The 268,824-nt window shown below is 41.3% G+C and overlaps 2 protein-coding genes and 2 long non-coding RNA genes across 28 annotated transcripts; 2 read left to right on the top strand and 2 right to left on the bottom strand.

Annotated features, from left to right (window-relative positions):
- Nucleotides 1-6,395: 6,395 nt before the first annotated feature.
- On the top strand, nucleotides 6,396-14,848 carry LOC148126481 (uncharacterized). The gene is made up of 3 exons (XR_015742640.1): nucleotides 6,396-6,421; nucleotides 8,099-8,300; nucleotides 14,735-14,848. It is a non-coding gene; the product is annotated as an uncharacterized LOC148126481 (long non-coding RNA).
- Nucleotides 14,849-46,595: 31,747 nt separating this feature from the next.
- PTK2 (protein tyrosine kinase 2) lies at nucleotides 46,596-257,023 on the top strand. Of its 25 annotated transcripts, XM_087931772.1 has the most exons (36): nucleotides 46,615-46,838; nucleotides 68,465-68,527; nucleotides 101,501-101,527; nucleotides 142,212-142,438; nucleotides 143,922-144,088; nucleotides 149,289-149,376; nucleotides 154,331-154,410; nucleotides 156,351-156,413; nucleotides 157,910-157,964; nucleotides 158,252-158,392; nucleotides 159,257-159,334; nucleotides 160,653-160,760; nucleotides 161,896-162,013; nucleotides 164,169-164,199; nucleotides 167,112-167,164; nucleotides 171,725-171,808; nucleotides 173,527-173,544; nucleotides 180,702-180,758; nucleotides 182,780-182,800; nucleotides 183,795-183,892; nucleotides 187,750-187,834; nucleotides 192,020-192,120; nucleotides 192,996-193,111; nucleotides 194,688-194,788; nucleotides 196,472-196,561; nucleotides 199,338-199,542; nucleotides 205,301-205,412; nucleotides 216,702-216,788; nucleotides 222,700-222,837; nucleotides 227,273-227,404; nucleotides 239,557-239,619; nucleotides 243,287-243,326; nucleotides 244,071-244,177; nucleotides 252,901-253,056; nucleotides 254,115-254,195; nucleotides 255,817-257,023. In XM_087931772.1, the coding sequence occupies exons 4-36, from the start codon at nucleotides 142,244-142,246 to the stop codon at nucleotides 256,027-256,029; spliced, it is 3,282 nt and encodes a 1,093-aa protein (XP_087787898.1). In that variant the 5' UTR covers nucleotides 46,615-46,838; nucleotides 68,465-68,527; nucleotides 101,501-101,527; nucleotides 142,212-142,243; the 3' UTR covers nucleotides 256,030-257,023. The 25 variants fall into 25 exon arrangements, with proteins under 25 accessions (XP_087787909.1, XP_087787912.1, XP_087787905.1 ...); XM_087931773.1 differs by lacking the exon at nucleotides 68,465-68,527 and having other exon boundaries at nucleotides 46,642-46,838; XM_087931774.1 differs by lacking the exon at nucleotides 101,501-101,527 and having other exon boundaries at nucleotides 46,644-46,838.
- On the bottom strand, nucleotides 202,444-225,626 carry LOC148126480 (uncharacterized). Its single transcript, XR_015743329.1, has 2 exons — nucleotides 225,556-225,626; nucleotides 202,444-202,888 (listed from the first exon to the last, which is right to left on the bottom strand). It is a non-coding gene; the product is annotated as an uncharacterized LOC148126480 (long non-coding RNA).
- Nucleotides 257,024-257,597: 574 nt separating the features above from the next.
- Nucleotides 257,598-260,705, bottom strand: RPLP1 (ribosomal protein lateral stalk subunit P1). Its single transcript, XM_026716043.2, has 4 exons — nucleotides 260,529-260,705; nucleotides 260,265-260,339; nucleotides 257,854-257,968; nucleotides 257,598-257,727 (listed from the first exon to the last, which is right to left on the bottom strand). The coding sequence occupies exons 1-4, from the start codon at nucleotides 260,598-260,600 to the stop codon at nucleotides 257,648-257,650; spliced, it is 342 nt and encodes a 113-aa protein (XP_026571828.1). The 5' UTR covers nucleotides 260,601-260,705; the 3' UTR covers nucleotides 257,598-257,647.
- Nucleotides 260,706-268,824: the final 8,119 nt, after the last annotated feature.

The following is a 268,824-nucleotide window of genomic DNA, read 5'->3' as shown; positions in this document are numbered from 1 at the left end:
TTCTGTGGGTGTGGCTTAGGTGGTGGGCGTGGCTTGGTGGTCATGTTATTGGTTGGATGTGGCCAACTCAATATCACTCACATCGAGGCACGCATCTCCTCGCCTGGCCTCTCATGACTGGTGATGTTGCAACAGTCGTAAGTGTGAAACATGGTCATAAGTCACTTTTTTCAGTGCCATTGTAACGTTGAATGGTCACTCCACACAAGCAAAGTACCAGCAAAGGAGGGGAAAAATAACTCCAGAGAAGTTCCTGAAACAGGAAGTCTAGTCCTGCCAAGAATGTAATAAGGGTTAACGGAGAGGCAGTTTCTGTAAGCAACACCAGACTGTTTCCTTCCTGCCTTCCTTACAGGATTAGGCCAGTAATTTCTTCTAACAACCGGTTCTCCGAACTGCTTAGAATGTTAACAACCGGGTGCGAACTGGTAGAATCCCACCCCTGGTATGGCTCAGAGGTAGTATTCAGTAGCTTCTGACCTGTTCTGGAGAACCTGTAGCAGAAATTTTGAGTAATTCAGAGAACCGGCAAATACCACCTCTGATTGGCCCCACCACCATCTATTCTCTGTCTCCTGAGTCCCAGCTGATTGGCTGGGTCTTCTTTGGTTGCCCCGCACAGGAGAACGGAGCTGGAAAGCAGGTTAGTGGGGTGGAGGGAGGGAATGGGGTTTGTGCAGTAACCTTCCCTCGGGAGTGGGGGAGGGAATGGGGATTTTACAGTATCCTTCTGCCACGCCCACCAAGCCATGCTATGCCTACCAAGCCACACCCACCGAACCAGTAGTAAAAAAATTTGAATCCCACCATTGGTATGACTAGTCTAGAGGAAAGAAAGACTGTGTTGGGGTGGGGCATGATAGCAGTATTCCAGTATTTGAGGGGCTGCCACAAAGAAGAAGGGATTGACTTATTTTCGAAAGCGCCAGAGGGCAGGACAAGAAACAACGGATGGAAGCTAATCAAAGGAGAGAAGCAACCTGGAATTAAGGAGAAATTAATCAGTGGAACAGCTTGCCTGCAGAAATAATGGAGGTTTTTAAGAAGAGACTGGAATGAAAGGGTCTCCTACTTGAACAGGGGTTGGACTAGAAGACCTCCAAGGTCCTTCCAACTGTGTCCCAATTGACTGATTGATTGACAGCCACTTGTCTGAAATGATACAGGGTCAAGACATATCCAGTTCCTGCAACTGTTCTTCCTGCTATAGACAGAATCTCACTGAGGTCTCCCAGAACCTGTAATTGGCTTTCAGATTTCCTGCCTGAATAATGGAGGACATTCTGGTCTCCTGCAGAACCAGGGGGTTGGACTAGTAGACCTCTAAGGTGGTGGATGACACACATAATCTTGAGTCCTTTGGACAAAATCTCCGTGGTCCCTAGGAATCGATAACAATGGATGACACACATAATTCAATGCCCTAGAGTCAACGATAGGTTTGCTTAACAATGAATGATCCACTTATCAGCTGAGGTGATTTGCTTAATGACCCCTGCAAAAAAAGTTTTTAAAAATGGGGTCTGTGACAGGAGTGACCTGCTTTAGGACCATCACGCACAGGGTCCATTAATGTTTGTAAGTTGAGAACAACCTGAATGCAGAAAGCACCACCGTGTGGTTGCAATAAAAGCTGTGTCCTTTTTGCAAAAGTAGTCCCTGGCTGGTTGCCATTCAGTTAGTGACTGTTCAAAGTTACGACGACACTGGAAAAGTGACTTGCAACCAGTCCTCACAGATACAACCATCACAGCTTCCCCAGTTGCAATCTCCTGGGGTCACGTCATCCTCTTTTGTGACCTTCTGACAAGCGCAGTCAATGGGGAAGCCAGATTCACTTAACCTTGTTCCTTACTTAATGACTGCAGCTATTATGTCAACTATTATGTCCAACTATTTACAAAGTCTGCACTACTATTACTATTAATCTTCTCATCACTCCTTATCACCCATCCCCTCCCACTTGTGACTGTATGACTGTAAATTTGTCACTTGTATCCTTACAATTTTTATTGACTGTTTCCTAGTATGATTTTATTGCTTATTATCCCTGTGACTATTATTAAGTGTTGTACCTGAAGATTCTTGACTCTTGACGAATGTATCTTTTCTTTTATGTATACAGAGAGTATTTGCACCAAGACAAATTCCTTGTGTGTCCAATCAAACTTGGCCAATAAAAAAGAATTCTAATTCTAGATAGATAGATGGATGGATGAATGGATGGATGGATAGATAGATAGATAGATAGATATAGTTATAGATAGTTGGCAGATAGATGGATAAATGATATATTAGATAGATGGATAGACAGATAGACAGACAGAAAGATACATAGATAGATGGCAGATAGATGGATAAATATTAGATAGATGGATAGACAGATAGACAGAAAGGTACATAGATAGATGGCAGATAGATGGATAGATAGATTTGATTGCTTATTGTACCCTATGACTATTATTAAGTATTGAACCTGATGACTCTTGACGAATGTATCTTTTCTTTTATGTACACTGAGAGCATTTGCACTAAGACAAATTTCTCGTGTGTCCAATCACACTTGGCCAATAAAAGAATTCTAATTCTACCACTGCAGTGATTCACTTAACAATGGTGGCAAGAAAAGTCATAAAATGCAGCAAATCTCGTTTAACAAATGTCTCACTTAGCAACATAATTTTTGGGTTCAATTGTGTTCGTAAGTCAAGGACTGCCTGTATTTACAACAGTTGCGGCATCCCGGGCTGGTGTGATTGCACATTTGTGACCCCTCCAACTGGCTTCCGTCAAGCCAAGTCAACGGGGAAAGCTGGATTTATTTAACAACTGCAGTGATTCACTTAATGAAAGGGGCAAAATAGTCGTGAAAGTGAGCTCGACTCATTTAACAACTGCCTTGCTTAGCAACAGAAATTCTGGTCCCAGTGATAATCGCCAGTCGAGAATTATTTGTATGTGTGTGGTGATGATGTTGCAGGCAGGGGTGAAACGGAGCAGCAAGAAGGCTGTGATTGTAGACTGATTATTATATGAACAGAAAGAAAAAACACTTCCCAGAAATGATTAATAAAATGAGTCATTGCAGATAACAAAATACTGTTGGTTCCCAAGTATGAAGGTGCAAATCATTGGCAGAATAATTAGAAAAAGTGCAAAGCTCAAGCGTCAAATTATGTATCATTCACAAACATGCAACCTAAAGGGTTTCTTACTAGGAAACGCTGTCATCCGATCCTTATCACTAATGGAAGTGTTATCTGGATGGAGTAAAATTCCTTATGTGATCAGATGCGCTACTCTTCAGTCCTCAGGAATACTTCATTTAAACTGCGATAAGCCCGAATGACAAGATTGTACAAGGAGGCAATTTAGAATAGAATAACAGAGTTGGAAGAGACCTTGGAGGTCTTCTAGTCCAACCACCGGCTCAGGCAGGAAACCCTATACCATTTCAGACAAGTGGCTGTTCTATCTCTTCCTAAAACTTTCCAGTGTTGGAGCATCCACAACTTCTGGAGGCAAATTGTTCCACTGATTAATTGTTGTAATTGTAGCTTAAGAAATTTCTCCTTGATTAATTTCCACCCACTGTTTCTTGTCCTGCCCTCAGGTGCTTTGGAAAATAGCTTGTCTCCCTCTTCTTTGTGGCAGCCCCGGAAATATTGGAATTTTAAATGATAAGAGCTGCGCTGTTTGGTGTATTTGAAATGTAACCCTCAAGGTGAGGCCTGATCCTCATTGCCACCATGGTAAATGGAAGTTAGATTTTAATCCATGCAAGGGTTACCATAGTATGTGCAGGACATACAAAGTAACACCACTGGCATTGTTGGTGAAAATAAATTCAGCATCCTTGTCAATGCAAGAAGTTAAATCACAAGGATGATTTTATTTCATTTCTTATTTTATCTTCTTATTTCATTTTGAATTTAGCTGCCCAATTCCAGTGGATTCTTTCTAGAGTCTCAACATCTTTTTTTATGTCGTGGCAACCAAAACTGGATGCACTATTCCAAGTGTGGTCTTACTAAGGGTTTATAAAGTGGTACTAGAAGTTCATGTAATCTTGATTCTGTCCATCCGTTAATGTAAGATAGGACCGCCTTGGCTTTTTTGGCTGTTGCTGCACACTGCTGGCTCATATTTAAGTGTTTGTTCACTAGGACTCCAAAATCTTACAGTTAAGTACTGTTAAGCCAATGCCGTTTGTACAATTGTAAATCATGTTGCTTGTACAATACCATTGTACAAACAATATGATTTACAATTTACGTCATTTACAAACGTGATGGGATTTCACCTGCCTGTCATAAGACACCCTCTTTCATGTGTTAACCTTTCAGACTCTATGAAACAGTAATTATACGCAGATTTCTCTGGGATCTTCACTTAAGAATATACACAGAAGATTTCTCTGTGAGGGGAGAAAACGTACGTGAAGATGGCTTGAAGGCGAGTTACTCAGAACTCAATCCTCCGTAATGCTACTTGTTTTTCTTTTTACGTATTCACTTGTTAGATTTTTTGAGGGGTAATCCCATCTTTATTACTTTGTATGTAAATCAAGGCAAAACATACATAAGTCTCCTTCCTTCTCCTATTTCCCCATAACAACAACCTTATTGGGCTGAGAGAAAATGACAAGCACAAACTCACCCAGCTAGCTTTCCATGCCGAAGGTGGCACTAGAACTCACTGTCTCCTGGTGATTGGCCAAAAGTCACCCACCTGGCTTTCATGCCTAAGGCAGAACTACAACTCACCATCACTTGGTGAACTGGCCCAAAGTCACCCAGCTACCTTTCATGGTTAAGGTGGCACTAAAACTCACTGTCTCCTGGTGAATGGCCCAAAATTCTCCTGCCAAGGCTAGAACTCACTGTCCGCTGGTTTGTAGGCCGATATCTACACCAAACAAGATTTTGAATTGGTTGATAATTTTAACATGTTTTTATACTTACAGAGGGCTGCTTCATATATAATTTATATCCAGTTATGCCAAGGTCTTCCTGCACCTGTTGCGTTCCCTTCTTTTAAGCGTTATATATGTGTTTGAAGATAATCTGGTTTCTTTGCTTACATGTTTTCAATCTCCTGCCAGAGAAGGAAATTGCAATCGAAACCCCTTGCAACCTGTCCATATCTTTCTGGAAAGGAATCCAGATGAAATATTTTGCAGATGAGTAATGGAGGAACAGGAAAGATTGCCGGATTGGAGCTGTGTACAAACTATCTTGGGCAAGACGAAGGAGCTTCACCCGAGCCTGTTACAAAAGAATGCAAGGTATTAACCAGATCTGAATGTTTTCATAAACAATACAACACGCTTCCGAAACTAGAACTTAGATTTCCAGCATCCATACTGGCTGAGTGTTGGGACAACATCATTGGAGGGCATCAGGCCTTATAGTTATGTGGTAGTTATAATAATTGCACATCTCTACAAAAGGTGAACATCATACCAAAAGTATTTTAGGATGAAGGTTAAGCCAACTCTTATTCAAGACCTGCATATTTGTAGAATAGAAGAATAGAATTCTTTATTGGCCAAGTGTGATTAGACATGCAAGGAATTTGTCTTGGTGCATATGCTCTCAGTGTACATAAAAGAAGAGATCCATTTTCAAGAGTCGAGAATCATAAGGTACAACACTTAATGAAAGTCATAGGGTACAATAAGCAATCAAATCATACTAGGAAACAGTCCATATAAATCATAAGGACACAAGCGACAACGTTACAGTCATACAATCACAAGTGGGAGGCGATGGGTGATAAAGAGTGATGAGAAGATTAATAGTGCAGTTTTTGTAACTAGTTGAACGGTGTTGAGGGAATTATTTGTTAGCAGAATGATGGTGTTCAGGAAAAAATTATCCTTGTGTCTAGTTGTTCTGGTGTGCAGTGCTCTATAGCAGAGGTCGCCAACCTTTTGGACCTCAGGGACCACCAAACTCATAATTTTAGATCCCAGGGATCACTAACTGGTTCTGTGGGTGTGGCCTAATTTGTTGGTTGGTGGTCATGTGACTGGCTGGGCATGGCTTGTATGTAAATATTGTAAATATTTATATAAATATTGAATTTTTTATAAAAAAAGAACAACTTTTATCCAAAATCAGGCAAAGCAGGCAGGCAGATTGAGTTGCTCACAGAATCATTCATTGATCTATCTATCTGCCATCGGCTAGCTCAGTCTCTCAAATTTGCTTGCCGTGAGACTGCATTGAATTTGCTTGCAAGCAAACCTTCAGTCCGAAGAGGGGTTCGGCTGTACTTAAAAGCAGAGCCAAAGATCTAAAGACTAGCTAGAAAGCAAGAAACCCAACCATTTCCTGCTTCCTAGCTAATCTAAATCTCCCGACACAGCAGAACACCTGATGGTCGGAAGAAGGAAAAATAGCAACTTAGCAGGCAAGTTTGTGGGGTAAGGAGTGAGTGGGCGGGGAGGGTTCCCGCGGGCCATGTGGACGGCGCAGCCTTGTGTTTCTGTGCAGCCTGGATTAATTGTTTTGGGGGGGTGCTCTGGGGGTGACATTTCTCTGCGGCCCACCAAAATTTTCTCACCGCCCACCAGTGGGCCATGGCCCACCAGTTGACGACCTGCTGCATCATTTTGAGAGAAGGAGTTGAAACAATTTATGTCCAGGATGTGGGGGGTCTGTAGATATTTTCACAGCCCTCTTTTTGACTCGTGCAGTATACAGGTCCTCGATGGAAGGCAGGTTGGTAGCAATTGTTTTTTCTGCAGTCCTAACTATCCTCTGGAGTCTGTGTCTGTCCTGTTGGGTTGCAGAACCAAACCAGACAGTTATAGAGGTGCAGATGACAGACTCAATAATGTAATGTAATAATGCATCTAAAAATGGGCTGGTTTTTGCAAAGGGGAAATCTGCAACTTAGGGGTGAACGCTATAAAAAAATGCTTTACAGGAAATCCTCGGCTTAGGCCCACAATGGAGCCCAAAACGTAGGTGGTGAAGTGAATCATTTGTGAAGTGAGTTTTGCCCCATTTTACGACCTTTCTTGCCACGGTTGTTAAGTGAATCACTGCAGTTGTTAAGCTAGTAACCCGGTCATTAGGTGAATCTAGCTCCCCCATTGACTTTGCTTGTCGGGAAAGAGATCACATGACCTTGGGACACAGCAACGGTCCTAAGCGTGAACTGGTTGCTTAGTGTCTGAATTTGGATCACATGATCATGGAGATTGTATCTGCAAAGGTCGTAACTGTGAAAGACGGTCATAAGTCACTTTTTTCAGTGCCTTTGTAACTTTGAACGATCACTAAATGAACTGAGGACTTACCTGTCCTATGTGGTTCCATAAAAAGAAGGCAGGAAGGATTCTCTTCTACAAAGCATTTGAACAGTTTTCCAGTAAAGATTTTATTTATTCCATTTCTTATTGGGATCAGTTGCTCCCGCCAGGTTTTTAAAATCCCATTAATCAATCAACAACACTAATTGTGACTTATACAGGTGAGGCACTTGGTTTTTGTTTAAATTTGAGATAATCGAGGTGGGAATTCCACACCAATCAGAGTTGGTTCTGATTGGTGCAGCGTATAAATCAAGGGTCTTCACACTTGGCAAGTTTAAGACTTGTGGACTTCAACTCCCAGAATTCCTGAGCTAACATGACTGGAGGAGGCATTCTGGGAACTGAAGTCCACAAGTCTTAAAGCTGTCAAGTTTGAAGACCCCTGGTATAAATCCAGTAAATAAACAAATTTTAAAAATGAAAGTTTTATTTATTTATTTATTTATGTTTGATTTGATCTAATCTGATTTGTTTTGACTCAGCCGGATTTCATTTTGGCACCGCCTTTCTTCAGAGCTACTCTAAGCAATTATCCAATCAGAAGAGAGCTGGAAGGGACTTTGGAGGTCTTCTAGTCCAGCCCCTTGCTCAAACAGGAGATCCACCTAGTTCATTTCAGACAAGTGACTGAGCTTATCCCTTTCATCGTTTGGAGTAGTAACTTTCCACTTTGAGCGACCAACAGCGGAAACTAAAACTCTCACATGCCAATTAAGAGCATCCGATAAGAACATCCTTCGCTTTTTGTCTCACACCGATTTCTACAGAGAGAAACTGCGGCTGAATTTTGCGGTGGCCCAACTCGTTAACGAAACCATGCTGTCATCAAGGGCTCGATTCACAACACAACCTGGGCTTTTGGCACACACAGTCATAACAAGGTCTCGTTTTTTTCCTGCTCAAGCGGAACACGGCTGCTTAGAGTCAAAAACCGGATGAACCTAGTCTGAAGAAAAGGCAGAAAGTAGCAGAGGTAATTAATTATTTTCCAGCAAGCAAAGTTCAGGTTTCATGTTTCAGGGGTCAGATCCACCTCGGGAGGGTTGAGAAAGCCTACTGGGTTGTGAATCAACATTCAAGATCGTCAGGGACTTGGAACCAGCATTGTTCACACACACACACACACACACACACACAAACACACACAACACAGAGTCCTTCCAAGATTAGGGGCTTACAACGTTTGAAGGGCGCTCCGTCCTGATACATTGGTAAAAAAGATCACATCGCTGGATATGCAAAAGGCCCCTTTCTCACTTTGTTTCTGGTCCATTCCAGGTAGTCTTTGACTTGTTACAACGATTCATTTAGTGACCATTCAAATTACACGATGACTCCCCCGGGGATGCTGCAGCCATCATAAATACATATGCCGGTGGCCCGGCCCCTGAATTTTGATCACATGATCATGAGGATGCCGCAACTATCGTAAATGCCAGAACGAGCCATAAGTCAGTTTTTTTTTCAGTGTGGTTGAAACTTTGAATACTTGCTAAATAATGGTTGTAAAGTTGAGGACTGCCTCTGGCATTAGACAGATTTGGCAATAAAACACCCTCTATAATCTGGTTGGTAGACTTTCCTTATTCCTCCTTAGCATTCCTCTGTTGACCCCAGAAAGTCAGGAGAGAGAAAAGACGATGTCAGAGTTCATTGTGCTAAGACCAGCCTGAGGATCTTCCCTTCCTTCCTTTTCTCTTTTTCTTCCTTCTTTCCCTCTTTTTCTCCTTCTCTGTCTTTCTTTTTCTTTCTTCTTCCTTTCTTTTTCTTCTTTCTTTCTTTGTCTCTTTTTTGATTCCTTCTTTCTTTCTTTTTCTTTCTTTCTTTTTCTCTTTCTTTCTTTGTCCCTCCCTTTCTTCTCCTCCCCATCCCCCCTCATCCTTCTTCTTCCCTTCTCCCTCTCCGTTCTCCTCCTCCACCTTTCCCTCCCCTCCTCCTCCTCCTGCTCCTCTTCCTCCTCCTCACCTCCTCCACCTTCTTCCCCTCTCCCTCTCTGTTCTCCTCCTCCTCCTGCTCCTCCTCCTCTTCCTCCTCCTCACCTCCTCCACCTTCTTCCCCTCTCCCTCTCTGCTCCTCCTCCATTCTTCTCCTCCACTTTTCCCCTTGCTCCTCCTCCTCTTCCTCCTCCTCTCTCCTCCTCCTCCTCCTCCACCTTCTTCCCCTCCTCTTCCTCTCCTCCCTCCCCTTCTCCTCTCCTCTCTTTCTCCTTCTCCTCTCCCTCTCGTCCTCCTCCTCCTCCTCCTCCTCCTCCTCCGGACACTGACTGTGTTCACAAATGGCACTCACCCACAAGGGCATTTGTTTGGATATATATTATCCATCTCCTGGCACTCAGACAATAAACTGTGATTTGTTCAGTAGCCCATATTTAATAAGCTATGGGTCAGCATGGACAAATCTGTGTCCTGATAATATAACTTTATGTGATACACCAATTCTGCTCTATTCTCTAAGCTATAATTAAACCATGACTTCACCTAGTGCACAAACAGGGTAAAAGCAGCCTTTCCATTTATGGATAGTGTGTCTGCCCTGCGTGGGCTTAGTTGTCCAGTTATTCAACTTTTCCTCTTGGGCAATATCCATTTATAAATTTCCTTGTTGACGTGGCAGATTTTTTTGGTCTTTTGGTTTCCCTTTCAAAGAATCTGAAGCCTGAAATTTCTCCAGCTCTTTCTCTTGCCCAGTCATGCAAGATCAGATATCTCCAGCCTAAAATTTGAAGGAATTTTACTTTAATTTCTCAGGTCCCTGGTTCTCTCTGAGCTTGGCTGCTTTCTTGCAGACGTTTCATGACCCAACTAGGTAATATCATCAGTCATAGAAGGGTTTGCAGAGAGGAGGAGAAGGATTGTGAGGTCTCTGGTGTTCTCTGAGTTTGGTGGTTTTTCTTGCAGATGTTTCATTGCCCAGTTAGGTAATATGTAAGGGAGTTTTCGTCTCTTTTGCAGTACAAGAGAATTTGGCACTTCATGAGGCAGCCTGTTCCATAGGCTGATCATCCATACGGTCAGGAAAATTGTACCGCTTCCCTCGTAATTTTAATGGTGACTCAGTGATTAAGATGTTGGGCTCGTCGGCTGGAGACCTGAGCCCCAGGCGACGGGATGAGCTTCCAACTCCTGCCGACTTAGCAATTCGAAAACATGCAAATGTGAGTAGATAAATAGGTACCACTTCACCGGGAAGGAACAGCGCTCTGTGACTTCAAGCTGGCCATAAGACCACAGAAATATATTTGGCCAGCACTGGCTCAATAGTCTTGAAACAGAGATGAATACCGCCCCCTAGAGTCAGAACTGACTAATGGAGTAAAATCTGCACAGGATTCCAGTGGTTAAAGTGCAGTATTGCAGGCAAACTCTGTCCACAGTCTGGAGCTTGATACTGACCAGCTCAAGGTGGACTCGGCCTCCCATGCTCCCAGAGTTGTTAAAATGTTTATTGGTGTCAGAAGCATCACAATTAAAACAAGGTATGCCAAATGACATAAAATTTAAAATACAAAATACAAGATATATACAAATTAAATGTCTTGCCCAGAAACTAAAATATATACAAATTAAAGATATCTTGACCAGAGACTAACAACTGAATTGCATTCTGTCTCACTGCCCTCATGTGTACACTGATCAAGACACAAAAGGCAGTTATGCATATGTGTGGTTGTCTATATGTCACCACAATTGCACAGAGCAGAAGCCACCATATCAATTTGTACAGATCTTGTATCCATGCACAGTCTGCATGTGATCCTCGATTTACAACAGTTCATTTAGTGATGGATCGACGGGAAAGGCTGCCTCGAAAAAAATCAAGATAAGAGAAGACGTAGCCCACAGCTACACAGCAGGAGGAGATTCAGGAAGGAACTAATTTCTCAAATTGTAAACGAGAATGGCAGGAGATTCGCACTATCAGGCTTGCAATATTTGGTTTATAAATTATAATTAATAAACAAAGCATAAGTCATTATTCATGAGAGCCTGTTGGGTCTAGGAGTTAAGGCTCCAGACTAGAAAGCAGGAGACCCTGAGTTCAAGTTCCACTTTAGGCATGGAAGACGCATGGGGAATTTGGGCCAAATCACCAGGAGACGGTGAGTTCTAGTTCCACCTTAAGCATGAGAGCTGGCTGGGTGACTTTGGGCCATTTCCTCTCTCTCAGCCCAACCAACCTCACAGGGTTGTTGTTGTGGGGGCATTAGGAGTTCACCATCCTGAGATATTTGTAAGAACAGTGTGCAAATGAGTAAAATAAAATAAACATAAAATCATTAGCTCATCTGGTTGTATTTCCTGTCTGGTGTACCTGGCGCTTCCCGCCCTTAACCACAACTTTCTCAAGAGTGTCAAGTACAAACGGCAGTTATTGAAACAGAGTTTGTAAGGCGATCTTGCAAAAGAAAAATAAGTGAGGCGGAGAATGTGTCTATTTGACATCTGCATTTGTTTCCTTATATGTGACATCCCGTGGTGTCGCAGTGGTTAGCGTGCAGTGCTACTTCTGCTGACTGCCGGCTGCCCACAATTTGTCAGATCGAATCTCCCCAGGCTCAAGCCTTCCATCTTTCCGAGGCAGGTAAAATGAGGAACCAGATTGTTGGGTGCAAGATGCTGACTCTGTAAAACGCTTAGAGAGGGCTGGAAAGCACCACGAAGCGGTATATAAGTCTAAGCGCTATTGCTATAACAAGCGATCATGTGAGTAAACAAGCGGTATATAAGTCTAAGTGCTTGCTATAACAAGCGAACATGTGAGTAAACAAGTGAGAAGGTCAGCAAAATTGTGCCTTTTATTCCTGGTGAGCGGTATATAAGTGCTATTGCTATAACAAGCGATCATGTGAGTAAACAAGCGGTATATAAGTCTAAGTGCTTGCTATAACAAGCGATCATGGGAATAAACAAGTGAGAAGGTCAGCAAAATTGTGCCTTTTATTCCTGGTGATGTGAAATGCTACATCCGTGAGGTAGATTTTTCTAGGGATTAGGATTGGATTGTGGAGAAAGAGTTCATTTTAAATTGGCTGGGCACATGTCACCCGAAGTGACCAGATTAGAGAAAATGAGTTCAGATAGATTGTATAGATAAATCCTCAACTTACAACAGTCTATTTAGTCACTGTTCAAAATTACAACGGCGCTGAAAAAAGTCTTATGAGCCAGGGAGGGGCTGCTGGGGGCTCACGGGGTCTCGGGTGATCCCCTAGCTAAGACTCTGCTGGGCTCGACAAGCCCCCAATAACCTCAGAAAGACAAGCAGCCACACTAGAATAATAAACGGACACCTTTTTGGCTTTTTCCCTTTCTGGGCGTTCATCCAAGAGCATTTCACACCTGGTAAAAGTGTTTCAAACTAGATAAAGGCCTTGCCGAAGGACAGCCATTGTGAAAATCAGATAACATAGCTACTATAAATTCCCTGCCCTGCCTTCCAAGGGGATTAATTCCCAAATAATAAGAATCGCATAACCCACCAGAAACTCCACTAAGACTCCTTTTGCAGTCACTGCTACTAAGTCCTGGTTTCACCCAGTCTTTTATTTAAGGATTCAATGCACGAAACAATAAACAACTTTTTGGTATGTTATCTTTTTTTTTAGATAATTAGGGCAAAGAAGCGACATTGAGTTAGCCACACCCACCCAGTCACATGACTACCTAGACCCGCCCACCCAGCCACATGACCAGCCAGCCAATCATTAGGGCAGAGAGACCCCCCTTGCTAAAAAATTCGAAGTCCACCCCTGCTTATGACCGTTTTTTGCAGTTACGACGTTTCCAGCATCCCCGTGATCATGTGATCATGTTGGCAACTGGCTCCTACTTATGACCTCTGCCGTGTCCCGGGGAGCCCGTTTTCTGATCTTGACTCAAGCAAGGTCAATGGGGAAACTGGATTCACTTAACAACCGGTTACTCACTTATCAACTGCAGTGATTCACTGAATGACTGTGGCAAGAAAGGTCGTAACTTGGGGCAAAGTTTACTTAACAACGGTCTCTCTTAGCAACAGAAATTTTGAACTCAATTGTCATATGTTGAAGACTACCTGCATTGGCATGTTGCAACAGTTTACTCAGTGACTATTCCAAGTTACAACGTCACTGTAAAAAGTGATTTAAGGCTGACTTTTCAAACCGCTGTTGCAGTATCTACCATGGTCACATGATCCAAATGTGGATGCTTGGCAACTGACTCATATTTACGACAGTCGGAATGTCCTGGGATCATGTGATCAAGTTTTGTGACCTTCTGATGAACGGGAAAGCCGGTTTCACTTAACAGCTGTGTTACTAACTCAACAACTGCAATGATTCACTTAACAATGGTGGTAAGAACAGTCGTAAAATGGAGCAAAATTCTCTGCCTTTGGCCATCTGCCTTGGGAACTCATGATCTTAAACTGGGGTTCAACTCCCAGAATTCCTCAGCCATCATAGTGGCCGGGGTGGGGGAGGCGTTTGAAATCAATGCATCTTAAAGTTGGGTATTGCAATCTACACATCTTAAAGTGGCCAAGCTTGAAATTACTGCTTTGAACACATCTGGAAGGGCACCCATCTGTTCTTACTCATCTTTCTCTAGAGGAGCACTAGAGGGAGCCAATGTTCTGCAGATGGACGCTGGATAGACAAACATACAACACAGAATAATAGGGTTGGAAGGGACCTTAGAGGTCTTCTAGTCCAACCCCTTGCTCACTCAGGAGACTAGAATGTCCTCCATTATTCAGATGGGAAATTTGAAAGCCAGTTATGGGTTCTGGGAGACCTCAGTGAGATTCCATCTGTACCAGGAAGAATGGCTGCAGGAGCTGCGTATGTCCGGTTTAATGAAACAGAGTAGGGGTGACATGATAGCAGAGTTCCACTCTTTGAGGGGCTGCCCCAAAGAAGAGGGGGTCAAGCTATTCTCCAAAGCACCTGAAGGCAGAACAAGAAGCAACGGATGGAAACTCATCAAGACGAAATCCAATCTATAACCAAGGAGGAATTTCCTGAGAACAATTAATCGGTGGAATGGCTTGCCACCAGAAATGGTGGGTGCTCCATCACTGGAGGTTTTCAAAAATAATTGGACAACCATTTGTCTGGAATGGTATAGGGTCTCCCTATACCCCCTTGCTTGAGCAGGGGGTTGGACTAGAAGACCTCCAAAGTCCCTTCCAAGTCTTATTCTTTATTCAGAGTAGGGTGTTATCTGAAGCCAGCCAGAAGGGACTTTGGACCAGCCATTCTCTTTCAGCTCAGCCTACCTCACAGGGTTGTTGCAGTGGGGGGTGGAAGTAGTGGTGGAGGGGGGGGCTGAATGCCACCTTGAGATGGGAGCACAGTGGTCAAAAAAATTCAAGATGGCAGCTGCCACCATGCAATCAAAGCCCTGACTTTTTTTCTCAATGCAGGGTAGAAATTTAACATCCTTCATCAGATATTGTATGGAGGAGTGTTTCTTGACCTTGGCTTCTTGAAGATACATGGACTTCGCTAGCCGGGGAATTCTGGGAGTTGGTCCACGCACATCACAGGTATGGACAGTCACAAATTCCGCTCCCAACATCCCAACAAGCAGAATTTGTTTGTGGGAATCGCTTCCTTTGGGAAATCTCTGTATCCAAATAGAAAACGCTTCTGGTGTGCAGCTCTCCATATTTGACTCCAGAAAAGCTCTACGCATTTCTTCCCACTGTCAAATTTGGCCAAACCTGTTGGACCCTCTACAGTTAGTCCTCAATTTATGACCCCAATTGAGCCCCAAATTCCTGTTGCTAATCAAGACATTTGTTAAGTGAATTTTCCCCCCACACACACATTTTATTAACTTTCTTGCCACAGTTGTTAAGTGAATCCAGGGCAGTTGTTAAGTTAGTAACACGTTTATTAAATGAATCTGGCTTCCCCTTTGATTTTGCTTGTCATACGGTTGTAAAAGGGGACCACATGATCCCTGGGACAGTCATAAATATGAGCCAGTGGCCAAGCATCTGAATTTGGATCATGTGACCATTAGGATGCTACAATGGTATAAAAATAAATCACTTCCCCCCTGCAGCTGTTGTAATTTTGAATGGTCCACTAAACAAACGGACAGAAGTCAAGGATTACCTGTAGCCAGCAGCATCTGAATGGCCTCAGTTGTTTCTCCACCAGATCCAAAGTCCTGGATGGAAAAAGAGCTGGAGAAAACAAGGGATGCTTGCAGAAGATCCTTGCAAGGCAGGGAGAAGGTTTCTTGCTGAGAATTAGGAATGGTACATATGTTGGGTGAATTATTAATAAATAAGTTGGGATCACCACCATCTGCGATGGCTAATTGGAGCCTCCAGCAAAATAGCAGCCATGAATGTGGAAAGATAATTTTTAAAAAGATTGGGGGAAACCACCAATAATAGCAGTAGCATTTAAACTCATATACCGCTTTACAGTGCTTTACAGTGGTGGGATTCAGGTTTTTTTACTACCGGTTCTGTAGGCATGGCTTGGTGGGCATGGCAGGGGAAGGATACTGCAAAATCTCCAGTCAGAAGTGGTATTTGCTGATTCTCCGAACTACTCAAAATTTCCACTGCTGGTTCTCCAGAACTGGTCAGAACCTGCTGAATGCCACCTCTGGCGCTCCGTCACTTTTAAGAAGAGACTGGACAGTCTCTTGTCTGAGATGGCATAGGTTCTCCTGCTTGAGCAGGGGGCTTGACTAGAAGACCTTCAAAGTCCCTTCCAGCTTCTATTCTATTCTATTCTATTCTATTCTATTCTATTCTATTCTATTCTATTCTATTCTATTCTATTCTATTCTATTCTTATAATTCTAGTCTATATTTATGATTCTATTCTATTCTATTTTATTCCATTCCATTCCATTCTCCCTTCCCTTCATCCTATTCTATTCTAGTCTGTTCTGTTCTGTCCTGTTCTATTCTGTTCTGTTCTGTCCTGTTCTATTCCATTCCATTCTCCCTTCCCTTCATTCTATTCTATTCTATTCTATTCTATTCTATTCTATTCTATTCTATTCTATTCTATTCTATAATTCTATTCTATTCTATTCTATTCTATTCTATTCTTATAATTCTATTTTATTCTATTCTATTCTATTCTATTCTATTCTATTCTATTCCATTCCATTCCATTCCATTCCATTCCATTTCCTTTCTCTTTCTCTTTCTATTCTAATTCCACTCCATTCCATTTCATGGAGTGACATCCTTCATAAGCTAGCTTTCTCCACAAGACACTTCCCAGAGATCAGGGATTACAACTCCTCATCTGGCTGGGAATAATGAGTAAGACGATGCGAGACCTTCCGAAGACACCAGGAGAGGGCCTGCCAACCAGAAGATGAACCAAGGCTGAGCGTATTCGGGGAGTAACAGCACAGCCCCATCCAGATGGGATTCCCTGGAGAGGTTGGGCCATCTGGCCGGGCTGCTGAAATCCCATAAATACAGGACCTCTTCCTGTGGATTTCCTTCCTGCCTTGCTTCTATGACAGCATTCATCCGCTTTCAATGGGAAGGATGGCGATCCTTTTTATTTGAGGCTAGTCCGTGTGAAAATATGACGTTTGCATCTCTTAAGTTGTCCTCCTGGATTCCTCATAGGGCAGGTTCTGCTCAACATAATAAATGTGCCTGCCAGGAGAAGGGTTTCTATGTGGTTCTTCTTTTTTTTATTGCATTTGAGTTGGACATCTCTCTTTTTCAGCCAACAGTATCGAGGTCCCTTGTTCTGTGATCTCTTCGTTCCAGAAGCCCCGGAGACCTTCTTTAGCTCTTCCACAAGTCCTGAGTCCCTTCTTTAGATTTTTTTTCCTTAGCAATCTTAATGAGAAGTTGAATTCTTTTTCATCCTCCCTTCTTCCCTCATCTCATCAAGTTTTTAAAACTAAAGAAAATTTATATTTTCTAAATCCAGGATAATTTAAATATTAAGTATAGTCTAATAGCAATAGCACTTATATACCACTTCGTAGTGCTTTCCAGCCCTCTCTAAAAACGGTTTACAGAGTCAGCCTCTTGACCCCAACCATCTGGGTCCTCATTTTACCCACCTTGGAAGGACGGGAGGCCGAGTCAACCTCGAGCCTGTCAGGATTGAACTGCTGGCAGTCGGCAGATTTAGCCTGCAATACTGCATTCTAACCATTGTGCCACCATGGCTCTTATCATATTTATTTCCTTGGTTCAGTTTCTGTGTTGTTTCTCTGTGTCATATAATATATGTAGGTATATGCATAATTTTGTATTTATTTATTTATTTTGTCATGTTTATGTAGTGTATTGTCAGGGTAATGATGGCTTAATAGCTGACCATCTGCTGTAATGATGATGCAATGATAAGAATGAGTCTGCAGGGTTATTTGACTGTTACCACTTTAAGAGTCTGTATTATAAGAGAGGCCCTGTTGGGATGTATCTCTCTCTCCATGTATGCTTCCCTGCTGTAGCTGCTGATCGATTGTTTGACCTTTGCCTAGTACATGTGTGTATATTCTTTTGTAGAGATAAACCACTATTTATTATTACAAACCTCTGTTTGCTGTTATTGCTCTTGGGTCATCTCACAAGTCACACTGTGCGTGCTCTGACAGGTTATGGGCCCAGTCCAGAGAGAAGGCCAGAGTGACTAGAGAGACCAGAGAGAAAAGAGAAACTCAGAGCTTGCTCTCGAGTCAGAGGGGCTGTGCATCGTGGTTGGTGCTTGTAACGGAAAGAGGCAACAAGCTTCCATCAGCGTAATGGGAGGAGGTTTCATGGTGTCTAGGCTGAATGGGACAAACTACCTCTCCTGGAGTATAAAGATGTAAATATACCTGCGAAGGGAGGAATGATAGTAACTAATCCACTAGCAGGGGTGGTGACCCTTGGAGAGCCATATGCCACAAAATTTCATTTTAATGTATGCCAATTAGTGTACATTCAAAATGACAAAGCTATTCAAAGTCTTCTCTTTTTTTTGCATACGTTGATCTTGTGAGTTGCCTTGTTCATCTCTTGGGAGAAAGATGAAATAGGATGTTGATAAATGACAATGTAAAAATAAATCCATCTGGAGTCAAAATCACTTCACCTGATTAGATTTTTATGGTGAGCATTTGGGTGGAAAAAGAAAACTAGAGAGTTTTCTCTTAGCTTGTACTTGCAGCCCTTCACTTAAGATCAAATCGAACCCAAGCGAAACAGTTGTGAAGTGAGTTTTGCACCATGTTATGATGTTTCTTGCCATAGTTGTTAAGTGAATCACTGTAGTTACTAAGGGAATAGCATAGTTGTTAAGTGAATATGTCTTCCCTGTTGACTATGCTTGTCAGGAGGTCACAAATGGTGATCCCATGACCCCCGGGACACCAACATAAATACATGCCAGTTGCCAAACATCCAGTGGTGGAATTCAAAATATTTTGCTACCAGTTTTATTGGCGCGCACAGAACGTTTTAAATTCGGCTGTCAGCTTTGGAAGCCATATTCCATGCTGCCCCATAGCCTGAGAAAGTGGGAGGGGGTGATTTCAATTGAGTAGCTCAAAGTAGACAAAATAATTTTTTTTTTTTAGTTTAAGGTCATTGAGTATGGCGCAGGATGAAACAAGAATCTTACTTTTGGACTGATTGGGCCATGTGATGTGATGACGACTAAGGGGGATGGATTTGTAGTTTGGGAATGTGTGGAAAGGCCCAAAAAACTTTTAGAGAGAGGTGCCAGGTGCTATTCTAATAAAGGTACTTTTTGAGATATGTTTGTCTCAGAATTACTGATTGGAATGGAGGTTTGCTAGAACGCTGACATGGGTAATTTTAAGCATGAAAACTTACCTTACTGTCAATGCTGGTGAGTAAAACAGCTGAGATGTGGCAATCTATTCTGCCGCGCCTATCAGCCGAGCTACAAAGAAAATGTAGGACAGGAAAGGGCGGGTGTGGGTGGGTGGGGCAACTTTTAACTGGTGCAACCGGATCACTAGATCCAGTGAGAACTGGCACCATACCACCACTGCAAGTGTCCAAATTTTGATCAAGTGATTACAGGTCATAAATGTCAAAAACGGTCATAAGTCACTTTTTTTCAGTTCTGCTGTAGCTTCTAAATGAATGGCTTTAAGTCAAGGACTCCCTATACAGTAGTTTCTGGTTGACTTCAATAGCTGAATTATTTTGGGATGGAGACCACTGGTAATCCGGACTGGGACTTTGAAAAACCATTCTAGAAGAAACGGCGGGGCATTCATTTTGATAGTTGTTATGAAAACAAAAGCACCGTCGTAGAATCCCCAAGGGCCCAGCACAGTGGGAGACCCTCTAACTTTTTATGCATTTGTGTCATTCTATCAATGGACTTTTTCTTCCTCTGTCTTCTTATAAGTCACAGTGGGTTTTTTAAAAATCAATGTATTATATAAAACGTTCATATAAAATCATTTCAAAAATCAAACCTGTAAAAAAAAAAAAGGAGCATTCTCAGATCTGGTATTTCTGTACAAACGAGAGATTACAACTCCCATCACAGGCCTCAATGTTAGGGAATTAGGAGAAGTGTAGTCCTACCTTTCTAGAACATGCGAGCTTTCTAGAAATGCATTTCTAGAAAACGCTAGGTTTGGAAATGTGGGTCTAGAAAACAAAAGGTTTCTAAATGCGGTTCTAGAATATGCAGAGTTTCTAGAAATGCATTTTTAGCAAGTTCAATGCATTCCTAGAACATGCAACGTTTAAAATGCTCTTCTAATTCCAACCCAACACCGCGTAGAGATATTATTCAATGGCTTGTTATTATTTTTATTTTTTTTGGATGCTTCTTGCAGCACCGAGCAGCTGAACCTTTGATTGAGTTGAGAATTGTAGGCTACAGGCTGGGAGAAATAAACACGCTGCCACCTCCCACCACAAAAGGAAAACAGGATGTGCTTACAGGATAGTCAATACTCCCAAGGTCAATTTATCTGGTTATTCTTTGGAAATGGTTCTGCTACATTAAGCCGGAACAATTTCGATGCTGTGTTGGCGGAACAATTTTAGCTACCAACCTAAACTGCCTACAGGGATCAATATAGCATGACAGCACATTGAGAAATATCCAAGGAAACATTCCTCGGACCTACGGTATTTTGGATGAATGCATGGTAGAGAATCCCTGAGTCGTCTCAGCCCTGAAGACTCAAAGTTCAAACAATGGAAAAAGAACTTCTTTATGCTCCAAGAGATGGGCTGGTCATTACATGGAACCAAATGCCAGATTAAAATAGCTTTGGTCCGATCCAAAAAGGGTTTCCTTACATTCTTCTATTCTTCAAACGTAATTTGAATAGGAGAAAGATGAGAGACCAGCTCTGTCTGGTGTCCCACCAGAGGGAAGAGCAACCAGGATGATTAGGGTACTGGAGGCTAAAATATATGAAGAACAGTTGCAGGAACTGGGCATGGCTAGTCTAGTTTTGGTCATCACACTATAAAAAAGATTTTGAGACTCTTAAAAAAAATGCAGAGAAGAGCAACCAGGATGATTAGGGGACTGTAGGATAAAACATACAATGAACAGTTGCAGGAACTGGGCATGGCTAGTCTAGTGAAGAGAAGGACCAGGGGAGACATGATAGCAGTCTTCCAATATTTGAGGGGCTGCTACAGAGAGGAGGGGGTCAAACTATTTTCCAAAGCACCTGTATCTACAACTTCTGTTATGAAGACTTCCTGTTGTTGTTCAGTAGTTAAGTCGTGTCCAACCCTTCAGAACTCCATGGAACACACCACGCAAGGCCTCCTTGTCCTCTACTGTCTCGTGGAATTTTCCCAAATTCATGTCCATTATGTTGATGACCCTATCTAACCATTTCCTCCTTTCGCCTTACATCTTTCCCAACACCAGGGTTTTCCCCAAGGAGTCCCCTCTTCTCATCTGGCGGACAAAGTATTTGAGCTTCAGCATCCGTCCTTCCATATCTTAATACAGAAAACTCTTAAAGTAAATACAGAAAGAAAGCCAAAGACTTTTCTTTTTGGGCTTAATGGAACAAGACTTGGGGGGAAAAAAATCAGGAACTCTGATGTTATATATGTTGATGGCAGCAAGATGACTTAACACAGAGAAATGGAAGGTCACCTCAATTCCCACCAGAGGAGGTTCTGACCAGTTCTGGAGAACCGGCAGCGGAAATTTTGAGTAGTTCGGAGAACCAGCAAATACCACTTCCGACTGGAGATTTCACAGTCTCCTTCCCCTGCCATGCCCACCAAGCCACGCCCACAGAACCAGTAGAAAAATTTGAATCCCACCACTGATTCCTACCATGGATGAATGGCTGCAAAAACTGATGGAATTAGCAGAGATGGCTACATTCAGTGTTTTGAATAAAGAGAAAAAAAAAAAACACAAATACATTTATTTCTACTTGGAAACCGTTTCTGGACTTTGTGCTTGAGGTGGAAAAAAAATGAAACTTTGATTTTGGGTTTTACCGATTAGATAGATTTGTTGTTATAGAAATGGCTAGTTTCTATTATTATGAAAAAGTAAAATGTTGAGAGTAGATGTTAAATGCCTTATTTTACTGCACCAAAGGAGTCGGAAGTCAATGCCTTTTTTCTCTTTCTTTTTCCCTTGCTTTCCCCCACTATCCACTTCCCTTTTTCCTTCCCTAATTTCCCTAATCTTTACTTGTATTCTCTGTGTATGTCATATTATAAATTAATAAGAAACTATATTAAAAATCAAAAAAGCATCTGTCCTTCCAAAGGAAAGCAGGGGCGGGATTCTACCGGTTTGCACCTATTCTCTAGAACCGGTTGTTAACATTCTAAGCAGTTTGGAGAACCGGTTGTTAGAAGAAATTACTGGCCTAATCCTGTAAGGAAGGCAGGAAAGGAAACATTCTGGTGTTGCTTACAGAAACTGCCTCTCCATTAACCTTTATTACATGCTTGGCAGGACTAGACTTTCTGTCTCAGGAACCTCTCTGGAGTTCTTTTCCCCTCCCTTGCTGGTACTTAGCTTGTGTGGAATGACCATTCAAAGTTACAGTGGCACTGAAAAAAGTGACTTATGACCATTTTTCACGCTTATGACTGTTGCAGCATCCCCACAGTCAGGAGACGCCAGGCAAGGAGATGTGTGCCATGATGTGAGTGATATTGAGTTGGCCCCACCCAGCTAATAACATGACCACCAAGCCATGTCCACCCAGTCACATGACCACCAAGCCACACTCACCACCTAAGTTATGCCCACAGAACCGGTTGTTAAAAAAATTGAGTCCCACCCCTCAAGGACAGGTAGGGGTGATTTCCTAAACTCAGTGAGAACTGTAGATATAAGAACAAGGGCTCATGTAATGTGCTTCTTATGTGCAAACAGAGAGTAAGACAACTGTCAGAAATATTTATCCCCGTTCATTTGCTACTAGACATGCCAATTGCTCGCTGCCTGTTGTTAATCCTTGTATTGGAGTGATCTCACCATGTTTAATGAAGTTTCCTTAAACAACCTCAACTTGGAAGTCCTCCTGCAAGTCATGAATCTAATGGTACCCTAACTAAATGAGAATGCTGCCTTGTTCTACACAATTAATCAATCCATTAGATCAGTGGCCCCCAACCTTTTTTGTGCCACAGCCCGGTACCAGCATCACAAAATGATCCGCGGCCCAATACCGGCATCAGCACGCATGACAAGGCAAGGCGAGCCGAGCGACCGGCCAGCCAGCTGTCCCCCGCTTCTCCCCGCCACCTTCAACTCCTCCTTTGTATCTTTGTCGATGGGCCTCGCTTTGGGACTGCTTCGGGACGGTCGCTCGGCTCGCCTTGCCTTGGGTGCTGAAAGAATCCTCGTGCCTTAGTTTCGTTCGAAGCCCCCACTCTTCGATGAAACTAAGGCGCGAGGATTCCTTCAGGACCCAAACGCCGCTTTCCAACCAGAAAAGCTCACCCGGAAGCACTTTCTCATCAAACAAGATGGCGGCACCCAGCAAACCGGTGGCCCGGTAAGAAATGTTCCACGGACCGGTACCGGTCCGTGGCCCGGTGGTTGGGGACCCCTGCATTAGATGACCATGACTGCATTCAGGCAGGAATGCTGGAGGTCACAAAATAATAAAATAACAGAGTTGGAAGGGATCTTCTAGTCCAGCCCACTGCTCAAACAATAGACTTACGCCATTTAAAACAAATGGATGTCCAGTCTCTTCTTAAAAACTTGGAGCATTCACAACTTCCGGTGGCAAGCTGTTCCACTGGTTAATTGTTCTCACTATTAAGAAGTTTCTCCTTAATTCCAGGTTGTTTCTCTCCTTGATTAGTTTCTACCCGTTGCTTCTTGCCCTGTCTTAAGGTGCTTTTGAGAATAGGTTGACTCTCTTTGTGGTAGCCCCTCAAATATTTTTAACGCTGGTGGTAAGAGTTGAATTGGAAAAGCAATCTGTCCTGAAAGGGAAGGGTTAACCCCTGTTGGAAGTTAAAACCCACCTCCTCCTAGGAAAATGAAATATTTTAGGATAAACTAAAAAGGCAGAATATTTCCCCTAAAAAGAGAAGCAGAAACTCAGAAGCGGAAGCTCACCCCGTCACCTTTGTTAATGGGCGGGCCTTTAAGACCTGGGCCAGAGTATTCAACATAACAAAGGCCTCTACCCCTCTCACTACCTCACCTGGGAAGATTGCATCAGCCAGCACTCAGGTGAAGCCGTGGGGTCCAGACAAAGCCTACAAAGTTAGCTGAGACCCCCACGCCCCTGGGAGTCTGACAGCCAATGGGATACATTTCTTGCACAGGAACAGGAAACAGTAAGGTGGGGCCCAACAGAGGGTATATAACTAAGGGTGTCTCAGCATCTTGGCCCTTCTTTTCCTTCACCCAACGTCTTGAAGCGTGTGATCATCCTTTTCACTTTGGAGCTTCAAGCCATGTGGTCCTGTCCACCATTAAACCATCTTTCCAAACAGCCTCCATGTTTCCAGTATCTTTTTCCCCACTTGGAAGTGAACCCAGAAGGATTTTTCTTCCAACATTACCACAAAAAAAATAAAAAATCCCTTCATCCAATTCTAATCGAAAAGGAGGCTAACTATGGCAGAGAAATAAGAAGAAAAAAATAATATGAAAAACTGGAAATAATGACTAAGGGCTTTGAAAAAAATCTAATGACACTAAGGACATTCTGTGGGCCATAACTGCTTGTGGCTCAGCTGTGTGTGTGATGGCAGAGTTTATCCCAAACAATAAGATTTGCAGAGGTTGGGTGTTTCTTGAATTCGCAGCCCTTTCAACCAGCACGCCGATTTCTGGCGGAGATGATATTAGAAGATCTGTCAAAGTTACATGTTATAATTATACTGTGTACATTAAACTCAGTGTCTTTCCTGCCTAGCATGGTCTTGGTTTCAGCCGGGATCAAATTATTACATGTCAGCCAATACTATGAGATTGCTCTTTAGAAAGAGAAATATTTTGGCGGCTTTAATAAGTCCTTTGGTTAAAATGTGCGGTTCAGGCTTTCACTGCAATGGATACGTCTGGATTCCTTTGGCGTTAGATCTTGTTAAAAAAGCAACAGTCCTGTGTTATTATTGTTATGGATAGTCTTGGGAAAGTTTTTCCGCGTAGGCCCGTTAAATTGTGCCTAGACACATTAAAGAATTGCTAGCACTCACGGATCCCTGCAAGATGAAATCAGGGTCCAAGGAAAATATCGAAGTTTCTGATTTCACACTGCGGTCATCTGGATACAGAGAAGCAGTCTAGAACTAAGGAGAAATTTCCTGATGGTTAGAACGATTGATCAGTGGAATGACTTTGCCTCCAGAAGTTGTGAAAGCTCCAACCCTGGAAGTTTTTAAGAAGAGATTGGACAGCCATTTATCTGAAATGATATAAGAAAGTTCAAAACATTCTCAAAGATCCATCTCATCCTGGGAACCCTTTTTTAAAAAACTATTACCATCTGGCAGACAGTACAGGACAATAAAAACAAGGTCAAATAGGCTGAAAAACAGCTTATCCCAGGCAGTAACTCTATTGAATTATATTGTATAGTGCAATGTTAATGCATTAGCAGAGGTTTTCAATTCAATGTATAGAAGGTGAAAAATGTGTTTACTTTCATAGTCATAATGTACACCGAAGATGGTATTTAATTTTGTTGTATGAGGTGCAATGACAATAAACTAAACTAAGCTAAACTAAACTAAACTAAACTAAACTAAACTAAACTAAACTAAATGAACTGTTGTGAGTTAAGGACTACCTGCCCTTTTATTTACTGTGATTTTGTTTGGACTTTGAAGCTAGATAGTGGTAATTTGGATGGGGAACCTTCAGGTCGTGGGCTAGACTGAGGCTTCCATTAAAATAAATAAAGAAATCTGGATGAAGGTAAGGACAAAATGACAAACGTTAGCAAGAAAACTGTCTGGAAATGTCCATGAAGACAACAGAACCTGAATTCAACAGAAAACAAAACAAAACACTGTTTAAAATGTATTATCAGAGTCAGAAATCTGTCTTTGTGTTTTGCTCTGGAATGGAAAGAAGATTGGAATGAGGAAGGGGGACCTTTAAATGGTACTGGTGTGCGTCACAATTGAGGTAATGCGTGTTCCTGAGGCAACGCGTCTACCTTACCAATCATCTGCCATGGCTTTCGGCTCTGGGATTTGGAACTTACTCGCGACTTCAGTGGGAAGATTCTCCAAAGTATTGAAAAGGCTGAAACGGCCTGGGGGGACATGAACGGATTCTGAAAGTTTTGTCACTTCCCTACAAGAGCAGAGGGTGAGTATCGGGCAGGTTTCTCAAGAGAGGAAATCCATGCCCCTCTCTCTCAGGATCCGTGGTGGGATTCTACCAGTTTCCCTACAGGTTCGGTGATCGCCCACTTCACGAGCGTGCCACAGCTTTCCAAACACCAGCTGAAGCTCTGCTCAGCTGAGCGGATAAAGAAGAGAAAAGTGGCGGGGCGAGTGGGAGGGCTGATCATGCGCTTTTCACTTCTTTCTCCTCTCAGCTGATCGTTGGAGCTTTTTTTTACTACCTGTTGGGCTGAACGGGGCCAAACCAGTAACATTTCACCACTGGTCAATATGTATATAATCCTAAGTTATCATCCACCTTACCTTTGATAGAAGACACTTGAAGAAGCATATTGGCAGATGATAGATAGATAGGTAGATAGGTAGGTAGATAGATAGATAGATAGATAGATAGATAGATAGATAGAGATAGATAGATAGATAGATAGATAGATAGATAGATAGATAGATAGATAGATAGATTTACTTAGAATAACTTTATTGTCACTTGGAATGTACACTAATCGGCATACATTAAAATGAAATTTCATTGCTCTCAGAGAGTCTCTACCTCTAATATACACTACATAAATATGACTAAATAGATAAATAATTATGCATATAGCCACATATATTCTATGAAATAGAGAAACAACACAGAAACTGAACCAAGGAAATAAATACTATAAGAGGCATGGTAGCACAGTGGTTAGAATGCAGTATTGCAGGCTAAAGTTCAGATGTAGACATGTACATGGCAAAAGATCTTGTGAGTTTACCAGACAGATGACATGGGAAGTGAGCTTCCTATAATCTTCTCGGCTGTCCATTTCTGGCAGGTGGCAGTCCAGTCTCTTCTTGAAAGCCTCCAGGGATGAAGCTCCCACAAGTTCTGAAGGCAGCTTCTGTTCCATGGGTTGATTGTTCTCACTGTCAGAAAATTCCTCCTTATTTCCAGGTTGAATCTCTCCTTGATCAGTTTCCATCCATGATTCCTTGTCTGGCCTTCGGGTGCCTTGGAAAATAGCTTGACCCCTTCCTCCTCTCTGTGGCAGCCCCTCAAATATTGGAAGACTGCTCTTGTGTCTCCCCTGGTCCTTCTCTTCACTAGACTAGCCAAGCCCAGTTCCTGCAACCGTTCATCGTATGTTTTAGCCTCCAGTCCCCTAATCATCCTGGTTGCTCTTCTCTGCACTCTTTCTAGAGTCTCAACATCTTCTTTATTGTGTGATGACCAAAACTGGATGCACTACTCTAGGTGTGGTCTTACTAAGGCTTTATAGAGTGGTATTAGTACCTCCCTTGATCTTGTTTGTATCCCTTTGCTAATGCATATTAGGATTGCTTTGGCTTTTTTGGCTGCCGCTGTACACTTGGTCTCTTTCTTCCACTTCATTATTATTATTTTGACCTTTTCGTTAGTTTATCTGTGGCTTTGTCCATTCAAGGAGATGTAATTCTTTGAAGAGGAAATGGAACCTTTAACTATCAAATTCCCTGCCTATAAATTAAAGGATGACTAACAGAAACTTAAATAGAACCGCGTAGGCAGGTTGGTAATCTTCAGGGGTGAGGGAGTTGATTGTTGCCTCAGTGATCTTTGTGTGTATGCGTATTATTCAATGACCAACGTATCCTAGCTTCTTTTTTTGGGTGAGCGCATTTTTTTTTAGCCAATTGTGTCAGGGTTTTCAGAAGAATTGGCTATTGTCATTAAGGAGATGGTATTTCCTGCCGGGATACTTCTACTGTCCAGAAGCTGGATTCATTAGACTGCTCAAATGTTTCATAAACAAAGCCTTGATTACCATCTCACTTAGCCAAACTGCAAAACAGAGGAGAAGATTTGCTAGAACAGGAGCTTCAACCCAAACGGAATATTCAGCCGGAGTTTGTAATACATCAACTGTAAATAATTGACATCCTGAATTTAATCTTCCAGGTAATTTTTTTTTTTTTTTGAACTCACAGATTTAATGAACAATTTCCATTTTGGTTTAGCATATGGGAAGGGGGATATAATTGTTGTGGTTCACCGGCAGCCTGTGCAGACAGCAGTGGAACCGGACAGCGGGGACGAACAGGGACCAGTCCGGGAGTCTGGGGAGGACTTGGATGAGGGATCTGCATCCAATACAGAGATGGGGCCAGGGCCATCTGGCAGTTATGTGCTGATTCCAAAGCCTCCAGAATGGAAGCAAGGAAGAGGTACAAGGGGAGCCTGTTCCCGGTGCATGTGTGCGCAGAGCTGCCAGAAGGCAAGAGCAGCTAAGACAAAAGGGGCAAATTGGGAGTAAGCCTGGAAGGTGATTGCCCCTCCTATAAGGTATAAAGGAAGTGCAAAGGTAGGAAAACCTTTGCAGGAAGCAACGTCGTTCACACTGATCAGTTTGGACTCTGAAAGCTCGGTGATGAATTTGTTCTCTGTTTGGTTTTGGAAAGACTAATTGGGACTTCAGTCGTTGGCAGCACTTCAACTAAGATAAGGTGTTTTATTGGGTATTTTACCAGAAATATAGAGAATTGAAATATTTGACTGTAAATGTATTAACTGCAGCCAGGATTGTGTTTGCAAAAAATGTGAAAAATGTGAAAATACCAAAGCAGGAGGAAGTCATCAAGAAAATAATGGAACGTGATGAAATGAGTAAATTGACATTTGAAATTAGAGAACAAGAAGATAAACAATATTACAACATATGGGATTTATTTTATCAATGGTTAGATAAAAAATATGGAAATGATATATCTTAGATAACTTTATAATACAAGGATGATAGAATTATAGAGGATATAACATAAGGATGTATTATTGGATGGATTTATGTTGGGGTATTGAATGTTATAATATAAATCAATCCAAAATGTTGAATGTCTCACATAAAACGATGGAATAATAGTTATAGTCAAATAAGTGATTAACAATGATAATAATACACACACACACACACACACACACACACACAGAGAGAGAGACATTCTAGATGGATAATATGAGAATTTATACAAACTATAAGTGAGGACTATGGAGATGAAGCACAAAAGACTTGTAACCAGCTGACACACTGTATGTAACTGGAAGATGGTTTTATGTTTTGTTTGACTATGGTTGTTTAAAATAAAAAAAAATAACTAAAAGAAAGTAAGATAAGGTGCGTTCTTATCAGTTAAGACTCATTCCGGGCTGTGAATGATGATAATTCACAGCCACTGAAAAAATAAAAGGGTTTTTGGATTTTACGTGTGTTATTGGTGTCTCAGGAAGCCTTGGTCAGAACAATAATGTTGACTAAACAGCGTTTAGAAGATGTGTGTGAAATGGATTTCTGTGGTTGCTGCTTCTAAGCACTGTATTCCCTATTATTATGTGTAACACTCACTGTTTTATTTTATGTTTCATCCGTAATCCTGCATTTCAGGCACAGAATAACAGAATAGCAGAGTTGCAAGGGAGCTTCGGGGTCATCTAGTCCAACCCCCGGCTCAAACAGGAGATCGTATAACATACCATTCCAAAATGGCTGTCCAATCTCTTCTTAAAACCTCCAGTGATGGAGTATCCACAACTTCTGGAGGCAAGCTGATGAATTGTTCTCACTGTCAGGAAATTCCTCCTTAGTTCTAGATTGGTTCTCTCCATGGTTGGTTTCCATCCATTGTTTCTTGCCCTGCCTTCTGGTGCTTTGGAGAATAGGCTGACGCCAGTGGTGGGATTCCAAATTGCATGCTAAGAGTTCTGCGCGCAGCAAATATGATTAGGGGACTGGAGGCTAAAACATACGATGAACGGTTGCAGGAATTGGGCTGGGCTAGTCTAGTGAAGAGAAGGACCAGGGGAGACCTGATAACAGTCTTCCAATATTTGAGGGGCTGCCACAGAGAGGTCAAGCTGTTTTCCAAGGCACCTGAAGGCCAGACGAGGAATAATGGATGGAAACGGAACAAGGAGAGATTCAACCTGGAAATAAGGAGGAGTTTTCTGACAGTGAGAACAATCAACCCATGGAACAGAAGCTGCCTTCAGAACTTGTGGGAGCTTCATCCCTGGAGGCTTTCAAGAAGAGACTGGACTGCCACCTGCCAGAAATGGTGTAGGCTCTCCTGCTTGGATGAGGGGTTGGACTAGATGATTTACAAGGTCCCTTCCAACTCTGCTAATCTGTAATCTTTTATTAATTCTTAGTGCCTGTGTTTTCCTTCCTTCTACTTAAGAGTTGTGTCTCTCTCTCCACTGGGTGGCCAATGGAGCTCCAGAAAAGCATTTTCTATCAGGTATCAGGCAAGATCTGTTGATTCACTATCAAGCCTGTTCTATTTGCTCTTCCTTGGTCAACTGTCAGCATTTCTGTTTTTCAAGGACTGCCAAAATAAAAATATGGCTGCTTCAAGGAGGTTCTTTGTAGCCTTTCTGGTTGGATTAAGGAAGCATTGATTTTCAACTTGGCATCTTTGATTTACTCTGTTTGCAAAGCAGCTGGCCAGCTTCAGATCCAATGGAGGTTTGCTTTGGCCGTCGCTTTACTTTACATAGTGGATCAATTCAGCAACCCCAAACAGCTGACTTTGTTCAATGTCAAGGCAGCCTTTGACCCACCTATCCAGTGTTGAGATTTTTATTCACATGGACAGGTAGTCCTCAAGTTACAATCGTTCGTTTAGTGACTGTTTGGAGCTACGACGGCACTGGAAAAAAAGTGACTTATGACTATATTTCATACTCCCGACTGCTGTAGCGTCCCCATGGTCATGTGATTCAATTTTGGGTGCTTGGCAAGCGTTGCAGTGTCCTGGGGTTGCACCATCTCTCCTTTTGCAAACTTCTGACAAGCAAAGTCACTTAACAACCGGGTTACGAACGTACCAACGGCAGCGATTTATTTAACAATGCGGGCAAGGAAGGTCGTAACATGGGACAACATGGAAACCGCTTCTGAATTTTGGGCCGGGTGTGAGAAAGAATGAAACTTTGACTTTGGGTTTTACAGATGAGATTGATCGATCTTTCTGGATTATAAAAAGAACAGATCATGGAGACTGAGTGGAGCAAGCGGTCAGTTTTAGGTTTCTGGGTGTTACCCTAAAAGAGGACCTGACCTGGGATGCTCCCATTGCAGCCCTGGTCAAAAGGGCCCAGCAGAGACTATACTACCCGAGACTTCTCAGAAAACAACAACGGAATGAAAAACTGCTAGTGACCTTCTACCGCTGCACCATAGAGAGCATTTTAACATACTGCACCTCTGTATAATTTGCCATTTGCACAGTGGCAGACTTTTACCGTTTTATTAATTTATAATATGACCTACAAAAAGAATACAAACTGAATTAGAAACTGCTGGTGAGTTTCTACCGCTACACCATACAGAGTATCTTAACTTCCTGCACCTGTGCCTGGTTTGCCAATTGCACAGGGGCAGATAGGAAAGCAGAGGGTTAATGTCATTGCCCAGAAGATCATTGGTTGCCCTCTCCCCTCTTTGGAAGACCTTTATAGCTCCCGCTGCCTTAAGAAAGTTCAAAACATCCTTAAAGATCCATCTCATCCTGAGCACCCTTTTTTTTAAACTATTACCATCTGGCAGACCGTACAGGATAATAAAAACAAGGACAAATAGGCTGAAAAACAGCTTCAACAACTTGGTGCAGTGTTGGGGGTTTTCGGTTCAAAGTGTGGAGGGTGAAGGATGTGTGTTTGTGTTTATTTTCATGGTTATGATGTGCATTGAAGATGGTGTTTGATTTCGTTGTATGAGGTCCAAGGACAATAAAGTAAACTAAATTAAGATCTTTCTAGAAATGACATTCATATTATTATGGAAAAACAAAACACTGTGATGTGACGGTTAAGGCCTTACATGCCTTCAAGTTGCCAAGTTGGAAAAAAAACAGCATTTTAAGGGATAAGTTATTTCCTGAACTGGCATGCTTAAAACGTTCTTAATTTTGAATGTGGACGTTGCTAGTTAGCAAAACAGCTAAAATACGTATTGTAATTGATTGTATCAAGCAGAGACTGATAACAGGATACAGATCAGAGAGATTATAAGTAGTAAACGTGGTTTCTGCTGAAGTATGTTGAAATACATGGTTATGCCAAGAAAGAGAACATTTCACGATTGAAAATATGTTTTAAATATTCTGTAAGCTGTCTTAACTGGCACGGTGACTTTGAACGGCAGTATGTTCAAAAGCGGTAAGTACGATAATGGTTTAGAAGTTGGCTTTCCTTGGTTGGAGATTAAACCTACAAATTGATATACGACATACAAGTGCACTCACACAAATAACTGAATATAGACAGGAATATGTGACAGAATGTTCAAGCAAGGAAGCTGTGCGGGTCAATGTCGCAGGTCTTTTTGGCGATGTCCAGGGCTGGGATTCTACCGGCTTGGAACTGGTTTCACAGAACTGGTTGTTATGATTTTGCACAGTTCGGAGAACCGGCCAATCGTGCCTCTGGCTGGCCCCGCCCCTCTCTGCCTGCCCCTCCCCTCCCTGCCCAGTCAGTCCTTATTGCGCATGTGCAACATCGCGTGCGTGCCCAACATCGCTGACTGGTTCTTCCCTGCCAGTCACTCCTTAAGATAGTTCTTTTTTTCTCCCTCCCGATGATCAGCTGCTCCTATGATCAGCTGTGCCGGGATTCTCCTCGCTGTCTTACTGCTTCTCCCAGCAGGCTTCCCCGAGGCCCAGGAAGGCAAAACATTGGAGGGGGGCCCAGCACCACCCGCCGCACTCCATTTTTTGCCTTCTTGGGCCCCAGGGAAGCTTCCTTGGAGCAAAAATGCCCCCAGGTGGCTTCCCTGAGGCCCAGAAGGCCCCAAAATGGAGCATAGGGGTGGTGCTGCAAAGAAGAAGAAGAAGGAGGAGGAGGAGGAGGAGGAGGAGGAGGAGGAGGAGGAGAAGAAGAAGAAGAAGAAGAAGAAGAAGAAGAAGAAGAAGAAGAAGAAGAAGAAGAAGAAGAAGAAGAAGAAGAAGATTTTTGAATCCCACCTCTGGCGATGTCACCAATGTGACAAGTCAGACGTTTCTGCTGCTAGATTCCTTTAGACCAGGGGTATCAAACTCAAGGCTCACTGGTCGGATCCGGCCCATGGGTTGCTTAGATCTGGCTTGCAGGGCTGCCGTGGAAACAGCAAAGGGCCGGCTACTCTGCAAGAAAGTTTTGCTTTCTGAACGATGTGCTGTTGAATTTGCAATATTCTTGTGGGTAATACAGTGGAGTTATTTTTCCCTCGGGGTGGTGATATTGTTAACTAATTCAAATTGTGGGCAGTTGGTGTTACTAGCAGGATTGCATGTAGTAAAGTGTGCATGCTAAAAAAAAATACAAATATTTCCTGTAATCGCATGCTTAACTGAGTTCAAAATAAGCCTCATTTTAGGAGGTTCCTAGCTTAAGCCTGCATTATATTGCTATTATTTATTAAACCAAAGCCAATAATGCACACCATAAAGCTTAATGCAGCATTCCGGATGCAGCCATTCTATTATTTCTCAACGTGGACTTAATACACCAAATGATATTACATGTCTTGTCAAACATAAATAATTAAATATATAGGTAGGAATGCTGTAATGGAAAAAGATTGAAAAAAAGGAAAGTAGGTTAAAAAGATGTTTGAAGGCCTTCTAATTTGCTTCCTCCACCCTCAGAATTATTTTTACTGTGATGAATAAATAGACTTCCAGGTCTTAATTCCAGTAGTCTTTAACCGTTTATGCCAAATTTCTTGAAAACTCTGGGCACAAATTAATCTTGCCTCTGGCTTTCCCATTTACAGGGCAGTGTGTAAGGAATTGAAACATTTAATTTATTTCTTATTAGATTTTTTAAAAAATCCTGCCTTTATTACTTTGTAAATAACTCAAAGTGGGGAACATTCATAATACGATCTCCTCCTTTTTTTCCCCACACAACAAGAAACCTGTGAGGTGAGTTGGTCTGAAAGAGAGTGACTTGCACAAAGTCACCCAGCTGACTTTCATGCTTAAAGCAGACTAGAACTCACAATCTCCTGGTGATTGCTTCAATTGGTTTTCATGCTTAAGGCAAGACTAGAATTCACACTCTCCTGGTGATTGGTTCAATGTCACCCAGCCGACCTTCATGCTTATGGCAAGACTAGAACTCACAATCTCCTGGTGATTGGTTCAATGTCACCCAGCTGACCTTCATGCTTATGGCAGACTGGAACTCACAATTTCCTGGTGATTGGTTCAATGTCACTCAGCTGACTTTCATGCTTAAGGCAAGACTAGAACTCACAGTCTCCTGGTAATTGGTCTAAAGTCACCCAGCTGACGTTCATGCTTATGGCAGACTGGAACTCACAATCACCTGGTGATTGGTTCAATGTCACCCAGCTGACTTCATGCTTATGGCAGACTAGAACTCACAGTCTCCTGGTAATTGGTCTAAAGTCACCCAGCTGACGTTCATGCAGACTGGAACTCACAATCACCTGGTGATTGGTTCAATGTCACCCAGCTGACTTCATGCTTATGGCAGACTAGAACTCACAATTTCCTGGTGATTGGTTCAATGTCACTCAGCTGACTTTCATGCTTAAGGCAAGACTAGAACTCACAGTCTCCTGGTAATGGGTCTAAAGTCACCCAGCTGACGTTCATGCAGACTGGAACTCACAATCACCTGGTGATTGGTTCAATGTCACCCAGCTGACTTCATGCTTATGGCAGACTAGAACTCACAGTCTCCTGGTAATTGGTCTAAAGTCATCCAGCTGACCTTCGTGCTTATGGCAGACTGGAACTCACAATCACCTGGTGATTGGTTCAATGTCACCCAACTGACTTCATGCTTATGGCAGACTAGAACTCACAGTCTCCTGGTGATTGGTTCAATGTCACTCAGCTGACTTTCATGCTTAAGGCAAGACTAGAACTCACAGTCTCCTGGTAATTGGTCTAAAGTCACCCAGCTGACCTTCATGCTTATGGCAGACTGGAACTCACAATCACCTGGTGATTGGTTCAATGTCACCCAACTGACTTCATGCTTATGGCAGACTAGAACTCACAATTTCCTGGTAATTGGTCTAAAGTCACCCAGCTGACCTTCATGCTTATGGCAGACTAGAACTCACAATCACCTGGTGATTGGTTCAATGTCACCCAACTGACTTCATGCTTATGGCAGACTAGAACTCACAATTTCCTGGTGATTGGTTCAATGTCACTCAGCTGACTTTCATCTCAAAGCCTACAGGAGACTTCTGAATCACTGCACCTTAGGGGATGTATATGTCTGTTGTTTGGAGATGGTTGCATAACTGATGCCTTTATGATTAATCCCTGTACAGGTTGTCCTTGACTTACAACTGTTCGTTTAGTGACCATTCAAAGTTAGAACGACACTGAAAAAAGTGAAGTATGGTCGTTTTTTTCACAGCTGCGACCTTTCTAGTATCTCCATGATCACGTGATCCAAATTCAGACGCTTGGCAACTGCTTCACATTTACGACAGCTGCAGTCTCCAGGATCACGTTTTTGTGACCTTCTGGCAAGCAAAGTCAATGGGGAAACCAGACTCACTTAACAACAGCAGTGGTTTCATTTAACAAACGTGGCAGGAAAAGTCATTAAACGGGCAAATTCACAAATCTCTCGCTTAACCACATACATTTTGGGCTCAACTGCGGTCGTAAGTCGAGGACTAGCTTATAATTCCTCCATTTTGTCATGAGTGGGTGTGTCTTACCTTCTGCCAGCCTCCCAATGGGAAAGTCGGATCAACTAATCAGCATGCAGGACGCGAATCTCCACACAACGGTGAAGTTGAGATGTGGGAGGTGTACACGCAATAAGTTACAACCTACACTTACCCATCAACCCTTTGTAGTGTAGGTATGTGTTTGTCTGCGTGATTACAGAAAAATATAAATCAAGCTTAAGGTGGGACTAGAACTTACAGTCTCCTGGTTTCCGAGTCAGCACAGGAAGTCTTTGATTTACAACAGTTCTGTGATGATCCGGGGCGTGGCACAAAGGCAGCACAGTCAAATAAACAATAAGAGTCCCTTTATTATCTCCAACTTTGCCCCCAATGTCAAGATTACCTTCAGCTGGAGAAAAATTCTCCCAGGAACAGCCTTTAACTGTAGAAAATTTAGTCCAAAACAAGGTACAGACAAACTGTAACTAAAAATCCCAACAAACCAAACTGAAGTTAATTAGCTTGACAGGGCAGGAGAAGGAATTTCAGACTTGAAAGCACAGTAAAACTCACACAATTGGGAAGATGCCAGGAACCCAGATAAGCCACGACGATATAAGATAAAATCGCGTTTGCTCCCAACAGCTTGCTATGCACAGCTTCCCTTTTTAAATACTGTGTTCCCAGCTGCAGCTAATGAAGGGAATCAGGGCCCTTTCTTCCCCCGTAAACCACACAACTCACATTGCTCCCTTCTCCATTCTTCCCTGCATGCCCTAGGATGAAGAGGGGGTGGGCCTGGGTCTTCCTCCAAATTCCCTTTCCCTTGCTCTACCTCTCTCCTGCTCTACCCAGGAGGGCTGTGCCCTTCCCCAGTTTCTTCCACAGCCAACGGAGCTACACTCCCACTCCCTGTCAGCTGTTTGGCTTCCCCCTCTGAGTCAGATTCTGACAGTGGCATGACAAGTTCATTTAGTAACTCTTCAAAGTTACAACAGCACTGAAAAAAAGGGACTTATGGCCATTTTTCACACTTATGACCTCTGGGGAATCTCCACGGACATGTTATCAAAATTCAGATACTTGGCAAACTGACTCCTATTTATGATGGTGGCAGTGTCCTGGGGTCATGTGATCAACTTTTTTGTGACTTTCTGGCACACAAATTCAGTGAGGGAAGCCAGATGCATTTAGCAACTGTGTCACTAACTTAAGAACTGCATTGATTCACTTAACAACTGTATCAAGAAAGATCGTAAATTGGGGCCAAACTCACTGAACAAATGCCTCGCTTAGCCACCGAAATGCTGGGCTCAACTGTGGTCATAAGTTGAGGACTACCTGCACCTTAACAGCTATTCAAACTAGCTCTCCTGGGCAGCTGCTTTAAGTGAGAAGTAAGGAATAGAATAGAATAGAATAGAATAGAATAGGGATAGGGATAGGGATAGGGATAGGGATAGGGATAGGGATAGGGATAGGGATAGGATAGGATAGGATAGGATAGAATAGGATAGGATAGGAATAGCAATAGTAATAGCAATAGTAATAGCAATAGCATAGGATAGGATAGGATGGGACAGGATAGGATTAGGAATACAAATAGGAAGAGCAATAGAATAGAATTAAAATAGAAAATAGAACAGAATAGAATAGAAAATAGAATAGAATAGAATAGGAATAGGGTAGAAATAGAATAGAGAATAGAATAGAATAGAATAGAATAGAATAGAATAGAATTGAATTGAATTGAATAGAATAGAATTGAATTGAATTGAATGAAATAGAATAGAACAGAATAGAAAGTAGAATAGAAGAGAAGAGTTGGAAGAGACCTTAGAGGTCTTCTAGTCCAACCCCCTGCTTAGAGAGGAAACCCTACACCATTTCAGATAAATGGTTGTCTAGTCTCTCCTTTAAAACTTCCAGTGTTGGAGCATTTACAACTTGTGGAGGCAAGGAGATATACTGCTTCCTTTTCATGCTGCCAAGTGACAAAACTGGCACCAACATCTGACAGTCTTGGGGAACTGCCAATTCCCTGGCACCATCCATTCTTTCCTTTTGGCCTTGTCTCTTTCGCTCTATAGAACCGTAGCTGCAGTACTGCCCTAGGCATTCACAGTTATCCCACACAACTAGTGTGAATCCACAACAATACCATGCAGAACCCAGCTGTGCTCCTGGCACCGAGAGCCACAAGTGGGAGGTGGAAGTGGGCATAGCTCAAAACAGCCGATTATTTGGGCCTTCAGTTTATAGGGAATTCTGCTTCCGGGTTACTGTTAGCCTGTGTGTGATTTTTGCTCACTCTTTAATGGCGAAGGCTTCAGAGGATTTATTTAATGGCTATGAAATGAATTGCCCATTGCAGGAATTAGGTATTTCTAGTTTAATGAAAGGGATGCGGTGGCTCAGGTTGGCAGTTCCACGGTTCGAATCCCTAGCACCGCGTCCCGGAGTGAGCTCCCGTTACTTGTCCCAGCTTCTGCCAACCTAGCAGTTTGAAAGCCTGTTAAAAATGCAAGTAGAAAAACAGGGACCACTTTGGTGGGAAGGTAACAGTGTTCCGTGCGCCTTCGGCGTTTAGTCATGCTGGCTACATGACCACGGAGACGTCTATGGACAGCGCTGGCTCTTCGGCTTTGGAAAGGAGATGAGCAACGCCCCCTAGAGCCGGAAATGACCAGCATGTATGTGCGAGGAGAACTTTACTTTTAGTTTAATGAAAAGAAGGACAAGGGGTGACATAATAACAACGTTCTGATATCTCAGGGGCTGCCCCAAAGAAGAGGGAGTCAAGTTATTCTCCAAAACATCTGAGTGCAGGACAAGAAGCAATAAAGGGAAACTGATCAAGGAGAGAAGCAACTTAGAACTTAGGAGAAAGTTCCTGACAGAACAATTAATCAGCAGAACAACTTGCCTCCAGAAGTTGTAAATGCTCCAACACTGGAAGTTTTTAAGAAGAGATTGGACAACCATTTGTCTGAAATGGTACAGGCTTTCTTGCCTGAGCAAGGGGTTGGACTAGAAGACCTTCAAGGTCCCTTCTACTATTATTCTGCATATACCGACATGTTGTAAGTCTGTTGCACATTTTAACATTTGCATTTGGTTCTTAAAGGCTGTGATTTTGATCTATATGCATAGCACTGGATGATCTGAGTGCTTCCCCCTTAATTCTGCCTTTGGTTGTTTAACTTTTGCACCTTGTCCTTTCATGTGGTCCATCGGTCAGTCTTTGGTGCTTTATTAACAACATCTGGATAAATTCAACTACTGTTTCCACTGGGAAACTGTGGGCATCTTAGACTAAGCCAAACTGAAAAATGCCAAAGATTCCTGGAAGCTTGGTTATCAGACAAAGCAGCCATCAACAGACACATAGAAATGAACCATATTTACACACCATTGAGAAGAAAGAAAAAGCAAAGAAGGAAACAAACGATAACTACAAAACACAAAACATCCACGGCAGCGGAAAACCCTCAGATAGGCAGGTATTAACACTAGGCAAATAATGAAGCAGAAAACAATAAGCAAGGAACCGCCAAGGAGAAAGCTACACCCCACCAACACAGGCAGCGCAAGCTATTGTACATAAATGAGAAAAACCTCACACTCACTCACATTGATGGTGTTACCTAATCAGGTAGTGAAATGTCTGCAAGCAAACAATCAAACTCAGACAGCACCAAGGACCCCACGGTAACCATTTACATTAAATGTCTTAGTTTATTAATGTTGTCATTACGGATTCCTATTTTTATTACACCTTCGGCACCACTGCTAAAACAGGCAGTTATGTTTGACTTCAGAGAAATCGTAATTGTTTCAGCCCTCCTTCTTATATTTTAAATGAAGAACGAAGTGATTCTCTTTCTTTGGAATTATAAATGTCTATCCTGGAAAGGAAGGAGGGGAGAGAAGTTAAGTTGCCAATTATATCGGGCTCCTTGACAAGGAGGAAGCTCTCTTTCCTTCAGTAAAATCCTAGCGGGGACACTGAGGAAGAGAGCAATAAATATTGGGTGTGTGTGTGTGTATGTGCACAGAATAGATACAGTCCTATTATTTTCATTGTCCATTTTATCTTTTGTTATAGCAGTAGCATGAAGAGATGAAAGTCACTGAAAAGCAAGTCCTTCCTTCCTTCCTTCCTTCCTTCCTTCCTTCCTTCCTTTCTTTCAACATGCAAAGAGCCATTTGGACCTGTTTCCCAGAGAAAATAAAACACCAGGAGCCGCCAAACCTTGGTAGGCGTGGCCAACTCGTTGTCACTCACTTCCACCAAGTCACATGACCCCCCTCCCCCCCAGCCACATCTACTCAGGTTTCGTGGCTCTCTGTATGGGAAACAGGTATCTCTCTTTCTCTCTCTCTCCCTCCCTTTCTCCCTCATCTCTCTTTCTCCCTCTCCCATCTCTCTCTTTTTCCCTCTCTCTATCTCTTTATCTCCCTCTCCTTCCCTCCTTCTCATCTCTTTCTCTCTCTGTGTCCCTCCCTCTCCCTCTCTCCCCATCACTCTTTCTCCCTCTCTACCTCCCTCTCCTCTCTTTTTTTCTCCCTCTCTCTCAATCTCCCTCCCTCTCTCCCTCCCTCTCTCATCTCTGAAAAGCAAGTCATTTCTGTTCAGCAACTTTCAAAGCCCATTACGATAATGTAACCCAGGCCGCAGATTTATATGAATTTATTCGGTCCTTTTGAGGAACGGGCCCCATTAAAGTCACCCAAGGGGGCCATTGATTACAGAGGCAGCGTTTGGGGTTTAATTTAGATTCACAGCTTCAGGGGGGGGTGGGGAGGGGCCAGCTGCTTTGTAGTTAGAGGAGATTACGAATGACATCGTGGGTCAGGTGGTCGACGGGCAAAGGGGAAGGATTAAATGGAGCTCCACATCTGGTGACTTTAACAGTTGTTTCTGGAAAGCAGCACAGAATAGTGTGAATAGAGGTAGTACTCCTCAGCGTCCGCCCAGGGTTAAGCCCCAAATTTCCATCGCTAAGCAAGATGGCGGTTATGTCAATTTCATCCCATTTTACGCCTTTTCTGGCCATGATTGTTAAGGGAATCAAGGCAGTTTGCGAAGTTATTAAGACGGTTATTAGGGGAATCCGGCTTCCCCGTTGACTTTGCTTGTCAGGGGCGTCACAAAAGTTTCAGCTGTGCATGCAAAGTGAGGTGGGCTTCCAGTATTACAATTCTATTACAGATTAACAGAGTTGGAAGGGACCTTGTAGGTCATCTAGTCCAACCCCCCCCCCCGCCCAAGCAGGAGACCCTACACCATTTCTGACAAATGGCAGTCCAGTCTCTTCTTGAAAGCTTCCAGTGATGAAGCTCCCACAACTTCCAAAGGCAAGTTCTTGTATTAGTTGATTGTTCTCACTGTCAGAAAATTTCTCCTTATTTCTAGGTTGAATCTCTCCTTGATCAGATTCCATCCATTATTCCTTGTCTGGCATCATCATCATCTTTATTGTCAGAGTACAACATGTGTACAATAAGATTGGCTGAGTCTGCCTTCACGCCCGCCCCCCAACACAACTCGCAGTGAGGACAGAAGCCCCTAACCCAGTTCCATCCTTATTACTCTATGTGACCTTGTTGCACAATGCGCCTGCCCCACAAGTCTATCCTACTATGTTGACATGAAGTTATTGTCTGTTCAGGAGTCTGACAGCCCACGGGTAGCAACTGTTCTTCAACCTGTCGGTGCGGCTGGGTATGCTTCTATATCTCCTACCCAATTGTAGGAGAGGGTAGAAGTGCTGACCGGGATGTGAGTCCTCCCTGAGAATTTTCCTCAATCTTCTAAGGCAGCGAGCTCTAGTGAGGTCATCTAGTGGTATCAGGGAACAGCCCACAATGTTTTGTGCTGTGCTCACCACCCTCTGTAATGTCTTTATATCCGTGGCTGTCAAGCCAGCATACACACTGTAATGCAATATGTGAGGACGCTTTCTGTTGTGGACCGGTAAAAGGAGGTCATCAGTCATTGTTCCACTTTATTCTTTTGCAAGACCTGGAGGAATTGGAGTCTCTGTTGGGGCTTTCTGGCCACCTGGGTTGTGTTGGTTCAGGTGCCTTGGAAAATAGCTTGACCCTTCCTCTCTGGGGCAGCCCCTCAACTATTGGAAGACTGCTATCCTGTTTCCCCTGGTCCTTCTCTTCGCTAGACTAGCCATGCCCAGTTCCTTTAATCGTTCATTGTATGTTTTAGTCTCCAGTCCCCTAATCATCTTGGTTGTTCTTCTCTGCACTTTTTCTAGAGTCTCCACGTCTTTTTTTTATAGTGTGACCAAAACTGGATGCAGTATTTCATTAATAACGAAATAATTCATAAATAAATACTGAAGATCAACGGTGCCTTAGTACAAGGGCCCTGCAGGAGCAACAGTAGTTGCCTGACATATTTATTCACCTCTTGGGTCCGTGCCCAAGTTTTCCTGAACATTTACAACATTGTGCCAGATTTCATTCACGCTTGACTTTTCCCAAATAGGAATAAAAAAGAAGAGTAAAAATAAAAAAAAGTGGCATGTTATGGCTTGCAAAGAGAAATACAGTCACTTAATACCACCTTGGGTCCCTCATGGCATGATTAAATACAGACAGGCTTTTGAGTAGCGGAGCAAAAAAAACAACACCTCAACCCAAGTTGTTTTGCTTAGGAAAATTCTGTCTTGGCACCCACTTACAAACAAATCCTTTATATTTGCAACGGATTTCCCAACCTGGTGATTAAAAACGTTGGTTTTTAACTCTGTGGGTTGGTGAACGGCTATATAGGAAGTCCTCGACTTACCATGAACATTTCTGTTGCTGAGCAAGACTGTTGTTCAGTGAGTTTTGCCCCATTTTATGACCTTTCTTGCTATAGTTGTTAAGTGAATCACTGCAGTTGTTAAGTTAGTAACATAGCCATAGAGTGACTCTGGCCCCATATTATTGTGATTATAAAATATTATATTATTTCTGTGGTCTGGTGTATATCAGCTGGATTTTTCAGACTGGATTTGTCATGTTAGGCCACATTAAACAACCAAATATTTTCCCTGAAATGGAGAAGGCTGTCAGCTTATTCCCTAAAAGTTGGGTAGATTAAAGCCATCAAATTTGGGCTGCAAAGAGTCTGGTGAACAGTAGAGGCCAGCAAAGAGTTCTTTCTGTATCTTTGCTGCCCTTTGGAGGTGGTTCAGGTGTGCAGTCTGGTGTTCACGCACTAGCTTCTTTTCAAAGGACTGCAAGGCAGAAATAATCCCTTCCCAAGGACCCGGAATAAGCAGCTATGGATGTGTTAAAGCTATCATCCCAGGATGTAAACTGTTATTAAGATTATAAAATTATTTAATTTTAATCAAATGTAACTGAAAGAGTTTTGGAGGTTGGCCCGTGCATGTATTGCTTAAAAGCTCTGGTGTTTAAACCTGGGTTGCAGGAAGCTACCCTAAGAGAGGTATTGATATTGTCACCTAAAAGATTCACAGTGGAACCACACATTTAGAAATAGGCTTGATAATTTATCCAAATTTTATTCCAAGCCGTTTGGCACTTTATTTGTTGCAGGAAATTACCTTGCGGTTCAGTTAAATTGCAATCAAGAAAGTCTATTTTGAGTATTTTTGCAAGTTAAAAATCTCTCTCTTTCCCTCTCTCTCTGTCATTCTCCCTTTTGGAATTGAAGCTAATACATGAACACCAGCCTGCAGATCTGATGTCAAAGCACTGGACAACCTCCAGAGGGCAGCAAAGATGCAGAAAGAAGTGTTTTGCTGGCCTCTAGTGGTCACCAGGCTCCTTGCAGCCCAAATTTGATATTCTTAATCTATTCAAGAGTGTTTAAAAATTTATTTATTTATTTATTTATTTATTTTGTCGAGCGATTATAAGATAACAGGTATAAGTATAAACATAGTTATGAATACATGAAATGGATACATATAAGAAAAATAAAAAGAAACAATAGGACAGGGACGATAGGCAAATTGGTGCACTTATTTACTTATCTACAGACCTCTTAGGAAAGGTCAATAGTAGACAGTCTAAGGTTACTTATACCTATTATTTTGTAAGCAATTGACATACATACATACATAAATAAATAAATAAATAAATAAATAAATAAATAAATAAATAAAATAAAGTTTTTGGGGTTTCGTGAAGAAACTACAGAATCAGGTAGAGTATTCCAGACATTGACCACTCTGCTGCTGAAGTCGTATTAGTTGACAACCTTCTCTATTTCAGGGAAGATATATTCTGTTGTTTGAACATTCAATTATCTTTTAAATATATGAAATTGTGAATAAGACATTTAATTTGAATTTTCACTGTAACCATAGTATTTACCTGGGAATGGAATCCCTGAATCCTCAACAGCTGGTTGTTCTCCTAGGTCTTGGGGCAGTGTCTTTCTGGAGCCCTGACTGGTAGTGTGATATGTGGTTTTCCAAATTCATATTGGTTGCAGAATTCCGTGTCTTGGGATCACGTGATCTGTTTCTGCGACCTTCTGACCAGCAAAGTTAATGGGGGAAGCCAGATTTACTTAACAACCGGGCTACTAACTTAACAACTGAAATGATTCACTTAACAATTGTGGCAAGAAACAATGTAAATGGGACAAAATTCACTTAACAAGAAAGTGTCTTGCTTAGCAACAGAAATTTGGGGCTCCATTGTGTCATAAGTCGAGAACTAGCTGTACTGGTACTGCTTAACTTACAAAAGTTTGGCTAGTGTCCGTTCGAAGTTACAACGGCACTTATGACCGTTTTTCACACTTATGACTGTTGTAGCATCCTCATAGACATGTGATTTATATTCGGAGGCTTGGCAACTGACTCACATTTATGATGGTCGCAGTGTCCCGGACTCATGTGATCCCCTTTTGTGACCTTCTCACTAGAAAAGCCAGATTCACTCAACAACTGTGCTACTAACTTAACAACTGCGGTGATTCACTTAATAAATGTGGCAAGAAAGGTTGTAAAATGGAGCAAAACTCACTTAACAAATTTCTCACTTAACCATATAAATTTCGGGCTCAATTGTGGTCGTAAGTTGAGAACTACCTGTAGTTTGAACATGTTAAACCTTACATTAAACACTTGCTTGTACTTGCATTTCCTCCATAATAACATCAGAATTCAGAAAATCCTGCCCTTAATCAGAATTTTATTTTTTGTCATTAATATTTACTCTCCTGAAGTAAAATAGGAGGTGCTTAGCTACTAAGCTGTCAAGGGCAAGACTGCTATTTTCATCTTCTGCTTAAAACTATTCTCCCTCTGTAACATCCCTACACAGCAACTGAAATTTTAATGACTGTTATGTTGTAATTAAGTTCAGTGTTATTTTATGGGTTATACAAGTACAACAGGATTTATTGGTTTATTAAAGACTTAGAAAATTAAAAGAGGCAATGCCATGGCTGGGAACTATTAGTGATAGAAGTCTAGATACTATATCAAGCCCCAGAAATGCAAAATGGATGTTCCAATTAATTCTTGCTGTTGGTAAATTCATACATTGAATTAAGCAGTTTGTTTGGAGTGAAGGTACTATGAAGCCAGCAATTGTGGTTTGTTCAACAAACCATCATTAAAGTTCATTATATTATGTACCACTATTATAGTAAATATTGAAATTTGGAGCCAGTTTGGTCTAGTTACATAGGGGTTCCCAAACTTGCCAACTTTAAGACTTGTGGACTTTAACTCCCAGGTCTATAATTCTCCAGATCTGGAAAGGCGGGTAGAAACTTAATGTGGTTTATTTTAGCCTGGCAGGTATTTAGTTTTCTAAAACATAGCTTACGGCTAAGCTTGTTGCTGTATTTATTTATTTTGTCATGTTTATGTGGTATATATTGGAGATAGTGACCCTTTGAGCGCTGTGTGCAACTGAATTTCATTCTAATGTATGCTGATTGGTGTACATTCAAAGTGACAATAAAGTAATTCTAATAAGCCCTGTTCACAGTGGCTTATTCAAGGAACGGGAGTAAATCATGGCTTGCGGTCATGCGGGCCACTGAAAGCAATTCCTGACCTGCCAATGGTATGTGAGCCATAGCAGACGCTGGTGAGAGCTGGATTAGCAGCACCCATTCTCTCCAGGCCTGTCCTACCTCATAGGGTGGTTGTTGGAAAACCCAGCCGGACTGTTTTTGTTTAATTTACTTTTACTTTATTGTCGTTGCACCTCCTACAATGAAATTAAATGCCCACTTCAGTGTACATTATGACTTATAAAAATTGAATGGAAAACCCCTAGTATTGCATTCATATTGCACGACTATACACTATTGCAAAAAACGATGAGGGGTGGGCGTTAAAGAGGCTCGTCCTAAGTTCATGGCTGCCACTTTGGCTTTGCACTACAATGAGGCGCGTTTGGAGGGAAAGCCTTTGAATGGGAGGACCTGAGGTCAACTCCACCACCCTGCACACAGCGCCCCGCTTCGGGGGCGACGCTGACCCTCAGCCTACCTCGCGGGGATGTTGTTAGGAAGGGAGGGAGGGGGAGAGAGATATGTGGAACGCTCCTTCAGCGTAAGAGCAGGGCGAAAAGGAGGAGGAGCCTCTGCTCCCCTCGCGCCGCGCGTCCCACTCCCCCCCTTCGCTCACGCCGCTGCCCCCCCAGGTTTCTCGCAGCCATCTTCGCCTGGCGCTGCGCGTGCGCGTGCCGGCAGTCTCTCTCTCTCTCTCTCTCTCTCTCTTTCTCTCTCTCGCGCGCGGCCGCGTCGTCTCCCATCGTGCAGCGCGCCGGGCAGGGAGGGGGCGGGGCGAGGGGGAAAGAGCGTGAGGCAGAGTCTGAAGCGAAGGGGGAGCGGCCTGGAAGCGGCCGCCGGGCGGGACGGCGGGAGCGCTGGCTGAGGAGGAGGCGGAGGCGGCCGCCGGGCATCCCTGAGGGCGCGTCTCCCTCGCCTTGGCCGCCCTTCCTTCCTTCCTTCCCTCCCTCCTTCTTCTCCGCCTTCGGCCGCCTCTGACACAGGCACACACAACACACACACACACACACACACACAACAAGCAGCTGCGCCGGTGAGTGAGGGAAGAGCGTGTGAGGGGAAAACCGGGGGGGCGTGAGAGTGAGGCGGCGGCTGCGCCTCACGGGTCTGAGGGGTCGGGAGGGAGGGAGGGAGGGAGGGCCCCGGCACGTGCGGTGGAGGGGAGGGAGGGGCTGCCCTCCTGCCTCGGCGTGTGGGGAGAGGGGGGTTGAATGGAAACGGGGTGAGTGGGGGCGGGAGGAGGCGCCCCCCCCTCCATTCCCGGCTCTTCCCGGCGGGTCCCTCGGGCTTCCCGACCCGGCTTCCCTCCCTCCCCTCCAGGGAAAAGAGGCCGGGCGGGGGGGGCGGAAATGCGGCTGGCTGGACCTGCGGACCCCCGCCCGGGAGGTAGGCCCGGCTGTGGGCCGTTTTTTTTTTGTTTTTTTTCCCCCTTTCCCTCCCCCGGGACTCGGACCCGGACCCGGACGGCGTCCCCCGTCCCCCCCCTTCGGCTCTCGGGCAGACGGAGCGGAAGCGGTTGAGGTTTCTGCGGCGGCTCCTCTTCCTCTTCCCCGCGAAGACTTTCTGGTTCTTGGAAAGACGCGTCCGGCCGGGGGACGGTGGTGGCTTTCGAGGGAAGCGGCCCTGATTTGTCCTCGCATCCTCCGGGCTAACCCACGGGCGGACGGGGAGAAAAAAAACAACGAGGCACGGGTTGAAACGTAGCCTTGGACTCTCTGCTACACGTCCCCTTGGTTTCCAGCCCTGCAAACCTCCCCTTCCTGGTTTTGAACCCGGGTTAGTTAATCTTTCGCTCTGGTCCTGCTTGGGGTCTTGTTCCTTTCATGGTGGTGTATTACTAGGATAGTCCTCGACTTACAACCGTTCATGACTTATGACCGTTTGCACCCTTACGACCTTTGCAGCATCCCCTAATCCTGTAGTCAAAATTCAGAGGCTTGAGAACCGGTTCCATATTTAGGATCGTTGCTGTGTCCCAAAGTCATGTGATCCCCTTTTGGGACCTTCTGACAAGCAAAAATCAGATTCACTTAACAGTCAGGTGACTGACTTATCCACTGCAGCGATTCGCTTAACAACTGTGGCAAGAAAGGTTGTACAATGGGGCAACGCTCACTTAACAAATGTCTCACTTAACAACCGAAATGTTGAGCTCAATTGTAGTCTTAAGTCAAGGACTACCTGTACTTTGGGAAAGGCTTCCTTCCGTTCCCTGTTTTATTCCGTATGTGTAGCACACAATACAGGTAGTCCTTGACTTAATGAGCACAAATGAGCCCAAATTTATGGTACTAAGGAGGTGTTTGTTTAGTGAATTTTGATCCATTTTATGACTTTTCTTGCCATGGTTGTTAAGTGAATCATAGTGGTTAATAACCTGGTTAAGTGAATCTGGCTTTCCGATTGATTTTGCTTGTCAAGATGGTTGCAAAAAGGGACCATGTTGGGACATAGCTACGGTCATAAATATGAACCAGTTGCCGAGCATCTGAATTTTGATCACATAATCAGAGATACTGCAAAGGTCATAACTGAAAAATGGTCATAAGTCAACTTTTTTCAGGGCTGTTTTAACTAAACAGTCACCAAGTACCTGTATTACTAGGACTACTTTGTGTAAAGTACTTCCCTTTCCTTCCCTGTTTTATTGCAAATGCACACAATACGCACAAGATATAAATGCTGGACGCTTTTACACTTGGCGTAAGATCTGACTCCAGATAATGCTGTATAGTAGAAATGCTATCAGTTGTGATTTTGGATTGCATTGTTGGTGATGAACATCTGTACTACAAACTTTCCAATCCCCTTTCCCACCCTGAAATCCACATCTGGAAGTAGTTTAGATTTTCTTTCCCCTAACAACATCCTTAAACAATAACCAGTATATACATGGCATGATTAAATTTATAAACAGATTACTTGAGCTCACAAAAGAAAGGAAGGTAATATTAATTTGCTCAGTCGTGTTGTCTGGCAAATCTCATTCTAGTTATGACGAAAGATGAATGATTGCTTCCTTGCCCTTATCCTCTTCCCTCTGGTTTACTCAGCTTGTCACAACTTTCATTTTTGCTGTAGGCCTGATAACTACAACTTTTGGCTTAAACCTTAATGGTGCTGGGTCTATATATAACTGAGCAAGGCAACACTTGTTTCCATTGTGTACCTGTTTGCATATTCAGGATCCTGTAATAGAAACCATTATCTGTGATTCTCCTTCTCTTTGCAATTCTTAGGACTTGTTTTGATGTAGCAGCATCTCTTCCATCTTTCTCGACATTCAAGGCAACCTCCATCTTTGCAGAGAGTTAACAGATGCCAACTACAATTTAATTTTAAAAACCTAGCCATCATTTATATAAAGCAAACTGTCATTGAATAAAGGTTAAGAGAGGACACAGATGTCCTCCATTCCCCAGAAGTGCTCAAGTGCCAGACAGTATTAGGCATTTAATGAACTGAATGGGGAATTGGTGACCCATGCTACATTCTGTGTTGATATGGGCAACAATGGCACCTGCTAAAATTCCCTTCTCTGCACCACAACTAATTAAGTATTTAAGAGCTTTTGTTCTTGATTGTACCTGGTTACCTTAGTCCGGTGGTGATGAAATCATGTCCTGTTTTCAAGGAAATGTCTTGATATTAAGAGCCAGTTTTAATAATTTCAAACCAGAAGAGATTAAATCTTTGTGTCTTCTAAGGAGACATTCAGTTTGCAGCCATTTTAATCATAAATGGTAATTCTTTTCTGTTTTTGTTTTGATAGACAAGTTGGGGATTTTCTGAATCTTAATGTAACCTAACTATTAAAGGAATGCTTTGCACACATTTTAACATTATTTTAGCTAGATTAGCATATTTTAAATGTTAACCTAAATTTACACTGAATGCTGGAAGTGTTTACTGGTGAACTATGAACTTGTAAGAAGCCAATTTGGATAATGATTTAACTTCCTAGAAAGGTATTGTTTGGACTGGGATATCCTGTGGTTATTTGAACATAGGATCTCTTGCCCTGTGTGTAATCAAGTAGAGATTGGGTCAGTTTGTACATAACAGGAAGCCATGGATTCCTGCTCTGTGAGTGAGTTGTGGTTGTACTGTAGCTCCTTCTTTCCTTTTCCTTCTGTTTTGCATGCCAGGGAAGGAAATGTGAAACTTGCAATTTGAAATAAATCACGTTTCTTTAAAACCAAAGTGCAGAAATTATGGTTTGTTTAAACCAGTTTCAGAGTCTGGTTTGTTTACTAAGTTTTATCCAGCCACAGAACTGAGTTTTGGCATAACAGTGCAACATGATGTTGGAAGCTGAAAAGCCATGTTTTCTTGACTTCTGATTCTTGGAAAGGAAAGGTGTGAGACTGGGATTTATTATGTCTGGATTGGATCATTACAATAAAATAGAATGACAGAATATCAGGATTGGACATTTACTTTTGAGCTTGTTGAAGAGAGGGATAGAATGAACTTGTAAGACCAAGGACTGTTTCCACATGCCACAGAAAGATGAGTTTCTAAAAGTAAGGATGTTTGAGCTGAGCCTGATGAACACAGATTTGTGCAGTTTTTCTTGTAGTACGGAAATTGTCTGGCGTTCTCTTAATATAAGCATTGGGGATTTTTGGGGGGACGGGGAGGTTCCTCCTAATCTTGTCTGCAGCTTTGACATTTCTGATGGTTTCCCATCTAAGTATTACTTTGGTTAACTTTGCTTAACTTGCAAGTTGACCAGATGCTATTACCTGTAGTTATACACACACAATCAGGAGAGAGAATACTTTAACATGGCCTAGTGTAGCCTTCTCAGTCTCATAATTGGCACTTCACATCTTTCTAGTGTGGTGGCTGTAGGGGTGAGGGTTTTTCTGGTTTTGCCCATTTAGAATAGCCCAGGTAACTGAGGGCTTTCTTATGTTATCATTTCTTTTGTACCCACCTAAATAAGTGTCCCTTTCCCAGGTGATTGGGAAGATTAATCTATAGCTTTGCTTTTATCATTTGAAAGCTAATTTAAAACCATTGTCAAATTCTCTATAAATGCTGCTTTTTCTTCTCTTAATGAAAAGTATTTTATTATCAAACGCCTGTGCAGAAGTTAATTGTATTTTTGCAGAAGCAATTACTGAATTGAATAACTTTGCCAGTGCATTTTAATAATCAAAAGGCAACAATTTTTAAGTTCTGTTGTCATTGCTCAGTCTGCCTGTTCTTGGTAGACTTACCAGACACAATCTATTAGGTCCAGTTCTGAATGCATGCACTATTTTGCATCTTTTATCCTTCAGATGAGCAGCTTTCATTTTCAGAAATTCTGATTTCTTCACTCTTCTCCTATTTTTTTTCCCTTTGTGGACTGTTTTTTGGTTTAGTTTGCTAAAAAATACTCTTAGTATTTAATTTTTGTGTGTGCTCTTTTAGTCACTCAAGTGTACATTAACAATAGTTAGCCTTTCAGGGGAAACTCAAAAGAGGATTTATCTTCTTTTTCTCAGAATAGTTTTTTTTTTAAATCTTTTTTCTTGAGCAGGGAACCTCAGTCAGCATGAAACTTTAGGTTTGATTTTTCATAAGTTTTCTTCTTAAATATATATATTTTCTTTCTTTCTTTCTTTCTTTCTTTCTTTCTTTCTTTCTTTCTTTCTTTCTTTCTTTCTTTCTTTCTTTCTTCTTTTCTTTCTTTCCTTTCCTTCCTTCCTTCCTTTCACTATTATCTTGGCAATACTGTAGAAAGAAGATTAAGAGGCATAGATAGGATCACTTCCTATTCCTAGCTTGGTACTAAAAACTTCCTCTGTTATTTTTGTGGAAGGGAAAAGGCAGAGTCTTCCTAATACTGAGTACCTTTGCTTCAGTTATTAAGCCAGAATTACTGGACTGAATTCATTGAAACTAGTCCAGGAACAGTGAAACAAGTTACATTTATTTGTGGTCTAGTAGATAAAATAAGATTCCCCAAACAAATTAAAAACTTTTCTAATGCCAAGCTGCTTTTAAGTAGAAACAGATTTCAAAAATTCCTCTTGTTCCTAACTTTGAGATACTGCTGATCCTTTTTTTTTGAGTAGGGCAGTTGACAAGTTGTTTTATATTCTATTTTTGTAGTAAACATTTTACTCTAGTTTTACTCGACTTAACACTACAATTGAACCCAAAATTTATGTTGCTAAGTGAGACAGTTATGTGAATTTTGTCCCATTTTACAACCTTTCTTGCCACAGTTGTTAAATGAATCACTGTACTTATTAAAATTAGGAACATAGTTGTTAACTGAATCTGCCTTCCTTATTGACTTTGCTTGTCAGAAGGTCGCAAAAAGGGATCACCCTGACCCTAGGACACCACAACTGTCATAAATACGAGCTAGTTGGCAAGCGCCTGAATTTTGATTAAGTGACTGTGGGGATGCTGTAACAGTCAAAAGTGTGAAAAACAGTCATGTCATAAACTGTAAACTGTTGTAAGACAAGGACTACCTGTAAACGACACTGTAGCTGGTAAGGATATGACTATGAAAAAGGAAGCGCAGGGGATACAGTGCATATTTTTTTTCTTTCAGTGGCTTTGTATTTTTCTTTGCGACTTGTCTTAGCTTCTAGCATCAGCAAATTGGTCAGCCAGTGATATTTGATGACACACAACAAAAATACCAATGCTGAAAATGTTATAGATTCATTTTCAGTTACTATATAATTTCAGAGAATTACTGTCATTATATTAAAGAGGTGCTGCCATTTCCGTTTTTTATAGTTTCAGCTGCTTAGGAATCCGAATTTTCGGATGGTGGGGTGGGATTTGCTTTAAATTTAATCATAGGTGGGATGTAAATTAAGGACAGGTAAATAGAAAGTACTAGGACTGTGCGGTGACTTTAGATTCAAAGATAGAAAAATACTTTTGGAGATGCAAAGAATGCAGTACATCTGTGTGATCCTGGGGAGATGGACATGTGCCTTAAGGTGGTCCAGGCAGGTACTACATTCATGCATCTCTGTGCAATCTAAGCATCTTTTTGCCTTTACTTGGTAATTCTAATTCCAGGGCTCCTGAAATTAAGTAGAAAAACAGAAGAATGCCATAATATGGAACTCACCAATTGGGATCTTTATTTCTATTTTTTAAAATGCAATATACAAAAAGTAACAGGGCTGTTAATTTATTTTCCAGCCTATAAATACTTCATTCAGGATAATGAATTGAGGCAGCATATCTCGTATTTTTTTCTGTATGGCATATTGTATTTCTCTTTGTGGAGAAAGCCTGAAAACTTCCCATTCTTTCCAGCTTGCTTTACAACTGGGGTTTTAAAAGTGTTCAACAATAGGGAGCTGAGACAAACCTCTTTCAGGATTATATAGTAGGTACTATATGTTTTCTGTTTAATTTGGTTTTTTTTTAAGTTTTTGGGATAGTGTTAAATTTTGAATAGTATTTCTTAGGAGAAGTTAGTCATGAGTGAAAACTGATTTCCCCCATAGATTTATTATTTAATTATATGTAGCTAAAATTAGATTTTCTTTGTGCAACTTCACCTTTGGAAAGTTTCCAATATCTGTAGCCAGCTATTTTTTAAAATAGATTGTATAGTACTAAAAGTAGCTTGTTTGAAAAGATGTTATGAAGTCTCACTGACTGGAGGACTACTTCATTCAAAATGTAAACGTCAGTTTTCCTGTTTAGTTACTACAAAAACATACAATTCTTCACAAGGGCCAAAGAAAGAAATAAAATACGGAAGCAAGGCTTCTTGAGAAAAAGGTACGTGTATACTGAGTTCAGAACTGCGTCTTCTCTGTTGGTGGAAAGCCATCATCCGCAAGTCACTATGAAGAAGTTGCACAATATGTGTTCAAGCTTAAAATTCTATTCGATGTGTTGTTTTCAGAGCAGGTCTTTTCTGAAAAAAAAATCAGCTGTTGTGATGGTTATGTAGAAAGCATGTTGGTGATCTTATGGAAGATGGTTTAAATCCTCATGAAATGTATAGATCATTTATTATATAGCTGACCATAATATAGAATAGAATTCTTTATTGGCCAAGTGTGTTTGGACACACAAGGAATTTGTCTTGGTGCAGATGCTCTTAGTGTACATACAAGAAAAAGATACATTTGTCAAAGAGTCAGGAATCATCAGGTACGACACTTAATAATAGTCATAGGGTACAATAAGCAATCAAATCATACTAGGAAAGCGTCAATATAAATTGTAAGGATGCAAGCAACAAAGTTACAGTCATACAGTCACAAGTGGAAGGGGATGGGTGATAAGGAGTGATGAGAAGATGAATAGTAATAGTAGTGCAGACTTTGTAAATAGTTGGACAGTGTTGAGGGAGTTATTTGTTTAGCAGAGTGATGACTATTAAGTCAATACATGACTTTGGATGGCTAACCAACAATCCATTAAGATTGTCCAGACAAAAACAGCATGACACATTTGGGGTAATTCAAAGGCACACAATTATCACCAAGACGGGTTCACACATAGCCAGCCCCCCCTGGCCAAGGGAAGAAGGCTGCAAGACTTGTGAAAGTTCCATTCATGGGGCCATTCAAATATTAAGAGAGATTGGTTCCATAATAGAAAAGGCATGTTTTCGGAGTCTTGTTGAATATTATTGTTCGATAGAAATGAATCAGAGCAGGCCATACTGTCAGATCTTATGGGACAAGCACAAGAACTGCAGAGAAGAGTCTTGCAAATAACCTTGTATTAATGAAGGAGATTATTTGTAGCTCAGGGTTGAAATGAGGGGTCGTCCTTGGTGCCTCTGAGCTTGTTTGTTTTCTTGTAGATGTTTGATTACCCAAACTAGGAACATCATCAATGCTAGCCTAGTTACCTAGTTTGGACAATGAAACATCTGCAAGAAAACAAGTAAGCTTAGATCCCTCAAATAATTTTATGCACTGAAAAGAGCCTTATAGATGATGATCAGTACCTTGAATTAAATCTGGAAGCCAGTTCAGCTCACAAAGCAACTGTATTATATGGGTGTACCAAGGCTACACATAAGTACTTTTGTGTACTTGTGTGTCTGAATTCTGGATCAGCTGTAGCTTCTCAGGTTTTCAGGGGCAGTGCAGATAGAGTACATTGCACTAATCCAGATGAAGGGGAGGGGTGACAAATCCTGAGTAACTGTGAGAAGGGCCCCTAGATGAAGAATAGGTACACTTGACATGTAAGATGAATTTATTCAAAAGCTCTCGTGAGTCATGGTCGTCCTATGCACTTTGAACAGGAGCTGGCAACCTTCTAGAAAGACTCCTAAACTGCAAACTTACTCTGCTTGAAGGCATGCTACTCCCATTCAGAACCTCAGATCCTGATCGGGGCGTGGGGTGGGGTGGGGTGAGAGTCCCAAGCCCACAGCTACTCAGTCTTTTAGTCTTGAGCAAATTACTCCTCATCTGTTTATCCACAGCATCTAAGCCCAATTACCTGCCATTTCCTGGGAGGTTCTTGGAGATGTGGATCTAGAACACAGCATCCTCAGGACCAGCAGGTTTGAACTTTCCCCAGATAACTAGGAAATAACCATGTTTTAGTCAGCTTACTGGATTTGAGACTTGACTGTAGCTCAGAGTTATTCTGAACAGGTTTATCTGTGAATATTCCTCACAGGGCATGGTAGATTTTCCTCTGGCCCAATTGCCAAGCATCCAAACTTTGTTTGTGTGACCATGGAGATGCTGCAATGGGTCTATGACAATTCGCCACGGCCAACTCGCTGCGGGACAGGAGTTATACTAATATCAAAAAAATGGTGGAATAGAATCATTGAAGAAAAGATGCAAAAAGAGGGGCAGAATGAAATGCGAATGACCAAAATTAAAATAATTTTTTATTTATTTTAAATAAATTGAATTGTTAAACTGTCATGCAGTAAGTTATCCTGTGGAGAATGGGCCATAGCGAGTTGTCCCATGGCGAGTTGGCCACGGTGGTAAGTGTGAAACATTGTCATAAGTCCATTTTTTTCAGTGCTGTTGTAACTTTGAATGATTGTGAATGAATGTAAGTCAAGGACTGCATTTCTATACTGATGATGTCCATGGAAAGGGGAGATGGTGGGTGGAAACAATAATGTGGGGTATTGATGCAAATGTTTATGAGAGCCTTGCTGTTAATGGTCCTTCAGGATATTTTTAAAAAAGACTTAATAGAAACAGCTTGAGGGAATGGCTAGGCAAGAGGCCAGAGAAACCAAGGTCAGTGTAGAAAATGTAACTAAACCAATGAGTCATATCTTCTTTCCCTTTTTTTTGTGAGCAGTGAAAGTTAGGTCATCGCAAAGTATGTAACAGGCAAGACTTTTATGGATTGCAACAGTCATCAGATCTCAACAGATTTCAAACATAGGAAAGTTGTATAAAGTTTGTGCTTTGTAGTGTCTGAATATATAAAACAATTTGGTATGTTTTTTTGGAAATTGCAAGTACTTTCCAGAACAAAAATGCATCTTCTCCATATTTGTGGACATTCTATCCATAGACTTCCTGTTTCTCTTCCAAGAGAGGAGAGGGTAAATTAGGTAATAAATGCTAATTATTTCTTTATGGTAAAAGACCAGAAACAATATTCAGAAGTAAGCAAGTAAAGAAAAAGAGAAAAGTACCTGATTTTGATAATAAAACATAAATCTTAGGTGATGTGGTATTGGTATTCTAGGTTTGAGGTTCTTCTGCATTTATTCATCTTAATGTCATTAGCAATTTAAAAAGAAAATGGAAAATAATCTACGCTATTGTAATCCATAGAATAAACTAATAGACATCCAGGCAAACACAATTAAAAAACCAGCAGTAAAGCTCTATACAGGCTTGAAAGATAGATTTAATAGATTGGCAAATTAATTAATTAGAAGTGGGAAATACTAAATCATGTAGCTAAATGGTAAGGATGAAATATAAACATCTATTGTGTGATTCATACATCATTTCACAGATTCTGTTTTTTGCAGTCACACAGATACTAAACAATTGGAAAGTAGACTGGAGAGTTTCTATAGCAGAAAGGGCTTGTAATGATGGTGTATCAAGAACATTGTCTTTCGGAATTACAGAGCCTTTCCACTGCTGTTGAGATTCTTCCTGTCTAGCATGGGTAACATTCATAGGACACTCATTTGTTTAACTTTTAAAAGGATGTGAAGGAAGGAAGCATATTGTGATTTTGACCCCTCTCTTACTAACTTATTTTTATGGTGCTTCTGAGAAATAGCTTCCTTCGAATATTTTTACAAACATTTTTGGTCAAGATTATTTTCTGTTTTACATGCTGTAACTAACATGGAAAATATTGAAACTGTTATTGTATTGATCATTTTATGATGTTAACCGACCAGTCACTTGTATGAGATGGGAGACTATGCAAGTATAGAAAATAAATTAAACCAAGCCATTTAAAATGGATAACATGAACTATTAAGCACTATTTATTGTTACAGAAGTCTATTCTGTTTAGCTCAGTAAAGAACCTTCTTGCATTCAGCCCCTCTGCCCACGCTGCATTTATACTACTTCATCAGCTACTGTTTAGAAGGTAGCTGGTCAGTTCCTCATGCCTTGTATGCCATCATCTGTCTTTTTATTTTAGTAGGCCATTCTGCAGTGCGCATATATTATTCCTGATACATTTGAACATAGAAATAGTAATAGTGGCTGTAGCAGAACCAGGTAAGGAACTGAGTCATAATTGCAATTGCTTTGTTACTAATAAAAGTGTGTAATAGAAAATGTATGAATCCCTAAAGAGAAGTCTTCCGCTATATGTTCAGTTTTTCAGACTGAAGGCCAAAACCCTACTTTTCCACAGAACTGCTTGGGTAAATGCAGCTTGGAAATAGCTAATAGTCATGCATTGCCTCCCCCCCCAAAAAAAAAAAAAAAAAAAGAAGGGCATCATTAACTTTAAACTGATTTGACACGAAGGGTTTTTAGAGTAGGGCGACTCTTGTATTTATTGGTTGTGTCTAGTCCTCATCAATTTTGTGGGCCTGTATTCGTCTAATGACAAAATGGGTAAAAGAGTGATTGCTGGACTAAGGATATAATTTCATATTAATTAGGCTTTTAATGATCAGGTTACTCAAGTGTAACGTGTAAATTATTGTAGCAATCTGATGACACCTGTGTTACAAATAGTGTGCCTGTAGATGAATAGAGACAGCTGTGTTATTAACAAGGCGGCTTTTGTTGTCAACTAAAGAATAAAGCTTTTCATATTCTCTGATTCTGTCTTTTAAAACGTTTATTATCTAAAGCTAAAATACAGGCTTCATTTTATTATCTCCTTTTATTGATATAATTATGGATTTCAGAACTGAATTATTTTCACAAGCATTGAATGTGTAGTTTTGTTTTGTAGTATTCTTACTGAGTAAAGTCTCCATTTTGAGCTCGACTTCTGACCCCTCTGTGGACGTGTCGTTTTCTTTGAGGTCAGCCAGGTGTTGCCACCTGTTAAGAAATGGGGTGCAGCAGGGCTGTTTCACAAAGTGCACTGGCATGAGCAAGCACACCTCTTTGAAACATTATTAGAGAATCTTTTGCAGAAAGCTTTGTTGCAGCTGTTTTGAAGGCTTTCCCTGATTGTCTGCATATTATGTGTCCATTCGTAAGACGCTTCCACTGGGACCACTGGGACCGAGCTTGAAGTGTGGATCAAAGCAATCAGTGTGGAGCCTTTCAGAGCAGGTGGCTGTTTTAATGCTCCAAGGAAGAATGCTTGACTGATGTTGGTGCAATTTATGAAATACTGCACCCTCTTCAAATATTTTCATAACACTTTCATATAGCTTTAATTCTGAAGCCAGCCCCTTTGTGCTTCTTTTTGCTGGGAAAATCAAGAATCAGAAACATTTCAATGAATGATTAAAACTCATATTAATAGCATTAAAAGCCTTTTGTAACCTTTTGATTGTTGACTGCTGTGCTGAAGATATAGACCTGTATATAAAATATTTTCAAATTATTAACAACAAAATCCAGGTTAGAAGTAGTAATCCTTATTATGGGTGAAGCAGTTTGAATTTGTAGCCTTTTATCTTTATTGATACCGTGTTTCTCACAAAATAAGGCCAGGCCTTATTTTTTTTTGACCCCCCCAAAAAAGGGCTAGGCTGTCTTTTCGGGGGTGACTTAATTCACCCCCTTGCATCCTCGGGTGGGCAGGCGGTGACAGTTTGGATGTTGATCTCGGCGTTGGTGGGGCACTTCGTATCGGGAGACCTTCCACCACCGTTGCTTTCCCTTCTCCCTTGCTGCCGCGGTGTTAGAGCAACGCCGCAGTGTTTGGCGCAGCCATGTGCAGCCAGTCAGGGCTCCTCCCTGCAATCGGAGCCCTGCGGAGATACTTGGCTTCAGGCACTCCTGTCGCCGCCTTCCCTTTGCCTTCAAAGGTAAAGCCAATTATTTTAAAAACGACACCCTACTACAACAAAGCCTCCCCTGCCCGAGAGGGCAGCCCAACCCCATGTGGGGAGGCGAATCTCCCGGGGCCGCAGCGCAGGATCGGCCCACTTCGGGAGAAGTACCCAGCCGCCATCCCTGCCTGGCGCCAGGCAGAGTGCAAAGAGCTTTGCCTGGGGCGCCCAGCGCAGCTGACAGGTGGGCCCTCCTTTCCCTCCAGCATGAACCCGAAGGTGCCGAGAGGCTGCCCGAGGCAGTGATAGCGCTCACCCGTCCGCGGATAGGGAGGCGAGGTGATGGCAGCGCTGCTTCCCTGGCCAGCGGAGAGAGCCCAAAGCCCCCCGTCCTTTCCACCCCTCACTCAGCCCGTCCCCGTCCCCACGCATCTCCAAATGCACCAGCTCCAAACACTGCAGCGGAACGGGCATCAGGCAGAGGGGCTGACTCAGCAGGGCTCAGCTCGGAGGAGGATGCAGTGCAGGCCGTCGCCTTGCCTCCCTGTCCACAGATGGGTGGGTGCAATCACTGCCTCGGGTGGCCTTTCCCGGTGGCCCCTTTGGGTTCGGGCTGGAGGGACTTGGGAAGGAAGCCAAGCTTGGGTTGGCCTGGCTCTTTTGCTTGGCAGGCGGGCGTGTACCCGTGGCTCGCTTTCCCAGCTCTGCCTAGCCCGCACGGCTCCGGCGCGGCCCTGGTGGGTTGAGCGGAGTGCCCGGTGGGAGGTGCTCGCTGCCTTGGTGAGAGCTCTGCCGCCAGGCAGGAGGGTCCGCCTGTCAGCTGTGCTGGGCGCCCCAGGCGAAGCTCTTCTCACTCTGCCTGGCGCCAGGCAGGGATGGCAGCTGGGTGCTTCTCCTGGGGTGGGCCGATCCTGCGCTGCGTCCCCGGGAGATTCGCCTCCCCACTTGGGTTGGGCTGCCCTCTCGGGTAGGGGAGGCTTTGTTATAGTAGGGTGTCGTTTTTAAAATAATTGGCTTTACCTTCGAAGGCAAAGGGAAGGCGGCGACAGGAGCGCCTGAAGCCAAGTGTCTCTGCAGGGCTCCGGTTGCAGGGAGGAGCCCTGACTGGTCACGCATAGCTGCGCCAAATGCCGCGGCATTGCTCTAAATGCTGCGGCTGCAAGGGAGAAGGGAAAGCAACGGTGGCGGAAGGTCTCCCGATATGAAGTGCCCCACCAACGCAGGCAGCACCATATCTGGGCATGCAACAAAAGTACTTCCTAACGGCAAGCCCCCACCCGCCATTCCCTCCCCCATTTCGCATGTTTAATATGGGCCTTAATTTGGGGAGAGGGGTTTAATTTGATTTTATGCCAATAAAACATGGTGGGGCTTCCTATTGGTGGAGGCCGTATTGTTGGAGAAACACGGTATTAATCACCCCCCCAAATTTGGACAAGCTACTTTGTTACTTTTTACTTTTGTTCCTGGAGTGTGGGAAAGTATTCTAGCTATTAAAGCTGTTCAAGTTGTATTCTCTGTAGATAATGTTGGGATTGTTGAGGAATTAGGTTATAAAGGACTTTGACTATTCTATTGTTCGATGTCGGTAGTAAATATTACATTATTTGTATACCATTTGCAGAAGACATAGAAAATACTCTTTGCTGCAAACTAAAGTTTATTTGTATTTTGGTGGCCCAGATTTGGTAGCCTTAGCTATAGTCTTCCTTGAGCCATTTGCCTTGAGTGTACAAATATTTTAACTGTAAAGAGTATGAAGCTTTCTGTGTTAATTAACTCAGTTAATTATATCCTTCAGGTCAGAAGGCTGTTCTGACAGAAAATATTAATTTAATTGTCATTGGTACATTAAAGGCTTTTTAAAAATATTTTAAAAGAAACAACACTATCAAAATCTTTGGTATCCATGCTTGAACATGACTTTGGACAGTATGAGGGCTGTCTCTACCATTTCCAATATTTAAAAATATTCACCTGCAGATTATTTGTTTCTTTCCCCCGGTTAATTGCTAAAAACAAATGAAAGAATTGTAGTTTATTTTTATTATACATGGATCCTTGTTTTAAAAACATCCTTTCCTTTTTTACATTTAAAGGGCTAAAAGATGGAAGAATAATAGCAGCAAGCAGATCAAAACGGCCAGTTCAAACTTTCCTTTGCAGCAAAATATCACTGCATCAACAGTACACAAACTCAAGAGATAGAGTGTGCACCTGTACCCTCCAGTCCCCCAAAATATAGCAGGCTCCTGCATTCTAAAATATCCACAAATAAAAGGACACAACAGATTACACAGAGTGTGATTAGGAAAGAATGGTAACAAGGTCAAAAATTGCAAAAGAGCAAATCAAAGCATAGAATTTTAGAAAAGATAATTGGATTGTGTTGATGATGACTTGCTGAGTTTAGATAATTCATGGTCATGCTGCACATGGCCTTCTGTTCCATTCAATAAATTATGGCGTTTTCAAATGCCTTTTTTTAAAAGAGGAAGATGCTTGTTTTATATGTAACTGGTATATTGAATCCCTGTTTCCGCAGGAACCAAAGACATCCAGATAATGCATGAGATTAAGTGGTTAAGAAGAAGCAAGCCAACTGAACGTTTTTGCGTGAATTTAAGCACAGTCTTGCATGCACATGTACAGTTGTGTATCATTGATGTTGCCAACAGGATTCTTTCTCCTTTTCTTTTCAAGGTCACACATCTTAATCTGATCAGGACTAACTACTACTTCATAAGAATTGTTTCATAAGAATTTCAATTCACTGTATACATGTTGTGTATTGACAATAAATGTTTGATTTTGATAATTTTGTTACCAGAAAAAAAGGATTTACTTGGCTTCTATTTACTTGGATTTACTTGGCTTCTATTTACTTGGATTCAGGTAATGTGCAACAAGTATGGAAGGATATTCATCTTTTTTTTTCCTGTCTGGTATGTTGCTGACCAGAATATTTTCATGGCCATACCTTATGTGTACAACTGGTGATACCTGTTGTCTCAGGAGAAATTAACACGATACTAAAAATCAGTTATTTAACAGTAGTTACCTTTACCTGCCTTCACCAGCAAACCTTAATGTAGGGCTGTCAAACTGGCGGCCTGTGCGCAGGCCACGCCCACCCCAGTTCCACGAATGGGGAAAACGTTGCAAAATGTCACATGACGGCAACGTGACACGGCGATTGACACCCATGCTCTAATGTTACTTTTTCTCTCTGACAATCTAACTCTTTGAGCTATAATACTTTGGAGGATGGGGGTGGGTGGGGAGGATTTTAATTTCAGATCTTGTTTTGAGAGAGAATACAGGTTCTTCAAAGCTCTTTTAAACCTTAGTTAATTCCCAAGCCTTGGTTTAGTTTAGGTGGATGGGAGAGGCTCGTTGGATATGTTTTTGCCCTGAGTGACCAGATTCCATCTTGTTTTGTATTGTATTTTTGTTATTTATTACATGATGAGCTGCCCAGATTTGGTTTGGAAGTTGGACTGTGCCTAGATTAAATTATATAAATGAATATAAATTGTGTGTCTAGAAGTGCTACGGAGAGCCAGCAGACTAGAAATTAATTGGAATGATTCTCGCAAATATTTGGAGGGGAGGGATGGAATGTCCTTTTAACGTAAAAAGTGCAAGGGAATGGGAGTCAAGGAATTTCTCTCTCTTTATCCAGTGAATTCAACCAGTCACCATACTACGCTAAGGGAAAACTCAGTCTAAACCAAAAATAAACTAAAGCAAATGGGCTTGGATCTGTGGAGGACACATCGGGGCAGATAAGCACCCCAATACTTAGTACCAGTCACCCTCAGTCCAGCAGAATTACTAGTCCAGCTTTGAGTCCAGCTGTTCCTTTCAGTAATGTATGGTTTACTCTTCAGTCAATCTTCCTCCAAAGGCAGAGTCAGAAACGCTGCCTCTGTGTCAAGTGCTCCTTAAATCCTCTTGGTTGGCTCTGTAACTCCACTGTGATCCCTGTCCTCCAAGATTAATGCAGTAGCATTATGAACAAGAACGATTCCACCTGCTGTACTGGTCTAGACAGGAGAGTGTGAATAATTCTCCAGTTGCAAGACACATGAAAACCTCCAATCGCAGTTGCAGAAACCAAACCAAACCAAACCAAAACCACCCAAATTCAGAAATATTTCTGAAATGCATCCACATTTGGGTGAAATAAAACACTCCTTGCAGCTTGCTTGTTTTGACTTGGATACAGACTACTTGAAACTAGCCATTCTGGGGGACAGAACAGCTTGTTCATGGAATGTTCTGCTAATCTCATTTAACTATCATCATCTGGGCAGGTAAACCCTCCACTAACAACTCTGTTTTGCCTGGATTAAGCTTCGGTTTCTTGGCTTTCATCTCGTCTGCTTTTGTAGCCAGGCATTATTCAGCATGTCAGCTGTCTAGTAGTGATCTAAAGTACCAGAGGCAGGAGGAAGCATCCTAGAATTGTAGAGTTCAACTCTAGTAAGGAATTTTGGAAACTCTGTAGCCCAGGGTTGTCCCACCTTGGCAACTTTTAAGAACTGTGGACTTCAACTCCCAGAATTCCTCAGCCAGCAATGCCTTAAAATTGTCAAGGTTGGACAGCCTTACTCTAGCCTGTTGCTACTGTAGTGATCCACTTCTTCTGCATCCCCAAGAGAAGGACATTCACTCTTGGTTTAAACATTTTAAGCAAAAACGAAGCTACCTTCTTTCTGAAACAGTCTGTTCTGTCACTGTACCATTTCACAGGAAACAGGACCTTCTTTCTTATAATTTAAAGTCCATTTTTATTTGTCCAAATTTTCGGTACGAGTTTGTAAACGAGTGAAGGCAAATATACATGTACCGGGGATAAAGTTTCAGGATCCAATTTGAGTTGGTGGTTTAGTTCAGGGGTCTCCAACCCCTGATTTGTGGACCCACACTAGTCCACATAAATATTATGCATAAAACAGCCTATTACACACATTCTAGACGGAAGTGGTATTCAGCAGGTTCCGACCAGTCCTGGAGAACCGGTAGTGGAAATTTTGAGTAGTTTAGAGAACGAGCAAATACCACCTCTGACTGGCCCCGCCAACCCCATCTATTTCCCTGCAGCCATCCTTTTTTTTCCAGATTAAACCTAACCAGTTCCTTCAACTATTCTTCATCAGGTTTTCTTCAAGGCGTCTTATTGTCTTGCTTGCTCTCCTCTTGACACAATATTCTAGATCCAGTTTAACTAACATGGAAGGAAGCCGTGTCTGATGTTCTCAAAAGCCAGAGAAGTTCAGGAGAATCTGACTGGGTTGTATCCTTTTCCTGGGAAAGATAATTCAACAGGGCGACCCAAAACGTGGTCCAAATATTGATTGAACCGGATCTAAAAAACCTTGAAAGGGGATATTTAATTATTTATTTATATTGCTTTTTTTTTTTTTTGCAAGAACTCGCAGCAGTTTACTACAATGAGAACAGTAAAAATAGAATTAAATGGAAAAACCACAAATCAGAATATGTAAGAAAAGAAAATACTCTGCAACTTTTTTACTGACTTCTGAAAGGCCATCATGATGGTTAGCAGTCAGGTCCTGGGTGGATTGGAGGTGTTGTCGAAATACAAGAACTGTAACTGGAAAACATTGATTAATAGTTCTACCTAACGTTCACATCTTGGAAATGTGAGTTCATTAACTGAATTCATCAGGGAACATGCATCCTAGAATTATTTAATTCTTTGATTATCATTTTGTTTTTTCAGAGTTGCATTATGAGTAGTGCTTGACTTACGACCACAATTGTGCCCCCAATTTTTGTTGCTAAGTAAAACATTGGTTAAGCGAATTTTGCTCCATTTTATGACCTTTTGTGCCACAGTTGTTAAGTGAATCACTGCAGTTGTTGAGTTAGTAGTTTGTTAAGTGAATCTGGCTTCTCCACTGACTTTGCTTGTCAGATGGTCACAAAGGGTTTTCACATGACTCCAGGACACTGGAACTGTCATAAATATGAGTCAGTTGCCAAGCATTCAAATTTTGATTACGTGACCATGGGGATACTGCAAAGGTCATGTGAAAAATGGTCACAAGTCCCTTTTTTCAGAGATGTAACTTTGATTGGTCACTTAATGAACTGTTATAAGTCAAGGATTACATGTAATTTCCTTTAATGAGCCTAGACCAAGGGTCTTCAAATTTAGCACGTTTAGGATTGTGAACTTCAACTCCCAGAACTCCTGAGCTAACATGACTGGAGGAGGAATTCTGGGAGTTGAAGTCCATAAGTCTTAAAGCTGCCAAGTTTGAAGACTCCTGGCCTAGACAGATCATTTGTAGTAGGGAGGAATCTGTACTTCTCTAGATGCAGCTGAGAATCTTTTTTCTACCGAACGCGGAGAACAGTGGGGAACATTAGTTAACCACAGTGGGTTGGCTGAACATGACCAAGCACCTCGTCCAAATGATTGAAACAGGGGAAATAAAGTTGTGTTCTTGTGATGCAAATTGCACCTCTTTTGCATCATAAGATGCAAAAAACTATTTCCGTTATTGTCACTTTTGTTCAAAAGGTGCTTGTTAGCACAAGGCTGGCTGCTTTTACTCCATCTCGTGTTCCTAAGTCTATATATGTGAAAGTCATCTAAAGAAGTCAGACCAGGTGGGGCCTAATCATTTTAGATTGAACTGACAGAACTGTAAAATCTTAGTCATGCCAAATGTCTTCCCTTTACTTCTCATCTAAGTGTCTAGCCATCCTGTCATTGGAAACTCCTGAGGTTTCTTCAATGGGCAGTTAAATATTGGCTTTTTTTTTTTTTTTGCATTTGGCACATTGTGTATGCCAATGTTTGCTGAGTGTCTAATTTGAGAAATGATAGTAGCATACTGCAGGTCAAGTTGGAAAATAAATGAATGAAATATATATCACATTTGGTTAATTTGTAGGTTTGACTAAATAAATGTGGAAAAAATTGCTCTTGATTATTTGAACTGTGGTAGTGCGTCTGTGACATGAACTGTGAAAAGAGCTTGGTCTAAAAACTAGTATCTGAGATGGCTTGTACGTTATTAATACATTTTAGGTGGAGGGGGAGTCGAGTAGGTGAACCAGATTGCATTGTATATTCACTCACTTACCCAAGATCCATTCAAGAATTTACAGCGCCAAAGTATGGAAATGTAACCATCAGGGATGGTAAGAAACCTGATAAATTTGGTTTGGTAGATATTTCTAGGTATTCAATAAAATAGCTTAGATCTAATATGGTAAAGAGTGACTTTACAGATTAATGGTCTGGCATAAGGGAGGCATAATCTCAAAATATTTTGCTTTGAAAATAAGAAATATGAAAGAGGGGTAGAGAACAATATTGTGGCAGGGGCTGTTTTGGAAGGAAAGAGCAGGAAAACCAGCCTTGTGCATAAGGAATGCGTGGTCATTTCTCATGATTTGATGCTTTAGTTCAAAGCGAATAAAGTCCTTTTAATTTAGTCTGAGTTCTTTTTAGGGCTTAGACACATCCCATGACTTGATAGGAAACTCTAATCTGAAGAAAGCCTGGGGAGCTACAGTTAGAAGCATCTTCAAAACTCTTGGGTGTGGCCCTTAGAAGCTTCCAGAAATTGTTAATTGAAACTTTAAACATAGCAGAGAAAATGCCTTTAACATATGGATGGGGAAGAAGAGTTTAACTATACTGAATTTTAAATTAAGTTGTAAATGAAATCAATTTTTTTTTTTCATGGCTATTCTTTCTGCTTTTGGGATTGTGGTTCTCTCACACTGTGCTTACGATGTTAGCATGGAAAAGATTAGGTTTGAATGATAACCTAATAATAAACTGGTACTTAAAAGATGTAACAATTACAGGCTGTCATTAGTTTTGATCTCTTTTAAACCATTTTTCCTTAAAAAAGAGAATTTGGTGGGAGAAATCCTGACTTCAAATAACTAGCATAGAAATGGGAACAAATATTCTTGAGAGAGATGATCTTTGGCAAACTATAGAGAGAGAGAGAGAGAGAGGGAGAGAGAGAGAGAGAGAGAGAGAGAGCTCTTGCACGGATAAGAATGTTTGTTGTTACTGCTGATGTAGTGTAGTATGTTAATTCCAAGAAGGTGCAAAAATACATTTAAGGTGCCAGATTGCTTTACTTTAATTTTTGTACAAAACCTTATTGTACCTTCCATTTTCAGTAGTTGTAAATTGCTCATTTGAAAACTTTTAAAGTGGAATAGAAATAGAATGGAATAATCGTAATATAATAGAAAATTAAGTATAGGAATATGGTTAAGAAATGTTAATGATGTTTTCAATGTTGTAATTGTTTTTAAGTTTTTAAACTGTTGGAAAAAACTGAATAAAGTTTATTTTTTTCAAAAAAGGAATAGAATAGAATAAAAAAATTATTGTCACTTTAACTGTACTTTACAGTGTACATTAAAATTAAATTTCATTGCATTCAGCTCTCAAAAGATAACCATTATACATATATCTATATACACAAACACATATGACACAGAGAAACATCACAGTCTAGCTCGAATGTATACCTATACATGATGGGAAAAAAAGAATCCTGCGAGTTTACCAGACGGATGGCACAGAGAACAAAGATGTTACATAATCTGGTAGTCCTGCTAGAAATACTGTACTTCAAAACCTCCTCCCAAAGTGGAGCAACAGAAACAGACTGTAAAGTGGGTGTGTGGGGTCTCGTAACAATGCTTCGAGCTCTAAGCACATAGCGCTTGTAAGCAGCATCCTGAATAACGGGAAGCAAACTTCCTATAATCCTCTCTGCTGTCCTCACCACTCTCTGTACGGGCCTTCTATCTGAGGCGCTGCTGCCACCAAACCAAATGGATGCAGTTTGTTAAAAAGCTCTCAACGTCGGAAATTTCAGATGTCAGTAATGCAGACGCTGGTTTGCATGGTTCACTAAGGATGACGTCTGAAGAGACCAAGTCAAATTATTAGTACGTTCTTCTTTGTAGGTTTGGGCTTTAGTGTGTGCGTGTGTGTGTACAGGTAACCCTTGTTTAGTAACTATTTCATTTAGCGACTGTTCACAGTTATGACAGTAACGAAAAGTAGCTTTGCAACCCATCTTCATATTTATGACTTTTGCAAACCTGTAAAGCCAAGGAAAGTTGAAGTAGGATAGTAAGCACAATCATACTTTTACTTAATGATCCAGTTTCTGGTTCCAATTGTGGTTGATAAACAAAGTCTACCTCTATACTGAACTGTGTTAAAGAAAATTCCTGATTATTTCCAATTATTATTACAGATTAAAAGAAACATCTGTTTATTGGGACAGACCTCCTGCTGAGAGCCAGAAAATCTTTTTAAAGTAGGTATTCTGTTTCGTTTTTCCTGCTTGCTGGCATGTAAACATGGACAGATTATATTGTATAAACTAGCATACATTTGAGTAAGGGTAGTGTAACAGTAATAACTTTCACCCCCTTCTGCAATTTTGGCTCTCATCTGCATGCATCTACTTATTTTTTTTTGGATGGGACCTTTGCTAGGTCATGCTGTTCCTTTAAGAGGTGTTTGATTGCCTGCCTATGGTGCAAGAAAGCATTTTCTTGTCTGGTTGTTGAGAAGATTTGTGGGTGAAATCCACAAGTTGCTTAGAATGGGGATATAACAAGACTGCGGAATTGTAAAATAAAATCAGGAAGAGGAATGGGATAAGCTCAATTGTCTTACTGTTTTTTTTAAAGATAGCTTCTTAAATATTGCTGTGATAGTTAACTATCTCAGCTTCTCCAGACGTCATCCTTCTTTTTTGATGATGTGAGGAAGACAAATGAATTTTAATACTTAATAAGTGCAAGAGGGTTAATAAGTTCCAACATTTGGAAGTGAACTGATGAGCAAGCACTTTAGCTTACTTAAGTTCAGCCGAGGTGGTTCTAATTTAGCCAAACTCCAGAAACCAGCAGATTTCAGTGGCATCTCCAGCTGGGTAGTATCAGAGACTTAGTTTAGTCTAGTGCTGGATTGTGTGGGAAATCCAACTTCTAGTCCTGCTTTAGACATGGAAGCCAACTGGGAGATTTTGGGCCAGTCACCCTCACCGTGAAAAAGATGATGGCAAATTATTTATGAAATTGTTAAGGTAAAGCATCTTTCATTGGCTGAAGTAAACTTTCGGAAGTGTATTTATTGTATTAAGTATGAAGGTGATGATTTGTGGCATTTTGTAAAATATTTATTAGAATGAGCTTTCGATCGGGGTCCCTAACCCCTGGTCCATGGGGTCTGCGGCATGCTAGCGACCAAGCCACACAAACAAGCCCTTCTACCATATGCGGGCAGCATGCAAAGCCACACTCCTCTGGTCCACGGAAAAATCTCTCTCCATGGAACCGGTCCCTGGTGCCAAAAAGATTCAGGACCGCTTGCTCTAGATCATTTCTTTTGGATTGGTTTTCTAAGAAAAGTTACTCTGCATATTTTGCACTTGGCTGCTAAAGTGACACCAGATGAGGAACTGTATAGAAAGTGATTCTGGATATGGTTTTACTCTGGTGCATTCTTGTTTTTGTGTGTGAGAGGGGAGGAGCTTCCTTTCATTTTTGATAAATTGTGGGTTTGGGACTCAGCTCTTACTGTAAAGTGATGAAATATGCCCAGATTCAATTTATGGCAGCTTGCTGACCCACCCAAAAAGCAGTTGTGACTCATTGGCTTGTCATTTTCTGCAATTGGAGAACTGCTGAATTATATTTTCAATTTATGAGAAAGTCAGAAAACAACGAGCCAGAAACTTAATTTCTATTGAAAAAATGTTTTTTTTTTTCATCTCTGTCAGTTGTATTTAACCCTGCTTATAGAAATTTGTTTCATTTGAGATTATTGTTGAAAAGCCTGGAAAACAAGTCAGGAAGGCTTTTAGCAATATGCTTTATTTGGCCTTCTTTGTGTTCTCATGCACAGCAGTTTACTTTGGATAAATAACTTGCAGAGTGAAGTACAGCAGTCCTTTTCTCAAGCTTAGTGACAGAAGTCACACTCTGGATTCTATTCATGGCTACACTGGTAAAATGCAGAAAAGCAAACAAAAAACAGCATGGTGAGTATTTTAAAACAGGCTCTTCAACCCCCGGTCCAGAAACGGCCATGTGAGCAAGCAAAGCCCCATCCACAGGATGCAAACAACACACAGAACCACCACCCCCCCGGTTCACGGAAAAATCTCTCTCCACGGAACCGGTCCCTGGTGCCCAAAAGGTTGGGGGCCACTGTTTTAAATCATGAATATCAACATAGATGCATAGATGCAGCTAATATTTACTATATAAGAGCTGTGATGGTACAATGGTTAGAATGCAGTACTGCAGACTAATTGTGTTGTCTGCCAGTTGCCAGCAGTTGGGCAGTTTGAGTCTCACCAGGCTCAAGGTTGACTCAGCCTTCCATCCTTCTGAGGTGGGTAAAATGAGGACCCAGATTGTCTGGGGGTGAGAGGCTGACTCTGTAAACCGCTTAGAGTGGGCTGTAAAGCACTGAAGCGGTGTATAAATCTAAGTGCTGTTGCTATTTGCAATTAAATTAAATTCTTGATCTTGCATTTTGATCTTATATATAAGAGTGCAGTATTGTATGAATGTTAGAATAAGTCTGGCCTTTGAATAATGTTTGCTTTTCTTACAGTTTCTGAAGTTCCTAAATCTTGATATTTGCATAGGCGTTTCTCCTTTATTGATATACCTTTCTGTTTTCAAAAGATTATATGGTGTTAATTGATTATGTGCCATCAAGTTGTATCCAACTGTTAATGACAGCATAGATTTTCCTCCGTGACCATCAGCTGTTCTGCTCTGCCGGGAGATTTAGATTAGATAGAAAGCAGGAAATCCTTAGATTTCTTGCTTTCTAGCTAATCTAAAAGCAGAGCCGAACCTTCCTTAGGACTGAAGCTTTTCATTGCAGACTCAGGTAGCTGATTGCAGATAAGTTAGTCTGTGATTCTGTGAGCAACTCAATCTGCCTGCCTGCTTTGCCTGCTTTTGGGTAAAAGTTGCTTTTTTTGATAAAAAAATCAATATTTACATACATATTTATAATATTTACATACAAGCCATGCCCAGCCAGTCACATGACCACCAAGCCACACCCACAAATTAGGCCACGCCCACAGAACCAGTTGTTAAGAAATTTGAATCCCACCCCTGTATCCAACCCTGGCAACTTAAAAACCTGTGGATTTCAATTCCCAGAATTCTGCAGCCAGCATGGTCCACAAGCCTTAAAGTTGCCAAGATTGGATACTTCTGCTTTAGGCTGTTTATATTTGGATAGAGCATGTATTTGGACTTACATTTACATTTTTATGACTATTGCTTGCTGGGAATCCCCGAGGTAGGCTCTGCTCAAGTGTTCCATTGAAATGTTAAAAGCTCTGATTTGATAAGAATTGAGAGATATTCACCCAAATAGCATGAGACACGGAATAAGGACGGTGCTTTTAAGAGCCTGGATTTAGCTTTGCAGATACTGGTACTGATAACAGGATTTAAATTCCCCTCTGACTAGTATTACAAACATTTTAGCTACATCCACTCAACAAAGGAGTAGGGGGAAAATAATTCATCCTCCTGTAAATAAGATGCTTACCAGCTTTTCTGCATAGAAATTTTTATAATGCTGCTTAAGAATTGCCGCTGAGCATTTCCTTCTGGCTTCATCATGGGAAGGAAATCATCAAAACTGGGAAATCCTAGAGGAATGTTTGATATTAAGTCAGTTCCCCACAAAGCAAGTTTGTTTTTGTTGTTTGTCACAGAGTCGTGTCCGACCCATCGCGACCCCCTGGACAATGTTCCCCCAGGCTTTCCTGTCTTCTACCATCCTCTGAAGTCCATTTAAGCTCATGCCTACTGCTTTTATGACTCCATCCAGTCCCCTCATTCTCTGCCATCCCCTTCTTCTTTTACCCTGTTCCCAGCTTTAGGTTCTTCTCCAGGGAGTCTTTCCTTCTCATTAGGTGGACTAAGTCTTTGAGTTTCATCTTCAGGATCTGGCCTTCTAAAGAGCAGTCAGGGTTGATCTCCTCTAGGATTGACCGGTTGGATCACCTTGCAGTTCAAGGGACTCACAGGAGTCTTCTTTAGCACCAGAGTTCAAAGGTCTCTATTCTTTGGCCCTCGGCCTTCCTTACGGTTCAACTTTCACAGCTGTACATTGCAACTGGGAAAACCATAGCCATGACTCTATGCACTTCTGTTGGCAGCAAGTTTAGACAGTTTTAAAGTCTGGCTTTGACATATTGTGGTCTATCTGGCCTTTAGGTGAGGGTGAACTTTCAGATAAGATAAAATAACTTGTCAAACAGAAGCTGTCAGTTTGTTAAACGTTGAAGAAACTTATTTTTATTTCTTTGCTGCCTGATTCCCAGCAACTCTGGGGAGCATCAGCCATCCTTGCCAAAGGCAAGGATGAAATACCAGTGGGATGGAGGACATTCGAAGTTTGGAGAGAAACTCATTCTAGAAGTATAAGGCATGGAGTGGTATAAGAAATAATTCAAATAACCCTAATCATGAGAGCTGAAGAAACTTCTTGGATGAGAAGAGAAATGTCTTCAAAGAAAAAAATCAGAAAGTCCAGTTGCTTCTTGAAAACGCACCTTTGGGACAAGCATGACCTGGATGATGGATAATCTCCATAGACATCTCTGACAATGATAGTCTTTGAAATCAAATTAGTAGCTTTGCAACTAAGTATGTTATTCTGCAGTAAGTAGCTAAGTATATTGTCCTAGGATTGCTTGATAGCTATGGAGGACACTATGCTACCTTGGGAAATGGCACAGTTACTATAAGGAATGGCATTCAGCTGCCACTTTGTCTCCCTGCATTCTCCAAAGCAGCTTTTGCCTTTGAATCCAAAGTGCTGTAAAAAACAAGAGGTGAAAAATTTGAAAGTTTTGGAGATAGGAAACAGGTGGGGATATGCAAATCTTAATGATCTGGAGCATTTGAAGTCTCCCCTCAGCCATGCTTAATTCATTGCTTTTCAGAAGTGGCATTGATTATTTATAGGTTTCTAGATCCAGTTCAAAGTACTGGTGTTAACCTATGAAACCTACATTTTTTCTTCTGTATATTTGTAGGACCATATCTCCCAACCATATTCCGTTCTTGTTAATGTAAGCTTCTTGAGAAGGGGATGCCAAGGGTCCTCACTCCACATTAGCTGGGAGCAGAGCCAACCTTTCTCAGTGGCAGTTCCCATGTTATGGAACAGCCTGTCTCCTAAGATATGTGAGGTCCCAAATCTTTCAGCCTTTTAAAAAGCATTCTGAAGATCAAACTGAAACTAACAATTAGAGATTTGCAGATGATATTTTGTTAGCTGGGGGAATGAAGAAAACATATGAGCTCATTTAGAAAGTAAAAATGAAAATTGAAAATATGTATTAATGTCACTCAGAACTCACCAGAAGAGCAAACATCAGAACTTTATCTCTCTCTTTATTTACCTGAAGTGTAAAAGAGGAAGAGGAGGTTAGACATATTGTGTGCTGGAGAAGCAAAGAGAAGATTAATCGAAAGGATTAGTTAAAAATTAAAAAACAGTGGATAACTTAGAAAAATTTAGTTGAATGACAACAAATACCAGTATAGTTCAGCACTGAGAAGCTGAAGAAGCTTCTTGGATAAGAAGCAAAACATCTTCAAAGAAAAACCAAAAAGTCCAGTTCCTTCTTGAAAAAGCGTCTTTGGGACAACCCTGACCTGGATGACTAAGAATGTCCTTAGACATTTGGATAATGGATTAGAAAAAACAGTCATACCTGCCACGGTTGAAAGAAGTAGAATAATGAGAGAAAAATACAGGTATCAAAAGAAATTAGTAGAATGTCCTTGAAGAAGAATTGTAATATTGCTGGAAATGAAGCTATTTGTTTAATGACCATTGAAAGTTACAATGGCACCAAAAAAAAATGATTTATGACCAGTCACTTACAACTGTTGCAGCATCCCCATGGTCACGTGTTCTAAATTTGGGTGCTTGGTGGCAACTGGCATGTATTGAAGACAGTTGAAGATGTTGGTGTCAGGTTCCACTAACCATGAATGGAGAATAAACTACCAACAAACCGGTTCCTTTGTGGAATTTGTTTATCTTTGTTGCAGTACTTGTGGCACTGACTGACCATCATGAAGCAAATATAGTTAGGGCTATCTGCCTGGTGCTCCCCTCCACCTTTAAAGGTTATCCGTGTAACCCTGCGTCCCACCTATCCCGATGATGTGCGCTGCCCATCTCCTGCTGTAAACCACATGCTCCTCCTCTCAGCTGCTGTAGCTCCGCCTCTCAGCTGCTATAGCGCTGCCTCTCAGCTGCTGTAGCGCCACCTATCAGCTGCTGTAGTCCATCTCTCAGCTGGTTAGGCCAGGCATCTCAACTGTTGCAGGGCTGTCCCTGTTTTCCTGATGGTGGCAGTTCCATGCTGAGTGTCTCTGAGCTGTTTCCGGCCCGTCCCCGACTTCCCAATCACGGCAGCTCTGGCTCCAACGTGGTCCCCACGCAATGCAGGATGCCACAGCAGCCACGCCCAGCAGGTACGGAATGCAGCAGGGCTGTGGCCACGTGGTTCGGACCACCCGGTTCCCCTACCCGCCTAAATGGCAGCCCTGTGTAACCCAGGTCTGATATGCGTCCCCCCACCACGGAGATGACACTTGTCAGACAAAAGGCACAATGAGATTTGTCCTTGGTACTTTAGATCCCAGATATAAAAATCCAAAGTGAGCTTGAAAACGTAGGTGATGCTTGGTGAATGTTTGGGAGAGAAGATGAGCGTGATTTAGAGCAGTATCAAGTTTCATATTTTGCAAAAATACAACTATTTACATTTCCACTGAATTAATTATTCATCTGCCCGAACCTTTGATTTAAATATTTAAATCATGTCAGGTTAAATTTAATCTGTATGAAAAATTTATGAACTACATTTTTTGAGTATATATTCAACTTCCTTTTCGATTTTGTAAATGTTAAAACACTAGTACACTATTGTTTAAGAGGATAAATCAGTGATCTAGCTATACAAATAGAATCACTTCTAGTTTTACTGGGATTTCTGTGGTTTTTGTTATTTGTTAATATCTTAGTTTTGCATAAGAAATCCAATAACACATTATTTGGTTCAGACCAGACAGTACAAGCTAAATAATATTAGGAGGATGAGTACTATAACCTCAAAGTGTAGATCTGTGTCTAGAAATATGTGTGTTGGTGTGTTAGAGGTGGAATTGCTCCAGGGCTTTTCAGGGTTGAACTATGTTCTACCTAACAAATTGGGAATTTAGCAAATTTTCAGTTTCAGTAGTTCTACAAAGTTGTGTTCTTTAGCATGGGTTGAAGGATCTTCTAAGAATAAGCAGTTTTTAAAATAAAAGAATGAAGCATGCCCCTATAACAGTTAAACTTGTACTGGTTTTGCCCTATTCCCTCTTATCATTAAAGGTGCGTAAATTGTTTTTGAAGCAAGGGGGTGTTTTGATTTCTGCCTACTGTGAAATTTGAGAACTCCTGGGTATTTAGAGAGTTGACAGGAGGAGCCCAGAGCAGCAGACATAGCTACAACAAGGGAATTAAGCGCCACTTCTTTCACTTGAGGCTTTAATCCTCTGCAAGGGGAAATGCAGGTTCTTGGATTTCTAAATTGTGCAAGTAATGGTACGTATTCATATTTCTTGGATGACTGAGGGGTGATCAAGTAATTTGTGAGAAAGATTACAGGCTGATTGTGGGGAAATTTCTGATGAAAATGAAAGTTCCATTTGTTTTTCAAATGTCCGGTTTCTAACTTGTAGTGAAAGCTGAATAACAGGGAAGTAGTAGCATAAAGAAGACTTTATCTGAAGCTCCCCACATTCCTCGTTTAGTCCCAGAACCATTTCTTTCATCTATGTTTAATTGATTTTTGTAATAATTAAAACTGTAATCTTGCAAAACTGTACACTAAGTTGTTAGGTTTATGGTGCGTGAATACCAGATTCATGGTACGGATGAACCCTCTTATCTGTGTAAGTAGTGGCTGGATATTGCCATATAAAGAAACCTTTATTCCTCCCATTTTTAAAATAGTATTTTAGACAAGGTGTGCTTTTCCTGTTCTGTCTAATACTTGTAGAACAGAACTGGGGAGGAAGTAAGGAGCTAACTTATTCTTGTTTTTTTCCCCCCCCGTAGCCTATATTTGTAACAGCAACTGATGTGTCTATTCCTGTCTGCTAATTGTTGTTAGAAGTATACTTTTCAAAATATTGTTTAGAATGTCGACAGCATTTGTCTAATCAGTTCAACTCCCACCCGCCCCCTTTAATATCATTGCAGTGTCGTCTTTTCCCTATCTTGTTTTAGCTACTGCCATGCATGGCTTTTTCCCCACCCAAATATACTTGTTATAGCCTGGACAAGAAGCACCAGAAGCTAACAACAAAACAGTTGTAAACAGATCAACTTGTATCTCCTTAAACATATTTTTTTTTATTTGCAAAATATTTCTCACATCTCTCACCTTGTAAAATAATTTACAAATTTATCTATTTGGTTAGCGATCATCTGTAATCGCGTCATTATATCTAACCAATATGGTAACTTAAGGCTGTTTTTTATTGAGTGGAAGGGGATATATATACATTTGGAGTGACTGATTAGCAGATGTTGAAATGTATGAACATGTTTGTGGTCTAATTGTCTCGTAAATGTTTCTGAGAAGAACTTTTTCCCTTGCCAAAAAATGATCACTGGTAACTCAAGGTGATAATTGCTACCTTCTTAATTGTACTGCCTTTGGACAGTTCATCTAAACAGAATAAATTTATTGGGATGTTATAAGAAGTTTATCTTCAGCATAGCAATTTACTTCTATTGGATGTCTGAATTTGTGTCAAAAAAATACTGAAAAATGATGACTCTTTTGGTAATTAAAACTCTGGGAAGGAATTTCTACCTACATATTCTCAATAATACTATTTCTATAAATATTTGATTCATTTCATGTGTGTAGGCCATATTCTTTTAGAGGAAGAAATAGAAATTATATAATTAAAATTACTCATGTATGTTTATTCCCTCTGTAAGATATTAACTTCAGTTTGAAGAACCATATCCAAGGCATTGGTGCAATAGATGTCCCCAAATAATAAAATCAAAGGGAACACAATTGGTCAAAACCTGTGGGATACTTGTACCATTAACCCAACTAGTTCAAAAATCATATAAAGAATTACTTAAAAGTTTGCCTGATTTGCTACAGAATATTGTATTATCAAACAAAATGGACTGACTCATTATTAATGCTTAAAGATGGTTTTCAAATCTATTTTAATTTTTTGTTTCCCATTGCTATTTAATTCTTTTCAGTGTTTATTGCTGAAGACCTTAAGTGTGCATTTAATATCCTAAATCAAAAGCATTATGTTTTATTTATTTTAAAATAGGTGCTTACCCTCCCAATAGCAGAATCTTAAGAATTATAGTTTAATATATAACAGAGGAATATTTAACTTTTGAGTTTTTTTTTTTATTGTAGAGCTGTAACTTCCATGTAATACAGTACTATTTATGTAATAAAATGATCCTATTAAAACTCAAACCCAAAACTCAAACCATAATGTTAGCAGATTTAGAGGACTTGTTTATTATAGGGTTTAAAGACATTGGACCACAGATTTTGAGCTATGATCCTATCTTAGGTGTGAAGTCCATGGCTGACTTTGGACCAGCCTTCCCTCTCTCAGTTATAAGAAGAAGCCACTTACAAAAATGTTGCCAAGAAAACTGACAGGGCATATCCATATAGTTGCTAGAGCTGATTGGGGTGGGGGAGAGAGAGAGTGAAAGTTTTGAATAACTATCAAACATTCCCAGTGCTTGTCATTGATGATGTTGTATAGGAGAGAATTCCTAGTATGGCCAGGATGACTACAAACCAGGCATAACTGTGGCCATGTTGGTAGTAGTTGATGAGTGTTGAAGTCTAGCACATTAGGAAGCCAATAGGTTAAAAAGAGTAATCCTAAACATGTTTTTATGCTTTCTTTTAAGTCAGATTTGAAATGGGACTTCCTTTAGCCTAAATAGAACTGATTATATAAAATCAATACTTATACAGATACAGATAATCACAGTTGGAAAGGAGCTTGTAGGTCATCTGACAAATGGCAGTCCAATCTCTTCTTGAAAGCCTCAAGTGATGGCGCTCCCACAACTTCCGAGGGCAAGCTGTTCCATTGGTTGATTGTTCTCACTGTCAGAAAGTTTCTCCTTGTTTCCAGGTTAAATCTCTCCTTGTTCAGTTTCCATTCATTATTCCTTGTCTGGCCTACAGGAGCTTTAGAAAATATCTTGACCTCTTCCTCCTCTCTGTGGCAGCCCCTCAAATATTGGAAGACCGCTATCATGTCTCCCCTGATCCTTCTCTTTACTAGACTAGCCAAGCCCGGTTCCTACAACCGTTCGTTGTATGTTTTAGCCTCCAGTCCCCTAATCATCCTGGTTGCTCTTCTCTGTACTTTTTCTAGAGTCTCAACATCTTTTTTATAATGTGGTGACCAAAACTGGATGCAGTACTCTAGATGTGGTTTTACTAAGGCTTTATAGAGTGGTATTAGTACTTCCCTTGATCTTGACTGTATCCCTCCGTTAATAGAACTTAGGATTGCATTAGCTTTTTTGGCGGCTGCTGCACACTGCTGGCTCATATTTAGCTGGTTGTCCACTAAGACTCCAAGATCCCTCTCACAGTTACTGCTATTGAGCCTGGTTTCACCCAGTCGATATGTGTACTTTTGATTTTTCTTGCCTAAATATAGGACTTTACTTTTCTCTATATTGAATTTCATTTTATTAGATAATGTCTTTAACCATTATATGGCACTCTGTATCGCCTCCACTTTTCAAAGTTCTTTTTTTCCCCACTTTTCAATTGTATTAACATTAAATTTTATCCACTGATTTTTTTTAAAAAATATAATCCATTCCAGGCAAGTCCAGCATTCTATCCAATGCCTAATTAATGCCAAATTCTGTATATTGTTCCAAATTTAATCTCTACTTTCATTGTAGTTCTTTTATTTCCGTTTATCTTGTATTTTTCTCTTATTTTCCATTCGCCGCTGCCGTACTCTTAAATGAGGGCTCTTTCTTTCTGCTTTTCGCGGTTTTCAAAAAAAGTTCAAGTTCTTTTATCTGGTTACACGCCGCTCACTTCACTGCTCCAACACACACTTAGGTCCTGGCAGCTTCCCATCTTCAGGGCAGCCATTAAAATTGCTTCTCCCTGTCTTCCAGAGGAGTATACCTAGCCAGGGAGGGGAGATGCGGCTCCCCTCAGCCCAGATGGTGGTCTCCCCCTCTTGCCCCACCTCAGAGAGGTGGGTCACATGGATCCGGTCCTATAGGGACCCTTCCACAGGGTAAGCATGGATTAAAGCTCCACACTATTGCGGTCTCTGGTTTGTCTTCGACAGAAGCGCCACTGGAACTGTTCTGTTCTGTTCTATTCTAGCTTAGGGCCACTGTGGGGTCTCCAAAACAAATACAGCAAGTTCTACCATTGTAGGTTCTTGCTAGAACTTGAATTATATTTTAATGTGCTTGTTGGCACAGGTCCACATATGAATGTAAGCCTTGTATTGCAAGTGTATGTGTAGATTTGAAAATGTGACTAAATGAAGTAAAGACATTTAAAGACAAATTCTGCCTTGTTGAGAAATTGCTGAATAGCTTAATGATGTCAGATAAGTGCATCTTTACTAAGAAATATCTCCAGAGGAAGTATTTTACTATACATTAAAAATAAAAGTTCCTGAATCAAAATAGCTTAAGTAAATGGATCTGAATTCATACATGCTAAAATAGCCTTGGAGGAAACAATAAATTCACCGTTAAAACTACTTTCTGGAAAATGCCTTGGAGCTTTCAATTACAAACCTTAGTACATTTCGCAAAGAATAAAACAAACAGCCCTAAAATTTTGTAATGTAATGTTATAGTACCTGCCAAGGGAGGGGGCAGAATGACAGAAGCAGTGTCCTACATATTATACAGTGCAAGCTGTTTCCCCCTCCTGGTGTTACACACAACATGAAAGGAAAGAGCTTTTGTCATTTTGATGAAAGTGCAAAGATCCTGCAGACCCCAGTGTTGTTACCTCCTACCACAGGAAGATAATTTTCTCCCTTGTCCTTTTTCTCTACCCAAAATTACATTCATGCTCTCTATTGGGCAGCCAGTACATTTTATAAATAAATTTATACATAAATAAATTCACATTTTTTTCTCTTTCTTTGGATGAATGGAATGAAAAGTTTGAATACATAATATTGTCTCCAACTTTAAAGCCTGTTTCTCCTTTTGTAATTGTTGGCAGTTTCAAAATTTCAGTGCTTTTGTTGCAGTTGTGGAGTAAAAAACTATTCTAGATAGTGGATGTCTAGAAAAAAGAAACCAATTACAAAATTGTAGGCCAGTTGGGGCAATTTATTTCATTCCGGGTCTATTCAGGAATTTCAACCCAAAATCAGTTTTGTTGATACGAAGTCATCTTTGTTTGTTCTTGTTTTGCTTTTCAGTTTTTGTAAGCAGTACTTGGCGAGTTGTTTCTATGATAAATCAGCATCAATAATTTAAAACCCTAAAATAAACTTGCTTTGAGGGAAGATTTACAGATTCAGACAGAAATGGAGAGAACTCTTTTCTTGAAGGGGAATTTGTGTCAGCTGATCGCTCTCTGATCACAATTGGTTAGCCTCAAGTTCACAGCAGAATGGAATAACAGTTGCTTTATCAAATCTTCTTTATGAGGAATGTTGCTCTGATGTTCAGAAAAAACGAGCTAGTTGGTTCTAGAAATGTCATCATTCCAGTCTTCTGTTTAAGTTCATTGCTGCATTGTGTCCTAACAGGCATTTGCAGCCTGATAGCATATTCACAGATTATGTCAGAACAAATTATCCAAATATACATAAAATCTGTATAATTGCTCGCTTTGTACCATTTGGAAAGCAATTAAAATGAGTTAAGGAAAATTTCAACCTATGAATAATTCATAATTAATTTAGCATTAATATAACTCATTCTCTTTTCCCAGCTTTCATCAGGAAAGTGTTTTTTTCTTTTGCAGCTTTTCTGCTGAAAATTGATTCATTTTGAGGTTTTGGCATAAGTCCATAGCTTTGGCAGCTTAACCATTTAGCTATATATTTACTTGTTGGTAGCAAGGCTATTCCTCATTATATAACACAATCATATCAGCAAATGAATTCAGCACTTATCTCTCTAGGAAAGAAGCAGGGAGATTTTTAAGCTGCTTGTTTCCCACATCACCAGACAGATTCTGTGCAGGCGTGAACTTGCTGCCTCCGGGTTGCGTCATGTTATGACTAGATGAGATAGAAGAGTTTACATAACATATATATATCTGTGTATGATAGTTCCAGAAAAGTCAGGGACATTGATTATTTTTACACTACAGACTTTCTTTGTTCTCTCCATTTCAGTTCTGTGTTTGTCTAACAGATGAAATTGTACACGAGGGCTAAATGAAGAATGAAAACTATGCATGGTTTATCAACTCATTTATTTATCAACTCATCCGTACAGGATAATTTTTGAAAACCAGTTTACATTCTTTAGGAGTTAATCTCTTGTAGAAGAATTGCTCGTTTTCTTCTTTGACTAGCACTACCCCAATATATTTAAATCAGAGAAGGATTTCTAATCTTTGGTATGGATGTATAGTACAAGTAGGCTGGACCTTTAAATTTCCATTTGATCAGTAGAGACCAATTGGCAACAAGAGGGGATGGATTTTGATTTGGCTTTTATTTATTACTTTAGACTATTTACATGCCGCTCAGTTTCATAACAGTCTAGAGTGGCTTGTAGAAATAGAGTTAAAAAGAAAATCACTATTTAAACAAACTTTAAAATATTGCAGGAAAAATAAAATATTATGAAATAATGAGTATTATATGTTAAAAATACTATTTCAACTAAAATGACTTTATAATACTAAAGGATCTGGGTAGACAAATATCTTGAACCTCCTAAACTGTCAAAAAGGGGGCATTTTCTTCAGTCTCAGTACAATGTGTTTCACGACACGGGCCTTCCTGCAGAAAAATTAGAATTAATTTGAATGACAAATGTATCCATGATGGATCATGACCTAAAACTGCAGAGTAAGCAATAGGAAGTAGGAGGTCTTGCAAGTAACTTGGTCCTAACCAAGTAAGATTACATATGACATTCTGATAGTGTATATATAAGGCTCAGGAGATAACCAGTGAAGCTGTTTGAACATGGACCTTTTGAGGATCTTTGAAAGGGATCATCTTCCATCTATGTTGTTGCCTTCTGGCCTAGTTGCAATTTCTGAATTGGAGTGTACAGTGCATTGCAATAATCAACCTGGAGGTGAGTAACGAGTGAGTCACCGAACCCTGTTGTCTGTCTTCTAAATACGCATGAAATTCGCTTATTAGTTGAACCCCTTGGAAGGTTTTTCTTGCCATTGAGGTGTGCTTGTTGGTTTATTAAATTTGTTTGCCGCCCATCTTACCATGATTGTGTTACACGATCGTCCAGCATCAGTGTCCGGCATCAGGGGGAGCACAAAGCTGCAACCCTGATTCTTCAGCGGGCATGCAATCTTGTTTCAAAGATGGCATTCCTCCATCCATTCTCCAACTGTAGGATACCATGACTAACATGCCGTAGGCCTAGGCAACACAGGAGGAACAGCCATTGCAAAAGAGATAGACTAGCCCAAGGGGAGGGGGAAAAACATGACAAAGAGGCCCAAATTAATGCTACTTTAATTACACCTGGGATATGTTGAGCTGGAGATTTCCTTTGGCAGAGACAGTTTCAAGAGCTTGTTACTTTACTCTACTAGCGTTTGTTTCTTAAATTCACCAACCTCACACAGGCAGCCATCAATCTTGAAAGTCTGTCAAAACAGTTGTCATGCACAATTCTTACCTAGTGTGATTAAGATAGAATTGCTTTGAGTCCTGCGTCTCTCATCGCCTGGGCTGAGGTCTCTCTTTTGAAACAATCTCATTTCCTCTTATATACTTTCTCCATTAGATATTCTATCTCAGGTTCATAGGAAAAGGGAAGTATCACTACAGATATCAGGCATATGGACGACGATACCTAGTTTCAGCCCTAAGAATGATAATTCCCAGACCGTTAATCAGAATGGCAGAGACTCTCTACACCCAAACTGAGAAGGACCCATCTAGTTGGTTTCAGCTAAGAGTTTTGGAGTTGCAGCGCTAACATCTTCTGGATACGGAATCTTGGGGCATGGGCGATAGTTGCTAAATCAGTTGGGTTCGAATACGTTTTTTTAAACCAGGTCCTTACTACCACTTCTTTAAAGCAGGAAAGTCTGCCTATAAAAAGGAAATATTTATATTCTCAGTAAATACTGGCAAGATGCATTATTTAGAAAACTCTTACGACCCGAGTTGAGAAAGTATCTCATACGTTAGATGTGGTGTGATCGGATTGAAAATTCTGGTTTCTTTTTTTCTTCATTATGCTGATGTAAAGTTTTCAGAATGTTTGAAGCTTATCTGCTGTTGATTTTTTGCCTCTTTCTTTGCTTTTCTCTGTTGTTTTCTCATCATTAGCTTTGGTTGACATAGCATGTGACAAGACATAAATGGATGTCATTATATGTTTGAATGTTTCACCGTGATGTCCTGTCATGGTTTAATACTTTTTATAGCAGGTTAAAATTGTAATAACAATTTTGAAAGGAAGAAACTTGGGAAACCAGTTTGAGATTATATGCCTATAAACATTTAAAAATAATGTTTACTGATTAAAATATTGAATCAGTTTTGATATATGTGGGATATAGCTGCTAGGAGAGATATTTAAAAACATTCTGATTGGAAGCAGAAATTAAGCAAGCAAGTAACATGACCATTTCTATGATCCATTTTAGGAATTTGCATCTAAATGTCACATAAGTAGCTAGCTAAATCATGCCTGTCTTTCTACAATAGGTTTTAAGATTGCATTAAGCAATTGCATTGTTAATTTCTGCATTTTAAGTAAGTCAAGTCTGTTCATACCTATAACTGATGAAGATTAATATGGATCAGATAATATTTTGACTGATGAAAAACAAGAGTTTGAAATTCTTCACAATATTGAACCAAGTGTATTGTTTTACATTTTTTATACCTCCTCATTATAGGACTGTCAAGACATTCTGGTGTCTCAAATCAGTAACAGTTCCTGTCATTAAATAACATTGAGAAACGTCCCTTCTTTAAACTCCTTTATTATTCTTGCCTTTCAGTAGGACTTATGCAGAAGAATGTGAGCTGCCTTGAAAGCCTTCAGGTGGAAAAATGAGGTGTAGACCAGTGTATTCTTATAATCTACCCTTAAAAGTACATTAAAATGTAGTTTGGTGGCTTTGTTACCTGTTGTATGGTGGTAGCATGTCTACTCATTTATAAAGAACGGCACGGCAGATTTTCTGATGTATTATTGGAGGTATAGAATTGGATTGCTTAATGTTAACAATTAGTATATCACTGTTTTCTGAAAGTTGTGTATGTATAATGTAGACTATAATGACTAAGTTTGAGTAATTTTCATCAAGGTGACAGTGCAGAAGGCAACAAAACATTGAGCCCTGGGATTAATTTGGGGATCATCTTTACCCCATTTCCCAGTATTTTGATGGGAGGAATTTTTATCTGAATTGAGTGTCCTATTTTACAAGTGTAGATTAAATAATTTGGTTCCATGGCTGTCATATCTGGAACCAACATATTAGACATACACTTTATTAGGGTACTATAATGATAGCTGAAGGCTCAGCATACTCCTAATTTTTTGTTCTCCTTATTTATATGACAAGGCTATTGCATTTCAGTTTTAACATTTTGGTCGGGTTTATGCATTTTGCTAGATGATAAGCCACAACGGACAGCTCTAACAATTTGGGTTTCAGTATTACATTAAAGCAATACTGCTTAATGTGATGTTTTGACACCCGGACTATGTCTAAGGGCATTATCCATTAGTAATATTTTCAAATTCCTATAAAGTATCAACGGCCATTACATTCCAGGATATCTGAGATAATTTGATTTGCTTGAGTTAAAATTATATTTTAAAAAAGATATGTGCCAATATGCCGTTATATCACTTCAGGTCATAACTGCTGGAGATCAGTGATATGCTTTCCTGCCATTTTGAGGTATAAGCCCTAAGTTCGATGTGACACCATTTCAAAAACAAGAAGAAAACTCAATTCCATCTCCACACTAAGAAAAAAAAAAGTCAGGCCTCAACCTTGTGTATTTTGCTTCATTTACATCATTTCAGACATTTAGACATCGATGCCACCAATAAACTAACTAACTAAACAATCAACCAACCAACTGACCAGGATGCTGATGGCTCTCAAATTGTTACTTACCTCTGGATTAGAGTTTGAAGATTAAAAAAAATGAATTGTTGATACAATAGAAATTGCCAGTATACTTAGTGCAAATGTTAGAATGAAATTTTCAAATCCAGCCTGGTCTTTCCTAGAACACACAGAGCAAATCGCTTGGAGCAGAGGGAAAGTTTATTTGAGAATCCACAACAGCATACAGCAGTTGAAAGTTGCAACGAAAGTGTAAAATTCTCTATTGTTTTTACCTTTATACCATTTTCTTTGTGCCTTCTGGAAACACTGGGAGTTATTGGAAACTGTAATTAGTTGGATGGCAAATGGGGGCATTTGGTTATTAGGCACCCTGTGGAGTTAGTGGGTGTTTTCCACTTTATTGCAGGATTTGGGTTTGGCTAAGAATTAGGGACAACACGATAGCAGCGTTCAGGGGTGGGATTCTATCGGTTCGGACCAGTTTAGGCGAACTGAATGTTCAGTTTGCATCTGGTTTGCCAAATTGGTATTTGAACCAACCGGCCGGCCTGCCCACCCCACCTGCCCCTCCCAGGAGTCTCCATGCAACCCATTTTCGATGCAGGCAAGTGCAGGGTCTGCGCAGAGGCTCTGGGAGGGGGAAAAAAACGGGCCTTCCAGAAGTCCGGAAACGGGCTTGTTTCCAGCTTCCAGAGGGCCTCCAGAGCCCGGAGGAGGCCATTTTCACCCTCCCAGAGGTCTAAGGGAAGCCTCTGGGCTCTGGGGAAGATGAAAAATGGCCCTCCCAGAAGTTCAGGTAGGCCACGCCCACTATGGCTATGCCCACCCAATTGGGCAGTGAACCGGTTGCTGGGATTTTTGAATTCCACCCCTGGCAGTGTTCCAGTATTTGAGGGGCTGCTACAAAGAAGAGGGGATCAAATTATTCTCCAAATAATTGTCTTGCTCTCCACCAGAGGGCAAGACAAGAAACAACGGATGGAAGCTAATCAAAGAGAAAAGCATGTTGAAACTGAGGACAATTAACCAGTGGAATGGCTTGCCTTCAGAAATCATGGCCGCTCCATCACTGGAGGTTTTTAAGAAGAGACTGGACAGTCCCTTATCTGAAATAGTATAGGTTCTCCTGCTTGAGCAGGTGGCTGGACTAGAAGACCTCCAAGGTTCCTTCCAGCTCTATTCTATTCGAATTCTAATCAATTGGCTTTAATGGTGGGACTTATCTCCGGAGGGAGGGGAATGAGTCTGCCTACTGAGATGAGGTGGATGGGTTGCTTTCGTGGTGTGGAGACAAAAAATTGGTCCTCAACACCAATAAGACCAAGGAGCTTATAGTGGATTATAGAAGGAACAGATCAGACATCTAGCCCTTGCTTATCAGTGGAGACCGAGTGGAGCAAGTGGCCAGTTTTAAGTTTCTGGGTGTTACCATAAAAGAGGACCTGACCTGGGGTGCCCACATTGCAGCCCTGGTCAGAAGGGCCCAGCAGAGACTATACTACCTGAGATTTCTCAGAAAACAACAACTGAATGAAAAACTGCTGGTGACCTTCTACCGCTACACCATAGAGAGTATCTTAACTTACTGCATCTCTGTATGGTTTGCCGATTGCACAGTGGCAGACTTACAGTTTTATTAATTTATAATATGACCTACAAAAAGAATACAAAGTGAATGAGAAACTGCTGGTGAGCTTCTACCGCTACACCATACAGAGTATCTTTACTTCCTGCACCTGTGCCTGGTTTGCCAGTTGCACAGGGGCAGATAGGGCAGCACTCCAGAGCGTTAATGTCATTGCCCAGAAGATCATTGGTTGCCCTCTCCCCTCTTTGGAAGAGCTTTACAGCTCCCGCTGCCTTAAGAAAGTTCAAAACATCCTTAAAGATCCATCTCATCCTGGGCAGCCTTTTTTTGAACTATTACCATCTGGCAGACGGTGCAGGATAATTAAAAACAAGGACAAATAGGTGGAAAAACAGCTTCTATCCCAGGGCAGTAGCTCTTTTGAATTCTGCTGTATAGTACAGTGTTAGTGTGGTGTCGGGGGTTTCCGGTTCAGTGTGTGAAGGGTGAAGGATGTGTGTTTATTTTCATGGTTGTGGTCATGATGTGCACTGAAGATGGTGTTTGATTTTGTTGTACGAGGTGCAGTGACAATAGAGTAAACTAAACTATTAACCTTGAGACTGAAAGTGGCAGTCAGAAGAAGGGTTTTTTTGCTTAATACAGGTACTTACGATCGCAATTGAGCCCCCATCTTTTGTTGCCAGCAAGGCAGTTGTTAAGTGAGTTTTTATTCCATTTTATGACCTATTTTATCACAGGTGTTAAGTTATTCATGTAGTCTTCAAGTAATTCATGCTGTTGCTAAATGAATCTGGCTTCTTCCATTGACTTTGCTTGTGAGAAGTCAGCCCGAAAAGTTGCAAATGTTGACCCTGGGACAGTGCAACTGTCATAAATACATGCCAGTCACCAAATGACCAAATTGTGAAATGTCCCATTGGGGATGCTACAATGGTTGTGGAAAACTGGTCATAAAGTCACTTTTTTTCAGTCCTGTTGTAACTTCAAATGGTTACTAAATAAATGGCTTTAAGACGAGGCCTACTTGTAGTGGATGTAATTTCTGGTATAAACCTTTCTCCATGGAACTGGTCCCTCGTGCCCAAAAGGTTGCAGGCCACTGACTTAGATTATGTCATGAGTGATATGGAAGTTGCTTTCTTTCCATGAATGTATGCTTTTAAGCGTTCTTAGGGAACTGTCCCATGTACCATATGTTGTTGGAATATAAGTGTAAGTGTGCAAAAGAGAAACAACTGATGCATGTTGATGACAACTTGCTTAATGGACTTTTGACCACGATGCTAAATCAAGAAGGCTTCCTGATGCCTGAATAAAACATTGGAAGGAATAATATCTCCATACCTGTTTAATAACAATCCTGTTGTCTTGTCAGAATTGAGTTAAAAGCAAAATGGGGACCTGCCCTCTTGTATTATTTTTGGAAAAAAGAAATCACATGGGAAGGAGAAACCCACCCTTCTGATTGGCTCCTCAGTATTTGATTTTTATTGGCTTTGTCTGTCTCCACCCCTTTCCTGGATTGACAGATCAGGTGACTTTCTTTTAACCTTCCAATATCTAGACCTCTGGGGTTGAAATTTCTTCATACACCGACCCCCACCCCCAAGTATCAACTTGCTGATCTACAGAAAACAGTTTATCACTTCCACTGTTTGTATGGCACCTGCTGACAAATAAAGGTGAAGATAGCTTATCAACAACACTAATGATAGCTATTCGAAAACACAGGATGATTTGTGCCTGAGTTTTCATGAAGATGTTGAAAAGCACAGGAGATAAAGGACAAATCATTATTTAAGCCAGAGACTACAAGGCCCCTAAGGACGATTGTTTTAAGTGTGCGAAACCAGACTAGCTTGGTGGCTTAGAAAGGAAAGATACAAATCCTTGCCTGGCCCTTCATACCAAATGAATAGTACTGTTATAGTTACTGAATTATGTTGAGTGGTGTAGCACAACTAATTTATGTAACATGACAACAGGCCACTAGTAATGCTTACCAGGGTTACTTGTGGCTCTTTTGGCCTTAAATCCAGAAGAGAACAGAGATCCAGCTAGTGGGCATCATGCCAAAAAGTCAAGCATTTGAATCACCATATTAAATGTAGGATCTTCCTTAGATAAAAAAATACCTTAATGAATGGCCAGTAGTTTAATATGGTGGGATCCAAGAATTTGTCTCCTAAAGCAGTTTCTATTACAAATTATTTTGAGGAATCCTGTGATTCCTTGGATATATGTGACTGCATCCAATAACAGCTATATATCATATTATATCATATAGTTTCCTCATGTTTTGAGGAAGGAAACAAAACCTTTAGTTTAAAACCCTTTAGCTTGATACACTTTAAAAAAAAATCCACCATCATGAAAATGCATGTGATGATGACACAGCCATTTAGCACACCATATTGGCACATTTGGCTGTTAACTTCTGTCCAATGTAAAATGTGCTTATGGTTACCTGAATAATCTCCAACAAAGCATTCCCCAATGAATTGTCATACTGTCTTCTTCCAAGGAATCGTTTCTATATCTGCCATTCAGGTGCCTGATTTTAAGAAGGTTTTTCCCCCTCCTCAAAAAGCCAATGCTGGGCTTTTGGGGGAAGGTGATTGACAAGTAGTTGACCATTGCAGCATCAGGTGATTTACATTCAGATGGTTGACAACTGACCCATATTTATGATGGTCGCAGTGTCCCGGGGTCATGTGATGACCTTTTGCCACATTCTGACAAGGAAAATCAAATAGGGAAGCCAGATTCACTTAATAGCCAGGTTACTAATTTAACAACTGTAGTGATTCACTTAACAAATGTGGCAAGAACTCATCCATCGCCGTAGGATGAAATATCATCAATATATTGATGATACCAATTATACCAGCGTCTCCGATTTTGGGACCATCCAGATCTAGAAGTATGACAACTAAAAAAATAGCTACTGACAATTGCAAGGTATGTTTGTATTCCTTGATATAGTCATGGATTAAAAAGGCCACTCTGATGTCCTCGGGAAAATGGGAAATGTGTGAAATTTAATAATTTTCACTTTAGCTCTAAAATGATAGTCTTACAGAAATTTGTATTTAAAATTGTATTATTTCTTGATTCTTGGCATTATCATGCTTCAGTTTGCATTTTGAGACTTTGAAGCTCTGACTGCTGGTCATTTTTCTCTCAGTTGTAGCTAAGTGGGTGAGTGCATGCAAGTTTGTGCATCAAGCTTTAGTGACTGTTTGCTAAGTAGTTTATTGAAGAAAAAAAATAAAGAATGCCCCCTTTTTTGCCAAAGGAAAATGATAGCTTCATTACATCTTACTTGCTTCTCTCTGTTAGAATACGTAGGGAAAGTTTTAGAGAGGCTTATTGAGGTAGGAATAAAATATTAGACCGGGAAACTTTCAGGTGTACAGGATGGAGCACACAAAATTTTGAACAGGAAAAGATCCAAAAGGACTATTGTCCTGTTAGGATTTATTGTGGCTGCAGCCAGAGTTAGCAAAAAACGTTTATCCATGTGGCAAGCTGGAATTGTCTCCTCAGCCGAAGCTAATGGACTTAGTGATGGATGCCTTTTGTTTGGCTCTGCTGGACTTTGGAGTGAAAGGAGACAAAAGGGAGTTTCACCAGCTTCGCTGCAGCCCATGATAAGCTCACAAGCAAAGGCTACTATGTTGTGCTGTGTGTGAAATTGGAGGGCGGGGAAACTGATGAGCAACCCTTTTAACTGCGTGGATTTAACAATTCAATATAATAGACTGAAGTGTGTGTGTGTGTGTGGGGAATCCTTGTATGAGAAAAAACCTTCGTGGAAAGACTATATTGTGGTAAGTTGCTAATAAGCTGGTGCTGCCTTTTGGATAGCCTAAAGCAGGGGTGTCAAACTCAAGGCCCGGGGCCCAGATCCGGCCCAGAGGGTACTTTAAGATCTGACCGCGGGACCACCCTGGAAACAGGGAAGCACCGGCCCGCGGTGCTTCTGCCAGCAAAAAGGGAACTTGGGAGATCTACGTGCGGCCCTCCCAGGCTCCATTTTCAGCCAGGAAAGCCTCCGGCAGCCTTCTGCTGGCGAAAACGGAGCTCAGAGATTTCATGTGGCCCCCCTGAGCTGCATTTTCCCTGGCAGAAGGCTGCAGAAGACTGTTCTAACTGAAAACAGGGCCCGTGAGCTCCATTTTCGCATGCCCACCTCGGCCTGGCCACACAGCCCGGCCCCCTCGAGGTCAAACACCACCCTGATGCAACCCTCAATGAAATAAAGCATAGTAGGATGTAGTTACCGCCTTTCACCAATCTCCTCCTCCCACCTCCTCCTCCATCTCTCTCTCTCTCTCTCACACACACACACACACACGCACACACACACACATATATGTTGGGCTTTAATTGCGTTTAGAGTATGTACATATAAATGCATTCTGGTGGATATATTCCAAGTATGGTTCAGGCTAGGTCAAAATAACAAGCTGTTGTGCAAAAACCAATTATAAACCACTAATTTCAGAAAAAAAATATCCTAATAAATAGAAGTATCAATGTACACATAATAATTCAGTCTAACTAGAAACATTGAAATAAGTTTCAACCGTTGCAAACCATCTGAAATAATTTAAGCACTTTGTGAAGGCCCTTGGAGCATCTCTTCTATTTGTGTGCATAATATATAATTAAATGTAACCTATATTAGCTGTTACTGACCTACATGGTGAACAAGCCATTTTTAAGCACTCTGCTTAAGAGTTTGGTGGATGACTGATTGAAGAAGAAATAAAAGATTCAGAGGCGTTTCAATTCAAACTTTTGAATATGAGCTCTGAGATTAAACTGTCATAATTATTATTTTTTTAAATCTCATCCATATCTTTTCATTATTTTATTCTCCCAGATCACCATGTACTTGATTCCATGTACGATTGTTGCATTTATGAGCTGCATTCTTATTTGGTTATTGGCTTATTGCTTGGCTTAGATCTTATTCCTTATCAGAAATGGAAAGCTCGGCAGTGTGGGGAGCTATGCCCCACGATATACAGGAAATATTATTATTAGCAGAGTAATAGTTTGGAGAAAAGACTGAAATGTAGTTGTGATTTCCTAAATGCAAAATTTAATACAGTTTTCCTAATTTGCTGGAAGAGTGCTTCAAGGCATTTATACACAGATTAGGTCGGGATACGTTCTTGCATCTTAACATGAAAATTGAAGTATTCAACTTCCTGGTATACCGCTTCAAACTTCAAGTGTGATAATATTTATAGAATGTATTACTTGCCTTTCCATTCAAGTGCCCCAAGCAAAATATTTGATGAAGATTTGCACAAATATTTGCAAATATTTGACTGTTGGCCTGCAAGGTATCTGACATGAGCTCTATTCCTGCAGTACCTGGGAGCAGAAATAAATGCAATATTTTTGCAATAAATGCAATAAAATAAATAATTTTGATTACATTAGGAATATTTTGTTTGGGTTCTACATTTGTTGTAAGAAGTGATACATATTTTTACACATACACACACTCAAAAGTTACATTTCTTTTCTTGTCAAGAGATACATCTGTCAACTAAAGAGACTATTAATACCAATCTTTGAAGTTACAAATCGCTATGCAATATTGAGAAAACCCCCAATGTCATTATGTTAATGCATGCAAATTGATTAATCTGCCCAGCACATTTAGGGGAAGATACACTTCGACTATTTAAACACTGACATACATTAATAGTGCTATGCTGGATAGGTTCATTCATAGGTGCACTGTTACATTAGTTTTGATAATGTAATTGTTGTCAGTGCTCTTTGGTTTGACCTTTGCAGATACTGCACAATTTTCTGAAGAATCAGGAGCCAAGATTTAGAAATTCCCGCAAGCAGTTAGTTTATTGAGACAGTTGACAAATTCAGCCACACCAGGAATGAATTTGGTTTGACAGCAGTCTCTGGAATTTATAATGAATTGAGAGCACTTCTCTTAAGATGGAAAGTGGAGCATTGCCTCCAGAGGGGTATGTGTGTGTGTGTGTGTGTGTGTGTGTGTGTGTGTGTGTGTGTGTGTCACAACCACGGGAGAGACTATTTAAAGAAGCAAATTACCTACTGCATTATTTTTCCACGTTTTGAAAAGCAATTTCTACATCATCTTTTCTTTTTAAAGTCCCGCAATGTTTTACATTTTCTTCTTGACGATGCTCCTTATGAAGTCTGTTACCCTTTACTAATTTCAACATTCCAACTTTTGCTTTAGATTTTTCTGCCTTTTGAGCCTTGATAAATACAGCGATGCCATGGATAGTTGGAGCACAGTGTAATTTTTCCCTTTCTTCTTCCGAGATTAACATTCCCCAACAAGTTCAAAGATCGATACCTTTCTTTTTTGACCGACACCCCTCTCCTACAAAGGCTCTTTACAACAAAAGAGAACGGAACAAAATAATGTTGCCATTGCTGATGCTGCCTTCTCTCTGTCCAATTAACCAGGAGTGTAGGAAGTTTTTCTTACCTTGAACTCCGATGTAGCATGCTAGTCATTAAGAAACGCCGAGTAACCCTTGCCTCCCTCTTGAATGATGCTGTTAACTGATTAACAACAGGAATATGAGTAATCCTGCCTAGAGTCTGTCTACCTTTTGAGACCATTAGTGCTAGATAAGTCCAAAGCAAAGTCATTATTTTTCCAGAACACACTGAAATAGCTCCCAAGTTGTGTTATTTGTTTTACTGTTGCTGCAGAGAGGCGAGGGGAAAGAAGTCGGAAGGAAGAACAAAGCAGATTCATTCTGCACCAGAATAAAATTACTTGGCTGAAACCGTTTACTAAAGCCTTAAATTATATATTGAATCAGTATTATACCAGCTTTGTAGGTGTCATAATTAGGACCAGTTTGATTTGAATCAAATCTGTCTTGCATCAAAATTAAAATCACTGGACAGGTATTGCTCACAAGTCAGGGAGATTCTATTACCCATGCATTTTATTAAAAGTGGGTAAGAATTCCCCATCACTCAAAAGAATGGGATTTCCTTTTTAAAAGGCTAAGTAGATGGGGATGTTTTATAGACACAAATACCTCATCCAGAGTATAATATTCCAAAATGGAGTTACATAAAACTTGCTGCTCAATGCTGAAACGTTGTTTCTTAAATTAATCAGAACTGACAGGGGTCAAAATATGTATGACATGTCAATTAGGTCACAGATGCTACTGTGAAATGTTTGCTTTTCTACAACTTGTAATTGATTTTTTCTTTTGAGAGGCATTTTTATAGGTCCCGGGTAGTGGAAAATATTCCTGCCTTTTATCTCTTGAGGCCGTTTCCTATTGGATAGTAATTTCTATTTGGGTTTTAGTCCCAAAGATGCTTTTTTCAGGAGGCAACTGGACTTTCTTGTTTTTTTCTTTTGAAGACGGTTTGCTTCTCATCCAAGAAGCTTTTTCAGCTCTGACTGGATGGAGGGGAATGGGGGGATTTATACTCTTTGCAGACAAAGCTGGTCATTTCCATCCTTTTAGAGAGTTGTTGAGGCCTCTTGGAAGTTTATCTATGTGCTCAGGGTCACCTGAGTGGTGCTAATGGTTCCTGTAGTCTGAAATTTTTCCTCTGGAAATCCATTCCTACTCCCACACCATTCCAAGGGTGTTCATCCCAAATTGTATAGCTATTAGGATGCAAATGAACAGCTGTCTGCAAGGAATATAAATCTTTCCATTCCCCACTATCCTGTCAGAACTGAAGAAGCTTCTTGGAGGAGAAGTGAAATGTCTTCAAAGAAAAAACAAAGTCCAGTTGCCTCCTGAAAAAGCACCTTTGGGACAACCAGGATCTGGAGGACTGAGAATCTCTACAGACATTTGGGTTTTAGATTCTAGCCAGTAGCAAAGGTATGTTTGGCAAGATCACTAAGATATATATTGGTAATAGGAGCTCTGACTTGCATCCAATATATGGTAGCCAGAGTGTTTAGCAGCAACTTAATTTACAGACATTAATTGTTCTCATATTCATGATCTGAATATTACTTTGCTTTCTTATTTATTCAAATGAGGTTTCTGTAAAGTCTCAGGAGCTGTGCAGTTGTTTTATCTGGCTTTTTGGCAAGCCCACATGCAGTTCTTGAGAAATTGAGTTCTTTCATACTCAGATGTTCAAAGAAATGTTTGCTTTTGAAAGCAAAATTGTTTGAAAAAATATTGTGAGGTGAATCCAGTTCATTTCCTCATGTGTTCAAAATTTCACCATCTTGCATAAATTAGCCATGCGCTTTCAAGTGCCAGTCTTGAAGTTTGACTAAGTAATTGGCATTTTTTCTTGCCAGTGAATGGGTTGATAGAGGAATGATGAAAAGACCATAATTAGGATAATTTTCTATTTTTAAAAGTTCTTCCAATACTATTGCAGTTTATTTCACAAATTGCTTCGGCGTTCCTTGAGCTCTGTGATACAGGGAAACTCAGGAAAGCATTGTCAAAAATATACTTGCCGATTGCTCTTGATTCTCTGCAGTTCAGAGTATGGGGGTTTTGTACTTTGTCATAAACATTGTCTCTGATGTATGTGGATGTATGTTAAACCACTGATCCATTTCAAAGATAAACTGAGGATGTTATGTAGTACAAACAAGACTGTTCATGGATGATTGGATATTTCATGTCATAGAAATAGGTCCTTTTATAGCTAGCTAGAAACAGTTGTAGGTCATTGAGGCCACTGCTTGTTCTTTGGCAGCACATTCAGAATCTCAGCAAGCCCTGAAAAGAAAATATTGTGATACCTTTTCCTATTGGGTCGTAGAACTCATGAATATGCTTCAGTCGATACCTTCCAGGGTTTCTGTTGACTGTGTAAATATGTTTCCTATTGTTTCTTATTTTTAGGTTAGAGTTGATGCATTGCATCACGTGCAAAACATGAGAACTCATCCTTTCCTCCCCATCTTGAGTTATAATTGTATTTTATTGCAATTTTAATGCAATTTTATCCCATCCATCCATCTATCATTTCATTTGAACATTGTAAGCTGCCCAGAGTCGCCTTGCAGCAAGATGAATTACAAGCTAATTTTAATAAAAAAAGAATAAATAAATTCTGGGCAAATATTTAGAAAACGTGAGCCCCACCAAAATTCACGAAGATGCCTGTTTTGAATAAGATATTGATTATAGTTGCATCTCCATATGCCACCTTATCCCTTTCAGATTTAAAGGTGTTTTTTAAGCTAACATTTTATCGAATTAGGTTACTTGGAATAATTCATTTACTTGACTTAATCTTTAAGTAATCAAGTAATAATTACTTCATAATCAAATAATTGATATGAAATAATTGAATCAAGTAATCAAATAATTACTTGAATCAAGCCGTATTACGCAAATTACTTTATGTATTCTCCAATGAGCTGCTCTGAGCATGCATCAGTGGGAGGTGCTTAGGTCTGATAGGCTGGGCTTGATTGATAGGATGCCCCTCCTCCTCCATGTACTCCTCCATGGCATCCCCCAGTTTTAGCTCAGCCTTCGTGAGGTAGGCAGCTTGGTTGTTTCTTGGCCGGATTAGGAGGAATTGAACAGGTTTGACCATCTCCTTCAGGTGGGAGTAAGCTGGTCACCTTGAAATGCTGCTTGTTGTACGTTGGTTGTCACCCCCTTAGAGTCTGTTCTCGGTCCCACTCCTGGGAGGTGTAGCAGAAGGTTCTGCGGCACATTCTGCAGCAGAATTGACTGTCAGAGACATCGAGAGGCCCTGGGCAGTGGAAGTCTCCAAAGGGGGGACTTGGTCCATTGTACAATTGTGTACATGTTAGATGTTGTCAGCCATCAAGATTCTTACGATTGTGTCAGCACACACATTTGATAAATAAATAATAAATGAATGAATGAATGAATGCATGCATGCATGCATTATCTTGGCCTGCCTGTGGCAATCTGGATTCAGGCCTTAATAGGGGCCAAAATTTGTTTTACAAGTAGCCCTTGACTTATGACCACAATTGGGACTGGAAGTTTGGAGGGAAAGGGTTGTTAAGTAAGATGTCACATGTGACAGCTTCGCTCAGCAGCTGCAAACTCAGAGCTCACAGCTGTGGCCATTAAGTAGATGGAGGTAAGGTAAGCAACACTGAAACTGTCATAAATATGAGTCAGTTTCCAAGCGTTTGAGTTTTGATTGTGTGACCATGGGGAGTCTGCAGTGGCTGTAAGCATGAAAGTCACTTTTTCAGTGCCATTGTAACTTCGAGTGGTCACTGCATGAGCTGTTGTAAGTCAAGGACTATTTGTAATATCATTGGTGGTATGTTTTTACATATATTGAAAATTTTTGGAGCTTTCTTTTTTATGTCTATATTATATTCCTAGTTACCAGTTCGATCATTTTTGATCAATTTAAATTTCATAATTTTTATCACTTGGCAATGATAGTTAAAATAAAATTAAACACAATATTTGATGTAAAGATCTGAGCTAGTGTGTTGAATAAAAAATAATAACCCAAAATTATCTGAAAGCTATTTCCTTAAGAAGTCTACTTACACGTTAACTCTTGTATTGAAATCTGTTGCCAAAGGAAACTTTAGGCCTTTCCTTCTTGAGTTCCTCCTGCCTGCCTGTTTCTTGTTTCCTTACAGATATTTCTCTCAACATGTTAGTTTGTCTAGTTAGTAAGCAGATAGCTTGCTGAGCATATTTTTATTCTCAGACTTTCTATTTTGTATCCTGGAACAAACGGTTGTCCTACTGTGTGGTTCTCTGACATCCTTATATCCAAATTCTTTTCTTTAAGAGTTCATATTGCATAAAATATGCATATAAAATTGTGTGCTACTGTCATGCTTCTCCTGAGTTACGCACAGTTACATGTTATTGCTGATCTGAATAAATGTGTGACTCAGAAAGAATTGAACACTGCCTCTTTGTTCATGCCAGGCCAGACCTAGATTTCCGACTTGGTTATTATCTACAGCCTGCAAGCTACATAAAATTTGTATGCTCACTACAGCGAATATGTTTACTATATTAAATTAGAAGAACTGGATTTATCAATGTGTACTGATGACTGAAAGTATGAGAGTCATGAAGATACTTAAGCAAATGATGAAAAAGAAAGTCTGAAAAGATTACACCCAAATGACTATATAAGGACAGGCAGGTTCTAAAAATGTGCTGTCAAAGGCTTATTCTTGGGCTTAAAATAGAGGTAACAGAAATACAGGGATCATTGCCTGATACGTTGAAGCAAGGAAACCATTTATATACTGTTCTATTATATTATAATAACTTTTAGTGCTCATAGTAGATTTTCCACTGTACCAGCTGACTGTTAACTATTCCAACTGTGTGTTCTTCAGATATTTGGGGTCTACAGCTCCCAGATTTCCCTGACTAGTGGTCAGAAATTCAGGAAGTTGTAGTCTGAGTGCATAGTATTACTAGTTCCTTAATTACGCTGTAGGACACTGGATGCATCAAAAGAATGACGATATTAATGGGAGCCCAATAAAACAATTGAGTTGTACTTTTCCAAATGAATTGTTTATTGCCAGAGTTTAACAATTGGCATGAGAATGAATTCCATTTAAAAAAAAAATAGAAAAAAAATATTTTAAGAGTGTTTGACTTCTGCCATATCTCACATTTCTCAGAAATTCATAACATTAGTTTTAGTAAATATACCATAACTACATTTTGTTAATTAATGCAAAAGGGCATTGCTTTGCAGTTTCTCCCATGAGCTGTTCAGAGCATCCAGAAGCGGGGAGGTGCTTCAGTCTCTTCTGGAAAGGCTGGGCTTAAAACTCCGGGACGCTCCTCCTCCTCCACGGAACACCTCCTCAGCGTCCCCCAGTTTTAGCTCAGCCTTCGTGGTAAGAGGTTGTGCATTCCCTGACTGGAACGGTTTCTGATTCAGCTAGTCAAGATTCAGGTTTGCTCTTGGGTTAATTCGGCTTGCAAAATTTCCCCCCTATTAATCTGGCGATTTCAAGGCTTGTGGCTCTATTAGGTTATCCCCCTGATCAGTTGAGAGCAGCTCTTTGTGACTGGCGGAGCCTGCCACTTCTCAGGCAGTCTGAGATGGCCACTTCAGACAATTAGCCTATCTAATTCCCCAATCGTCTCAAATTCCTGACATATAAGGTGGTCTTAATTGCGATCACATCAGCAAGGAGGATTTCCAAGTTGTCAGCATTGTTGATGAGAAAGGGCCTGTGCATGTTTCATGCGGATAGAGTGGTTCTCAGATTGGATCCATCGTTCATCCCTAAAGTAAATTCAGCCTTCCACAGAGCACAGGAGTTGGTGCTTCCAAATTTTTGTCCGAAACCATCTCATAGACTGGAGCATCAATGGCATTGACTTGACGTTCGAAGGGCATTAAGCATCTATCTAGACCGCATGGTGGCATTTCGAAAATCTGAGGTTCTATTCCTATCCTTCAACCCATCCATCCACTTTAGGACACAGGGTGTCATTGACGACCATTGGTAGATGGTTGAGAGCCACCATAGCTAAAAGTTATGAATGCCGGTCCATTTCAGTTCCTAAGGGCATTACAGCCCACTCGACAAGGAGTGCGGCAACATCAGCAGCATGGGCCACTCGGGCTTCCATCGACGAAATCTGCAGAGCGGCGACTTGGGCTTCACCATCGCCCTTTGTCAGAAATTATAAAATTGATGTCTACGCCTCAGTGGACGCTTCATTTGGCAGAAGAGTCCTGCAGAGGGTCCATAGAGTTTAGGAGTGGATTTCGATCCAGACGGAGTCCCTCACTAAGGACAAGCCAAGCTTTGGTATGTCCCACTTCTGGATGCTCTGAAGAGCTCATGGGACAAAGGGCGTTGGTACCTGATACGCCCGTTCGCTGTGAGCTGTGAAGAGCATCCAGTCCCACCCATTTCTTTCCGTCTGGTGGGGTTCCGTTTCGGTCAGGGATCTAGATTAGGAGAAGAGTCCCGGACTTTGGTACTCGGTCTTCGCAAAACTGGGGGACGCTGAGGAGGTGTTCTGTGGAGGAGGAGGAGTGTCCCAGAGTTTTAAGCCCAGCCTTTCCAGAAGAGACTGAAGCACCTCCCCGCTTCTGGATGCTCTTCACAGCTCACAGAGAACGGGCGTATCAGGTAAGTACCAACGCCCTTTTTAGTAGTAACTGAAATTTTCATTACGCATGTTTCAAATTGAATTAGAAATATGCTGTAAATTGTTGGGAGTAATTTTTTTCCCATTCTTTAAAATTTTCTGAAGTTTCACCACATGACTCATTGATTTATAAGCCCAACCGAACACACATGTTATCATTTCTTGTTTATGTTTTACTGCTGTTTGTTCTTTCTATGTCTTTTTGTGGTATAGTAAATGTATTTGAGATGGAAGTTAGCAATAGGAATACATGCTGCTCTGGTAAAGTCTGTATGGCTATTAGAAATTACAGAAAAGTAAGCTCACTTAAGAAAATAAAATCTGATTTAGTATGTTCCTGAAGCCCATCAATAAATAACCAAAAGCTTCTAGACTTTTTTCTCTACTTTATTTAGCACCCAAAGTATGGTGACAACTAAGATAACACACCAACTTTATCTCTGGACGACCATTGATTCAGATAATCTATTAAATAGGGCTTATAATCAGTTTGCAACCATGATTTATTATTATAGCACATTCAACACTTACAAACATATATTGTCTAACTGAATAAGAACAATTACGGCATTTGCCTATTATTTCAGATCCTGGGGAAAGATTCAGTAAACACATAAAAATGCTAAATCCAGTAAACATCTGCTGGGTGTATAATAATATACCTCATGTATATAGAGTCATTTTTTATGTATTTTATACATTTAGTCTGCAATGAGTTTGCTTTAATGTCCAATTGTTATAGATAATTATAGATATCTATATTATTTTTTGATAATCTAACAAATAATAAAGGCAACAATATTTAAATATTTCAGGGATTAATGTGTAACCATGTACTGCATTTATTTTTAAATACATAACATGAAATTAGTATGACATATTGATCATGCATCTCATAAGCACAGTAAAATACGAGCATATGGAAGGGATAGAAATTAAGTTGGCATGTTGTTTAATTCTTAACTACTGTTTTGAAATATATAATAATCACAGCTTTATTAAATTGACTGTTGGCCTAACTTGTTAATTAAGATATTATGAGAATGTTCAAGAACAAATATAGTATTTCCAGTTTTCAAATTGTATCATGAAAAGATACAGTACAATGAATCCTGATTAAACTGATGTATTTTATTTTTATTATTGCAGATCTTTCCAGGCTTTCCTTTTCAGCAGGTAAGTTTTTTTAAAAATAATTCGCAATTCCAGTAAATGACTCTTTTTTTACTAAGCATCAAATTATGATGCAGAATATTGTAATCCAGATAGAAAGTTTTTCCTTTTGTTTCCTTTGTTTTAGCAAGGAAGGAAGCAGAGTTGTTTGTGGTTGAATCAGTATGTTTTAAGAATAAATTGCTTTTTGACAATGTTAATAATTTCCTGGGAGATAATCTATGTAGGCCAGTTCCATACTTTTCTGTCATTTAAAGGTGAAATTATAATAGGTATCATCAACTAATCCAGATTTCTTTGTTCTGCCTTTTAAGTGTCGAGTTACGATGCTAGGAGTGGAATTTATTGTGTCTAAATTGTGTTTTAGTATTTTGCTTTTGCCATTTGTGATACAATACATACCAGACCTAATATACCAGTGATGGCTAACTTTTTTGTCGTCGCGTACCAAAAGTGTGCATGCGTGCGTGCACACGCGTGCCTGTACCCATAGTGCAGTGCATGCATGACCCCCCTGCGCTCCTCCCGCTCCCCTGCACCTGCACACATGACCCCCCATGCTCCCCCCACCCCTTGTGTACGCGCACGCATCTTCCTCATGCACCCCCCCATGCATGCTCAGTAGATACCTGAAAATCAGTTGGCTGGCAGGAGCCGCACACGCATACACACAGTGGAACTGAGTTGAGGCAATGACTTGCGTGCCAGCAGAAATGGCTCTGAGTGCCACAGATTTGCCATCACAGTAATATACAGTGTGTATGTATGTATGTATCAACTAACATTGGACAATACATTATCTGACAAAAGATAGTGACATTATGATAATTTAAAATTGAGTTCTGTGCCTTAATGCCATGAGTGTATTTTCAAAGGCATTTCTAACTTTGATAGGTATATTCTCAATTGGGACAACATAACTACATTGGGATTATGTAGCCGGATTGAAAGCAGTTTCTGCCATTCTAAACCATAACTACTTCTTTTGTATGAAATAACCTCACTTTTGCACTGTTTAATCTGGTAAATATTTGATAAGTATCGCTTAATAGATTCATGAAAATTCAAAATATTTCCAGAAAGTAATTTCAAGGATAATCTAAAATTTAGATTTTACTCAGATTATTTGTCCTTAACCACACAACCTGAAGATCAGGCAGTAACTGCTTGATGCTCTCTTTTAATTCTCCTGGCATGTGTGTCTGGCTTATGCTGAACATTTCTTTTTTTCCCCTGTTGTATGTGGTTAAAAGGGATTTTATCTGTGCTCCTTGGTCATAGAAGGCAGTTGACAATTGGATTAAGTATAGATACCATTTTCTTGTAGTTGCTGTCTGATAATAGTAATCCTGAATGTTTCCCTATGCCTTTGATTTCATAGTTGAACCTTTTTGTAGGAATGATGGAGTGTGTGTCATCGAATGCATTATGTGATTAGGTAGTTTGTTAAAACCATCACATAAGGGAGCTGGCCTACATTTCTCTAATCTCTGTCACAGCTTTGATGTTTTTGCCGCTTACTTTGCTCTTACATTGTAATTGAGGCCATGAATATGCGACTTGACAACTTGAGAGTGCAAATCACTGGGGCTTCTCAAGCCAAGTTGCTCAAATTCTATTCTTCTAGAGGTAAATTTGAAGTATCTCGTCATTGTATAAATGCCTCCCCCCCAATTAGGCCATGTACTCCTCCAGCGAGGGAGAGGAGAGGGTTTTTTAAAAAATTGAATGTACAGCTCAGTTTCAGCACATGAGCTGTATGCTCAAGATAAGAATGGATTCATCCAAGTAATCTCACAGGTGGTTTTATTTCTGTCATCACCATAGAAAACAGATTGTTAAGATGCTGCACCTTTTCATTTCTAAACTTGCTTTCCATAATCATAACAGAATGCTTGAAATGTTATTTCTATGCATGATTCTTTGATGTACATAATTTTAATTTTAATTCTATATCTTGGAAAAAACTCATCAAAAGTGATTTTCCCCACAATGACATATGCCAAATATGAGAAATAGTTTTTGCTGCTATTACAAAGGTTACATGGTGCCATTAGATTTGATTCACTTCCTGTCACAGTTATGAATTTTGCATGGGGAAGTGTTACATAAAGGGTGAATGTGTTAGGAGTTGGGAGATCCCACTATTTCTGTCACAACTGCTTTAGCCACAGGAGTGATACTCCTACTTTGAACTTGACCAGGGGAAAAATATTTACAACAGAGTATTTAACTGCTGTCTTAATTATTATGAGGAAAAGAAATCTTAAGGCTGTACATATTTAAATCTAGACAATATTTTTCTGTGCTTGGAAATAAAGACAGTAAATAAGAGGTAGAAATAAGAGGTAGAAATTGGAAGTAAAAAAGTATTGCTATCACCTCTGAAAGGAAATGAAAATTTTAGGAACTGATTTAATTTTTCTCATCAACGCTGCCATTAGAGTCCAGGAATGGGTTAAACTCCTTCTTCTGACATCATAGAGCTGAGTCTGCCACTATAAAAAACCAGCCTTCAGCTGGCCTGCCCATCTTTTGGCTCAGCTTCTTCTCTGAGAGCTAGTCTCTGGAAGAAGTGCTTTTAAAGCTGAAAGAAGTTCGAAAATCACAGGGGACAGAAAAATTTATAAAATCCAGCTCCCAGGGCTCCGGTAGAGCTCTGTCTCCAGGAAAGCGGGGATGCGCTCGCCTGCAGTGCCGAGGCTTCGGTGCTGCCTTGCAAAGGGCTACGGACCCAGGGAGTGTTCGGTGGAGCCTCCCACGCAGCCCCACCGATCATGCAACTTGTTGTTGCCACCGCCGGCCAAGCCGCTTCACAGCTGACTCTGGAGCTCCGTTCCTGCCGCTTCTCAGCTGTTTCGGCTTAATTTGATCGCTCGGGGCCTGGTAAAAGCCTAAAGAGCAGAGGAAGTGGTGAGGCCGTCCTAATGCCTCTCCACATGGCAGGTGGCTATTTTGGAATAGCCGGGTGGCCATTTTGTTTTGGGGGAAAGTGCTTCCCCCCAGGGCCTCACAGTCTCCTGACTCACCTGGCCTACCCAATAAGCAGCATCTCCTTGGGGGAAGCTCACAGCACCCTTGGTACCTGCTCTGTTAGCAATATGGAGAGGGAAGCTCCCCAGCCTGGCCTCAAAGGATTGGAAGACACCCAAGACGCCCAAGCCCCTTTGAGGAAGAAAAGAAGGCAAAGAGGCCATTCTGCCAACAGAGAGGCTGCTGCAAAAAGCAGAGCCAAGGCCCTAGCTCCCAGAAATACTTCAAAACTGGAGCTTAGGGCTGAGAAGAGAAGACATGCTGCGTTAGAAAAGCTGTTTGCAAAGACTTTGGCACAGATGCAGGCACAGATCCATCAGGTTTCTCAATCTGGGGGAGGGGGACATGTTAGCCCTGAGGTTTCTTCTGGGGGGGGGGGGAGAATCTGCTCCCAGTTACCTGTTAACTTGGTCCCCAGAGAGTGTGGATGAAGAACAGTTACCCCAGGATTTAAGCAGATCAGGTCCTTTCTCTAAACAGGCTGCCTGGAGTCCTGGCCCTTCCTTCCTCATAGGTCAAGGGGGTTCAAGTGAAGCATAGGCCTAGGCCTGAAGCAACCTACATCCCCACGGCTGTTGGCCTACGTCCTGAGGAGAATAGGCCTGATGACATTAGGGAAATGGTCTCTGTGGCCATAAGACGGGCTTAACTAAAGGATTTAAACAATTCCTTCATCCTCAAGGACAGGCCTGTCCTTGTTCCAGGGTCTGCCCCAAGGGGTCTCTCACTCTAAAAAGTGCATTCCCAGACAACAGTTCAGTTTCCGGGCTTCCAAATCAGATTGGGATGAGGAGGAAGAGGAGTACTATTCCAATGCCTCTGACCCTAGTCACTCTAGTCATTCAGAGGAAGAGGAAAGGGAAATCAAAGATCCCAATTTGTCTGAGGAAGAGGAATTCAAAGCTGATTAGCCTCACTCAGCAGGGGTTTTTAGGCCTGCCTTATTCAACCACTATTACACAAGGCTTTGGTCACTGCTCAGCTAAGCCCTGAGGAAGTGGCCCCAGAACCACAGGCGTCTACTCTGATTCCTAATTCTCCAAGCCAGTGCTGCATACAGAAGTTCTCCTCTCCCCACTGATTTTCCTTGATTTAGTGAAGGAACAGTGTACCTCCCCAGGGGCGGGGCCTCGCCTGTCAGCTCACGATAGACAATTTTATAATGTGGGCCCGTCCTTGGCCAATGCCCTGCTAGTGCCTTTGGTAGATGCTCTGGTGGTGGCCTCGTTTTCTTCCTTCGGCATCCCCACTGAACCGGAGGATGTGCTCAAGGCAGAGGACAAACGATCTGAGCAAATCCTTAAGTGCACACAACAGGCAATGGCTTGGGCGATTAGAGCATCTATGCAGCCTTGTTTTTTTATGAGATCTTCACTGCGCTGGCTTCATCAGCTTTAGGAGAGGTTCATAGCTACCAAATTCAGGGCACACCAAGACCTCAATAAAATAATCACGGCGGCGGAGTTTATGGCGGATGCCACTCTGAACTCGGCCAAGTTTGCTTCCAGGGCTATGGTTTCTTTGTTGACAGCCAGACGACTGCTTTGGCTGTGCAACTGGCACTCTGACTCCCGCCGTAAATGGAAATTGGTGTCGGCTCCATGCACTGGCGATAAGCTGTTTGGTGACATCCTTGAACCATACTTAATAGAGACCAAGGATAAGATGCGACTTGGAGGGTCTTCTGCTCCTGGTGCATTCCTTTGGCCCGAGACCCTTCTTCTGCTTTTGTGGCGGAGGTGTTAATGTTCCTACAAGATGGCCTAGATCAGGGCTTGCCCCTAACACGCTTCGCCGCCAGGTAGCAGCTCTCTCCTCTGTTCTATCCTGGGATGGATATGCTTCCTTATCCCACCACCCTTCGTTGTGCAGGCTCCTAAGGGGGGCAGCTAACCTTCGGCCTCCTGTTGTATGTAGTTTCCCACTTGGGACTTACCAAAAGTTTTACAGGCTCTCATGGGGTCCCCATTTGAGCCCCTCAGATGTGTATCTCTACAAATGTTGTCCCTTAAGGTAGTGTTTTTAGTGGCCGTTACCTCAGCCAGGAGAGTGTCTGAATTAGGGGCACTTTCAATCTGACAGGACCTGTGTCTTTTCCATCTGAACAGGGTAGTTCTTAGGTTAGACCCTACGTTTGTCCCTAAGATAAACACTTGGTTTCACCAGGCTCAAGACATTGTGTTACTAGGCTTCTGCCCCAGGCCACAACACGAATTAGAACACAAGTGGTATATGCTGGATTTGAGGCGGGCCATCCGAATTTAAGCAAATGGACGGCGGCCTTTCAAAAATCTGAAGCCATGTTTGTGTTGTTTCATCCCTCTACCCTGGGGAACAAGGTGACTTCATTGACAGTTGGTAGGTGGATTAGAGCTTGTATATCCAAGGCGTACCAAACTTTGTCTATGCCAGTCCCCAGACATGTCATGGCCCACTCCACTAGGAGTGCGGCTACATCTGCTGCATGGTCTACTCAAGCGTTGCCGGAGGAGATCTGCAGAGTGACTAGGTGGGCTTCACCTTTGCCATTTATACAGCATTATTGCCTGGACTCATTTGCTTCAGCCCAGGCATCGTTTGGACGGAGGGTACTTCAGCAAGTGGTTCCTCAGTTGGAGTGACTGGCCCAGATGTTGGTCTTCCCATGGACATGCAGGCTTTGGTATGTCCCATTCCTGGACTCTCGTGGCAGCGTTGATGAGAATGGACATTGGAATAATTACCTGAGAACGCCCTTTCTATCTACGCTGCAAGAGAGTCCAGCCCCACCCTATACATCTGGTTATGTAGGTTGGGGAGGGATGAAATTGATTTCTTGTTTATCTTCCAGAGACACGTTAACGTCTGTCAAGTATCTTTGCCTAAAAGATGGGCGGGCCAGCCAAGGGCTGGTTTTTTTATAGTCGCAGACTCAGCTCTATGACATCAGAAGGAGGAACTTAACCCATTGCTGGACTCTCTCGCAGCATAGATAGAAAGGGCGTTCTCAGGTAATTATACCAACGCCCATTCTTTTCCATAACTCTAAAAGATAGATTTGAGAACATATTATGGGTGCTGTCCAAAACAGCTGTTTATCCATGGGAAAATGTAATTGTGCCCTGAGTATTGACTTATAAGGTAATTCGAAAGCATGCAAATGCAAGTAGATAAATAGGTACCACTTCAGTGGGACGGTAACAGTGTTCCATGCACCTTGACATATAGTCATGCTGGCCACATGACCATGGAAGCATCTTCAGACACCGCTGGCGCCCTCAGCTAAGAAACGGTGATGCATACCATCCTCTAGAGTCAGACACGACTGGACAGGGGAAACTGTACCTTTATCTTTATACAGATGTGGTGGAAGGAAATTGGTTTTATAAGGATAAAAAGATATAGAGAGGCATAGCAAATGGCAGTCAAGTAACTAGATTTTATTTTATTTCCTTTTTCTTCTCTAAGCTCATAGCTTTAATTCCCTTTCCTTACTATTACTTCCTTTGTTTCTGCATTCTGCATAACAATATTTATCACAGGGGTCTTCAAACTTGACAGCTTTAAGACTTGTGGACTTCAGCTCCCAGAATTCCTCCTCCAGTCATGTTAGCTCAGGAATTCTGGGAGTTGAAGTCCACAAGTCTTAAATTTGCCAAGTTTGAAGACCCTTGATTTGTTACAAAAGGGAATACAGGTAGTCCTCGTTGAACGACCATTTGTTCAGGATCCTTTGGAAGTTACAAGAGTGCTGAAAGAGGGGTCCTTGGATAGGTACTTTTAGTTATGGCTGAAGCGGAATCCCTTCAATCACATGTTTGCAGTTTGGGTGCTTGGCGGTCATTTTTCAGTTTCGATGTTGCAGTGCCCCATGGTCACATGATCAGCATAATTTCACTGCTGGCTTCCAACAAACAAATCTGTGGAGAAGCTAGCAAAAGGTTGCTGATGGTAATCACATGACCATGAGTCATTGCAACTGCATGGGATTCCTCTAGCAATGGCAATTGGGACAGCTGCGAATATTGTTTATACGTCGGTGTGGTCATGGGGTGTTATCCTTTACATTGCTTAATGACATAGTTTCTGGTCCCAGTTACCACCATTAAGTGAGGACTAGCTGTGATATGATAGGTGTGCATTAATGTTTGCTTAGTGACTTAGTTTCTGGTCCCAGTTACCACCATTAAGTGAGGACTAGCTGTGAAAGGTGTGTATGCGTAAAGATGATGCTGTAAGTGAGTGATTTTTCTACAGCTACATTTCCATTTTTAATGAAGACTTTTATATATAAAATATAGGTTGATCAGGTGCAGTCACAAGTCAGATATCTGCAGGTATATTGAAAACACCAGGCTTCAGTATAGGAACTTATTTTATTGCTTCCAAGGCTGCTCTTTCATCCGTTTTGTTTCTCAAGTTGTGGAGAGTTTGTGATTGCTAAAAACTGAAAACCTCGGGTGTTTGCATAAACAGCTCTATGCTAGATTCAATGGACAGACTTTTAGTTGTTTCCTTTTTATTGAGAGATTAATTAATTAATGAGAGGTCGGATTTTTGTATCTCACCAAATGGCTGAGAGGAATCGAAGCATGGTATATCTACAGTTAGATGCATGTTTGAAAAGGCTGCTTTATTAAGACCAGGAATCTCTTAAGTGCTCCTTTTGGTCCAGCCAATATTAATTATTCACACAAAACAGATTCTTAATCATTACCACAAAACCAAAGCATTTTTTTGGAACAGTCAAATACCAGCCTCAATATTTTATCTGTTGCTTTTTCAATTTAAAGAAATATCCTTTATTTAAAGAAAAGCAGACACTTCAATTCTGTTGTACTTCAGTTTTTGATGTATCACAAACATCATGTATGCAGGAGTTTTTATTGGAACATTCAGTTTGGTTGAAGTGATACAACAAATGGATCTCAAAATTGTTTTATTCACAGATTGTGAAGGTGGTTTCATTCATTAATACATTTTAATGTTATATTAACTTTCCAGCAAGTTCTGTATTAAAGCTTAATTTATGAAGACTTAAATGTAAACAGCCTCCCTTCCCTCTAGCTATTTTCTTGCATTCTTTGGTAAGGAGAGCAAGATGGGAGAATATATGAGCTACTGTAAGGATGACAATGCGCTGCTCTCTTTTCCTTTTGAAGGGCTTTGAAACTCCTCAGAAGGAACTTGACATGAAATAATCTCATTCACTCCTCTTAATTCTGGGTACCAGAGACTAATAAACCAGAACGGATGTCATCCATCTGTGGCACATCTGTCTTCTGTTTTATGCCAAATGTGTAAATTATAATTCCATGGTAGTCTGCGATTGAGTAAAGTTAAATGCTGTAATAATAACTATTACAGTATAATGTTTTCAGTAGGAAGACATGGAAATTTACGATTCATCACATAGAAAACTCTGTCCTGTCTGCTTTATTCACAGACGGATTAGAGGAAACTGTTGATTTTATTCATTTTTTTTAAAAAAAGTCAAATATATTTGGCTTTACTGTGGCATGAAAGAATAGAATTTCACTGGAACTTGATACGGGTACTAAATCCATTAAAAATAATTCACAACATTTTAAGGTAGAACAGTAAAAAAAATATTGTAAGCAAATCAAAGACTAACACTTCGAATGAGTTGAAGTGATAGGAAATAATGAAAATAATATTGTCAAACAAATTCAAGTAATATGTAGATCAGCATAATACTACAGAAGTTCAGTACAATTTTGTTTTTCTAAAATGGAAATGTCTTTAAATGAAGTTGTAAAAACCCCTTCCTTCCTTCCTTCCTTCCTTCCTTCCTTCCTTCCTTCCTTCCTTCCTTCCTTCCTTCCTTCCTTCCTTCCTTTCATCTCAGCTACAAAGCTACCAGCTGTTTTTAAAGGATGCCGTATGATTTAATTAGTACTTGATTGATTGGTCAGTTGGATTCCAGGCTGCCCAACTATGAAAAGACTGGAATATTTAATTTAAAAAATCTTTATAATTTTCTTTACAGAAGTAAATTAGATATTATCTTACTAATATCTAGAAATAAGAACAACAAAGGGAAACTCAGTCAAAGGGAAAAGAAGTTCAGCCCAACTGTAAGGAATGTAATCAATTGAAATATTGTTAAAATCAAAGAGCAGTAAGAAATTTAAATTTTAAAAAATCAGAAGAAAAAAACTAGAGAGATATTTGGAACAGGAGGACAGAAAAGGATTTGAAAGAAAGCTTTTTTGAGTATGCAGAATATTTTAATATTGGTTCTATTTTTTATAGTATAAATCTTAGAAAGATTTTGAAATACTCTTAAGACTAGAAGATAGCAAATGGAAGCAAATTCTTATGGATAGGTTTTAGTCTTCCTACTAATACCATACTGGGCTTCATACTTCTGCTGTTTCATTTGAATTTAATATGGCCACAAAATGTATTAAGCTTCCCAGATATAAAATTGAAAAATAGGACATCGGATTAAACTGAACTTGTAGATTCATAAACCTCTTTATGTTACTATTAGCTATTATGCTAGTGGTTATTTGAAGTACTTTGAACATAGAAATTGCAGGAAAAATTAGCATCTAATTTCTACAATAACATGAGTGACATTATAGTATCTGTTTCTAATAATGTTTATCCTGCTGGTTTTTAAAATTACTCTAAGAAGTTTAAATGGAAGCTGGTTCATGAATAGGAATGAATGAAATAGTAAAATCACACTTTACTTTGCCAAAAAGCCTGCCATGTAGAAAGTATTTCAGCAGAAAGTATTAACAGTTTTTTAAAGCACGGGAAAGAAACTTCCAGTTACATAAAATACTATCCAGCTGATAGTTTTGCTACATCTGTGTAAAAATTCTTTTGGCAACAATAATCTTTTGATAGCAGATAAGATGTTAAACAAGATGGTATCCATATGTGGTTGTTCTGAATTGCCCCTCTTTCTGATGCTGCTTGTGTTGGCTAATGGATTCGGAGCAAACATGCTTGGGGAATAAATGTTTGAAAGATACATGTTCCCACATAACTTGGTTCTGGCCGATGAGAGATAGATAGCCATCATTTTCTTGTGTATGCCCTCTGTGTCTTACTGGTAGCAGTTTAGAGTTAAGCAGTTGGTAAATAAATAAGTAAATAGAGAAGGTTGAGAAATAGCACCCTATTGAGATGCTAGATGAACTGCAACATGTATGATTAAACCAGAGAATGGTCTTTGTGGCAAATGAGTGTAGAATTTGGAGGTTAAAAAGCAATATTTTTTATTGTTGTTTAAAACCTGCCAGTTACAATGGATTAAATTTGTACTAAAGCGACTGATGAAACTGGTATGATATAACATGCTTGAACTGAATTTGTAACTTCCAATACCAAATTGTGATTTTCTCTTTCAGCTTTAGTAGTACTGATTTATTTAGCTTGGCACACTTAATCACAGATAGGACAAATTTAGCAATAAACCTGCATTGGATTCATGGATTCAATAAACATCCGTTGCTCCATAAAGAAAAACAAAAGAAAAAGAAAAACAAAAGCCAAATTGCTAAGTGTCTTATAATAAATATTAAAACTAAGCATATGAGGGTTTTTCCTGCAAGTTAATAAACTAATGTTGGTATAAGTAATAATACATCTTCTATATCTCAGAAACCAATACTTTTCCAATATTTAATTTACAACTGACATCTTTTTCCTCTGCATTGTTAGCCAGTTTCACACAGCAGCTGGGGAAGAAAATTCCACTGGGAGACCATGATATTTATGTTTATTATACCATAAACACTGGGCTTCTGCCAAGATGCACCTGCTGTAGCTCTTAATTGTGTTGAATGCGAAACAAATAAAAATGTCTATGTCCCATTTTTAATATTCATTGTTAAATATATATATATATTAAAAGTTCTGTTGCCTTCAGGGGAAACTTCCTCTCCTTTTCTACCTCTTAACAATTTTTCTGGAGCCACCTCAGTGTTCCATTGCAGCCCTCGTTTTTCAAGTTCTGATTTTTTATTTTTTATTTTGCTATAAGTAGCTGGTTGCTGCACCATCTGTTAATGATTCTGCTTGGTGAAGATACTTCACCTCAGGGGCTGGTTGCTGAGAAGAATTTGGAATCCAGAAAGGTTTAGAAAAGTAATTGGTTGTCTACCTCAATTCAGCTGGGTATAGTCAGTAATTCTGAGGTAACAGCTGTTCCCCTGTGCATATATGAGGCATTCAGGAAGATTCCTTTCAGAAGCTGATGGGATTTTAAAAAGCCCGAAATAAAAGATAATAGGAATTTCACGATCTAACACCGCTAATAAATAGAAGTGGGATGATATCGCATTGCTTTGCTTAATTCAAATGTGTATTGTACACAGGGCATGATTTAATTTTTGCAATTATTCAGACCTTTCCTGATTGGACTGTCAGAAGTTCGGTTACAGATATAACCAGAATTAGATGTAAAAACGTTTGGAATTGGAAGTATATTTTTAAGTGAGATTACGGCACAATTCAGATTCCTCCAGATGTGTTGGATTGAAGATGTTGGGAAATACTGTGTTGGACATCTGGAGGGCTGATGTTGTTTACCTAGTTTGGATAATGAAACATCTGAGTGAAATGTAATGAAAACGACGAAGCTCAGAAAGCACCGAGGAGCCCTAAAATCCTCATTGACTTTGCTTGTAAGAAGCTGGCTGGCGATCACCTGGCCCTGGGATGGTGCAACCATCCTAAATAGATGCCAGTTGCCAAGCACATGAAATTTGACCATGTGACCACGAGGATGGTGTGGCGGTTGTAAGTGCGAGGACCAGTTGTCAGTTGCTTTTTTCAGTGCTGTTGAAAAATCACTAAATGGATCATTGCAAGTTAAGGGCTGCCTACTCCTTTTGTAGAACCAAGTAACAAATTGCAATGGAAATGTGAGGATGCGATGCAAGAAATGGAGGGATTCAGCCACCAGATACGTTAGTTGAAACTGCAGAGAAATACTTCGGAAGGGGGAAAGAGGAAAGGGGAGGGAAGATGGCGGCATTGATCAGAGGATAGTTGCACAAAGGTTCCAAGACAAGATAGTTAAACAGTTACAGAACGGAGTTGGAAGGGATTTTGGAGGTCTTCTAATCCAACCCCCTGCTCAAGCAGAAGACCCTATGACATTTCAGGCATGTTTTAATTGTTAAAAGCATGAAGGTTCTGAGTATTACTAGATCCGTGTGTATCACTTCAACCCCAAGCAGACTTGGGAATCTATAGGTATCTTTTGTGATGGTCATGCAGAGGTGTTAGATCAGGACTCGAGTTCTGGCTCTTTTGTATATAGATGGTGTTATTTGTGATACCCTCTCCCAGCCTATTCTGTCCTCTCTTTTGGATGCCTCTCCTATCATGCTGATCATGGTTCCTCTTGGGCAGAGATAAGGCACCATTCCCCCATGTTCTGGTACATCATCTTCATTAGATAAATGTTGGATTGTGACCGCCTTTTGAAGATAGTTCTAAGACATCGTGACTATCAGGAAGCAGGTGAAGAAATAACGTATTCTCCTGCTTTCCATATAACACTGTTAACTCCTATTCAAAATCAAATACTCATTGGACCCTGTTTATCGCCTCTGGTCCACTTCCACCTTCCATGTATTTCAAGGAGGCATCGTTGGCAAAATTTTCATTATTTTCAACCACAGAAATGCAGTGAGATTTCTACCGAGAGCTTATTCCCTGCCAGTTACTGCCATTGAAGGCTGTGAATAAATGTCATTGAATTATACTCATGTTAATAAGATGAGATGTAATAAATAAATGGGGATTCACTCTCTTACGTTACCAAGTCTTTAGAGCTTTTTTGTTTTTATGCCTGACACTGGTGGCCAGCTTACACTTTGAATGTTCATGGGTGATTTAACTGCAAAGAATGATTTTAGATCATAGATATAGGGGAAAAATGGATTATTTCCTCAAACTGTTGTGGAGTTTGATTACCTTGAATATGTTCAGGGGTCTCATTTGTCTCATTAGGTCTCAGCAGACACCTTTCTTGTGGCTCACAAGCTTATTGTCCCACACGGCTTCTCAGTTTTTTTTTAAAAAAAAGGACGTTGAAATATCACCCCGCTGCATTATCTTAATTTCAGGAAAACCTTTGTATTCCAGATGGCCCCGTAAACTTTCTTGGGAAATAAATATAGAGGGTGACTGTGTTTTAGGGCAGTGGCCCCCAACCTTTTGGGTACCAAGGACCGGTTCCTTGGAGAGAGGCTTTTCTGCAGACCAGAAGGGGCATGGTTGTGCATGCCACGGATGGGGCTTCGCTTGTTTGCGGTGGGTTGGTTTCTGGCATGCTGTGGTCTGGTGCCAGTTCGTGAATGGGGGGTTGGGGACCCTTGCTTTAGGGCAGGGGTCTCCAATCTTGGCAACTTTAAGACTTGTGGACTTCAACTCCCAGAGTTCCTCAGCCAGCTGGCTGAGGAACTCTGGGAGTTGAAGTCCACAAGTCTTAAAGTTGCTAAGGTTGGAGACCGCTGCTCGAGGGCTTCATTTGGAAGTGTGTGGAAACTGAACAAAGGTAAGTGAACAAGGGTATTGTGAATCATGTCACCATCATTCTGGCAAATTAATGTTTTATAGCTGGCCTCCCATTGCTTGCTTCTCTTCCTTCCTTCCTTCCTTCCTTCCTTCCTTCCTTCCTTCCTTCCTTCCTTCCTTCCTTCCTTCCTTCCTTCCTTCCTTCCTTCCTTCCTTCCTTCCTCCTTCCCTCCCTCCCTCCATCTCACAACGGTGATTCTGGGTGGCTAACAAGGCATAAAAACAACATTAGCAAAAGCCAATACAGTGAACTGCTCTCCCCTCCCCTACTATGGAAGTCATTTTGTGAGAATGCCCGTGACAGTACTTTTAAAATTCTGTATGAGACCATCAGCCCTGCAAGGTGGGGAAGTCTGTGGCTGCATCTGTTAGGAGGAGGTCTGAACTACCATCTTCATTGGCCGTTGCCCACAATCTTCAGTATTAAAAACTTGGCATGGTATTTCTGGAAGCTCAGTGCGAGTGTAATTATTTGATAGAAATAAACACTGTTTCCAGAGAGAAGGAAAGAAGGTAATGTTAGTCTAATTGAAACACAAAATAAAAATAGCTTTGATTCTGAAACACGTAGGGAACTTATCCTTTTTCCGGTACTGGGGAATTAATATCACGGAAGCGTTGCAAGAGTCTCAGCTTGCCAACTGTAAGTGATCTCAAGATTTGTCCTGCAGCTGATTTTTGTTACTTCTTCCATGCGTTGATCTTTGTCGTCTTACAAAGTTAATTCATATTAAGTGACAGGACTGTGTGGTACTTCCGGTTTGAAAGAAAAAGGTGCTTTGGAGTCAGCCCATGTGGCACTATCCATGACTCTTTAAAGCATCGGTGTTGTTTCCTTGTGCACGATCAGTGTGAACCTGGGAGAAGAGACTTTTGACTTAAGGATTGTTCAGCGGGACTTACATCTGGAGCCATATTCTCCCCAAAGCCATTTGATTCCCTTGAATCCAAAGAACTACATAACCCTGACGTTCCCATAGTAGAGTACTTTGTGACTGCATCTTGGAGCAAATTCCCCCCTTCCATATAGCTTCAATCCTTAAAAGATCCTTCCAAACCAAGCTCTTCCCACAGGAATCAGGGTTAGGATGTGTGAATCTGCCATTAAGTCTGTTTGCTTATTGTGGTTCCTTCTTCTCCCAACCCTGCATGGCCATTTCGATTCCTATAACTGATTGGGTTTGTTGGTAATCCTTCTAATCCATTTCAAGTTTCAGATATGGTTTTGCAGTAGGCAGCCTTAGAATTCGAAACTCTTAAATGCTTGACATCTTATTTAAGCTGAGGCTGGTTGGTGCCAGTCCTAAGCAGGTGCTAAGCAGGTTGCCACTGAGGACCATCTGTGTCGCAAGACGAATTGTCTTGCATATGGTTGCTTATATTTTGACTTTCACTCAACTGAAAGATAGTAGCAGCCATTGAATGCCTACTGGATAAATATAGAGGAAAAAATGAATGTATACATAGATGTCAGATAGAAGCTGTTACTGGTTGTCTCTGGTTTGAAACCACATTGTTGATTGAAGCTAAATAAATGACCGTTAATTAGATGAAACAATCAGTTGTGCATCACCACAACTTACCTGGAAAGCACTGTCAACCCGTTTCGAGCAAGAAACAGAATGGTTAACTGTTATATGTCTATAACAGATATAATGTGGAGAAAATGCCTAGAAAAGAAAGCTGTTTGAATCCCTCCATTATTAGAATACTTTTTAATAAGAATAAACCAAATATTTTGGTAATCAGATTCCGATTTGTGTATACATAGATAACTTATCATTCGTATTCTGCAATCCTACGCTTGTCCTAAAGGAAATGAAATATATCTTAATCTGTATTCTACGTGCAGGTAATTCGCATGTTTTGACCTTTACTAGCTTTAATAGGTTTTTAAACAGTAGTTACACTCAAAGAAAAGAAAAGATGGGATATTTTAAAAAAAATTCTGTTATCCCATTTTCCATGCATTTACTTAGTGCATATATTTTGTTGAATAAAGAAAAACACTGCTTATGTTTCTGTAAATCTAAAAGTATTTTGAAATAACTATATAGTCTAGTCTAATGCAAGAGAGGCCAACCTCAGCAGCTTTAAGACCTCTAGATTTCAACTCCCAGAATTCCTGGGAGAGGATGGCTGCCTGGGGAATTCTGGGAGTTGAAGTCCACAGATCTTAAAGTTGCCAAGGTTGGACATCCCTGCTCTAAGTGCTTAGAAAGGAATGCAGTTTGCAATCGTTTTTAAACGAACTCCAATTGGAGAGTTAAGCCTTCCCATGTTTATTGCAGACTTCTCTCCACATTCCTATCAGCGAATCTTTTTTTCCCTTTTTTTTTTTCTTGCCAGTCTTTTTCTTTTTCTTCTCTTCTTTCTTGCAAGTTGCCCGTCGTCTGGTAAGTCGGTCAGGAGCCAGAGGCACTGATTTAAAAGTGAGTGGTTCCGGGGGCAGTTTCTGCAGCTCCAGGAAACCCGGGTCAGTTTTAGAATCTGCTGTCAGTTTTGTAAACAGGAGGCAGCTGAGTGAATTGAACAGAAGGGTGAGATTAGCATATTAATAAGGCTGTTGCTAATCGCCTCCCCTCCCCCTTTCCTCCTCCCTCCAGTTCCCCCCCCACCCACCTCCCCCCCCTGCTCTCCAGTGAATCTAGGAATAGAGACACCGGCAGTCACATTGCGGCTGGTTGGTCGCCTTCCTTTTGCTTGCTTGTCTAGGGAGAAAGGTGGCCTCCCTTTGAAACAGTCGGTCGAGGCAGGAGAAGACTCTTGAAACGGAAAGACTATAATCCTCCTTGCTGCCGGATCGCCGAGGAAGGGCTTGGCTGCTGGCGAGGAGGGCGGGTGTGTGTGTGTTCTTTTTCAGTTTTGAGTTACACCTTTGCACCAAAGTGAAGAAAAGAGACTAGCCGGGATTCCTCCTGCTGCTGCTGCTGTTGTCGCCGAATCCATTCAAGTGGCAGACTTCCCAGCCCTCCCCCAGGAGTCAATACTACTGGAGAGAGCTGAATTGGATCATTGTAACGCCGCCGGAGCCTGGCACGACCCCTGCACAATTGTGTGTATGTGGCTGTTGGATTTGTCAGGGCAGCAGGCCCAGAAACAAGCAGGTGTTACGTATATGGAGAGGAGCGGCTGTAGTCCATTTCCAATATGCTGGGCTAAAGGTACCCGAACGTCAAGGTTTTGTACATGTTTTCTGATTCTGCCTTAATTTCCCCATCGTTTTGGTGCATGCGTGATCCGAAGTTGGTGCTCTTGAGAGGAGGATGGGCATGAAATTTGCAAACAAAGGGGCTATACTCTGACCGTGCCATTTTTTTTCCCCTACTCACCTCATGATTAGAAACATTTGTTTGTCTTCGGCATAGAGAGCCAATGAATGGGAATTATTGTTCGCTTCATGTCTTCATTAAGAAAACCCTGATTCACCTAATGGATTTTCCATATATTTCAATATCCTTTAATAAAGACTTTTAAAATTATATTTGGGGGCAGGATACGTAAACTACTTGACTTGAAAGTTGGTGAGTGGGTTATAATTGGCGCAGAACGAATGCATGGCTCTGTCTGAAGAGGAATAAACCTTAGACTTGCTTTTTATTGTGGACAGGGTGATCGAATCCGACCTGAAGCTGAAGTTGTACAAAAACTTGGCTGCATGCTGTTGCCCAGATATTTCTTCCTGAACTTAAGATAACTAAATGCTATGTTCTATAAAAGTACATTCATGTCATTGTTAATAGCGAAGTGTCGTTCTCTTGTTTCTTTTCAGATAAATCTAAGGCAAAAATGATGGTAGTGTTAATTTTAGGCCGAAATGTAGTGGAAAGACTTCTCCAGGATGACGATCAGGTGAAGTAGGGACAGTTTGTAGTCTTTTCCCCCCCGGGCAGTTGTCCAAGCATTATGTTTTTTCCATGCCAACAGACAGTAAGAATATGGCAGTGCTTAGTTTGTAACATAATTGGAGGTTAAAGATGAGGAAGCCAACTGAGGACCTATTTAATCCCCCAGGGTGTAATTATTCATCAAGTGTGCCACAATGTGGTGGTGTACAAAATTTAACATATTCCAATTTTAGGTCCTGGCAGGACATTTTACAGTGAGTATATCTTTCCCTCTCACTTTCTGCAGAAGCAGAGCTATAGAAAAGCTGTGATATCGCTGCCTCTTGGAAGAGAGAGCCCCTTCTTAGTTCCAGCCCTGTCTTACTTCAGAGACCAGTCAGTGCCCATCAAGGCTTCTCAAGGGCTCCCTCAACCTTAAGAGATCTCCACCTTTCCTTTTCTCTTCTGAAAGTGAGAAAGGAGATGACTCCTCCTGAAGGAAGCTACATTAGAACTTTTCCTTGCCTTATCTTCGGAGCAAGATAGACACAGTGGAGTATCCGGTCTCTGCTACAGGAGTTAGGATTTTGGCTCTAAGTTCACCAGCATCATTCCTGGGCAGGCATCTTGGATAGCAGTCTGAGGGACATAACAGTCTGTGATCTGTCAGAGTTGTTTCATTTTTATCCTCTGCTTCCTCTAGGGAACTAGATCCTTGCTCATCCTCTACTACTGTTTTCATAACTCTTCCTCAAAGTAGTTTAAGGTGAGAGATAATTATTTATCCAAGGTGACTTGATGACCTAGTTCTCTCTGCTTCAAATCACTACACCACACTTTTTCCTCAGTATCATATCATGCATTTACTGCATAGTATAAGCTCGCTCTCTTTCTGTGCTGGAGGAATTAGCATCTTCAGATAATCTGTTAATGCATTTTTTTCCCCTGGATGTTTGCTGTTCTTTAGAATTATCCTAATATGTACTGAGATCATGCAGCAATCTAAAATGATGCACAGCCTAAATATGTACGTACTCTCAACCTTGGTAAAATGAGACAGATTGTTACAGGTTATGTTCAAGGAGAGCAGGCAGTTAGGTGTGCTCCAAGCTCAGTGCATGTCACCTCTCTGTCCCGTGAGCTGCATTGATTGCCAGTATGCTTCTGGGTTCATTTAAGGTGCTGATTCTAACCTATAAAGCCTTTCATGACATGGAATTAGATAATTTGATAGACTGTCTCTCCCCACTTATATCTACCTGTCCCCAGGTAGATCTGGCAGAAAAGGCATGCTCTCCTGGTCTCATTTTGCGGGGAAGGCCCAGCAAACTCGCCCTTTTTCATGGTTTTTGCTATTCAGAATATCATTCCCCCCCCCCCCAGGGAATAGATTATCCTCAACCCTGACACCATTTTGTAAGGTCACTGGGCCTGGGGATCAGGAGGCATGGAGAGTTTGCTTTTACCGTGGTTGCAGTTTATGTTTGTTGTTGTTTCTTGCTTTTTAAACGCTGTTCTTAATCATTGTCCCCAAAGTGCTTTTTCAAAAGGCAACTGGACTTTGCTTTTCCTTGAAGATGTTTCGCTTCTCATCCAAGAAGCTTCTTCAGTTCTGACTGAATTGTGGAGGATGGGGGGGATTTATATTCTTTACAGTCATCCAGTTGTTACAGATGGGGGTGGGAATATGACATCATCTATTTCCTGTTTATGACACAGTCCTTTCAGCAATTCCAAGAAGGTTCCATACCCATTTGCACTATTCAGGTGACCCTGAGGGCACAGATAAACCTCCAAGTGGTTTCAAGGACTCTCAGAAAGAATGCTAACGACCAGGTGATTGCAAGGAATGTATGTTCTTACATCTTCCATCATTCAGTCAGAACAGAAGAAACTGCTTGGATGAGAAGCGCAAAGTCCAGTTGCCTTTTGAAAAAGCACTTTTGGGACAACTATAACCTGGATGGCTGAGAATCTCGATAGACGTTCTTAATTGTAAGCTGCTCATGATATGACTATAAGTAAATAAATAAAGAAGGAACTATTTTTTCAAGATTTCTGCAATCAGCAATGTCATTTCCCAGAAATGTGAAAGTTGAAATTTACCTTCCTGCATCACGTTCAGGTTGGGGAAACCCTGAACTATTATAATTGGAAATCAGTCAGTTGTTTGAAAAGATTTCTTTTTTAACATGGATAATAAATCTTTATTCGGTTAAGGATATTTTGTTATTTTACACAGTAAAAAGTGCTCTTAAGAAACAATTTACTAGCCTGTCCAGATAAAAATCTAGATATGCATTGCTTATTCCACTGTTGTGGTTAGCTTTAATCTTTTAAAAAACCATTTCATTGATAACAGCTTGATTGACTAAATGGTTAAATGAACAAACTTGTGATTTGTTTGTTCTCTGCCTAAATTGAACAAGATACCATGGTAAAAATTGTGTGATTGCATTTTGGTTTTCTCAAATGGTAGCGTCAAATACTACAAATTACTCTGTGTTACTTTTCAACTAGAAAGATGTAAAGTTGAATAAATAAAACACTTAAGTCTGAGCATTCAGATACTGTTTCTGTTTGCTCATCTATAGAATAGCACTCTCTTCCTGCATTTGTGGATTTAGAGACTCCTTCCTTACTTCTTGCATATTTTTAATTTAAGAAGCACATTTGTGTGCTGTACATATATACCGGACATTCATTGGAAGTCATGAGAGGTAACTGGAACTAACATATGTGAAGTCTTTCAAGGTATTAGGCAGAAGTGCAATAGAGAGGAGACCTTTAGCAATAGCACTTATTTATATACCACTTACAGGTTTAGCATCTTTCCCCCAACAATCATTTTACTGACCTCAGTAAGATAGAAGGCTGAGTCAACCTTGAGCCGGTCCACAACTCCTGGCAGCGGGCAGAGTCAGCCTGCAACATTGCATTCTAACCACTGTGCCATCACGAATCTTATGTAATAGAGAGGCTACGGTTTTTGCCAGAAGTGTTTGTTTTCTTGCTTCTATTTGTAAGAAGTGTATACTAGGGTACCACCAATAAACTAATGAGACTCCAAACTGGTGAATAAGCTCAGCAAATATGTGTTTCTATTGAGAGAGAGTTGAAACTTGTGGCACCACACAAAGAAGCCAGCTAGGGAGTAACTCTCCTCTTCTAACCAATAGTAACTGAAACTGGCTTAAGAGGAAGAAAGTAAACCACTGGAAAATTGTGCCCCTGATACCCAAACTCAGTCTAGGAAAATCCCATGATTGACAGCACTGAAAGCCACTGAGAGATCAAGGAGCACAAGGTTGGATGTAACACCTCCACCCTGGCTCTACCATGGGCCAACTACAGGTGTGTCCAAGGTGGCTTCTGTACTAAATGCTGGTTAGAAACCTAACTGAAGTGGGTCTAGATAACCCGGGGTTCTCATCAACTGCAGACTGACCACCTTTTCAACAACTGTCCCTAAAAAGGAAATGTTGGAGACAGGACATTAATTACCTAAGACTGTTGACCTGGTCTCTTGAAGAGAAAGCGCCTCCTTCACAGTAGGTAATACCTTACCATGAAGCCAACACTAGAGCTTGGGCCTAACCACGTATCGTTTTGTGGCTGCTTTCATAATCCAGAAGGATGGCTGAGCTGATACTACAGAGGATTTAGCTGATTTCCTCAGGAGTTCCCCAGGTCACATTAAAACACTGGACCTGTTCAGAATTTGAGTTGCAGTATTTTTGAGTGACTTTATCGACCGGATAGCCCACCTGTTCCTCACAGCTACCCTGAAGGGACTAGATCTTCCTAAACTGGCCATCAGCAGATGCAAAAAAATAATAATAATGAAGAAGAAATATGGATGTTTTTGTCACCTTTATTATCGCATGATAATATGGGCTCTCATTGCTGTACAAATCAGCACAACTACACTGAACAACAGTATCTCATCGACAAGGAATCCTTCCAATCAGATCTTGCTTCATTTCTAATGAAATACGGATTGTCTACTGTGCAGTTCCAAGTTCCTAGATGATTTTATTAAAGGTGTGTGTGTGTGTGTGTGTGTGTGTGTGTGTGCTTGGCTTGTATATTGTCTTCCCTATGCTGTAAATAAAATACAGGTAGACCTTGACTTACAACAGTTCATTTAGTGACCGTTTGACGTTACAACAGCATTGGAAAAAGTGACATATGGCTGTTTTACTCAGGACGGTTGCAGCATCCCCGTTGTCTCATGATCAAAATTCAGATGCTTGGCCACTGACTCACATTTATGATGGTTGCAGTCTCTTAAGAATATAAAATGTCTTAACAGCAGTGAGGATTATCTTTGCACAATATTGGAAAAATGAAGAAACACCGCAAGACAAAGAGATAATTAAGAAGATACTAGATTGAGCAGAAATGGATAGACTTCCATTGAAATTCAAACAGAAAGAAGACACAGAATATTATCAAACATGGAACTTAGATTGGAATTAAATTGGAAATTAAATTAAATTGGAAAAAAGGGGTGGAGAATAAGAGTGGAATCTGTACTGCTAAGGAAATTAAACACCCAGACAACACAATGCTTATTAAGCACTAAGAAATGTAATTGATAGAAAACTAATAAAATAAATCTGTCTATCTATCTATCTATCCATCCATCCATCCATCCATCCATCCATCCATCTATCTATCTATCATCTATCTATCTATCTACCTACCTACCTACCTACCTACCTATCAATCTATCTATCCATCTATCTATCATGTAGGCTGTAGTATTGCAACCTAATCTAACTGCTGTGTCCCAAGGTCATGTGTTCAACTTTTGTGACCTTCTGGCAAGCAAAATCAATGGGAAAGCCAGGTAAGCCACATAACAACCGTGTTGCTAACTTAACAGCTGCAGTGGTTCACTTAACAAATATGGCAAGAAAGGTCGTAAAATGGGCAAACTCACTTAATAAATGTCTCAGTTAGCAACAACTGTTGGGCTCAATTTGGTCGTAAATGAAGGACTACCTTAAACGTTAAATGTTGGGAGAAAAGGAGATGCAGCGAAAATAAAAAGTTTGTGTCGAGCTTCACTCCCGGCGACCACTTCTGTGGAGATTTCTTGACAACAATATGGAAGCTTGCCATTCCCTTTTTGGGGGATGTATTCTTTGACTTTTCCTGGTGGTCTTTTGTTCAAATACTAATGTCGCTAGTAATTATTAGGACTATATAACAATCTGGATTTGAAGGGAAAAATATAATTTGGAGTTATTGTTGCCACTGTCTTTTAATCCTGCCTTTTAAAACGCATTTTGGTCCACTCAAGGGGGCGAACTTATCCAGTGCTCCTGCCTCCTATTTAGTATGTTTGAGCACACACGTTGTGCCTGTCAGCACCTCCTTGAATCAAACAGTTCTGTAAGGAATTGCTGACAGGTGTGATATATGTGTTGCCCACAAGTATTCTGAATCACTTTTCTCCTTGGAATCTGAATTGTTGCACAGCCCTTTGGAAAAGGTTTGCATAAAAACAGTACTGTCTAGCTGTTGACTTGGTTCATATTAATTGTTCTTTAGAAGGGAGCTAACCAAGACATTAGCCTAGAATACAGCCATTAAATGAAAATTTCAGAAGTTTGCTCTCTAATAATATATTAATACACAATTTAACCCGTAGGTCTGTGTAAACTGTACATAAGGCCTGTTCACAACACAGGATTTTTATGTATCTCTTCTCTCCTATTTTTGTGCATCAGTTTCTGCTATTGCGTGGTAAAATAACTTACAAAAACAATTTAGCAGAGCAAGATTGCATTTGTTAAAGCCATCTGCAGTGCATATCTATAGCGTGTATTGGTTGAATTAATGTGATCAAAATAAGTTTTTTTTTAGGCTGTTTCATACCATCTTAATGAGGTAATGGGTCCTTATCATCTACAATTCGGTCTATCAGCTCAATTCATTTATCTTTAGTTTCATAGTATCATTTGGTTAAAAAGGAATATTTCAAAGATAATCAGAATTACTCTTTCTTCTGGAGCATAAATCATGTTTATTTTGCATAGTTTGCATTAGCTGACTCAGTAAACTGCTTAGAGAGGTCTGGAAAACACTATGAAGCTGTATATAAGTCTAAGTGCTGTTACTATTTCTATTCATGTAGGATGAAACAGGAGGGAGGGAATGACAGGAGCATTTAGATATTTATATAGGAATCATACTGATATGTTGAGAGAAGTGTTCGTGCCAAGAAAAATGACTGAAAAGAAATAAATAAAAGAAGGTTGGAAAAATAACTAGTCTGCTGTTGTACAGGACTTAAGTAGACAAATGCTAAAATATGGACTTGATTTGCTTATGTGGTGATTGTTACTAAGGTTTAGTTTAGCGAGTCTCTTTGAATAATAAAGGTGTGCGGTTGGAGATGTGAACGGTTGTATAGTTTTGAATTCAGATGATGATGTTGTGACTGAAAAATCAATTTGCAGCAAATGTTAGATAGGTGTTGTGATTCAGTGAGGAATATGGATTGAAATTTAATCTAGCACAGACCAAATTGGTGCCACGTCTTGGAAAATGAAAGGAATGATTGAAAGGTTATGAATGCTATAAATGGTGGAAAAGTAAACCCTGGAGTGAGTTTGCGTACCTTGGCAAATGTTTACTCCGAATGAAAAAAGGAATGAAGAATTTTTACATGTTGTCGTAGGTGTGATAGTGGCCATTGCACACTTATGACAAAATGAATATTTTCCAGAAAATGAATATATAATTGAGCCCAATATTTATGTCGCTAAGTGAGATATTAATTGACTTTTGTCCCACTATATGACTTTTCTTGCCGTAATTGTTAAATTACTAACACCGTTGTGAAGTGAACCTGGCTTCCCCATTGACTTTGCTTGTCAGAAGATCCCCAAAGGGGACCACGGGACACTGCAACTGTCATAAATATGAACCAGTTGTTAAGCATCTGAATGTAAATCATGTGGCCGTGAGGAAACTGCAATGGTCATACGCGTGAAAAATGGCCATAAGTTACTTTTTTTCCTGTGCCATTGTAACTTTGAATGGTCACTAAAGGAACTGTTGTAAGTTGAGGCCTGAGGTACGTTTCAGTCCAATGTCTTCCATGAAAGTTGGGTAAAACATAAAAATAAGCTGAATGGAAATGAGTTTCTTTTGTGTGTGTGGTAAAAGAATATCAGGCAGGGTTAAGAATGGCTGAGTGCTGAACGAAGGTGGATTGAATGTAAGTGTGGTGACCGCTAAAAAAAGAAGCAGATCGATCCTATAAACAATACGAGCATCTAATTGCAAAATAAATCATTAAAGAATATTCAAAGGAAAGAATTGAGGTTCAAGAGGATGGTAAGACAGCAAAAGTTGCTCTCGGGTGGGGTTTATGAGATCCTCAGAAAAAGGGAGATGAGAAGTTGGGTTGAACAAGAAGCAGATGACAGCAGTTGGGTGGAAGTGGCAGAACCAAGCATTAGAAACTGGAGGCACAGTGAATGATATTGTAAACTATATTTCCTTTTTTTAAAAAATCTAACATCTTTTTTTTTATTCTGTTTGCAGTTTTTTTTTGCTTTGCTTGCCCTGAGAGGGCATAGCATGATGAGTATGTAGATATGTAGGCAATTATATTTCTTAAGGTTTTAATGTAGAACTAATTGTTTTGCTCAATTAGTTTTAATCGACCTTGTGGTGCTCCAGTGCTGTTGTTGGTTGTGTCATCTTGCCTACTTAGCTGCGACTGTTGTAGGAACTGCAGAGCGATTGTTAAAATGCATGGCCATCTTGTGTTTTTAATTTAATCTTAAAACACAAAATAAAAATCACTTGAACAAATATTTTTTTCACCGAGTGTGCCTCTTGAAGAGGAATAAGCTCCCATCTTTTCCCCTCCCGCCACTTTTAACCAACTTTATACTTGTGTGTATATATATATATATATATATTTAATGCCATGGGAAAGTTGTAAATTGAAAGCAACAATATATGCATATACTTAGAAGATTTAAATACATTGTTCAGAAAAATTCAGCTTTACAGGTGAAAGATATTTAGAAAGCTTATGGCTTACAATTTTCTCCTTTTCTGACTTGTACAATTTACAACGACCCCATTAAAAATGTTGGAAATCTTCTGGGAAAAAGAAGTAAAAAGCACTTTCCCGTAATTGATAGGCATTTCCTAAATAGATCAGGGTTGGGATGGTAGCCATTGCGTTGCCGTCCCTTGCAAGGGCAGCTGGTCTCTTGTGACCCAATAAAAACTCAGGTAAAAAAATCTACATCCTGCGCCTGATGTCAGAATCCTCAATTGTTTTCTTGCGGGAAGACTATACCCCAAGGAACTTTTACGCATCTTCCACTAATAACTCAGCATCGGCAAGGTATCGCTACAGGTAGTCCTTGACTTACAACAGTTCATTTAGTGACCGTTCAAAGTTACAACGGCACTGAAAAAAGGGACTTCTGACGATTTTTCATACTTATGACATTGCAGCATCCCCATAGTCACGTGATAAAAATTCAGACGCTTCACAGCCGATTCATATTTATGACCACTGCAGTATCCTGGAGTCATGCGACCCCCTTTTGCGATCTTCTTTGAGGCAGATCGCCAATGGCGAAGCCAGATTCACTTAACAACTGTGCTACTAACTTTAAAACTGTTGTGATTCACTTAACTGTGGCAAGACAGGGGCCCAAGTTCACTTTATAACTGCTTTCACTTAGCAACAGAAATTCTGGCTCCAGTTGTGGTCATAAATCAAGGACTACCTGTACTGTGAAATTGTTATTTTTTTTTCCTTTGGTTTGCTTGTATGCTCTGGCCATTCAAAGGCCAGAAAATCTACAAGCTAATAAAATGAAGGTTTTTATTAGTAGCAGTAATTGCATCCCAATTATGTGATCTTTAAACCTGAAACAAAAGCTAATAACGATAATTAACATGCTCCTGGCTTGGTTTTAGTTACAATGCCTTTGGCTTGCGTTTAGGAAAACGCTCTGTTTAACTAGGCAGTTTGGCATGTTCATGACATAATAACAAAGTGACTAGCAGATGTAAACAGAAACATAGAAAATTGACTACAGAGAAAGATCTAGTAATACATCTAGTCTGCCTTTTGAATTCTTTTTTTTTTTAATTGTAAGATGATGGACATGTGCTCGCTTGCTTGGGATAACAAGCATGTTTAAACTTGGTTACTAATGACTGACCCACTACCTCCGTTGGAAATAGGTTCCAAGCTTCCACACATCTTTCTGTTCTTGATTTTTGCTTAATAGTATAGTAAGTATTTACTTAATAGTATAGTATAGTATTATAGTAATGATAAAGTATTAGTTAAGCTTAAATGAACCTTGTTGAGCACAGAGTAAAGGAGTACTAAAGATCCATGACTTTGGAGTTGCATCATTAGAACTTTCCTGAATCGAATCATGGTTAATTTAAGGTTATACCTGCATTTGATCGTGAATTGTCTAAAATAATTGGACTTTCTTAGTGGGCTTTAAAGTTTCGCCTTGCAGCTTAGACACATTTTCTTACTGTCTTAGTAATGGTTTTCTGGAAATATTGTGCTTAATAGTGGGAATATTAACCTTACATATAGCTTAGTAAGTTCATATCAGGGATGTTTATTTTCTTGGTCCTAGAATAACAGACTTATTACTTTGTTAGATTAATATTTGTGAAATTTATTCTACTACAGTGTAGCAACTCCAGTAATTCTTAATGGAGTTTTACATTTTTCCCCATTGCAAAATTGCGTAGAAGTTATAGTGCAAGTTAATTTGACCTGAGAACCTGGCTCCTTCAATATGCCTGTAGAGTAAGAAAACTTTAATAATAAAGGAAAAGGAGAAAGGGGACATACTTCTTCAAGTTGCTTATGACATTACCAGGGTTTATGGTGGCAATACTTTCATGTAATAATCCATTTTATTGCTTATAAGCAACATGTTTTTATATGCTGTCCTAACATCAGTGAAACCAGCTAAACTTATCCTGCAAGGTGAGAAAGCAGAGTTTCTGGTTTGTTTAAGTTTATACCCTGTTAGGACTGATAGAACATTTTCAAATCCTGGCTTGATAGTCTGATTAGGTAAGGAAGCAATTTATCAGATGTTCAGCTCTGGATGTAATAATAATTGCTATTTAGAATTTAGAATTCTTTATTGGCCAAGTGTGTTTTGCTAATGTTGTTAGAAATAATTAGAGCAGTATTTAATTAGCTTTTTTCATTTTTATATTATTTGCTTATAAATAAAAAAAACCCTGCATTAAGGCAATATAATAGTGGTTGTAAGATCTCATTAAAGTTAGGTGACATTTAAATTGAACGTACATTGACAAAGAAAGGGGCACACATCAGTACAGTGAAATAAAAAAAAACTGGGTTTAATAAAAAATATATGCAAATGCTTCCCTAGAACAGGTTGCTTGATTATTCCAGATGTGTCTGAAAAAATTTCTGGTGTCTATCGCTGATCCTAATTAACAGTGAGCATTAATAAACCCAAATGGACATAAATTGATGTATGCGATTCTGGTATCAACATGGAAATGCCCCTTTTAATTTATTGTTTACTTTACACACAAGTACACAATCTTTATTTCAGGAAATCAAAGGGTTGTGCTTCCAACTCTGTTATTCTGTTCTGATTATGCCTTGGACTCAGAATTTTAAATCAAGATACAGCATTATGTAGAAGAAAACAAGGATAACTCGCTTTTTGTTTTTATTTTGCTTAATGCTTAATTAATTAATTAATTTAAAAAATTTGCTGCCCATCTTGCCATATTGCAATGCTGTAAGTTACTTTCATATTGGAAAATATATTGGATACAAATAAAAAGAATTAAAAATGAACATATTGCTATATAATATAAAAAACAATTGGATTGTTGGCATAACTCATAGAATAGAATAGAATAGAATAGAATAGAATAGAATAGAATAGAATAGAATAGAATAGAAATCATTATTGGCCAAGTATGGTTGGACATACAAGGAATTTGCTTTCGGTGCATAAGCTCTCGGTGTACCTACAAGCAATAAGTGGTAAATCACATAGTCATCATAAAAATACATTCATCATAAATCATAAGATACAACACTTAGCAATAGTCATCGGATACTAAATAAGCAATCAACATAAATCATACTTGGAAATGAAATAAAACAGTATAAATCGTAAAGATACAAGCAAGAAAGTTATAGTCATAAGTAGAAAAGGAGATCGGTAACAGGAAAGATGAGAAGAAGAATAACATCAGTTATTTGGCAGAAAGATGGAGTATATACTTTTTAAAAGGCACTGCTCTTCCCATTCTCTGGTTAAGATAATCTTTGTAAGATTTTTGCAACCTTCCAATATCAAGCAGAATGGCAAAAACAGCCATCCTACCATTTCAGGTATGAATTGGTCCTAGCATGCAACTGGTTACAGCTGCCAGTCACCATTTGATTTATTTTAATACAGTAAGTAATATGCTTCCGGCTTGTACAAAATGCTTAATTTGTTATGGAAGTTAAGTGTGAAATTGAGGTTCTTGGTTATGGAAAACACCAAATGTCAACTAATAGGTAACAGAATGTGCGTGCCAAATATAGAATAGTGTGCAATATCTGCTAAAAATCAGAGATACCAGTCCAGAGCATATGTCACTCCCAAAACCTGGGTTAGACATCTGGCCTATGCCTTGGGCTAACCTGCGCTCAGCTTCTCTTACCAACTGCAGTTTCCTCTTTCATTTTTTTTTTTTTTTTGTACACAAAGTTGCATTGAAACATGATCCAGAAAAAGACTTGTCAAGATTCCATTATTGGCTAATTATTTAGGCAGAGATGTAGAGAACGTAAACATGCTGCGATTACTAACAGGAAAGTATATGAATGTAAGGTAAGCATTTTGTTTGCAGAGGGGAAAATGCTGGAAAAGAGAGTAGAGAGGATGGGTGATTTAGGAGAAGATACAACTTTTAAATCACCGAGTTTTGCTGTGTTATCATCTTTGAATTACAGTGAAGATTTCATTTATAGCTGGGAAGCTTCCACATAGTACATGCTTGTCTTATGTGTGTGTGCGCACGCGCACACACACACACACACACACACACACACACACACACACAGTGTACAGAAACCCCAGTGTATGGGCTAGACCCGCTCAAGTCCAAATGAGAGAGTCTATAGAACAGGGGTGTCAAACTCAATTTCATTGAGGGCCACATCAGGGTTGTGCTTGACCTCGTGGGTGGGTGTAGCCAGGATGGGCATCGCCAGCTCAACATCACTCGTGTTGGGGGTGCTTGTCGTGGCCCGATCGCTCTGCCAGTGAAAACGGGTGTCAGGGCTCGAGCATCCACCCCCATTTAAATCATGAGTTTCTAGCTGGATTTTCAAAGCTTAAAGAAGATTAGGAGAAGACATGCTGATGCTGCCTGGGTGCAGCTGACTCTGAGACACATCATTCATTGTCACCCTTGACCCTCGGTATACCATAATTCATATTCTCCAATGCCTGTGATGGCCTCCTGCAACCCTCTGCTAGTGAAAAGCTCAGGAGGGCCACCTGCAGCCCTCCCTAGCTCCATTTTCACTGGCAGAGGCACTGTGGGCCAGTCCATTGTTTCCAGGGAGCCCCCCCCCCGCCAGATCTAAGTACCCTACAAACCGGATCCAGTCCCTGGGCCTTGAGTTTGACATCCCTGCTGTAGAAGGTCATGGAGAATGACAGGGCAAAGATCCCATGGGACTTTCAGATCCAGATGATGAATAGGCAGGTACAGGTAGTCCTTGCTGTACGACCACAATTCAGCCCAAAATTTATGTTGCTAAGTGAAATGTTAGTAAAATGAGTCTTGCCCCATTTTACGACCATTCTTGCAACAATTAAGTGAATCCCTGCAGTGGTTAAGTTACTACAGGTAGTCCTTGACTTACGACCACAATTGAGCCGAAAATTTCTGTTGTTAAGTGAGACCTTTGTTAAGTGAGTTTTGCCCCCATTTTGTGATCTTTCTTCCCATAGTTGCTAAGTGAATCACTGCAATCGATAAGCTAGTAACCCAGTCGTTAAGTGAATCTGGCTTCCCCACTGCCTTTGCTTGTCAAAAAGTTGATCCCATGATCTCGGGACGCTGCAACCATAAGTATGAACCAGTTGCCAACCATCTGAATTTTGATTGAACGATCATGGGGATGCTACAAAGGTTGCAACTGTGAAAAATGGTCATCAGTCACTTTTCTCAGTGCCGTTGTAACTTTGAACGGTCACTAAATGAATCATTGTAAGTCAAGGACTGCCTGCACTGGTCAACCAACCTGGCATTGTGGGAGTGGACAAATGACCACAAGACAGTGATGGTGATAGGTGTAGGGGTGCTGTTGTGGTTAGCCAGCAGCAGGTGCAGATGGCTGAGGAGAGCGAGGACTCAGATCAGGGGCCAGGACCATTAGGGAGTGGACTGCTTCCTTCCGAGATTGTGGGGGCTAGCAGCAGCGATGAGGAGGTTCCTGAGTAGCCTGTGCCAAGTGCACGTGCACGAAGGATTAATCAGAGGAAAGAACAATTACAGCAGCACAGGCGACTCGGGAGTTAAGGCTACAAGGTAATGGCCCCTCCTTCAAGAAGATAAAAGCCAGCTGTGAATCGGACGTTCTTTGCAGGAATCAAAAATGTTTTGAAACTCAGCCTCGTGGACGTTGCAGTATCGTAGTTGGTATTTGAAGACTCTTGTGTTGTGAAATATTTCTTATCTGTCATTCTTGGCAGCCTCACACAGTTTTGGCGAGGCTTGTGTTTATCAGAGTTAATTAGTTTGCAGCAGCCTTTTAACCAGGGATTCGTAAGACTCATAAAAAGGTTTCTGTTCCCTTTGGTTATTGTTTGTTTTATTGGAAAAGGGTTTGGGTCAGAACAGGTGCCAGGTCAGGAAGAAGGACTATGAGACGCTGGAGAAATATCAGGGCCTGAAGGAAGACCTAGAATGGACACCAAAATTGAAAGCCAAAAGGTTCACAATTTTGTAGTAAAACTGTTTAAGGCTGCACCTCTTAAGTTGGTGCAATGGCTCCAACCAATCCCAGGAGCAATTTCAGAGCTTTCTTGTCAGTCCAGAAGAGTGCAGGGCTAGGAATACAGATACAGATTAACAGAGGTGGAAGGGACCTTGTAGGTCATCTAGTCCAACCCGTGCCCAAGCAGGAGACCCTACAACAGTGATGGTTAACCTTTTTGGTCCTGAGTGTGTAAAGTGCATGCACGTGCCCCAATCCCCAAAATGCAATGCATGCTCCCCCTGCACATGCACCCCGCACCCTCTTTGGCTTCCAGGTTGGTGCAGGAGGCTTTTCAGACCGAAAAAGGAGCACTGGAGGGTCCTCGCGATCTCCACAGTTTCTCCTCCATTTCTGCCTTCCCCAATCACCGCAGTTCCTCCCTGTGCGCCCAGGCTTTCTCCTCTGTTCCTGCCACAGAGAGGCACCTGCGGAGGGTGGAACCTGTGGAGATCAGGGAAAGCACAGGCAGCAGGAATGCAGGAGAAAGCTAGGGCTCACTGGGGGGGGAGAAAGGTTGGGCGCACTGGCAAGGAAACTGCGGAGATCGGGCAAGGCCCCATGCATGCGTGGCAGAGACCCGAAGAGCAGCTGGCCAGCTGGAGGCACGCGCATGCCCATTGGAACTGGGCTGGTGAGCCCGCAGAGAGGGCTCTGCCTGCCACCTGTGGCACGCGTGCCATCGGTTCGCCATCAGTGCCCTACACCAGGGGTCCCCAACCACTGGGCCTTGGACTGGTACCGGTCCGTGGAACATTTCCTACCGGGCCGCCGGTTTGCTGGGTGCCGCCATCTTGTTTGATGAGAAAGTGCTTCCGGGTGAGCTTTTCCAGTTGGAAAGCGGCGTTTGGGTCCTGAAGGAATCCTCGCGCCTTAGTTTCATCGAGTGGGGGCTTCGAATGAAACTAAGGTGCGAGGATTCTTTCAGCACCCAAGGCAAGGTGAGCCGAGCAACCGTCCCGAAGCTGTCCTGAAGAGAAGCCCATCGACAAAGGTACAAAGGAGGAGTTGAAGGTGGCGGGGAGAAGCGGGGGACGGCTGGCTGTCCGGTCGCTCGGCTCGCCTTGCCTTGTCATGCGTGCTGATGCCGGTACCGGGCCGCGGATCATTTTGTGATGCCGGTACCGGACCGTGGCACAAAAAAAGTTGGGGGCCACTGCCCTACACCATTTCTGACAAATGACAGTCCAGGCTCTTCTTGAAAGCTTCCAGTGATGAAGCTCCCACAACTTCTGTTCCACCGGTTGATTGTTCGGACCGTCAGAAAATTCCTCCTTATTCCCAGGTTGAATCTCTCCTTGATCAGTTTCCATCCATGATTCCTTGTCTGGCCTTTGGGTGCCTTGGAAAATAGCTTGACCCCTTCCTCCTCTCTGTGGCAGCCCCTCAAATATTGGTGAGAATAGGTAAGATAACTCAAATTCCCTGGCCTTGAAAGGAAGAAGACACAGAGCACCCATAGAGATGAGAGAAGGGGATTTGTGTACAACACAACATGCGCGCCCACACACACACCAAGGGTTGCGAATTTAGAACTTTAAAGCTGGGCCAGGATATGGTGAGGTTGGGTTTTTTTTGTTGGCAACTATTTCTTGGCAGAATCGTTGCTGCAACAATTGTCTTTTTCTGCAACTTACTGACCCGTCTTGCATTTGTATTTACAGTGAAGATCCAAGGTAGAAATAAGCTACACTAAAGCACAAGCCTCTATTTAAAGTGTCTGATGAGTTTTGATATATATTTTTTTAAAGGCATAATTGCTATTCTGCATTAACGGTCTCTTTGGTATGGTGCGGAACCTCCGAAGTGATGGAACCTGGGTTGGGTTTCTACTGGTTCTGTCCACCTCTGTAGAACCAGTAGCTCTGAAGAGCAGCAGACATAGAACCGGTTCTATGTCTGCTACTGTTTTGGCCTGCCTGCCCGCCTGGGTTCTTACCTGACCTTTATGTCCTGATTTTTCAACTTCAGCTGCCAAACAAGGCACAGCTGCAGTTAAAAAAGTGGGAAAAGAGGGCTGTTTCAAAGGCTGCTTCTCTGCACCCAGCGTGCTAATGACGATTTACAGGCACGCAGCTCCCAGCATGCAGGGAAGCTCGTAAATCCCGAACCGGTAGTTAACCCTGTCGTATCCCACCCCTGGATGGAACTATTTTTGTCTCTGTTTTTTCTTTTTCCTTTCTCTTCTCCTCCCAGCAATCAAAGGTTTATATTCTATTTCCACTATTAATTATGAGCTGTTTCCCTCCCCCCCCCCCTTTAACCTTGACGGCGGTGAAGCTCTTTAAATGGTGGAATCTGCCATAACAGTCTCTACTTATAAGACCCTTAAGGGCTATGATGTTTTCATTGAACATGCAAGGATGCCCTTTTAAAACAGGTTTGAATATTTATTTCTGCAGCTCATTGAGTAACTTGGAAATAAATTGAATCAGCACAGTAGGCACCAGATGGCAATTCCCACAGTTGTGGAATTATTCTATTATGCCCATTTGCATGCTGTCTAAATGCAGCCACTTACTGCCCTGCAAATATGAAAATTACTCAATTATTAGCATTTCCATTTTACATGAGGTGATAGGAAAAGACAGTGGATGTGTAGATGACCATATATGAAATAGGATAGAAAAAACATTGTGTCTGAAGAAGGTGTGCCATATGCTTTTTGTGGTGTGTGTGTGTGTGTTGGGAGGGGTTGGCCATTTCATAAATGTTTCAATTAATTTGAGGGGGATTTGGATTTAAATTTAGTCCTACCTGGAAGAAACTCACTGAAATAATTAAACGGTACAGTAGTCACCCCTACATTTTTATCAGTTTGTTTATAGATTGATCTAAAAGCAATTTTTCTTTGCAGCATAGGGTGAATGTGATTTGATTATGATATTATCTGTTCAGTCCAACTCTTGCCGATTCTATGGGCCAGGTCTCTCCACATTTGAAAAAAAAAACAATTGAAAGCTGAAGTGGTTTCCCCCTTGCCTTTTCAAGAACTTGTCTAACGGATTGCTAAATTCTAGCTTTCAACATTTTCATTTTGGATGTTATAAGAGAAAATAAAAAAAAATGCATTTACATTTATAGGACATTGGTCTTAATCAGGGGTCTTCAAACTTGGCAAGTTTAAGACTTGTGATTTCCAGAACATGGCTAACATGACTGGAGGAGGAATTCTGGGAGTTGAAGTCCACAAGTCTTAAAGCTGTCAACTTTGAAGACCCCTGCTCTTAATTGTAGTTAACAGGAGTGGTGTTTTGAGCTCTTCCCTTCCTAAATTGAAATACCCTTTTGGATAAGTGGGTGGTGGTGGTGGGGAGTGGGATCTCCATAAAATAAATTTTGAAGTAAAGCTAATATGAAAGTATACAAAGGGATGGCAAAGAAACAGTTAATGGTATTAGAAATAAATAAGGGGGTGTGAACAGCCTGAAAATAGAAAGTTGATGACAACTCCTCAGGGAACAATTTGAGTAGCTCTGAAGAAAATAAATGAAATTAGGTTAATGTAATTGACTACTAGAACTATCATTGTTCAGCCTATATCAATCCTCTGTTATTGGGAGCCCTGCTTAGTCCCTACCTACTTTTTTCTCCTACTGGGAATTCGACTTATAAACCTTTACATTAGAGATGAAAACTCTCTCAGTAGAAATTAAAACAAATCCTGCTGAGGGTGTAAATAACTCTCCCAGTAGAGAAGTGACGGCAAACTTTGGGCTCACCTATCAAAAATTGAGAAAATACCTACGTAGCTTGACTCTCCTGGCATACCATACTACCATCGTCCCAGACCAAAAGTGAAATAATTGTTTATTTCTCTCCCAACAATATAAAAGATATATTGAGACTCTGGAAAGAATACATAGAAGAGCAACAAGAATGATTAGGGGATTGGAGACTAAACCTACAAAGAACGGTTACAGGAATTGGGTATGTCTAGTCTAATTTTTTTTTTAAAGGATTAGGGGAGACATGATAGCATTGTTCCAATATTTGAGGGGCTCCTACATGGATGAGGGGGGGGTCAAAACATTTTCCAAATACCAAAAGGCAAGACAAGAAACAATGGTTGGAAACTAATTGAGAGAAGCAACCTAGAACTAAGAGATTTCAAATGGTGAGAGCAATCAACCAACAGAACAGCTTCCCTTCAGAAGTTGTGGGTGCCGAATCACTGGAAGCTCCAAAAGTAGGCTGGACAGCCACTTGCCTGAAATGGTATAGGGTAGGATGAGAGACAGACGAATGACCCATTGGGATACCCATATCAAAATAACTTACCTTACGTCCGGCCAGAACTTGAAAATAACATTTAAAGTAGCACAGTATTTAAACAGAACGATTCGGTGAAGATCTGCATATGTGGGATTGATTGGGATAGATTGCAAGAGCGACTCCAAATTATAATATTATTATGTTTTATCTATATCGTAAATTATTGTACATTATTACAATTTTATTTTGGATTGTATTTTATTACTATTTCATCTTGAATCGTATTTTGTCTAGATTCTATTTTAAATAGTATTTTATCAAATTTCATTTTGAATTGCTTTTATTAAATTTTAGTAACAAATTGTTGCTGAACATTGTACTTTGATATGGCCCAAGGGCTAATCAATAAAGACTTATTATTGGGTATAGGGTCTCCTGCTTCAGCAGGGCTTTGGTCCCTTCCAACTCTGTTATTCTATGTTCTATCTAGGCCACTCTGAACAAATCTGGGAGCTGAACACCAAAAGTCTGAAAGTTGCCAAGATAGGACATTCCTGCTCCAAGAGATGAACATCTGAGACAGTGCTGAGGCTGGGCCTGAAGTTAAGGCTTGGGCCTTAACTTCAGTCCTAGTGCCACAGCTGCCACTTAAGAGAGGCCACCCTGGACTGTTCTCCAAGACAAAATTGCCTCCACAGCCCAACACTCCCCTGAATCTACCATGTGTTGACTAACACTTCAGGCAGTGTTCTCTTTCTGTTTGATAGGCTCTTTTGGCCTGCCTGAGGATGCTCTGGGGTGCATGTGGATTTTGTTCTTGAAGCAGCTTCAGAGAATGTTCTTTCATAGCCTGTGCAGCCTCTGAACACCATGCAAAAGCACACCTCGTTCTTGTGTGGTTTTGGGAGGCTCCGGAGGCTACACAAAAGCACAGCCCTCTTGTGACTTCCAAAGGCTGCGTGAGAACACATCCCATTTTTCTTGCAGAGCCCGTAGCCTCCAAAAATCTCAAGGTGTGCTTTTTAAATTTTTTTAAATAAAAGTTTTATTTAAGTTTTCACAAAACATACAAATACAAATAAAATATCTTTTTTTGAAAACAGTGTGGCCCTGGGTTATCACTTCTCCATACAGACATAAACTCAATACATATTTATCTTATACATTCTAATCCAGGGGTCCCCAACCACCGGGCCCTGGACCGGTACCGGTCCGTGGATCATTTTCTACCGGGCCGCGGGTTTGCTGGGCGCCACCATCTTGTTTTGGTGAGAAAGTGCTTCCGGGTGAGCTTTTCCGGTTGGAAAGCGGCGTTTGGGTCCTGAAGGAATCCTCGCGCCTTAGTTTCATCGAAGGGGGGGACGGCTTCGAATGAAGAGCCGTCCTGATGGCGGAGGAGATTAAGTAAGCACAAAAAAGCACAAAAAAGGTACAAAGGAGGAGTTGAAGGTGGCGGGGAGAAGCGGGGGACGGCTGGCTGGCCAGTCGCTTGGCTCGCCTTGCCTTGTCATGCGTGCTGATGCCGGTACCGGGCAGTGGATCATTTTGTGATGCCGGCACTGGGCCGTGGCACAAAAAAGGTTGGGGGCCACTATTCTAATCCATATCTTATAACTATTTTCACAATTTTTTCAATAGCTTTTCCCTTTCTTTACTTCCTGTAGCCTTATTTTAAATTATCTCATTCCTTTTTTAATTCAATTACATATCTTTTTCTAATTTTTAAAATCTTTCTAATCAATGTTTTTATACTTTCATCTGTCCTCTTTACAATTTCATATTATCTTTTCTCATAAAACAAATTTTCCCCTGTAATTACTAGACTGGGTGGCTTCAGCCCCAAATCTGGGTGGCTCGGGGCGCTCCAGCGGTGAGCACGGATCAAAACTGCGGACAATTGCGATTTCGGTCTGTTGCCAAAGAAGCTCAAACCGGAAGTCCTGTTTTTTAAAATTGTTGGGTGTTGGTGAATGCTCTCCTGTCATCAAATTGTCATGACATGTCACCTTTGATATTCATATCATAGATCTGCCATTATGCAGTAGAAAGTTTGAACCTCACGGAATAACATCTGGTTATATTATGTCTGATTATTTCAATTAAGGATGAAGTTGTTCATGTGCTGCTTTATTGAGAACCAATGTAATTGAAAACTTCACATAGATTATATACTCTGTCAATATAGAGAAATTCTACCACCAGCCTCCCAAAATCAGGTAAAACCTGTGTCTGCTAGCGCAACATAATGCAACATCTTTCAGATCTTTCTGATCTGAGAGCTTAAGGGAAGATGGATTCTATATACCATCTAGATCGGTTCATCTCTTGGAGCAGGGATGTCCAGCCTTGCCAACTTTAACACCAATGGACTTCAAGTCCCAGAATTCTGTCTGGGGAATTCTGGGAGTTGAATTCTTCTAGTCTTAAAGTTGCCAAGGTTGGATATCCCTGGTCTTGAAGTTTCTTAGTAAAGCAGTAATTACATTCTCTTTCCCCTCTCCCCCAGATTAACCCTCAGTGCACTCCAGTCACGGGGCTTGGGTCCTCAAGATTTGGACTTTGTAGTTAAAATCACCTACACATTTTTAATTATTATAACAGTACATGGAGCAAGGAAGCAAAGGCAGACCTCAAATGATTTTAGGTTTATAACTGAAGCAAATAAAGAGGCAGTTTGTTATATTTCAACAAATACATTTAACTCCAGATATGATTTATGGAAGCACTTCATAAGAGACAAAGCTACATTTCAGTAAGATCAGATTTTTATCATACCTTGTGTTAATCATCTTGAAATGAGAAAAGATTTGGCCCAAATTATGCTTTTATAGTAATCACCGTTCATTCCTCAGGATATTCTGGGTGTTTTTGGTTATTTCAAATTTCCTAGAAGCTGCAATGTGTGATCCTGGACAATCCTTTGTATGCTGTTAAACTGCTATATTACATTTTAGCTTTATGGCAGGGTTGTTGCAACATAGCTAGCCCTTAACTACAGTAAAGGTGACTGTGGGAACAGTGACAAAAGAAATAAGGATCTTGAACCTTTACTATCTTGGAGGCAGTTGTCCTTTGCTTGATCTTAATTTTAACAGAAATGCTCATGAGAAGTGGGCACGGGGGACCCGGTACCGGTATACCTTCAAAGATAATTTAATTAGTCGCCAAGGGAAAAATGTGTTATTATTTCCAAGATCTATTTCTGTACTGGGCTGCAGCTTCTCTTTTTAAAATTCTTTTTAAAAAAAAAATCAAGAAAATTTTTGCAGGACCACTTCATTTTTGAGGAGAGAAGACAGGAGTTATCTTAATTAAGTTATTAAGCAGTGCAGAAGTACTCAGAGCTTCTTCAAAAATCTTTTGAGTTGGATTCCTGACTCACAAGGAGTTTTGTCTGATGCTACCTTTTCCTCCCTGAATTTTCACATTTTATAAAGATATGTTTGTTTTTTAATCCAGCAACTATTATCCATCCTATCCATTTTCTTCTTAACCTTCAGTCAGATGTAGCTACTTTCCTAAAATTTCCTCGTGGAAAAGACTTGCAATGGGTCTCTTGAACGGAGCTTTTAAGGCATTATGTAAAGTTGATGAATATACTGACAGCTAAAGCAGTGTTAATTAGGCTCCTGCAACCTTGCAATCCTCCCACTCCTTGTGCCTTTTCTTCAAGGTTTTCATTTATATTCTGCACTATTGCATTTGGAAATTACTTTGGAAGCTACTAGCAGGGAACCTCAGTGGTCAATATGCTGTTATTATCCCATGAAACTCTTATCTCAACCCCTGCTAGCTTTAAGTTCCATGTAAAATCAGAGATGTACTATAGGGATGGTCAGCCGACTACATGGATCCCTTTAACTCCCTCCCTCCCTCCCTCCCTCCCTCCCTCCCTCCCTCCCTCCCTCCTTCCTTCCTTCCTTCTTTCTTTCTTTCTTTCTTTCTTTCTTTCTTTCTTTCTTTCTTTCTTTCTTTCTTTCTTTCTTTCTTTCTTTCTTTCTTTTTTCTTGTAAAGGATAATCTCCTGTCCTCAATTGCAAGAATTAAAGTGGCATGCCATCTGCTAGCCATTATATCATGGTCTCTGACCACTGGAGCTTTTAACTGCTGACTTTGATTTTACAACTGGGAACTGTGCAGCGGCTGCTGACATTAGATGTACCTTTAGACTGTTTAGAACGGCTTTTAAAATCAAGAAAGTGTGTTTACTCATTTGGTTTGACTTAGTGTTAAAAACTAGATATGCATCTTTGATGTGTGCTCGTTTTGAAGCAGGCCCAGACTATGGTCAATAAAACCACCATTTCGGTAAATATGCAAGTAAACCTAAGCAAGGTTAGGTTAACTTAGTACAGGGATGTCAATCTCAAGGCCAGTGGACTGGATCTAGCCCGCGGAGTCATCCTAGAAACCGCAAAGGACCAGCTCGCGATGTCTCTGCCAACAAAAATGGAGCTTGATGTCACTTGGGAACTCTATTTTCACTGCAGAGGGCTGCAGGAGGCCATCGCGGCTGAAAACGGAGCCTTGACGAGTGACGTTGAGCTGGCCACACCCACCCTGCCCACGCCCACACCCGACCCCCTGAGGCCAAACACAACTCTGACATGGCCCTCAATGAAATTGAGTTTGACGCCCCTGACCTAGCAAGATGTATTTGAATAGTAATTTCTACCTCATTTCTTTTTCTCCCCTCAACATTCCTGTGAAGATGAGATAACCCTGATCACTAGAATGCTTTGTCTTTGACAACCGTGCCATTAAACTGTGTGCATCCAGTCCTAATAATGTCTGACTTTTGGAAATTGTAGCGCGATAATAAATTTAGTGTGGAGCATGATGAGATTTACTGTTTAATTTTAAAAAGGCATTCATTAGAAAGAGAAACTAATCTTTGGAGATATTGATTTGTTATAGAATATAAACGGTATGTTTCAATTAAGATGGCTCTGGAGATTTGTGAGACTGAGAAGTGTGCTTTGTTTTCTTCCCATTTCAGAATATGACAGATACCTAGCATCTAGCAAAACTATGGCAGCAGCTTATCTAGATCCAAACTTGAATCATACACCAAGCTCAAGCACAAAAACACACCTCAGCTCCGGGGTGGAACGTTCTCCAGGGACAATGGAACGGGTCCTGAAGGTTTTCCATTATTTTGAAAGTAACAGTGAACCAACAACATGGGCCAGTATTATCCGACATGGAGATGCCACAGATGTTTGGGTGAGTGGATTTCATGTTTTAAAACATTTTAGAGATTCTGATGTGAAAGCCATTGTCATGAGGTGAGCCAAGTAACTTGTAGGCTGTGTAACACAGATGTTGAGTGCTTTAGTTGTTTCTCCTTTGTTATGGGTGGACTCTGAGACTTGAGGGATGTGAGAGTTGAAGTCCACAAGTCTTAAAGTTGCTAAACACCCCTTTGCCCCTTGAAAAACATTTAATTATATGAAAAAAAATTAAAGCGAAGAACATTCCAATTCGCTTTAGGATTGACAGTGAAGATGTGGAGGTGATGAATAGCTTCTGCGTTTTAGGAATAATAAAACAGCACCTGATAGTATTATTTTAGATATTTTTACTTAAAAATAAACAGCTTTTAAAAAAAACTCTGATTAATCTTTGCAGCTTCTAAGCTAGAAAACAAACACTGTGTAGAAATGATATTGAGGCACCATTCATCTTAACTAATTTCCTCTTTTCTCATAGTTCAACATTTTGAACAGAACTGCCCTATCAGGGAGATGGGCAGCATATTAAACAAACAAACAAATAAATAAGTGAATAAACATTTTATTATCCTTTTTGGCAATCACCAGTAGGAAAAGCATTGCAGAATATCGATTGTAGGACAATTCTTTATAAGGAAAAGGTCAAGTTTGCGATAGTGTTTTACAGTGTTGCACAGTTTTGAAAAATTGTATAGTTAGCCTCTCAGATCATTGGGTTAAAGCTATTATAATTTGCAAAGTTGCATTGTTTCTAAAAGAGATATCACATGGTGTCCTGAAACCCAGGCTTATGGTATTATGGTGTCCTTAACTTGATGGTTCTTTTAGTACATCCATGAAATGGTCTGGGGTTTCCTGTCTGAACAGGGGATTGGACTAGAAGACCTCCAAGGTTCCTTCCAACTCTGTTATTCTACTACTATGAGTCATCATGCTTGGCAAACATTACTTTCCACCTCTGTATATCACCCAAAGCCACCCAGAATCGCTCGATAGTGACTTGAGTGGCACATACATTCAATAAATAAATAAAAATCACTAAAACTACTGAGTGCAAGCTGAATAAAACCCAACATTTTTCTGCATGAAGCTGCAGTAGAAGTTTCTTACATTTTCCTCTGTCTCATGGATTCTAGTCATTCTGGTCACTGTGACTTCCTATACTTTCTTAATATTTTTTTATTCACTAGCCAGAGATATAATATTTAATATTGGACAAGGAACTAAAATTTCAGCCATCTTTCAGTGTAAATGTGTGATAACTTTGGTTTTTGCAAGGTCATGTATGAATGTTTATGGCTAATGTTTCATTATTAAACCATCGTTTTCAGACACAATTTATGCAAAGCATTTATTCTGTTATGTCATTCCCTTTTATATCAAAATATGCATTTGAAAGGTACTCAGAAAAACTATAAAACACATTTTCTGTCAAACTAAATAAACATTTTATTTTTTTCCCCTCCCATCTTTAGGGCATAATTCAAAAGATAGTGGACTGTCACAAAGTAAAAAATGTAGCCTGCTTTGGTTTACGACTTAGTCACCTACAGTCCGAGGAGGTTCATTGGCTGCATCTGGACATGGGGGTCTCCAACGTGAGAGAGAAATTTGAAGTAGGACACGCACCGGAGGAATGGAAGTAAGATTCATTTCCATCTTATGAATGCAAGACGTTGGATTTAATTGCCTGAGTGTATAAATTGCACCGTGGCTTGTCCACAGGTTGAGATAACCACGATGAAGTTTATGAGGAGATGTTTTTTTTTTTTCTTGCTGCTCCTTGGAATAGAGATGGTGTGAAACTGGTTGTTTTGGCAAAACTGCAGAAAGGGAGATCTGTTTTTAGGGTGATGTAGAAGATGACCAGGCTGAGCCTGAGGGCAGGGTCAAACACATCATCAGTTTGGGAGATCTGTTTTTAGGGTGATGTAGAAGATGACCAGGCTGAGCCTGAGGGCAGGGTCAAACACATCATCAGTTTGAAGTCACTACGCCCCCTTAAGAAACCTTAGTCCAGCCTCTTCCCCCCCCAAACCTGTTGATGCTGATCTGGTGCCAATTTGCCTTGACTATTAATAGATCAGATTCTTGAGTGGTGCGGTGGCCTAGAGGTGAAGCTCTCATCTCACAATCAGGAGTCTGTGAGTTCAATCCTAAGTAGAGGCATATATTTATCTCTCTGGGCACATCGAAAATTTATCTGCTGAACAAAACTCTGCATTGGAGACAGGAAGGGCATCTGGCCAGTAAACACTCAGCTCCATTCAGTTGCCCAGACTCCACCCCACAAGAGATTATGGGGCGTGAAAAGAAGGTGATGGATGATTAGTAGATCAGATTCTTGTGCGTAAATAAACCCATATAGTGCTTTTTGCACCCTATCCTTGTTCCTGCTTTCTTGTGCCTAACGGATTAGGGTAAAAAAATAAAATAAAATAAAATAGGAGGGCAATAAATGCAAACAGCAAGAGTAAGGGGAGTGGCTGGCAGTCTCATTGAATACAAAGTTGTGATAAAAGGCCTGTCCCAAATGGCTTATCTGCTGTTCCAAGGAGTTGACAGCAGGAAAAATGGTCCTGCTTATCTGCTTTGCATTAATCTTGCCCACAAGGCAAAGAGGAATGGTTTCTCATACGTGGAATGAAGAGCAGTGGAAGGAATAAGACGAAGAGAGAAATGAGGGAGTAAAGCAAGAAGACTAGGTCATTGTTTTCTGCAAACACCCAGACTTCTGTCTATCTTAAGCTGTTGTAATGTGTTTCTAACTTTTTTTTTTTAATGTGGTTGTGGATTGTCTTCTGGAATAGAGCATGCACGTTCTTTAAGCTTAATATGGTGATTTATTTATTCAGAGATTATGTACTTTACAAGTAGTCCATGGCCACATGTTTTGGCTTTGTCTGCCTTTCGGAACAAGGGTCATAGATTGAGAATTAAAGCCCTCTGAAATAACACTCTCTACACTTATCTGGAGTGTAAGTTGTGGAGAAAAAAAATTGCAGCCTCCCCTCTGAATATTGAATATATTGAACATATTAAATATATATCAATATATCTATCTTCTATTTTTTTCAAGGTCATAAGTTTTTGTTAAAAAAAAAAAATAGCTATAAAATATAAAAATACACAGTTTCATCTAAGCATTCCCTGGTGCCCCCAAATCTTAATGCATTATGGAATGGAGGCATTTATTTAACAATCCTGTTATATCTGATGTTCAGGTGATCAGGTCCTACAAAATCCCTTATGAAAGCACTGACAGTGGCGATGGTGGAGTTAAATTATTCAGAATATTTCCAGTGTGTCACTTCATGCTTTATCAAAACTGTGCAGCCTGCCTTGCTGTCTTAAAATGGGGGATAATGTAGAAGTTGCTGTCAGGTTTTTCTTAATACCGTAAAGCAAGCATTTGGGATCAAATGACAGCACATGTAAAAGTTTTAAATTAGCATTTTAAAAAATGGAATTCGGGAAGAGTGTTTCAATTTAATGCTTTGCTGCATTCTAATCATATATTATTAACTGGAATTCTTGTCTGAACGGCTTTAACATTCTTTAAAAGAAGAAATCTTAAAAACATATAAAAAGAGGCTTAGTAATGCCAGCAAGAATCAGGAAATGTGATGGCTTATTTCTGGTATTTATGAATACTTTTTCAGTTTCTTTTCTATAGTTAGCTAGAAGACAGTTGCCGTGATTTGTAGTATGTTGGAGTGAACATCAGGCTTAGATACACACACAAGAAACAGGCTAATAATAGCTTCTTTCTGGCCATATCTAGTTAATATTTCCCTTTTTATATGTAGAGAGAGACTTCTCTGGAGAAATATATAAGTGCACCATCTCTGTCTCTCCTATTTTTCGCAATCGGATCTCTACTGGTGTTAGCAGAATGTTAATGTGCGAATTTTAGGAAGTACAGTATACAAACGAGTTTACAGAGTGATTTATGAAGGTTGTTCAGTTCACTAAAGTTTATCAACAACATAGTGGGTAAGGTGCATTTCTGGAAACCAGGATTATACAGATTAACAGAGTTGGAAGGGACCTTGTAGGTCATCTAGTCCAACTCCCTGCCCAAGCAGGAGACCCTGTACCATTTCTGACAGATGGCAGTTCAATCTCTTCTTGAAAGCTTCCATAACTTCTGAAGGCAACTTCTGTTCAATTGATTAATTGTTCTGTCAGAAAATTTCTCCTTATTTCCAGGTTGAATCCCTCCTTAATCAGTTTCTATCCATTATTCCTTATCTGGCCTTCAGGTGCTTTGGAAAATAGCTTGATTTCCTCCTCTGTGCCAGCCACTCAAATATTGGAACATTGTTATCATGTCTCCCCTGGTTCTCCTCTTCACTAGACTAGCCAGGCCCAGTTCCTGCAACCGTTCATCGTATGTTTTAGTCTCCAGTCCCCTCATCATCCTGGTTGCTCTTCTCTGCACTCTTTTTAGAGCTGTGTTGGCGAACCTGTGGCACGCATGCCAGAAGCACACGAGCCATTGCCCCAGATTAGGCCCACTGCACATACGCACGTGCCTCCTGCCAGCCAGCTGATTGTCGGCTATCTGCCCCCCATGCGTGGGGGGCGAGCGTATTCAGGAGACACATGCATGCGTATAGGCAAGTGTTGTGCACACATGCACAGGGTGTGGGGAGCGTGGGAGTGCTGTGTAAGCATGCGCAGAGGGTGTGGGGAGCCTGGGGGAGTCGTGCGTGCATGCATGGGGTGCATGCGTGCAATGCATTATGGGTGCAGGCACGCATGCACACTTTTGGCACGCGACACCAAAAAGGTTAGCCATCATTGTTCTAGAGTCTCAACATCTTTTTTATAGTGTGTTGATCAGGAGACTTAGTCCTAGTCCTGTTGTAGGCACGAAAGCCAGCTGGGTGAGTTTGGATCAATCACCAGGACACAGAATTGTAGTCCTGCCTTCGGCATGAAAGCTGGCTGGGTGGCTTTGGGCCAATCTCCAGGAGACTGGGAGTTCTAGTTTCACCTGAAGTGCAAACCCAGCTGAGTGACTTTGAACCAGCCCTAGAAACTGGGCAATAGCAGATCCCTTTTGAAATCTTGCCAAGAAAATGTCAGGGGTGAGTCCAGGGAGTTGCCAAGAATCAAGATGGACTCTTAAGTACACACAGGTATGCCATATTTCTCATGTGGACACCTCTGTGGGATTGTTAGCAGGTGTTATACAAATGTGTATGCTTTGTCCTAACTCAGTTAGAACTAATAAATCGTCATTCTGGCATTTAGGGTGTCCCAGCAGTTATTTTAAAAGTGAAATTGGCAATTGATAGACATACGTATCCTGACTTAATGGAAGGACAGTTCTGAAGGATAACAAATCATAAATAATGGATGTCATGGATGTGGAAAATTGCTACTACGGTCCAGAATACAAATATAGGAAACCTCAGAGTTCCCCGCTGAAGCTCTCAAGAAACAGCTTAATAGAAAGAAAAGCTGTAGTGTCTTGTGATCAAAGTTATTGTTCTCTGGGACCTTTTCTGTAGGCCATTGGTTAGGTTGCAAAGAAAGGCTTTCTCGGGGCCTCATCGTTGGAAAAACTGAGTGAGTGAATTCCTTCCTTTTACAACTAAACCAGAAGAACTAAACAAACGGTTGTAAGTTGAGGATTCCCTGTAGTAGAAAGAACAGGTGTGGATGCAGATAGGAGAGAGAAAAGCCTTCCCTCTCCTCATGACTGGCATTTGGGAGATTTACCAATGGAAGCTTTTATCCAAATGCTAATTGCTGTGATGGGCTAATTATGGGAAATTTCATGGCTTCGGTCACTCCGTCCCACAGTCACACATCTGGGTTTGCTGACTGTTCCTGGTGAGTTCTTTATACAACACGATTGTCATGAGGATGCTCTGGTTTTGTCAACATATTGCTCTCGAAATACCTGTATTGATTTCTAAAGCACTTTGGGGGGAAATCCGGCCTTCTATTATTGAGTTACGTAAGCAGCTTTGCCCACTTCACCAGATTGGTTGGCTTTTTGCATAGAGGAAAAAAATAATAGAATACCTCCCGAAGCTATCTCTTAGAAGGTATTAGAAGTGGTTCCAAAGTCTCTTAATCTTCAGAGGCGATTTAGTACTAAAGTGGGCACAAAGAGATGAAGTAAAAAGGCTCAAAAAGCCTTCCAAATAATGGAAGCCTTTGAAAGCCACTTGTGATGGAACTTGGAAGCAATTCATGTAGTTAGAGTCAATTTTAGGACTCTTACATGATTTTTCTTTTCCATTGTTCATTATTGCATGTACCAGTTGTCCTTAACTTAACAGCCATTTGTTTAGCGCCTGTTCAAAGCCATAGCGGCACCGAAAAAAGTCAGTTAGGACCGTTTTTCACATTTACAATTGTTGCAGCCTCCCCATGATCGCCTAATCAACATTCAGATACTTGACAACTGACTCATATTTATGATGTTTCAATGTCCCGGGGTCATGCGATCCCCTTTGACGACTTTCTGACAAGCAGACTCAATGGGGCAGCCAGATTGGCCTAACCACCAAATAACACTCATGATTCGCTTAACAGTTGTGGCCCAGAAAGGTCATAAAATGGGGCAAAACTCATTTAACAACTTTGCCGTGCTTAGCAACGGAAATTTTGGGCTCAAGTGTGGTTGTAAGTTGAGAACCATCTGTACTGTAAATACAGTAGGAAATACCAAGTGTGAAAATCAGTTGAAATATTAATCAATAGCTTGTTTTTATTAACAAGGTGTTAGAGAGCAGTTTTCTGTTTTTTTTTCTAATTTTGGAGAGTTGCTGTAATATTTAAAAGGCAATGGTACTAAATTCTCTTTTCCTTTGTTCTAGATATGAATTACGAATTCGATACTTACCGAAAGGATTTCTGAACCAGTTTATTGAAGATAAGCCAACGTTAAATTTTTTATACCAGCAGGTAAAAGCAAACAGAAAAAAAAAATGTAATAGGTTTTGAAAATATTTTTTAAGAATGGATAATATATTTTGCTCATGTAAGGAAAGTGTATCAACATATATAATACTTTTAGTAAAGAACATTTTATTTGAAAGAATAATTTTTAGAGAAAAGGGGATTGTTAGGCTTGATATTTCACTGATTAATTATTTCAGAATCTTCCAGAATTCAAGTTTTATACTTTGGGTGAATTCTTCAAATTTTCCAGACATTTGTTGTGTAATGTTATCCATTTTTTCCCCAGATGTTGCAATGTTATAAATTTTAAAGCTGTGAAAACTTCAGTAATAATTCAGGAAAAATACTTACTTAAGTTTATTGCGGTCATTAACCATAAGAGAATTGGTATTCAAATATTCAAAACACCCAAAACTAAATTGACAATGCCAGGATAGTTAAGAAAAGTACATGCTGTACAGACAAAGTATGGAGTAAATTCTGATTAATCTGATTTAAAAAAGATTTTTCTGCAACTGTGTGTGTGGGGGGAAGATACCACTGCTTTCTATGATCCAGTTCTTAAAACATTAACACCTTTTTCTGAGTCTTGTGTGGAAGCCTGGAAAAAAATGCCCAATTTAATGGATAGCAGAGATATACAGTATTACATTTGGGCAAAATCCAAAGCTTGCATTTTCAAAGCCTGAATAGCTGTACAATGTTCTAAAATATTGTTGTTTGACACTTTATTACTGGTTTGAAGAATACTTTATTAATTTTATTTCGTTTTTGTATGGATGAATGGTAAATACCCATTTCTTGATTATTCCAGCGCTCTATTTATTGTGATTTTAGACTGTTCTTTTACTTGTTCTAATATTTAAACCTAGGTGACCTATTATGATCTTTAGACTGCTGCTCAGCTACGGATTTGAGCCCCATTCTATCAGGGTCTCAATTTCCTTCCTCACTGACTTTGCTTGTCAAAAGAGTCATAAAAGTTGATCACATGACCCCGGGACACTGCAACTGTCATAAATAGGACTCAGTTGCCAAGCGTCCAAAATTTGATTCTATGACCATGGGGATGCTCCTATGGTCATAACTGTGAAAAGTGGTCAAGTCACTTTTTTTTCAGTACCATTGTAATGCCGAATGGTCACTAAATGAATTTAAGTCGCGGATTGCCTGTATATGATTTCCTTCTTGAGCTAAACGTACGGGGAAATGTTGTGAGAAAATGGTAAGAATCATACTGGTGGCTTATAGGAATGTGAAATCAAATTTGGGTCGGTCACCGGAACCAGAGGTTTACTCTTCCGAGCTTTCGGACTCTTGCTGGAGCCCATCCGCAGGGAACTCTCTACTGGAATACATGCTTTGGGCTATTCTAGGAATCGTGTTTCCATGGTGCCTTCCTATTGGCTGATTGGTGTGTTGATGGCTGGCGATTGGCTGTCATTTCCTTATGCTGCCAAACCCTCGGCTCCTAACTATTAGATTGGCTGGGGGTAAATCAGCACCCCTATTAACCAACAAGGGGCCTGTTTCCTAGACCAGGGGTTGCCAATCTTTTGGACTTCAGGGACCACCAAACTCATAGTTTTAAGTCCTGCGGACCAGAGACTCTGGGAAAATCCCCCCAAAAGCCTGCAGGAAAATCCCCCACCCCTTTTTCCTACCGATCGATCATTGTTTATTTGGGATCGCAGGATACCATCTCCAACTCCATTCTCAGGAGGAGAGAGAGAGATTGAGACTTTTGGCTTCATGCAAAGAAAGCAGCAGAAGCAGCAGAAGTCTGTCTGTCTTTCCTCCAAATGCCACCAGAAATGAGTCTTTATGAAACTTGCCACACCGGCGCAGCCTTTTGGAGCAGGATGCTTTGCAGGGTCCCAAAGACTCATTTCTGGCAGAGTTTGGAGGAGAGAAAGAAAGACTTTGCTGCTTTCCTTGCATGCAGCCAAAAGAAGAAGAAGAAAGAAGCGGAAAGAAACAGCCCGGTGGCCAGGCGAGGTACGTGGGGCAAATTCCTCCCTCCCTTCACTACCTTGTGTTGTTCGTAATGCAAGCGACGCAAGCCTTGTTTTCCTGCGGGCCATGTGGGTGGCGCAGCCATGTGTTCCTGCGCAGCCTGGATTAATTGCTTTGGGATGTGTTTTGGGGGTGACATTTCTCTGCGGACCACCAAAATTTTGTCACGGACCACCAGTGGTCCCCGGCCCACTGGTTGGCGACCACTGTCCTAGACTTCAATCATTTCCCTGGCTGGTTTTGTACCTGCACGGCCAACAATCTTAGTTGCTGCGAAATGGAAGATGAGCTTTCGCATGAGTCCGAAACCTCGGAAGAGTACATCTCTGGTCCCGGTGAGCAAACCAAATTTTCATATTTATTCTGGGACAGGTATATTTGCTTTCATTTGTGCTTCCAGGAATAATACAGAACTGAAGATTATGAACGTGCATCTTATCTGGTCCTCCCATGTGGCATTCTGAGTTTGACAACAACTTGAGTGGGAGAACAGAGGCAGTTGGGATTTCTCTGGGGCGGGGGCGGGGAGGATAATTTTAAAGTCATTTTGTGTTGCACAGTGCCTGTCAGCAATCAATTCCTGTCCCTAGTCATTAACATCCTTACTATTGTGTGACGCCTGTAATTAAGGAAAAATGTCAAAGATCAGCTTGTCTTAATGTGAAAACTGTGACCTTGTTGATGAAGCAACTGAAGGCAGATGGCCGATTGTTACTTCTGTAAGACAAATAATATTTTGAAAGTGCCATGAAGAAAAGCAGTGTTGGTTGGTTTTATTGGAGGCACACATATTTTGTTCAATTATTCATCTCCTCACGAAACTTGAGGGGGCGGGGAAGGCCGAGGGAGAAATGTGGTGAATAACTTTCTACGCTTTCAGAATTAATGGTGATTTCATAGAACAATAAATTCGTAGCAATTCAGAAGAAGGCATGAAATTGGATTAGCTTGCTTTTTGAATGATTGAAATCTACAGGTTTTACTCCTATCATCAATCCAATGCAGGGTGTGTGGTATTTAAGGAAATGGCTACTTAAAAATAGTACAAGGACTCTTCGTTGATGAAAAAAGGTTAAAAATTAAGCATTGTATTTTATAGTAGGTTTTTAAGCTATAGCCCTTTCAGAATTTCAAGGGGTGCTTCTCATAATGAATATTTAGATTTGGGTGCAGATTTGCATGTCTTTAGAAATTAGATCTGGCTAAATAAGAATATTTCTGAATATTACTTTTTTTTAGAAAAGAATAATGCCACGTATGTTTTTAAGCATCTTATATCCTTGAAACAGGCCTCGATGTACTTGGTCAGTCTTTCATGAAGTTTAGCTCAAAATTTAGAACATAGAACATATAATAAAAGGGTTGGAAGGAGTGTTGAAGGTTTTCTAATCCAGTGGTCCTCAACCTGTGGTCCACAGGCCCCTGGGGGGCTGCGATGTTGCCCCAGGGAGTACACAAAGGCTTGAAGAAATGTTGTGTTTTAAACCTTGAGTTAATTCTTGGTGGTCCATGGTCACGCTCCATGGCCACAGAAGCTTTTTCAAGGGCATCTGTGAGGAAGAAAAGGTCGAGAACCATTGTTCTAGTCCAAGCTTTTGCTCAAGCAGGAGGTCCGTACCATTCTGGACAAATGTCTATTCAATCTCTTCTTGAAAATTTAATTTTCAAAACTTAAATTGTGGGTGAGAGAGCTGCCCTGGCATGCATTGCTTAGACCTGGCTGGGCACATGATGGGCGCGTGCCTAGAAAGTTTCAGATTGGGCACCAGCCACCACTCTAGTCATGGAGTGCCATTGTTCTGGAGACTGAGGATTGTTAGGGTGCTGCCCTACAAGTATGGGTGAACGTGAGTCCCTACTTGTGAGATTTGGGTCAGAGATCAATTGGGATTCCTGCTTCTGTACAAACCTCCCTTTTGTGTAGTACCTTCCTTCAGCATCCTTACCACATCTGTTTACTGCTATATTTCATTAATAGTCTGTCATCTGTAGCTCTATAACGGTCTGGCTTGGCTCTGCAACCAAACAAGATAGACACAGACCTCAACGGATAATTAGAACCGTAGAAAAAAACAATTCTTTCCAACCTGCCTTCAATCGAGGACCTATATACTGCAGAGTCAAAAAAGGGTCTGTGAAAACATTTACAGACCCCTCACATCCTGTTTCAAGTTTGACATTATATAGAGCATTGCACACCAGAACAACTAGACACAAGGACAGTCCCCCCCACTCCATGCCACCAATCTGCTAAACAACTAATTCCCACAACTCTGTCAAACTATCCAGAAAGGCAGTATTACCATCATTATTCTCATCTTTCTATTACCTGTTTACGGCTTGGTTCACGGATGTTCATGAGTTCTTGGAAACTTGGAACAAAGCAGCAGTGACTTCAGATCTGATTGGGCCTGAGGTGGACTTTCACTGCCCGCAGTCCCTAGAGTGCCCCCTGATTTATAGAGGATGGAGGATGAAGCAACAGAAAAGTCAGCTGCAGTGCCGCTGGAGCAAACATGATTGGATAGAAGATGCTTTATTAGGGCTTACCTTATAGCAAAACCCCTAGCAAATTGTGATTATTTCACACCCTTATTTCACACCCTAAGCTCAGAGGGCTTATTGTGCTCTCTGAAGAAATTAGGGGAAACCTAATTTCTACTAGGCCAGGATGGGCCGGGGGAAGTATCTTCAAGGTCACTGTGAAGATTGTTTTTAGCAACCAATGGTTAAAATTGCTCTGAGTTAGACTCCAGCTGAGTTGGATTCAACAGTTTGGAGAGTCATGGAAGGAATTGCTTGAACATGATCTGAATCCTGCACAGATTGTAATCTACTTGGAAAAAAATGTCAGATGATTGCGCCTGACCTTTGAATATATTTGAAATAATTCTGGTAGTTGACTTTTATTTATGGCCTATCTCTGCTTGCTTTGCTCTAGGTGAAAAATGACTATATGCTAGAGATAGCAGATCAGGTGGACCAGGAAATTGCCTTGAAGCTAGGTTGCCTTGAAATCCGGTAAGACCACCTTTTAAATATTTATTACTAAACAGAACAACTTAGCTTTAATCTTAATGTCTTCATCAGTATGTTTAAGCAGAAACTTCAAAATTTATTGTGGCACAAACAGTAGAAATTTAAAATTTGATTGTTTTATATAAAGTAATGTTATGCTATATCTATTCCACTCAAACCTACAATTAAGTAACTTTTAAGCAAAGCCGTTATTTGCAGGTTTGTTTAACCAGCTGCGTTTATTACATTAATATTGTGAGTTGACCTTAATTTGTGAAAATGGTAAAGATTCTGGCTAATCTTTAAATAATAATTTGTTTCTACTTCCTGTAGTAACTTTCGGCCCAATGTTTCATAATTGTTTAATGAAATAGTTTTGCAAGGCAAAAGATTAGGAAAACTAAGTTCAAGAACATTTGAAATTGCTTATTACAAGAAATAGAACCCCTCTGAACCTAACAAAAATTGGTCAATTGTCTTTGACCTGGAAGTGTTTCCTAAAAAGGGGAGATTTTTTTAATTCCATCGCTTTTTCCATCATCTTTCCAAGCTTAAACTGTTCAAAAGAGATTTTGTGTACCATAGTACTGTGCAGTGACTTACTAAAGCTACCAAGTCATAGATTTTTCTCTCTATAAATGTGAAAGGCCACAGCTTAATAGGAAAACAATTTTCTTTTGTATAAACAATTTTACGCATTAACAGATTAACAGAGTTGGAAGGGACCTTGTAGGTCATCTAGTCCAACCCCCTGCCCGAGCGGGAGACCCTACACCATTTCTGACAGATGGCAGTCCAGGCTATTCTTGAAAGCTTCTTCGTCTGTCTTGTACCATAAGGCTAGGAAAGCAGCAATTCCTATGAATTTAGGAGAAAAACAAGCAACAGTAAAAAATAGGATAGGAAGGAGAGGCGGAATTGCAGTTTGGAGTTAAAGTCTTAAAATAATGGTGCATTCCAAGTATATATACCAACAACTACTGAATATTGGTAGGAATTTTTAGAATTGAATGTTTAAAGGGTTATACACAATAAGGGTCTAGGGAAGACGGTAGTGATAACCCAAAATTTGATCTCTTAAAATCCTTCAGTCAGTGATTCCCAGATGGTCTTGAGCACTTTAGAAGAAGGACCTTTTCTGCCAGAGCTGGAACAGAGCTTGGCTGTGTGGTCAGAGGAGCAGTAGAAGGAAGGAATTGGAAGAAATAAGTTCCAGGAACAAAAATCCTTTATACCTGGCCAGAAATAGCTTAGTGGGAAGTATAAATGGTCAGTGAGATTTACTACAACAGAACTCAGCATAGTTAGAGACTGCAGCTTTAAGAATATAGGGCCACCATTTTCGCTTCTTTTCCCAATGAATATTTCATATCACCTAAAATATATCAATTAAATGACATCTGCATCTCTGTAACCTTTCAGGTTGATGCCTCACAAGCCCTTCATATCACTCCTTATCCATCACCCATCACTTTAAAAACATTAGAGTGGATATCCATAATCTGGCATCACAAGATAGGAACAGAATTTATTCTGGTTTTTATTTCTCTACATGTATTACGGCTATAATTTTAAGATGTTATACTTCTAAAAAAAATTCTTCAGTCACTGGGATGTGTAAAACCTCTCCAGTTTTACTTTCAGAAATCTGCATGAAGTTTTAAAAACTTTATAATGATTGATTTCCTGTATGTTTAGTCCAACAACACGGGGCTATTATTAGGCATGTTTCTTAGTGTTCCCACTCATCTATGATTTAGTTTGGAATTTCCTAGGTAAGTAAGTAAATAAATTAAATTTTACCCCACCTTTCTGATTGTATAAGCACTCAAGGAAGCTTTCAGAAATAGCAGGTAAAAGCTGAAATATAATTAACATCAGATTTGAAATCGAAACAGTTTGGCTTAGCATTTAAGAGAACTGCCCTTTTTTTATAATTTCAGGAGATCCTACTGTGAAATGAGAGGCAACGCATTGGATAAGAAGTCGAACTATGAAGTCTTAGAGTAAGTATGTGGTTGCATTTTTGTCAGCAATTCTTTCCATTGGAAGGAACATAATTGTTGCTCTTGGAAGTGAGAATGCAAAGGTTGCCATTATTGTTCTAATTAAGGTATGATGAGAATTTGTAAAACCCAGTAAATTTTTGACCTCTCAGCTTATTGAGGAAATAAGAGCTCATTGATTCTGGCCTGACCAAGACGAATTGGGTGATTCATAGGCTGAATCTGGTGATACACAAGATTATCCTTTGGGGGCGGGGGTCATCTGCATTCTGTTAATACTTGTGGGATCAGCTGGTTAGAAGCCCTTTTTACAAAATGGTTTCTCGGTGTGTGATTAATCAGCCATGGGACTAAATTATGCTGTGTTTAATTATTGATTAACTCTGGAAATTTACAGTCTATGGCTTTGTCTCTCCAAACCTGCCCTCCCTGCCCTAACCTAGAATGCTGTTAGCAGAACAAACTGCCCAGCGTGGGCTTAAAAAGTCATTGGCATGGCTTGCAGAATAGAGTTCTAACCACCTTTCACCAAAGGTCTTGAGGCGCTTTGCATCCAGTCCCACCAAAAGGACTTGTTTTGCCATGGCCATTAAAGAACAGTTTTCTTTTTTCGTTGGCTTTAGTGAATTGGTACCATCACAAGGTTCCCTGGAATTTAAAGGGGTCCATTGCTAAAGCTTTTGTGGTGAGCAGGAAGTCGTTATACATCATGACTGTCTTGAACACCTTGCCCTCAGAAGTTGTGGGAGCACCATCGCTTGAGACTTCCAAGAAGAGATTGGACTGCCATTTGCCAGAAATGGTGTAGGGCCTCCTGCTTGGGCGAGGGGTTGGACTAGATGACCTACAAGGTCCCTACCAACTCTGATTATCTGTTATTTGTTATCTGAAGACTGCATTTGTAACTTCAAGGGATACTTTGTGGCTCTAGTACAAAGAATTACCACTAACCTGGTGATAGAATAGAGTAGAGTAGAGTAGAGTAGAGTAGAATAGAATAGAATAGAATAGAATAGAATAGAATAGAATAGAATAGAATAGAATAGAATACTTTATTGGCCAAGTGTGACTGGACACACAAGGAATTTGTCTTTGTGTAAATACTCTCAGTATACATCAAGAAAAGGTACATTCGTTAAGAATCAAGAATCATAATGTGATCCAGAACGTTAAATTGGGAGAGGAGAGAATAAGGGCACATATTCTAGATTTTAAACCACTTGTAACAGATGTAAGGATGGAATGACTTGGCCCTGATTGGCTGGTCTAGAGAAGGGCTGGTTGAAGATCTGAGAGATGAGGTGGGAAGGCAGGGCACGCTCAGTGTTTTGTGGGAATAACAATGTTTTTTAAAAAATGAATTTGATTGAATATTGGCACCTGTATTTATCTTCTGACACAACAATTCTCCTAAAATATACTGTGTTATTATTTTCACATGGTTAAAATGCACAACATTTTTCATGCATCCCTGATTTTTGCTTTGCTTGTTTCAGGAAAGATGTCGGTTTAAGAAGATTTTTTCCAAAGAGTTTACTGGATTCAGTAAAGGTAATGTTGCATTCTGCTCATACATTATAAATTACTGAACCCTGAGTTTTGATCATGTTATTTTTGGCTATCTCCAAGTATGTATTTTGATTCATCCATATATATGACATTTCTCACAAATGAGAGAGGTTTTTTTTCCTAATGGCTTAAAATCTCAAAAATGGAACCAAAGGTATCTGGTATTGTATCCAGTGCTTTCTATTAATTCCTAGGCTAGGTGGAACCATGTGGGTACTTATGTGGCTTGGATGTGGTGCATACTAACATCTGACTATTTCATTATCAAGGCCAAAAACCTTCGAAAAATGATACAGCAAACATTTCGACAATTTGCCAACCTCAATAGAGAAGAAAGTATTTTGAAATTCTTTGAGATTCTCTCACCAGTATATCGATTCGATAAGGAATGCTTCAAGTGTGCCCTTGGAGTAAGTATATTGCTTTCAACTACTGGGACATGGCATAGAATAATTATTCTAATTGTTGAATTGAGCACTTTATTGTTAGCTTATCTAAACAAAAGACAGATGGGCTGGTTCTTTGTTTAAGATGCTACTAAATTTTCTTTATCTGTGGATGATTTATTTTTGAATTGTTTAATTCTTCTACATTTCTGAAAGATTGGGAGTTAGGAATTGCTAACTAGATTAAAGGATTGCAAGGTTATGGAAATGTGGAATTATTTTAAAATGGTCATTATGTATAAGTGCAATTTAAAGGCTAGCTAGTAGGGTAATATTAGTGGGAAATAGTTAACTTTATCTCAGCTGTTGTGTTTTTGCTCCCTATTAGAGGACTTTAATTTTGAAAATATGTGTGATGACCAGTCCCATGTATGGCACAGTTGTTGTAATGACCATTGAAGCATCTGTGCCTTCTGCTTTTAAAATGGAGCAGTACCTAAAGATGTTGGGAGGAATATTTATTTTATTTAAAGTATTTCTATTGTTGCCGATCTTAGAATAGTGGATCTGGGTGTGTTACAAGATTAAAAATACAAACCACAACATCTACAAATACAAACCACAACATCATTTGCCCAAGGTTGAAGCATGAATCTTAGTGACTAAAAACACATCATCTTCAGAGCTTCTGGCCCAAATGTATGGGAAATCACTTTCTTGTGAAAGGCTAACATAAGTGTACTCTATTAAGCTCTATCCAGTGTTTGAAATGTAATTTATTAGTCTATATCAATTTGTTTCATTGAGTGATAATAAAGATTTTTATTCACTGTTCAAACATTTTCTTTCCAAATATTCACTGTTTCTTTTCCATATTAACCATAAAAGTCCAGCTGGATTATTTCAGTGGAATTGGCCATCGGTCCAGAAGAAGGTATCAGCTACCTTACAGACAAAGGCTCCAATGTAAGTCTTACCATGGGATATGATGGATTCATATCTAGGCAGACTTTCACATTTGCCATTATTTTGTTTGGGAACCGGTCTAGTGTTTTTAAGGAAGTTCATTTTTTTATCAGGATACAAAGAAACCTGTGAACAAAACACACGGACCTAAGTCCAGAAAAGAAGTAGTACCTTGGTTGATATTGCTTTTTCTTTTTTCTTTAATTCATGAGGTTATTCACTCAGTATGGTTTTTAGCTTTACTTCTGATTTACTGTCACTTGTTTTATAGTTCATGCATTTTTGCACTTTTGGTGTATTCCTTTTCATCTTGTTTGAGAGGTTGAATTTTGTATTTTATGGGGTCAGGAGTTGATGACATGTTACTTAGATTTAACTGTGATGGCTCAGCAGTTAAAGACTCTGAGCTTGTCAGCTGGAAAGCAGATAGCCTGGGTTTGAGACCTGAGCTCTGGGCAACAGGGTGAGCTCCCATTACTTGCCCCAGCTCTGGCTCCCTTAGCAGCTCGCATAAAAATAAAAAGTAGATAAATAGGTATCACATAGCTCAAAAGCGTGAAAATGCAAGTAGATAAGTAGATGCCATAGAGCTTGAAGCATGAAAATGCAAATAGCTAAATATTAAATACAGGGGTGTTAAACTTGCAGCCTGTGGGCCGGATGTGTCATACACTCACCATGCCCACCCCGGTTTAATGAAGGGGGGGGAGTCACGATCCGTCATGTGATGACAATGTGACACTGTGAGTTTGATACCCCTGAGTTGTCATAGCTCGAAGGCATGAAAATGCAAGTAGATAAATAGGTTACCCTTCAGTGGGAAGGTACAGCATGCTGTGTGCCTTTGGGATATAACGACGCTGGCTGCACGACCATGGAAAATGTCTTCGGACAACACTGGCTCCCTCAGCCAAGAAACAGAGATGAACACCACCCCCTAGATTCGGACATGACTGGACAGGGGAAGCCTTTACCTTTGCTATTAAGGTACTTTTAAGTATTGGAAGCTGATCCAAGCCTCCAAATGCAATATTTGTATTCCCTTGTAGGTTTACGGTCAGCTTTCATGTGGACTCCTGGCCAATATTACTATCACTAAACAGCCTTCTGATCAGGCAAACTGTTGCCAACTATTGTTTCTTCTGCCCCTTTAGTAGTACCTAAGATGGACATAGGGCATGAATAACAATGGAGGGTAGTAAACTACCGGAATACCCAGAAAAGTAGAATTTACTTGTGCAGCCTGTATTTTGTGTCTGATAGAATTTGCATCTACCCCGGTTCTTCCTCCTCATATTTTCCTTCTGTTTTTCTCTAGCCTACCCATTTGGCAGATTTCCATCAAGTACAGACCATTCAGTATTCAACTAATGAAGACAAGGACAGAAAAGGAATGCTACAGATGAAAATCGCTGGAGCACCAGAGGTAAGTTGGTTGATGTTTCTTCTGGGCAGGCAGGAAGAGCAAGCAATTTCCTTCTGCCTGTTTTATTAATAAAGCTAGGTGTAGCTGTCCCCATTTCATATTATAAAAGCATGGGATATAAATAAATTAACTTTTTGTATAAGAGATTAATTTCAGAGGCTTCTTTAACCAGAGACAAAAATATTTCTGGTTTTTAACTATGAAAGGTGCTATCTAGTAATTTCCTGATAAGGTTTTACATTTACTGGAGAATAGAAAAATGAATCGTAGAAATTACAACGTTCCTGTCAGGATTAATGGATTACATACCTCTACTGACCACTGGTGCTATTATTTTTGCAATCATTCATGATGACATATGGAATTTAAAACCACTGTCCCTTTTGGATACTTGTCAGTACATTATTTTTCACACACTGCTTGGAAGTGTGTAGTTAACAAAGACCGATTTGGTAACTATAATGAAAACGTTTCTCAGTCATATCCAAGTCATGGTTGTCCCAAAGTTGTTTCTCTCAAGAGGCAACTGGACTTTCTTGTTTTTCTTTGAAGACATTTTGCTTCTCATCCAAGAAAGCTCTTCAGCTCTGACTGGATGGAGAGGAATGGAAGGATTTATACTTCTCTCAGACAAAGCTGGTTATTTGCATCGTTTTAGAGGGTCGTTGAGGCCACTTGGAGGTTTATCTGTGCCCTCAGAGTCACCTCAGGGTGTGGAGCCTTCTTGGAACTGCTGAAAGGACTGTGTTGTAGACTGGAGATAGATGATGTCGTATTTGAAATGTGTAAAGTCTGTGGAGGCATCCGCGCATAGAAGCCCTCTCCTCTCATGTACCTGGAACTGTTCTTCGGTTCCCTGAACAAAATTATTATGCTTCTGTTAGAATTGGCACCAATCTCAATGGCCACACTTTTCACACGCTATGTGCTCTTTGGGAGTTCCTCCAGATGGAGGATTTTAAGGCTTAAGAACTGGCCATTTTTTCCAGACATCTGAGTCCTTTTTTTCTCTTTAGTGCTTCTCATTTGCATGCTCTTCTCTGATGTAATAGTTCAGCAGCTGTGCTAAATGTTTGTGTCTGCAATAAGGCCTCTTTGTTCAATGTGCTATTTTTTTCCCCTCTCTCTCTTGTAGCCTCTGACAGTGACGGCACCATCCTTAACCATTGCAGAGAACATGGCTGACTTGATAGATGGTTATTGCCGACTGGTCACGGGGGCGACACAGTCTTTTATCATCCGACCCCAGAAAGGTAAGAGCAAATGTTTGTTTAAGTGTTTTTGTCGTGGTCCTTTTCTGGGATGTCCTATAATTGAGAAGAAATCAGTGGCAGCATCTCTGCACATGTAACTAATCAGATATATAAGTAGATGAAAGCCAGAAGATGTTTTCAGATTTTCAGATATTATTAAAACACTTTCCTGAAGTATACCTTGCTTCCTCGGATGTGTGATATAAGCTTATGGTTTTTAAAAAAAATAAAATTTAATAGACTGAAAGTGTGTGACCAGAGTCTTGATTATTGATTAACATAGTAGCTCTTCTCTTACAATATCACTAGATAAAAATACGTTCAATTTCTGCAAGAGACTACATAAAGACAAACTAAAACAGCTATTCTAATAGTTAACTGTAATACAGTAATTCTGTTAATGTAAAACACTTACTTATGGGTCACTCACTTATTGAATAACAATTGGTGCCCTCAATTTTCTTTTTTCTTCTGCCTATAATACAACTTGCCTACCTTTGTTTAGTTCATGCATATGCAATTCACTAGGAAATTTTCCTCTTGATATTGAGATTAATTGCCCAGATATAATTTTATGTTTATATTTTAATCTCCTCCTCCAAAGAGTTAGTGAAGCATATTCACTGATTCTTCTGTCCCTTATTCCGTCACAGAAACCATACAGAAGGAATTAGGCTGATTGTTCTAAATCACCCGGTAATTAAAGAAGGATTATAATTTTTGTCCTGTCATTAGAAATCCAGTCTTAAAAATTATGGTTGGAAAAATAAAAACTAATACAAACCAATAAAATAAAGAAATAAAAAGGAACAAAACAGAAAATGCAGAAAAAATAGGAAAAGTAAAGAATAAAGAAAATATATTAAAAAATGACTAATTAGAATAAGTATAAACAATTTTAGTTATTTATCAGCTTCTCTTAAAATATAAGAAATATTTTCCTTTTTCCCATATCCCCTCTCTTATCTATAAAGAAATCTTTAAAGCCTTGCCATTTTAATCCTGATCAGCACAAGTCCATTAAAGATAATCAGAGATAATAACGTATCTATTTTAATCTTGATCAAGCAAACCAGGTTTATATACCTTTGACTTTTATCAATCTTTATTTTTAGTCAAATAATATGCTAGAACTTTCTTTTCATTTTTTTCTGTGTGCCTTCCAAAAAATTCTCCAAAGCTTTTAACAAATCTCTTTTGTAAATCTAATATAAGAAAAGCAAAAAGTTGACAATTCCCTTATGTCTCCTTGCCGTCTTCTTGTGAGGAGTAGTTGCTAGAGCACTTATGGGCAATCTCAGGTCTTCTCCTTATCTAGAGAGAAATTATGAAGATCTGATCTACTGACGGCTCTTCATTCTGCCACTGTCATTGGCCCTTCCTGCTTTTAACAGAGCCATCTTTAGTTCCCCATTTCTTCCACAAAAGTGAGAAATCCAGCACTTTTTACTAACCATTATACCAGAGTGGATAGTGACTTCCATCAGTGTACCATTTACCTCATGAAAAACATACTTTGACTAACAACCCTGATTTTATTTTAAATTTGACAAAGGAACGTTAGAATGCTTTTATTGACCATTTTACATTGGAAAATTAAAAAAAAGTGATCCAGTAGAATAATAATTTCCCAAATATGGTTATTTGGATGGGGGGGTGGGGGTGGATTAGTGCCAGCATACATGTTTTGCCATTTCTGAAAATTTATTTTGGCTTCCCTGAGACCAAAGAGGTGATTGTAACTAAAGGAGGCACAATTTGCACTAAATGCCTGATACTAGTTTTTTTTTCCAATATTTTATTTGAACTCCCCTTTCTTCTGATATATTGGCTCTTCGTGTCTTTTGATAATAGCATGGCAATCTGAAAAGGAAATAGTCTGTTTCTACCAAATATAAGTTTAGGTTCTTTAGAAAGCCCAATAACTTCCTCTATAGTTTTAATTTTCTGAAAATATAACACATTTTTGCTCATTTTGAGCCGTAATGGTGCTTAATACGGTACTATATCATTCTTCATAAGAGGTTTTGTGTGAATTATCACAAAACCACAAATATGTATCAAATACAAGTTAGTGTGTTCCCTTCTTAAGCAAAATACTTGTGTATGTATTTATTGATATGTCGCAATAAACTTGTTTTTCCTCTTCATTTAGAAGGTGAAAGAGCTTTACCATCCATACCAAAGTAAGTTTGAATATTTTTGTTGGAAATTTAAAACATTAAACTGACTACATTATTATTTTGATGTATTCTCTGAAGTCTCCAAATCTAATCAGTTGCAAATGTTGACTATAAGGGAAGACCCAAACATAGTTTAGTGTGAGAATGAAGACTTTGTACACAGAGAACTTTGAATACTGAGCTCAATTTCTATTGCTAAAAGGATTTTGGTAGCATGGCTTGATAATGTCTGTTGCTTCAGAACCCAAGAAAACCAATTCTATAGAGGAGGTAATACTAAAAAAGAAAAAAAAATAGAAATATAAGAATGGTTGCGGTATTATTCCAAATGGATATGGTATAATTTTTATATTCTCCATTGTTTTAGGTAACTATATGTGTATACAGGAAGTCCTGGACTTAGGACCCCAATTGAGCTCAAAATTTATGTTGCTAAGTGAGATATTTGTTAAGTGAGTTTTGCCCCATTTTACGACTTTTCTTGCCACAGTTGTTTAGTGAATCCCTGCAGTTGTTAAATTAGTAACGTCGTTAAGTGAATCTGGCTTCCCCATTGACTTTGCTTGTCAGAAGGTTTCAAAAGGGGATCACATGATCCCTGGACGCTGCATCTGAAATTTTAATCATGTGGCCAAGAGGATGCTGCAATGGTCATAAGTGTGAAAAATGGTCATAAGTCACTTTTCCCAGTAACTTTGAACTGTCTTTAAATGAACTGTTGTAACCCAAGGACTATCTGTACGTAAAGATATCATTATATCTTCATTTTGCTTCGGAAACCAGAATTAGAGCTAATTCAATCACCTAAGGCAGTGGTCCCCAACCTTTTTTGTGCCGCAGCCCGGTACCGGCATCACAAAATCATCCGTGGCCCGGTACCGGCATCAGCACGCATGGCAAGGCGAGCCGAGCGACCGGCCAGCCAGCCATCCCCCGCTTCTCCCCGCCACCTTCAACTCCTCCTTTGTACCTGTGTCGATGGGCTTCGCGACAGCTTCAGGACGGTCACTCGGCTCGCCTTGCCATGCGTGCTGAAAGAATCCTCGCGCCTTAGTTTTGTTCGAAGCCCCCCCCCCCGATGAAACTAAGGCGCGAGGATTCTTTCAGCACCCAAACGCCGCTTTCTACCCGGAAAAGCTCACCGGAAGCACTTTTTCATCAAAACAAGATGGCGGCGCCCAGCAAACCGGCGGCCCGGTAGAAATTGTTCCCCGGACCGGTACTGGTCCCCGGACTGGTGGTTGGGGACCCCTGACCTAAGGTACCATCTTGCCCCAATAGGATTGGCCCACCCCACTCACTCAAGGGGAAGAGGCCTACTCCGGATCCCATCTGCCACAGAATTTTGGCTACTGGGGTCCAAGAGATGAGCCTTTTCTGCTGTGGCTCCTTATCTTTGCAATATTTTCTCACAAGAGGTGAAGTTGGCCCCCATATTCCTGGCTTCCAGGAAGAGCCTTAAAACCTGGTTCTGTTGGCTGGCATGAAGCGACAACATTGCTTTATGCTGGGGGTGGCTGATGGCTAAGGAGAAGATCTCCACCCCCATGTGGCTTGTCTTTTTGGGTTTTTTTTATTGGTCTTTTATTTAATCTTTCTTAATTATAATTCTTTTTAGCATGTTGTAAGCCACACAGAGTCACTGCAGCAGCGAGATGGGTAGCATATAAATTTAATAAATACATGCATTATATACCAAATTAAATGGTTTTTTACGTTATCTGTTGCCAACATTGGCATCTGATACCTGTTGGGCAGCTGGCAGGACTCAGTGCCTATTGCTGAGGCGTACTCTGGACAGCCCTTCAAAGAAATATATCCTTGTACTTCTACCCTGTATCAACTCAAGGAATCAAAATAAGAAGGATAGAAAACTCAGTTAAATCACTCAGAGATAATAATAATAGTGCTGTCCATCCACAAATATCACTGAGTATTCCAATCTCTTCTTAATTCATAATTTCAGTCGATATTTACTGTTTTTTTTAATCCAAATGGATTAGTGCAGTGTATATGAGTAATCCATACAATGAATACATTAAAATATGACCAATGCTCATAGACTTATATCTGTGATCTATCTTATAGATGTACATCCATCCACCCATAGTCACTTCAGCTAAATGTAGTGCTTTTCTGCAGACTGATTACAGATTTATGGCATGATTCTTGCATATTGCATTTTGCCAAATTAATTGTGGTCTACTTACAATATAATTACATATATTAAAATATAATAGCCATAATCTATTAAAATATGAATATTTTTCTTGTTATACCCTATGTCTACAAATGAGAATTTTTAAACAATGAAATTACCTTAAAGTTTGCTAAATTGTTCTTTCCAGTAGTAAAACCATCTTTAAAATGGTTAACTTCTCTATATTTAAAGAATATAACACTTCTAGATAGCACACTTAAATTAAAGACAGTGTTTTTTTCCCCTTCTTAATATGAGTGATGGATGCAGTTCAAACTGTTGTTGCTAGATAGTAGATAATTAGAAGAAATTTAAAACTAAAAGTTGTTTGTTCATTCAGCTTTTAACATTGTCATTTTGAACATCTGGTGAAATTTAAAATGAGATTTTCAGATGAATTCTTGTACTTTTGGTTCCGAGATGAATTTAAAGTAGTAGAATCATTTTCTTCCCTGCAAATTTTAGTTCTGTAGGAGACACAGTGAATCTGGTAACTGACTAGATCTCCTCCTGCAAGCTTTTGAACTGTACAGAACAGTTTTTCTCAACCTTGGCAACCTGAAGATATGAGGACTCCAACTCCCAGAATTCCCCAATCAGCCATGCCGGGTGGGGAATTCTAGGAAGTGAAGTCCTCCTGTCTTCAAGTTATTAAAGTTGAGAAACACTAGTATGGAATATAGAACATTCACATATTTGAATTATTGTGTTACAGGCTGGCCAACAACGAGAAGCAAGGAATACGATCACATACTGTCTCTGTATCAGGTAGGATATCTGATTATTATTATTTTTTAAAAAGAGTTTAACTCATTTCCTGCTAGCCAACCCTCAAAGAGAGAAAAAAGACTGAGTGAATTTTTGTGAGAAATGAATTGCAAGCAAATATTATTGGAAATCCTTTAACTGTATTTTAGTATTAAAAGCCAGTACAGGTATTGCATGGCGATTGTTTTCGTGTGGATGAATTTCACAGTCGAGGTCTGGGAGCTATCATGTAGGAAAAATAGCTGTAAAAAAATATCCAGCTTTAATATTGTTGTGAGAAAAACATTGTATATCTTCTTATGTCGGTCTGTTGATGGGTGACTGAAAATGATAGTGTGTGAAGTAAGAGTTTAATGCGACATTTTTGTTAGTCTGTTTTCTTGTTGCTTTGAGTCACAGGATTGTTTCAACATAAACTGTAGGTCTTAATGAAGTGAGAAGCTGCCTAACATTGATAAATTAATGGCTCAAAAATAAATTAATATCTGTTTTTGTGTACCGTGGTTCTGTGAAAAGTGCATGTCAGGTGCAGGAAGTCAGAAAACAGGGTAGACTTATTGCAAGTTTACTTCATGCTACTTATCCATGAGATTCTGAACTACTAACTCTCAGGGCAAGTTGGCACCAGATAAGGGGGGACTTCAAGGGGGAAGGGCTGGACTTAGATCTTTTAAAGGGGGCGGTGTAGGGATCATCTAGACTGATGATGCATTTGACCCCTCTTCCCTCAGTCTCTGCCTCGTTGCCTCCTACATTACATGATAACTGAACCAGTTCTTAGAATCCTAACTTAACCACTTGACTTGTGACCAGAATTTCTGTTGCTAAGCAAGTTAAGTGAGTCGAAGTTGATTTTATGACTCTCTTTTTTTTTTTGCCACGGTTGTTAAGCAGACCGCTAGTTTAGCAAATCTGGCTTCCCCCATTAAGTTAAGTTAGTTGGAATCAATCTGGGAAAGTCACCTGACCCGCTCCAGGATGCTGCAACCATCGTAAGTACATACTGGTTGCCAAGCATCTGAATTTTGATCATGTGGGGAAGGCTGCAGTGGTTATAAGCATGAGGACCGGTCATAAGTCACTGTTTTCCAGTGCCATTGTAACTTCAGACAATCACTAAATGAGTGGTTGTTAGTGGAGGGCTACCTGTACTTTGATTGACATCCCTGTAAAGTATACGATAATGATCATACAAGACTTGACTCTACAGAATCCTTCTGAAATTAGGGTTTCAGATGTTGCATATGTCAGGATACACCTTTGAGCACTGTAATTAAATTTTAGGCTGCCAGTCACAATTGAGTCACTATTCAACTTGAGGTCCTATCACATAAAAGCAAAGAGAAAAAGGAGAAAGGAAGCGACTGTCTTTGGGTCCTGTTACAACTGTGCAGTTAATTTTTCTGTCTTTTTATTGTTCCTTTTGCCCATCTTCCTCTTTCATTAGTTTCTCTGGCTTGATTCAGGAAAAAGAGAATAGAAGAATAGAGTAGAGCTGGAAGGAACCTTGGAGGTCTTCTAGTCCAGCCCCCTGCTTAAGCAGGAGAACGTACACTATTTCAGATAGGTGGCTATCTAGTTTCTTCTTAAAAACTTCCAGTGACGGAGCACCCACAATTTCTGGAGGCAAGCAGTTCCACTGGTTAATTGTCCTGTTAGGAAGTTTCTCCTTAATCCCAGGTTGCTTCTCTCCTTGATTAATTTCCATCCATTGTTCTTTGTCCTGCCCTCTGGTGCTTTGGAAAATAAATTCACCCTCTCTTCTTTGGGGCAGCCCTTCAAATACTGGATTACTGCTATTATGTCACCCCTAATTCTTCTTTTCTTGAGTCTAGCCAAACCCCAAAACCTGCAGCCGTTCTTCATGTGTTTTAGTCTCCAGGCCTTTGATCATCTCAGTTTCTCTTTTCTGAACTTTTTCCAAAGTCTCAACATCTTTTTTGTAGTATGGTGACCGACACTGGTTGCAGTATTCCAGATTTGGCCTTACTGGGGTTTTATAAAGCGGTACTAATACTTCACGTGATCTTGTTTCTATGCCTCTGTGTATACAACCCGGGACTGTATCAGTTTAAACTTTAAAGTGAGAACTGGGAATGTGACTAGCCAACCTGGAAAACTGATGATCTTGCTTCTCTTCACAGAGTTAAAAAAAAATACAGTTCAAAACCAAGAAGGGAGCATAATGTCTTATCATTATTATTATTTTTGGATGTAGCAAAAACATGTATAGATTTCCAAATGCTGCCCATGCAGAAATGCTGGTTGGAGCCTCTTGCTTTCCTCACCATAAAAATCCACCTTGTGGGGTAGCTTGAAAAGAGAGAATGACTGGCCCAAAGTGACCAGTGAGGTTGGACAGTCAAATGGCAGTGAAGTGATGAAGTATGGACTAGGATGGGGTTATCCTCTTTTCTAGTGCAACATGGTTATTTACTAAACCACTCCAGTTTTGTCCCTTTCTATCCAGTGTTCGTTTTCCCACCAGAAGGCCAGTGAAAGGGAAGGGAAAAATGATTTTCCATCCTCTCATCTCAGTTATGAATAAATCTCATCTCAGCTATGAATAAATCTGTAAGTGCAAGCAGCAGTTCATCCTCTGATAGTTAGAGACCTTTGGGAGGCTGATATAAATGGAAATGTCCTGCTACATTCAGTGCTTCTCTATGAACAAGTATTGTTTGAAGGTGCCAAAAAAAGTCATTGTTTAAGATAGATTAATCGCACTACAGGTATGTCTGAACAATTTTAGCTGTGACTTACAGTTGACAAGCAATGTTCTGTTGTTTTCTTTCATAAATGATTTATATTTCATTTATGGCTACCTGCCTATTGATCTGCCCATCTTTCTCCGTAATTGGAATCAAAGAATCAGAAGGGATCTTAGAGATCATTAGCTCCAATCCCATGCTAGTGCAATGATCTTTTAAACCAGAGGTCTTCAACTTTGGCAACTTTAAGCCTGGTGGACTTCAATTCCCAGAATTCCCCAGCCAGCTTTGCTTTGCTGGGAAATTCTGGGAGTTGAAGTCCGCCAGGCTTAAAAGTAGCCAAGGTTGGAGACCCCCTGGTTAAACCATGTGTGGTAGGTAGCCTACAGCTTCTAGCCCTCAAATTCATTGGGCGAATATTATAGACCAAGAAATGGCTGATTTCAAATATTTAATTATGAACCTGATAAATTTAAAACAAATAGAAAGGCTTGGTTGTAAACCACAGTTTCTCAGACTTTGGCAACTTTAAGATATATGAACTTCAGCTCCCAGAATCCCCCAGCCAGCGTACTATTGTAGACAGTAGGTTTTATGGCATGTTCTAAGTGAAAGTTGCAAGCATATATGATTGGGCATCAGTTGATGTTTTTTTGGGGTGGGTGGGGGGGAAGAACATGGTTGTAGTATCATGGGGCGATTTCCAAGTAGTTTGAAAAATAAAAAATGGAACTAGGCTCAAATGAAAGGTATTGATAAAACTTTACCGTGATGTTATTTGAGTCAGTTCAGATAACAAACATTTCATCAATCAGATGGAAAGAAGTTGAACTCTGATGTCATCCTGCTTCACATAAATAGAGTTTAGCTTTTTTACTGACTTTTTTGTTCAAATGTTATTGGTCACGATTTAGTAGAAGGGTTGGAATAGTTTCCCATTGTACTTTCTGTATGTCTTCCCTTCCTATTCATGCTTCTTGCCTTATTTCTCTAGATCACAATAATGTGTTTATTATCCTGTTCTGTTAGTACAATCTAGCATCGGTTTGGTCAAGTTTGTGCAAGAGAAGGATGGGGAAATAATTTGGAAGCAAATGAGCCAAGTAATATCAGTTGTTCATCCTTGAATTGAGATAGCCTTATTATACTAAGGAGCTTTCTGAGACACCATTTCTCCAAGATATTATTAAAGTAGTTTAGGGTGAACGTCCTTCCTTCCTTCCTTCCTTCCTTCCTTCCTTCCTGCCTGCCTGCCTGCCTGCCTGCCTGCCTGCCTGCCTACTTCCCCTATCATTCCTTCCTTTCCCTATCCTCCCCCTTCCCTTCCCTTCCGTTCCTTTCTTCCTCTTCCTTCCTTCCTCCCTCCTTCCCTCCCTTCCTCCCATTCCATCCCCTCCCCACACACACTTATCCCATCCCTCTTCCCTCCCTCTTATAATCAATTCTGGGCAGTTCCCAATCAATTAAATATCTTTTATTAAAACTTATGTTACATAAATTGTTTGCATCTTGTTTAGTGTATACATCCATATGAAATTCCAGAGTTGGACAAACTGTATGAGCTGTTATAGTTTATGTCTTAAAATATCTTAATCTGGTTGCAGTTCAGAAAGGGATGACAAACTTTACATTTTCAAGAGCTCTTCTTGGCTCACTTGCTTTTCGAAAAGCCAAGCAGAAGTCAAAGCTACACTCCAGTAACAACAGATAACTACAGTTATTATTTAGATAAATATTCATTACAACTAACAGGCTGCCCTATTAATCTCGTGCTTGCTTGTTCACTACTTGCAGGTATTTTGACAACTTTTGTTCTTTCTTCCTTTTTATTTTCTGCTTCTTGATAAAGGAGTCAGTCACTATCAACATAAAGTAAAGAGAGCCAGACACTTTCTCCCTTTTGTCTTGTGTTCACATGACTCACCAGCTAAGGGTATTCAGCCTTGCGCTTTCTTTAGGTTGCCTGATCAGTTCAACAGCTACGCATTGCTAACCATGTTAAAATTTGGTTCCCTTGAGGCTACAGTAAAAGTGTAAAGTTCCAAGAACTTAAAAACGTATCTTGCTAAAATTTTGAATCTGCGTGCCACCTTGCTCCGTTTGGACTCCCCCTCCTCCCCCAATTGTTCAGTGAGTCCTAGGAAATAATTGTGCAAAGCTGGAACTTTTGGTGGTGCTGAAAACCTATGGAATAATTACTCTGGAGGAAATACTCCAATTTTTTTTACTTAGTAGCCTGCTTGGGCCAATGCATGAACCCCTGGCATGACAAACAACTGTGCATCTTGGAGCAGCAGCTATCTACAATATATTGAACTCCTGATTGTTATATATTGACCTAAAGGATTGTAGGCATTAAGTTGGATAAGGAGGATACAATTTTGGCAACTTTAAGATCTCTGGACTTCAGCATGGCTGTCTGGGGAATTCTGGGGATTGAAGTCCACAGGTCTCGCAGTTGTTCTGATCTAGTCCGTTGGAGAACTCAGTCCCATCTCTTTGTACCAATGAGATAGATTCAAGGAAGAAAGCCAAATACAGCACAGGAAGTCCTCAACTTACAACAGCAATTGAGCCCAACAGCTCCCAACCGTCATAAATATGAGTCAGTGGCCAAATGCCTGACTTTTGATTACGTGACTGTGGGGTGCTGCAACGGTCATAAATATGAAAAACAGTCATGAGTCACTTTTTCAGCGCCGTAGTAACTTTGAATGGTCACTAAATGAACTGTTGTAAATTGAGGACTACCTATAGTGGATTGTGCCCCACTTGGACACTTTTTTGAAAGGTGCTGAAGTCATGGTTCTGCCGAAGGGCCCCGGGGACCCCAGTGTGATACAGAGCCCATCAAGTGGCCAGTCTGATTGTTGTTGCGAAATGGCTAGAAGTTTATTGATTTCTCCCTTGGGTTTTTATCTTTGTAAGCAGCCCGGAGTCACCGCGAATGTTCTTAATAAACTAAAGATAAAATAAAGAATCATTTGTTTTAAGTGCAACCTTGGGTCAATCCAAGAAATAAAATGGACAAGTCACATGTCCCCAAATGCTTGTTGATGATTGTTGTGCTTTACCAGAAACTGGGTTAGGGAGGGATATATTTTTCTTGTGGGTCTAATGAAAAAAATTAAAATCCCATTTTCAGTAAAGTGCCTAGTTTCTTTAACAACGTTCAAAATTAATTCAATCCCTTCCATCTTTAATGGCAACTTTAATTTCATTGGCGTTTAAAAAGATTATCTAAATTGTAGAGTAGGATGCTTCGGTCAAGGTTTATCCAATGAATTCACACTGCTGGAAGGGAGGGGAGAGGCTATAATGGAGGGGAGGGAGAAAAAACAGGGGCCTAGTTTTTCCTCCCCAAATTGTACTAAAATGAGTGTGTTGTCGGCTGCCTGCACGTTGTGATGGCTGTATTGAAATAAACTATTGGATGCCAATAAATGCATTAATTACCACTGCTTTGTCACATTTCCTTGGAACGGGGCATGTATATAACTGTAACAGTTTGCTTTTTTATTCTCTTTGGCTTACGTGTGATTTTAATACTGTATTTTCTGATTTCTTCCCCCTTTTTTCCTCTGTCCCTTCCCCTCCCGCTCTTAACCTTCTGCCTTCTCTCTCTTTTTTGCATGCTACCCGGATCGACAGATGAAATTAGTGGGGACGGTAATATGTGGTTACATTTTTTTTTTTAAAAAAAAAAACAATTTGTGTGTGATGAGTGCGCCACTTGCAACCTCAATAACCCATTTGCCATTTTTGTTGTTTGTAATGAAGGCACAGCCTTATGTTTATTCGTATTAGAGACATTCAGCTATGCCACAGTCATACAATTTGACAACATGGTGCGTGCTTCCTTCAAAAAAGAGAGAGAGAGACACGAAGGAAGAGAGGAAGGCAGTTGAAAATGTATAGCTTAGAGACCTTTCTCCCTTTTTAAATATCTGGTGTAAGTTAAATTTTTGTCATCACTTCATATGGTATATGGCTACAGATAGTCTTCGATTTGCAACCACAATTGAGCCCCAAATTTCTGTTGCTAAGCAAGTCAGTTGTTAAGTGAGCTTTGCCCCATTTTACAACTTTTCTCGCCATAGTTGTTAAGTGAATTAAGTTAGTAACAGGGTTGTTAAGTGAATCTGGCTTCCCCCATTGACTTTGCTTGTCAGAACGTCGTATAGGGGGATCACATGACCCTGGGGACACAGCAACCATCATAAATTTGAATTCAGTTGCCAAGTGTCCAAATTTTGACCTCATGCCCACAGGAATGCTGCATCGGTCATAAATGTGAAAAATGGCCATAAGTCACTTGTTTCAGTGCCCTTACAACTTTGAGCGGTCACTAACTTGTGGACTACCTATACTGTTTTAACTCGCATGATAGAGAGAGAGAGAAAAAATAAGCTATACTACAATATCCAGAGCAGGGTGTCCAACGTTGTCAATGGCAAAATTTATAGCCTTCGTGTCCCAGAATTCCACCACCAGCCATGGCTGTGGAATTCTGGGAATTGAAGTCCATATGCCTTAAAGTTGCCAAGTTTGGACACCCATAATCCAGAGGATAAAGAAGAAATTAAATGCCCAACTGTCAGTATGGTTTGGCTCTAGAACAGGGGTGTCGAACACGATTTCATTGAGGGCCAGGGTGGGTGTGGCCAGGATGGGCAGGGCCATCTTGATGTCACTTGTGTCGGGGGCGCCTGTGGTGGCCCGAGTGCTCTCCCAGCGAAAACTGGCTTCCAAGCTCCATTTTCGGATGGGACGGCCTCTTGGAATCCTCTGCCAGCAAAAACGAAGGTCAGGAGGGTGTTCACTGGCAGAGGCGCTGTGGGCTGGTCCTTGGATATTTCCAGGGCGGCCCGCTGGCCAGATCTTAGCACTCTGCGAGCCGCATCTGGGCCCCGGCCCTTGAATGACACCCCTGCTCTAGAATATGCCTCTTTCCCCACCCCGCTAATAAATAAATAAATAAATAAATAAATATCACACTTGTTTTTCTGAATTGAATCAGCTCTAGTGGATTTGTATGGGTGGCTTCTAAGATTTGTTTCTGAGCATTTTGGTTCTCTGTTGCCTTTGCTGGTCTGGCTTAAATTGGGAGAAACTGATCAGAGATAGTCCTTGATTTACGACCCTTTGTTCAGCCACCGGAGTTGAATGAATGGTACAGATACTAGTCTCCAGCAGCAGTCACAATATCGAAATTTGGCTTGGCTTGACAGTCTATCTCAGTCAGACCATCCGAAATACTAGCTGGCACTATGTATCCAAAGGTGAAGATGCTTCCTTAACTCTGATTTCCCCTCCTGACCCTGATCTGCCTTAAACTCTACAGTTAGTAGGTTTTTAAAGCTTTGGCAATAACGATCAAACATGGCCATTTGTCTCAAATTTGATTCTTGACTCTTGAAGAATGTAACTTTTATGTATACTGAGAGCATTTGCACCAAGACAAATTTCTTGTGAGTCCAGTCAGACTTGGCCAATAAATAATTCTATTCTATTCTATTCTATTCTATTCTATTCTATTCTATTCTATTCTATTCTATTCTATTCTATTCTATTCTACTCTACTCTACTCTACTCTACTCTACTCTTATTCTATTCTATTCTATTCTATTCTATTCTATTCTATTCTATTCTATTCTTCATTTCAATATTCTATTCTATTCTACTCTACTCTACTCTACTCTACTCTACTCTACTCTACTCTACTCTACTCTACTCATCTTTGGACACTTCCTTGTTATAAAAGAGTTTTATACGAAACATTAAATATACGAAATCAAGGAGGGGGAGATAAATCAGGAGTGCCTCCTTCCCTCCCACTTAGATCATTAGCATTTTCGTTAAAGTCTGTGAGCTTCTTTTTCATTCCTCAAGTGCTCAACATTGGAACATTTGCAACTTTTGAAGTGTTGATGCCTTAAGATAGATAGATAGATAGATAGTTAGATAGATAGATAGATAGATAGATAGATAGAATGAAACTTTTCCCTTTCTCCAAGGGCACTCAGGATGTCTGGCTTCAGGAACATCTCTTTTTTTTAAAAAAAAAACCACTTTGTTAAATAAATTTATATACATACAATAAAATCAAAACGTTCCATTTGTCACAACGCGAGCAAATGGTGTTCACTCTAATTGACAACTCTCTCATAGTATCAACTAATCATTCACTTTTTTAGATATAATACAATATTTCATTCTAATTATTTATCACAAATAAATTTACATATAATTTTACAAATTTCTATCGTATCCTGTTATTTGATTTTTTTATTCCTTTCTTGTCTATCTTCCAACTGTACCATAGGTTCCAAATTTAATAGTATTCTGACTCCTCTCTGTTTCTGAGTTCCTTTGATAACCTGGAACATCTCTTAATCTGTTGAAAAAGCCTGCTTAAAATAAGTTACACTATTTCTTTGTGGTTAAAATTGATTCTGCATTTCCCACGTGTGCTTGTTTTCTCAAAAGTGAAAGAGGAAAAAGTGAATAATAAACTCAATTTGACTGAGAGGATGCTGCCAAAAATTTAATAAGCCAAATAAATAACCATGGAACTAGGTAATGTTAATTGTAAACTGCCTGGACAATTCTTCTTAATAGCAGAGTCCTGTATAGAGATGTGTAATTAAATTAAGTAAAATTTAAATAATTCAGAACTATTATAGAGACAGAGACGGAGACAGATAAATTTTATTTTGCCAGGAAAAGTATCTATCATTTAGCGATATAACGTTCTTACCTGGGAAGCCTACATTGTGTAGCATTTATTGTGCAAACAATCTTATTTAAGGATTCTCTTGCAAATATGAAATACAGGTAGTCCTCAACTTATGGCCACAATTGAACCCAAAATTACTGTTGCTAAGTGAGACATTTATCAAGTGAATTTTGCCCCATATTACAACTTTTCTTGCCGCCTTTGTTAAGTTCATCAGTGGAGTTCTTAAGTTAGTAATGCAGGGATCGTGAATGTGAAAAACGGTCATAAGTCCCTTGTTTTCAGTGTGAACGGTCACTAAACAAGCTGTTGTAAGTTGAGGACTACCTGTTTAGCCTTCAGTGCTTTGGCCATTGCATTCTGTATCAAGTTCTGGATCCTCTTCGAGGCCAATGTCACATGAACCACATTGCAACGGCCTGTGTAGAAGGTGACTAGGGCTAGAGTGACTTCTTGGTCCAGGAAAGGTTGTAACTTTAAGATGGAACTGCAGGGATCCTCCTCTAAATCAGAAGTCAACTTGGCAACTTTCAGACTAGTGGACCTCCAGTCCCAGAATTCTGAGGGTGGAAGTCCACAAGTTTTAAAGTTAGCAAGTTTGGAGACCCCTGCTCTAAATCAGACTTCATTATAGAAACAAACAAACCTTCAAATATATCCAGACTCACTCCTCCCTGTTGGACTTCCAAAGAATTGTGAAGATTTTTTAAGAGAAAGTTTGGGGAAACCAGGGATTAGTTTATTCTCATCAGACCCATGGATGTCTGTTATGATGGGCTTTGGATGGAGGTTTTTAACTTAATATACAGAATACAGAATAACAGAGTTCGAAGGAACCTTGGAGTTCTTGAACCCTGGGCCCTATCTAACAAAATGAAATTCAAAGTAGGGAAAAGTAAAGTTCTATACTTAGGCAAGAAAAACCCAAAGGACACATATAGGTTGGGTGAAACCAGGCTCAAGAGCAGTAACTGTGAGAGGGATCTTGGAGTCTTAGTGGACAACCAGCTAAATAAGAGCCAGCAATGTACAGCAGCAGCCAAAAAAGCTAATGCAATCTTAAATTGCATTAACGAAGGGATACAATCAAGATCAAGTGAGGTACTAATACCACTCTATAAAGCCTTAGTAAGACCACACCTAGGGTACTAGATCCAATTTTGGTCACCACACTATAAAAAAGAAGTTGAGACTCTCCTAAGCAACCAGAATGATTAGGGGACTGGAGACTAAAACATATGAAGAATGGTTACAGGAACTGGGCTTGGCTAGTCTAGTAAAGAGAAGGACCAGGGGAGACATAATAGTAGTCTTCCAATATTTAAAGTGCTGCCACAGGGAGGAAGGGGTCAAGCTATTTTCTAAAGTAGCTGTAGGACAGACAAGGAATAATGGATGGAAACTGAACAAGGAGAGATTTAACCTGGAAATAAGGAGGAACTCCATGCTCTGTACGCATGCATGCGCAATCCCCACCCACCCACCCCACCGCCCCCTTACCTGCACTGCACCTCACATCTGATTTTTGGCCAGTTTGAGGCCTTTTTCGGCCTCCCAGAGACTTGAGGAAGGCTTCTGCAGGCTTTGCAGGCCAAAAACTAGCCCTGTTTTGTCACTTCAGGTATTTTCGGAAAAACAGGAAGTGATGAAACAGGGCTAGTTTTTGGCCTGCATAGCCTGCAGAAGCCTTCCTCAAGCTTCTGGGAGGCCGAAAAAGGCCTCAAACCACCAAAAATCAGCTGTGAGGCACCCACATGCACAGTGAGGTAAGTTTGCTGCAGGATCTGTGTGCCACCTGTGTAGGATCTCCCGCTTGGGTGCGGGGTTGGATTAGATGACCTATAAGGTCCCTTCCAACTCTGTTAATCTGTTAATCCTCTAGTCCAACCCCTGCTCAGGCAGGAATCCCTATACCATTTCAGACAAATGATTGCCCAATCTTTTCTTAAAAACTTCCAGTGTTGGAGGATTCATAACTTCTGGGGGCAAGTTGTTCCGCTGGTTAATTGCTTTGTCAGGAAATTTCTCCTTAGTTTTAGATTGCTTCTCTCCTGGATTAGTTTCCATGTATTCCATATAATGGGGAATGCAAGCCGCTATGAGTTTTCCTGAATGGAGTGGCAAAAGAATTTATGAAACCCAATTTATAAAACTTGGATGAGAAGCCAAACGTCTTCAAGGAAAAACCCAGAAAGTCCAGCGGCCTCTTGGAAAAAGCATTTTTGGGACAACCATGACCTGGATGGCTGAGAATCTCTATAGACACGATGTGTAAAACTACATGCCAGGTTCATTGCAGACTGCTCTAATTGGTGAGCCTCAGCAGAACTTCTTCTTTCGAAATGAGATTTCAACTCGCAAGAGGATAATGAAGAAAATGCAATCTTTGGGGAAATAGCGTGAAGTTGTACAAATGCCCTCTTTATGCAGAATAATAGAAATGAGAGACAATAGGGCTTAACTATCACACAGACCGGAGAAGTTAACAAATGAATGCAATTTCTGACTAAAACAATTAACCTTTTTTTGGAGATGACCTAAATTCTGCAGCATAGCCTGTTTTTTTTTTCTTTTTCTTTCCTGGACTCTTCCATACTTCTTGAATTAATTCCAATAATTTAGCAAGGCTGTTGAAGAGAGCACTTTCCACTAGTTTTTTCCCAGTTCAAGTATAGCAGTTTCTTGTTCTTTCTCCTTGGAATATTCTGCCCTTTATTTTTAAAACTATCTAGGTGGGAATGGCTTGAGGAAATCCTACAAGTGAACAAAATCCTGTTCCTGGGGGGGGAAGGCTTTATTTAAACTCAAATGCTACCAGGGTTTAGATGACAGGGAAGATAGATACTTTGGGTTTGAGCTAGCCATTCAGAGCAGAAACGAAACTACAGCTTTGGGTGTTTATGAATATTTAGCATATACATTTAAGATTTCTAACCGGAATGACTGTTATACACATAAAGCTAATCTCTTTGCATAATAAAAGCTACATCTTGGTGAAAATATTGGGGATGCAGTAAGGATAGAATTAGACAATAATATTGTAATACTTAGAATTTTTTAAGGACAGACTTGTAATACATAGATTAACAGAATTAGAAGGGACCGTGTAGGCCATCTAGTCCAACCCCCACCCAAGCAGGAGACCAGACACCATTTCTGACAGATGGCAGTCCAGTCTGTCCTTGAAAACTTCCAGTGATGAAGCTCCCGCAACTTCTGTTCCATGGGTTGATTGTTCTCAGGGTCAGAAAATTTATCATTTCTAGGTTGATTCTCTCCTTGATCAGTTTTCATCCATTGTTCCTTGTCTGGTCTTTAAAGATGATCCGTTAATCGACTTGATCGATTAAATTTATATGGCTGTTCATGACTCTTGGTGGCCAACAGTACTTAACAAAGGAATAAAGCAATGTAACACAATTTTAAATAACATAAATAGCAGCCGAGAAAGCAACAATTAATAATCCTTCTTAACAGTTAATGGAATCAAGAAATGGGCTCGCCAGCATCATCAGGACCCCCATACTCCAAACACAAATCTAAGTCTTCAAGGCCTTAAGAAAGACCAGCAGTGTCTCATCTCTCTCTTTTTTTTTTAAATAAAAAAGCCATAGAGGAAAAATAATATCACAACCATTGCTATTTTGGGCGCAGATATTCACGGTGCAGCTGTGTGTCAAGCTATGCCCCTGCAAACTCTCTCATCCATTGCTTTATTGTGAATTTTCTGCGTTGACGATTCAGACAGGATTACTCATGTTTTGACTGCTGGGTCTAAATAATAGGACTGTCTCCTGATAATAAAGATGCGTTCAGTTTCTCTCTAGTCCCTGAAAAACAAACTTGGTTATGTAATGTAGGTGGTAATGAGGTCATCTTCGTGCCCCCGAGTTAACCTTGTCTGGAGAGAGGATTTTAAACATGAATGGCAGATGGAGATTTATATGGGTGAAAAGGTTGCAGGTTTTTAGATTTGGATAGAAAAGCAGTCTGTGTGTGTATGTACGCACACACACACACAGTGTCTTTTTGATTTGTTTTGTAATATGGTCATTTCCTTCAGATTCTCCAATTCTTTTCCTTTCAGAAACCGATGACTATGCAGAGATCATAGATGAAGAAGATACGTACACCATGCCTTCAAGTAAGTCATCCTTTTCACTTTGGACATCTGATAAGAGTCAGTAAACATAGTTGTAGATCTATTTAATCAAAAATATTTGGGATGCATCCTTTTGGTCCTAGAGACTAGAAGAAGAAAATGGTTTAAGTGTTTTTGAAAAATTGACATGCCTCCACTGGGGTTATTACTATTGTTTTTGAAATAGTAGACGTAGACACACAGACTCACATTAGCAACTGAGAGAGAGAGCATTTCTGATTGATGGCCAGATGGCAAACTGCTGGTAAGTTCAGGCACTGTGCTGTCTCACTCAAAAGAATAAGCCACTTTTAGCTTTAGGATTGTATGTGCTTCCCTCTCCAGGTTCTTATACTTCTATACATTAAGGAAAGGAAGGCGTCAGGGAACTCATTCTCAAAGTTTTCCTCTATCTAAACCCGTTCAGAGCGTGGTTTGGGTTGATGATTGAAAATGAGAAGCCGTTTGGTCTAGCAGTTAAGGCACCAGCCTAGAAAGCTGGTGACTGTGAGTTCAAGTCCTGCTTTAACCCTGAAAGCCATCTGAGTGATTTTGGTGCCAGCCCGCCTGACAAAGATTGTTGTTGTGGGGAAAATAGGAGGAGGAAGATGTGTTGGATATGTTTGCTGCTTTGGGTTGTTGGTAAAAATAATAAAGGCGGGATACATACAAACAAACCAGTGGCAATAAGAACAAAACCCCAACTTCCAAAGTGCAGGTATAATGGAAAATCTCGGCTTGTTCTAAAGCAGTGGTCACCAACCGGTGGTCCGTGAGAAAATTTTGGTGGTCCACAGGAAAATTATTTGCATTTTTTATATTGCACTAAATCAGAGGTCCTCAAACTACGTCCCCTGGGCCGGATACGTGCAATGAATGTTTGTGTTGCTGCAGGGAGTCTTCCCGCTTTGGGGTCTTCTTGTGCAGGTCAGAGGGGGTCAGAAATTGTGACTTGGGGTCTGCTTCAGCCTTCTGGTGCAGGTCTTTGGGCAGAGGCTGGAGGGAGGGGGCACTGGTGGCGAAGATGGAGGGCCTCATTCCAGTGAGACTGATCATGGCCTGGATCTGGCTGACCATCTCAGCCCACTGAGCCTCCAGGCGCCGGGACCTGGCCTTGCACTCCCGGAGGTCTTCCCTCTGCTTGGAAAGCCTATGCTCCTAGCCCTCAGTGAGATGCTTCTGCTGAGCCTCCTTCTTGGCCAGATCCAGTTGGAACTGAGCCAGCTGTTTTGCCGACTCTTTCTTGTGGGTGGCTGCCTAGCTCCAACAACTGCTTCCTGTTGGGGTCCTAAGGAGCCCGGGTGGGCAGGCAGGAGTGGCTGGGAGGGGAGAGGTGAGTAGAGGCCGGCGAGGCGCTCCTCAACGTGTGTGACATCAAGCTGGCCACGCCCATCCAGTCACATGATCGCCCACCCAGTCAGATTATATTAGTGGTCTGTGGGATTTAAAATTATGAATTTAGTGGTCCCTGAGGTCCGAAAGGTTGGTGACCCCTTTTTTAAAGCAGAGGTCTCCAACCTTGGCAACTTTAAGACCAGTGGACTTCAACTCCCAGAATTCTTCAGCCAGCTTTGCTAGCTGAGGAATTCTGGGAGTTGAAGTCCACAAATCTTGCCAAGGTTGGAGATCCCTGTTCTAAAGGATGGAAGCACACATTATTATTATTTTTTAAAAGAGCATTCTTTTAGGGGAGAGGGAATGAATGACTTTTTTTTAAATTGTTAGTCACTGTTAATGAAAAACAGGTCATAATAGTCTGATATGTAGTGGATAAATGTAACCACCTCATCCTAAAATGTTTTATAATATGCAAAGTAAATTTGGATGGCATCAGGGCCTCGACTGTGTTACGAAGATGATGTCATAAATGTAGATCATGTATTTTGGGGGTATTTGCAGAAATTTCAAATACAATGTCTATGTGTGGGATGTTGAATACTGGGATTTTATTTTCCAAATGTAATTTGCATTTTAAGAAGCATTTTCTAAGCCGGTGTTTGATTTTTCTCTTAATTGCACTGCAGAAAGCTATGGAATAGATGAAGGTAACAGGAGATCCTTTAATTATCTATCTGTTTACAATTTTTGGAGATACCTTTTAAAAAAAAAGAAACTGTTGACTTTCTATTAATAAAGTGCTGGCTCAATTGTGTATTTTTAAGCCAACACATTTGATAGCTATGGGATTATTTTAAAAAAACTGCTTTGTTCAAATAAAAATGGATATATAGACTACAGAAGATGTTATATCTATTCTTACCTTTTTAAAAAACTCATCATAGTAAGTCATTTCAACTTCTCCCTTTGGAAACAACAAGGCATGTTTCCTACTATTTTATTTGAAATATGGAAATAAAAATAGACAATTCAGTTGGCAATAAATAATGCCTAATGATTTTAGGAATAAGCATATATATAAGCATATATAATGCTATAATAAGCATATATATATATATAATATGTATGAATAAATTGCATAGGTATTTAGGGTAGGTCTTTTTCAGGCTTATTAAAACTATTCTTGGATGATTTCCTGATTAACAATTCAATATTTTGTATTTTTACTTGGCAGTAAATCTCATTCTCTAATTGGGTTTATTTCCAGGAATATATGCATAGGATTAAAACCACAAGCCCCTAAAATACCATGTAATGGAGACCTCTTAAATATGCCATTTTAGCAGGAGCTAATCAAAATAACCTACCCCTTTTGCATGTCTTTCCATGTGAACCATTGGTCATAATTCAGTTAAGAGGTTTTAATTACATTGCTTGCATTAATGTAACTAAACACACTGAAACTAATTCAGAACTAGACGTCTCCTATCCGTTCCAGGATTTCCATTTGAATGGGTATTTAAGAGGGTTCCAATATAGAAATGGTACTTATATGGGTTGCTTGTGGGCAAATTCGGGCATGTTTTTCAAATAGGTAATCATTTGAAGCGACCTTCGATGGCATTTTGTCTTTTGTGGGGTATTTCATGGGGAAGCTATTTCATCATTGGATTTAAATTTAAATGGATTGTATTTTAATAGCCAGGGATTATGAGATTCAGAGGGAGCGGATTGAACTGGGACGCTGCATCGGCGAAGGGCAGTTTGGCGATGTTCACCAGGGAGTTTATGTCACTCCAGTAGGTATCTGTAACGTTTTCATGCTTTTCTCATAAGTAGAATTCGCTTCCTTCCAATTGTGTGTTATTATCCACTGTACACTCCTGTTTTTTTTTATTTTTTATGTCTTTTAATGACCCCTTAATCCCTTGCATCGGGGTGGAGTTGGGGCAACTGAATGAAGCTGAGTGTTTACTGGCTGGATGCCAGCGCAGAGTTCACAGCTGATATTTACTCATTGTGCCCAAAGAGAGAAATATCTGTTGCTACCTAGAATCGAACTGACAGCCTCCTGTTTGTGAGGCAAGAGCTCCGCCTCTAGGCCACTGCACCACCACTGTATACTCTTACGTTCTAGTGAAAATGCAAATATGTCAGGTTTTGAACTTTGTTAATTTATGTATGCAAAGAGTGTCCGCTAACCTTTTATCTTGATGGATTAACATTCTTTAAACTGCACACCCTCACGCATTCATATTTATCAAAGTATAATACCGGCCAAGTGATGTAAAGAGTGTTGGAGAAGACAGAGTTCTTTATACCAGAGCTGTGTGTGTGGATGGTGTCCTTTATCTAGTCCTTCATCTTGTTTCGTTCTAGCAAACCTTCATACATACATACATACATACATACATACATACGGTATTCAGCTTTGCAACGTTTCGGCAGAATCTCATCTGCCATCATCAGGCTTCTGTATAGTGTCCATACGAAGACAATACAGAAGCCTGATGATGGCAGATGAGATTCTTCCGAAACGTTGCCACAACTTTAAAAGCACAACTATAATGACGTGGGAAAATACCCGAACAAAGCTGAATACCACACACACACACACACACACACACACACACACACACACACACACGTAGGGTCCTTGATGGTCTCTAAGCTTGGTTGCCAGGATTTCATTACCAAACCCCATTTCCTTCTAGCACTGATGACATTACTCATCTAGGTCATGAAACGTCTGCAAGAAGACTGTTCTGACCAAGGCTTCCGAGACCGTAATTAAGCACACGCTTAGTTAAAACAACTCTTGTTTTATTTCAACGCTGGGAATTATGTTCATTCCCAGCCCGTAATGAGTCCCAAACAGTCCCTCGAGATAAGCACTCACTTTTCTCTCCTTTGAATTGCTGCCAACAACTAAAGTGCCAAATTAACTATAAAAAAACAACCAAAGTACAAAGTCCATACACAGCTTCAAGGTTTAATCCAAACAGAGCAAATGACATTGCTTCCTGCAAAGGTTTCTCTACCTTTGCATGTCCTTTATACCTTATGGGAGGGGCAATCACCTTCAAGCCTTACTCCCAAGTCGCCCCTTTTGTCTTAGCTGCTCTTGCCTTCTGGCAGCTCTGCACACGCACACTGGGAACAGGCTCCCCTGGGTCGTCTGCCTCACTGCTGCCAGACGCCGGAGCCTCCAGAGTCAGCACACCACTCCCAGATGGTCCTGGCCCCATCTCTGCATTGGACGCAGGACCCTCGTCCGAGTCCTCCCCAGACTCCCTGACTGGTCCCCTTTCATCCTCACTGTCTGATTCCGCTGCCGGCTGCACAGACTGCTGGCAAACTACAACAAACACCACCTAGCTCAGAAAGCATCAAGGACACACAGTTCAACGCTGGACCACTAATATTCACCTTGATGGCATTTTCTTCATGCTCACTGGCTGTTTATGTGACTAGGTTACATAAGACTGGTTGCTTAATGTCTCTTTTTTGAAAAAGCGCCTTTCGGACCATTGGTTGCTTAGAAGCTATTTTCCTTCCTTGTTGCCTGTCATCTCATCTTGCTTGGTGTCAGCCAATTTCAGCCTGCTGCTCTCATGCAAATATGGCTCGTCTTCTGGCGTTCTCTTCCCCTCTTTCTCAACACTGTGTCCCACTGCTTTGTATAGCAAATGCCGCTAACCATGACTATGATCACGATGACTGAAATGTCAAATTAAGGCTAAACCCTTTCCTCACTTGACCCTGAAGCTCATTGTGCCATTCCGTGCGCCTAAGCTCTTTCCTGAAGGGGGAAAAATAAAAAAAAACACAGGATAAAGCAAAGAAAAGGAGTAGTGTGTAGGCGAACTCCAGTTCCTGGACTTTAGATGCACACTGGTGTTAAAGATATTTGGGAGGTGGGGGAAATCTTTTTGGTTTTAGTTTTCCAAAAATAATAAGTACGCAATGGAAGAAACATGTACCAAGTCTTTGGTGGAGAGTTCTGTACGCATTGGAAGTATGCTGCTCTAAGTATGCATTGGAAGAAACATGTACCAAGTCTTTGGTGGAGAGTTCTGTACGCATTGGAAGTACGCTGCTCTAAGTACGCATTGGAAGAAACATGTACCAAGTCTTTGGTGGAGAGTTGTGTGGCAAAGTCACAAACCGTTGGCTTAAGTGGGACAATAAGAACTTAAGCTGGGAGATTAACTCATCATCTCTCTGATTATATCAAAGCCTAAATGCTCCGATAAACGTGCCCAGCTGTTGTACGCAGTTGTTAAATCATGCCATGGTGGGGATGTGCGCGGAGGAGATGGTGTCCAAGGAGTAGGGAAACCTCAGTTGGCCCAAGGGTTTAATTAGCTATTGGTAACGCGTGAACTTTTTAATGGAGAGAATACGTCCTACCAGCTGCTTCTGATTTGAGCCTGCTGGGGGAGATGCTTGAACTTTTCAGCACAAGCTGCAGCTTCGAGTTCCTTTGCACAGACGCATGGATGCGTCGGGAGAAATGTGTTTGTCTTCCCATGTAGCGATTAGGTTTTCATTAGCTCCCTTCAATAGGAAGGTTTCAATAGTTGAAACCTTGGGGCTTTCAATAAAAAAGAAAACTCTTGACAGTCAAAACTGGGGTCTTCAAAGAAACGTGAATACTGTACAGTTTAGTGTAGTGCTCTAAATATTTGGCTTAGAGGATGAACAATAAGATTGGACTTAGACTAACTTTACTGTCACTTTGAATGTATACTAATCGGCATACATTAATATTAAATTTCATTGCATATGGCTCTTAAAAGATGTTCATTTAACTTTATACATGGTTTCTGCAATTTTAGAAGCGATAAGGGCTAAGCCATGTTTCACTGAATTCTGAAAATACCGTAGTGTCACAGGCAATCTACTTTTCTCTTTTAAAAGAATGGTATTATATGATACTGGTTATACAGCTCAACGAAACAAGTTGCTCATGGGCAGATTAAAATTACCAGAGAAAAATTAGCGTGCAATGCACAATTGATCACAGCAACTTTTTGGTATCTTTTCTCTGCAGTCTGAGACAAATCTGGTTAACTTAAGCTGAGGTTGAACACAGTGTTCATAGAATAATAATGAGAGCTGAATTCCTTCTTATAAAACAAAAAGGCAAAGTTAATTTCTAACCAAACTCAAGCTTTTGGTTAGAAACTTGAAATTGGCAATACAATTTTAGTATTAATGTCTTTTTATACTTTTGAAGAAATGAGTGTTAGCATTATGCAAATAGTCTTTGAAAAAACAGATATATCTAATAGAAAATAGAGAAGAAAAATTTTAAACCCCTTCCACAATATTAAATTAAAGTTAAACATTAATAGTTTGGTCAGGTTTGTTTATGTTAGTATTTACAGAATTTCAGATTACTCTGTCCTGAGCATTAATGAAGGGAGGAAACCTCTCCCAGCTCCACTCCAACATTTTCATATATAAATTGTCATATTCAGTTGTGTGGCTCATGAGAAAATGCTAACTTTAGAAAATTACCGCTTTTTCTTTGCAAAGTCAATGAAACACTGTTTAAAAACAAAACAAAAAAAACCCCAACAACTTCAGAATCTATGTTTTATCTGTGTGATTCCTTTCGTCTGTATAACGTGGGCTTTCTATCTTGTAGGAAAACCCTGCCATGGCAGTTGCAATCAAAACGTGTAAAAACTGTACTTCGGACAGCATAAGAGAGAAATTCTTGCAAGAAGCCTGTAAGTTATGAAAATCTTCTCTCTTTGTTCAATTTGGGTAGGTTTAGGGTGAGTATGGGAGGGGGTTCCTTTTGCAAAGACCGGAAACAAACACCACAACTTAGCTGAAAACTGTACACGGCATCCTAGCAACCCCCAATCCCAACCATTGGCTCTTGCCCCGTTAAGCAAAGTTCTCGAAGTGGCATCTTGTCCTCATCCGCTTGTACTTATTGGGGATTCTGCGCTGCCTCGGTGGGGTTCCTCCTTTTATAAACACAGCTGCAGAATAAAGCTGCTACAAAGCTCCCAGCTCTTTTTCACAAGCACCGCGACTACCGAGTTGCAAAGCCAAGCTGGCTCCAGGCAGGGGATCAAACCAAGGTGGGCTGTTTTGTGTGGCTTACGGTCTTGGAAGTTGACCGTTGGCTCGCTTGCCTGCTGTTTGTCCTGGCCCAGACCTTGCTCCCCGCTTCCACAGCTGCTTGCATCTCTTCCTCTTCTCCCACTCACCCACATGCACTGTGGCTTGACCTTCCCTTTCCCAGGCATGGGGTGTGTGCTAACCTGGCTGCCTGTGGATGTCGTTGGCATGTTCTTGAAAAAGGCAGGATTTGGCTCTCCTGGCCAGCTGGGGGCACTGTTACGTCAGTCCAATAAGCTGGGGAATTCTGGGAGTTGAAGTCTACTCATCATAGAGTTGCCGAGTTTGAGCAATAGTGCATAAGAACTCGACAGGAGTTACAGGAACAGGAATTTAAAATTGACCAGTGGTTATATATACAAATCCATAGCAGATACAAATAAGATATCAAAGAGTTTGGAATCTATAGCAAATTACAATATTTAGATAAAATCTTATTAGGATCAAATAAAAAGAATATTTCCAAATTTTATAAATATTTATTGGAGGTAGAATTAGAGCAAGAGATAGTGAAAGGGAACATGATAACGTGGAGTAGGAATATTGGAAGAAGCATTACATTAACAGAATGGGAAAAGATCTGGAATAGAAACATCAAGAGCAATAGTGCATAGAGGAGGGGTCTCCAACCGTGGCAACTTTTAAGCCTGGCGGGCTTCAACTCCAAGGTTGGAGACCTCTGCACTAGAGATTATTCTGTTCCATCGAGCTTTGGGAGGTTGTGTGGATGCACAGGTCTGCCCTCATTAGATTTGATAGATCTTCGTTATTAATAAGAGTTTATAATAAAATATACATTTTTTGTGCATTTCTTTGGAATACTTTTACTGAGATGCTTTTGTTAGGGTTTTGTGATTATTCTTTCCCCCTCCTTTTTTTGCTAGTGTAATCTCACCAGAGAATGGGATTGCCTAAAAGTAAGCAAATAGACCGACAGACGGGTTGCATTCCTGTCCTTGGATAGACAGTCTTGCAGTTGAGAAATACGGACTGAGATTTGATTCATAAATCCAGATTTGTAACACTCTGTTCAAACTACGCACGTAGTTTAGAACGGCGATCGAATCATGAGCAGCCAAGATAAATCTGCTACTCTAATAATGTATGTTTTTTTAGGATTTTCCTGTGTATGTCATGAGATAAAAGATGAATGTTCCAGGTTTGGCAATGGAGTGCTATCTCTTCCACAGCACAAACAAACCAATTTCCGTTTCATTCAGCGCGAGCTTTAACTCCTGTGCTCTTGAGATTGATCATAAAGCAATTATACTCCTCATCAATAGGCTTTGATGCCAGCCAAAGGAGTAAATGAGTTTTTCTTGTGGACATCATATTCATGTCAGGGTTGTACTCCATCACAACTCAGTGCATCTGTCTGAATAGTGTTCCATTTGTCGTCTTTCTGCTCTAATGAAGAAATGCCCAAATGGAGCGTAGACACTGTGAATCGATAAGATTTTTTTTTTATAAGGCGGGTTTGAAGCTTTGAAGCCTAGTTAGTGATAATTGTCGCCAATTTATATTTTGCAAGCCATCTGTTCTTGAAGTGAATCAATTTAAGCCGGTCGAAAGATATTAAATTGTTGTCACACCTTAGTGGCTCCTCAGAAGGAAAATTCCTGGCCTTTTCAGCATGGTTGTGAAATTAAAAATGCATGCTATGCTTCTGCACTTCTCTTCCAATGTCTTCCAGCTCTAACCCATTTTAGTGTTACATCTGTGCTTTGGATGCTGAAATCGGGGCTAAATATGCTTTCATTTCAGGAGCTGCTGTAAAAGTAATCATGATTAGCATTAGTATATCTGCAAAAGCAACACTCATCACAGTAGATATTAGAAATGGGAGAGAAATGAAAATAGAGAGCGGAGCTGCAAAGTAGACAGTGAGCATATGAAACGGTGGGAAGGTTCATCCACGTAGCCCATTTCCCAGAAACAATGGTAGTTTACTCTGAAAACACAATGATTTCCTGTGTGAACCTTTTACAGAGAGTCCTCAATTTATGGCCAGTCGCTTAGCGACTGTTAGAAGTTATGACAGATCCACAGCAGGCTATATATGTCCCAAATTTGAACTTTCGGCAGTCAAGGTGCCCTTGCTGCTCGTGGCCACGTGACCAAACTTTGGTCACTCAGTACTGGGACATATTAGCAGCTGCTTGTACCTTCCTGTGGTTGCGTTTGAGTGCATTTTCTAACAGTTCTGCCGAAAATCAACATTTACTTCTGGTTTTCGGCAAACCCATGCCCGTAGTAATCCATTGATTCACTTAATGACCACCACACACCCCAAAAATCATGTTGTTCATGTGACCAGCCCACTTTATGTTAGTCATAAAACCATAGGACTGGGAGGGACCTCAGAGATCTTCTAGTCCAATCGCCTGCTCAAGCAGGAGACTCTATACCACCCCAGTTAAATTGTTCTCCAGTCACAACTTACACCAGCAATGGGAGGCTCCATTACAGTCGTTAGTCGAGGACAGCCTGTAGATGGGAAATGTGTTTGATGAAGCATTTCTAACTAATCTAAGATTACCCCACTGGGAGTTCAGTGATTAGAATGGAGTATTGCAGGATAATTCTGTTGACTGCCAGGGGTTTGATTCTCACCAGGCTCAAGGTTGACTCGGACTTCCATCCTTCCAAGGTGGGTAAAATGAGGACCCAGATTGTTGGGGGCAATAGGCTTACTCTGTAAACTGCTTAGAGAGGGCTGTAAAGCACTGTGAAGCGGTGTATAAGTCTAAGCGCTAGTGCCAGTGCTATGGATGAAGAGAGCTTGACTCTTTCAAAAAGACTCCCTCAGCCCTGGACAGTCTCTTTGTGATCTAAGAGAAAGTGTGTCTGTGATGAGCCAGGGTGTGGCACAAAGGCAACATAGTCAAATAAGCGATAAGAGTCCCTTTATTATCTCCAACTTTGCCCCCAATGTCCAGGTTACCTTCGGCTGGAGAAAAACTCTCCCAGGAACAGCCTTTAACTGTAGAAAATTCAGTCCAAAACAAGGTACACATAACTGTGATTTAAAATCCAAACAAACCAAACTGAAGTAATTTGCTTGACAGGGCAGGAGAAGAAATTTCAGACTTGAAAGCATGGCAAAACTCACAGTTGGGAAGACACCAGGAACATAGATAAGCCACGACGATACAAGATATTTTGCTCCCAACAGCTTGCTCTGCACAGCTTCCTTTTTTATACACTGTGCCCAGCTGCAGCTAATGAAGGGAATCAGGGCCCTTTCCTTCCCTGCAAGCCATGCAACCCACGTTGCTCTCTTCTCCGTTCCTCCCTGCATGCCCTAGGATGAAGAGGGAGTGGGCCTGGATCTTCCTTCGAATTCCCTCTCACTTGCTCTGCCTCTTCCCTGCTCTGCCCAGCTGGCCTTCGCCCTTCCCCAGTTTTCTTCCACAGCCAACGAAGCCACATTCCCACTCCCTGTCAGTTGCTCGGCTTCTTCCTCCAAATCAGATTCCGACAGGGGCATGACAGTATCATTCAGTCAAACTATCACTGTTGATTCCTCCTCAATCATCGCTTTGAATAGCCAACAATTAATGCAAAGATCTGTGAGATATTAGTATGGTTACCTAAGGCTTTTGTCAAACATCTCTACTTAATTTTGATGGGGGCAGAGGAGCCTTGGCATCAATTCTGTGAAGCGGTATATAAGCCTTATGTGCTAGTAAGTCTAGAATCTGTTTCAACCCCCTTGCTTTCCGATCACCCCATCACAGCGTGCCTCCATTTCACGAGAACTTTTGCTTTCCCTGTTGCAGTAACCATGCGTCAGTTTGATCACCCTCACATTGTGAAGCTGATTGGCGTCATCACGGAAAACCCCGTTTGGATCATTATGGAGCTCTGTACCCAGGGAGAGGTGAGCAGAATCCATCAAGAATATGCCCGTCCTCGGAGGCTCGATAAAGGCTTTGGGGGACGTGGATGTGTCGTATGGAGGCCTTTCTCAAAGGAACCAAAGAGTCACCGGCATTTGGCAATGGCAGAATCGTAGCTTCGATTTGAGTCCCGTGGGAATTGTGGAATCGGAAGAGGAGACCCAAACCTGTGCAGAATTCTCAGTGTGGGGTTGAGTGACACCTCTCTGCTTTTCCACTGGGAAGAGGAGAGCGGAAAAGGATCGTAAATACATATCTTTCCCCACCGTACTTGTAGTCCTTGGCTTTAGCGGCCGTTCCAAGTGACAGTGACACTGAAAAATGTGACGTATGACCATTTTTTTCACACTTAACGACCATCGCAGCATCGTAAAAGGGGGTCATAGTTGCCTACCCCTGGTTTGGAGTATGTGGGCCCAAGCTTTTGTAAAACATGCACCTTTTGATTGGAAGGAAAGTCATTTAATTCTAAAGATCAGCAGAGGTAGCCCAACTTGAATATTGTCAGTGTTTTCCTTTTAATAGCTAAGCATCCCAATGACTGAGGCCAGAGTGAGGCCGCTGCCAGGACTGCTTGTGGAAGCCCAGTGGTTGCTTAGAAATCACAGTTTCTTTGCAACAGCCCAGTGAGAACTGAGTATGCTTAGTAGCCATGAGGAGGAGGAGAGTGGAATGGAAAAGAGAGACAGGAGGCAGTTGGGTTCTTTGCGCTGTAACACGTTGAATCGAGATCCTTTGCGCTGCAACATTCTGTTCCTGGATCTTTTTTTGCTTAGTCTAACCTTTCTCTCCCTCTCCCTCCTTCCCTCTCCCCCTCTCTCTCTCCCTCCCTCCCTCTCTTTCCTTTATCCTGTAGCTGAGATCATTTCTGCAAGTCAGAAAATACAGCTTGGATCTGGCATCCTTGATACTGTACGCTTACCAACTTAGCACAGCACTTGCCTACTTAGAGAGCAAACGGTTTGTACATAGGTAAGTTCATCAGATCCCTCCAAAATATTATCCTCTAAAAATGGCATACATTGTTGCCCGGTGTAGCAGCCATGTTAGGTTCAGTGGTGATGGGTTTTCTTATCCAGAACTACGTTTTCCATTATTCCATGCGTTTTGTGAAATTTGCATAGCTGCCCATCTCACAACATAAAGTGATTCCCTTTATGTTGATTTAATGAACAAGGGTGAGTAATATTTTAACATCTTAGAATCCACTTATTTTCATCCTTGATTTGTCGGCCTCTTTGGGAGTATTAACTGTTCCAAATCCAGCAGCTTGCGAGAGATTTGGCAAAGGGTGACATCTACTGGGCAGCCTCTTCCAGTGTTTTCTAAAATAGTAGCACCAAGTGAGTCAGGAAGGAGTTTTCTTCCAAAGCCCCTTGTGATTTCCGATTTCCAGTTTCAAACAACCTCCAGACCTTGAGATAGCAATAAGAGTTTTCCTGGAAACCGTTTAACCAGTGAATGGACTGGTAATTCAAATGGAAAGCAATCGGAGGAATACTTGACATTTTTAAGAGTAAAGAAAAGACTTTATTAAAAAAGGAGGTCAGACACACACTATAAAACTTTGAGTTCACGCATACTTGTAAAAGTTCCAAGGTGGTTTTGCATGCAGTGTCTTCTAATCCTTACAACACCCTGTACAGCACATTATTTTTAATAAGAATCTTATATAATGCTCAGGCAAAGATGCAAGCAAGATTCAGAACTCAGATTCAGACTAGAGTCTGCCTGATTTTTTTAACTAAGGGGTCAAAGAACCATAAATTAGTCTTGTTTTCCTTAAAACAAAAATCCTGGGTGTTTTTTTTCCTGCTTTGATGTGCATACGCTTGTACATTTCATTGTAAGGAGACTGGAAAGACTTAAGTAGTATTTAATAGGAAGATTGCTCGCTTGTTCTTTTGTCTGCTTCTCCAAACATCTGGTACCACAATGAAATGGTTACAGAGGTTTGGGATCCAGCCCCCAGCAGGAGCAGTGTGCAACTTTCTATCTACAGGAAGCTATCATTTCAGGAAAGGAAAAATAAAGACAGCTACCAAAGACCTGGAGTGACCAGATGATATCCTGATGTTACTAGAGAGGATAGAGAATTTTGGGATATTTGGGGGGGGCACTGGGGGATTTAAGTAAATCCCCCTAAAAACTACCCTCAGTGCCAAAATTTATAGCGGCGTGTGAAGTTCTTTCTGGGAGTCAGAATTTGGAAACAAGAACAGTGGTACCATTGCAGGCCTGTATTTTATGATGAGTCAAAAAGATTCCACTACTTGAAGCATTTTGTGTAAAAATTAATGGAAGGTTTAGTTGGAGATGTCAGTACCAAGCTGTGTAAATGTTGGTTGCCCTTATATTCAGGTATAATTGTCTAATCCAGTTAGATTTTCATACAGTATGTAATGTGATATATTATGCCTTTTTGTTGGAAGAGAACAGGAGTGTGATAGATTCTTGGTGTAAAAATAATTCGATTAAATGTGCCTGAGATGTGTTCAGGTGCGGATGGCTTACATGTTGAATGATTTACATATGTGTCTTCTACCAGGGATATTGCTGCTAGAAATGTGCTGGTGTCCTCTACAGACTGTGTGAAACTAGGTGATTTTGGTTTATCTCGGTATATGGAAGATAGCACATATTATAAAGGTAAGTGTGTCCACCCAATCGCTGTCTACAGCCTCTGTTGAGTAAAAAGAGTATCCTATCTTAGAGTTATCATAGAATATAGGACAAGAGGCACAAGTCAGCAGTCCAGAATTAAAAACCAGTATAGTCAAGGTCCATTTAAGTATTTTATTTTAAAAGGTCAGTAATTGTATTGACAGGTCTACTTCAGATTTGGCATCAAGTAACAAAATGAAATGCTGAGCTCACAGTCCAGGGTTGTAGGGTTAGAGGCATTAGAAAATAGCTTATGAAATCTTACTGCTGGCTGGATCCTGGTACCACGAGATCAGGCTCCAAAGATTCTTGACAGACTTCCTTTTCCCCTTCTTCCTTTTTGACGGAGGTCTTGTATAAAGGAGTCATGGCAAAGAATTGATCTGTTTTTTTCTAAGTTTAGTAGCAAATTGATTCTATACTGTTGAACAAAAAGAATTGGAAACCATGTGAGAGTTCTCATACGCAGTATTATAGAATCTGTAAAATGTTATTTTACAGGTAGTCCTAAACTTATGACCACAATGGAGCCTGCCCATAGTGGCCGCAAGTTGTGAAGATAGTTAAGCGAGCACCCATTGATTTGCCTTGCTTAACAACCTCCATCCTTGCTCTCCCTGGTATGTCATTAAGCAGAGCACGGGGTGCCTCCGAGATAGTGCAGACATAGGTCCACCTGCCCCAGACCTTCCAATGCCTCCCCTGTGTCAGCTTTGGAAGCCATGCTGAGATCTGATGCTTCTACGCTGCCACAATTGAGCCTGGGAAAGCGGGAAGGGGGAATCCATTGGAATATATCTAGACAGACATAATAACATTCTTTTACTGATTCAAGGTCAGGTAGTTGTTGCGCATAGTGAAAAGGAAGTCTTACTTTGGGACGGATGGTGATTGGGCCATGTGATGTGGTGATGGGTATAGGGGATGGATTTGTAGTTTTTACTTTATTGCAAGGAAGCCCAGAACTTTCATATTCGGGATTCCACAGATGTGCCAGTTACTATCCAAATAAAATGAATTTTTGGGAGATGTCTGTCTTGGAGTTATTGGTTGGAACGGAGGGTTGCTGGAACGCTGACACCCTGCCCCAATTGAGATCCCCGGGGACTGCCGATTTTATAGTCTTGATTGCATTTGATAAAAATTGGGGCATGTATTGTATCAGGCATATTTTATTTGGTGTGTAAACATCTGGACGACTGCTAGATAGTATTTGATAGATGCTGAATACTTTACTGCCATCTTGCAGTCATTCATATTTTTGCAGCCCAATTCCGGGACGACTTTGTAACGATTGTCCTGCTTTCTGGGCAAAGCTTGGTGGCTGGGTCATCTTTGATCCAGATGCATTTACTTAATGTTCAAAAGTCCAGGAGATATGACAGTATGTGATGAAGGTGAGGGGTGAACCACACATGGCTCATTTGTAAGAAGCAATAGCATACACCGAATTTCACTATCAAGCCTTCCTGTTTTTTCAGTAATGATGAAGACCAAAATTCATTTATTATGAAAAATGCCACAATAACAGCCCAAGCTGGCGAAAAATTCAGCCAACACATTCAGACTGGGAAACATGCATTGCAGCCCAACAGTGTAAAATATATGGAGTGGAGCAGAATAATGATTTTTAAGATGTCCTGAATAGATTTCATTTGTTCACTATAGCTTCAAAAGGAAAATTGCCCATCAAATGGATGGCCCCAGAATCCATCAACTTCCGACGTTTTACCTCAGCCAGTGATGTCTGGATGTTTGGTAAGAGAAGATCAGCAAGTTTCCTATATTTCTGCCTCCGTTCGTTGAATGAGTGCAGTTAGTCCTCGACTTATGACCACAATTGAGCCCAAAATTTATGTTGCTAAGAGAGATGTTTGCTAATTGAGTTTTGCCCCCATTTTACAACCTTTCTTGTTGTTAAGTGAATCATTCAGTTGTTGAGTTAGTAGCATATTTATTAAATGAATCTGGCTTCCCCATTGACTTTCTTTGTCAGAACGCCGCAAAAGGGATTTGCCTTCCTTTTTGGAAAAAAGGTGCTTTTTCCAAAAGGGAACTGGACATTCTTGGGTTTTTTTTTTCCCTTTGAAAATGTTTCAGCTAAGAAAGTTAGAACTGAAGAAGCTTCTTGGATGAGAAGTGAAACATTTTCAAAGGAAAAAGAACCAAGTAAGTCTGGTTGCCTTTCGGAAAAAAAACACCTTTGGGTCTTCTCCAGAGGTAGCATTCAACATATCCTGACTGGTTCTGGAGAATCAGTTGCAGAAATTTTGAGTAGTTTGGAGAACCGGCAAATACCACCCTCTGACTGGCCCCGCCCCCATCTCTTCTCTGCCTTCCGAGTCCCAGCTGATCAGCTAGATCTTCTTTGGTTGTCCTGCACAGGAGAACGGAGCTGGAAAGCTGGTTAGTGGGGTGGGGAGGGAATGGGGATTTTGCAGTAACCTTCCCCTGCCATGTCCACTAAGCCACGGCATGCCACACCACACCCACCAAGCCATGCCCACAGAACCGGTAGTAAAATTTTTTAATTCCACCACTGGTCTTCTCCTGCAGCGCTGTTTCTCCCATACAAGTGCATGGTGTCTCTTTTTTGTATGAAAAGGCTTGATGGAGCCCATTTGAGTCATTTCCTACAGGTCTAGAAGAGAGAAAGGCAGTAAAAAGCAATGTTCGCTATGTTTATCTCCTGAATTGCAAAGGAATTTAGTCCGTTGACGCTTGAGAAAATAAGGCGGATTCTCGGTCTACCTATATGGGTAATCCTTAATTTAAAACCCCAATTGAGCCCAAAATTTATGTTGACAGTTATTAAGTGAGTTTTGCCCCCATTTTACGACCTTTCTTGCCACAGTTGTTAAGTGAATCAGTGCAGTTGTTAAGCTAGTAACATGTTGTTAAGTGAATCTGGCTTCCCCATTGATTTTGCTCGTCAGGAAGTTGCACAAGGGGATCGATCCTGTAACCCCAGGACTCTGTAACTGCCATAAATACATGACAATTGCTAGGCATCTGAATTTTGATCAGGTAATCATGGAAATGCTGCAGTGGACACAAGTGTGACAAATGGTCATAAGTCGGTTTTTTTCACTGCCCTTGTAACTTCGAGCAGTCACTAAACGAATGGTTGTAAGTCAAGGAAAACCTGTAGCAAAAAGTGGAGGATAATGGCCTGCTTTGCTCCATTTTAGCTAAGGAAATGATTCCTATGGCCAAAAACGGAGTGTCTAAAACTTCGATTGTTTCCCCCATGATGTCTCAGCAATTTGCACGGAAGCAAAATTTCCCTTTTTCCCCCCTTGGGGCCGATCTTTGACTGCGTCTTTTTCTTGTTAGTTGATACCGTAGTACAGGGGTGTCAAAGTCGATTTCATTGAGGGCCGCATCAGGGTTGTGTTTGATCTCAGGGGGCCATGGTGAGCGTGGCCAGCTCCACGTCACTCATGTCTGTGTCAGGACTCCGACAAATCCACCCCCATTCAAATCATAAATCTCTAGCCGCATCTCTCAGAGTAAAAAAAAAAAAAGATTTATTAGGAGTGATCATGTCGGCGTTACCTGGGTGCAGCCAACACTAATATACATCATTCATTTCCTTCTTGACCCTGATCTTCCCCCCATCCCCTGGATGTATATTCTCCAATGGGACACATCGTAGCCAAAAGTCATCAATCATGCTCTCCAGTAATAATCTTGTGTGCCAACAGCTTCGGCTGCCTAGCAGTTATCTGAAGCATTTGGGGAATGCACTACTTCCCCCTCTTCCTTTTTGCTAGCAAGTAAAAAGACCAAAGGAGTATTTTTTTTAGTTGACATTCTGGGGCACCTGTGGTGTCCCGAGTACTCTGCCAGCAAAAATGGCTCCCGAGCTCCATTTTTGGCTGTGACGGCCTCCTGCAACCCTCTGCCAGTGAAAACGGAGGTCAGCGGGGCAGTGCACAGCCTCCCAAGTTCCATGTTTGCTGGCAAAGGCACCATGGCCTAATCCTTCATGCTGTCCGAAGACATCTCCGCGGTCATGTGGCCAGCATGACTAAACGCCAAAAGTGCCCGGAACACTGTTCCCTTCCCACCAAAGGGGTCCCTATTTTTCCACTTGCATTTTTTTTTTTTTTTTACATGCTTTCAAACTGCTAGGTTGGCAGAAGCTGGGACAAGTCACGGGAGCTCATTCCGTTACGTGGCGCTAGGGATTCGAGCCGCCGAACTGCCGACCTTGCTGATCGACAAGCTCAGCGTCTTAGCCACGGAGCCACCGTCAATTGTAAAAATTATATTTTAAAAAATGGGCATGTTCCGGTTCCTTTCTGATAAGCTTGCAGCTCATGTTTGCCTGCCAGCTGGTGTCATTTCTCATAAATGCTCGCTACCCATTCTCAGACAGGTAGTCATCGACTACCTGGAGACGTGAGTAAGAATTCCAATGTTATGATCTCAGGGTGGCTGATGCCTTTTCTGAAGGCAGGGTTCGGTTTCACTTCCAGCGTTGGCTTTCGGGAGAGTCAGCAGTTCTTTTTTTCCCCCCGTTTCCCAGGTGTATGCATGTGGGAAATCCTAATGCACGGCATCAAGCCCTTTCAAGGAGTGAAGAACAACGATGTGATTGGCCGGATCGAAAACGGCGAGCGGTTGCCGATGCCGCCCAACTGCCCGCCTACCCTCTACAGCCTCATGACCAAATGTTGGGCTTACGATCCCAGCAGGCGCCCACGATTTACAGAACTTAAAGCTCAACTGAAGTAAGAATTCCTTTTCTCTTCGCTCATACGTAATACGCTCATTTTTTTTTTCCCCCCGTGCAAAAAATAATAGTCTTCGTTGGGTGGTGGTGGGGGCAGTCATAGAGATTTGTTTGGAGCAAGGGATATGGTGGTGTTTCCTCGTGAACCAGGTTTTCGTTAGTCTTGATTGCAATTTGGAATGCCCTCGCTTTAAATTAAAGCAATGTACCCCCAAGAATAACAGAATAATTGTAATTTGAATCAGGTCACGGTCACATAATTGTTCTGTTTTATGTTTTTCTGACAACATGTGAATGGTGCCTCTTAAATTGCTGCCAAAGGCTGTCTCTAAAAGCAGCATCCATTGTGAATTCCTTGTTTCCTTTTCATGTGTTCTCATGTTGTACTATTATGTTTGATTGGTTGCTAGCAGAGATGGTCCCATGGTAGCATTTGGGCTACGGAGACATTGCTTTTCTTGTTGCTTAAACAAAACTTTGCTTAAAACTTTTGTTTGTGGAATAAAAGCTAGATTGAGGTACCTTCTAATTCAGCTCTGAAGCCAGGACTTTAAATCTTCAGACTTTGCTCTGCTTTTCTGGGATATAGATGTCCAGTCACATGGTACAATTATTAATCATGGGGATAAGTGGGATAGCAATATCGGAAAAGTGATACAATCCAAAACAATCCCCAAATTCCACCCTCCAAATACCAAAGCAGAATTGTATTCATAATTTATATACAAGTATTCCTTGACTTAACACTCACAACTGGGAATTTCCAACACCTAGCAAGGCAGTTGTTAAGTGCATCACACCCGATTTTAATGATCTTTTTTGGCACGATTGTTGAGGACATTGCTGCAGTTCTTAAGTGACTCAGGCAGTCGTTAAGTGAATCCAGCTTCCCTCCCCACTCCGATTGACTTTGCTTGTTGGAAGCCAGCTGTGAAGGTTGTTGCAGACGGTGGTCCCTTAACCCTGGGATAGGATACAGTGAATACATGCTTGCTGCGAAGTGCTTAAATTTGTATCGCATGACTGGAGATGCTGTCTCCACTGTCTTGTAAGTGCAACAACCAGGAGTAAGTCCCTTTTTCCAGTACTGTTGTAACTTTTAAACACTGGCTAAATGAATGGTTGTAAAAATCAAGGATGATCTGGATATCTAAATGGATTGGTGTCGTCTCAAAGGTACTTCAGAATAATTTGCTTTCCATAACTTGCCAGAAAAGGGAGAAGCAATAGGGCTGGGTAACTCCCCCTCCCCCTCGTACTTTACATATAGTCCTTCTCTTACAACCATTCACTTAATGACCATTTGAAGTTACAATGGCTCTGACAAAAGTGACTTAATGACCATTTTTCACACCGATGACTATTGCAAGCATCCCCATAGTCACGTGATCAGAATTTGAACGTTGGCAACCGACTCATATTTACGACGGTTGCAGTGTCCCCCCGGGGTCACAGGAGCCCCTTTTGCGACCGCCTGACAAGCAGAGTCAGTGGGGAAGCCAGGTTCACTTAACGACCGTGTGACTAACTTAACAACCGCAGCCATTTCGTTTAACAATGGTGGCAAGAAAAGTCATAAAATGGGGCAAAGCTCACTGAGCAAACGTTTTGCCTAGCACCAGAAATTTTGGGCCCGATTGTGGTCGTAAGTCGAGGACTACCTGCATTCCATAGCTGTGAAGCTGCAAGTAAAAAGCCCCTCTCTGCCTGAAGTCACCACAACAGTGATGAAAACAGGTGTAATCCTCAAAGGGATGCTTGGGAAGAAATTGACTGCAAGAGATCATGGAATATTGTTCATTCCCACTTGGAGCAGAATAAAATGAAATATTGCTGTTATTTCTTTTCACGAGAGGCCCCGAAATGAGTCTCATCTCCAATTTCAGCCAGTCTAAATTTAAACAACTCCCATTAGCTTTTATCCCCCTTCTTCTTCTTTTCTCTGAACAAAGAGAAATGCCTTTGGCTTCGCCGTCCCTCCATAAAGGCTAAATCAGCCCTTTTGCCTGAAGTGCTGGGAATTCCCTTCTGGTGAGGCAACTGTGGGCAGCTGAAACGCATTTCTGATTTTACATTATGATGTGCCCACAAAAGCAACCGCTGCTGCGTCCCACTTCAGAGTTGACTTTTTGTGAGCGTGTGTGTGTGTGTGTTTTCTATTGTCACTTTTTGGGGTGTGATTTCTATGAGAAAGAAATCCTCTTCCTTTATGTATTGCGTCCGAAGCCGATGATTTCAAACGTAGGGAATGAAAAAAGGCGCAGGGAGCCATGATGATCTCAGGCAAGGAGCTCCTGCTTGTGGGTTTGACAAGCTGGAATTCTTGATCCTAGAAGGCCAGTGTGATGAACCATCAATTTATACATTTCAGTGCTTTTCCTGCCTTGTGGGCGCACTTCTGTGGGAGGAACCTAATGCTTTGACCGGTGTCTCCTTCAACAGCTCAATATTCGGCCTTTTTTTAATACTGTGTGCCATTTCTGATGAAATAAAATTGTGCGGAAATGTCTATGGAGGTTTTCAGTCATCCCAGGTCCTGGTTGTCCCAAAGGTGCTTTTTCCAAGAGGCAACTGGGCTTTGCTTTTCCTTGAAGAGGTTTCACTTCTCATCCAAGAAGCTTCTTCAGTTCTGGCTTCAATTCTGACAGTTCTTCAGTCAGAACTGAAGAAGCTTCTTGGATGAGAAGCGAAACGTCTTCAAGGCAAAACAAAGTCCAGTTGCCTCTTGGAAAAAGCACCTTTGGGACATTGTGCAGAAATGCTCGGATTTTAAAAGGTCTATAAAATCTAGCAATAAGCAAGCTCATATTACACTAAGTTTCCAAAGTGCATTTCTACTTGCTGTACTGCAGCCCAACTTGTGGTAAATTGGCTTAAATAAAATATCCACTGGAAAGAATTGCCTTCAGCTTTTATTTATTGATAATCTTGCATGTTCCACTTTGAAATCTGCCAGGCCATTTATAGGAATTATAGAGGCAGGGGGCAGGCACAAAAGTTTTCTGAAGCTTTTTAACTCTTTCTAGTGGTAAATTAAAAGTTTTATTTCTTTTAATGGTGAAATATGGATAGAAACTTTCCATCTTAATTATCTTTTTTTACTTAGTAAGCTGGGAATGGTTTAGCCATGGCCTTGGTGCCATTTCCATTTCTGGAGGTTCTTAAGAAGTGACCAAAGAGCTATTTCACTTAGATGATTTGATTTGTTTTCATGCACATTGTTGAGAGTTGGATTCTATTTTTCTTCCAATGCTCTGTGATGAGATGAGTAAACAGTTTTAAGAGGAGCTTTGGCGTTTCTTCCATCCATTCCGAACTCCATCATTCTACCTCACCGTAAGCGTCTGAAAGAGATTGAAAAAAAAAATGTTGTCGAAACAGAAGAATTTGCTTAAGATCACAGGGGCGGCGGGGGGAAGGTTACCCAGCATAGTGAAATTCCTATTTGAACATACATTTTTCATATTTTAAAATCTCTAAACTTCGAGGGAATGTCTTGAAGCTGTTTTTAAAATTCTGGCAGATTTGCAAGCTGCATGACATGACATGCCCTTTGACTTGCGTGTTTTTACTGTCCTACAAATAACATTCTGTTTGGGAAAATATGATTCAGTTGGACTTTCCTAACCTCCTGCGAGTTCTCGGGCTTTTAACGCTAAGGGGGTGCATTCTAAACAGATGTAAAAAAAGGGTAGTCAGGAACATCTTTGGATGGTGAGGTGTTCCCAGCTGACACTTCAAGTGCTTAACCCAAAGACAGATGGTGTGATTATTTTTCCATCCTTGGTTTGGAACAGTCCACAGCGTCTCACAGTTGCTTCCATGTCACGCTTTCTTCTTTGTCGGAGCAGAGGAAAAAAGCATCTGAGGATTGGCTCCGTTTCAGCTGGTTTGGATCTGAAACTGGACTTGCCTTGACAGGGTAACAGAGATGGAAGGGGCCTTGGAGGTCTTCTAGTCCAACCCCCTGCTCATGCAGGAAACCCTGTACCATTTCAGACAAACGATTGTCCTTTAAAAACTTCCCGGGGTTGGAGCATTCACAACTTTTTAAGAGTCAAGTGGTTCCACTGGTTTATTTGTTCTCCCTGTCAGGAAATTAGCTCCTTAGCTCTAGGTTGCTTCTCTCCTTGATGAGTTTCCACCCATTGCTTCTTGTCCTTCCTTTCGGGGGCTTTGGAAAATAATAGACTCCCTTCTTCTTCGTGGCAGCCCCCACAAATATTGGAACACCACTATCATAGCTTTTAACCTTGTAAGCTGCCCAGAGTTCCGCTGCGGTAAGATGGGTGGCCAATACATTTAACAATTAAATAAAAATAAATTATTGATGCCACTCTTCTTGAGGTAGTGTATCTTGTGGGATGAGGGAGACTTTGGAGGCCGCTGGGCCGCTGGGCCTGGGCCTGGGCCTGGACGAGGCTTCCCAGGTTCTCCTCCCTCTCTAAGGCACCTTGTGCTCTCCACTTAACAAGCCACGTGTTTGTTTTAATGACCACATGAGTGAGAGCAAGGAGTAGGGTTGTTAAGCGAGACTATTTCGCTTAATGGCTGTCATGACATGTCCATGTCGAGGATGATCTGGTAAAGAGGATTTGCACAGCTTATCTTGTTCCTTTTGTGCCTCAGAGCAAGGGTCTCCAACCTTGGCAACTTTTAAGCCTGGAGGACTTCAACTCCCCAAATTCCCCAGCCAGCAACTGGCTGAGGAATTCTGGGAGTTGAAGTCCTCCAGGCTTAAAAGTTTGTCAAGGTTGGAGACGACCCCCTGCCTTAGAGAACCAGACAAAAAAAGATCTAAATCCTAAATAGCTTGTAGAAAGTCTTGACTGGCATCCAAAGCGCAGTAGTTGTTCCAGTGCCAGGCTGACTAGCTTGCAGCTCCGGAGAAGAGGCTCGTGTGGAAATGATCAGACCAGCTTCAAACTCCCGTGATTACCCAGAGCAGGGTTCTGTAATGCTTAGTAAATCTGGAAAGCTACAGCTCAAGGTTTTCACGATGGGTAATCCAGTTGGCTAATTTGCACGGCAGGAAGAGAGTTTGGTAAGTTACCTGAGAACTAAAGTTTTTTTTTTTTTTAAATGTATTTAAAAGTAGATTCCCTCCCTCTCCCCACAAAGCAATTATTACATTTCTGCTTCTTTAAGGAGAACGTTTCAATTGTTCAAAAAAAAAAAATTAAGAAAAATAATTGAGGTTATTTGCTAGTAGATTTGTGACTGACTGTAAGAGAGTCAGAAGATTTTTTTGTGTTTCAGTAATAACTTATTTTCGGTGTTCATGTCTTTCAAGCAAATATCTTTTCCCCTTGCTCTATTACAGCTTTTTAAATCGAAAGGGATGGGATATACATCCATTCATACAAACAGCTTTCCTTCCTTCCTTCCTTTCTTCTTTGGGAATTGCTCATAACTTTCTAAAAATATCTTTCCCTGGTATGTGGGTTTAGCGTTTGAAAGTCTTACGTTTCAATGCCGAGTTGCTAATTTTGCAAAGGCATGCAATTCCCTCCAACTCCCACCTACCCGCCCCCATCTCCCATTCCTCCCGAATAACCTTACAAAAAGTCTAACCGTTTCGGTTGCTGTCTGAAAGAAAAAAAGAAGACCTATTTGTCTACTGCATTCCTGGCTTGTCTGCAGTCTGGAACCCCTGATTTGGGGAATGCACTTGGAGGAGGCCGGAGGACCCACATTTATTATATTCTGAGGCATCATGTCATTTATCTTCCGCTCGCTGCTTCTTTCCCCCTTAGTACGATCCTGGAGGAGGAGAAGCTGCAGCAGGAGGAGCGAATAAGGATGGAATCAAGGCGACAAGTCACCGTATCCTGGGATTCCGGAGGGTCCGATGAAGCTCCTCCCAAGGTAATATTGGAGTGAAGTTTTTTTTTTTATTATCTCATGTCCTTTATCCTCAAAGAGAGTGAAGTGCTTTTGTCCTGCTGGGTTGTAAATTCACGGGATCAGCAATGCTGAGTCCACGTACAGAGCGAAGTTCCCTTTCGTTAACATTCAAGCGACAGTCTTGTTTTAAACTCAAGTAACTACCAATAGAAGAGAATATTTGTAACTCAGGGTTGATCTTAGTGCTCTCTGAGCATGGTCGTTTTCATGAAATGTCTGCAAGAAAACAGCCAAGCTCAGAGAGCACCAAGGAACCCCCCTAAATAATGATTACCCAGCTAAGGTTGATAAACTGGAACCAACAATCCATAACAAACAATGGTCACTGTCTGTAAAGATTTGGTAACTTGGGGTGGGGGAGTCTTTCTGGCATGGTTTTTATTTGTTGTTGCAAGGAGGTCTAGCTCTGCTTGAAAAAAATAATAATAGAGTGATTATTTCTGATAGCAGTGTAGTTTTTGTGATGTTGAACCAGATTGCTAATTCTTCTCTACATTTCAATTTCTCCTGCCAGGAGGGAATCCAATCTTTAGATTATTTTGCCTTTTCGGGTCTTATTTGTCATCTCATAAATGACCAATAGAATTCTTGATGTCCATAAACATATATTGATGGCATCCTAGGGAATTAGTTCCTTCCATTCTCTACTCCATGCTGGGAGAAATCCTTATTCTGTGAAGAATGAGATTGTTTGCTCTGAGGCTTGGTTTATATCTGTTTTGGTTTTGTCAGCTTTGTCTTTTGAGAGGTGAAGCCCTTGGTGTAGTTGCTCATTGATAATTTGTGTCCCGTTTTCTTATCTTGAAGTGTGTTTGTGTAGGCACTTTTAACTTGGTTCTTAAGAAACAGTGTGTCATAAGTTTGCCAGGCAAATAGGAGTCCGTGTGGAATCACAGGAATTCATTTCTCATTCTATACATAATAGAGAATGTGAGATAAAATCCAGAGCAGAGGGAGGGACAGGATGGGGTACGAACTGGGAGGAGAAGGATGCAAGACTGGGAATGGGGGTATACAAGCAAGTCAAAAATAGCCTGCTTTCTGACCGAAAATCTTTCAGTTGGAATGCCAGGTTTCTCTGAGTTTGCTTGACACTTGGAAAAGATTTTTCCTACTCTGAATACTATGAAAATTGTATTCTTTTCTGTACATTTAAGTTTTGAAATACTTACATCCCCATTTGATATATGTATGTTAATTATATCTTTTACAATTTTTTTACAATATATTTACAATTATAGTTTTACTTCATATAACTTGTCAGGTACATGACAAGGAGGGCCTTGTGTCTGCAAGGGCCCAGTAAAAAGAACAACACCAGAACCAAGGATATTGAGTTCCACCATCATTCCATTTTGAACTAGCCTCCCTGATTTTCACCAAGATTTACTAGAGAAATAAGGCTCCTTATGGATGAAGAGTAGGCTTTGGCTGAGAGCCGTTGAAAAATCGCTAAGAGAGAGACGTGTGACAAGCGTTAAACTGGCCATTTTCTGTAAAGGCTACTTTTGAATGCTTCTGTTCAATCTCAGCAGAAGTGTTCCACATTATCATCATCATCCTGATTGTTTCGTGCACAATCCTGCTTGGACCAGAATACAGAATCATGGAATTGGATAGGACCTTGTCCAAAGCCTTCCCAAGTAGGAGACCATATGTGGACAGATGGCTGTCCAGTATCTTTTGAAAAAACCTCCAGTGATGGAGCACCCACAACTTCTGAAGATAGGCCTTTCCACTGATTGACTGTTCTCATAGTCAAGAAATTTCTCCTTAGTTTTAATCTCTTCGATAAGCTTCCATCCATTACTTCTTGTCCTGCTCTCAGGTGCTTTGGAAAATAAATTGAACCTTATTTTCTCTGTGGCAGCCCCTCAGATATTGGAACTCTGCTATCCTGTCTCCCCTGGTACTTCTAGAGTAGCCATGCCCAGTTTCTGTAACTTTTCTTCATATGTTTTAGCCTCCAGTCCCATAATCATCCTGGTTGCTCTTTTCTGCACTCTTTCTTAGAGTCTCCACGTCTTTTTTTGGAGTGTGGTGACCAAAATTGGGTGCAGTATTCCAAGTGTGGTCTTAACCAGTGCAGTATAAAATTCATGTGATCTTGAATGTGCTCCTGATCCCTCTGTTGATGCAGCCTAGGCCTGCATTGGCTTTTTTGACAGCTTCAGCACAATGCCGGCCCACAGTTATGTGATTGTCCTCCAGGACTCCTAGATCTCTCTCACAAGATAGTGCTGTTGAACCAGGTGCCACCTATTCCATACTTGTGCAGTTGGAGGTGAGCAAGTGGCAATCGAACACAGGGACATTCCTAGTGCCATAAATACGAGGTTTGGATGTAAGGTTAGTTTTTCAGCACTGTCATAACTTCAGATGGTTGCTAAACGGGGCAGTTGTTAAGTGAGGACTTCCTTTATTTGGCATGCTTACATGTCTTCAGTTCAGCCCTGGCATCTTTAGTTAAAAGGGTTTTAAAACCGTCTGAGAAAAATGTTGTGTTAACTCGCTGCGTAGCTGATGTTCAGAATAGACTGCGTTTATACCGTAGGTAAGATCAATTTAACCTCCTTTTGGAAGAAATATCCATCTGGTTCAGTTCCAAGTGGTGAGAAACACAATGGAAACATGGAGGCTGATTGGAAAGATGGTTTACTGATGGACAGGACCACGGGTTTGAGGTCCTGGGCAGCTGAACACATGGAGTTGACAGAGGGGTTATTTATACCCTCTCTTGGGCCCTTGAGCTTCCTGTTCCTGTGCAAGCATATGTACTCTATTGGCTGCTGTCAGACTCCCACGGGGCTATGTACAAATCCTAGGAGTTTGTCTGAGATAAGTTTGGTTGAACTTTGCTGGGTGATGCAATATCCTTAGGAAATTTTGCAGTGCAGTGAGCCCCATAATAATCCTATTATGTCCTGGAGGGATATGTCTTAAACCCTGGAGCTGGAGTCTTTTGTCTTGCAGATAGACTGGTCCAATCCTTCTCAATGGGCACCAAAACACCTGCTGGGGTCAGGGAGCTGGGTTTCTGTTTCCTTTAAGTTTTTTATTTCTCTTTTAGGGGAAATATTTTATCCTGCCTTTTTAAATATTTCCTAAAATATTTCATTCTTCTAGGAGAGGGGTGGGTAATAACTTTCTTCGCTTTGTAAGAATTTAAAATTGGAGCTTTGTCCTGGATGGCAGGGATTTGGGGCATCCCTCCGTCCTCAAAGGGTTCTTTAATTATTTCAAAGGAATTGGATCAACATTGAGGAAGCTGTGACTGAGTTCTTCTGTAACCTTTTTTTTTTTTTTTTTTGGTCTAGTCTGATTTTAATAAAATACTATCTTCCTTCTAGGATAAAATAAGCAATGCATTGAAAGGAATGAAATCTTGTTACTGGCTATCTTTGCTATCGATATCAATTTATTCTGGTGCTTTGCAAAAAAAGGAAAAGAAAAGTGGCTTGCATTCTTAATTTACAAACGCAAATAAATGGTGCAAATTATCACAGCGGGCTGCCGTGTCTATCAGCCGGCATTGTTAAAAGGCCTTACATGCTGAATTCTTAGAAATAATCAGAGCGGATTTAGTAGTTTTCTTGAGCATAATTACAGCTTCTCAGAAAAGAACGTTACCAGATCCTTTGAAAGCTCTGATTAATGAGCGGTAAGACCTAATTAGCACATAGCAGCTTGCTGGTCTTTTTTGTTTTTTGTTTTTTTTTGTTTGTTTTTTTCCTTGAGATTAAGATGAAAAGGAAAGTCTTCCAAAAAAGATACTTTCTCTCTCTTCCGCTTTGGATTCTTGGATGACAATTTCATCCGCCCTGAAATTTCCCAGTAAAGTTTAGGATGAGCCAATGGAAAAGGAGATGCTGAATTCAAAGAAGAACCGGTCCTTATCTGTGGCTTCCCAGATTATTCCTGGCCAATTTGGCAATGGGAATGGCGGCCCAAGACACATGCGGAACCCCCAGTAGTGGGGAGGAGGCTGCGCTGGAATCTCTGGAGCCCTCCCAGGGGTTCCCATCTGGGTCGATGTTCCGGCTGTGCCAAAGTCACATCGGGTTTTGACAACTTGATCTTAACAAAAGACTGTTTTCCGGACAGATGTTCCTTGGACTCCGTCATTCAATGCTGGTGGTACTCCCAAAATCTGGAATAAGGCAGTCCTCACTTAATGACTTTTATCTTAGTGACCGTTCAAAGTTACAGCAGAGCTCCCCCCCAAAAAAAAAGATTATTGCTGATGGCTGCACACTTACCCACTTTCGTCCATCTTGCAGTCACCACAACCACATTTGGGGTGTTTGACAAGCTGGTTTACCTTTAGTGGCAGTTTGCAGGGTTACACAGTCTTGTGACTGTGATTTATGACTTTTTTTTGCTGGTTTCCAGCCTTTGCTCCCAGTTTCCAGCAGAACTATCCATTAAGTAAAATGGATTTGCTTAATGACCACAGTGTTCACTTAACAACCATTGCATTCACTTAGCAACTGCCCCCAAAATACAAAAGAGAGTGCAGTCACATGGCGACCTACTTAAGGACCCCAATGACTTACAACTATAATTCTGAGTTCAAATTATAATTCCGGGTCATCAGTCAAGGCATACTTGTAAATAAAAGCCAGTTCCACTACAATATTGTTATTGATGAACATCCAACCATAGATTTTGGGGGGTTGCAGAGGCAGAATGTCAGCCTCAAGATCTCTTCTTGGGTACCCCAACTATTATCCTTTATTTCTCCCTTAGTATCTCTACTACTAGGCTTACTTCTTTCGGCTGTCATTAGCAACGGGGGAGGGTAATTGTGGGGGAAGAGAGCTGGAGGTGTTTTGCATTCTTTTACTGTGGGCAGAAGAAGGGGGGGATTTCTTCTTTCCAATTTTCCATTTCTTTCCTAGCCTCTATCCTTTTTGCGCAGCTGCAGGTCTTATCAAAATATGTCAAGGTCAACGGACAGAGGCTCTCATCACTACCTGAAGATGCTCACATGATCATATTCGGAACTTTTAATTGGCAGAGACTTCTGGACTTTGGGGGTGGGAACAATTCCATTTCTTTGTATGTGTGATCTGTGCGCAAATTCTCACTTTCGAATTCCATTTGTAGCTTCCTTTTCATCTTCCAGTAAAAGAAGAACTTTGCTCTGAACCATGGAGTCTGAGTATTTCTTTCTTGGATTTTGAAAGGAGCACATACCGACATTATTCCGAAAGACCCCATCAGCCCACCCGAGAAAACACCAATTTTTCTTCCGAGGGGTTTCACATCATGTCATCTCCAGCCAGCGAGGAGGATGAGCAGGAGCTGTGGGGGCAGCAAATGCTGTTACCAGAGATGCCAGCCACCGATTTGTTAGCTGACCTTACACTGGAAGAAACTCCAACCGAGATGCCCAGATGGTCGTTAGGAGTTGGATGGAAAAATCCAAGACCCCCTCCTGGAATCACTGTAAGTCGAAGAGGTGCGAGGAACGGCTGTGGCAGGGGAGGAGATGGAATGCAGGCTGGATCAAGCCGGAAAAGCTTTAAGGATGCTTATGAGAAACCCGGCAGGGCTCCAACATATGAGGGGGAAGAGAGAGCGAGTTCAGCCTGGGGAAGTCGGGCTGCCACCACCCCCTGGCCCATCCCACGCCGGTGCAACCACCAGCTCCCGTCTGGGAGCCCCAGCAGCAGGGGTAATGCCTAGAAGACGCCACCCGCCCTCCTTAGATGTGAAGTTTGGAGGAAATCCCAAGGACTTGGGGTTTTTCCTGGTGCAGGTTGGAAGCTATATGGCAGAATATGAAAGGGAGTTCACCTCTGAAGCAGCCAAAGTAAGATGTGTTACCAGAACCCTGGAGGGGATGGCAGCTGACTGGGTGGTGACTCTGTATAATGATAACTCCCCCAACTGCGAAGCCTTGATGTTTTTATGACTGCCTTGAGGAGGAGGTTTGAAGACCCTCTGGCAGAGAGAAGGGCCAGGATCAGGATGAAAACCATAACTCAAGGGGGAAGATCAGTTGCTGACTACACCCAAGAGTTCAGACAGCTGGCATATCGCATTCGAGGCTGGTCCCAGGAAGCTCTAATGAAGCCTACAAAGATGGCCTAAATGAAGAGGTATACCACATGCATCTCCAGAAGGGATCCCCATGACTTGCAGTTGTGGTACCTGTTAGCGGAAGAGGTGGAAATAGATCTAGCCCGAAGTAGACGCAGAGGAGGCTCCGCATGGAGCACCATGCTCCCTCCTCGCCCGAGAGATCCCTAAGCCCCGGAAGGGAGGGGTGATGACAAGGGCCAAATCCACTGCCTGTTTCCGTTGTGGGAAGGAAGGCCACCGAACTGCGGATTGTCGAGTCAAACCAGATCCAAAAAGGACGGGGCCCTGGAAGGAAGCCCGATCCTCCCCAACCAGGCCTCGCGAAACCGGGCTAACAATAGGGGAGGTTGTAGAAGTCACTCCCCCAGCGGAAAAAGAGCTGGGACCCCCGACTCCTCCCGACGAGAGTGAGACCGACTCGGAAGATGACGTCTCGGTAAGTCCTAACCGGGCCCCCTTACCATTCCAATTAAATTAAGGGTGCCCACCTCGGGTACTGAGGGGGAAATGCTGGCCTTATTGGACTCGGGTGCACGAGGTGCCTAATTAGCATGAAAGTAGTTAAAGGCATGGGCATTGGACTGAGAAATTTGAAAACGCCCATATCCTTTTACCAATTAGATGGGTCTGAAGCGGGGTTGCCCTGCACGGTTTATAACGGAGCCCTTAGAGATGACCATGGGAACCCACAGCGAGACCTTGTGCTTTATTGTGGCTCCGGGATGGAACACTCCCTAATCTTGGGATTGCCCTGGCTTCGGAAATGGAATCCCCAAGTAAACTGGAGAAAGGGTGGATACGGATTCGTACTGACCAACCTCCAGGAGAGAGAGGAGCAAACCCCCTTAAACCGGGAGAATCCCCATCCCAAGCCCCAAACCCCTGCTGAGACAGCTTCCACAGGGCCGAACGCATAGAAGGGGAGGAGAAAATCCCGAAAGAGTACTGGGACCTAAGAGAAGTTTTTAGCGAAGAGGCCTCCGATGAGCTCCCTCCCCATCGGTCAACCCGATTGCAGCATTGAATTTCTACCGGGGTGACACTACCGAAAACCAAAGATGTATTCGATGACCCCAAAGGAGTTAGAGGAATTGAGATCGTTTATCGACAAGAATTTGAAACGAGGGTTCATCCAACCTGCCAGACCTCGAGTGGCGGCCCCTGTGATGTTCCGCGAGAAGAAAGATGGCTCCAAGCGCTTGGTGGTGGACTACCGAAATTTGAACGCGGTATCCGTGGAAAATGTGTACCCCTCTCCTCTAATGAAGGACATGTTGGCTCACCTGGCCAAGGGGAAGATCTTCACGAAACTGGACTTGAGGGAGGCCTATTACCGAATCCGAATTAAAGAGGGAGACGAGTGGAAAACTGCATTCAATTGCCCAATAGGTTGCTTCCAATTCAATGTTCTCCGTTTGGCCTACAGGGGGCACCAGCTGTCTTCATGCAATTGATCAACCAAGTGCTCCACGAACATTTATACAAGGGGGTTTTGGTCTACCTTGACGATATCCTTATCTACTCGGAGACCAGAGACCAACATGTGAAACTGGTACGGTCCGTGCTGCACAAATTGCGCGCTGCCAAATTGTACGCCAAATTGTCCAAATGTGAGTTCCATCAAGAAAAGATTGACTACCTGGGATATCGTATCTCACCCGAGGGTCTTGAGATGGACCCGAGAGAAGGTACGAGCCGTATTAGAGTGGGCCCCACCAAGAACCCGAAAACAACTTCAAAGTTTCCTTGGATTTGCTAACTTTTACCGCAATTCATCCCATGTTTTGCTAAAATAGCCATGCCTATCACCAACCTCCTAAAAACAAAGGGAGAAGCGGCCAAAGCCTAGCCAGCCGTTGAATTGGTCTATGGAGTGCCAAGCCGCTTTTGAGAAGCTAAAAAGACTATTTGCTGCCGAGCCAGTGCTAAAGCATCCGGACATGGATGTCCCCTTCGTGATCCAAGCTGATGCAAGTGATGTAGCGGTAGGAGCGGTCTTACTTCAATTAAACGAGAAGGGGACACTACAACCGTGTGCCTACACATCCCGTAAATTAACTGACACTGAACGTAGATGGGCTGTCTGGGAGAAAGAAGCTTTTGCAGTCTGCTGGGCTCTAATGACCTGGAGGCATTTTCTGGAAGGCGCGAGGTACCCATTTGAGGTTTGGACTGATCATAAAAACCTGGAGGCCTTAAAAACGCCTCGAAACTATCTCCTAAGCAAGTTAGGTGGGCCCAGTACTTCAAACGATTCAATTTCTTTCTGAAGTACATCCCAGGAGGAAAGAATTTTATGGCGGATGCTTTATCTAGGATGCCACAATACAACAGTGTTCGAAAAGAAGTGATAAGTCCGATTGTGCCCACCACACAGCTGGCAGCACCAGTGGTCACCAGGGCGCAAAGAAGAAACAAGAGGCAGATCTGTCCAATGATTTGATCGAACAATTTAAAGAAGCTTTGAAAACAGATGAATGGTTCCAGGCAAATGCAAATAACTGCACTGTTAGAGATGGGTTAGCCTGGATGGGAGCGAAGCTGTATGTACCTAAAACACTGAGGAGCCAAGTATTACAACAAACTCATGATTCCAAGGCAGCGGGTCACTTTGGTTTCGTGAAGACCTTACACCTAGTGAAACGGCAGTTCTGGTGGCCCTCTTGAAAAAGACATTGAAACTTATGTAGCAAGCTGCCCAGTTTGCGCCTCAGCTAAGAGACCTCCCGTAAGCCGCCAGGTCTGTTGCAAAATGTGGCCAGGCCAACTGCCCCTTGGAAGGAAATCTCTATGGACTTTATAGTAGATTTACCTGAGAGTGCTGGGCACACGGTGATCTGGGTGGTGACCGACTTGTTTTCCAAACAGGCACATTTCATACCTTGCACCAAGATTCCTCTGCGAAGTCGTTAGCCAAACTGTTCATTATACACGTCTACAGACTGCATGGTGTTCCTGAACGTATAATATCAGATCGAGGAGTTCAATTTACCTCGAACTTCTGGAGGAATTTTTGAAGTTGATAGGCTCCACCCAAGGGTTAAGCTCCGCCCACCACCCCCAAACTAATGGGGCCTGCGAGAGGACTAACGGGTGCTAGAGCAATATCTCCGATGTTACATAAATTATCAGCAAGACAACTGGGTGGACCTGCTACCTTTTGCCGAAGTAGCGTATAACAACTCCGTTCACAGCAGCACTGGTTTTACCCCGCTCAAAGTGGCCACGGACAAGATTTTGTACCCATACCTGAACTTCCTCGCGAGAACTCCAATATCCAGTCATTGGATGACTGGATATCTCAACTTCAACGCAATTGGCCAGTCGCTCGCAAAGCTCTGGACGAAGCGCATCAATCCCATAAAAAGTTTGCAGACAAGAAAAGAGCCCCACAACAGTCGTATCAAGTAGGCGACAAAGTATTCCTCTCAACCAAGTATCTGCAAACCACTCAGAGATCAAAAAGTTAGGCCCTAAGTATGTGGGGCCCTTCCTATTGAGCGAATTGTGAATCCCGTGACAGTTCAATTGACGCTACCAAAGACTCTTCGTCGCATTCATCCTGTTTTCCATGTCAGCCTGCTAAACCCGAACACACCTGTACATTGGAGACCGACCCAGACTGATCCCCCGTCCCATTGTTGATTGAGGGTGAACAACATTTTGAAGTTAAAGAGATTTTAGACTCTCGAAAAGGAGGGTCGCCTACAATATCTTGTAGCCTGAAACATTTCCCCCTCTCATGCTGAGTGGGTGAACGAAAAGACGTTAGGGCTCCTGACCTGCTAAAGAAATTTTATACTAAGTATCCTGATAAACCATAAGAATGTATGCAATGCTTAACATATCTTTTTATTCTCTCTTACAGGGACTAATGTCCTTTTTCTAGGGGGTCCGAATGTCAGCCTCAAGATCTCTTCGGTACCCCAACTATTATCCTTTATTTCTCCCTTAGTATCTCTACTACTAGGCTTACTTCTTTCGGCTGTCATTAGCAACGGGGGAGGGGTAATTGTGGGGGAAGAGAGCTGGAGGTGTTTTGCATTCTTTTACTGTGGGCAGAAGAAGGGGGGATTTCTTCTTTCCAATTTTCCATTTCTTTCCTAGCCTCTATCCTTTTGCGCAGCTGCGGGTCTTATCAAAATATGTCAAGGTCAACGGACAGAGGCCTCATCACTACCTGAAGATGCTCACATGATCATATTCGAACTTTTAATTGGCAGAGACTTCTGGACTTTGGGGGTGGAACAATTCCATTTCTTTGTATGTGTGATCTCATGCGCCAAATTCTCACTTTCGAATTCCATTTGTAGCTTCCTTTTCATCTTCCAGTAAAAGAAGAACTTTGCTCTGAACCATGGAGTCTGAGTATTTCTTTCTTGGATTTTGAAAGGAGCACATACCGACACAGGGATTTAATTGCCACATTTATCCAGATTGATCACCAAAGTATGTTTTCCGAACAGGTATTTATTTATTTCAGTGCTAAACCACCATAGCAAGGTGAGGATTCTTTGCTCCCCAAAATTTTATTCCAGTGGACAGAATGGTGTCAGATTCTTACATAGTTCTTCTTTGTTGTAGTAAAACATTACTGTATGTAATGTTTTTCCTATTATTGTTAGTCCTAAGATTGCCATTGTCAAAGCGATCTAGACATGGGCTTGTCTACAGAGAAATTTCCTGACAGAACAATTAATCAGTGAAAGAGCTTGCAGTTGCTCCGTCACTGGAGGTTTTGAAGAAGAGCCACTTGTCTGAAGTGGTATATATAGGTTGGACTAGAAGATCTCCAAGGTCCCTTCTAACTTTGTCATTCTATGTTCTATTTTCTAGTTCCGGCTTCCGTATTAAAAGTATTTGTGCCTTCTGTAAATTGTAATAATCCAGGAGATGGTTGCGTTGTACAAATTAAGATGGGAAACATAACTGTATATTTTTTTTTTTGTGTTTGGGGGTTTGGGGTTTGGGGTTTGGTTTGGGGGGGGGGGGGGGGGGTGGGTATAAGAAAAGGAAAGGGAAAAAAAGGGGGGAGGGGGGAGGGAGGGGGGGGGGTTTGGGGTTTTATTTATTTTTGTTGTTAATGCCATCCTTTTTAAAATGTCCCGCTTCGGGAGAAGATTGTGTATTGCTGATTTCTTAATTTCTTTCATTTTCTAGCCCAGCAGACCCGGTTATCCTAGTCCAAGATCAAGTGAAGGATTTTATCCCAGTCCACAGCACATGATACAGCCCAATCACTACCAGGTAAAACAATACAACCCTTCTTCCATGGCTTTAATACTTCACAATGCTAAGTGTTTATAGGAGGAAAGAATCATATTATGTACGTTGGGGGATTGTTTTTTGATTTATTAATTATACTTGGTTTATAGATATATGATTCAGATGATTAAGGGAGAAGCCAACATAAGTGTGGACTAGGAGTAATCATGAAGTATTTTGAAGATAATTTAAAGTACACCCTTCTTTGGGCTGAGGGCGGGAAGAAAAATAACATTTAATTAATATTAACTTCAATTAATAGGATTTTTTTCCATCATGTGTTTTAAAATGTTGCTATTCTTTTGCATTGAAAGTCATAATTTTGGCCAAAGCTTGTAGAGATCTGTGAGAGCTCACCCAGTCCTAGGTCCTTTAAGAATCATTTGGGGATAGTCAGGGGATTAAAAATTGAGCCCTGTGAAAGATGTTGAAGGAGCATGTATAGCCCTGAAAAAAGCAGCCCTAAGAGGAATAATATGATAGTTGTTACATGCAGTCCTCAACTTACGACCATAATGAGGATCAAAATTTCTCTTGCAAAGCAAGGTGAATTATTAAAGGAGTCACACCCGATTTTGCAACCTTTTTTTTGACATGGTTTTTAAGCATATTGCAGTAGTTGTTAAGTGAAACATGGCAGTCGTTAAGGGAATCCAGCTTCCCCCAACGATCTTGCTTGTCGGAAGCTGGCTGGGGAGGTCCCAAAGGGTGATCCCAGGACCCTGGGATTCCATTTAACGGTTAGAACATGCCGGTTGCCAAAGGCTCAAATTTTAATCATATGGTGGTGGGGATCCTGCAATAGTTATAAGTATATAAGAACCAGTCATAAGTCACTTTTTCTAGTGCTCTTGCAACTGGTTGTAAGTTGAGAACTACCTGGACATAAGTTAGAGGTCCAGACCTTTCCCCTCAAGTCCAGGTTGAAGGACATGAAATAAGGGATTTTCATACGCCTGTTTTATCCAAAGAATTTGCAATTGCACCTCTTTGGTCATGTGCTAAGTTGCAAATGTCACACAGACTTGAAAGTGATTAAGATTGTGCCTCTTTGTATACCTTTCAGAGTCTTTTAGAAAAAAACAATCGTTTTCCTTTTGGTAGAAAGTATTAGCTGAGGATTTCTTACAATTGTTGCACACAAGTCCTGTAATGCGTTGAAAGCATGCCTGTACATTTTAAAGCCAGCCTTTTGTTTTAAAATACTCTCCTACTAGAAGAAATGATAGAACGTTCTCCAGCTAGTTGGAAACAGCTATTTAGTAGCTTTCTGTTCTACATTTGTAAACTTTTCAGATTATATTCTGGAAGTTGAAATCCACAGGTCTTAAAGTATCCAAGGTTGGATACCACTGACTTAGATCAAGTAAGATTAATTGATCTAAGTCAGCGGTGTCCAACCTTTCAAGACTTGTGGACTTCTACTCCCAGAATTCTCCAGCATGGCTGGCTATTTAGCTGAAAAATTTGGGGAGTTGAAGTCCATAGGTCTTAAAGTTGCCAGAGTTGGATACCCCTGATCTTCGTGAACACCATGTGCTTGTATATCATCTGTATATTGAAAGTTTTAATACCATAAGAGTATGAGGTTGAAAAGTCAGAAGCTCTTCAGGAGTACCATGGCAGCCATGGTAGTCCCTGGTGGTCATAATGAATTTAATTTATGTGGAAAGTTGCAGATCGGATCCCAGTTGAAGTTGACTACTTGTGCCAACCTCTGTAAGGAAGATACACCTATTTAGTCAACCTAAGGCACTAATGAAAAGGAAGGACTCACCGGAGAAGAGCCTAATGCTGGGAAAGATTGAGGGCAAAAGAAGAAGAAGCGGATGAAAGAGAATGAGAGGGCTGGATGGCGTCACTGAATCAGTAGGCATGAGCTTAAATGGATTCTAGGGCATGGTAGAGGACAGGAAGGCCCAGAGGAACGTTGTCCATGGGGTCACGACAGTCGGACACAACTTTGTAACTAACAACAACAAGGCACTTGATGATTTCTGAGGGGGCCTGGGGAAGTCCCTACGGTTTTGGTGAGCTTTGCCTCTTGGAAGCTTTGCCTCTTGGAACATAGTGGCTGCCTTAGATAAAATGGAGTGAAATGACAGAAAAGATACCCAGAACTTCACTAATGGAAGACAAAGAACTAATCCAACTGAAGCTGAGTAAATTGCCCTGTTAAAAGGACCATTTGAAGTTACGATGTGCTGAACAAAATAGCTTTACGACTTCTCATCCAAGAAACTCCTTCAGTACTGGTTACAACTGAAGAAACTTCTTGGATGAAAAGTGAAACGTTTTTGAAGAAAAAAAAAAACCAGAAAGTCCAGTTGCCTTTTAGAATAAGCACCTTTGGGACAACCATGACCTGGATGACTGAGAATCCCCATAGACATCTTTTGGACTGGCTCTCAAATTTACTACTATTGTAGTATCCCCTCAGTAATTTGATTTCCATTCGCAACTGGCTTTCAACAAGTGAACTTATGGAGACGTCTCATTAAACAACTGTCGTGATTTTCTTAAAGACTGCAGGTCATTAAGCGATGTGATAAATCTGGCATGATCCCATGTTTCACTTAATGACCTTGGCAACAGAGTTGCTGTTCTCGGTTGTGGTGGTTGGGTGAGGACTACCTCTAAAAAGGAGCAACCTATGAATGTTTCACCACTCTTAATGTTACTACTTTTTTTATATAGTGACTCAAACCCTTTTAGGCAAGGATGGGCTAAAATAGCCTTTGTTGGTGTTCTACGAATAATATTTGGAGTATCTGGTGGAAAAAGTTCCTTACGATCTTGCCTGAGTTGGAAGCCAGCTGGGCTGTTTCTATGGAATTGACTGAGATTTAACTTCCTGTGGGGTTATTTAGGATGAGTTTGATCATGCTCAAATGAAGAGGGCTAGGTTTCTGATGATGCTGGGTTTGCGAAAGCCTCTAAGGCAGATGACAGGAAGATGGATCATGCCGTGGAAAATGATTTCTTGAGTAAGAAGGTGGTTGCCTCCAGCCTTGGTGGATCTTGGTATGCCTCCTGTCAAGAAACCAACGTGACCCTGTTGACTTGAAGCATTACAATCTAGTCCAAAAAGATCTCCAAACTTGGCAACTTTAAGACTTGTGGACTTCAACTTTAAGAATTCCCCCGCCAGCTTTGCTGGCGGGAGAATTCTGAGAATTGAAGTCCACAAGTCTTAAAGTTCCAAGTTTGGGGACCCCAATCTAGTATTCAACCTTCAGTTTGGGGGGGATGGTTGTTGAGAAAGTGGTAGGTATTCAAGTACAGCTGGCCAGAAGGAAGTAGATGACCTTGACTCTTTTTAGTCTGGGTTCAAGGTTACACAAGGCAGTTAAAACTCTATTGATTATACTTGTGGGTGGCTTCTGGTGGGAGTGAAACTTCCATGATCCCGCTTCCCCCTCTCAGTGACTCTTGAGGTCAATGAGCAAGACATGTTTATGGGCCAGCACTTGGGAATGGGAGCTACTCTTCTGTAGTAATTGTCCCAACTTAATGGGATGGTTCCAGTTTATAGTGCTGGTGGACAGAGATTGAATCCAATTGCCCTCTATCATGGGGTCTCTTGTGGTTTGTTGCTTTCTTCATTCCAGTTTAGCGATGGTGTAAAACTGCTGGGTGAGGTCACCTTTAGGAGGTTAGGTACCATCACTTTGCCAATGATGTCCAGTTGAACCCCAAGTTGAACAGGGGATGCAACTGAGTTGCTGTTGAAATCCTCGGAAGCTGCCAGTAGTGCCTGGCTAGGATAGGATTCATTCCAGCGAGTAGTTATGGAGTCAGAAGCCATTAGACTGTAAGGATCCATGGTCTCCAGTTATGCTCTACACCAGGGGTGTCAAACTCACATTGTCATGGCATCGTCATGTAATGTGTAGAGACTTTTCCCCCCCTTTGCTAAACGGGGCGTGACCAGTGCATGACGCATCCAGCCCATGGGCCAGGAGTTTGACAGCCCTGCCGTACACTGAACTGGCTCATGGTTTGTAGGTCCTCTTGGACTCCCAAGTCTTGCTGTGGCCAAGAGGATCTTTGCAGAATCTCATCTATTGTTTCAATTATGACCTTTTGGGGAACAGGGGACTCTTTTTAACTCATCTCTCATTTGGACTACAGCAATACATCGCATCTGAGAATATTCTTGAAAAGCACTGTGAAAACCACAGTAACTGTGTGAGAAGGACCTTGGAGTCCTCATGGACGGTCAATTAAACATGAGCCAGCAACGTGTGGCAACAGCCCAAAAGGCTACTACGATCCTTGGTTGTATAAACAATCCTTAGTAAGGCCATACCTGGAATCCCGCATCCAGTTTTGGTCACCACATTATAAAAAAGGATGTTGAGACTTTGGAAAAAGTACAGAGAAGAGCAACTAAGACAATTAAAAGCCTGGAGACTAAATCATATGAAGAACAGCTACAGGAATTGGGTATGGCTTGTTTAGAGAAAAGAAGAACTGATAGCAGTATTCCAGTATGTTCCAAGATGCCCATATGAGAAATATGGCATACCTGTGTGTGCTTAAGAGCCCATCTTGATTCTTGACAACTCCTTGGACCGGCCCCTGAAATTTTCTTGGCAGGGTTTCTAAAGGGATCTCTTATTGCCTGCTTCCTAGGGCTGGCTCAAAGTCACTCAGCACTTCAGATGGAACTAGAACTCCCAGTCTCCTGGTGATTGGCCCAAAGCCACCCAGCCAGCTTTCATGCCTACACCAGGACTAGAACTCAGTCTCCTGGTCACCAGACTATAAAAAAGATGCTGAGACTCTAGAAAGAGTGCAGAAAAAAGCAACCAGGATGATTAGGGGACTGGAGGTTAAAACATATGAAGACAGGTTGCAAGAACTGGGCATGGCTAGTCTAGTAAAGAGAAGGACCAGGGGAGACATGATAGCAGGGTTTCAATATTTAAGGGGCTGCCACAGAGAGGAGGAAGGGGTCAAGCTATTTTCCAAAGCACCTGAAGGCCAAACAAGGAACAATGGATGGAAACTGATCAAGGAGAGATTCAACCTGGAAATAAGGAAAAATTTTCTGACAGCGAGGACAGTTAACCAGTGGAAGAGCTTTACTTCAGAAGTTGTAGGTGCTTCCACTGAAGGCTTTTAAGAAAAGTCTGAATAGTCACTAGTCTGAAACGGCATAGGGTTTCCTGCTTGAGCCGGGGCTTGGACTAGAGGAAGCCTTCCAAGATCCCTTCCTGCTCTTCCGATTCTATTCTTAGAAGCTCTAGCTAGCGTAGGATACTACAGTTAGATATTAGCACGCCTCGGGTTGTTGGTTGCCACCTTTAAAAACCCTTCATTTCTCAAGACTTCGATAACTACAGAAGTTTTGCTCCCGGGAGTTTCTGCCTTCCAATTAAAACCAGAAAAAGTGGGCTGCCTCTGGGTTCCCTTCTCTTAGGAATGTCATTTGAAGATGAGCCTTCTTGATCTTGGTCTCCTTTCTCTGAAACAGCGTCCTCGGGGAAGCTGGGTACATCCCAACCCACTTGGGATTCAGGAAGCCAAGCAGTTCTTTCGCTGTTTTAATCTTGTCTATGAATGGTAGGCTTGTGAGCCATTCAAAGTCGGTTGAAATTTGGAGCGGCAGATAAGCTTAATAAAATAAAATAAAACAATAAATCCAATCCTTTCTCCCCCAGGAAATAAATGTTTGGTTAACGCCAGGCTAAGTATTGGATGCGTGATTAGATACACACGTCACGTTTTGATTGCAAGCAACGATGCCCGTTATTCCCCCCACCGTCCCCAATTATTTTTCCATACCTCTCCTGCCACTGCCTCTGTTTATAAATTCCTACAGCCTGGGGAGTTCTGATGGAAGACTTCACAACGTCCTGAAGCATTTGTCTGTATCTTTTGGTAGGTTTCAGGCTATCCCGGTTCCCATGGAATTCCAACCCTGGCAGGTAGCATTTATCAAGGACAAGCCTCTCTTTTGGATCAGACAGATTCCTGGAACCATCGGTCTCAAGAAATATCCATGTGGCAACCCAACGTGGAGGTAATTTCCACCCAGTTGTTTCACAGACCATTTTTCCCCCCTCCCTCTTTTTGATGTATCTCTGTGCTGATGCATTTATTATATTCCTTAAATATTACGGGGGAATTGAAGGGCCACCTAGATTTGTCAGTTACCCTTTCTGATGAAGTTGAGGTGGGTCTGCTCACGGATATTTCCTGTGAACTCAGGTGGACTGTCAAATTAGCCCATCCCAAAGAGCTATTTAGGAATAATTTTAACTACCAAGGGAACAGCGTGCCCTCAGACGTTGTAGGTGCTCCATCACTGGTGGCTTTCAAGAAGAGACTGGATAGCCACTTGTCAGAAATGGTATAGGGTCTCCTGCTTCAGCAGGGGGGGGGGGTTGGACTAGAAGACCTCCAAGGTCCCTCCCAACTCTCTTATTCTGTTCTTCCTGTGGCTCATTATTCATCCACGTCCAATTTCGAGACAGTGTTGAGGTTTCATGACTTCCATGGCAAGTGTGGCAGTGGTGATATTCAGGCCGGTTCAGCTCTGACGATCTATTCTGACCTTTATTTCCTGGTTTTCAAGATCAGCTGCTTCGCGCGGCACAGCGGATTGCCATGCGTCAGCTGTTAAATACACAGGGAAGAGTGCAGGATTGCAGAAGGTCAGTAGCAAACCCTCTGCGCACGCGCGCAAAGTGCACGCTCACCGAACCAGTTGTTACACCTGTCGAACCACACTCCTGAAGTGTGGGTATGTCATTATTGATATTTGTTGCCTCATTTGGCAGGAGACAGCTTTAGTTTATTTCTGTCATGTAGATTATTGTGGTCTAGCTAGGAGGAAATTTTTACAGTTCTGCTAGAATTGGTGTGGCTTACATCTTTTGCAAGACCAGTGAAGTTGCCCTTCTCCCAAATGTTTGATGCTCTGAATTCAGTTAGCACTTATGATTGATGTGTCTACTTGACATTCAAAGACTGCACAGAACCCAAAACATTTTGGAAATGATGTTGGTGGCAGTGAAATGGGTGGAATCATGTTGATGGAAAATTTGGAATTAGCATGATTGAGCAGAAGCTAGAATTCACTAGAAGCTTTACTGTAGCAGTGATGTAAGTCTATAAGTTGGCAGAGATGGGCAGCTATGGCCCTTCGACCACCTGTGGACTGTACACGTCTGGCTCAGGAATTACAGGTCATAAAAGGGGCCATAGTGGCCCATCCTCGCTCTGAAGGCATGGAGACAACACTTGGACAAGTGAGATTCATCACAAAGTGTGTCAGACCTTTGCGTGGATTATAAAAGCAGGTGATGGATGGCTGATTGGGTAACCAGCAGCTTTGATTCCACCACGTAATGGACAATGATAAGATGTCCGTTCAACTATCTTCCCTGTTGGATTGTTTCTGCATACTTTCTAATGTAATTTGAAACTTCAGCCGTTCTGGATATGTATTATTGACTTGGGATCAGTGTGTGACTCTTTTGTCATAATGATTTCTTCAACTCTGGGACCATTCCTGGATGCAGTTGGTTATGCTTTGTATAAAGCATTGCAGAAATTGGGGTGAAGCCACTTCAAACCAGGGTGGATAAAAATCAAGGTTTCTTTAAAAAAAATAAAAATGGATTTTTAAAATTTAAATCGGATTTTTTTTTAATCAAATTTATTTTAATAAAATGCTTTTGGAATAAAAATCTCTCTAGAGATAGTTTACTTTTTAAGATACATTAATAATTTAGTTTATTCAGCATGAAATGGAGCTTAGTTATGTAGCAGGAGGCTGTATATTCTGCAATATTTACATTTTTGGTAAACTCATTCAGTGACCCAAGCTCTGCAAGCTGGGATAACATGCATTGCATTAGTGCATTCATACAATTTTACAGCAGAGATGACGGCTGCTCTTTAAAAATTATGATGTAGATCAACTTGTTTTAAATCAAGCCTTTTTACTAGTGATTTAAATTAATTTAAATTTAAATCCACCCTGTTTCAAACAATATTAAGCAGATTTTTGTGGTTGTTAAGGTCCTTTCTATTTAACTGTCACTGTTGCTACCATCAAAGAAAACGAATATCTCCATTTGTATTGTTTTCCCAGTAGGGTAAGAACCTCATTCAAGCACTGATTAACATTTAAAGATACTTCTTGGGGACAGAAAGTTTAGTTGGGTGGCTGTTGTTACTTCTTTTCTTGTGCTTTTTGCAAGTGTCAAAGTAGAAAGAAAGAAACCCAACTCTGCATTTAAGTTGGCTATCCCCTACACAGGTCTTAAAACATAATTAAAACCAGCTAGGGCTTTAAAAAAATCTGTATTTTATTGTTTGCTTCCCCAAATGCCATTTTCAGCCGAGAGATATAATAAGAAAAATATTTGAAAGAAAACTATTACAGATGTTTCTCAAAGCGAGTAAGATGGACATCCATTTTAGCATACCGTTTGTATGCCTTTCTGGCGTCTTCTTTTCTGCAGGGTAAAGACTCACGTGGAGGTTTGTGTGCGTGCATACATACACACTCACGTAGGAAAGAAAGAAAAAGAAAGAAAGAAAGAAAGAAAGAAAGAAAGAAAGAAAGAAAGAAAGAAAGAAAGAAAGAAAGACAGACAGACAAAAGTTACTTCTTACGCATTTTTCACCCGTTTCAACTCTAAATTCAGAGTTGCTCCTTGTTTTCCATAATTTGTCACAGCATGCAGTAAACACATATCACAACAAACAGGCATTACAGAATACTTACATACATGGATGCTTCACATACGAAGTCTGTGATGATCAGCAGAAAGCATTTGAAATGTTTGCTGATCATCCATGATCTATGTGGAAATTCTTCCTTGCTGTGAAAGAAGGGTTGTTTGGGGTGCCACAAAAACTTCAGTAAAGTAAATAGATGTATATGTTGGTGTGGATTGTGTGAAGCTAGCTTCACAACTTCATGACCTTGAGATGCATCAATGCTAGAGCTCTCAATAATCAGTCATACTGTCTAGCAATTTTGGAAATCGTTGTCAAGATATCAAGGGGTGCCAGTCCTGGGAACACTGGATTATAATGCCAAGCATTGACTTAATTGCTACCTGAGTCATCTGTGGTTTTCCTAATACAAAGAAGTCCACTATTAGGTGAAATCTCCAACCATTCTTTACCTTAAAAGTCTGTGTTTTTAATGTATGCCTCTTTGTGAAGCATATTTTCTGTGTGATGAACCTTTTCTGTTACCCAAACTTGCTTTTAAATCCTTGCATTAATTATTGAAGTTACTACTGAATTAGGTTAGCAAAGTTTTGGTTTCGTGGCGGCATTTAATTTTAATCTAAAAGCTATTATCGCTTTATACTGCACTGGTAGAAAGATCACACTTGGAATACCGTGTCCGGTTTTGGTCGCCGTGATATTAAAAAAAGATACTGAGATTTTGGAAAGAGTGCAGAGAAGAGCAACCAAGATGATCAGGGGACTGGAGGCTAAAACATACGAAGAACGGTTGCAGGAATTGAGGATGTCTATTCTAATAAAGAGGTCGAGGGGGCTTCATGATAGTAGTTTCCCAATATTTGTGGGACGGTCACAGAGAAGAGATTGTGGGTGTTTCATCACAGGAGGTTTTTAAGAAGAGACCGGAATGGTATAGGGCCCTGGTGGTGAACCTATGGCATGCGTGCCATCGCCAGCCGCTCTCTGGTTTCTGGCACGCCAGCCAGCTGGTCTTTGTGGGCACCGGACCACGTGAAAATGACCCTGGAGTGGCCAAAAAACAATCCGTTTTTTCAGGCTGTTTTCCAGGCCATTTTCCGAGCTGTTTTCTGGGCTGTTTTCAGACTGTTTCCAGGCTATTTTCCAAGCCATTTTCAGGCTGCTTTCTGGGCAGTTTTCCGGCTGTTTTCCAGCCTGTTTTCAAACTGTTTTCAGACTGTTTTCCAGGCCATTTTCTGAGCCATTTTCCAAGCTGTTTTCAGGCCATTTTCCGGATTTTTGGGGGGTCATTATCAGGCCATTTTCCGGGCCATTTTCAGACTGGTTTTGGCCTGAAAACAATCCCCCAAATGCCCCCCAAACAGGCACGTGTGCACCAGCCAGCTGGTCTTCAGGTTTCCGGTGCTCCGGTACATGCGCATGAACGCACGTTCCAGTTTGGGCACTCGGTACCGAAAAGGTTAGCCATCACTGGTATAGGGTCTCTTGCTTGAGCAGGGGGTTGGACTAGAAGACCTCCAAGGCCCCTTCCAACTCTTCTTCTGTATTCTCTTATAGCCAAAACTAAACATATTAGGTCATTTGTACTACGTATATTGTTTCCGGTCATTTTTCTTTAGACCAGAAAACCAGGATGCAGTATATTCTCGCTTTAAAAAGAAAAAAACAGGCTCTATCTTGATGGCAATAACCTTAAAATGAAAATGATTGAAAGTTAGCATTTTTAGCTTGTGTCTTTTCTGTTCACCTGCCCTGCTTTGTAGGATTCTGGCAGTTTGGATATGCGTGGGATGGGTCAGGTCCTACCAGCACATCTAATGGAAGAGAGATTGATACGACAGCAACAAGAAATGGAGGAAGACCAGAGGTGGCTGGAGAAGGAGGAGAGATTTCTGGTAATACTTTTTCTTTTTGGTTTCCTTGTTGCAATTACAACAAGCTCTTTCCCTCTCAATGCCTATATATGCTATTTGCCAAAGTCTAAGTGAGTCACGCTTCTCTTTCTTTATATATCTGATAAGAAATCAGTTCTTATTTCCATTAAATGCCTGCTAACTTTCCCACCAGCACAGCCTTTTAAGCATTCCCTTCAGATATTTATTTTTGTCCCCTTTTATTTATTTTTCACATTTCTGAACCATCCATCTCCCTCCAGCTCTGTTATCAGCTGCAGAGGCCTTCAGGAAAGCCTTGCCGGCTGCAGAAGAAAAAGTTCCTGAAGGCCTCTGACAGCGAAAGCGCGAGTGAGGTTAGTCAGTGGATGACATCCCCCGAAAATAAGACCTGGTGCCTTTTTTGGTGGAAAAAAAATAGATAAGACAGGGTCTTATTTTCAGGGAAACACGGTAGAAGTCCACCTCAATCTTCGTTGCACATGTGACTGACGGTGAGATGGTTATAACTTTAAGGATGGCTCATAAGGCACTTTTGTCAGTCCTGTCACGACTTCAGACCGTCTTTAAAAGTTGAGCAGTAACATTTACGAAGCTTTAATGCACTCTCTGAGGGATTACAACATCAGCATATTTCTCCCAAACAAGCTGGGTCCTTATTTTACCAATTTCAGAATGATGGGAGTACCCGTATATAGAGACACTTGATCAAGAAGATGCCTTCTTTGAGTCAAGAGGCTTATTTTATTATTTTGTGGCTCCCTCAAAACACGAGCAAGCTTAGAGCTTGGGTAACTCTATATTTTCTGAGGCTGACTTTTAGGCTGGGATTAGCACTATCCAAACCAATAAACTCTTCACAGACTGAATAATACATCTGCAGCGGTATGATTTTCCTCTTCTTCTTTTTTTTTTTTTTTTAAAATTACATTGTAAGCTATAACGTAAAATTTCAGCTGCAATCTCTTTATCTTTCCCTGTAGCTAATGTCTCTGAATAATCAATCTTTTTCAAAGTAAAGCGTTGCTATCTAGTCTACAAAACAGCTGGACGCAAAGAATTTGTTTTCATGAAGCTTGCTTGCACACTTCCTTTAAGGCTACCAAATAAGGAAAAAAACAATGTTGATCCCAAGGGGGGAAAAATAAGCAGCTGCAACGATTCTTGATGGAATTATTCTGAACTATCTATCGACAGTCTCTTCCCTTTGAATGAAGATGGAACGGGCACTCCCAATTGGCGTGTGAGCTTTTGACGTGACTGCTCTAAAGGGGAAATAAAGGGAATTGTTTGCTCAGTACTTAATGTACATGTACATACATATTCACAGCAATTTTTTTTTATATCCAGAAAGTTCATTCCAGTTCTTCTAATCTGTTGGTTGTGCCACTGGGGTTCAAATTGTGCAAAAACAGTGAAAATGGTATTGGCCAGTTCTTTGAACAACTTCATGTAAAATTCCATTTTAAACCTGGGTAGGAATATTTTTTGGGGGGGAGAAACAGATTTTATTCCAAAAGTTCAACGTATTATTGCCTATAAAAGTAAAGACAGCGCCAGTAAATTTCCCAACGGGTTTTCATGAAATTAATTTTTTAAGCACTTTTTTCCTAGTTTACTTCCCGGGAAGTGAAGTGACAATATTTTTTTGCTCTTTTACATCCAATACATTGGTTGCCATCCTACTGAACTACATTGGTTCTCCGTTTCCCCCCGCACCCCCCCAGCTGTGACTTGTTTTGAAAAGTTCCCCTATGATATTATAGATCCAGCTGAGAGATTACAAGAAATCCATTACACGTAGACCTCGAACTTAACAATCAAAATTGAGCCCAAAATTTATGTTGCGAAGTGAGAAATTTGTTCAGTGAGTTTTGGCCCCCCCTTTATGGCTTTCCTTACCGTGCTTGTTAAGTGAATCACAGCAGTTGTTAAATTAGTAACGCAGTTGTTAAGTGAGTCTGGTTTCCCCCCTTGCCTTTGCTTGTCAGAAGGTTGTAAATGGTGACTCTGGGACGCTGCTCCCATCATGAATGTGAGTCAGTTGTCGGGCATCTGAATGTAAATCTTATGGGATGCTGCAAAGGTCAATGTCAGCGTTCTAGAAGACCTCAACTCCAACCAATGACTCCGAGACAGACATCTTCTCAAAGGTTCCTTTTATTAGATTAGTAAACTGGCACATCTGGGAAATCCCGAATATGAAAGTTCCGGGTTTCCCTTCAATAGGTACTGTGTTTCTCATATAATAAGGCCGGGTCTTATTATTATTATTTTTTTGAGCCCCGAAAAAATGGCTAGGATGTCTTTTGGGGGGTGACTTAATCATGCCCCCCCTTCCATCCTTGGGCGGGCAGGTGGCATGGATGTCGGCCTTGGGGTGCCCGCTACAGCTGCTTCCTCTTGGAGTGTCGCCGCCCTGTTTAGAGCGTTGCCGCTGTGTTTGGAGCTGCCGCTACTGCCGGCAGCTCCCAACACGGCAGCGACGCTCCAAACAAGAGGATACTCCAGGAGGAAGCAGCAGCAGCGGGTGCCCTGCCGAGGCCGACATCCACGCCGGCGCCTGCCCGCCCGTGACCCAGCCTGCAGGCAGCACCATACCCAGGTCTGCAGCAAAGGTACTTGGTGGGAGTAGGGAGCTCTCTGTGCTCCACCATGATGGGCCGTTAGGAGCGGCTGGTGGCGAGGTATGGCTGCCCGCAGGGCACTCTTAATGGTAAGGCCCTCCCTGCCGTTCCCCTCCATTTCACATGTTTTAAAATAGGCCTAAGTTTGAGGGTAGGGGCTTAATTTCATTTTATGCCTATAAAACATGCTGGGACTTCCTATGGGGAGGCGTATTGTTGGAGAAACACGGTAGAACATTACAAATTCACCCCCTGCACCCCTCATTGTATCACATGCTGTTCTGACCCAAACCTGCTTCCCTTCGAGCAGCCCTGTGCTGTGCGCACGTGTGCTGGGCACAGGCTCCTCGGGGGCCTCTTCATCACTGCCGCCAACCTCCACAATCTCCAAATGCAGCACTCCACTCCCTGATGGTCCTGGCCCCATCCCTGCATCACACGCAGGCCCCTCATCTGAGTCCTCGCTCTCCGAGGCCTCAGCCATCCACACCTGCTGCCGGCGAACCAAAACACCTGCCCCAATCATCATCCATCCCAACTTGAGACGTCCCCTCAACCACTCCTCAGCCAGGTGCAGAAATAACATGACCTTGACTTAGAAGAAGAATGCTATTATGTTTAACCACATACGTTGCAAGAAATTCCTCCCTCCCATTTTCCCAGGCTCAAGAATGCGGCAGTGTGTGAAAGCGTCTCGTGCTAATATGGCTTCCAGAGCTGACAGGCTTCCTGTGCCCCCTTGAAAAAATATCACATCCTGAAAAATACAATAAACAAAACACAACAAGGGGTTAGCACATTTGCATCAAGCTACTTAACCCGCTCTTCCCCCTTCAAGGGGGCCCTGGAGCACTCTGGTGCTAATATGTTGACAGTCATAAGTGTGACAAACGGTCATAAGTCCCTTTTTTCAGTGCTGTTGTAACATCGAACAGTCACTAAATGAACTTTGTAAGTCAAGGACTGTGGTTATTTTTAATCTCTTATAACCTCTTATAACCTCAGTTGGCTGTTTTAACTTCAGTTGGTTGTTTTTGTGATTGGCCAGGGTGCATTCACCCTTACTTACACAATCCAATTGAACAGAGGTAGTCTTCGGTCCTCCCCTTTATGGCCGTAAATCATGATGGTCGTACAGCAGGTCATTCAACACGACTGTCCTGATTTTATGATCTTCTTTCCAGTGGCCATTAAGCAAACATTAAGGGAACAATTGCTGTCGTTAAGCAAACCCTTGGTTTGCCACGGGGCAGGTTTTGCTGAAAACTGGAAGTCACTCCTGGTTTTTGTGGCTCAGAACACGGCTGCAGGACACAGCGAACAACTGTAATTGTACCCTGGTTGTCAGGTGCTGGGGGATAGTCATGGGACCCGGGGGGGGGGGGGAGGGGGGGAGGGAAGGGATGGGGACAACTTTCAACCCTTCGAATCCCGCAAACCCATCAGAACCTTAGTCACTAAGCAACCGGTTGTAAGTTGAGGACTATCTGTGTTACAGAGGCAAGATAGGCAGCCAGAGTGTTTCATGGCTGCTCCTGGGGTCCCTGTGTGTGGACTATAACAGGATAGGCATATTTTTCTGACAACTGTACACATTCATGGTGGCACATTGGTGAGAATGCAGTACTGCAGGCTGCCAGCAGTTTGATCGTGACCGGCTCAAGGTTGACTCAGCCTTCTATCCTTCTGAGGTCGGTAAAATGAGGACCTAGATTGTTGGGGGTGAGGGGGTGAGATGCTGACTCTGTAAACCATGTAGAGAGGGCTGTAAAGCACTGTGAAGGGGTATATAAGTCTTAAGGGCTATTGCTGTTGTGCACTCAATGCTCTCAGCACGCTGGGCTATGCGGTTCGGAAGCAAGTTTTCCCCGAAGGAAAATAATGTTAGCATCGGTGGCACTTCAAGCAGAGTCATTTGGGGCTCCTGCTGCTCATTGAATTGTTGTCCTGCCAATGCTGGGGTTGATTTCCCTCTTAAACAGTAGAAGCCAGAAATGTTTCCCCATCAGCAGCCAAAACCAGAAAGGGAACATTTTAAAAGCCTGAAGATGCTCAGCGTATTTCCTTAAATCTTAATTTCCATTCTCTCCTTACGGAGAGGAGGGGGAAGGCATTGACTTAAGTCAGCACATAAATAGAAATACTGAGTTCGTTTCAGGCTTCAAAGGAAGTTAGAGTCGATTTGAGGGCGGGGTGTATTGTCTCCTATTGGTTGCATGGTGTTTGGTTTTGTTTTTAAACCTGGTACAGGTCAACCTTCACTGGAGTGTATCTTACTTCCAAAATATATATATATTTATTTTTAATTCTATAAAATACAAAGAAGAGAAGAAAAAGGTAGGAAATGAAGGGAAGGAAAGGGAGTGGAAAAAAGGATGTGTAGATGCCAAGGGAAAGAGAAAAAAAGAAAGAAAAGGGGTCATCGACTTCCAACTCCTCTTAGCACAGTACATAAACACAGTCCAGCCTCCACGTTTTGCTTTTAGACATGAATACCCAACTAGCCATTCCTATCTATCAAATCTTTCTAATCAACAAAACGTTGGTACTGATCACCATTGCCAAGATCATAGTTTTATATCAGGGTCTGAAGAGTTTCCTTTGATTCTCTCTATCAGTTGTTTCTCAACTTCAAGCAACTTTAAGCGTGGATAGTCCTCGACTTACGACCACAATTGAGCCCCAAATTTTTGTCGTTAAGCCAGACCATTAAGTGAGCTTTCCTCCATTTGACGACCTTTTCTTGCCTCAATTGTTAAGTGAATCATTGCAGTGGATAAGTGAGTAACTCGGTTGTTAAATGAATCCGGCTTCCCCAATTGACTTCGTTTAGCAGGAGATCGCAAAAGGGGATCGCGTGACCCCAGGGGACCTGCTACGGTTATAAGTATGAACCAGTTGCCAATTGTCTTGAGTTTCGATCGCGTGATCATGGGAATGCTGCAAAGGTCATAACTGTGAAAAACGGCCATAAGTCACTTTTTTTCAGTGCTGCTGTAACTTTGAACGGCCACTAAACGAACTGTTGTAAGTCGAGGACCCCCTGTGTGTGGATTTCAACTCCCAGGGAATTGTAGTTCAGGCAGCTTAAGAGTTGCCGAGGTCGAGAAACATTGCTTTGCATTAAAGATAGCACAAATGAATTGTCCGTCATCTTATCAGTGGTGTGTGTGTGTGTGTGTGTGTGTGTGTGTGTGTGTGTGTGTGTTACTATCACTGCCCTCACTATTTCTTTGCAGAGTTGTATTTTCAAACATTCCCACCCACATACGCTTCAGCGCCCATCCCAGATTTACTAAGGAAACATCATCAGCAACAAAACGGACGGGTTTTTTTTTAATGGTAACGTTGGGTTTTATGATTCTTATTTTTTGCTTTCGAATAAAATACTGAGAGCGTTTGCACCAAGACAAATTTCTTGTGTGCCCAATCACACTTGGCCAATAAAATAATTCTGACTCTAATTCTAAAAAAAAGAGAACTGATTTCCCTCCGTTGTGCATTTTTTCCCACTACGTGAAGGAAAAGCGACATGGAATGCAGTAGAACTGTCCAGTTTTTCTTTGTGGAAAGGGGCGGGTTATTGCTAATTATATCTTGTGCGTCCCCAGAGAATGCAGCCAACGGAGGCCTGTGAATAGTTCAGTTTTACGGCATTTGCACAGAAGTCACTGCTGTTGGAGGTTCTGCTGGTGTGCAGTTACCTTTGTGTAACAAAGCCTTCTTACCCAACTGGAGACTGCACATGGAGGCTCTTCAATAGATATATTATGCCTGCAGGTTAGGCGCTGTTTACATAATGCCATGAGAAGCAAAAAATTATGACACAATGCCAGAGTTTTTGAGGAAATGGGTGGTTGTTCATTTTAGTGCTTCTAGTGGTTCTGTGCATGTTCAGTGCCTTGCTTGGAAAACATGCACACACTAGCACGGTGGCTCAATGGTTAAAAAACTGGGCTTGTTGGCTGGAAAGTTCGAGACCTGAGCACCCTGTGACGGGGTGAGCTCCCATCCTCACCTCAGCCCCAACAGCATGCAAATGTGAGGAGATAAATAGTTATCACTTTGGTGAGAAAGTAACGGGGCTCTGTGACATCATGCTGGTCATGTGACCACGGAAATGTCTTCGGACGGCGTTGCCTCAGTGGTCTTCAAACAGAAATAGGCACCGTCCCCTAGAGTCGGCAATGACTAGCGGAGTAAAATCCACGGGGACTCCTTTTTTTAATGTATGCATATACTGTGTGTGTGTGTGTGTGTGTGTGTGTATAATTAGTGTGGTATATCAGTGATTGTAGATGCCATACTTAAGCTTTATAACGGGACATTCTTAGAGAGAATGGTTCCTTACACACACAAATGCTTTCCAAATCTTGCTGGGAATGTCAAACTTTATTTTATGAAATAATAATTCATTTTATTCTGATACTTTCTTCTGTAAACCTTTGTATTCTTTTTTTTCTTCTTCTGCACTTTGCTGCTCATGGAGCTTTTAAGATTTTCTGTTACTTCATTAAAAATATATGCGCATGCTGTTCCTCGGGCTAAAAACTTCAAATTTAAAAGAGCGTAGAAACGATACTGCAAGATAACACACAATTAACAAGAGGCGCTGGTAGTCGAGGAAGCCTACACACACAAAAAGATTATTTTTTAAAAAGTTAACAAGATAGATGGCAGTGCTAGGGCTGCAATGCAGAGAAATTTATTCATTTGATTGGAAAGCTAAATACAACGTAACCTTGAAGTCTACCTCAAGATGGGAAGAGACCTCCATCTGCAAATAGTTCTCCCCTTTGTCTAATTTCTGTAGAGATTCTCAGTCATCCAGGTCATGGTTGTTCCAAAAATGCTTTTTCAGGAGGCAACTGGACTTCCTCGTTTTTCTTTTTCTTTTGAATGCAAATCGAAACGTCTTCATAAGAAAAAACAAATTCCAGTTGCCTCCTGAAAAAGCACTTTTGGGACTTTGTCTAATTTGTGTAGGAGAGGACCACCTTGGAGGCATCTGCCCATCTTCTAAATGTTGCCATCACACAATAAATAGCTCCTTTGTAAATAGATTGGAGGATTCCGCCACTAAAATTTATGCATGAGGTTCAGCAGATATCTCTACCTTCAGTTGTCTGTTCTATCTCCTCTGCTAAATGATGGAAGCCGTCTACTTTAGCTCAAACTCAAGATGCCCCGTTAATTCATGATCCTGCACTTCAGAAATCTTCAATTTGTAATAGATCTTTTTGAATTCTGAGTTAATCCCTTCCACATTGGATAGATGGAAGATGAAAAAAAAAAAAAAATTCCTTGGCATTCTCAGATCAAAAGGCTCTTTCCGGTCTTTCGTATATTGGTTTCTGGACTTCATTCTACTGAGCCACTTGAATTTGGCTGGATGTCTCTGTCTTGGTCTTGATAGCAACAGAATGACTTAAATCAATTTTATTATCCCAGAAGGTTTTCTTTTTTAAAAAATATTATCTGCATTCATCTGATGAACTGGGTGCACTCCTATCGTTGTAGGGTGGTAAGGAAAGAGGTGGTGAACATATGAAGGTGGTTTTGTTTACTAGGAGTTATGGAAACATTTAAAAAAATTGTAGTAAATGCTTAAAAGCAGAACCAGGAAGAAAAGCAAAACAAAGGAAGTACAAGCTATAAAAAAAAATGAAATGCCAAAGTAGATTGGAACTGCATTTTAAAGTATTTTGAATAATTTAGGACTTAAGAACCATTGTAACAATCAAGTTAGTATCAGGGAGTAAATTAGTACAATATGAATTGTAAATCAGAATGAGAGCCAATCAAGGTTTCTATGTCACCTAAAAATTACATCTGTATCTAACAGATCAAACGAAAAGCCAACACTGTATGTAAAAATCCGAACTTTGTATGTATTACAAGTCTATATGTAGAATTACAGTCGATAAATGGCTTCCAAGTTGAATTAAATTCTGTTTCAGGGTTTTTCTTTTTCAAATTTTATTTTTGACAAGTGACGCATAATCCTACAACTTATTTTGGCATTCTATTAAAGAGGGAATTATGTGTGATTTCCAGTAAAAGACTTAAAGTATCCTGGCAACGGTCATCATAAACAAAGCCAACTTGGTATATTTTGTAGTGATGTATGGTTTTGGTGCTGTTTAACTGAAAGACATCTGCTAAGAAAGCGAATTCAGCCTTAAGATTTATTTCGTTCTAAAATAAATTGTCTTCCAGAATGGTTGAGCTTTACAACATTGTCCCCAGATACTAAGAAAAACCCACAGACTTTTGCAAGCTACTTGGGTCATTGAGAATTAGATGCATAAAAGCTTTATTGTTATTATATTACATTTACAAAAGTTTCTAGAAAATGAATAATCCATCTTGTTAACCATCAGGGGAGTAATAGTTTGGTGTAAAAAATCTTGATAAATTTAATATTTATCTTCCACCCTTCTGTGGTGATAAATTTATTATTTATTTTCCAGCAATATCTCTCATTGTTACGCATTAATTATTCTGTTTTAATGGTGCATCCATTCAAAAACCGCATTAGCAGACCGTAGCTCTTCCATCACTATTTCTTGAAGTCGAAAAGCTTGTGAAAATTGAAACCTGCGTCTAAATCCGTTCTGAGCCATGCAAGCTGAAATGGGTGACTTTGGCCTCATCACTCTCAACCCACGGAGGAGTTGTTGGAGACGATCCCAATAATACGAAGGGAAATCCCATGGAAGCTACTACGTTCAGCTCCCAGAGCAAAGATCGGAAATAAACCTTGAGGCACGGACTGTATTGACTGAGCGTCTGGTGGCAACCCCACCAACTATGGCTGGTCCCACTCCTGCTGGAGGAGCTTTGCACACAAACAGACTGATACGCTTTCAAGCTTCCTTGTAGAGAAGGAATCCCCAATCTTGGCAACTTCACAACTTGTGGACTTCGATTCCCAGAATTCCTCAGCCAGAATGTCATAGAAATGTCAAGGTTGGCAACTCCTGTTGCAAAGGACTGGGGAGCCATTTTGAATGTCTGGCAAATCAGTCATTTATGAACAGATAAACAAGAGATAAGAGTATCCCCAAAGTGCTTTTTCAGGAAGCAACTGGGCTTTCTTGTATTTTTCTTTTGAAGTGGTTTCACTTCTTCTCCAAGAAGCTTCTTCAGCTCTGACAGGATGGTGGGGAATGGAAGGATTTACTCCAGCTGGTCATTTGCATTCTTTTAGAGCGAGGGTCTTCAAACTTGGACAGTTTAAGACTTGTGGATTTTAACTCCCAGAATTCCTGAGCTAACTTGACTGGAGGAGGAATTCTGGGAGTTGAAGTCCACAAGTCTTAAAGCTGTCAAGTTTGAAGACCCCTGTTTTAGAGGGTCGTTGAGGCCACTTGGAGATTTACGTGTGTCCTCAGGGTCACCTGAGTTGTGCTTCTGGTTCCTATAGTCTTGCAATTTTTTCCCCTCGGAAGTCAATTCCTATTCCCACACTATTCCAAGGGTGTTCATCCCAAATTGTATAGCTAAAAGTCTGGAGATTTTCAGTCATCCAAAGGAAAAGCACCTCCATGACCTGGAAGACTGAGAATCTCTACAGACTTTAAGAGATAGAGTAAATTCTCTCTATGGGTGCTGAACAGGAAGTAGTTCCTGGTTCGTTTGTTTTCCTGCATAAGCAGCCTAGACAGTAGATTGAACGGTAAGCAAAATATATGACTAAAAACCAAATGGAGCTGTGTGGTTGAATCAGGAATTAGGTTGGGCCCATGTGGTTCCAAATTCAGAAAAAAAAATACAATTTAATACAAGAAATAAAGTAGACATGCTCAACCGGTTCTTCTTGATACTTTTAATTTGCACTTAAATTGGGCCAATCTTCTTCAACAAAGACTTCTAACAATATGAGACCTATTTTTGTTACAACATACCTTTTGATGGGTGATGGCTTCGTTTCAGTGGTTCTATAAAGTGTCGCCTCAAAACACACACCCATCCCCCTCCTCCTCTGATCGTTTGAGTGTCAAGTCTGCAAACAGAATAGCCAGCAGAGAAAAGCCAGCCGCTGGGATAAATATCTAGAGATAATGGTAATTTGTAACAAGCTGGGTGTGATACCGATATTCTTTGGATGGTAAGGTGGTTTTTAAAATGATGACCCAGATGTTTAAGGATTTGCAGAAAGGTGGGTAGGTAGATTTGGATGGATATGTATAGTTTGATAGCTCTGTATAGATTTGTCTAGATAGATTGATATTAGATTTAGATTGATAAGAGTTGTACAATGAATGGATACATTTATGTAGATAGGTTTAGATTGATAGATTTGTATAGACCAGGGGTGTCCAACCTTGGCAACTTTAAGACTTGTGGACTTCAACTCCCAGAATTCCTCAGCCAGTCCACAAGTCTTAAAGTTGCCAAGGTTGGACACCCCTGGTATAGAAAGATTTGTGTAGGATGGATGGAGATAGAATAGAATAGAATAGAATAGAATAGAATAGAATAGAATAGAATAGAATAGAATAGATAGATAGATAGATAGATAGATAGATAGATAGATAGATAGATAGATAGATAGATCCATTATATATAGAGAGAGAAATGTTGGTGACAGACAGATAGATAGAATCAACTATCAGAACTCTTACTTTTCTTGGTTTGGAAAAGTTTTTTTTTTTAAAGTTTTGTTTTGCATATTATTCTATTCAGTATCAGAAGATGGGTATGGCCCCTAAGACTTCAGGGTGTACTCATGAACACAACCCTTCCTTTTTCAATGTTGAAGTTCCAAGAAGGCTGTCCCTCTCTTGTCTTCTCCAAAGAGTTAATAACGAGACTTCCCTCCCTCCCTTCCTCCTCCTCTCCTAACACAGGGCAGCGTTGGGCGCAGACAGCCTTCCTCCTCACGTTCCCGCTCTCTGAGCTTTGAGAGAGCCTGAGCAATTGGCCCCGTTTGGGAAGCCCAAACGGAGCCAAGTACATTTAAGCCTTCCTCAAGCAGGAAACGGGAATTAATGCGCTGCGTTTCTCATCCTGTGGTTGAAACTTCTGCTGCTGGGAAGAAGCGGCAGCTGTGCGGAGCTGCTCCTGCCGCCGCCGCCGCCGCTGCTTGCTCTTCCTCCTCCTGAGAGAATTTAAAATGCAGGTTTTCCAATGTTGTCTTGGGGAAATGGTACTCTCAATATTTATCTCAAAGCCTTTATTATGTGCAAGCAAACAGTGGGTAGATAGAAAGGTGGCGGTTGGGTTTTTTTTTGTTTTTGATGGGGTGGAAGTCTTGAGAAGGTTCGGTGGCTGCGTTTTTGCAAAAGCCGGTTGGTGTGTGTGTGTGTGTGTGTGTGTGTGTGCGGGAAACACATTGAAAGAAGAAAGAAGAGGAATGCAATAACATTTCTCTTACTCAAAGCCTCCTTCTCCCCACCCTTCCTCCCCCTTAGCAGCATTTCCTTTGCTTCTGCTCACGGTTCTAATTCCTCTGCTCTCTGGCTGGGCCCCGCTCTCGTGACACCCCTGATCCAAAACCACGTTTCTTTTCTCTTCCTTCAGAAACCCGACGTGAGGCTGTCCAGGGGGAGCATTGATCGAGAGGACGGAAGTCTCCAGGGCCCGGTAAGCACACATGTCCCCCACCTGTCGAACAAAATGCTGCTTTGGATTTTCTGTCTCACTTTTACCGTCTTATTAATTTATAATATGACTGACAAAAAGAATACAAACTGAATGAGAAACTGCTGGTGAGCTTCTACGGCTTCACCATTGAGAGTATCTTAACTTCCTGCGCCTCTGTATGGTTTGCCAATTGCACAGGGGCAGATAGGACAGCACTCCAGAGGGTTAATGTCATTGCCCAGAGGATCATGGGTTGCCCTCTCCTCTCTTTGGAAGAGCTTCATAGCCCTCGCCGCCTTAAGAAAGCTCAAAACATTCTCAAAGATCCATTTCATCCTGGGAACTCTTTTTTTTGAACTATTACCATCTGGCAGACAGTACAGAATAATAATAAAAACAAGACAAATAGACTGAAAAACAGCTTCTATCCCAGGGCAGTAGCTCTTCTGAATTCTGCAGTATTGGTGTGTTGTCGGGGGTTTTCGGTTCAATGTGTGGAGTGTGAAGGATGTGTGTTTGTGTTTATTTTCATGGTCATGATGTGCACTGAAGATGGTGTTTGATTTTGTTGTATGAGATGCAGTGACAATAAAGTCAAGTAAACTAAACAAAAGCAAATATTAGGGGAATTAGGGAAGGAAAAGGGGAAGTGGGTAGTGGGTAGTGGGGGAAAGGAAGGGAAAAAGAAAGACAAAAAAGGCATCGACTTCTGACTTCTTTGGCGCAGTAAAATAAGGGATTTAACATCTAACTCATTTTTTTTTTACTTTTTTATGATAATAGAAATTAGCCATTTCTATAACAACGAATCTGTCTAATCGGTAAAACCCAAAATCAAAGTTTCATCTTTTTCCACCTCAAGCACAAAGTCCAGAAATGGTTTCCAAGTAGAAATGAATATATTTGTGGTTTTTTTTTTCTTTTATTTATTTGTTTGTTTGTTTATTTATTCGATTTGTCAATCACTTACAAGATAATAGGTATAAGTACGTACGTAGTTATGAATACATGAAATGGATACATATAAGAAAAATAAAAAGAAAAAATAGGACAGGGACGGTAGGCACGTTGGTGCGCTTATGCACGCCCCCTACAGACCTCTTAGGAAAGAGGTGAGGTCAATAGTAGACAGTCTAAGGTTAAAGTTTTTGGGGTTTGGGGAAGAAACCACGGAGTCAGGTAGAGCATAGCTGGCTGGAGAATTCTGGGAGTTGGAAGTCCACAAGCCTTAAAGTTGCCAAGTTTGGAGACCTCTGTCTTAAATGGAGGCCCTACACCAGTTGCAAATACAAGACAAAGAAAATAAGGAATGGTGCCCAAGATCTTCAGCTAAATTGTTTAGGGTTGGGGAAACTTCAGGATTGGTTCACAATTGAAACAGGATCTGCACTCTCCATGTTAAAGAGATCTCTGGAGAAATTTGAAAAGATGGTAGGTAGGTATGCTTGTGTAAGAAATGTGTGAAACCTTTTGAATGTTCTTTTCAGAACGGCTTCCTTTTTTTTTTTTTAATATCCTTTAGGTGATGCCTTTCCTATTTTGTAAAGCTTTGGGGTTGTTTTATCTTTGTAACTGCTAGTTCAAATGATCTAGCGTTACTATTTAAAACAGGGGATCCTCAAACTTGGCTACTTGACGACTTGTGGACTTCAACTCCCAGAATTCTGGGGGCTGAAAGTCCACAAGTCTTAAAAGTTGCCAAGTTTGGAGACCTCTGGCTTAAATGGAGGGCCTACACCAGTTCCAGAGGACAAGGCTCTCCAGAAACTGAAGTCCAAAAGGGAATTTAGTTGTAAAACACGGGGCAGAAACCTACACAAAGGTGCCAGAAGCGTATAGGTGGCTTCATTCGAGGCTAAAGCCTGTTCAAAAACTGGAAGCAAAATGAGATGCTTTAGGTCGACCAGTCCCAAGAATTACTGGTTTAAAAAAAAACAGTGATTTTTTCTCTCTCTCTTTATCAATGTGTACGAGAGAGGAAGAAGGAAGCAGAGGGCAAAACGCAAAGAGAGTTGGAAGCAGAATATATAACATTGCCAGGAACTCTTGTAAAACTTGGTGAATAAAAGCACAACAGTGGTGCAAGAAAAGGAACGGTTTGCCTGATTCCATCCTCCTTCGTGATACGGTTTTCTGAATTTTTTGCAGTGGCATTTGCACACGTTGTTGCTGTGATTCATCACGTCCCACCTTTTCTTGGAAAGTTTGAAGTGTGATAGTTGGGGAGGCCCCTAGTTTTATCACTGTCACAGCCATCACGCTGGTTCTGATGCTGCTTGTGGCCCTGTTTAATTCTTGGGAAAGTATTCCTGTGAACCTTTATGGAAAGTGCACCTGCGAGTTTAGTTTATTTTTTTACTCCCGTTCATGGTTCAAAATGCTGAGAGAGCTGAGCTAAGATGTGCGACTTGATTCAGGAGCGAAATACTTCCTCAACCATTATCTCTAGATTGTCACTTTCAAACTTCGATTTATTTTTTCATCCCTCCTGTGGGTATTTCCTCTGTTCCATTGTGGGTTTTTTTTTTAAGTCCACATATACTCTTGAGAATTAATTGTAAGAGCGCTGTTAGATCAGCTAAGCAGCTAGTTAGAGCATGTTGAACAAATCAGCGCAATGAATTATTTTTCATCAACCATGGAAGCCGTTTGTTCAGGCAATTTATAACTTGGCCTTTATTTGGAACATTTATTCGTTTGTTTATATTTTATTTGAGACCCCGTTTCTAAAAATGCGAATATCCAAATTCCTTAGTACTTTGCTCTGACAAATTCGAGACTCTAGATTTAAGGATATGTTTTCTGCTTGGCAGATTGCTTTATTTTTGATATCAAAAGCCCTAATGCTGATTTTGTGTAGCCTTGCTTTTCCCAACAATTAAATTAGTAAAGGCAAAAAAATTAACTCTGCTAATATGCTTTTTATAAAGGCGAAGGGCAAGCATGTTTTCCCACGAATTAAACCATTATCAGTACTCATAAGTGTCATTCTCCTTGTTGATCAGTAATAGAACAATTTTTTATTTGGTTTGGCAACATGTTTTAAAAATCCCAATGATGCTTTTTTTTTTTTCCCAAAAAGGCAACTGGACTTTCTTAGGTTTTTTTTGAAGAAGTTTCGCTTCTCACCCAAGAAACGTCTTTAAAAACAGATTATTGAGAATCACCACAGGCATGCTTTAAGCATATGATAAGATTTCAGTTCAGCTATAAAGCATTAAAGATAAATAATCCTGGGCTTGTTTGTTTACTTCTGTTTTGTTCAACGACTGAGCAGTAATTACTATGAAAAATCTGTTAAACAATATGGTAGAAGAGCTTTCCCAACTATGCTTTACCTATAATTCATCTTAAAGTCTTCGGAATTTTGGGGTGGAGGTCGTTATAAATGTCATTTTGTTTGAGTAATGATAGCCAGAATATATAAAGACAACACAGATAGGTTATGACATGAAAGAACTGGTTGTCTCTTATGAAAAAAAAGAGAAATAAAAGTATAAATGAAGTATAAAAACTTAATTGTTTTACTCTGAAATTGAAGAACAACAGGAGGAGGCAAATATGTTGAAAAAGCTGGATATTTGTTGTAGGGTATTTAGTTGGAAGGGGGTTGGATTGGTCACAAACTTTTTGCATGGTTAATTATATTAATTTTAATTTTTTGCAGGCTTCTAACCAGCACATTTATCAGCCTGTGGGCAAACCAGGTAAGTAAGTCACAATGTAAATTTTTAGTTTCTCCCTTTTTCCCTTCCCTTTCCTTTTTGGGAAAATGAATCTGAAGTTGTGGTGAAAAGATATAGTGAGTTTATTTAATGACATTCAGGAGTAACACACAAGTTTTCAAGTCTTCCATCTCCAGCCAGCACTGATTTGAGGACTCAGGTCTTCCTTTCCTTTCCTTTCCTTTCCTTTCCTTTCCTTTCCTTTCCTTTCCTTTCCTTTCCTTTCCTTTCCTTTCCTTTCCTTTCCTTTCCTTTCCTTTCTTTCTTTCTTTCTTTCTTTCTTTCTTCTTTCCTTCCTTCCTTCCTTCCTTCCTTCCTTCCTTCCTTCCTTCCTTCCTTCCTTCCTTCCTTCCTTCCTTCCTTCCTTCTCTCTTTCCCTTTCCCTCCCTCTCTTTCTCCCTCCCTCTCTCCTTCCCTCTCCCTCCTCTCTGTCCATTTCGCTAACCACAACTCTTCAAAGGGCATTTTAATAAAATATTAAGTCTCTACATGTCTTTAACTTTGGAGATGTTAAAAAAAATCCAAGAGGCTCAGGGACAAGATACTAACGGTCTAAGCGAGTTGGTGGATAAGTATCAAAGGAATTCAAGGTGGGCCGGACTTAGATCTCTTGTGGGCGCAAAGGGACTCAAGACTGATGATGTGTTTGACCCCTCCTCCCTTGGTTTCCACCTGGTCATCTCCTGCAATCTCGGCTTTATCAGACCCAACGTCTTTTCTTCCTAGATCATGCTGCCCCACCCAAAAAGCCACCACGCCCTGGAGCTCCTAGCCACTTGGGCAGCCTTGCCAGCCTCAACAGCCCCGTGGACAGCTACAACGAAGGGGTTAAGGTACAGCACCGCTTGGAAGACTTGTCCGTTAGTCATCCAGTTGGATGGATCTGTTATTGGTGTCGAAGAGGGTTTCTCAACCTCAACTTTCAGATAGGTGGCCTCCCAACCCCCCAATTCCCCAAAACTAAAACCTATTATGTTAGGGACAGATACTTAAAAACATTTGGAGCCATAAAATGGTGGTTACGTTGGCATCACCATTAGGAGACCCCAAGCGCCAAGTGTGCTGCTTTGTATAATCCCATCCACCCAGGAACACTTCTTGCTCATCCAGCTGTTCCAACCTTTCAGCTGGGTTTTCCCCAAACTTAACCTTGGAGGGCTGAAGGACCTCTTCTAGGGCTACCCCACCCCCAGCTGAAAGGAAAGAAGCCATGTTGCTTTTCCAGTCATGGCTTGGAAATGGTTGGGACTAAAACTCCCCCAATCTTCTTCCTCGCCCAGCCCCAACTAGGAACTTGCTGCCGCTACCCCATGACGCTTGCCTGGCTCTTTGCGCTAGCCACAAACTTACTCCTTTCAGTGAGATTTTCCCAAGGCTGCCATCCCGCTTCTTATCTCTGCCTGGTTATGACTAAAATGACCACAGCAGGTCACATCTTCTAACTCAGCTGCAATTAACCAGTTTTTCTTTTTTTAATTGCCTACCCTTTGAAACTGTTCTGGAAATGATTCCTTAGGGCAGGGGTCTCCAACTTTTTTGGCACCCGGGACTGGTTTTGTGAAAGACAATATTTTCCACAGGATGGATCCTCTTCCTCCCTCTCTCCCTCCCTGGAAAATCCTACCCCCTTCTAGCACTGATGATGTTACCTAGTTGGGTATTGAAACATCTGCATGAAAATAAGCTCAGACAGCACCGAGGACCCCACTATTCAGTCAGCTACCAACCTTCTTGTCTCTCTATAGAGATAAGCATGAGTGCAACATTTAGATTGGGGCACTGCAGCAGGTTGGCTTCCTAAAGACTGGAATTTAAAATGGAATTTTTAAAAAAAACCTCTTTAAGTTTATTTTCTCAACAAAAATAAGCTTCTGACTCCAGCACCCTAGTCTTTCCCAAGAGTTCTGTTCTCAATGAGGGCTGAAAATAGAAATTCTCATTAAGCGAAATCTATTTCAGAGCTTCCAGGGGTGGGGAGGGCAGCTCTAAAGGAGGGCCCAGTTTATTCCCATCTGTGGAATTCAGTGAAACAATTGATAAGAAAATCGGTAAAAAATAAAATAAAAATAGGGCTGAGCCATTTTCTCTTTCTAAATCAGGGATGTCCAATCTTGGCATTTTGGTTTGTGGACCTCAACTCCCAGAATTCAACTCCCAGAAGAGTTTGGGAGTTGAAGTCCACAAGTGGTCTGACCCAGCTCCCAAACACGGCAAACCGTCTGTAGTTAAACAAATGTTTCCTTTATTAGGAGCGCCAGCAGCCCTGGCAAAAAGTCTCTTTCTCTCTCACCGCAGGCTAACAAGTCTGTCCCGCAGGGAGATGAATAGTTGTCTGCCACTCCTATTCATCTCCCCTTTTATCCCCAGAGCTAGGATGGAGCTCTGCTTGCAGCCGTGGCTCTTCCATCCCAAGGACCGGCTCATTGATTCCCATTGCTCTCCTCTCCTCTGCCTCCTGCGCATCCATGCATCAGGCCCTGGACCCAGCTGTTCCTCCTCTTCCTCATCAGCCACCTCCAGACCTGGGGGCTGTTGACTCTCCATCTGAGGGCTGACGGACGGCCCAGGCTCCGCCTCTCTCTCTCTCTCTCTGCCAGCTCCATTCTCTCTTCCCCCTCGGAGTTCTCACATTGCCTTCATGCTGACCCCGACTCCCACGCCTCCTCCTCCTCCTCCTCTGATTTGGCTGCTGGAGGGGCTGACGGCCGACGGTCCGCAACTAAAGTTGCTAAGCTTGGACATCCTTACTCTGAATGTTCTGAGGCTTTCTTGGTGCTCAGATTAGTCACGTGAAGTGCTATGCACACCAATACCCCTGCCAGTGGGCCGTGGTGGATACGTGGTGACAGTGGCGCCCCGGATGGGGAAGCGGCAGACTGAGTAGCGGATCTGTACAGGGAAATAAGCCCTGCTGGTTTCTCTGCAGAAAGACCAATACTGCAAAGTTTAAGTTGAAACCTAAAAGTTCTTACAGAAGTGGCTTTAATATAAGGCAAGGGTCTCCAAACCTGGCAACTTTTAAGACTTGTGGACTTCAACTGAAGTCCACAAGTTTTAAAGTTGCCAAGTTTGGGGATCCCTGATATAAGGGGATAAAAGCCCCTGGTATAGAATACAAGCCCTCCCTAGTACTCCAGACTATCTCTTCTGGTTTCTGACTGCGAGGCTAAAAAAATGACTCCTTTAAGAGAAGACATGAAATTATGCTGCTTTGTCCTTCTAGTGTTTTATTCCAGCTTTTCCAGGTCCTCCTCCTTGGGAATATCTAAAACCATCTGTTTTAACAGGAAAAAAAAAAAGGATTTTTAAAATCTGCCAAGCTAAACAGAAACTTTTTTTCTTTTGGAATGTTTAGTTCATCAAAAACTGTTGCTGCTAGACCGAAGGCAAAAAAAAATATATCTGCTTCTCATTCTTCCATATTCTTCCACAGAAAGAGGTTCAAAACTTGTAAACGTTATACGGCTTTATTTTTATTTTTATTTTTTTGGAGTTGAATGAATGTGAGACTGGATACACACACAAACACGGAGAATCAAGCAGCTATGTTAAAACCATCTTAAAACCACAGTTTGCCAATAGTCAGAAGGATTCCAGTCTGATCTTTTCAGGTAGATTTTATAGGTAGTCCTTGACTTATAACCACAATTTGACTCCAACATGTCCGTGGTTAAGTGAGACATTTTGTCAGGGTTCCGAGTAACATATCCATAGCAAACAAAACTCTATGAGGCAGGTGATTTCCTCAAAGAATAGGTTTATTGGATAGGTCATATTGGCACAGGCTAGTGGAAAACCGACTCTGAATATTCCCGTGGTTTTCCACCTAATTAAAAGGGAAAATTTGTCACTTCCTCAAAACAATCAGTCACCCGGTCCAATCAGGGTGTGGTCCAGTTGCTAAGTGATTCCAGTCCCCTCCTTCCAAGCACCTGCAGGAATGTCCTTGGTTCCCACGAGAAAAATTATTTTGCTTTGGCTGCAACACCCCCTAGTATCTCTATTCCCTCTGTTCTCTGGTGTGTCAAGCACTGAAGTCTCAAACTGGCCTCAGTCAGGCCAGCTTCAGGGTTGGACCATTTGTTAAGTGAGTTTTGTCCCATTTTTCTTGCCACAGTCATTAAGTGAATCACCGCAGTGGACAAGTTAGTAACCTGGTTGTGAAAGTGAGCCTGGCTTTCCCCATTGGCTTGGCTTGTCCAAAGTTGGCAAAAGGAGAGATTCAACCTGGAAATAAGGAGAAACTTTCTGATAGTGAGAACAATCAACCAATGGAACAGAAGTTGCCTTCAGAAGTTGTGGGAGCGCCATCAGTTGAGACTTTCAAGAAGAGATTGGACTGCCATTTGTCAGAAATGGTGTAGGGTCTCCCGCTTGGATGGTGGGTTGGACTAGATGACCTACAAGGTCCCTTCCAACTCTGATTATCTGTTATCTGACCTTGGAACAAAGCAAAGGTCAAAAATGTGAGTCAGTGTGCCAAGCCTCTGAGTTTTAATCACACGGTCTTTTGGGGATTCTGGAAAGGGCATAAGTGTGAAAAGCGGCCATAAGTCCCTTTTTTTTCAGTGCCGTTGTAACTTTGAACAATTGTAAGCCGACAATGCCCTGTATTCAAAATCATCCCCTCTCATTTGTCAGTTTCAAAAAAACCCCAAAACCTCCATTGATGTTTTGGCTGGCCAAAGGACCTCTCCCCCTCTACAACCTTTGCCAAGAGAACAACCAGCCTACCCCTACCCAAGTAACACCAGCTTTGTGGTGCAATGGTGTTGATTTCAGAAATTGAGTTTTTAAAATAAAAGAAAAAAACTGCATTACAGATAATCAGAGTTGGAAGGGACCTTGTAGGTCATCTAGTTCAACCCCCCCGCCCAAGGAGGAGACCCTACACCATTTCTGAGAAATAGCAGTCCAGTCTCTTCTTAAAAGCCTCCAGTGATGATGCTCCAACAACTTCAAAAGGGAAGCTGTTCCATGGGTTGATTGCTCTCACTGTCAGAAAGTTTCTCCTTATTTCCAGGTAAAATCAGTTTCCATCCATTATTCCTTGTCTGGCCTTCGGGTGCTTTGGAGAATAGCCTGACCCCCCCTCCTCTCTGTGGCAGCCCCTCAAATACAGGAAGATGCTATCCTGTCTCCCCTGGTCCTTCTCTTCCCTAGACTAGCCAGGCCCAGTTTCTGCAACCATTCATTGCATGTTTTAGCCTCCAGTCTCCTCCTCATCCTGGTTGCTCTTCTCTGCCTTTTTTTCTAGAGTCTAGTTTAGTCTACTTTTTCTAGTGCATTGAGCTGAGCCGATGAAGTCTGGTGCCAAACGCAAGGAAACCCGACCGTTTGGACGGTCACTGGCTCGAATTTAAACCAAAGATCTGAAGAAACCAGAAGCCTAGTAATTAGATGACTAAATATTTCCTTCCATCCAGCAACTCTCTCCCCTCCCTCCCTCCCTCCCTCTCGAAACAAACATGGACATTTCCTCCGCCTGGAGCTTTTCTGCAGAAATTTGTGTTGGGTCCAGCAAAAAAAAATGTCCAGAACTTCCCTATTTTGGAAAAAAAAAAAAAAAAGGCTCACTGATGGCTTGTTTGTCCCTTTGCTTCTTGCAGGATGCGCTTGCCGTGCTCTTTGCATGTCTCTGAGCTTTTTTGGGTGGGGTGGGGGCTGCATGGCACAGAACCTCTTCTTAAAAAGGATGGGTGGGAACTAAACGCACAGGGTCCGGCTGGATGCATTTGGGTTGGGGTTTAACACAGGGGTCTCCAACCTTGGCAACTTTTAAGCCTGGAGGACTTCAACTCCCAGAATTCCCCAGCCAACACTGGTGTTGGCTGGGGAATTCTGGGAGTTGAAGTCTGCCAGGTTTAAAGTTGCCAAGGTTGGAGACCCCTCCTTTAACAGACCTCTTTTGCTATCGCTTGTGTGTTTGTTTTTCCTGGTTTTTTTTGGTGGGTTTTTTTTGTTTTTGCTGCAGTTTATTAACATTGTCTTTTGTCTCTTCCTCCCTTTTTTCACGGTCAATGTCTTTAATTCCTCCCCAATCTCTGCTCAACACTAGCCATGGCGGGTAAGCACTCTTTCTCTCTCTCTCTCTCCTTCCCCTCTCTGCAGTGGGGCGAGGGACAGGTTGCATGAATGCCGACGGGAGGGTTTTGTGGCGTGGCACAAAAATCTTGGCAGGTGCCCCTTGTTTCGGCGGAAACTATCCCAGACCCCCCGCAAGCAGTCAGGGACTGGGGTCTCTTCGGGAACCTTGGGAGTTAAAATGTTTCCCTTTATAGGTGGATAGCAAATCTCATGCACCCAAAGGTGCTTTTTTTTTTTCCAAAGGCAACTGGACTTTCTGGTTTTTCTTTGAAGGTGTTTCGCTTCTCAGTCAAGAAGCTTCTTCAGCTCTGACTGGATGGTGAGGCATGGAAGGGTTTATATTCCTTGCAGACCAAGCTGGTCATTTGCATCCTTTTAGAGGGTCGTTGAGGCCACTTGGAGGTTCATCTGTGTCCTCAGGGTCACCTGAGTGGTGCTCCGGGTTCCTATAGTAGAACGAAGATGTTCATCCCAAATTGTCTAGCTAAAAGTCTGTTGAGATTCTCCGTCATCCAGGTCATGGTTGTCCCAAGGGTGCCTTTTTTTTTCCCCAGGGGCAATTGGACTTTCTTGTCTTTTTTTTCTTTGAAGACATTTCACTTCTCATCCAAGAAGCTTTTTCAGCTTTGATAGGAAAGCGGGGAATAGAAGGATTGATACTCCTTGCAGACCGCTGGTCATTTGCATCCTTTTAGGGAGTCCTTGAGGCCACTTGGAAGTTTGTCCGTGTGTCCTCACCCAAGCGGTGCAAATAGTTCCTGTAGTCTGCAGTTGGTGTGGACTGTGGTGTGGGGTCCCATAGCGTAAAGTCTAGGGAGGGTCATCTTTCAAAGGAAAAACCGGAAAGTCCAATTGCCTCCTGAAAAAAGCACCTTTGGGACCACCATGACCTGTATGACTGACTATCTCCATAGACTTTTAGCTGTACAAGAATGGATTTCCAGAGGAAAAAATTGCAGACTACAGGAACTATAAGCACTACTCAGGTGGCCCTGAGGACACAGATAAACCTCCAAGTGGCTCTATAAAGGATGCAAATGACCAGCTGTCTGCAAGGAATATAAATCCTTCCATTCCCCACCATCCCATCAGAGCTGAAGAAGCTTCTTGGATGAGAAGTGAAATATCTTCAAAGAAAAAACTAGAAAATCCAGTTGCCTCCTTAAAAAAAGCACCTTTGGGACCACCATGACCTGGATGACGGAGAATCTCATGGTATATTATTCTAAACATCCCTGCTCTCACTGGCAGAGAATTAAGTAGTCCTTGACTTGCAACTGTTCCAAAGTTACGTCAAATGCTAAATAGGCTCCTTATACCCTGAATTATATATACCGACATCTGGCCTCCCCCTTGCAATCATGTGACTGCAATTTTGGGCGCTCGGCACCCACCAGTGTGGCAAATACCATTTGCCGCACCTGTGGTTCCATGACCATGATTTAGAAGACCTCCACAGCTCAGTGGTGCCACCTGTCTACCTTACCTTTTCCAGTGTATTAAACTGAGGGCCATTCTTAACCCCCCACTTTAATCTGGTCAGTCTTTCTCCAAATCCTTCTGAGGAAGGAACCCTGCTTCCGTCCCGTCATTTGTCTGGAACTCTGAAGAGGAAACAAGGAATTGGCCGTATGAATTTGGGGTGGGAACATCCTGTCTGCAAACAATGAACACGGTTACCAAGGTGTGGCACTGCACACTTGCTCCAGCTTCCCTTCTCGAGGTGACACTGATTCATAAAAGCCCCAGGGCAAGGGTGTCCAGCCTTGGTCCCTTTAAGACTTGCGGACTTCAACTCCCAGAATTCCCCAGCCAGCCATGCTGATGATTTACAGCAGGATGAGGGTTGCAAGTCTGTTATTGTAGGGGCGGCCAAACCTTTTGCCAGGGGCTGTGAAGGAGGAAGAACAAACAGTATGTGTGAGCAAGACACCTGTCCTTTAGGCATGTGTGTGGCTGAACACACGTGCACACATGCACATGCACAGAGTTTGTTCACGGAACCATCACTGCCTCTCATCTCTCATAACCTTAGGGCAGTTCTGTCCTAATAGGAAGGAGAAAGCAAATTCTGTAGTGCCTATTTAAGTAGTAGTATTTTTGTGATAGTGGTAAATATCTGTAGCGCGGAATTAACTTGAGGGTGGAGATTTATTCTCCAAGCTTGTGGGTTTGTTTTGCAGTGTTTTGTTACCAGACTAGATAACACCTTCAGTGGGGTTTAGGGAATGTCAGTGTTCTTCTGTTTATAAGGGCTGTGGGTTTATAAGGAGATGACGGCTCCCTTCCCCCCATTACAAGACCTACTGACCACACCAAGCCCTTATAAACAGAAGAACACAGATACTGACACCCCCCTAAACCCCATTGAAGTTCTTACCTAGCCTGGTAACAAAAAGTTTGGAAACCAACCCACAAGCGTTAGAATTCTTTTATGGGCCAAGTGTTTGGACACACAGGGAATTTGTCTTGGGTGCAAATGCTCTCAAGTGTACATAAAAGAAAAGATACATTTGTCAAGAGTCAAGAATCATCAGGTGCAACACTTAATGATAATCACAGGGTACAATAAGCAATCAAATCATACTAGGAAATAGTCAATATAGATCAGAAGGATACAAGCGACAAAGTTACAGTCATACACTCACAAGTGGGAGGGGATGGGTGATAAGGAGTGATGAGAAGATTAATAGTAATAGTAGTGCAGACTTCGTAATAGTTGGACAGTGTTGAGGGAATTATTTGTTTAGCAGAGTGATGGCATTCGGGAAAAACCGTCCTTGTGTCTAGTTGTTCTGGTGTGCAGTGCTCTATAGCGTTGTTTTGAGGGAAGGAGTTGAAACAGTTTATGTCTGGGATGTGAGGGGTTTTCATAGCCCTCTTATCAGTTTTACCTGGATTCCACATTTGACACCTAAGTGCTGGTGGAAATCTAGTGGAACAAATTTTAACTTCGATGAAATAATTATTAAAAGGAATGGATTTGTTGTATTTACCATACCCTCATCTAATTCCAAAATAGGCAAAGTTGGAGCAATTCTAGCTCTTCGGTGCACACCGCAACGACAGATTTAAAAAAAAAAAACATGAAAATCAAATTAACTCTTATTTTTAGTGATTTGGAAACCATAAATAACCGAGACTAAACCAACATCTTGTCCACGTTGACGTTCCAAGCGTGTGATGTGAAAGTACTGAATCCCAGCTCTCTCTTGTCCTGGTTCCCCATGTGGAGCCTCTGTGATGATTCCAGGGCAGAGGTCCCCAAACTTGGCAACTTTAAGACTTGTGGATGTCCGCTGTGTTGGCTGGAGAATTCTGGGAGTTGAAGTCCACAAGTCTTAAAAGTTGCCAAGTTTGGGGACCCCCCATCTAGGGCTTCCTGGATGGTGAACGCCAGAAGGGAAAAGCTCTTCTGAAGTAGTCCAGCGCCATCTGGCGGGGAATCCACACACTCTTTTCCTTTCAGATTCAGCCCCAGGAGATCAGCCCTCCGCCAACTGCCAACTTGGACCGCTCCAACGACAAGGTGTACGAGAACGTCACCGGCCTGGTAAAGGCAGTTATAGAAATGTCTAGCAAAATCCAGCCGGCACCCCCCGAGGAGTATGTCCCCATGGTGAAGGTAAGGCACGCACACCGCCCAAGATAACACAGCTACTCGTGGGCTGGAAGAAGCATTTCAGATACGCATCCTGCTGCAACCCTTGGTGTAAGATTTGCTCGCTCTTCACAGCAACACTATATGAAGGTTGTGTAGGTCACATTGTGGATGGAGAGTGGAGCGGGCCGCATCCCTCATTACGGCCTGTGCTGGCTGAGGCTCGTTCCTCAACATAGAGGGAGTCGTAGTTTCTCCCTCCAGGGCTGGGAAAGTCCAGCCATTTCCTGCTGGTGGCTTCAACTCTCTTTTCACCAATGTCTTCAGAAATATACTTGTATTTATTTGTAACTCACTTGATACCCGTGCTTCGTTACAAAACCATGTGGTCAGACTTAAGTTTTTGGGGAGGAAAATAAGGGGAAAAAAATTCTGCCTCTGCCTACCAGCATCCATCGATATTCATCTGGCTAGCGTCCAATCAGTGTGTGAAGACAGTTGAGGGCTGTTTGGAAACTGAAACAGTATTTGCTTGTGAACGAGGAGCCATCAAAGAGCCTGGGCGTGGCTTAACTCAACTGCTCTATACTAAAGCTGGCTTGGTGCTGTGAAACGAAAACTGAAACTCCTCTGCTTGTATTTTGCATTTGGAAGAGATTTCTTTTCAGGTGGGGAGGAGGAGTAGAACTCCTTAGCATTAGAGCGTGTTAATAATAATAATATAGGAAATACTAAGGCTCTGATGGTCATTTCGAAAAATCCTCTTAGCGGGCACTTAGAAACCAAGAGGAACATACGTTGTGGGGGGAAATATATATATTTCACCATTTTCAACTGGGGCAATTGAGGAGATCTCCCCACCCCCTGCCCCGCCCATTGCCCCAGGTGAAAATGGTGGAATTGTAGCCCAAAATATTTCAGGGTCCCTAAGGTGGGGGATCTGCTGTAGGTAGCTATTGCCAAGCGTTTAGAGTATACGGATTTGTATTTGCTTTACACATTTTGCGTATTTGTATCATGCTTTTTTTGTCAGAATGACAGGGCTCAACCTGTTTTAATTCTGTTTCATTGTCTTGTGGCAGGAGGTGGGTTTGGCCTTGCGAACTTTATTGGCAACAGTCGATGAAACCATTCTGGTCCTCCCAGCAAGCACTCACAGAGAGGTACAAGCACTTTTCCCCTTTTCTTTCTTTCTTTTTTTTTTCATTTTGCTTACCTGGATTATGGCCTGCCGTGGTTTTCATCTGAATGCTTAAAGCCTGTGTTTAGGCTTTGCTTTGTTTTCTACTAATACGTCAGCCAGTTCACTTAGATTTTAGGTGGGAATAAAGGTAACGAACTTAGAACAAAAAGAAAATGGCGTCAGGTTTGTGGTTGTGTAAATCGGTAAAAACGAGTGGCTTTATTTGATGGCAGTTCAAATACTCCGCAGCTAAGAGGAGGATTTGCAAGTGAAGGAGAGAGGGTGACCGATGCAAGAGAAAACCTAATTTATTTATGTGTGCCTACGTACACTCACACATGACACAACCCTCCACTTTGCTCACTTCCAAGTCTTGAGGATGTTGACAAACAGTAAATTATTAAATCATGTAAAGTAAGTCGAATTTGCCAATCCAAAGGATTTAATTCCAGAGACATTCAGAGGAAAAAATTCAGTTCCGGTGTTCATTAATACATTCAAGATCTAGCAAAATGTTTCTCAACTTCAGCAATGTTAAAAGTGCGTGTGGTGCCTGGAGAATTCTGGGAGTTGAAGTCCACGCATCCTAAAGTTGCTGAGGTTGACAATCACTGCAGAGGTTCTACGTACCAGATTTATCTTCTTCACGAGGCTGCTTGGAGGCAGGCCTGGTGTTGAAATTCAGGAACTCCCATTTTACTCCTTCCACGATAAGATAAAGGGTGTGTAACGTCCAGCTTGTCCTTTTGTGACTTAAAACCCGTCATCCTGTCTTCTCTCTGGGATGAGAAGGTGCACCTCCACTTGCTGTTATGACGTGCTTTCTGGGTTTTGAAGAATGCGATCACATCTCACCTTGGTTGACTTTTCTGAAGGCTGAACATCTCCTTCAATCATCCCAAAGGTGCTTTTTTTTCAGGAGGCAACTGGAGTTTCTTGTTTTTTTTTTCCTTGAAGACGTTTCGCTTCTCATCCGAGGAGCTTCTTTAGCTCTGATTAGATGGTGGGGAATGGAAGGATTTACCCTCCTTTGCGTTCTTTGAGCTGCTGAAAGGAGCGTGTTGTAGACTGGATAGATGGATGTCATATCCTTCCCTGCCTGTTGAGAAGGTGCGGTTCAATGTTGACATAGATGGCCTCTTTTGACCCCCCCTTTCAAACCAGGAAGGACCACATTTTACACAGAAGGCTGCCATCACTCACCATGCAGTCAGAGCTGAAGAAGCGAAGTGAAACATCCTGAAAGGGAAGAAAGGCAGTCCAGTTGCCTCTTGGAAAACAAAAAAACAAAAAACACCTTTGTAGCTCAGGGTTGAAATGGAGTCCTTTGTGCTCTCGGAGTCCTGTGGTTTTTCTTGCAGATGTTTCATTACCCAAGTAGGTAACATCATCAGTGTAAGACGAGTGAGGTTTGCAGAGAGGTGGTTTGGGTAATGCAATGTCTGCAAGAAAACTAGCAAGCTCCGGATGCATATATCCTGGCCTTTATATTCATTTGGGATCAACCATCAGGGACCCATTTTCTGCTTTCGTGTTGCTTTAGATGTGCTTTTGATACCGCTTCTTACTCACTCTGCGCTCTCCTTAACCCCCTTTTTCAGATCGAGATGGCTCAGAAACTGTTGAATTCTGACCTGGCGGAATTGATTAACAAGATGAAGCTGGCTCAGCAGTACGTTATGACCAGTTTGCAGCAAGAATACAAGAAGCAGATGCTGACCGCAGCTCACGCCCTCGCTGTAGATGCCAAAAACTTATTGGATGTTATCGACCAAGCCAGGCTAAAATCTCTTGGCCAGTCCAGGCCTCACTAGAAGTGGAGATCCAACGGATTTATGCATTGCAGAGTTTTGAGAAAAGGATCATTACCGAATAAGCAAAGGGCAGCAACCCTTTCACAAGCAGGAATGAGGACGACAGGTGGCTCAGTCCCGAGATTTGACAACTCGTTGGTTCTCTCAAGTTTGTTTGTTTTTTTTTAAGAAATCAATGCCAAGAAAAATCCAAAAACTGAAACTAAAGGCGGCAAAATCTTAAAAAAACCCATTCAGGTTTTTTTTTTCCCTCACGTTATTCAGAATGTGAAATGTTTTAAAAAGAGATGAATTACATTTTCTTTCTTCCAAACGAAAACTGACAAAAAGGAACTTTTCTTTCTTTTTTTTTTTTGGAGTTGCAAAATCCGAAATCGTGTGAAGAATTCTGGGACACCCGAGGGCTGAGAATTTTTTCCCACAACGTATGAACTGCTGTTGACTGGAACCCTTTTTATATCGGAACACTTAATAATGCCACAAAAAAAAAATGCTAATCACAATTTACAGAGAGATTAAAAAGCTATATTTTCAAAGTGTCTCATTTCAAAGCAAATTTAAAAACAAAAAAAATCACCGCCATCGGTTTTTCCTACTACCATGTGGATGTATGCAAACCATTGGGACAGAACGTAGCCGTAGAAACACAACCGAGAACTCTTTGTCTGTCACCGGAATAACATGCCCTCCCCCCCTTTTTTGTATTTTCCTTCTAAGAAATGGAGCTGCATTTAGAAGTTCTGTAACCATACATGTCCCCCCCCCCATTTATATATAATTTATAAAGAAAGATTAAAAAGCCATGGTAAATATTTTAAAACTGCTTGAATTCAACTCATCAAGTGCCTGACTGTGGTGTGGAACTGTTAAGAATGCATGTATCCTTTGCGGGGAGAGAATTAGGCATTTTTGAAGTATGCAACATTACAAAAACCTTCAATAAAAGGAGAAAGGAGGTGCCAAAGAGCCCCGGCTTCTCTCACGAGAGTAAAAATGTCTATGTAAATATAATTTCTACTTGTAAGTTTTGTACAATGAACAATACAAACATGAATCCCTTCAAGGATACACCAGGGGTCTAGTGGTCCTAATGAATTAATGTCTGTGTTATTTATGGAAACTCTTCTATAAGACCTGTAGGTAATCCTTGACTTACCCCAATAGAGCCCAACATTTTTGTTGCTCAGTGAGATTGGATTGTTTTGCCCCATTTCACGTTCTTTCTTGCCTAAGCTAAGTAAATCTGGTTTCCCCCAGTGACTAGTCAGAAAGGAATAAAAGATGACCACATGAACCCGGGATATGGAAACTTTCGTAAATATGAGCCGGCTGCCAAGCATCCAATACTGATGTGATCCTGAGGGTTCACGAGTATGAGAAGGAAAATGGTCATAAATGACTTTTGTGCCCATGTATCATCGCATAGTCACTAAATGAGTGGTTTTAAGTCAAGGACTACCTGATAGTAGCTTCAAAAATGGCAGGCACCTACCTAGTCAGCCCTCTTTCCAAAATGCAGTGTGTGAAAGAGTTACGCGCACCTGCAGCATTCATTAACAAAGACCAACTTTCATTGAAGCGTTTTCCTCTTTATTATAAAGAGTAGAAAAAGTGCAGCTCAGTCAAAAAGACCGAAGCCCATGTCGTCGTCAGATTCTTCCGACTCTTCTTTCTTTTCTTCCTCTTTCTTCTCTTCAGCTACGAAACAAGTAACAGCATAGATTAAGCCAAGTAGTGAAATTTTTACCCCAGCCCAGATAATTGAAAAGAACGACAATGCCAAGGACTCAAAACGCATTCGGAAGAAGCCATTATTCCACTCACCGGGAGCAGCACCGCCAGCCGGGGTCCCTCCTCCGGCCGGAGCCGATGCGGCTGGAGCACCACCACCAACTCCCACGTTGCAGATGAGGCTTCCGATGTCGATGCTGGTTAGAGCCTGGTCACCAGTCAGAAAGTAGCAAAGGATTAGCATTAGCTGAAAAAAGGGCCGGACTTCACTGTATATAATCTTTATGGAACATCATTTTTCAGCCTTGGCTACTTTTAAAGACTCGTAGGCTTCAAGTCCCAGAATTCAAGTGAACAAGTCTTTAATAAAAAGTTGCTATGGTTGACAAAGCACCACAGAAAGTTGTAACATGCTCTAGAGCCATAATGGCAAACCTATGGCACGTGTGCCACAGGCGGCAAGCAGAGCCATTTGTGTGGTCATGGGAGCCCCAGGCAAACTTACATGTGCGAAAAATGGGCCTTCTGGAAATACCGGAAGTGCTGAAATGGGCCTGTTTTCAGCCTCTAGAGGCTTCCCCCGAGCCACCAGGAGAGGGAAAACAGCCTCCGCCGGGCTCCAGAAGCTGAAAATGGGCACTTCCAGTATTTCCAGAAGGCCCGTTTTTCAGCCTCCCAAGGCTGCAGAGGCTTTCCTCGAGCCTCCAGGAGGGCGAAAACAGCCTCAAATGGGCCAAAAATCAGCTGGGAGGTGCACGCATGTGCAGTGCAGCTAAGTGGCAGGGGTGTTGTGTGTGCAGGGGGAGGCGGGGCATATTGCATTGTGGGTGCCGGCACGCACACACTTTCGGCATACCACAACAAAAAGGTTCGCCATCACTGCTCTAGAGCAAGGTGTCAAACTCAAGGCCTGGGGGATGGATCAGACCCACGGAGCTGCCTTGGAAATGGTGATGGACTGGTCTACGGTGCCTCTGCCAGTGAAAATGGGAGCCCAGGAGGGCCATTTTCTCTGGCAGAGCGCTTGGGCTGCCACAGGCGCCCCCTGACACGAGTGATGGAGAGCTGGCCACGCCTACTCCACCCCCAAGTCAAACAACCCTGCTGCAGCCCTCAATGAAGTAGAGTTTGACACTCCTTGTGGCATGACTCCCACAACTCCCCCACCCTTCTGAGCTGGGGCCTGCATGTGACGCATCCCACCCACCCAAGTTTGAAACTTATTACATTTTTATGCCAACCGTCTCCCTTACAAGGTGGCATTTTGGTATACTGTGTAACACTGGTATGCTGGAAGCTCTGTAGTGGATAAGAAGATGCTCCAGAGAGTTATAAACACAGCACAAAAAAATCATTGGTTGCTCTCTTTCTTCTTTGGAAGAGATTGCGAAGACCAGACTCCTCTCTAGAGCACTAAAAACCTCCGCAGACCGTTCTCATCCTGGACATTCATATTTTAAACTGTTACCATCAGGGAGGCATTATAGGTGTCTTAAAATGAGGACTAATAGACTGAGAAACAGTTTCTTTTGTCTTGAATCAAACAGTGCATTTGTGATTTAACCCTATGTATATAGTGGCATTTTCAAGCAGTCTAACTTACTATATATTTTAAGATAGGTTTTAGACTAGGTTTTTAATTATTATTTTAATTTTTAAATACTCTGTAGTGATTGTGATGTAGTGTTTGGGGCACTGGGCTGGGGTAGCTTTCAAATGTCCTTGTATTTGTAGAATGCAATGACAATAAAGGTATTCTATTCAAGTTCTAAAGCAAAACATGGGAAAACTAAGATGATTCAAAACTGTCCTACAGTAGTGGAGGCACATCAGGGCTCCTCTCGTTCCACTCTGCAGGAATGGTTTTAGGGCAGAGGGCTCTCCAGCCTCTTTGCTGACCACCAGCGAAGGGCAGCCACCCAGAGCCAGGGGTGTGTGTGTGTGTGTGTGTCTTCACCACTAAGCAAACAGCTTTACACCAGGAAAACCTTTGTGTGTGTATAGCTGCCTCCCTTTTCCTAGGTTTTTAGTCCAAAGCAAGGCTGAGGATTAAGGGTGGCTCACCCTATGAATGCTGCCAATTCCCGGGATTTGCACTGGCAAAAAGCAGCGGTGAAAGTACAGGTAGTCCTCGACTTACAACCATTTGCTTAGCGACCGTTCAAAGTTACAGCTGTTCTGAAAAAAAAGCGACTTGTGACCATTTTTCACCTTGTAACCACCTGATCCAAGTTCAGATGCTGGGCAACCGGCGTGTATTTATGACGGTTTCAGTGTCGCGTGGGTCACCTGATCCCGTTTTGCGACCCACTGAAAAGCAAAGGGGGGGGGGGTAATCCCGGTTCACTTAACAACCAGGTTACTAACTTAACAGCCGCTGTGATTCACTTAACAACCGGAATAAGGGAGGCCGTAAAAAAAAAAAAAGCGGGGTCCCACTAGGGTCGTGAGTCGAGGACTCCTGGTTATCTTCGCCAGCGGACCCTCCGCGGCCTCGTTTTTACCTTCGCAAAGAGACCCGGCCAGAAAGGCTCCACGTTCACTCCCGCCGCTTTGATGAGGGCGTTGATTTTATCCTCCTGGAAAGGAAGCGAGACGAAGGCGTCGTTTAAAATACATTTCGAAACCTTGAAAGACGTCGAGCCTCACGCGCTTCGCGACCCGCCCCCACTCGAAGCCCAGCCCGGAGGGGGAAAGAACCGAGACCCGAGCTCGCCACGCGCGGGCCCGCCCGGCCACGAGGCCTTCCCGCCGAGCGCCCCTCTCACCGTGACGGTGACTTCGTCGTCGTGCAGGATGAGGGCGGAGTAGATGCAGGCGAGCTCGGAGACGGAGGCCATGGCTGGGAACTGGGGGCGTGCGGTGCCAGTCGCCGGGGAAACGCGGCCTTAGCTTCGGCTGAAGAACGCAGCACCTTCCACGCTACGAAAGAGCAAGGACTGAGAAAGCGCGCCGGCCTGGCCCGGCACTTATAAGCAAGCTACGCAGCCAATCGCGAGCCGATTTGGCCTGAACGTAGCCAATAGTAGAGGAGGTGGAAGGCACTGGCCAATGAGGCTAGCCGTGGGGCGGGACTCCGTTTTGGGCTAGCATCCCGCGAGAATTTGGAAAGCCAATCACAGAGACTAGTGCTCCCTAGGCAGGATTTCCGACCAATCCGTGAGGGCGATATTGATTTCTGCCGCTGAGGCCTTCAGAAGCCTGCCCCACAGTGGAGCTTTGTCGATTAATATATTTCTATTTTTTACAAACCGTAAAAAATGTAGCTGCTCGCTGTCCACATCCCAAATCAAACTGACAGGGATTATAGGAAACGAAAAAGCCGATTGAACCATATTTCTCAATCGGAGTCTTCCAAGAGGAAGGGCTGGACTTAACTCGATAGCGCTCTTCTCTTCCGGAGGAAATGGCTTCTTGGCCGGAAATCAGAGAGAACGCATGACGATGCCCCATGGTGAAGAAAAACTTCCGCCACTCCCGCTTCCTCTTTCCGGCTGACGCTATCGGGACGCCGGAAATACACTTCTAGGCGGGAAAAAGGCGACGCGGGCGTCCCTCTCCGTCACGGCTAGGGACGACGGGAGTTGAAGTCCGAAGCGCTCCCGCCAGTCAGGATGATACTCTATAAGTCGTTCGTAAACTGGGCGAGGCCAGCGGGTCCGAGCTGCGAATATCCAGACTAAACTGAAGCGGATCTCAGCTAGGAAAGCCGGAGTGGCCGCTAGAGGGCAGCGCGTGAAGTTTATTCTCTGGGCTGCTGCCACCTGTCGGCCATCCCCATCTATTTAGCCTGCTTTATTAACCCAGAAGTTGGATTTGCTGGTCCTAAGCATAGTGAGGGGCCAGTCCTGTCGCTGAAAAACAGTGCTGCTGGGCTTTGGCTCCCCTGCCCTCTCAAAAATGGGGGGCAACCAGTTGCTAGCCCACCCACAAGATATTCAGGGAGCCACCAGACGGAGCCATACGATATCTGGGCTAGACCATCGCAGTGGGGCTAGGCCTGAAGAGGAAATATGTGACACTCAATAGCAGAAGGATCCCTGATCAATAGCCTAGTAGTTGGCAACCTCTTAAATATGAGCCAGCACTGTGGTGCAGCTGTCCAAAAACAAGCCAACAAAATCCTAGGCTGCATTAACAGAGGGATAACTACACTTTGCATTGTTCAGCTTTATAAAGCTTTAATACAAGACTGTACTTGGAATACTGTATCCATGATATAAAAAAAAGACTCCAGAATAGGGGGTGTCAAACCCACAAGCCAGATGCGTCATGGTACAGGTTATGCCCACCTCAGCTCCACGAAGGGGGGAAAAAAACATCGCAAAATGTCATGTGACAGCAACGTGATGTGAGTTTGACCCCCATGCTCTGGAAAGTGTTTGCAAAGAGCAACAAAGAGAATTAGGCAGTGGAGGCTAGAACATGTGAACAGTTGCAGGAATTGGCTATGTCTAGTCTAATGAAAAGAAGGACTAGGGGATACATGATAGTCGTCTCAAAAGTGCTGCCACAAAGAAGAGGAAGTCTCCAAAGCACCTGAAGCAACAGGACAAGATGCAACGGAATGAATCTTATCAAGGAGAAATTCAACCTAGAACCAAGGACAAATTTCCTCACAGTTAGAACAATCAGTGAAAGGGCTTGCTTCCAGAAGCTGTTGTGCTCCATCATTGGAGGTTTTTAAAATGAGATTGGAAAACCAATTGTCTGAAATGGTATAGGATCTCCTGCTTAAGCAGAGGTTGGACTAGAAGACATCCAACTCTGTTATTCTGTTCTGTTATTCTGTTCCGTTAGCCAGTTATCTGGAGCAGGAAGTGATCTGTTCACCTCAAACAACATATTTCACACCCAGATCTCCAAGCAACTGTTTGGCTACAGATCTAACTCTATGTGAGTCAGAGCCAAGATAAACTGGGACAAAGTGCTAGTCATTATGGAAACCATGGACTTCTGAGCTGTACTAGACCTAGCTCTGTCTATCTAAAAGTTGAACTCCCCATACCACTTTTGAATGGTCTCCTTCAACAAGTTGCCAAACAAGTCTACATATTATTATTTTGGTTATGTTGTCCACTTGGAAGTTTAATTGGCTATTTGCATTGTTACATTATTGCCTTTTTGATTGAGTGTTATATGAAGACAGCGTTGATTTTTAGCTTTCTATTTCATATTTTTAATTTTTATAGTTTTGTATTCTCTTTTTTTAAATCTTTTTATTATATTGCAAGTTGCTCAGTCACTTTTTCAGTGAGATGGGCAGCGTAAAAATTGAATTAATGAATGGAATTAATTAATTTCTGTATAAAAGAAGTGCTGCAAGGGTTTGAGCAAATTACAGAATCACTGAAGAAACTGCTCAGAAGGGAAGTTTTGCTCAAGAACCTAGAGATTAGACGAGAGCTACATTTGGCAAGGGAAATACCAAATAAACAAGACAGAGGAACTTGAGATCAGATGGTTGAAATGAAAAGAATGGGGTGGGGGGGAGATCAATAGAATGAACAAAGGTAATTTTACTTAGCATCATGGACTACGGTAAAGAGTTTTAATGCTGTAGAACATATCAATGTGTTAGACAATGAAAGGCTAATAAATGTGCCAGAATAAATTGGTTACTTTCTTTTGAGAAAACTGTACATTGGAAGTTTCTAGCTGAAGAAACTTCTTGGATGAGAAGCGAAATGTCTTCAAAGAAAAACCAAAAAGTCTAATTGCCTCTTGAAAAAAGCACCTTTGGGACAACCAGGACGTGGATGACTGAGAATCTCCATAGACAATGGACACCACTTAAGAACCAAATGTGGAGAAACTGAGAGTTTCAGAATAGGGAAATAAGGAAGAGGAGGGTGCATGCTATCACCATATTTAACCTCTACGGCAGATACATTGTAAAAAAAAATAGGATTGTAAGAAATGGCACCTAGAATTAAACTCAAGATGCTGAAGCTGTCCAGATGACATGATTCTGTTAGCTAAAAATAATGGTGAAAGTCGTTAGGAAAGTGAAAATGAGAAGTGAAAAATGTGGTTTAATATTAACTATTAAAAAACTTCTGGTTTGTCAGGCTTCGGCGGCAGGAATCTGCGATCGTGCGCGGTTCCTGCTGCGCTCACTGCTGGAGTGCCCCCGATCCAGCTGGATTTGGAGGCTATGGGTACCCCGTAGAGGTAACTGAAGACAGGGGAGATCCGGGTAGGGGTCTGGGAGTATTGCAACCCCCCTCCTCAGCCGGCACAACTCCCTTTTCCAAAGGCGGTGGAGCAGCGGTCAGCAATGGTCACCACAAAGAAGCTTGCAGCCGGACAAGATTGTGCAGGAGGATGTCTGAGAAAGTGAAAGTTTTTGGCTGAACCTGGACAATAAGGAACTTCTAAATACCCTGGAAATTTAATTTCTTAAACAATTCATTGTTTCCTAAGAAGATCGTAAAAAGCGGCAGCAGAAAGTGGAAAGGGAAAGTTATTTTCTCTCACTCTCCTTCCTTACGGAAATAGCAGATGGAAACTCGAAAAACCTGCTTTGGCACAGAAGGTAACTAAACTTGAAAATTAAAGCCAAGGGGATATTAAAGATCTTTGAACACTGGAATTAAAAACTAAAATCCTTTTGCTATAAGTGGGAAGGGAGAGGTAAAGAACTTATATTAAGATTTTACTGGAGGAGACTGCTTGGAGCTTATAAGACCAGAAATAAACGGCAATAAGACTTCTAAAAATTATTTTAGAACTGTGTAATTGAATTCTACCCCAGGAAGAGAAAATATAAAAAGAAAGTGCTAAATGAAACAGTTTGTTCTGATTTGGATTGCTTTGTGACTTTGGGACTTTTGGAAACTATTCCTTGAAACAATAAAAACATTTGGGTTGTTTAAAAAAAATTCTTATAATGGCATTATCTGTTGCAGAATTGCAAATGGAATTCCAGAAGTTAAAAGAAGAGGAACAAGAAGGCAAAGGCTCTTCTGGATCTATTTTTCACTTTTTAGAAATGGCAATTTCTACCTATCAGGAATTACAACAACAAGACAGCTGGGATGAAGAAGAAGAAGCCATCTTTAATGGACAAATAATCTTAGTTGAGGAAAAAAAGAGAAAAAGGGGAAAGAAAATGGAGAATCCAGAACTAAAAAAGCAACCAAGAAAGGGAAAAATAAGGTGAAAAATCAATACAATGTCAGAAAGCAACAGAAAAGAGGAATACAACAGAGAGGGGAGACTAAGCGGAGATTGAGAGAGGGGGGGGGTAAAAAGGCTAGAATCGACAAGAAAGGAAGGGAAGAAAAGAAGAGAATTCACAAAGGCTTAAAACAAGATGTTAAAAAACAGGGTTTTTTTTAGAGACAAAGGGTAAAATACAATTAAAAAAAGATTCTGCTAAAGTAAATAAGACTGTATTGTAGATATTAGTATTTGAAATAGAGTTAAAAAATTGGAATATTATATGAGTTAACAATACATTAAAGGGAATGTATAAAATGTCTAAGATTTAACAAGAGAGTTTAATTTCCTATGGAATATTGTTTTTACTATATTATAAAGATTTTTTTCTTTTTTTTTATTATTCTAAAATGTAATATTTAGAATGTACTAAGCAGAATCAGTTTGGAAAGTATGTATTATTTTAAGTGTTAAATTTAGGGGAAAGATAAAAAGGCATCATACTTCAACCAGTATTACAGGAGAAATATTGTATTAGAAAGAAAAGATAAATAGATAATTGAAAAAGAATGGACAAAAGATGCAACTATAATGATTTAAGCTGAGATGAAATAAATAAAATAGAATTAAGAGAGTGAATAGAGAGAAAACATATAGAAAATATAGAACGTTAAATAAGATATGAAATAGTATATAAGGAGAGCATGAATCTGATTTATGTCTGTATAAAAAAGATGTAACCCGGGGTTAAGCCGCTTTCCAAAAAAAAGTTTTATGTATTTATGTTTTGTGTTTTGTCTATGTTTGAATCAATAAAATTCTGGAAGAATGTTGGAAGAGAACAACGAAATTGTAAACAAGACAGATGGAAGAGAAATAGAGAGAAGTTGAAAAAAGATATGAAGTTGAATATATAAGATAAATATGCATATCAAATTGTGTTTGTATGGAAATGTGATAATTTGGAACTATGCTGTTTTTAAATAAGATGTTTTATTTGTTTTGTTAAAAATTCAATAAGTAGCTCTCAGAAATATTTTATGTTTTGTTTGTGTATTGTTTTTAAAAATTAATAAAATTTGTTTTTTAAAAAATATTAACTATTAAAAAGACAACGTTCATGTTTGGAGAATTCCCAGCTGATCGTAAAGAAGTGAAGATGGTCCCAAAGGTGCTTTTTTCCCCGCAAGAGGCAACTGGACCTTCTGGTTTTTCTTTCAAGATGTTTTGCTTCTCATCTAAGAAGGTTGTTCAGAGCTGAAGCAGCTTCTTGGATGAGAAGCGAAACGTCTTCAAAGAAAACCAGAAAGTCCAGTTGCCTCTGAAGAAGCTTCTTGGGTGAGAAGCGACACGTCTTCAAAAGAAAAACCAGAAAGTCCAGTTGCCTCTGAAGAAGCTTCTGGGTGAGAAGCAAAAACCAGAAAAACCAGAAAGTCCAGTTGCCTCTGAAGAAGCTTCTTGGGTGAGAAGCAAAACATCTTCAGAGAAAACCAGAAAGTCCAGTTGCCTCTGAAGAAGCTTCTTGGGTGAGAAGCAAAACATCTTCAGAGAAAAACCAGAAAGTCCAGTTGCCTCTGAAGAAGCTTCTTGGGTGAGAAGCAAAACATCTTCAGAGAAAACCAGAAAGTCCAGTTGCTCTCTGAAGAAGCTTCTTGGGTGAGAAGCAAAAACAGAAAAACAGAAAGTCCAGTTGCCTCTGAAGAAGCTTCTTGGGTGAGAAGCAAAACATCTTCAGAGAAAAACCAGAAAGTCCAGTTGCCTCTGAAGAAGCTTCTTGGATGAGAAGCAAAACATCTTCAAAGAAAAACCAGAAAGTCCAGTTGCCTCTGAAGAAGCTTCTTGGATGAGAAGCGACACGTCTTCAAAAGAAAAACCAGAAAGTCCAGTTGCCTCTGAAGAAGCTTCTTGGGTGAGAGTAAAACATCTTCAGAGAAAAACCAGAAAGTCCAGTTGCCTCTGAAGAAGCTTCTTGGGTGAGAAGCAAAACATCTTCAGAGAAAAACCAGAAAGTCCAGTTGCCTCTGAAGAAGCTTCTTGGGTGAGAAGCAAAACATTTTCAGAGAAAAACCAGAAAGTCCAGTTGCCTCTGAAGAAGCTTCTTGGGTGAGAAGCAAAACATCTTCAGAGAAAAACCAGAAAGTCCAGTTGCCTCTGAAGAAGCTTCTTGGGTGAGAAGCAAAACATCTTCAGAGAAAAACCAGAAGGTCCAGTTGCCTCTGAAGAAGCTTCTTGGGTGAGAAGCAAAACATCTTCAGAGAAAAACCAGAAAGACCAGTTGCCTCTGAAGAAGCTTCTTGGGTGAGAAGCAAAACATCTTCAGAGAAAACCAGAAGGTCCAGTTGCCTCTTGGCAAAAAAGCATCTTAGGGACGGACAATCATGACCTGGATGACTGAGAATCTCCACAGACAAGCGAAGACAGTAGTAGTTTTGTTTTCTGGAATGAAGGTGAGCATTACTTTAGAGATCTGAAGTGAAGATTTATTCTAGGAAGCAAATGACAAACTGAGGCAGGATCATCCCTGTTAAGGGTATTTCAATAATCATTAAGATCTGAACAGTTAAAAGGCTGCCTTTCACCAATATTATATTCTGAAAGATGGACATTGAGAAAGAAGGAATGAAAGATCGACCCTTTCAGATTATGGATTTGGAGATAACCCATGGATTGCAAGAAGAATTGGTCCATCAATCATCCCTGGACTTAACTGCTCAATTGTCATTCTAATTATCCAACAGAACTAGGCTCAATTATTTGGGCATATAATGTAACTGGAATAGGAAAAAAAAGCCTGCTTAGCATGGTTAAAGGAATAGAAGGGAATTTTGTTGTTGTTCAGTCCCTAGGCCCAACTCTTCCATGACCCCAGGGATCATCAAACACCAGTGCCCCCTATCCTCCAATATCACCCCATGTTGGCCCAAAATCATGTTCATCATGTCAATGACACCATCTGACCACCTCAACCTCTGCCGTCCCCTTCTCCTTTTGCCTTCCGTCTTTCCGAACATCACGGTCTTCTCCTCTCCAAATTAGAAGAGTCCTCTCTTCTAATTTGGTGGCCAAAGTGTTTGAGCTTCAGCTTCAAAATAACAGAGTTGGAAGGGACCTTGGAGGTCTTATAGTCCAGTGGTCACCAAACGGTGGGCCATGGCCCACCGGTGGGTCGTGAGAAAATTTTAGTGGACCGCAGAGAAATCTCACCCCCACAAAGCAATTAATCCAGGCTGCGCAGAGACACAAGGCTGTGCCGCCCACACGGCCCACGGGAACCCTCCCCACCCACTCACTCCTTACCTGGTAAACTTGCCTGCTAAATTGGTATTTTTCCTTCTTCCGACCATCAGGTGTTCTGCTGTGCCGGGAGATTTAGATTAGCTAGGAAGCAGGAGATGGTTGGATTTCTTGCTTTCTAGCTAGTCTTTAGATCTTCGGATCTTTATAGCCGAACCTCCCTTAGGACTGAAGGTTTGCTTGCAAGCAAATTCAGTGCAGACTCACAGCAAGCAAATTTGAGAGACTGAGCTAGCCGATGGCAGATAGATAGATCACTGAATGATTCTGTGAGCAACTCAATCTGCCTGTCCTGCTTTGCCTGATTTTGGGTAAAAGTTGCTCTTTTTTAAAAAAAAAATTCAACATGTATATAAATATTTATAATATTTACATACAAGCCATGCCCAGCCAGTCACATGACCACCAAGCCACACCCACAAATTAGGCCACACCCACAGTACCAGTTAGTAGTCCCTGGGATCTAAAATTCTGAGTTTGGTGGTCCCTGACGTCCAAAAGGTTGGTGACCCCTGCTCTAGTCCAATCCCCTGCTCAAGCAGGAGACCCTGCACAATTTCAGACAAATAGCTCTCCAGTCTCTTCTTTAAAAGCCTCCATAGTCAG

Source organism: Pseudonaja textilis, chromosome 3 (assembly GCF_049901715.1).
Source record: "Pseudonaja textilis isolate UNSWEBS1 chromosome 3, rPseTex1.2, whole genome shotgun sequence".
Classification (NCBI taxonomy): Eukaryota; Metazoa; Chordata; class Lepidosauria; order Squamata; family Elapidae; genus Pseudonaja; species Pseudonaja textilis.
Note: the sequence above shows the minus strand (reverse complement) of the source record. Positions and strands in the feature narration are given on the sequence as shown.

Excerpts from the sequence above, each read along its gene's own strand:
- PTK2 (XM_087931765.1), top strand. The coding sequence starts at position 118,167 with ATGTGGCTGTTGGATTTGTCAGGGCAGCAGGCCCAGAAACAAGCAGGT. Across the intron at positions 182,801-183,794 it reads AAGCTATGGAATAGATGAAG|CCAGGGATTATGAGATTCAG; the intron begins GTAACAGGAGAT and ends GTATTTTAATAG. Across the intron at positions 239,620-243,286 it reads ACGGAAGTCTCCAGGGCCCG|GCTTCTAACCAGCACATTTA; the intron begins GTAAGCACACAT and ends AATTTTTTGCAG.
- RPLP1 (XM_026716043.2), bottom strand. The coding sequence starts at position 260,600 with ATGGCCTCCGTCTCCGAGCTCGCCTGCATCTACTCCGCCCTCATCCTG. Across the intron at positions 260,340-260,528 it reads ACGACGAAGTCACCGTCACG|GAGGATAAAATCAACGCCCT; the intron begins GTGAGAGGGGCG and ends CTTCCTTTCCAG. Across the intron at positions 257,969-260,264 it reads GGCCGGGTCTCTTTGCGAAG|GCTCTAACCAGCATCGACAT; the intron begins GTAAAAACGAGG and ends ACTGGTGACCAG.